The sequence below is a fragment of the Bacillus rossius genome, chromosome 1, assembly GCF_032445375.1.
Source record: "Bacillus rossius redtenbacheri isolate Brsri chromosome 1, Brsri_v3, whole genome shotgun sequence".
NCBI lineage: Eukaryota > Metazoa > Arthropoda > Insecta > Phasmatodea > Bacillidae > Bacillus > Bacillus rossius.
This window is the reverse complement of record NC_086330.1, coordinates 309615616-309876052: the sequence shown is the minus strand read 5'-3', so window position 1 is coordinate 309876052 and position 260437 is coordinate 309615616. Positions and strand designations below refer to the sequence as shown.

Below are 260437 nucleotides of genomic sequence, written 5' to 3'. Positions count from 1 at the left end.
AACATGAGAACCCACCTAGAGGAGGGAGAAGTCACAAGTCAGCGAGGATGGCATCCATCTTAGTCAGAGAGAGCAAGGAAAGCTAGCCAGGTACCTGGAAGTGGAGTTCGTAAAAATGTGTAAGGTGGTGGTAGGAGGGGGGGACCATTCGGGAAATGGAGAAATGGGGGGAAGGAAAGGGAGCGGATAGGGGAAGGGGAGAGATTAAAACTGCCAATGGATGGGGCGGAAGGGGTAGAGGGAGAGAGGTGGAGTGGAGGGATCAGAAAAGAGGAAGTGAATGAAGGAAGGAAATGGGTGAGAGTGGCAGTGATAAACTGTAGGAGTGTCTATAGAAGTTGGATGAGTTCTGGAGTGTCGTGGAAGCATATGGGGCGGACATTGCCATAGCAGTAGAGACGTGGCTGGACGAGGAAATAGGGGAAAAAGAACTGCAGGGGGCAAACTACGAAATATTTAGAAGGGACAGAAACAGGACAGGAGAAGGGATTATGGTATGTGTGCGTGAGGGACTAGTAGGAAAGATTGAATGGATGGGGGAAAGTGTGGAAATAATGAAATTGAAGATAAAGGGAAAGGGAAAGACTTCATGCTGCTGGCAGTGTACAGGCCCCCAGGGCAAGGGGAGGCGGTTATACAAGGGGTAAAGGACAAGCTGTCATTGTTGAGGGAGGATAGGTGGGTGATAGTGGCGGGGGACCTAAATATGCCAGGGGTGGTGTGGGAGCAAGGGCCGGAGGAAATGGGGGTGAGGGAGCAAAGATGGGCAACCCAATTGGTAAATAGTGGACTGAAGCAGATGGTGGGGGAGAACACCAGGATGAGGAATGGTGGAGGACAAGGGGAATCTGGGAACCTACTAGATGTGGTGCTGGTGAGGCCTGTGGAGGTAGTAGTAGGCACTACAGTGATGGAGGGCATCAGCGACTACAAAATCTCGGTGGTGGAGATAGATATGGGATGGAGGGAGGTGAAGGAAAGTAGGGAGGAAGTGGTAAGACAGTGGAGCAGGGCGGATAGAGTGGGGGCGGAGTTCTGTAGGTGGGAAGGGATTACAGAACTATAAGGGAAGTGGGAGGCTTTGAGGGGCATATTGGAGCGAATGGTGGAGTGATTCGTACCCCAAAGGAGGGTAGGAAAGGGAGGCGACTCGCCCTACTATGGACGGGCGGTAAAGGTGTTAAAGAGAAAGTGCAGGAGGCTCCACGCAAGAGCCAAGAAGCGAGGTGGGTAGGGGCTAAACACAGAAATTAAGGAGCTGGCGAAGGAACTGGGAAAGAAAACTAGGGAAGCAAGGGATACGTACATGGAAAGGTTGATGGAGAAAAGGGGGCGGGAAAACTGGGCGGATCTGTACCGATATGTTAGGAGAGTAAAGGGGGAGAAGGGACTACCGGTATTAAAGGGGAGAGAAGAGCAAGAGTGTGTGAGTGACCTGGAAAAGGCTCGTTTGTTGCAGGAGCAATACTTATCAGTTTTTGTAAACGGGGGAGTATAGTGTGGAGCACAAGGGGAGAAGTCAGGGGTAGAGAGAGGGTTGGAAATACAGAGGGATGATGTATTAAGGGAGTTGAGGAGACTGAATGTGAGGAAGGTAGTTGGGCCAGATGGGATAGGAAACAGGCACCTCAAGCTGGGAGGGAAGGTGATCGGGAAGTATCTGCAAGTACTGTATGCGCAGTTACTGGAGGAGGGATAGCTGCCGAGGCAATGGAAAGAGGCTGTGGTGGTGCCCATCTATAAAGGGAGTGGTTATAAGGCACACCCGGCAAACTATAGGCTGGTCAGCTTGACGTCAAACGTAGGCAAGATAATGGAGAGGCTGGTAGTGAGGTACATAGAAGAAAGGGTGGAGGAAAGGGACTGGATGGATGAGAGGCAGCATGGCTTCCGGAGGGGTTACTCCTGTGAAACACAGATGGCGGGGCTGCTGGAGGACTTGGTGGAGGCAGTGGATGAGGGAAAGCAGGTAAACGCTATTTTTATAGATTTTGAGAAGGCGTTTGACAGGGTGCCGCACAGGAGGGTGTTGGAAAAGGTGGAGGGGTTGATAGAGGACAAGAGGGTGGTAAATTGGACAGGGGACTTCTTGAGGGACAGGATCCAGCTAGTGAGAGTGGATAAAGAATGGTCAGAAGAGGAAAATGTTATGTCAGGGTTACCACAGGGAATTGTCATGGGACCCCTGCTCTTCCTGATCATAATGAATGATGTAGGGGAGGGGTTGAAAAGTAGGCTGCAGTTGTTTGCAGACGATTGTGTGCTCTATGAAACTGTGGGGAAAGGGGCGCACCTGGCAGAGGACTTGGAGAAACTGGAGTGCTGGTCGAGAGAAAATGAAATGGGAATAAACGTATGGAAGACAAAGGTGGTGAGGTTCACGAGGGAGAGAAGGGTGGAAGGCAAAGTGTACTACTGTAAGGGACAGGTGATCCAGGAAGCTGAGGATTATAAGTACCTGGGAGTGATCCTGCAGAGCGACTTGGGGTGGGGAAAGCATGTCAAGAAGGTGGTGAAGAAGGGCAAGAGGGGGTTGGGGCTGCTTAGCAGGACACTGAAAGGGACAGGTAGGAAAGTTAAGGAAAAGGCGTACGCGACATTGGTAAGGCCAGTGTTGGAATATGCCGCGGCGGTGTGGGAACCCTATGTGGAGAAAGAAATTGAGGAGTTAAAGAGGGTGCAGCGCAAGGCAGCGAGATGGGGGACAGATATGTGGAGGAGAAGGGAAGGCGAAGGCAGGATGGGGGAAACACACAGACCATCGGTGATGATGAAGGAGCTCGGGTGGGACATGCTGCAAAAAAGGAGGAAAGTAGAAAGTCTAGTGATATGCATAAAGTAATTCTGGGTAAGGAGGGGGGCTGGGGAAAGCTGAGAGCTAGGTTGAACAGAGGACTGTATTGAGGAGGGAGGGATCATGAGTGGAAGATTCAGAGGAAATGTAGACAGACAGAGAGAGGAAGGCAGGTATTCCTTGTGAGGACGGGGCGATAGTGGAACGAGCTTGAGGGGAGAACACTGGATTTGGGAGGAGGGAAGGACTTGCGAAGAAGGCTCCAGAAGGGGGAGGAGTGAGGGTGGTTGGGGAGTGGGAACTCCTTGCCACCAGGTGAATGCCCAATTGCAAGTGAAATATATATTATTATTAAACATTTTTCGTTGTATTCTGTTTGTTTCTGATGTAAGATTCAACTGTCGGTGCTCCTCTGTCGCACAGGCCGTTGTGCCACATTGACACCCGACTCTTTAGCGTGCGCATGCAACGAACACATTGGTGGTGTGAGTTAGTACAGCGAAGAGAACGACCCCGAGGTTGATGGATCGATAGCCGGCTGCGCGGCTATCGAGGAATGGGATTTCTGCTTTAGTGTATGAATTCGTCTACTGGATATAAATCCAAACATTGTTATTTATTTAATCACTAATTGTTAATTAAAGTAACTTCATCTCTTGTCTTTCTTAATTGAAAGTATATTTTTCACTGTGCGACTATGCCACAAATCTAGGCTCAAGCTGTTCTCGCACTCTGTGTACTTCTGGTGGGAAACATGGCCCTCGGTGGCCCGAAGCTGCCGAGACCACGCCAGTTGCCGCTTGCTCGGCACAGGGTTTGTATGCATCTGCGCACCACAGAGTTTACAACATCTTGCCATCACTGACTATAACCTCCATAACATAAGTGTCCTAATCCTCTTTCATCGGCCCAGTGGTCGGCCCCGCTTTTGTCGCAGTTTGAAGGAACCCACCGCATAATGTAATTATTTCGTTCTGAGTAACACTTTTTCGAGTTTCATGTTTCGTACCTTTGTAGTTGATGGGCCACATTCGTGCATCTATTCTCAGGTAGAAGGTACTTTCCGTGAACTTTCCAAAATTACCTGCACTGGGTCGTCTACGGACTAAACTTGACAATCTTCTGCATAACTTTCTAACTAATCCATTAATCATGGGCATCTGTGGTAGGCCGTGTTCGTCTACATGAAAAAAAAATGCTTGCGAGGGCCCACCGCCTATGCTTAAAGCCAGAGACGATTCCTTTCTTGCGAAACATCATCATAGTTCCGACATGTATCATAGTTGAACTCAACTCCTTGCTAGATACGTCAAGCTGCCAACGTCTGTGCCTAACAGCTCCACACATAGACTCTCTGCCTGCTGTGTGTGTAATATTAATGTCTTTGAGTAATGTGTAATGTTCTGGACTCTCATTTTGTGTTTGCAGTGTTCTACATCATGGTAGTGATGTGTCAATAAGACTGTATCGTTAGATCATAATGTGCGGACCTTCACACACCATAACAAATGGACATACCTTATCACTAAGCCGTAAACATTATGCTTGCATATAAAATGTTACATATCTTGTAATAAATCCAAATCATTCTCGAGTACTTTCTTTCACTAGCACCCAATCACTGCTGTCTCCAGCCATGTGTCGAGGAATCTCCCTTAATAGCTTACGAGGCCCAAACTATCAAATACTTCAAGAATGAGACAGCCCATACGACAGCACACTATATTGTGGTCTGTTGATTTCTAGTGTTTTCTGTAGTTTTATGTTGGGTTTTGGTGGTTTCTGTTGTAAGATATTATCTTAATTTATGCTGTAATTGAGTTTTTTTTGTTGTAAGGCACTATTTTTGGGTCTTTTGTTTTCTAGTGCTGTTCATTGTATTCTATTTGGTAATTGTTGGTGTCTATTGTAAAGCATTCTATTTTTACTTGACGCCGCCGTCGGTGCTCCCTCTGAGAGCACAGGCCGCTATGTGTCCTCAACACCTGAGCCAGTGCTACTGCGACGAACACGCCCGCGCGTGTGTCTTAGTGCAGCGCCTCGAACGGCGTGACGTCAGTCACGGCCAGCTAATTGCCCAAAGCGCCCGGCCGGGTGTGGCAATACGCAATAGGTATCTAGTGCACATGTAAATTATTTAACAAACAGAAACTAAAACTTTTAATAAGCATAAAAATTGTCTTTAATTAATTAATGGTTGTGTCAAATATTTACGCTCACAAAACTGGCTGGCATCGCCTTCCCGCTCTCCGTCGTTTTCCCGCGGGTTTTGCTCCCCTCCGTGGCCCGGTTGCCAGGGAGAATCGTCAGTCGCCATCCAGCACTCGCCAGGGCCGGCAGCCCCGCGCACGGGGAGCATCCAATTTTCGCGCCAGTTTCCATGTTTAGCATCAATAGGTAATTATCTCCGAATCTTCTTTCTACAGCTCCCCGGTCGGCCCTAACCGGCCGTACGACATGTCGTGCGGTCCTTAGATAAAGTGTGCGACCCGACTACGGGTCTTTCAGTGTAATACGTAATTCTGTGTTTTAAGGCAGCCCGCCGCGGTGCCTGCGCCTCACGCTATAAAACCTCCCCACTGAGAATTAGAACTTTGCCCACGCAGGGTGGCATTGCGCCAAACGTGTAACTGAACTTACGAACGCCTCAATCCCTGGGACGTGCAACGGACGTGATCTAGGGGCCACGCTGGGTCCGCTCGCGCCCGTTTCCAGTTTTAACGTGGCACACGCCACTGCGAGAACCAGTCTCGCGTCACGTGACTATCAGAGGTCCAGGAGCCGAATCCATCCCGAGTCCGGGATGCGCTCGTAATTACTTAGTGTTAATCGCCGTGTTAAAATTAGTGTATGCCGTCATCATTAAATCTATGCATAATTCAGTGTTACTTGTAAACCCGCATAAACATTAGCGGATTCCCATCTCTAGTATTACGGACTAGCACGTGCTAGGCACCAGACTTGCCGCGCCACGAGCCACCGTCACCGTAACTCAGGTTAGCCTGCACCTCTCGTTGGGGTAGTCCTCGGAACACCGTGAGACGTAATCAGTGCCGCCATTCGAGGGCCGTGTAGGTGGAGTGAAGGTTGACGACGATACGGCCAGTCACGTGCCAGTGCCTTGTGTGACGTTCTGTAACGTGTGCCACCGTAATAAAACAATCAAAGTTACGTGTGTATTTTACTAATACGGCGTCCTGGGAGGCCATAACAGCCCGGGGGGCCCTTTGTCGACGCGTCCCTGCCTGCAGCCACGAGGCCAGGAACCCCGCCCTTCAGACTAAATTTCCTTTCAATCACATTAATTAACATAATTTCAGGACAGGCAGCGGGAACAGCGTCATACTAGTAAGTTTCATTGTATCTTGTTGTTTTTTGATGGGATTCATTGCATTTTATTTGTTTATGTTGTTTTCTAATGACAAAAAATATTTAATCAAATATAAATTTACATTATTTCAAATTTATTTCTAAAGAGATATTTCAGTTTGGTATACTTTAATTTCTGCATAACTCTTGAGTTTATAATGATATCTTTTTCAATATTTATTTATGTTATATTTATGTATAAATTTAAAATTTATTCTTAATAATATATGTTCAATTTTTACAGCACAATTTATACAATAAATAATATAAAAAAATATAAGATTATATTTTACGTATTTGTATAGTTCCAATGCCCTTTAATAAAAATATATGTTCCTCAGCAAATAACGCAAGTGGAATAAACACAAACTTCTTGTATAGGTACTCTGGCTTTTTTTCTGTTTGTTCCTTTGTAATTTAGTGAATTCAGTTGGATTCTGTTGTTTCCTAGTGTTTTTCATTGTATTATGTTGTGTCCAAGTGTTTTTGATTCTATTCTGTAAATCACTAATTTGGTGTCCGTTTTCTCGAGTGTTTTCCAAAGTATTCTACTGTGGTTTCTATTGTCTTCTAGCATTTTTCATTGTTTTCCGTTCATTTTTGATGGTTTCTGTTCTAAGGCATTCTATAAGTTTTTTTTTTTGTTTTTTAATGTTTATATTGTATTTTGTTGGTTTTTGTTGTTTTCTGTTGGAAGTCACTATATTGGGGTCTGTTGTGTTATATTGTTTTTTAATTGTATTCTCTTATTTTGTTGTTTTCTGTTGTAAGGCACTGTTGTTTCCTAGTGTTTCTACGGTTTTCTGTTGGTTTTAGGTGGCTTCTGGTTTAATGCAAAAATGTTGTTTTGGAGGTTTAAATTACATAATTTTTTTTCCTGTGACAAAATTGTTTGTTCTTGACGTGATAACGTCTTATAAATCGATGAACGTCGGCTGCACTCACGAAAAAGTGTCACGTTCCGCCTGAGCAGAGCATGCAAGAACCGGCAAACCAAAATGCGAGAAAATCTTCTATAATATCAAACAGGTTAAGACGGGCTTTTTAACTAATCGTTCGTGATTATATTCAGGGACGAAACTATATGAGGGGGGTGGGGGTGGGGGCAGACGGCGCTTGTGCCCCGGGCGCCACATTTGGAGGGGCGCTGAACTGGCAGAGTAATTTATACTATATATATTTACTTTAATATCGTAGTGTTAGAACAAAAAAAAAGTTGAGGGCAGTTTAACGGAATTATTCATATTGGAAAATTAATAATATATAATATAAAAATGATATTACTCGCGTACCTTCTAGCTTGCGATGGTACGGTGGAAACTGGTAGGTACATACCACTGAATTTTGGTAGGTACAAATACCTTCTAGATTGTACGTCTGGCAACTCTGCCGTGGCCCTGTGGGAACCATGGAGGGAAATCCCCACCCGACCTTGGAAAGTCGAAATTTTTCTCACCCCCACCGCCCTTCCCAGGCCAGGTCAGGCATTGGGTGTCTGAAATAGCTTCAGTTGATCACAACCATAACCCAGTAGGGTCATTCGCCTGGGAGTATCTTTTCATGTGTGTAGCATTTCTGTTCTCTCAGTTACATCACTTTTGCTATTTGTGAATACACAATTTCGTAAACTATTTCAATTGTGTTTGACAACTGTGTTTAATCTCAAAACATGTCAAAAAACCATCTGGTGCAGAATTCAAAAGAAGAGCTAAAGAACGAGAAAAAGAAGCTCGCCAGTCTTCGTCCTTATTATCATCTTGGCTTTATGTCAAAGACGTTAAAGAAGAAGGTACACTATTAACTTAAATGATAAAAATAAGGTGACAATAATTTTTTTAATGTTACTTTCTTATTTTATTTTTTGTAATAGAAAAGTATTGCATTAGAACTTAAATAGGGCCACCATTAGATATAATACATAATTTTGAAATTTTTTTAAAGTCCGTATGCAATCAAAGGACATTAGTACTTTGCTGCGCATGTTTTCTATATGCCTATTTGCCGGTAATATATGTTAAATTCAATGCTGCCGTCACCCGACCTCTGATTAAGGCCCGGGAGGTACCTGATGGGCGCTACGGGCGTCGTGGTGCTGCTGATGTCCAGGGGGCACCAGGCTAGTGCGACACTAGACCGTTGATGGTGGGTCGTTAGAACTCTGCCCCCGCGTGCCCCGCCAGGTACGCGGCTTGAAACCTATCCTGAGTTGCGGCGCTCGGCCGTGTGGAGGAAGGAAGGGTGCAGAATGACGGTAGACGACACAGTTTATATTAAACAGTGTTTAATTCACGTACTTTCTGGTGGTACGCGTGGGTACCTTGCACACCCTACATGTACACTACGCAGTACAAAGTCGCTACACAAACCGCGCTAATGTGCTGTGCGGCATCTACGCCGTATTACATTTACACTTTAAAACAAAACACAACACTACAACAACCCTTGGTATTTACCGCGGCAGTCTTGCGGGAACGTGATTAATGTTTGCTGGAAACGGCCAGCGCCGAGAGTTAACGAGTCTGGGAGGGCTCGACGAGCGTGACCCTAATTTAACTGTAACATTTACGTGATGTTGGAGCCGGCAGGAATATGCGCGGCGAATTAACTAAAAAAAACTGTGGCTGAAGTCGGCCAGTACCGTAAGTGGCGTGATCCACGACGCGGTGCGGAATCACTAAAAAGACGGTCGGGATAGGCCCGGTTCCGCGGAATACACACCGAGTCGACGTGAGCAGTAGCGAATTAGAAGGTTACATGATTACATTACTTACAGGAGGAGCGATCAGTGAGCACAAAGGTGAAGGCTGCTCATGGACGAACACGTCTTGACCCGGCGCAGAGTGGTTCTATACTGCCGAACATGGCCGCCTCGCAAGGGGGGAAAAACTTTCACTTCCCTTGTGAGATGGCGCTAAAAACTGATATTATATTAATTGGTTGAATTATAACAAAAAACACATTCCATGAGCTAAATAAAATCTAGCACCTGGTAATTGGGTGCTTAAGGTTTAACAGCTTTTTGTATTATTTAATGATTTGAAATGTCGCACCAAGTTGGCGACTGTCAATATAGTGACAAATTGTCTCCGTGTAAATTTTTTAGGTTGGATATCTCCTAACCTGACTTGATCAGGTTCACGGGCACTGTAATTAAGGACAGTGGCCGCGGCGACTGGTAATGAGGTTCGTTGCCCACTCCGTGTGTGCGGTGCTCGCACGGATTACCTACGACACACTTGCTTAATGCTTATGAATAATTACTATTGTTCTAGTGTCTCATTCATTGATTGTTTTATGAATCGAGTCCCCGGGGTCTCGTGTCCTGAAGTTTATTCGAGTTTATTGAGGTCACGCCCGGGGCGCTCGTTTGACTCATTCCGGCTGGGCTAGGGGTGCGCTCCGAAAACGGGATCCGGTACTGGCGGTGCGGAGCACGGTCTTAGAGGTTATGGTTGGTACGACATCAACGCTTTGTAAAGCAAAATTATGTATGATTAAACTTGATATTTATTTGTATACAATTATTGTACTATTTTGAAGGTTTTTGGGTAATTTATAATGACATCCTTGGAAAAGCGGTAATTTAAATATTTTCTAATCATATTTTTTTTAAATCAATGATTTAGCAGACTGCATTTTGAGAGAGCAAACTTTACTATAAAAACTCAAAAATACTGGATGGGTTAGCAATAATCTTAAGATACCAGATCGGTAGCCAGGATATAAAAAAATATTTTATGGAAATTGGATCAAATAGACCTTTGTAATAAAAATTTAAATAATATCCCTTTCGGCACAGTCTACAGGTGTATGTAGATTTCGAAGTAATACATATTTACTCTGGAAGTATTTTGAAGACTCTTATAAACTTCCCGAACATTTTAAGTACATAATGTACTTAAATTATTTATGTTCTCCAATATTACGAAATGATCGATTGAATATTTGTTCATTTCTAACTCAGTGTATCCAGCATTAAAGAGCATAAAACGATTTACATATTATGTGTCAGCTAAGGTAGGTAATTATATATTTTTTTTGACCTTGTATTACTTTTTTTTCATTCCTTGCACTAAAAACATGGTCATATAAAATTTTTCTTTTCACCAAAGATTATGTTAATATTAAGACGATTAAAAATAAATTCGAACAAATTTGATACTTACTGAGGATGTTTTGAATTTTTTAAAATTTCAAAACCTGTGTATGCAGTATTAATTCGTTTCATCAAAAATTTTTTCAGCCAAAGTTTTCGATGAAGTTAAGAATTTATGAATAAATTACTACGGATTCGATATATATAGGTATATTTAAAAAATATAATAGGTTTGTTTGACTCGAGGTCTCTTTTTGACCTGTCAACTCTCGGGGCGCCCTTTTCCGGAAGCAGTATGGCGGATGGTCGTTTTACTCGCGGGGGCAAGTTGCTCTCAGGTCACTCAGGTCATGCTCTCGATGCTCCTCCTAGGTTTGTTTGACTCGAGGTCTCTTTTTGACCTGTCAACTCTCGGGGCGCCCTTTTCCGGAAGCAGTATGGCGGAAGGTCGTTTTACTCGCGGGGGCAAGTTGCTCTCAGGTCACTCAGGTCATGCTCTCGAAGCTCCTCCTATGGAGGAAAAGGTTTGTTTGACTCGAGGTCTCTCGTGCTCCTTGGGAGTTGAAAGAGTTGGGAGCAAGTTGACCTGAGGGCAAAAAGAGTTGGTAACTTTTAATACACGAAGAAAACGCGATTTGTTGTAAAACAATGATGGCGGAAAATATAGCAGACATCGTGAGAAATTTGTTTGGAAATGAAGATTCATATGAAGATGAAGTTGTTATTGATTTACCATATATTGGACTACAAATTATGAGAGAGCTTGATGAAGGTAAAAATATATAAATATTGCTTTTTGACTTTAAACTGCTTGTGGTATGCATAAGCTAACCTGTACTAGGAAACGATTGCAAATCTTGTGATTTTTAAATAAAGGACGCCAAATAAGTTATATTGAAATGTTTTTCCGCTTCAATGTCGTCATCTAATTAAAATATTACCGTCATCACTAAATGTAGCTTGATAACATATTGAATCCATCGTCAAAGTCGCGCCAAAACAACCAGCAGACGACTTGCCCTCGCAACTCTTCCTCGAGAGGAGGAGCATCGAGAGCATGACCTGAGTGACCTGAGAGCAACTTGCCCCCGCGAGTAAAACGACCATCCGCCATACTGCTTCCGGAAAAGGGCGCCCCGAGAGTTGACAGGTCAAAAAGAGACCTCGAGTCAAACAAACCTAGAGTTACGAGGGCAAGTCGTCTGCTGGTTGTTTTGGCGTGACTTTGACGATGGAGTCAATATGTTATCAAGCTACATTTGGTGATGACGGTAATATTTTAATAGATGACGACATTGAAGCGGAAAAACATTACAATATAACTTATTTGACGTCCTTTATTTAACAATCAAAAGATTTGCAATAGTTTCCTAGTACAGGTTAGCTTATGCATACCACAGGCGGTTTAAAGTCAAAAAGCAATATTCATATATTTTTTTACCTTCAAGCTCTCTCATAATTTGTAGTCCAATATATGGTAAATCAATAGCTACTTCATCTTCAGATGAATCTTCATTTTCAAACAAATTTCTCATCACGATGTCTGCTATATTTTCCGCCATCATTATTTTACAACAAATCGCGTTTTCTTCGTGTATTAAAAGTTACCGACTCTTTTTGCCCTCAGGTCAACTTGCTCCCAACTCTTTCAACTCCCGAGGAGCACGAGAGACCTCGAGTCAAACAAACCTCTCCTCTCGAGGAAGAGTTGCGAGGGCAAGTCGTCTGCTGGTTGTTTTGGCGCGACTTTGACGATGGAGTCAATATGTATGTTATCAAGCTACATTTGGTGATGACGGTAATATTTTAATTAGATGACGACATTGAAGCGGAAAAACATTTCAATATAACTTATTTGGCGTCCTTTATTTAAAAATCACAAGATTTGCAATCGTTTCCTAGTACAGGTTAGCTTATGCATACCACAAGCGGTTTAATGTTAAAAAAGCAATATTTATATATTTTTACCTTCATCAAGCTCTCTCATAATTTGTAGTCCAATATATGGTAAATCAATAACAACCCATACAGCACACAATGTTTCAGTAACATGTCTGTGATATTGCAGTAACATTACTATGTTTCGAATAGATTACATTTCATCTGTCATGTTTCTGGAATATTTCATAAACATTTCATTGGACACATAGTACTCATGTCTATAAATGAAGTTTCAGATACATTTCAGCAAGATTCGTTTGGCAATATTACATTGTGGTTGATTCTGAAATGTATCTGAGACATTATATTGAAACTTCCCATCATGCTTGTTGGCACTGAAGTTTAGAAATCTTTGTCTTTGTGTATTATTTCTTGTTTTGGCGCAGTATTTTGGTACTTGGATTTTTATATGTGGTGAATAAATTGTAAGTTTTAACATTATTTATTTCATGTTAGTTTACTTTTTTTTTTGTTTTTACTTTCGCACTTAAGCAAGTACCGGTATAGAAACATTCTTTTATGCGTCTTCGAAATGTGTAAAGCTGTAGGTTAAGGAATGTCTTTTTTTGTCGGTATGCTTATTATGCTCAAACATTCCCGTGCCATATTTATATGTGCGCTGTTTTCAGTCTGATTTTTTAATTTATGTGATGCATTAACAGGATATTCGCGATTTAATAAAATTGCGAAAGCATCTAACAAGTTTTCTACTTACTGTAGCTATATATGGTCGTTGACTGTAGAACACGAATGCTAATGTATGGGTTATTTATTATCTTAAGTTAAAAATCACACAAATATAGGCTTATAGGTTCCTAAATATTTTGGTTTTAATAGCATTTGATTCAACCAATTTATTTTATTCAGTTATTACCTTCGGGCTTTTATAATATACTTAAGTAAATATTTTTCATAACCTATAATATGTAGTTAAGGGTAATTAATGTTTATTTACTGTGCACAACACACAAATTAATTATGTTGTGTTTATTTTAATATAAATATTGAAGTGTTTAATTTGAAATAATTTACAATTCTACTGGTTAAGTAATTATTTTTATTATGTTATGTTCTGCACTCTGTAGTACTTACATCGTATGTTGTAGGCCTACGTATTACTCTATTAATGGAAATTTAATAAAGCCTGCTATTATATCTGGCTTGTCATAAATGTAATTTATTGTAAGTGATTGCACTAGGCCTACACATATAATTAGACAGCGGTTTCATTAATTGCCATTTCGCTTAACAAAGTTATTTCTGCAATCTGGCCTTCATTTTATTGGTGGGCTGGAATTGCAGCGCAAAATAATTGAAATAAATTTTGTCCTTTACCGTAGAGAAGGTACAAGTCTTCGAGTTGTGTTGTACTAAGCATAAGCATCATTGGTTTTTCTATTTAAATTAGTTTTTCTTATGCTAAATTATGGTAGTAACCAAGTATGTTTGATTTGGAGAGTTTGACAAAACCTAATTCCATACATTATATGACAATAAAGGAAACACATTAAATGATGATTTATTAGATTACATGTGTATAGTTATGTAGTGGTAGCAATTTAAATAATGAAAATAAACATTAAATGTGCACTACAAAGGATAATATTGAGAATCTGCTCAAAAAATTACTAGAAATTTTAGAGTATTATTGCACAAAAACATGGGCTGAATTGTAATGATGTAACATCACAGGCACTGTTCACACAGACACTTATTAGGAAATCATTAGGATTTAAATTTAAGTTTTCTTTTAAAACTTTGCTTAAAATGTGTTATTATACAATGTCATGGGCCTCTTTGCATTAACCAGACACCATTAAATTGATTATTAGGAATGTAAATAGCATGTTAAGAAATTCCCAGTGAAGAAGTATTCCTGCTTAATAAGTTTGAAAAAAAAAAATGCATAGGTTGCAATACCAATTTGTCCATTTTAAGATGCTTTCAGTTTTGAAATTTATTATTGGCATCAGAAACTTTTTTTTTCTGTTTGCATGGTAATTTAAAAATAAATAATGTAACAACTTAGTGTCTATATGTTTAAAAATCTCACATACATGTCATAATTGACCTGAAACAAGTTAAAAATAATTGTTTTTTTCTTCTTCTTTTTTTTCAGCAAAAATCTCCAAGAACATCTGCATAGAGAGTCAGTTAAAAGTTTCATGTATTGTATATTATATATATATATATATATATATATATAATATATATATAATATATATATATATAGTTTTTTTTATTAAAGTCTACTTCTCAGACTACGTTGTTATTTGTTATTGAAAATACCCCTTTGCATCTTTGCCTCTATTGTTAAGTATTCAAATGGAAAGAACCTGGTTTGACCTGGTGTGGCTTTCTGATTATGGTTATACATGGTTCTTAACTTACTTCAGGTGCATTCTTGGCTGGTTTCATAACATAGATCTGACGCCGCCGTCAGTGCTCCCTCTGAGAGCACAGGCCGTTATGTGTCCTCAACACCTGATAAGTGCCGCGCTCCGAACGCGCCCGCGCGCGCAACGTAATGCAGTGCCCCGAACGGCGTGACGTCAGTCACGGCCTCTTATGTGTGCAAAGCGCCCGGCCGGGTGTGGCACTGCGCAAGGGTATTGTTTCTCAGGCATTTTATAATATAAACAAAAACTAAGAAATCTAAACCATTCAATAATTAATGTTAATTAAATGATCATATGTTAAAAGGGTATAATTCACAAAACTGGCCGAAGTCACCTTCCCGCGCTCCGCAGTTTTCCCGCGGAATTTCCCCCCTCCCTGGCCCCGGCGGCCAGGGAGGCTAGTCAGTCGCCATCCAGCACTCGCCCGGGCCGGCAGCCCACGCACGGGGAGCCTTCAATTTTTGCACCAACGCCATATAACTGCAATAGGTAAATATAGTCCAAACGTTTTATATCAGCTCCCCGGTCGGCCCAAATCGGCCGTTAGCAGTCACGCGCGGTCTTTTAATAACATGTGTATCCCATCAGGGATTTTTATATTTTACGTATGCAATTAGGTGACCCGTCGTGGCACCTGCGCCTCACGCTTTCACGTCCCACCACGGGACATAGTTCTTTGCCCACGCAGGGCGGCACTGCGCCGAACGCGACCAAAACTTTCGGACGAGTATTCACCTGGGACGTGCCACGGCCACGTGTGTGATATCGCTCCAGATTCCACCGTGTCCGTACCCAGCTTAACGTGGCCATCGCCACCCCGCGGACTATCCGCTCATGCATATTCTCCTGTGCGGGACTAATCGCAGTAATTCAGTGTAACGTGTTTTAGTAAGTAACTTATTCTCCTGTGCGGACCAATCGCAGTAATTCAGTGTAACGTGTTTTAATAAGTGGCTTATTCTCCTGTGCGGGACTAATCGCAGTAACTTAGTGTAACGTGTTTTAATAAGCCAATCATTCTCTAGTGTGGACTAACCACAGTAATTTAGTGTCATGTGTTCCCTTAATTAAGTCGTGGGACCGTTCGTCCTCACTCGTCACGCCACATCCGTATACTCTCGCAGTGACCCTAGCAGGTCCAGGTGCGCGGAGCTTAGGTCGACGGTGAAGCGGCCAGTCACGTGAACGTGTGACCTGTAGAGTGTACTCCGCAATAAATCACCAAAGGAACTCGTGTGTTTCATTAATAAGGCGTCCTGGGAGGCCATAACAGCCCGGGGAGTCCTTTGTCGCCGCATCCCTGCCTACCGCCACGAGGCCAGGAACCCCCCCTTGAGATTCAAAATTAACTTACCAGCTTAAATTTACGTAAATTCAGATTAGGCAACGGGGACGGCGTCAAAATGGCGCCCAACTAGTGTGGCTAGAACATCACCAAACTCTTTCGACAACCAAGCCAAGAAAACGAAACGGAGAATTTAGTGGACAAAGGGCTCGAGTAGGGACAGTGCAACAGCGCGCAGCGTGGCAACACCGCGCGACGGAGCGGCGCCGCGCCAGCCGGACAACCCCCGCCCCCGCATTCCTGCCGCGCAATACCCCTCCCCTCCTCCGCCCGAAACCACCCCTCAGCCCGCACGTCACTCCGCTCATCACCCCTCCCTTCCTCCGCCCGATACCACCCCTCAGCCCGCACATCGCTCCGCTCACCACCCCTCCTCACCACGCTCCACCCCTAGGTCAGCTGTGAGGGGTGACGTAGGACAGCCGCGAGCCAAGCACAGTGGAGCAACAAGGTCATAAGTCACCACGAGTCTCTGAAGATGAACGACTTCCAGGAGGCCTACGAGGCATGGGCAAGCGAGGGCTACCCATGCCCAGGGTACAACTGGGAGTACGAGGAACAGGACGAGTGGGAGGATGACGTCACCGCAGAGTACACTGAGGGGCCGGAAGTAGACTGGATGCCGCCACGATTGTACCACATGACACAGCACGCATCGCCGCTTCCACACACGGCCAGCCACCACGCCGCTGTCGCGGCCAAGATGTCGCCCACTTTAAGAACAACCGAAACACCCGTCCGCACCTCGTCGCCGCCCCCGACGCCGTCGCCGCCCCCGACGCCGTCGCCGCCCCCGACGCCGTCGCCGACGCCGACGCCGCCCCCAACGCCGTCGCCGCCCCCGACGCCGACGCCGCCGTCGCCATATAGGGCGGAGACGACATCACCACAGGTAGAGGAAGGCACGCCCATCCAGCCCCTGTGGTACAATTGGCACGCGGGGATCGGGTGGACACGTCAGGACGACGCGGACGCGCCGCCTCCGACGCCGCCCCCTGTTGCCGCCCAGGTGGCAATTGGGCCAACCAAAACGGCCACTTTACGATGCCGTCGGCCGGATCACACGCAGCACCACTGCGGATCCCGAACACCACCTCCGGCACCACCGACGACGCCGCCCCCAGCCACTGAAGCAGCAACTGGCGCGGCCGCAAGCCTCAAAACGGCCACTTCGCGACGCCGTCGGCCGGATCACCAGGTGGCGGATCACACGCAGCACCACTGCGGATCCCGAACACCACCTCCGGCACCACCGACGACGCCGCCCCCAGCCACCGAGAGCGCAGCTGGCGCGGCAGCGCGTCGCGAATCCACCACATCGCGACCTAGTCCAGATCACCAGGTGGCGGATCACACGCAGCGCCACTGCGGATCCCAAACACCACCTCCGGTACCACCGACGACGCCGCCCCCAGCCACCGAGAAAGCACGTGGCGCGGCCGCTCGTCTCAAAAGCGCCACATTTCGACCTAGTCTGGCAGACCACCGGGTTGTCGACGCCGTGCCACAAGGCACCGAGGCGGACTTGACAACTACGACGCCGCCGCCGCCGACGCCGCCCCCAACTGCCGTGAAGGCTCACGGGGGGTGGGCGCGATGCAAACCGGCCGTGCTCCCACTCGCGCCGCAGAAGGCGCCATACCGTCGCCTGCCGCGGAGGGTGCCACCACGCGCGCCACCTTGGGCGCGCCGCCGCCTGCCGCGGAGGGCGCCACCACGAGCGCCACCTTGGGCGCGCCGCCGCCTGCCGCTGAGGGCGCCACCATGCGCGCCACCTTGGGCGCGCTGCCGCCTGCCGCTGAGGGCGCCACCACGAGCGCCACCTTGGGCGCACCGCCGCCTGCCGCTGAGGGCGCCACCACGCGCGCCTACCTTGGGCGCGCCGCCGCCTGCCGCTGAGGGCGCCACCACGCGCGCCAACTTGGGCGCGCCGCCGCCTGCCGCTGAGGGCGCCACCACGCGCGCCACCTTGGGCGCGCCGCCGCCTGCCGCTGAGGGCGCCACTTCGAACGTGCCGCCACCTGCCGCCGAAGGCGCCGCCACGCTGCCGCTGCCCACCTCGGCCGCAGCTGACGCTGACGCACAGGTACCTGACGCCGCCCCATGGACAGCCGCCACGGGTCTACCAGGTCAGTGTGCCGGCGTATCTTTAAGTGTGTGTGTAAGGTGTTGAGGCACAGAACGGCCTCGTCAAGGGGGGGGCATTTGACGCCGCCGTCAGTGCTCCCTCTGAGAGCACAGGCCGTTATGTGTCCTCAACACCTGATAAGTGCCGCGCCCCGAACGCGCCCGCGCGCGCAACGTAGTGCAGTGCCCCGAACGGCGTGACGTCAGTCACGGCCTCTTATGTGTGCAAAGCGCCCGGCCGGGTGTGGCACTGCGCAAGGGTATTGTTTCTCAGGCATTTTATAATATAAACAAAAACTAAGAAATCTAAACCATTCAATAATTAATGTTAATTAAATGATCATATGTTAAAAGGGTATAATTCACAAAACTGGCCGAAGTCACCTTCCCGCGCTCCGCAGTTTTCCCGCGGAATTTCCCCCCTCCCTGGCCCCGGCGGCCAGGGAGGCTAGTCAGTCGCCATCCAGCACTCGCCCGGGCCGGCAGCCCACGCACGGGGAGCCTTCAATTTTTGCACCAACGCCATATAACTGCAATAGGTAAATATAGTCCAAACGTTTTATATCAGCTCCCCGGTCGGCCCAAATCGGCCGTTAGCAGTCACGCGTGGTCTTTTAATAACATGTGTATCCCATCAGGGATTTTTATATTTTACGTATGCAATTAGGTGACCCGTCGTGGCACCTGCGCCTCACGCTTTCACGTCCCACCACGGGACATAGTTCTTTGCCCACGCAGGGCGGCACTGCGCCGAACGCGACCAAAACTTTCGGACGAGTATTCACCTGGGACGTGCCACGGCCACGTGTGTGATATCGCTCCAGATTCCACCGTGTCCGTACCCAGCTTAACGTGGCCATCGCCACCCCGCGGACTATCCGCTCATGCATATTCTCCTGTGCGGGACTAATCGCAGTAATTCAGTGTAACGTGTTTTAGTAAGTAACTTATTCTCCTGTGCGGACCAATCGCAGTAATTCAGTGTAACGTGTTTTAATAAGTGGCTTATTCTCCTGTGCGGGACTAATCGCAGTAACTTAGTGTAACGTGTTTTAATAAGCCAATCATTCTCTAGTGCGGACTAACCACAGTAATTTAGTGTCATGTGTTCCCTTAATTAAGTCGTGGGACCGTTCGTCCTCACTCGTCACGCCACATCCGTATACTCTCGCAGTGACCCTAGCAGGTCCAGGTGCGCGGAGCTTAGGTCGACGGTGAAGCGGCCAGTCACGTGAACGTGTGACCTGTAGAGTGTACTCCGCAATAAATCACCAAAGGAACTCGTGTGTTTCATTAATAAGGCGTCCTGGGAGGCCATAACAGCCCGGGGAGTCCTTTGTCGCCGCATCCCTGCCTACCGCCACGAGGCCAGGAACCCCCCCTTGAGATTCAAAATTAACTTACCAGCTTAAATTTACGTAAATTCAGATTAGGCAACGGGGACGGCGTCAGATCATAGAAGTTACAATCCAAAAGTGCTCATTTATGATACTCAAAAACAAACTTGAAGTGGCCATAACACATTGGGTTGTGAAAATTATATTTTAAAATGCTCAGTAATCATGTATCCTATGCAAGTGGGGTTTGGTTGTTATGGATTAAGTAAATATTAGCATACTTTCTGTGCTGAGCATAAGGAGATCACATCCAGATAGCTTGGGGAGCCTCAATTTAATTTATTCATTACAAGATGACATTGTCATTGTATTTAATAATGGAACCTTTGTGCATTAGCTTGTCCCTTTTTCCCCATGTACTGATGTAGATGCATGCCTACCTGCCACTATATCACATTCAAATTCCCCATTAAAATAAAATGCAATGGACTGGAACCATGGACACCAATGCTGGGCTACCTATTACATTCATTTAAGTTTCATTCACTTTGCAAGCATACTGAAGACTTATTAAAATTTTACTTTTATAACCATAATTTGTTTTTAGAATAATAAAATAGTTTGTAAAATTAATGTTAGGCAAGTCTGGTACGCTGACCTGGGAAAACATCTGATGTCTTTATTAATTAAATTATTTCTTTAACTTGGTTCATATATATATATATAAATTATAAATTAAGCTCAGTAGGGTGGAGAATATGGTTTCTTTAATTTACCTGAATTGTTGGATTTTGTCGGCAGGCCTTTTTAATCTTACATTAGAAATTATAAGTAAATTTTTAATTATTGTACAAGCCAAATTATTAAGTAATATAATCAATTATCATTACATTAAAAACGACAAAAATTTACATTCTATGCCCTACCAGAGTAATTTCAAACAAAATAATATTACAATATCTATTTTTTTATATAATCAAAAAATGACACATTACTATGGACAAGCAAAACTTGACGAAAACAAGAAGATACGAACAAGATCATATCAATCCACCGATTAACACTTTCTAAGGGTGTGGTCAAGGGGCATTATGCAAAAAGTGATCAAGAGGAAGTGTACGAGGGAATGCTGTGATGAATTGGAACACAGTCACTGCACTTCACTTCAACTAGCTGACCAATGCAGCTGTAACATTATGGTATCTGTTAAAGTTCAATACTTTTTTAAATTATAAATATACCCTCAGTCATCCTAATTTACAGAGGTATTTTGGGTCACATGATACATTTTATATGTATTTCAGAACATTTATGGAAATATTTCGGTTAAATGTTTCAGAAATATTGATGGGACATTAGTGGAAACATTTCAGAAACATTACCATTTGATGTTGCAGGGAGGTTTCATTGAAACATTTCAGAAACATTACCATTTGATGTTGCAGGGAGGTTTCATTGAAATATTTCACAGGGCGGACATTTAGACGTTTCTGAAATATATCCGAGATGTTTCAGGTAGGTTGCGAAATGTTTCAAACATGTTACAATGTTTGAAAAGTTATATTTCTGAAACATATCTGTAACATTTTGTGCTGTATGGGAACTTCATCTTCATATGAATCTTCATTTCCAAACAAATTTCTCACGATGTCTGCTATATTTTCCGCCATCATTGTTTAACAACAAATAGCGTTTTCTTCGTGTATTAAAAGTTACCGACTCTTTTTGCCCTCAGGTCAACTTGCTCCCAACTCTTTCAACTCCCAAGGAGCACGAGAGACCTCGAGTCAAACAAACCTAATGCCTTATTTTTTAATTTCAAACCATGTTACTTGCAGTAATACTTGGTCAGATAAAAAATTATTTTAATAATAGTTTAGACAATATTTAGAAATTGACATCGTACGACCTGCACCCGCCAGTACTCGGCTCCGCTAACGGAAAGCGCCCCTAGCCATGGCCCACCCGAGTCAAGTGAGCGGACCGCAGCCCCAAGGTAGAGAATAGCGAACCATTTCTAATTACGCATGCAATGCACTCACCGTGCCTACAAAATTCCCCACGCAATAATAACGTAATCAAAAACAAACAAAAGCCCCTAATTAATAAAGTGCGACGTAGGAGTGCCCGGCTCACTCACGTGTGGTTTTCCGCTAAAACAGCTGTGAGTGCAACCCTTGCGGCCTTCAGCCTAATTTCAGTAGGGAAACGTGTGACGTAATTCAAACCACCCCAAATTAGCATTATCGTTCGCCACTGGAGTAGTTTTCAAGAAACAGACAGTCTCCAGCTTGACTCTAATATTCAAACTTATTTTAGACAAACTTATTAAATGTCATTTCTATAACATATATAGATATTAGATTAATCATTATGTTTTATTATGTGAATTTAGAGCCACTTAAATTTAATTAGTTATATAGATTTTTACGAATAACGGAACTTTAGAAACTCTGGCGCGACAGGGAGCTTACCCCACCCCTCGCGCCAGGGCTGCACGTCAGTACAGCGCGACTCGCGGACCGGGACGGACGCACGTCCCACGGGGAGCCAGCATCTCTTTGTTTCACCGAACGTCCATCTGGTAATTATAGTCACCACCAAAACCTATTTTTAATACTCCCCGTGTGCGCCCGGTCCTTTTTCCGGTGTAGGGCCTAACCCAGCCGCATCAATTTAACACGCCCCACACAAAGCATTACGTGGGGCCGTGCAGTATTCGGTACGGGCCGTCTCCCGCCACCCCAGAACTTTATTTAATCACCTAGTGCACAGGCACAGGCTACCTTCAAGATTAAACATGTTTTAATTTAATAGCGAGCCGCGGTCCGCACAGGCGGGCCCGCGCGTCGCCAATTACAGATTACGAAATTAGCCGATGCTAATTGAACGCTCTCCCTCGACTGCAACTGGCGTGAGGTCTTAAGTAAACGCACGTAGAGGCACGCAGGTGCCCCTCTCAAATAACGTGTGCAGTGTAACCGTGTACTTAAAAGCACCACAGAGTGCCATTTTATCAAGTGTAATTGTAATCATAGTGTAATCAAAACTTCTACGTGTTCCGACGCCCCATTGGCAGTCATGTACCGCCGAGTAAACCTCGCGCCCAATGTAATGAACCAGTGTCAATCGTGAACAATAAAAAGTCCACCCCGCACCCCCCGTGCGCGACGTGCGACCCGTAGAAAAACCAAACAGTGTATGTCAATTAACTTAAACAACCCAATCAGGAAACAAAATTCACCACCGCCGATGGTTCTAGCGGACCACGCTGGGGCAACGAACCCACGACCATCACACGGTTAGACACCGAGCTAGCCTGGCGCCCTCCCGGAGCAGAAAACGCTAAGAAAACCAGCCACCCCGCTAGGACCTGCGCCCGATCTCGAACACGAGACCGCGGCTGACGGCAAAATTAAAAAAAAAAATAGGAATGGATTTGTTGTGTACATGGTAGAAAAATATTATTTATTTTATTACTCGAACCCCAAGTTTTTTCAACTCCTTGCAATAATGCTTTGAATCATCAAAACAATTTTAATACAAATGTTTTAGATAAAAATTATGATTTTCAAACAATTTGTACCGATTTAATAGTGTACCTACTAGAGGTGGGTCGCAAAGTATCAACCTTATACTTTGGAACTGATACACGCCTGTATCAGGAACTGCAAACGAGTACACTTGAAAAGTATCAAGCACTTTAGTATCAGGTCAGAATTCGCCTGGAACAACACCACGGCCAATGTGCGCAGAACAGGATCGCAGATGATGGTAAGTTGGGCGGAGCTTGTGAAAGGGGTGGGAGCAGGAACGAAGAATAAGGGATAAAGAAGGTAAAGAATGTAGGGGAGGAAGCGCAGGGGAAGGCGTTGAAGGAAGGCGCAGAGCGAAATTGTTACAAGTCGTTTTGTTTATTGTCCTACTTAAAGTACGCTCAGTGCGCAGTGCGTGCACCGTCTCGTTCAATAATAAAACTAATGAAATTTTAATATTAAAAAGTACATTAATACAAGATATAATATTTATATTTGTGCACCTAACAGCTATGAAAATGCAAATAAATTCTCAGTTGACACTAATAACAGATGTAATCAACATATGGACTTTCTTTTTTCGAAAACAATTAGTAACTAGTGTTTTTATACATTAAAAATTCACGATTTTATCAAAAATAAAAAATAAAAAAACAGATAGGTACATTAGTGAGCATACTATATCAATGTTTACGTTTCAAATGTTTCTTCAGATTAGTCGATGATGATTTATAACTCAGTTTTTGTTTACACAAATTACAATTAGCAAACTCATTATTTTCCGTAAAAAAATTCCACACAAATGAAGTCTTTTTCGTGCACTTATCCATTCCTTATTTCACTATAAAGATACTAACTACAAAGCATGACAGCCCGCAACATGGTGATACACGGCCAGGACGAACTGCAGTGAATGTTGAACGGATTGATACTGGCTGTATCAGGCGGGCATGAGAGTATCAGAGGTAGAGAATTACCAGGCGTGATAAATAATGTATCAGATTCTCCTTCCGGTCGCACGGTCTGCGTACGCGGAGCTTTGTTGCCTCCTGGGACCGTCTGATACAGAAGTATCAGATACTTGTAACATGATACAATGCTGTATCAGTATCAGGTTGGAACAGATACCGAAAATTGCTGTAACAACCCACCTTTAGTACCTACTAAGGAAGTAATGATTTTTTTTTTGTCTTTCAACCCCTGTTATTTTCCGCCCCTTGCAGTAATGGCTGGGCATACAAAAAATAAATTTAGACGAAGCTTGTAGATAATATTTTTAGGTTTTACAATAAAAAGTAATGAATTAATAGTGTTAATGGTACGAATTTTATACTTTTTAAAAATTTCACCCCTCTTTTTTCAACCCTTTGCAGCAATGGTTAGTCTTATACAAATTGTTTCATACAAAGAGTATAGGATTTACCAGCTCAAATTAGAATTTCAAAATAGTACAGCAATAGCTTACACAGAAATCACAAATCTAGACTTACTCATTGATCAAACAAGTCTAATTACTTTGGTTTTGTTTTGTAGGTGGTAGCAGTAGCAGTAAGGATCCCGAAGAACATTCAATTCAAGAGGTATGCGTAACTGGAACAGAGAGTGAGTGGGCAAGAAGCCATCAAGAAGAACTTCAAATTCCAGTAACACAAGTCATCAATGAAGATGAGTTCCAACCATGCACTGTATCTGAGCAGCATTTTACGACTACTGTTGGAACATCAAATGCATTTTTTTTTTCCGGATTCTACAATTCCGACAAAGGACCTCGTGTAGGGTGAGCCTGCTATTCATTTTGATTTCAGAGACCCCGGGAATTGGCCTGCAGCCTTTTCGGATACAGAAAGATGCTTTATAGTATCAGGATTATTGAACGAGGGGAAGGCAGAGCGTGATCTAAGTAACACCTTGACGCCACTCCCGCTGCCTGTCTAAGTTTTTTAAGTAATTAACTAATTATTAATGTTGAAAGTGATCTCAGGGATTTTAATGGGGGTTTGGCCTCGTGGCTGCAGGCAGGAGCACGTCGCGGTTCGAAACCTACCCGGGCTGTTCAGGCCACCCAGGACGCCTTATAAATAGGTAACTGGTAAGCGAATTGACACGACACTGCACTTTATTCAGAACCGATACACTTATTGGTCCAGGTACTGGCCGCGTCTGTTATCTGACCGCTACAACACACGTGTCTCTATGCGTAAACGATACGCGCGACCAGGATAGGTTGCAAAGTGGTATATACGGACTTATACAGTGGCCGATTATCAACGTGAAAGATGCGGCGGGTAGTCGCGGAGCTACTGTGCTGCAACAACTTATGCAGACATTTACGTTAACATGGAGAACGGCACATACAAACGAATGTTCCAAAGTTATTTGCAATCTAACCTGTGGCGAAATATTAAAGTCCCGAAAAGTACGTAAACCCGGTAAGCTGGAAACATACACGTTACAATCACTTTCTAGTTAAAAATTACTCGGTTAGATTGCACATTACAAGTTACACATTTACAGACGATGAAAGTTAAGAGGGGTAAGTTAACGAGTAAGAACTCGACACACGTTGCTAAGAGTCTTCGACGATAACAATTAATTGGCTTTGAAGCCAAAACTGCGTAACTCAATTACGTTGTCCTTAATCTCCGGACATGAAATTACGTAAAAAAATGCAAAGCTCCCTGTTGGGATATAATTAATTAGTTAACGAGTCGCAAGAAATATCGTGCGACTGAGTGGGGTCGGCGCAGAGCTGGTAAAAGGATTTTAAGAACTTACACTATTGCTGAGACTTGGATGTAGCGCGAAAGTTGATGGCTCTGCGTTCGCGGAGCGTCCGACCCCTGCGAGCTCCCGACGGTAACTGAACTCGAGACCGCCCTGCGGCCTCGCGCCTCGATGCGTGCAGTGCGGGAAAACAGCTCCAACCAGTTTTAGACTTGAATGACATATTTCACAATATATGATTATAAAACAATTGGACATAATTTCCCTTGAGTTAATTCTCTTTTAATTGTTATTAATATGATTGTTTTTGTTTTAACAGAATAATTACATATTTAATTAGGCGCATTGCCACACCCGGCAGGGCGCTGTCGTCGCTTTGGTGTTCGTCGCGGCGCACTTTTACACACTCGGTGGACATCACGCTCGGGCTTGTGCGATGCACTTAAGAGTAAGTGTTGTTGTGACATAACGGCCTGTGCGAACCAGAGGGAGCACCGGTAGTCGGCGTCAACCTCAATAGATGGAAGAAATTTAACCAAAGACTGGTTCACCAAAACATTGGCTGGTGGTCTAAAGGTACGCCGAACATGCTAACATACAGTCAATCAAAAAATGCCTTGTTTTGTGTACCATGCAAACTTATTTCCTACATGTTCTCTGAACAAAAAGGATCTGCTTTGGCCAAGGAGGAAGGTTTCACTCAGTGGAAAAAGTTGAGTGAAAGGATTCCTGAGCATGAAACCACAAAAAGTGTTTTTTCTCGTGGAAAACATTGGAATTATCCTTAAATAAATGCTCTGGTATTGATAAAGAGCTACAGGATCAAATAGCACAGGGGGAAACACACTGGAGAGGTGTTTTGTATGTAATAATTGATGTTATTATACATTTAGCAAAACAAGGTAGTCCATTAAGAGGTCTGATGAATCCCTAGACTTTGGTGACCCTAGATGTGGCAAGTTTTTAAACACAATAGAGCTGGTATCTCATTATCATCCCCAACTGAGAGAGCACATTCTCCGCCATAAAAAGAGCCAGGTCAGCTACTTTTCTCCTTACATTCAAAATAAATATTTAGAAATTATCGCTGGAAAAATAAGAGAACACATTGTTAATGACATCAAAGCTTCTAAATACGTTTCCATTATTTTTGACTGCACGCCCGATCTAAGCCATTTTGAACAAATGTCTGAAGTTCTTCGTTACGTGAAGATCACCGAAAATGGCCCTGAGATAGCGGAAAGTTTTCTTGATTTCATAATAGTTAGTGAAAAAACTGGATTGGCTCTTTCAGAAAAGATTTTGGAAAAACTCATAAATGATAGATTAGATATTAAGAACTGCAGAGGGTAGTCATATGATAATGGTTCAAACATGGGCACATGGCTGGTGTGTACAAAGGAGTTTGACGTCGTCCGACCGAAGGCCACCCTAAAGCCCGACCTGCAACCGCCAGTATTCAACCCCGCTAACGGAACGCGCCCCTAGCCATGGCCCACCCGAGTCAGGCGAGCCACCAGCAGACAAGGTAGAACCCGGCCCCATAATAAACAGACCGACATTACAGTCGATCACTTTGATAAAACACACACAGAATATTAACAACATTGCGTATAAGTTAAATGTTCGCTTAATGAAAGTGCGATGTAGGAGTGCCCGGGCACTCACGTGTGAAAATGTGTCGAAACGTGTGTGAGTGTTCCCCTGGCAGCCTTCTGCCTAGATTAGTTAAGTATTTCATGTGACATAATTATTACCCCCCTGTGTTTTGTTATTACTCCCCACCGGAGAAGTCCGGCAAGAGACGAACAGTCTCTGGTGTGACGTATAGTTTAAAAAACATAATTCGTAAACATACTAACTCTAAATTATAGAAGGGGTGAGTAATGTTAATTTAGCCTTAATAATTAATGTAGGAATTTAGCGCCCTTAAAATCTCTTGTTAACTTGTTAAATTGGAAAATAACATAATGAGGTCAACCCTGGCGCGAGGGACACAGAGCCTCGGCCGGACGCCATGACACAACGGCAGTACAGCGCGACTCACAGAACGGGGCGGACGCACGTCCCACGGAGAGACATCATCCATTGTCTGCATTGAACTCACTTCTGGTAATTATGGTCACTTCCTCGAAACCTCTTTTTATTAATCTCTCCGTGAGTACCAGGTCCAAATTTTCGGTCCAGGACTTAATCCGGCCGTGTAAATTTTAAAAACCCCTGCACCACACTTGGTCCGCGGGGTAGTTTTCAGTATACGGCACGGGCCGCCTCCCGAATCACAGAACTTGAATTAAAGCCAGTCGCCCCGGCGCTGACAACATCCCGTAAGGGAACTTGGACGAATTTAGCTGCGGTCCGCGCTCCACTACAGGGCACACGAACACCGCCTCGAGACATAGATATACGGGATTGGCCGCCTCCAATCGTCCTCACCCCCCTTTTGTGTAACCATGCTCAGAACCGCCTAGTGCCACGCTAATACGTAACATTTTAGTAATTTTGTGCGACGCCTTGAACCTGGAACATTCTTGAGTAAACTTGTGCAACGCGCCACCACGTAACATTTTGTAAACTTGTGCCATGCCTTCATTACGTAACTTTTCAGAATAACTTTGTGTAATTGTGTAACTTATGTATTGTGTGACGTCACCCTCTGTACGACGTGGTGTGTAATCCACGGTATTACACCAAGCCCACAGTCAAATGAATAAACGACGCACGTCATTTGCCGCATTAATTCAGCACCTAATCAATTAACCATACAACTCCCAACCACCACCAAGTAGGGAATCCCTCATATCCCACGCAACACCGCCGACGGTCCTAGTGGGCCACGCAGGGGCAACCGACCCCACGACCCACCTATCGACTAGAAACAGAGCTAGTCTGGCGCCCACCCGGAAACACTACATCGACAACAGCCATTCTCGCTAGGAGCCGCACCGGGACTCGAGCCCGAGACCCCGGACGACGGCAAGTTCAATCTCGAATCAAAGAAGTAAATAGTTTGACAGTATACGAATGACGGAGCTGGGACAGGCGCCAGGCGGTGGTGCTTGGTGCCGACTCCGCCATCTTGGATTGTGACGTCACGGCGGCCATCTTGGATGGTTGTGACCTTGACCTTTGACCTTGACCTTGAATTTGATCCTCAAAATCCGCCAAAATTGGGCAAAATTTGCCCCAAAATTCCTCAAAAATCGCCAAAATTTCCATTTCTGTGGAAAAAAGTTCCGCCAAAAAATTTCAAAAAATTCCACAAATTAAAAATTTCTCATTTCGAGGGAAAAATTTCCCGTTTCGAGGGAAAAATTCCCGTTTTTAGTCCTTAAAAATCCCAGCGGCTGAAAATTCCTAAAACTGGCTTAAGCATCCTTAACTCAATACCTCAGTTAAGCCATTTCTAGGAATAAGGATACCATGACCGCCATCTTGGATTATGTCGCCACCGTTGCAATTTTAGTTACGGTCGCCATCTTTAAAATCTTCATTTACTATCCGATTTTAATGAATTTTTTTTTAAAAATTATAAAAAAATTTAAATAATAAAATTTTAATAAAAAATATTTAAAAAGCATACATTAACGACACGGAGCTCGGAGTCTGCGGTTCGAACCCGGTGGGTGCAAAAAAAATTAAAAATGACGACAGATCCTTCCCCCTAGGTGGCTGCTGGCAGACTGACCCCCACCACTTTTACCAATGCACTTATACCATCAGGTAGTATGACGTCATGTCCACCATCTTGTCTTCGATGCTGGAAGCCAACATCATTGTATCGTCGGCTAGAGTGCGCTGACACCATGCTAGTTTAATTCTTACCCACTAGAGTGCAGTAATCATTTATTACTGTGACACCCGCCATCTTGTCATTTGGCCGCCATCTTGAAAATCCATAATTATTTAGCTAGAAATTCGGGAAAAGTTCCAAAATTCATTAAAAAAATCACTCATTAATTTACATATTGATTCGATCGATTCCCGTCCTCGGTTCGATACCCGATCGTTGCAATAATGTTTAATCTTATGTAAAAAAATAATTTAAATAAACCATGTTCAACATTCGTAAAGAGACTCTAAATCCTCTACGACCACCATCCTATCAGACATCAAGACCACCATATTGGAAATGTGTAATTTTAATGCTAGAGATCCGGGAAAAAGTTCAGAAATCATTAAATAAATTTCCGATCAATATACTGATTAATTAGATCGACTAAGGTCCTTGGTACGATCTAGGATGATGCAAAAAAAATTAAATATAACATCAATTTAACATAAAAGTAACAGGTTCGAGGAATTAAACACCGCAAGTTCTTTTACAAACATAATATTTATTACATAATTTCTATTCTACTACAGGATCACTTACGAAAGCCAGCAATCTTATAATCATTTAGTTCCGCAGCGGTGTGAAATGACTAATTCTTAGCTCCAATCGGTTTATACTAGACAGAGTCCAGCCAGAACCTTTACAGACATAGTCCACCTCTTCTTGACAGAGTTTCTGGATACCGTTTTTAACAGTTTGCTTCACATCGTTAGAACTATAAATTACTGCAGCCGATGTCTTGAATGCACACTTCTTCACTTTGTCATCGAACGGATATGGCTTTCCATATATACAGTCCAACCACAAGTTATATTTCAAAGGTCCGTTTGTTGCTACATCATCAGTAAGCTGATTGATTATCTTCTGTCTGATATCGTCAAGAAAATTACAACTGTCCTTCGACTCACCGAACGTATTTAGATAATAGTAGTCTTTCAACGTTCCACGAAATGCAGACTGTGCCAAGTAGAAGCCATTTCGTTCACTTGTAATGCTCCGAACACAGTCTTAGGTTTAGTTACATGTTCAGACCTCATAACAATCGGTTGCTGGGCATCTGTTTTTTTGGTTGTACACTTTCGTGTCTCCAATCTAAAGCGAGGAGTCGAAATGTCGGCAGGTAGTTCAGCAGTAGGAGCACAGACTCCACCTTTACATTTTTTCGCATGATGTCGCAAACTATCGATTCGAGTAAACCATTCATGACAATCATCACATCGAAACTTTATACGAGAAGGATTCTTTTTGCATTTGCTCCGCTCATGTCTTCGTGCATCATGGGAAAATGCGAACGACGTATCACAGTAGCTGCAAGGATACCGTGCTGATGTAGACGAACCTTTCAGACCCGATCCAGATATGGACGTTGCAACAGTAGTACCATTTCCAGGCATACTCTTATGAACATCGATGCATCGCTGTTGCACCGAAACCTTTACTTTCTGCCGCACAGCAGGACCTTTACATGCCTTCATGTGCGTTTTCATATTATCTTTTCTGGCAAACTGCTTATGACATTTCTCACAAACAAACATTTTACGATATAGGTTCTTGACACATTCGCTCCTCTCGTGTCGCCGAGCATTGCTGTTGTTTGAGAAAATCTTGTCGCAGTAACAGCACCGATGTTCGCTAGTTGTCAAATCAGCATCCATTGAAGTCTCCATCGAGGTCGTATCGTCGATCGTCGTGGTTTCCTGCACATCCAGCTCAGTAGTTATTAAGCTATCTTCTGCTGGTGGTATCACATCTATTGAAATCTCCTCCAATGTTGACGTCGTCGTCGTTGCCAACGAGATCTGCTCCACCATTGTCGTCGCTGACGTCAAGGTTCCCGTAGACGATGGTACAACATCCATCGAGTTCGACGTTAAAGTCGGTAAAGATGCCATCGAGTTCTCAAGAACAGGTAATTACGCGACTTATGCACCAGATGAAATAATCTAGGTGATCCTTACACCGTCGACGACAGTAACAAACTGACCGACCTGCTGTCTAGGACTCGCTTATATACATGCACCGGATGGAATAATACGCTAGTCAAATCAAGAATCATTTACAATAATACTAGAGTCAAAACAACATAAAAAATAGAAGCACCGACAACGAAAAGGCAGCACCGACAACGAAAAGGCAGCACATTTGGAAGCACCGACAACGAAAAGGCAGCACCGACAACGAAAAGGCAGCACCGACAACGAAAAGGCAGCACATTTGGAAGCACCGACAAAGAAAAGGCAGCACCGACAACGAAAAGGCAGCACATTTGGAAGCACCGACAACGAAAAGGCCGCACCGCCAACGAAAAGGAAGCACATTTGGAAGCACCGACAACGAAAAGGTCGCACCACCAACGAAAAGGAAGAACATTTGGAAGCACCGACAACGAAAAGGCAGCACCGACAACGAAAAGGCAGCACATTTGGAAGCACCGACAACGAAAAGGCAGCACATTTGGAAGCACCGACAAAGAAAAGGCAGCACCGACAGCGAAAAGGCAGCACATTTGGAAGCACCGACAACGAAAAGGCCGCACCGCCAACGAAAAGGAAGCACATTTGGAAGCACCGACAACGAAAAGGTCGCACCACCAACGAAAAGGAAGCACATTTGGAAGCACCGACAACGAAAAGGAAGCACCATCAACGAAAAGGCCGCACCGCCAACGAAAAGGAAGCACATTTGGAAGCACCGACAACGAAAAGGCAGCACCGCCAACGAAAAGGAAGCACATTTGGAAGCACCGACAAAGAAAAGGCAGCACCGCCAACGAAAAGGAAGCACATTTGGAAGCACCGACAACGAAAAGGCAGCACCATCGACGAAAAGGAAGCACATTAATTTGTCATTGACTCCAATATTCATTGGCTCCAATATTCATTAGCTCCAATATTCATTGTCTCCAATATTCATTGACTCCAATATCCATGAGCTCCAATATCAATTGGCTCGAATTGCTCCAAAAGGTTCCATCAGCCTTTTGGCTCCAACAGTTTTTTGGCTCCGATAGTCATTGGCTCAAATAGTCTTTGGCTACAATATTCATTGGCTCCAATAATCATTGACTGCAATATTCATTGGTTCCAATATTCATTGGCTCCAATATTCATTGGCTCCAATATTCAATGGCTCCAATATTCATTGACTCCAATATTCATTGGCTCCATCAGTCATTGACAACTACAGTCTTTTGGTCCCAAAAGTCTTTTGGCTCCAAATATATTAGGCTAGAATTCTTCGAGTCTAAGAGACTATGAGACCACATGGTTACAGAACTACGTGACTACGAATCTTCAAGTTTACGAGACTGCGAGGCTACAGAGCTACGAAGCCTCTAGTACACAGGTTTACGTGACTGCGAGGATACAGGACTACCAGTCTGCATGAGTACTTGACTACGAAGCTACTCGTCTACAAGGCTACAATTACAGCATCTGTTTTCGTCAGAATTTTCTCTTTTGCTCCAACTGCACCACCAGCATTATGTTATAAGATTACAAGGCCGCCTGCTTACGTAGCTTCAAGTCTACGAGGATACTTGGATACGTAGCTTCAATTCTACGAGGTCCTAAGACTTCATGACTACGCGACTTCGAGCCATGAGGTTACGAGATTACGTGACTACGAATCTTCATGTTTACGAGACTGCGAGGCTACAGAGCTACGAAGCCTCTAGAAAACGAGTTTACGTGACTGCGTGGATACAGGAATACAAGTCTGCATGAGTTCTTGACTACGAAGCTACTCGTCTGCAAGGCTCCAATTGACACATCTGTCTTCGATGGAATTTTCTCTTTTGCTACATCTACACCATCAGCATTATGTTATAAGATTACAAAGCTACTTGCTTACGTAGCTTCAAGTCTACGAGGCTCCAATACATCATGACTACAAGACTACGAACCACGAGGTTACGAGACTATGCGATTGCAAGTCTTCAAGGTTACGTCATCGCGAGGCTATAGGACTACGAAGCTTCCAGAACGCATGGTTACGAGAATGCATGACTAATTGACCGCATGGCTACGAAACTTTATGTCTCTAACTGACTACAATAGCACTATTCAGTGGTGAGAGTTAATTTATTTCATGCAAAGGTACTTGCTGCAAGCAGTTCCGCTTTTCAACATCAGATGACGTCATGTTTTGCTTGCAGGTAAAATAATATTTATTTATTTTATGCGGGATGCGGGTTGTTCACTATCGGTCGCATAAGAAGAATGGCATCGATAGTCTTCAAGGAGAAGGAAGTTCGTCCTTCCTGCTAGTGCTTCTCAGATTTCTCACGGTCCGCCATCTTGGATTGCGACGTCACGGCTGCCATCTTGGATGGGTGTGACTTTGACCTTTGACCGAAACCGCAGGAATGATCGCAAGCACACGGATTAACCATCATAATATTGATAAGAATAATCAGGAGCACACGGAGAAAACCATCATAATATTGGCAAGAATAATCAGGAGCACACGGAGAAAAACGACACATGTTTTCTTTGATATCATAAAATTACAGGAAAAAAATATTTAAAAATAAAAATAAATTAATAAAAAAATTTAAAATAAAAACAAAAAATACATAAACTGATTCTGCTAGCTTGTAAACTTATCATTGTTGAGCAAAGATAGAGTTCTAGTACAAGCCAGAATTTTATGTATTTTTTGTTTTTATTTTAAATTTTTTTATTAATTTATTTTTATTTTTAAATATTTTTTTCCTGTAATTTTATGATATCAAAGAAAACATGTGTCGTTTTTCTCCGTGTGCTCCTGATTATTCTTATCAATATTATGATGGTTAATCCGTGTGCTTGCGATCATTCCTGCGGTTTCGGTCAAAGGTCAAAGTCACACCCATCCAAGATGGCAGCCGTGACGTCGCAATCCAAGATGGCGGACCATGAGAAATCTGAGAAGCACTAGCAGGAAGGACGAACTTCCTTCTCCTTGAAGACTATCGATGCCATTCTTCTTATGCGACCGATAGTGAACAACCCGCATCCCGCATAAAATAAATAAATATTATTTTACCTGCAAGCAAAACATGACGTCATCTGATGTTGAAAAGCGGAACTGCTTGCAGCAAGTACCTTTGCATGAAATAAATTAACTCTCACCACTGAATAGTGCTATTGTAGTCAGTTAGAGACATAAAGTTTCGTAGCCATGCGGTCAATTAGTCATGCATTCTCGTAACCATGCGTTCTGGAAGCTTCGTAGTCCTATAGCCTCGCGATGACGTAACCTTGAAGACTTGCAATCGCATAGTCTCGTAACCTCGTGGTTCGTAGTCTTGTAGTCATGATGTATTGGAGCCTCGTAGACTTGAAGCTACGTAAGCAAGTAGCTTTGTAATCTTATAACATAATGCTGATGGTGTAGATGTAGCAAAAGAGAAAATTCCATCGAAGACAGATGTGTCAATTGGAGCCTTGCAGACGAGTAGCTTCGTAGTCAAGAACTCATGCAGACTTGTATTCCTGTATCCACGCAGTCACGTAAACTCGTTTTCTAGAGGCTTCGTAGCTCTGTAGCCTCGCAGTCTCGTAAACATGAAGATTCGTAGTCACGTAATCTCGTAACCTCATGGCTCGAAGTCGCGTAGTCATGAAGTCTTAGGACCTCGTAGAATTGAAGCTACGTATCCAAGTATCCTCGTAGACTTGAAGCTACGTAAGCAGGCGGCCTTGTAATCTTATAACATAATGCTGGTGGTGCAGTTGGAGCAAAAGAGAAAATTCTGACGAAAACAGATGCTGTAATTGTAGCCTTGTAGACGAGTAGCTTCGTAGTCAAGTACTCATGCAGACTGGTAGTCCTGTATCCTCGCAGTCACGTAAACCTGTGTACTAGAGGCTTCGTAGCTCTGTAGCCTCGCAGTCTCGTAAACTTGAAGATTCGTAGTCACGTAGTTCTGTAACCATGTGGTCTCATAGTCTCTTAGACTCGAAGAATTCTAGCCTAATATATTTGGAGCCAAAAGACTTTTGGGACCAAAAGACTGTAGTTGTCAATGACTGATGGAGGCAATGAATAGTGGAGTCAATGAATATTGGAGCCATTGAATATTGGAGCCAATGAATATTGGTGCCAATGAATATTGGAACCAAAAATATTGCAGTCAATGATTATTGGAGCCAATGAATATTGTAGCCAAAGACTATTTGAGCCAATGACTATCGGAGCCAAAAAACTGTTGGAGCCAAAAGGCTGATGGAACCTTTTGGAGCAATTCGAGCCAATTGATATTGGAGCTCATGGATATTGGAGTCAATGAATATTGGAGACAATGAATATTGGAGCTAACGAATATTGGAGCCAATGAATATTGGAGTCAATGACAAATTAATGTGCTTCCTTTTCGTCGATGGTGCTGCCTTTTCGTTGTCGGTGCTTCCAAATGTGCTTCCTTTTCGTTGGCGGTGCTGCCTTTTCTTTGTCGGTGCTTCCAAATGTGCTTCCTTTTCGTTGGCGGTGCTGCCTTTTCGTTGTCGGTGCTTCCAAATGTGCTTCCTTTTCGTTGGCGGTGCGGCCTTTTCGTTGATGGTGCTTCCTTTTCGTTGTCGGTGCTTCCAAATGTGCTTCCTTTTCGTTGGTGGTGCGACCTTTTCGTTGTCGGTGCTTCCAAATGTGCTTCCTTTTCGTTGGCGGTGCGGCCTTTTCGTTGTCGGTGCTTCCAAATGTGCTGCCTTTTCGTTGTCGGTGCTGCCTTTTCTTTGTCGGTGCTTCCAAATGTGCTGCCTTTTCGTTGTCGGTGCTGCCTTTTCGTTGTCGGTGCTTCCAAATGTGCTGCCTTTTCGTTGTCGGTGCTGCCTTTTCGTTGTCGGTGCTTCCAAATGTGCTGCCTTTTCGTTGTCGGTGCTGCCTTTTCGTTGTCGGTGCTTCCAAATGTGCTGCCTTTTCGTTGTCGGTGCTTCCAAATGTGCTGCCTTTTCGTTGTCGGTGCTTCCAAATGTTCTTCCTTTTCGTTGGTGGTGCGACCTGTTCGTTTTCGGTGCTTCCAAATGTGCTTCCTTTTCGTTGGCGGTGCGGCCTTTTCGTTGTCGGTGCTTCCAAATGTGCTGCCTTTTCGTTGTCGGTGCTGCCTTTTCGTTGTCGGTGCTTCCAAATGTGCTGCCTTTTCGTTGTCGGTGCTGCCTTTTCGTTGTCGGTGCTTCCAAATGTGCTGCCTTTTCGTTGTCGGTGCTGCCTTTTCGTTGTCGGTGCTTCCAAATGTGCTGCCTTTTCGTTGTCGGTGCTGCCTTTTCGTTGTCGGTGCTTCTATTTTTTATGTTGTTTTGACTCTAGTATTATTGTAAATGATTCTTGATTTGATTAGCGTATTATTCCATCCGGTGCATGTATATAAGCGAGTCCTAGACAGCAGGTCGGTCAGTTTGTTACTGTCGTCGACGGTGTAAGGATCACCTAGATTATTTCATCTGGTGCATAAGTCGCGTAATTACCTGTTCTTGAGAACTCGATGGCATCTTTACCGACTTTAACGTCGAACTCGATGGATGTTGTACCATCGTCTACGGGAACCTTGACGTCAGCGACGACAATGGTGGAGCAGATCTCGTTGGCAACGACGACGACGTCAACATTGGAGGAGATTTCAATAGATGTGATACCACCAGCAGAAGATAGCTTAATAACTACTGAGCTGGATGTGCAGGAAACCACGACGATCGACGATACGACCTCGATGGAGACTTCAATGGATGCTGATTTGTCAACTAGCGAACATCGGTGCTGTTACTGCGACAAGATTTTCTCAAACAACAGCAATGCTCGGCGACACGAGAGGAGCGAATGTGTCAAGAACCTATATCGTAAAATGTTTGTTTGTGAGAAATGTCATAAGCAGTTTGCCAGAAAAGATAATATGAAAACGCACATGAAGGCATGTAAAGGTCCTGCTGTGCGGCAGAAAGTTAAGGTTTCGGTGCAACAGCGATGCATCGATGTTCATAAGAGTATGCCTGGAAATGGTACTACTGTTGCAACGTCCATATCTGGATCGGGTCTGAAAGGTTCGTTTACATCAGCACGGTATCCTTGCAGCTACTGTGATACGTCGTTCGCATTTTCCCATGATGCACATAGACATGAGCGGAGCAAATGCAAAAAGAATCCTTCTCGTATAAAGTTTCGATGTGATGATTGTCATGAATGGTTTACTCGAATCGATAGTTTGCGACATCATGCGAAAAAATGTAAAGGTGGAGTCTGTGCTCCTACTGCTGAACTACCTGCCGACATTTCGACTCCTCGCTTTAGATTGGAGACACGAAAGTGTACAACCAAAAAAACAGATGCCCAGCAACCGATTGTTATGAGGTCTGAACATGTAACTAAACCTAAGACTGTGTTCGGAGCATTACAAGTGAACGAAATGGCTTCTACTTGGCACAGTCTGCATTTCGTGGAACGTTGAAAGACTACTATTATCTAAATACGTTCGGTGAGTCGAAGGACAGTTGTAATTTTCTTGACGATATCAGACAGAAGATAATCAATCAGCTTACTGATGATGTAGCAACAAACGGACCTTTGAAATATAACTTGTGGTTGGACTGTATATATGGAAAGCCATATCCGTTCGATGACAAAGTGAAGAAGTGTGCATTCAAGACATCGGCTGCAGTAATTTATAGTTCTAACGATGTGAAGCAAACTGTTAAAAACGGTATCCAGAAACTCTGTCAAGAAGAGGTGGACTATGTCTGTAAAGGTTCTGGCTGGACTCTGTTTAGTATAAACCGATTGGAGCTAAGAATTAGTCATTTCACACCGCTGCGGAACTAAATGATTATAAGATTGCTGGCTTTCGTAAGTGATCCTGTGGTAGAATAGAAATTATGTAATAAATATTATGTTTGTAAAAGAACTTGCGGTGTTTAATTCCTCGAACCTGTTACTTTTATGTTAAATTGATGTTATATTTAATTTTTTTGCATCATCCATGATCGTACCAAGGACCTTAGTCGAACTAATTAATTAGTATATTGATCGGAAATTTATTTAATGATTTCTGAACTTTTTCCCGGATCTCTAGCATTAAAATTACACATTTCCAATATGGTGGTCTTGATGTCTGATAGGATGGTGGTCGTAGATGATTTAGAGTCTCTTTACGAATGTTGAACATGGTTTATTTAAATTATTTTTTTACATAAGATTAAACATTATTGCAACGATCGGGTATCTAACCGAGGACGGGAATCGATCGAATCAATATGTAAATTAATGAGTGATTTATTTAATTAATTTTGGAACTTTTCCCGAATTTCTAGCTAAATAATTATGGATTTTCAAGATGGCGGCCAAATGACAAGATGGCGGGTGTCACAGTAATAAATGATTACTGCACTCTAGTGGGTAAGAATTAAACTAGCATGGTGTCAGCGCACTCTAGCCGACGATACAATGATGTTGGCTTCCAGCATCGAAGACAAGATGGTGGACATGATGTCATACTACCTGATGGTATATGTGCATTGGTAAAAGTGGTGGGGGTCAGTCTGCCAGCAGCCACCTAGGGGGAAGGATCTGTCGTCATTTTTAATTTTTTTTGCACCCACCGGGTTCGAACCGCAGACTCCGAGCTCCGTGTCGTTAATGTATGCTTTTTAAATATTTTTTATTAAAATTTTATTATTTAAATTTTTTTATAATTTTTAAAAAAAAATTCATTAAAATCGGATAGTAAATGAAGATTTTAAAGATGGCGACCGTAACTAAAATTGCAACGGTGGCGACATAATCCAAGATGGCGGTCATGGTATCCTTATTCCTAGAAATGGCTTAACTGAGGCTTGAGTTAAGGATGCTTAAGCCAGTTTTAGGAATTTTCAGCCGCTGGGATTTTTAAGGACTAAAACCGGGAATTTTTCCCTCGAAACGGGAAATTTTTCCCTCGAAATGAGAAATTTTTAATTTGTGGAATTTTTTGAAATTTTTTGGCGGAACTTTTTTCCACAGAAATGGAAATTTTGGCGATTTTTGAGGAATTTTGGGGCAAATTTTGCCCAATTTTGGCGGATTTTGAGGATCAAATTCAAGGTCAAGGTCAAAGGTCAAGGTCACAACCATCCAAGATGGCCGCCGTGACGTCACAATCCAAGATGGCGGAGTCGGCACCAAGCACCACCGCCTGGCGCCTGTCCCAGCTCCGTCATTCGTATACTACTTTTGACATATTTTGTGCCATGTGCAGCACATTCGCTAAACTTATTTGGGGTGAATGCTGCTAGCTTATCACCAGAGGCAGAGTCCTTCTTTGGCCAACTTAATTGTCTCTACAATTTCTTTGCTTCTCCACCAATAGATGGGAGGTTCTAGTGCAACATGTTCCCTTATCTCTCAAACTGCAAAGCAATACCATATGGTCGACTAAGAGAGAAGCTGTTGCTGTAATATATAAGCATCTAGACAAAATTATAGATGCTTTGAATGATCTCGTGACCAGACCAATAACAACAGCTGAAACAAAAACAGAAGCAACTTCTTTTCTAAGAAATGTCAGAAAGTTTGAATTCATTGTCTTCTCCTGTTTTTGGTATAGGGAACTAAGCCGTATTGATATCGTCAACAAATTATTACAAAGAGATGACATCACTATCGATCTATCAGCAAAACATATTAACCATCTGATATCAGAATTAGGATCAGAAAGGTTAAATAGTTCCACAAACACAATCAGAGAAGCGAAAGAAATAGCAGAAAAGCTTAACCTATATCCTCATTTCAAACAAGTAAGGGGAAGAAATAAAAAGCGAATGTTTGATGAAAAGGGTGAAGATGAAAGCTATGAATTCTCAGAAGAAAAAAAGTTCAGACTGTTGATTATACAAATAATAGATCGGATTCTGAGTGAACTGAGACAAAGGTTTCAACCTATTCAAAACATGAATAGTTTACTTGGTTTCCTAAATGGAGCTCTGTTTGAAACACTAAATTGAGAAGAATTGAAGCAACAGGCACTTGATTTAGCTACCACATATAAAGAAGACTTAAACAGGGACGAGCTGGCGATAAAAGTTGAAAGTTTTAAGTATTATGCCTTGGATTTAAGCCCTAATATGAAAACAGCTTCACCAGCAGATCTTCTGCCATTAATATATAAAAATGTGCTTGAAGATGCATACCCCTACTTAACGACAGCATTGAGAATTTTTTGCACAATACCAGTCTCAACCGCCTCTAATGAAAGGATTTTTAGCAAACTAAAAATGATAAAAAATTACCTTAGAAATTTAACAGGTCAGCAACGACTAACCAACCTGAGCATCATATCAATAGAGCACAAGTTAGGTTAAAAGCTTCTTTTGAGGGTATTGTAAATACATTTGCAGCCAAAAGAGCCCGTAAAGTAAAGTTTTATTTTAAGATTTCTGTGTGTGATTTATTTTTTTTATCACAATTAGTCAGTAGATTAAGATATTGTGCCAAATGTATAATTATGATTCTCAAGATAACAACTTGAGTGAAATCTTTTATTCATAATATTAACTCTATTTATCATAATCAAAGATCGTGTTCTTTTTGTCGATTCAGTCCACACATAATGTTCTGTCATTTGATGATAAACTTTTCATTTCATTTGCAGCATTTATGTAAATATTGTGAAAGTATATATCAAACATGCTACTTTTAGATTACATGTCAATTAAGTAGCTTATAAGTGGGTATTTTATCTTGTAGTAAAAATTAAATTGCTGTATATAAATACATTTGTTTGTTATCTAATTAATAAAACATAATATGTGGAATTGCGGAATTCATATGTAGTGGTCATATGATGACGTGTTGTCGGTAAATTTTTCTTTGTTGGTTTGGTGAAATATTTAATTATAATTATGTTCTTGCGTTGGCTTTTTGTCCGGATGAAGCCGGGGGGAGGGGGGGGGGGGGGTTACAAAGAAGAGATGTTACCCCAGGTGGAAAAATGTCTATTTACGTCCCTGATTATATTTAAACAAATTATTCAAATTAAATTTGCAAAAACTGTAAATAATATTTGAAAATTAAAAAGTATGCAATTTTTCATCAATGTTTTCTTATAACGTCATCACGTAAAATTATCGTCCGTAAACCAACTTTACAGACAACGCCCTTTTCATTGTATTTTGTTTTATTTTGTTGGTTCTGTTTTAAGTAACTCTGTTTAAATATGCTGTTTCTAGTGTTTCCATTCTTTTCTGTTGATTTATGTTCGTTTCCACTATAAAGCATCCAATTGGTTACTATTGTTTCTATAGGTTTCTTTTTTCTGTTGCAAGATGTTGATTTAAGATGTGTAATGATCTAATGTTTTCTATTGTATATGGTCTTTTTGTAAGTCATACTGTTAGTTTATAGTGTTTTAAATTTATTGTTTTGAGTTTGTTTTTGTTTGTGTCTGTTGTAAGGCACTCTGTTGTTTTCTAATGTTTAAAGTTGAATTCTGTAGGTTTATGTCAGTTTTTGTTGTACCTAATGTTCTTTATTGTGACGTCGACCCAAGTGTCCACCCAGCTCTCACAGCCTGTTATTCAATGCCAACACCTTCCAAACTATCGCCCTGGATATAATGGGTACTTACCCCAGAATATCATAAGGGAAACTTTTTTGGTGGTAGTGACAGACTTGTTTACTAGGTGGGTGGAGGTCTACCCCAACTCAAACGTTAGGTCACTGCTGGAAGGGGAAGTGTTCCCTCGTTTTGGGTATCCGGAGGTACTCCTCAGTGACCACGGATGTCAGTTTCTAGGTCACAGGTGGAAGGCGACATGTGGGAAGTGGGGTGTGAAGCACCACACTACCCCCACATACCACCCCAGGGCGAACCCGACCAAAAGACGAAATCAAGAAATCAAAGCACAGCTTCGCCTCCGGTTGGGTGACGATCACAGCAAATGGGACATACACATCCCGAACTTACTCTACTGTCTACGACGACAAACAAGCGCTGTCACTGGCTACTCTCCTGTAGAGCTGGTACAGGGGCAGAATCTGGCCCTCCCGGTAGAGTGCCAGGTGGCATCGGCTGCTACAGAAGGAGAGTGGGGAGGGGAGCTTCGGGAGAAGCTGAAAACTATCAGGGAGCAGGCCAGGGCCAACCAGGAGAGGTATCTACAGCAACACATTCCGCAGTTTAGCAGGCCCCCGAACGTACTATGTCCAGGGGACCTGGTTAATGTCCAACAACACCCACTGTCCTCACAGGCCAAGAAATTTCATGCCGGGCTGGCCCCCAAATGGCAAGGACTGCGACGGTTCATCCGCCAGGCGGGACCCACGTCCTACCTGTGTAACTGACTCTCGTGCAACAATATAAAATATAATTGCCCAAATGGCTGATTAAGAACTGAAAGTGTGTGAGCAAAAAAGACTAAATAAATATACCATCAGAGGGAGCAACGAGATGCCAGAAAACTAATTTATATTTTCCCTTAAAAAAGGAGAGGGAAAGAGGATCGTTATTTATTAAAGAGATACTACAAACGTGTCTATAGGCATCTTGGTTTATTCCTTAGAATTTTCTTTTCCTGTTAAAGATTAAATTTTAAAATAGTACTCAATGGACAGATCACACACTAACACACACACATATAGATATAAAGAGAGAATGCTACAGACTAGCCCGAAACTGTATTACGTGCAAGAAAAATTATTAAATTAAATACATTATATTAATTTTATAAATGTGAAATTAGTAGTTCCAATCATAAGACATTACCAAAACAAAACAATAAAATTATTTGGTCTTGATATTGACGTCGTACCAACCATGGCCGTTAAGCCCGTGCTCCGCACCGCCAGTACCGTATCCCGTTTTCGGACCGCGCCCCTTTGCCCAGCCGGAATGAGTCAGGCGAGCGCCTCGGGCGTGACCCCAATAGACGCAATGAAACTTAAAGGTACGGAACCCCAGGGACTCGAACCCATAATTCAATTAAGCGAAAAGCCATTATTACGAAATTACTAATTACCCGACATGTGATAAGTGCGTCGTAGCCACTCCGGGCGAGTACACCACGCACGGAGCAGACAACAAACCTCATTAACAGTCACTGCGGCCACTGGCCTTAATTAATATGCCCGTGACTATGATCAAGTCAGACTAGTAGAAATCCCTCTAAAACAATTCGCAGTGGGACAATATGTTAGTAAATTTACAGTCGCCAACTTGATGTCACAATTTGAATAATTAAATACATTAAAACCATTGTTAAGCCTTAAGCACCAAATTACCAGGTGCCACATTTTAATCAAGTACATGGAGCATGTTTTTTACTCATCATGTAACCAATTAAATTATTATAAGTTTTTGGTGCCGACTCACAAAGAAGAGAAAGTTTCTCTTCCTTGCGAGGCGGCCATGTTCGGCAGTCTCCAACCACTCCGCGCCGGGAACAGACGTGTGTCCGTGGGCAGCATTCAAGTTTGTTTCATTGATTATTTTTATTCTGCACCACACCTTCAAATTTTAATCCTTTTATTAATTCATCGCTGCCCACGTCGACTCGGCGCGTATTTTGCGGAACCGGGCCTATCCCGACCGTCTTCATCGTGATACCGCGCTGCGTATAGTATCACTCACATAAGTGTTTCGCCGAACTTAGGAGCCCGCTCATCGAGCCCGCCCCCTGCACCCGTTAAGTTTCGGCGCTGGCCGTCTCCAGCGAGCATCGACCCACGTCCCGCGAGACTGCCGCGGTAACCATTTTAGTGTCGTGTAGTGTTGTGTTTTTTTCTTGTTAATTGTGTAACCGCTAGATGTCGCCAAGTGTTGGTGAGAATTTTTGTAGCGGGACTGAACTGCGGAGCGGACTTATAGCGCGTACCGTGTACTTACATGGACCCCCGGTGGAACTCCCAAATTAAATGTATTCTCACCAACTCGTATACAATCATTTTCCGTAATCTCCCGTCCTCCACACGACCGAGCAGCTTTCACAACCAAGGGAGAACCATTCAGGTTAGATTAAAGCCGTGTACCTGGCGGGGCACGCGGGGGCAGAGTACCCACGACCCAACATCAACGGCTTAGCAGCCCGCTAGCCTAGCGCCCCTCCGGACAACAAGAGCATCGCGACGCCCGTAGCGCCCGTCAGGTACCCCCCGGGCCTTTCACTGAGTTGGGTGATGGCAAAATATATATAAATTTGTAATTCCTGTTACTTAGGTTCACATCTTCCTATCGGTCCGTAAGCTGACACTTCTTAGCTTGTTTTCACTCACGAATCGTTGACAATTTGGTGGGGGATGGATAAAAACATGGCAATAGGCCTTAAATGACCAGGGTGGTAGTCCCTAGGCCATCATAGGAAACAGCGCTGGGAAGTCTCCCGAGAATAACTACCGGAGCTCCGCAGCTGGCTCTAGGAGCATATCTCCAAACCGTTTCTTTGGTTCTTGGATTCTTGGACCCTGCCTGTAACAGAAATCCATTCTTGCGAATAAGACCTGTTTGCAGACAGTCCCGAAAAACATTGGCCCAAAAGGCCTAAAAAGGGCCGGTGGCGTTGGGGGGGGGGGGGGGGGGAATTTAGCGAAGTAGAAAAAACACTCGCCAAAGCAGGGTGGAAGATGCTGTCACTCCGGACGGTGCCGCGTCTTGGCAGGCCAAATCCCGACGCGGTAAATAAAGAATAATTTCATAATTTAATTTACATAGAAGAAGAAGTACTAAAACAAATAACTCTAATTTTTACTACTGGCTGGCTATATCATACTATCTAATCTAGGAATCTGATCCCTTGTAGCATGTTGACTATATAATTAGACGATCTCCGTCAGAACCCGTTTCGACGATTACCATATACCATCTAGAAAAAGGTCGCTGGTAGAAGTGCCAGATGCGTGGAAAGAGTCTTAATTAAAAACAGAGTTCAGCCCTGGAACTAAGGTTGGGTGCGGGGGTGTACCGAAGGTATCCGAAGATGCTCGAAGTGGTGGGGCGGGAACAAAACACAACCCGAGTGGTTAACTCTAAGTTCGCGCAATTACTGTGCTATCTAGAGAGCAACTCCGAAAACAACCGCCTATCAACTCTAGCCAGGTCGAGATGGTGAAGCCTGTGTTCTTATGCTGTAGCCAGTGCTGCGCTCTGGCGGCCTAACTGAGAGGGGAAATGGAAGTACCCATATTAAGTGCACAGGGAGCACTGGGGGCCTTTCTCTGTCAGCCTCGAGGAGGTTAGTTCTAAAGGAGCTCGTTAGATGTCATGGGTGTCTCCAAATCGCACCGCAGTTCTGGAGGCTGAACGGCCTTGACTCAAGCCACTCGCCCTGCTGGGTTCATGAACTTTCGATGACACTCGCTAGGGGGCGTGGGAAGAGGGGGGACTAAACAAAACCACTCAGCATGGGTAAACACATCCTAACGTGACTTTCTATGAGTGAATCTAAGACATATGTTGAAGGGAAGAGCTGTTCTAAGCTGGGCTCTGAGAAGTGGTAGCCACTCGTCCAGAGCTGTTGTATGCAAAATTAGTCATGCAGGGAATTAATGTTACTGGCCCCGGGCGTGACTGCAAGCGGGAGAAATGTCATCCCGGCTGCTAACGTCGTCTTTAGACTTGCAAAAGATCATATTGTCACCTATGAAAAAGTGCCTTGGGCCACTGCAGTAAAGTTTAACTAAGTAGAGTACACCAGCCTAACAAAGTGTAAATAAACCTTTTGTAACCTAATTATATGGATAATAAAATTTCCAAAAATAATTTAAATAATAATAAAAATATAAAAACTTGCCAGAGTACGTAATGTCTAGCACACACTCCCCCGCTTGAATGCGGAGGATAGAGAAAAAAATACAACACTTATACTCTTTAGTTAGGCACGTAACCAGGTTCGCCTGTATCCTACTACTTACTTTCTAAACAGGAGCACAGTATGTTGATACCTCCCACTTAAACTTAACCTAATACAAAACAAACCTACCAGCCTAACAAAGTGTTAATCACTATTTTGAAACCTAATTATATGGATAATAAAATTTCCAAAAAAATTTAAAATTATAATAAAAATAAAAAAACGTGCTGAAATACCTAATTTCTGGCACTCCTGGTACAGACTCAAAGTGGCCGACCGGCAAAAATACACCGAGATGACATGCGTATGGTCGCCAAGGAGTCACCACCGCCCCGAGCACCAAACACAGGGGCGGGTCAGGCCACTTCTACCCCTACCACTCCAATCCGGCACCACCCTCCTGCGGACACCTGGTGCAGGGCAACCATGCCGCACTCCATCGCACCGATAGCTGCGCAACCAGACCGGAACCACGTGACACGGAGAAACACGCCCCTAGACCAGAACGGGGGACACGGACGAAGCCCTGACATGGGGGAGCGAGTCCCTACGGACATGGAGGTGAGAGTGTCACCCCGACACCTGGCACAACAGGCCACGAGCAGGACAGATGCGACGAGGGGTCTGGCGGGGCCTGTGGCATGCACCGATTTTGACACAAGAGGTCGGGACGAAACTGACGTGGGCACGACGTGCGAGGGCACAGACACATCAGGGACAGACTCGAAGGTCCCCGGGTTCGTCACCGCACCAGTCTCTAAGGGGGTGGACACAGAGGCGGAGACACAGGCCCCACCTTGGCCATTAGACATGAGCCTAATGGATGCTAAATTATCCGTGACAATTACGGAACCAGACTTGGAGGGGGAGGATACGGAAGAGGAGACATGGGTCCCACACTGGCCATTGGACATGAGTCTGACAGACACAAAATTCTCTATGACAATTACAGAACCGGACTCTGAGAGAGATGAGATGGATAAAGACGCTACCCACATCAAAGGCGACGGAAGGCGAGGCAGATGTGCTGCTTGGACGAGGAGGAACACTGGGAGGAAAAACAGGAGTTAGGGATGCAGAGGCCGTCATCCCCGTGCTGTGGGAGGTCCCCGCCTCCCGGAGCCAGGAGACGGGCGAGATTTTCACCTCCACCCCCCAGGCTACCCCTTCCCCACCAGCCGGAGCAGAGCCGATGACGGGCTCTCACCCGGCACGGACACGTCGGGCCCCCACATACTTGGGGGATTACGAGAGCCACCACCTGTTGGTGTCACGACAAGGGGGCACGGCGCCACGGTTTACCATACAGCACTGGCTACCCTACTTTGTGTGGAACCAAAATACTACACCCCTCCATAATGAGGGGACACATTTGTTTCCCTTGTCCCCCAGTGCAGTGGCGTGTGAATAAATGAGAGACGTTGACGAGCAATACGGTCTCGAGGGAGGGGGGCCATTTGACGTCGAGCCAAGTATCCACCCAGCTCTCACAGCCCGTTATGCTACGCCAACACCTTCTCCTGCCCTGTGACGCGAGTGCGCCGAACAGTGTAGTGCGGTGCGGCTAGGGCAAGTGGGCGAGGGAGATTCGCGCGCCAGGGGATCAACAGCAGAAGATGAACTTTCTTTGGAAAGGATGGACGCTGTATTTACAGCGGGACGAATATTGTAAATATTCTTTATTCATCTCATTTTATTGTACATTATTATGATTATCATTTAAGTGTTTATGTTTTGTACTATTACCATTATTCATTGGGTGACTACGTCACACCCGTCTACGACACGTCAGGGTAAGTGTGGGATGCGGGGAGGGGGAAGGATGAGGAGCCGCGCGCCGCACCGGAGCGCGAGGGAGTTATTCGTCGCCAGGCGGGTAGGAGAAGCAGTCATGTGACGAGAGGCAGTCGTGCCTCGAGACGGTCGATGAGTAGTGAGCCAACGAGTCAGTAAGTGGACGTCGGCGTCGCGACGCGAGCATAACAGCAGCATACATTTATAGCACGAGTCTCATCTTGTTCGTTTACACGTGGCGAGGACTGGGGCATTTGCGTTTGTACATAGTAGCTTGTAGCATAGTGTGTCAGTGTTGCGCCACACTTCCGGATGTCGCCGAACTATATTACATAGCGCTAGAAGGCACCAGTAACGCGAGGCCTGTTCAATGTGTATATGGGCATATCGGATTGGAGTATCCGCAGGAGGCGCTGGGACAGCCGCATGTACAGGATCCTGTAATAATTAACCGGGTTTTCGTCACAGACTGGTGGTGGATAATTATATCTGAGCTTGACCCTCCTTGGCCACATTGGCCGAAACCCACTCTACCCATGACAACTGAGCAGCCGGGCGTCGAACCACGAGGGAGGGCTAGCGGGACGATGACACTTTTATGAATAAAATTGAATCATTTTTATTTTAACAATAAAAGAATAAATACTTGAAATTATACTAGTAATCAGATTTTTAAAATGCAAGAATAATTAACCTTTATTGCCGAAATTGTCGTTGTAATAAGCAATGAAAACCACATTAACTTTTCACTTCACTTTATAAACAGTCGACGAAACAGTTCACGTGTAGATGACTCGTAATTAATTTTAAAAACTGGTGTTTAGCTATAAAGTTTAAATATAATTATGAACAAGTTTTCATATATATAAGCTGTAATCTAATATCTATAAACAATTATATGAATCAGCATAATATTTTAGTCAATTGTAACATAACCTGTTATTACTGCACTCGCCGACAGTGTAACGGAACACAGCATAATGGAACAATGAGCGTAACGGGACTGAACATAACAGAACAATGTGTGTAACGGGACACTTTTTCGTGCGTGCAGCCAGCGTTCATCCATTATTAGACATTGTCACATCAAAAGTAAAAAATAATTGCTTTATTAATTTACTTCTGTTTACTTTAATTAATTAATACACCTGTTAATGTAATTCCCGCATCTGCTTTCTAAATGTGTATCTGAAATGAATTGACACACCAGCGCGATCTGGTAGCGTCAGGTTAAATAGCGCTGACAGCTTCTTGTTTTTCTCACCAGAGCTGTTATGCACTGATGTGGTAGATGGAGTGGCGTACTGTAAAAATTGGCTGAACATGGAATGAAAATGAAGGAAGCGAATAGCTATAAAGGAAAGAGCAAAATATTGTTAGTTGATTCGTCACATTTATTCGTTGCATTGTATTAACTACACACATGATTTTGCTATTTTGTGCGCACAGAAATAAACATTATCATAAAAGAAAACAGCGCTACTTTGAATATATAGTTGCGCTACTTAAAATCTTGCCCTAATTAATTGGCATCGTACTTTAAAACAGCACTAATCAAACCGCGTTACTTCGAGGGACTCGATTTCATAAAACAATCAATGAATGAGACACTAGAACAATAGTAATTATTCATAACCATTAAGCAAGTGTGTCGTAGGTAATCTGTGCGAGCACCGCACACACGGAGTGGGCAACGAACCTCATTACCAGTCGCTGTGGCCACTGTCCTTAATGACAGTGCCCGTGACCCTGATCAAGTCAGGTTGGGAGAAATCCAACCTAAACAATTTACATTGAGACAATTTGTCACTATATTGATAGTCGCCAACTTGGTGCGACATTTCAAATCATTAAATAATACAAAACAGCTGTTAAGCCTTAAGCACCCAATTACAAGGTGCTAGATTTTATTTAAGCTCCTGGAATGTGTTTTTTGTTATAATTTAACCAATTAATAGAATATAAGTTTTTGGCACCATCTCACAAGGGAAGTTAATTCGCCGCGCATATGCCTGCCGGCTCCAACGTCACGTAAATGTTACAGTTAATTTAGGGTCACGCTCGTCGAGCCCTCCCAAACATTAATCACGTTCCCGCGAGACTGCCGCGGTAAAATCCAAGGGTTGTTGTAGTGTTGTATTTAGTTTTAAAGTGTAAATGTAATACGGCGCAGATGCCGCACAGCACATTAGCACGGTTTGTTTAGCTACTTTGTACCGCGTAGTGTACGTGTAGGCCGTACCAAGTACCCACGCGTACCACCGGAAATTACGTGAATTAAACACCTTTTAATATAAACTGTGTCGTCTACCGTTATTCTGAACCCTTCCGTTCTTCACACAGCTGAGCCCCGCAACTCAGGATACGTTTCAAGCCGCGTACCTGGCGGGGTACGCGGGGGCAGAGAACCCACGACCAGACACGTGGCCGGACGCGAATGCAGCTGCCGGTCTAGTCCGTCGTCTGGGGCCAGGACGGTCTCGGGAGAGGGGGGGCATATGACAACAGTCGTCGTACCCTCCCAGATGCAGAGCCCGTACCTGTCCACCGACGTGGTCCTAAGGGAGGTTTGTCCCCCCAGTGCACCGTCTGTGAAGTGCTACGGTCAGGGACGCACCCGCGTGCGCACTAGCATGCCAGTGGGCTTCTTTTTGTGTTGTAAATAATTATGCTTATTATGTACTTTTAATTGGTCATGAGCCTCCACGATTGCATATATTTCGTAACGTAACAAAACTCTCATGTCTGAAACATTGTGTAAATACTTCACTTGTCATTTATTCGTAACTAATTAATTCATGTGTATTTCGTTTTATTAATTAATTACTTGTCATGTCGTTTTAATAATTTTGTGATTCTTTCAAGTGCTTATGCTTGACATCGTACCGACCATGGCCTTTAAGCCCGTGCTCCGCACCGCCAGTACCGTATCCCGTTTTCGGAGCGCGCCCCTTGCCCAGCCGGATTGAGTCAGGCGAGCGCCCTGGCCGTGACCTCAATAGACAACAAACCTCATTAACAGTCACCGCGGCCACTGGCCTTAATTAAAATGCCCGTGACTATGATCGTGTCAGATTAGAAGAAATCCAACTAGAACGGCTCACAGTGAGACAATATGTTGATAAATTTACAGTCGCCAACTTGATGCCACAATTCAAATAATTAAATACTACTATAAAACAGTTGTTAAGCCTTAAGCACACAATTACCAGGTGCTACCTTTTAATTGAGCACCTGAAACGTGTTTTTAGCTTATAATAGAGCAAATTAAGTTAATATAAGTTTTTTGACGCCGACTCACAAAGAAGAGAAAGTTTCACTTCCTTGCGAGGCGGCCATGTCCGGCAGTCTCGAACCACTCCGCGCCGGGAACAGACGTGTGTCCGTGGGCAGCATCCAAGTTTTCTTTCTGTGATCATTTTATTCTGCACTAAATATTTAAATTTAAACCTATTATTAATTCATAAGCTGCCCACGTCGACTCGGCGCGTATTTTACGGAACCGGGCCTATCCCGACTGTCTTCATCGTGATACCGTGCTGCGTATAGTATCACTCACATAAGTGTTTCGCCGAATTTAGGAGCCCGCTCATAGAGCCCCCCCTGCACCCGTTAATGTTCGGCGCTGGCGGTCTCCAGCGAGCATCGACCCGCGTCCCGCGAGACTGCCGCGGTAACCATTAGTGTCGCGTAGTGTTATGTTTTGTCTGTGTTAATTGTGTAACGGCTAAACGTCGCTCAGTGTTGGTGAGAGTGTTTTGTAGCGGGACTAGATTAAAGGTAATTCTCACCAACTCGTGTATACTAATTTTCCGGAGTCTCCCGTCCTCCACACGGCCGAGCGGCCTTCACAATCAAGGGAGAGCCATTCAGGGTAGATTCAAGCCGTGTACCTGGCGGGGCACGCGGGGGCAGAGTACCCACGACCCAACACCAACGGCCTAGCAGCCCGCTAGCCTGGCGCCCCTCCGGACAACAAGAGCATCGCGACGCCCGTAGCGCCCGTCAGGTACCCCCCGGGCCTTTCACATAGGTCGGGTGACGGCATGCTATGTTAGTAATGTAATCGCAGCCTGGTGCACCGTGAGGCGGGCCTCTCTCACGCCGGCCGATTTCCCCTCCCCTCCTCTGCGGCCCGCGGGCCTCGGCCCGCTAGCGGGCGGGGGACGGCAGTGGTGAACGAGTGGCGAGAGCGAGCAGACGTGCGCTCCGCTCCGCGCTGCTCGGGAGACGCGGTTCTCATCTCGAAGTTCGCCGACAGTGAAACGTCACGGGTCGTCTCTGCAGCTTAGCTGCATTCGTTATATCTCTGGACGTACTCAGTTTTACGAGTTTTTCCGGGACTTCTCCTGCCTACGTTATAGGCTGTTTAAGTGCCTCTCTGGACCGCCGAACTTCTCAGTTAGTACGAGCACTCATAGGACCTTATTCCTCTTACGTGACGGGCCGCGTACGCGCTGACGTCCCTCGGCTTCTGGTCCCTATTTCCCTGTTTACTAGAAATTCCTGTTATGCCCGTACTGCTCTCGTCGGAGAGGTGTGGGTCCAGGCCGACGTGGCCGGGACCGGGAAATGCGGGACCTGGAGGGATGGTGAGGTAGAATGACAGGTAGATCGAAAGGACCACTCGATGTTAATCGTCCCACGAGCTCTTTTATTGCATTCAGAGAGCTTGCCGCGGCCTGGCGGATCCGTCGCGGGGTGCGCGCCTTTCCCACGAAGACCCGGACTCCCAAAGACCGTCTCGTACGGCCCACTCGTCCCGACGCGTACTGGCAGTTCTCCCACGTAACAAAGTTCCTGATAATCAACTGCTTCGTAAAGGCACGTGACGTATGCGCGGTTCTTACGTACGGTCTCGTAACGTCGGCGATGGTTCAGCAATGAGTAACTATGTCCCTCACAAAGACACGTGATGCGTGCGTGGTTCTTACGTACTGACTCGTAATGTCGGCGACGGTTCAGCGATGCGTAACTATGCTTACGCGTCCTATAATGACCGACCCGTGACGTAACTCGTAACTCGTAACTCGGACATCCAATCGCGTGGGCGGCACAACGTAGGCAGCGCGGCTGCTGCGAATGCTCGTACTGTGGCGGTGTCGCCGGACCGTGAGCTCGATAGACCCGTCTCGCGATCAGCGCGGAGCGGAGCGCGCGTCCGCCGCTGCTTGAGTCCTGAGTTCAACTGCTCTCCCCCGCCCGCCCGCGGGCCCGCGGGCCGTCGCGCGCGGGCTGCCGGGGAGGGGAGGGGAAATCGGCCGGCGTGGGAGAGCGCCACCCCTCGCGACGCGGATGAGCGCCAGGCCGCGCTTACATACAGACACTGTGACACATTTACGAGAATTAGAAGACCATTTACACACTAATAAATACATTACGGTTACATTATTTACACCCTTAAAAAGTCACGGTCATTTGGAAAGAATATATACAACACAGAAACATTTACACACTAACTCCGGCTCACTGGCGTGCTAGGGCGCACGCGGGTGCGTCCCTGGCCGATGCACAACACTGAGGGTTCACTGGGGAAACAAGGGAGGACGTTGACGAGGCATAATGGCCTGAAGGAGCCGAGGAGACACTTGGGTCGACGTCAGCGCTGTGCATCAATATGGAACAATCGTAACGGGAACCATTAGTTACGGGGTTACCTCCTCTGTTCGTGTCGGGACGTATTCTAAGGACGAGACTTATTTCCGGGAGTCCGGGTCGCGGCGGGGAGGGCGCTCGTTCCGCGACGTGCCGGCCAGGCTGCAGCAGGTTCTCTATACGGAAATAAAAGGGGCAGTTGGAAGCGGACATCACCGAGTTATCCTTGGAACTACCTACCGTTCCTCCTCCCCACGCAAAATTCCCTCCAGGTTCCGTATTTTCCGGTCCCGGCCACGTTGGCCTGAACACACTCCTCACCGACGAGAGCCAAATGGGCAAAACAGGACATTTTCGCAAACAGGAAATTAGGAACCTTAGGCCGAGGGACGTCAAAACATTCACAGAAACACTGCAAATCAAAAATATGGCGGCGTACTAATAAATACCGTTGCCTTGTTTATGGTCTTTCCTTTTATCAACACCGCCATATTTATTTACATTGAACAAAAACAATACCCATGATCAGGCGTTTTGCTCTCTCGTTTGTAAATGGAAGGGTTCCCTAAGATTAGTTTGCAGTAGTGGCATCTAGTGGCGTAGGGAGTAAAATAGCGCTAAACAATGCAATAAATTGTCTCGCGCTTAACCAATGTTATTTGGCCTGAGTTTCCTATGTTGTCCTATATTTGGTTAGAGTTGTTTATTTTGAGTGCGAGTTATTCTGTAGATTTGAAAAAATGACTGAATCCGTCTGTCAAATTAATAATGGTTGTGTACTGACTGAAGAAGTAAAAGAAAAATCTAATTCTTTGACAGTCCCAGAAGCTCAAGAAGAATTCATTGAAATTTTAAGAAAGTTAAATAATTCAGGAAGTCAAAGCGAGCTGCTTAGTTGGATTCAGTGCAACTGGCTTAACGGTGGGTATGGATTTCTAACAATAGAATTTTGTTAATTTCTGTCAACTTTGCTAAATCGGGAATGGATTTTTTTTTGTAATTATCGGACATAGCGGCTTTTAGAACAGAAAGAAAAAAAATCGGAAAAAATGTTTTTCGCAAACGTCCCTAATTTACCCTGAAGGTACATATGGTTTCTTAATTCCTACTGGTTCGTGAAAAATAACAGTTCAAAAGCTGATATTACAAAACCTGTGTTTTCACACATCCGCTGCCATCATTGTTTACCCGCGATCGTGTATCTGTTTGTTTAGCAAAACTAGCCAACTATGGAGAATATAAATTATGCCAATTCTTTCATATATTGAAGTTTATCCCTGTATCCTGAAGGCTTGATCATGATGGCATGATTTTGTTGACTTGATCCTGTGGTACGTGATGTAGTTTTAATTCAGTATGTTGAAAGATTGTGTACATGAAAAAAAAAATTGTATACTTAATGATTTACGATTTTAAGTTGAATAAAGATTTTTTTTTCAACCTGAATTCACAATGTCTTTCATGTGCAGGATTTTCAGACACTGATTTTAAACAGCAAGCATCATGTACTACATGATCAAGTTGACAAGATAATGCCATCAGGATCAAGCCTTCAGGATCCAAGGATAAAATGGGATACATGAAACACCAGCCATATCCAACACAGAATATACAATGGCTGTAATCAAAGAATTCCTTGGAAAGACTGCAAAATTTAATGTGTCATTTACTTCAGTGCACAGCAAGTAATCTTCACAGAAAATGAACAACATTAATAATTCTGTTCAAATTTCTGTGTTACATTAGACTCGTCCATTACATGACTCAAAATACATACTTCAAATGCAATGTAACAAAACAAACATTTCGTAATACAATTACTTATATTCATATGAAACAAGAAACATGCAAAATAAGCATTAAAAATTCCTTATAGTTGCAATACAGTCGTTATTGAAACAAATTGCATTATCACAACATGTACATAGTTCAATATTTTTCTAAACAAAATTTTTTTTAAAACCCACACGGGTAAACAAAGAATGTCTGCAATTGTGTGAATATATAGGTATTGTAATGGAAGCTGTAAATTAATTTTTTCACAAACCAGTAGGAATTAAGAAACCTTCCTTTCAGGAAAGGTTAATTCTAGAACGTCTCAAATATATAGAAAACATATATTCCTATTTAAACAGGTAGACGATGAATGGCACCAGCAGTGTAAAAGCACAGGTATTGTAATGTAAAATATAAAAATTAATTTTTTTATAAACTAGTGAAATTAAGAAACCATCTCTTCGGAGTAAATTTTAGGGTGTTTGTAGTGTGTGAAAAAAATGTTTTTGATTTTTTTTTTGTTTCCGTTTTAAAAAGCAGCGCTGTCTGATAATTACCAGTAATAGTATTACAAAATGTTTGTTTCGTTACATTGCATTTAAAGTACATACTATGAGTCACATAGTAATGGACAAGTCTAATGGGAGGCAGAAATTAGAAAAGAATGCTTAATGTTGTTCATCTTCTTTGAAGAATACTTGCTGTGCACTGAAGTAGATGACACATTGAATTTGGCAGTCTTTCCAAGGAATTCTTTGATTACAGCCATTGTACATTCTGTGTTGAATATGGCTGGTGTTTCATGTATCCTATTTTATCCTTGGATCCTGAAGGTTTGATCCGATGGCATGTCTTGTTGACTTTATCGTGTGGTATATGATGCTTGCTGTTTTAATTCAGTAAATGAAAGATACTGATGGCATGATCCTGTTGGCTTGATCCTGTGGTACATGATGCTTGCTGTTTTAGTTTAGTACGTCGGAAGATCTTGATGCCATGATCCTGTTGGATTGATCCTGTTGGATTGATCCTGTTATATAAATTGCTTGCTGTTTTTGTTTCGGTACGTTGGAAGATCCTGCATTTGAAAGAAATTGCGAAATAAGAAAGAATTATGATTTTAGGTTAAAAAAAAATCATCTTTATTCAACGTAACAATCATAATTCATTAGGCTATATGACAATATTTTTTTTATGTACAGGATCTCCCATTGTATTGAATTAAAACAGCAAGCATAATGTATTACAGGATGAAGCCATTAAGTTCACACTATCAGGATGTTTCGACATACTGAATTAAAACAGCAAGCATTATCTATCATTGGATCAACCCAACAGGATCATGCCATCAGAAATAAACCCCCAGGATCCAGGAATAAACTTCAATATGTGAAAAGGAAGAAATAGCTTATTTTTAATTCTTCATAGTTGTCTACTGTTGTGCTTAACAAAGAGAAACACAATTGCGGGTAATCAGTGAAAAAAAAAACAGAGAATTTAATGGAATATTTGAACTGTTATTTTTCACGAACCGTTAGGAATTTAGAAACCATCGCTTCAAGGTTAATTTAGGGACTTGTGTAGTTTGTGAAATCTATATTTTCTTATTTTTTTCTTTCTGTTCTAAAACGCAGTGAGGTCCGTAATTGCAGATTTTTTTTAGAACTCTCAAAATATATATAATTTTTAAAATAATGGCTTTTACAGTAATAAAAAGGTAATTTTGTAAGAGAGCCACTTTTCAGAGGAAAAATAAGGTAATTGTGAAGTAGAGCCAGTTTTTGAAAAAAAATCCAAAATCCAAATTTTTTTTTCCATATCCTAACATGTTTTTTAATTATTACTTACGAGAGTGTTGTTATATTTAAAATAGATTACTGTTTTAAAGTTGGTTAGGTTAGACTATCTATTTTACAAATACTAGTAATTGTCGGTAATATTCTTACGTCATGGCTTTTCCGGAAATTGATAATGGTAATAAACTTACGTGCAGCATTTTTATGAAATAATAACAAAACTCAGAAAATACTATTTTTCGAAAACTGTAGACGTTCCTGTATTTACCCTGAAAACAGCATTTTTATGATTGTACTGGTTTCTGAGAAATCTCCATTTATAGGTCGCATTAGATAGCCTATGCAGTGAAGCGGCCGTCACCATGTTGTGATTTAATCGCGTTGCCCCAACCCTGTGGTTTTCCAAGTATAAGAAAGAATATAATTTATATTTGGACACAATGGGAGGTAAATAAATAGTTTAAAAAAATACTTTAGTCCCTGCTATGCACCTAAACCCAATCCTCAACCTTTGACATGGATTTTTTTTCAGAAGTATGGAGACACAAAGCTATTGCACGTAACAAGTCGGGGCTTCATGCCTCCATTGCTGAAAAAAATCCCTGTTAAGGGTTTACGCTTGGGTTTGGTTGCACAGTAGGAACTGATGTATTTTTTTTTAATCTTTATTTACCTTCTACTGTGTCACAAAATTCAAGTACAAAATATACACGTATACTTATATATAGAGAGCAACAGAATAAAGTTGCTGCGCTAAAACACATTGGTGGTGGCTAATTGGTTTTCCACCCTAAGTGGTTTTCAATCCTTAATGTGCTTAAAATGATTACCATTTCTTGAACAGAGTCTCCAGTTTTCATTAATTTTTCTGATTTTCCATCAATTCTTCACAATGTACACACAAGTTGTCTTGCGTATTTGTATGGTTTTCAGTATGTGGTGAAATCTCTAGGACAAATATATATTCAATTTACAAGTGATGTTTTCTTTAGTTTGTGACAAATTGTTTTGCGAATACTTAGCAGATGATTTTTCACCAGTAGACAATTTATGAACTTTAACAGAAGAGACACTGAGAATGTTACATGCTTAATTCACAGAATTCATAACACACCAACTTACTCATAAATGTCATCAGATGACTCAGTACAATTTAATACCACGATTTACCGGAAATGAGTTTCATTTTGAGATTATTGATATATAAATCCTAACATATAACTGGTAATGCCTTTGTGATTGGCTTCTTGTTTGCTGAAAATGGGTCGCAGCATGAATTTCCACACAAATCCCACTAATATTTTTAATGTGAAAGTTTGGATGGATAGATGGATGGATGTTTGTTACTCAATCATGCAAGAATGGCTGAACAGATCTGGATGAAATTTGGCCTACAGCGAGCTCATAACCTGGATTAACACATAGACCACATATTAATATGAAATTCCTTCCCTAAGGGAGTGAAAAAGTGATAATTTCATTGTATAACAGAAAAAATCATAGGTCATAGACATACAAATAGTGAGTGAGTGTCATTTCTCTATGTCTGCCACACGATCATACACATAGAAGGTCTGGCAAATTCATATTTTTCTCCTTGGTGAGACAAGCCCGCTTAGTGGAGCTCGCAGCGGCTAGCAAAATAAAGGCGCTAATAACAGTTTTGTTCTTAACTTCGTCAATAGATAGAAGTTGCCTTGAATTTTAAACGCACCATCGTTTGATGCGTTTGTCATGTCTTTAATTTTAGTTTTTTTTGTGCCGTATGCATTCCTATACCATTCATCCGATTGCGATGAAATTTTGGTGAGTTGTTATGTGCATGCCCGTGAAGGTTTCTGAGACGATATAACTATTTTGCAATAGTTGGAGCACGAATCGTTTCAAAAAATGTGTTTATTTAATATTATATAGCGGCACTTCGTCTGTATTCTTAAAAACTCCTACTGAACACTTCATGATTGTATTATTGAATCAATGGAGCTGGAGACTAGGATACACAGAGATGGGTACAAAGGGCGGAGAGATCACGGAAGGAAGCTTCAGAGGGACTGGAGGCGAACGGAAAGGGGTAGGAACGCTTTTCTTGGCGGGACAGGAAGGGAGTGGAATGGGTTGGTTGAAGAGATGGTAGGGGTGAAAGATGCAAAGGATCTGAGGAGAAAGCTAAGGGGGAGGGGAGAAATGAGTGAAAAGGGAAGACTGCCACAGGGTGAAAGCTCAATTGCAAGCATGTTCATCAATTCAAATCCATCTTTTGGAACAAAATATCACAATAGGAATAATGAACTTCTGATAAGCTTGTGAAGACGTCACTACACCACTACCTTTTCTGTCAGGTGTACAGCTGAACAGCTGACTGAACTAGCGAAGAGGAACAAGAGCAAGACCGTACATGTTCATCCTGATGCTAGCTGAACTGATGCAACAATCAATTTTTCTAGAGTTCCAACACACACAGAACATACTGCCTTATTTTTTCAAAATAAATCTGTACAACATTAAAACTCATTTTTAACCCTTATTCATTTTAAGCTGTAAAATATATTATGTATAATTGTATCAAATAATTTATCCTTGGGATTCTGGCTGAACATTTAGAAGCCGGTAGTTCCCAAACCACTCAAAGTAACAAGGTGAAATTTATTTTGTAAGAAAGCTATTAATAACTACTATCTTACAAACATTTTGCTGTGCAACTGAAATCATGTTTTCGTACAATCTAAAATAACCAATTCATAACAATAGTTCGTGTCAACTTTATTCTTTTTGTCCATCTCCTTGCTGCCTCTAAACCCGTGTGACCTACAGATAGTTCTGTCTTGGTAGCCAGTGCTACACCCTCCCTTTCTTCCCTCTGTACATTTGCCAAGTATTTCATGCCTATAACGTTATAGTACAGAAGTACAGATAGTACGTAATTTTTTAAAACTTTTTTTTTACGTGTAACAGTCTTAGCTCTCGGTATACTGCATTTGGTATTTCCTGGAAATGGAACGGAAGTCAATGAATGGAAATGTGACACAAAGATGGCGGACCCATGTTTAGCAACATAAAAAACCTGTCTATAGTCACTTTCATACGTATTGGTATATTGGTCCATACGTATCATACATGCCAAACGTATTAGTGTGCCAAATGAAACTACCTTGGAATATATTTGTAAAAAGTAATCCCAAGTTTTAAAATACCTAAGAAAACTGGCATTACATTGTTAATGATACATAGTCTCCTTCCCAAATCACAATTATCCCAATAGCACAGTGGTAGAACTTGAGGTTGATAAGTTCAAAGGGGTAATTTTTGACATGGTTGAAAACTCTTCACTGGAAAAACTGATTTTTGGTTATATTCTGTGTGTGTGTGTGTGTGTGTGTGTACACACACACACACACACACACATACATACATACATATATATATATATATATATATATATATATATATATATATATATATATTCTGGATTACTGGATTGTACAAATTGTGCTTGAAGCAAATACATATGAATACATAATATTTGTTTATCTTAGAATTTAATATTATTAAATACTTAGTTCAGTCCATTCAGTTGATTATTTCAAACTAGGCAGGCTTATTTTTACTTAAAATTAAATTAAACTAATTACATTCAATAAGAAATGAATGTCCATGAATATGCATAGGTATTAAAATTAAAACTTTATAATAGGATAACTATCCTTTAATACTTTGTTATAATTTATAGTTAACTTAACTGTGCAAAAACATTATAGTATTAACTGTTTAATGAATTTTAACAAGATGGGCAGAGTATTTTAGTAAAATTCCTTGTCAAAAATTATGTCCAAAGCCGAAGTTTAGTTTTTTTTTTTAAGACTTTTGCTTTTATCGGAGCTGTTTAAAATTTCCTTTTGTTTTGTGCTGTACGTGATGGTGGCAGTCAATGTTTACTATTCACGCAGCGATTTCTAGCAGCTGGTGGAGAAAGTACGTACTGAAAAGCGAGTATTTATCACGCTCAGTATTGAACATCGCTACACATTGCCATGTGGTTTTGATAAGGCCAGTTTAATAAATTATGCAAGAAATGCAATAACACAACGCATAATATACATGTATTTGCAGCATGAGAACGCATGAATTTGTTCGTTTCTGAGGTTAGATGTTTACACAACACTGGTGAGTACTGAAAGACTTGCTCACAATTTTTATTTTTATTTTTTGTAATTGTAATCACTATAATATGAAATCTTAAATAAATCTGTTATAAATTTATATTAGTTCCAAACATTTATTTAGTTGTCAAAGCAATTTTTCCCATTTAACTCGGTGCAAAAATGTACTAATGTACCTAATGAATGAAATCAAGCATCCACTGTGTCAGTTTGTGCCGTAGGGCATTTAATCTGTTGAAGTATTTCTGTAGCAAGAGAGTGCTACCAGCAGGGAGAAATTAAATATGTGACAGAGAATCTGTGTTTTATTAACCACATGGTAGCAACCTCCAGGTATAGGCATATGGGATGCCTTAAGAGCCCACAGGATAGGTCACCGGGAATGCTTGTCCGATGCACAAGTGGACCATTTATATTTTTGATTAAGGAGCCCTTGACTCTTGTCTCCATGTGGGCCACATCACACACGGAGAAAGGGAGTCTCTCCGGGTCCACGTATTCTCTTGTCATGCGGTAGCTCCCATTATCAGAGACTGTGCGAAGTACACCACAATATCACGTTCAACTATTCTCAGCTAGTGGGGAGTGATTATGCACTTGTTGATTAAAACAATAAGAAGCAAATTGTTGATTTGTTTAGTTATTACAGAGAGCACTGGGAAATTGAAACAGGGGCAGCCTGTAGATTGATGTGCATGGTAATAAAATAATTTCAGAACCTGTATTATGCGTTCACACATTTATATCAAATTAACAAGATAACCTTAAGTACCAGAGATTACAAAAAAAAACAGATAATGTTCACCGCTAGAAGCAAGGCTTGCCTCTTTGGGCACACTTATTGGAAATTATGTGGATTTTAAAATACTAACTTAACCAAGTCAGTATGCAAGATCTCTTCAGTGGGTAAATGCAGACACACACCACGTGGATTAACAAAAATAGGAGCACAGTAAACCTTTCAATGCTTGCCGTCATACCTTAAAGAGCAAGCAGGTAACTGGCAATTAAAAACAGCATCATCAAAGTTTTAAGCCTTCTCAGGTCACATCCACCACTCAAGATTCAGCTTCAATCAAGTTACGTTATGAAACAGTTCATTACTGTGTCATTGCTTTGCTCACGAGCGCTTGCACATGATACATTTCCTCAAAAAACGACACTGCCCTTTCCAGTAGCTGATCCCGAACTGCAAGCTTATTCCCAATCGTGCTGGCAAACAGTTTCCAGTGACTACTTTGCGCAGCATCTGCCAGGCATCCCTGTGTCTGCAGGGATGAGTATCGCAAGCCTGTTGGCGCGCCGTGACACAAAACCAAATGCAGTTTACAGGCTTTATTGCTTGCAGTGTCCTCAAGTTAAATTACTTTGTTATTAATGTAAAACAATGAGCTTAAAGGTATCAACAGCCCAAAGACAGGGGCAAGAATGTTTATACCATTAACAGTACTGACTATAACCTTAAACTGTGGAACAGATTTCTGTATAAATCCTCCTGATATAACTTGTCCGTCAAGAATACATCCTACTTCTTGTGTATGTGTGAAACTAGCTGCCCGACCCGGCTTCGCACGGCTATACTAATGGAAAAAAATTAAGCCGTATCTGCCATTTACAGTAATGGTAAATAAAAAAAAATTCATTGAAAATTTATTGCAATGCTGTATAATGTACTGGAGAGAAAATGAATAGCACCGATGGTTTCCCGACTTGTGCACGCAACGTACAACTGATGTACCCGTACTTCGCTACGGCAGTCTACAGGCAGATCACTCTTGCGCCGCACATTATACATGCCCCTCCTTGTGGGTACGCCACTGCCGCGCGATGCCCGTTGCCATGGAGACGCAAAAGGCATGAACAATGCAAAATCCTGTTCTCATGCAGACAAAGTACCCAATGTTGCCTGGTTTTAACCACCCATGGGATCTAATTTTCGGAAAATGTCATCCTGCATAACATAAGGAACATTACTGTGAAGTTTCAAGTCTGTAATATATATATATATATATATATATATATATATATATATATATATATATATACACACATATACATACATACTTGAAAAAAAGTGCAATTTTTGATATTCAAAGTACCCGCAAAATTTGAATGGTGATGAGGACTGCACTAACAATGAAATAGTCGTTGCCATAGAGACGAATGACGCATCAACAAAGCAACAGCCGTTGCCATGGTAATTTCCTACCAAAAAACTGGAAATTTTGATATATTACGCCCCGAAACTCCCCTTGGGATCGGATTTCCGCAGAATCCATTCTTAGTGAGCGTCTACATCACAAAATGAGTAACTATGCTAAATTTCAAGTCGATCGGGTGTATAGTTTTAGAGATCTCGTGATGAGTGAGTCAGTGAGTGGTATTTCACTTAATAAACTTCTAGCGCCTGCAACACACACTTCGTACGTGTACTGCATATTGTATCTAACCCCCTCCAACGCATTTGATTCTAAATTGAACTTTTAGTAAGGATCCCTAATGTTATTGACAATACAATATAGCCTATAGCCTTCCTCGATAAATGTACTATCCAACACTGAAAGAATTTTTCAAATCGGACCAGTGGTTCCTGAGATTAGCGCGTTCAAACAAACAAACTCTTCAGCTTTATAATATTAGTATAGATTGTAACTTATAGGAAAGTAGTGGTTTTTGTGTACATCAAATATTTATTTTCAATTCCGAAAGCTAGTGTGTGCAATATAATTAAGGTTCTGCTTACCTGCCTTGTTGGGTTTTGGATTTCATTCCATAATTTTTTAATGCTCTCTTCAGGTGTTACTCTGTGTAATGTTACATTTTGCATTCTTCTAATTTTGAAGCTAGATATATGCCATTTGTTGTTTACTATTTCTAAAAGGTCAAACAAATAATCATGTTTCAATTTTTTACTAACTTACTGCATTGTGGTCTCACTCTAGAAGTTTTTTTTTTCTGGGTTTCCACAGCTGGATTGGCATGCAAAATGGCTTCTATTATAACATTTACAAAAAAATTCTTGATAAAACATGCAATCATTTAAAAATGAAAATTTCTATATGGCGGGTGAAGCCAAATATTAGGCTAGATTGACTAGAAGTTGCTGAAGTAAGTCTGTTCTTAAACTTTTGTATGTTGTGTTTGTTTGCTTGCGTATGGCCAGAATGTGAGACAATCAGCAATTCAGGAGATGATACCCTGCAAGCGATAGCAGCGGATCTGCGGGAGCGTATGCCCCTAGCGCTGGCGGGGGTTCTGCCCTCTGAGAACATCCTGCAGCCAGTAGAGGTTAGTATCTTGCCTGGAGCATGGCTGCCATCATACTTTACACTACAGTTTGTTACTGATGTAAACTCCATTATTGGTCAATCTTTTGCACTGTCACTGACAAATACTTTTATTTATTTATTACGTTAGCATATTTCCACATTCTATCCACAACAATGTGAAAAAAAAGTTACTTAACTTAAGAATGTATAAAACATAAGTACCAACTGCTGAAACTCACACATATTTAGCTTATTTTAAACAAGATATGATAGAAAAAGCAGAAAATAGGAAGTCCCACATTTTTCTAATTCATTTTAATTTATCAACATAATGATTAATAAAGTTGCATAGTGCATAAAGGTCTTGCAGTTCAGTTTTTTATTACACAAGTTGTAAGTTAATGCCATAATACAAGTAAAGCAAATTGGTACTATGGGCAAGTTATTTTTGTTATCTTAATACTTTGATGTTAGTGGCACTAAGATTTTGCTATGTATATCACGAATGGAGTGTTTAACAAGTCAGAATCATGCCTGGCTAAGATGATGCCTGTTTCTTACTCAAACTTCGTCTATTTCTAATCTAATAGGGCTTACAAAATTCAGGGATTCCCCAGTCCTGGATAACATCTGTCTCTCTCTTACACAGAATGCGATAAATTATCATCTATCATTTCGGGGCCACTGTGTCGCCGCATGTCTTTCTTTCTACCCACAGCACTGTCTTAAGTTTTAGACATATCACTACCACACCATGAACCACATAATAATCAAATTTATATTTTAGAAAAGTCTATTTAAAGAAAATAAAATATTAAAATTCACACTTACATAAAGAAAAACCCAGCCAACGAAGTGAAAGCCATTAAAAATATAATTAGCAGACTGTAATGAAACATTGTTACAGATGAACTTTTTGCATTGGTTTTGTGAATCGGATATATATTTAGTTTTCAGTGCCATGTTTTGTTTGCTATATTGAAGTCTGTGCTATGGTATTGGAATGGTCATATTGTGTGTAAGTAACTCTATGCTTCCCGAGGAGTTTAAAAATGAATGGAAGAATTGGGATCCCGATAAGGAAATAATTAAAAAGAAATACGAAGGCAGTGTTTATCTTTTTGAAGTGATAATCGTATGAGGTTATATTTTATGAGTGAAGAAAAATAATTAAATACAATCGAGTCTGTTGACTAATACCGAGTACTCGTCGGAATTTCAGAAGTCCTAAGGTTTGAATTTTGTTCTCTACCATTGACAACAGTTGGCTGGGATTTATAATTAAAACATTATAATTTAAACTATATTGTGGTGTGCACTAATGTTGGAACCCAATTATAACATTGACAATAACTTTTGTTTTTTTTTAAATGATGTGCCCAACCTATCTTCCAGTCGTTTAACAACATTTGAGCTGCCACAAATGGTTTATTTGTTCATAATTTTACATTCTTAATTATAATTTTTCATATACCATCAAGTATTCAAGCTAGCCATATTGTTCGAGCTTTATTGTGTATAATCTGTATTCCAGTATTGAAGATTAGCCTATAAGTAATTTTTTTTATTTTGTTATTATAACACAGACTATTATATTATGCACACCCACACACAGAGAAAATTTTTATCCACAATGAATATCCCAATGTTAGTATAGAGAAAATGGAGCCCAGTACGTGGGGCCCGAATGTACGACGAGTGCTTTGTTTAGTTATTTAGTAATTATTTAGTTTGTTATTGAAAATATTGGGCATCTTATTACCTACTCCATACACCATGTCTAGAGGTAGTGCGTCAGTTTACAGTCTTCGTAATAGAACTGAGGCTACCTACAATGAGTCAAACGAAGTTGAGCTTATTATCTCAGGTAGTGACACGCTAACAGCTTCGTCCGAGGACATGGGTTCACCGGAAAGGGTAGTTAAAGTGGACAGTTCGGTTACATCGCTTACCAGAGAATGTGAATGTCTGGAGCGGCCGTTGGTCTCCGCTCAGATGCCTACAAGGTGTGACACCTCCAGAACCTCAGTGTTACCAGCTGCAGCTGCTGTAATTGAACATATTCAGGAACCTTTTAATGTAGCTTTGGATAGGATATCAGCGGATGCAGTAGCAACAGCACCGATACAAACAGCTGGCTTTGGCCGTGTGTCTATTCCATCACCAGAAGTCTTTGATCTGGATCGTTTATGCCAGATGTTACTCAATTTGCAGGTCATAATAAGTAGTATACAGTCGAACATTAGCAGCGTGCGTACAGACCTACAGTCGGACATTAGCAGCGTGCGTACAGACCTACAGTCGGACATTAGCAGCATGCGTACAGACCTACAGTCGGACATTAGCAGCTTGCGTACAGACCTACAGTCGGACATTAGCAGCGTGCGTACAGACCTACAGTCGGACATTAGCAGCGTGCGTACAGACCTACAGTCGGACATTAGCAGCGTGCGTACAGACCTACAGTCGGACATTAGCAGCGTGCGTACAGACCTACAGTCGGACATTAGCAGCGTGCGTACAGACCTACAGTCGGACATTAGCAGCGTGCGTACAGACCTACAGTCGGACATTAGCAGCGTGCGTACAGACCTACAGTCGGACATTAGCAGCGTGCGTACAGACCTACAGTCGGACATTAGCAGCGTGCGTACAGACCTACAGTCGGGCATTAGCAGCGTGCGTACAGACCTACAGTCAGACATTAGCAGCGTTTGTACAGAATTACAGTCGGGACTGTTTAACATAGAGACCTGTCTAAGAACCGATCTCAATATATTAGAGGGCCGATTGGAGTCAAAGTTCAGGGAGCAACACAAGACCTTGAAACAGCTGTCTGATCGAGTTTCACAAGGACAGTCCCAGGTCGAACAGCTGGAGTCACGCACGAAGGGGCTTCTCGTCACTGCGACACAAGAACGCCAAGAGCTTCAGAGGAAGTGTTCTAGCAACCACTCTGCCATAAGGGAAGAGACCTTACACCTATCCGAAAGATTAGATCACATTGAAGAGGCAACATCCATATTAAGCAATCGAGTCGATGCGATCGGCGGCGATGTTGTGCAAGTTGCGGAGAAGGCTGTTGAGGCTAAAACATTCTCCCTGAGTCAGCGTGTTGAACAACACCACCACCAAGTAGAAGCCCATGTACAATCATTGGAGCGACGATTACATGAACTGGGATCAGCGCTTATTACCAACCATATTCCCAGAACAGAAATTGAAAATAGCAGTCCATTAAAGGAGAGTAGGAGTCAGATACTGCGCCAGACATGCCAGTAGTTGACAGACAGTTCCTGAACACACCTGCCAACCTGACCAGCCTAGACCCGGCTGCACTTATTCATCACCCTGCTCGCCAATGGTCGGAGTCTATGCCAACGTTTTATGGCAAGACATCCGAGAATCCTGTAAGATTCTTAAACAAATTTGAAGAGTATGTAAAAACCTTTGGCTTATCCGATTCAGAAAAACTGAGATGTTTGAGCACGGCTCTAAAGAGTCATGCATTTTACTGGTGGGAAATACAGCTCAACACCACCCACTCGTATGAACATTTCAAGGAGAAGTTTCGACAACAGTATTGGAATCTCAGGATCCAAGGGAACTTACGCGCACAACTTCACACTGAACGGTAAGATCGGAAGCGCGGAGCATCGCTGGAAGCACATATTTCCAGTATGTATGAAAGAACTAGATACCTGGACCTGGCTATGACAGATGAAGAGTTCATTGCTACTGTGTGAACACAGCTTCCTTTAAAGTACCAAATGCAACTGAGTGGCAGAAGCTATAAAGATGTTACCGACTTCTGGGAACAGCTGTTGTTACTGGACAAGTTGGAAAGGCTCCACAAGTCACAATTCAACAAAGAAGAGTCTGAAACGAAAGTGACATACCCAAAGCATCAGCCGGTACACAACTATTGGCAGTCGCGTGAGAGTAAGCAGCGAGAAGACAGACAAGCGGTCGTCAACCTGCTAGGATGGGAGAGTGAAGAGAATCCATGTCGCAATCAGCAAGGCCACAGAAGGCAAGGTGGCTACCACAGCCAACGTTCCAGTTGTCCACCCAGACATTCAAGTCCATACAGGAGCAAGACCTGGTGGTCAAGTAACCAAAAGTACCACAGTGACAATGAAGACAGTCAAATGTACCGAGATGAACCTCGACGAGGTAACAGAAGTCGGCGTTCCCTATCACCGGAGGAGCGGCCACCCTAGAAATCTACGTCAGGACGACGCAAGTCACATTCGGACGAAGAGTACAAGGATGCGAAGAGATATTGCAAGTCTTACGACAGTCGATACACCGACAAGACCGAAGAGAACCGACTGTCATCACACCAAGTTGTACTCGCACCTACCACTGAAACGGGAAATCAACACAAACAAAAGGTCGTTCCAGTACGACCGACGGCAGAAATTCGCTGTGCTACAAAAAAGCAAAGTCCATATATGTACCAATTAACAAACAGTCCAATTTATTAATCATAATGCATACAATGCATATAACAATTCGATTCCCGCGGGAATACAGGTTAAAACAATGGTGCGATAAATGGGGCAAACTGACGACGCATTTAACGTAGCACAATTATATGGGCCGCTAGGCAACAACAAGAAAGAAAGAAAGAAAGAGTTTAAAATTACATACAATTACGATTACCGTTACGACGCGGCTTGACAAGAAGTTTCCAAAGCCATCATGGCATGCCCATATACAGCCGCAGAAAAACACTGCTACATAAGCTACCGGTAGTACTCGGCGTGAGCAAAAGAAACTAAGGCAAAGAATCCAATTAAGCACTGACCTGAAGGGTCCAAGAGAAATTACAAACATTACTAAACATGGCAAAAAAGAATAAGTGAAAGTGCGGCCACGACGCGCAAGCAAGAACAAGAAATCATACTAAGTACTGACAGTTACAGACGTTAAGTTTCACAGCCGAGTACATACCAACGCGACGCCAACCCCAAGTGACAGTCTTCGTGTCAAACGACCGGAAGACTGCGGCAAATAGCCCGGGTGCCGAAATTATATAGGCCGGGAACAATACACGGCAGAGTGCGCTGGTGGCGCAGAGGGAAGGGAAGAAGAGGGGGGGTAGGAAGGGGAATTTGGAGAGCAAGGGAAAGGAGGAGAGGGGAGGGGAACGGAGGGGAAGAAACGCTAAGCAGTGCCCGCACTGCTTCAACTCCCCTCCCTAAAAAAGTGTCTCTGCCCGGAGAGCATGCGGATCCACACGATGAAGAAAGTTCATGACGTTGACATCGGAGACTGGAGACTGGAGACAGCATTAAACGGCAAACTTCAGGATCGCCGCGGCGATCAACGAGATGGCTTCGGACGTAGGCACACGCTACGCAGGTCTTCGGAACAGCGGTAGACAGCAGCCAGCGGCTGATACGGAGTATGGAGTAAGAAGTTCAGATATAAAATTGATGTTCATCCCAGAACAAGGGCTCGGAGCAGGGCGGTCCTGCGAGTCGCAACCACCCAGGCATGGGAGGGGACTCCAGCAGGCAACACCAGGTCACAGTGCCTTAGCAGGCTGCCGAAGGGGTCAGCTACGACAACCAGAGCCCGTCCAGCAAGGGCCAGGGGCAGCCATGGACTCACGGCGGTGCGGGAAGCACTCAGCCGGAATCAACACGGTTGCTCTCCAAGACCCAGAAGCGGCGAGACAGCATCGAGCCCCCACACGACGAGGAAGCCGCCAGGCAAGTTCATAGTAGGACGATGGGCAGAAGCACGATGGGCTCTCACAGGCAGGTACCACCAGTAGGGAGGAGGCGACGAACGGAAGATCCCACGGAGACATCTCTCGGTGAGGTGAAGCTGAAGATCGCAAGCAAGGGTAACAGGGAAAAAGGATGGCGCGCCAAACTAAAAAAAAGAAGAAAGGGAGCCGCAACACCACGCACAAATCCAATAAATACAAAACAAATGCAGATACAAATTTCAAGTTTCAAACAGAGGTTCCTAGGAACACGAACACGTAACAGGCCAATAGGCTAATCTCATAATAATAATTAACTATCATAACAATAATAAATATTTGGTACAACAACAAGAATATATATATATATATATATATATATATATATATATATATATATATATATATATATATATATATATAATACTGTAACTGGATATAATACTGCCAACAACTTACAACAAACCCATAAAAAAAATTATTTAACGAAAGGTTTCACCTGGGTTACGTGAGCCTTTTGAAATTTAAATTTGCGCTTCCAGCACCTTAACAAAAGGGTATTGACACCCAAATACTTTTCAATACAATAAGGTCCCTCATAAGGGGGAAGTAACTTTACATTCAATTGATCAGCCAACTTAGGCAATTTAAATGCTCTACAAAGAACTAAATCCCCAATCTTATAACCATGAGGAGCTCTAGCCTTGTTTTACTTGTCAGAAACGGCCTTATGAATGTTACAGGAAACCGTGTCGAGTACACGTTCCAATGCCTGGGCGTCCAGGCTGGTGTCCAGGGACGGCAAGCCCCACTGGTTCAGTAAGGGGATGGTAAGCTCACGGCCTAGGAATGGAATTGAAGGTGGAAAACCAGTAGCAAATGAAGAGCCGAATTAAGTCCGACATTAATGTACTCCAAATCTGAATCCCAAAGAGTCTGATCATACCAGTAGAAGGAAATCAGGACACTTTTAAGAACCTTATTTTGTCGTTCTACCATGTTGCCCTGCGGAAAATAAGCTGAACTATAAATAGGTTTAACAGCCCATTCAAAAAGAAAATTCTTATAGATAGTAGACTGAAAATACGGGGCATTGTCAGAAACAACCATACATGGAGGACCAAACAACTTGAAGACCTGTTCCTTAAGTACCTTAACAATAGTAGCAGCTTTCATGTTTCGAAGAGGTAATAAAATAACAAATTTTGTGAAAATATCCAGAACAACGAGCAAACATACATTACCCTTCTTAGAACGTGTCAGAGGACCAAAAATATCTATATGTAAGACATGCCAGGGCGAAACAGGAGGATCAGCAGCATACAAACCCACCTTAGAATTATGCGGCGGCTTAGAAATCTGGCAGTCGAGACAGGATCGAACAAAGCTCCGAACATCAGCATGAAGCTCGGGCCAAAACAGGTGCGCTGAAATTCTGCGAAAAGTTTTATCTATTCCTAGATAACCACCTAAGAGAGATGCATGAAAATAGTTTAACACCATAGGCTTCAAGACAGCTGGAACAACAGCCTTTCGGGCTCTGCCAGAATTTCCTGTAAAATACAACATGCCACTCTCCTCAACATAGGGAACAGCCTTCTTATCATGAAGATCTCTAAGTACCTGCTGGCAGAGGGGGTCCTGAGTCTGACATTCCTTAATATTAAAATAGGATTCAGGAAAAAATTTAAAGGCAGTAATAAATTTAGTAACGTCAGAAGAGCGGGGTTCCAAGGGCTCGAATTCATCGGTGCAAAACATGCGAGAGAGAGAGAGAGTCTGCTATAAAATTATCTTTACCTGGAATGTGATGGATGACAAACTGAAACTGTGATAACCTCAAAATCCAGCGACTCAGCTGATGAGGATGATTAAACAGCCAACTAAGGGCTCGGTTGTCTGTATATAAATCAAACTCCCGGGCATCCAGATAACTTTCAAATTTTTCTAGGCCGAACAGGCAAGCCAAGGCCTCCTTCTCATAGACACCTAATCGCTGCTCAGACTCTGATAGTGAGCGACTAGCATAGGCAATGGGCCTAATCTGGCCTTCCTCAAGGTGTCCTAGGACGGCTCCAAGCACATTTTGCGAAGCATCAACCTGAACGGCAAACCGCTTACTAAAATCGGGTAGAATGAACACTGGGGGTGAAGCCATACAAGACTTAAGCGCCTGAAAAGATTTCTCTTGTTCAGGGCCCCACTCAAAAACTGTATCCTTCTTACGCAAAATATTTAAAGGAGCAGATAAAGAAGCAAAATTATAAATAAATCTGGAAAAATAACCTAACATACCTAAGAAACGCTGAACTCCCTTTAATTTGACAGGCCTAGGAAACTGGACGATAGGGGCGATCTTGTCAGGATCCATCAGGAGGGTACCTTGTGAAATAACATAACCTAAAAATTTAATAGATATTTTTCCTAATATAACCTTCTTCGGGTTAACAGTGAGATTGGCCCCTAGTAAACGAGAAAGGACTTCAGTCAGGTGAGTAATGTGATCCTCAAAGGTGTTACTGTAAACAATGATGTCATAGACATAATTAAACACATAATCATACTTAAGATCAGATAGAACATGATCAAGGATCCGGCTCATAGCCTGACTGCCAAAACTAACACCCATAGGCACACAATTAAATTCAAAATGGCCAAAAGGAGTTGAAAATGCTGTATACTTGCGGCAACTAGGATCTAGCAGGCACTGGTGAAAACTTTGATTCAAATCAATAACCGAAAAATATCTAGCCTTACCTAAATGCTGAAGGGCAGACTCAACAGTAGGAAGTGGATAAACATCGTCGTTAGCAATTTTATGGTTCAGAGGTAATGTCATTGTGCACCATGCGCCAGTTCGTGCCGTCTTTTTTACGCACTAAAAAAGTAGGAGTGCAAAAATCAGATGTAGAAGGTGAAATTACACCAGCGGCCAAGAGCTTATCCACGATGTTGCGCATGGCCTGAAGTTTAAGGGGAGAAACTTTAAGATATTGAGCGTGAACAGGAACTTCATCCTTTAAATAGAATTTATAGGGCAAAATGTCACAATGTCCTAATTTAGAGGTGATAACATCGGAAAAGGCGTGAACTAGGTCAGCAATAGCCTGCCCTTCCGCGATGCTGATAGCATCGCGGCACTCAAAGATAACAGACTTACTAGGCTGCGAACGTAAGGGAACTTTCACTGAAGGGGCGAAATCAAAACGGAACTCACGCTGGCCCACATCCAGAACACTGCGAGTCTTGCTCAAAAAATCTAAGCCCAAAATAAAATTAGGTGAAAGACCAGGAACAACAAGAAACTTCCAATTCCAGGAAAAATGTTTAATCTTAAAGTGAATAATCACGAACGTATTTGTGCGAAGGCACTCGCCATTCGCCACGCAAATATTAATCTGGTTTTCGGAAAATACACGAAAAGAAAATTAAGGAAATGTTTTGATTAAGGTCTGGAGAAACGTCTCACTAATAGCCGAGCATGTAGCACCGGTATCAACGATAGCCGAAAAGAAACGCTCGTGAATACACACGGGCAAGAAATTCAGAGAAACAGAGCTAGAGGCTTTCCTATAGAAGCTACAGAAACGACCTCTCTTCCGTCATGTCAATGACCGTTTCCCGGACAATTACTCCAGTAATGACCCAGTTTCCTACAGGAAAAACATTTACGTGCGTTAACATCAACGCGTGCCTGATCACAGTCCTGAGTTACATGTCCAAACACGCAGCAATTTGCGCAGCGAGCGCGACTGAATGTTGAAACACCCTGTATTGGCTGCGTAGAAGTGACAACCCCGCCGTCAGTCAAACGCCGGCCTGGCTGGGAACTGTCAAGAGGCGGGGCAGACGGTCGGCCAGGGGGAGGGATTACACAATCCGCGCCGCCAGCGGGGAAGCGAGCATGCGACCCGCTGTCAAATCTACGTGAAGACGAGCGCAGCGCACGTGAACTGTCATGAAGGCGAGGCGCAAAGGAGGAATGTTGATGACTATTATTTTCATGCGTGCGTAAAACACGAGTGTCAGCATCGTGTGCGTCACTGCCACGAAAATCTGACGTAACCTGTAGGCTGTGAAATCCCTTGTCACGAACACGTGACACGGACGCAGACCTAGCGGGAGGCGAGAACTCAGCCTCATATTTAGACACCGCTAATAAACGCCTCTCTACCTCACTACCCCAGGCACGCAAAGCATCGAAGGTGGTAGGGGGAGCTAACATGCCACAGTGAGTGAGCACATGTGGCGCAAAGTTACCTAAAATAAGCTGTACGAACTCAGGCTCAGCGATGTCAATTTCCAAATATCGGCATAGGAAACAACCTCATCAATGTAATGAGTCACTGACTCATTAGGACGCTGAAACCTGAAAATCAAATCGCGCTTACGCGCGTCCATGACGCGCGGCGGACACACAGCACGAAGTACCGACGTCTTAAAAGTATGAAAATCAACCTTCTGTACGATAGCCTCTGTTACCCTAGACACATAAACCCCAGTACACTTACTAAGCAGAGCTTTCATAAAGGCGCCAGCTGACACTAAATTCAATTTAGTGAGGCGCTCAGCCTGTAGAAAACAATCTAGAGTAGGCCTAGGCTCACTACCACTCAACACAGGAAAGGATTTGAGAACAGAGAAAAATAGTTTTTGAGAAAAGGAATTATCGGGAGCCGGATTTACTTCCAATGTGGGCTGTGCCGTCGGAACACCAGACGAGACGTCACTGACCTCGCGTATGAATTGAACGAGCCGGGCGCGCATGTCAGCCACGGTGTCGCTCGCTGAGGCAGGCAGCTGGTTCTCCTCGAGATACCGTATCAGCTCGTCGCGGTGAAGCTGGTAGATCCATCTGACTCCCGTGCCGCTCATGGTCATGAAAGAAAACAAGCAAAAACACAGCAAAACCACTGCCGAAGCAGAGTAGCGCAGAAGTTGTACTCGCACCTACAACTGAAACGGGAAATCAACACAAACAAAAGGTTGTTCCAGTACGACCAACGGCAGAAATTCGCTGTGCTACAAAAAAGCAAAGTCCATATACCAATTAACAAACAGTCCTATTTATTAATCACAATGCATACAATGCATATAACAATTCGATTCCCGCGGGAATACAGGTTAAAACAATGGTGCGATGAATGGGGCTAACTGACGACGCGTTTAACGTAGCACAATTATATGGGCCGCTAGGCAACAACAAGAAAGAAAGAAAGAGTTTAAAATTACATACAATTACGATTACCGTTACGACGCGGCTTGACAAGAAATGTCCAAAGCCATTATGGCATGCCCATATACAGCCGCAGAAAAACACTGTTACATAAGCTACCGGTAGTACTCGGCGTGAGCAAAAGAAACTAAGGCAAAGAATCCAATTAAGCACTGACCTGAAGGGTCCAAAAGAAATTACAAACATTACTAAACATGGCAAAAAAGAATAAGTGAAAGTGCGGCCACGACGCGCAAGCAAGAACAAGAAATCATACTAAGTACTGACAATTACAGACGTTAAGTTTCACAGCCGAGTACATACCAACGCGACGCCAACCCCAAGTGACAGTCGTGTCAAACGACCGGAAGACTGCGGCAAATAGCCCGGGTGCCGAAATTATATAGGCCGGGAACAATACACGGCAGAGTGCGCTGGTGGCGCGGCGGGGAAGGGAAGAAGAGGGGGGGTAGGAAGGGGAATTTGGAGAGCAAGGGAAAGGAGGAGAGGGGAGGGGAACGGAGGGGAAGGAACGATAAGCAGTGCCCGCACTGCTTCATAGTCAACACTGTTTCAGGGAACAGCAGCATCGTTCAGGGCAGTAAGCAAGCATCATCGTCTTTTCAGAAAGCATTCTTACCACCAGTAACTAAGCAACAGTTAGGGTACTTCGCACGCAACGAGCCATTGAATCCTGTGGCGGAGGCATTTCAGGTGGCCCTAGCCAAATACACGAATGGAGGAGTCTGGATTAATTCCAACACTGTCGAGCCTACAGGACAGGGCCGACAAAATACGAAGAGCGAGTTAAATTAAAAAGGGTTGAGGTTAAGCCGTCCCTGACCGAAACCCTCTGTCTAGATCGGTCTTTGACGATCAACCCTGCATATTTACCCAAATATGACATACCACCAACAGAAGACAATCTACCCAGTGGAGAAGAAGTTCGTAAACTAGTACATGCTAAGCTGGTATCAGAGGCTGCAGTCAGACGTCGGCAAAAACCAGCATCCAAGCATCGGATCTTGGAGATCTAGTATTGCGGAAAACCGCACCTATAAGCAAGAGTTGGGAGTTCGTAACTAAGAAGCTATTCCTACTCTACACAGGTCCCTATGTCGTCACGGAAGTCGTGAACTCGAATTGCTACACATTAAAGGATTTGAAGACTAATCAAGTCATAGGCAGATACAACCTAACACAACTGCGAGAGTACAAAACGCCCATCACTCAAGTATAATGTTGACGTGGAGTCCAGAAGCTTTCTAACGAAAGGCTAAAATAGTCAAGCAGTCAGCTTATAAAATGAAATTTTATTTAATTCTTAGTCTGGGGTTTAGAGATGTATTGTTTACACATTTTTGTGTAGTGAAGTGATAATCCAGTTTGCAGTATACCGAGGTGTCGCACTAATGTGAGCTTGGCATCGTGTATATATACAACTTCAGTCGACATACACGATGCCAAGCTCACATTAGTGCGACACCTCGGTATACTGCAAACTTGTAGGCAACAGGAAGGCAACTTTTCCAGGGAAGCCCCCAGTTTTTACTGTTTTGTGTGTTTTTAGTACAGTGATTTGTCTCGTCAGTTCTTGTTCAAGTACTGTATCGAAAGGACACAGCAGCTCACTGAATTATAGAATGAGTGAATAGAGGTAGACATTTTAACATCTGGGGTAGGGGCCATGTAGCAATAATGTGATATTGTAACCTTCGTTTTTTTTTCTTTTGGACTATTAACTAGAATTTGTAGTCCCCAGATATTTGGTGCAGGCCAGGATGGTCCGTTGGTCGACAGGTACGTAGTTTTTTTGTTTCTTTGTACCTAGATGACAAGATAGCAAGGGACTTTCTTTTGTTAAGGAACAGGACTGTGAGTAGTGATAGGCGAAGTGAGGGTTTTCTTTCGGACATACATTGTAAGTATTTCATCATGAGAAGAATAAAAGCCAAAATTCTTTTCAAACACGTTTATTTAAACACAATCAGTAACAACTTTCTGAAAGGTTAATAATAATAAACAGAACTTTACACCTCACTACCTGCAACTGCTGATGGGATATTTTTCAAGTGTTTAAGTATGTGCAAGGAACAGTTGTCATCTTAGCCGGGCATGTTTGGACTTGTCACAATGTGTTGACATTTTTACAAGTACATTCACTGAGATTTAAACAGATTACTCCAACGCCCAAGATGTAAGCATATTTTTTATAAATTATATTTATTATTTGTTATTAATATTTCATTACATTGAACTTCACGGGTTTCCAACTGGAGACCCCAAAATCTGTAAGGAAAGTAATTTTTTTTATTTTTCAATAATTTGTATGATATTGATTATTTTTTTAATTCTAAAAGACAATCAAGATAATGTTAGTGGTTTGCAGTAGGAAAATTAAGCCACTTTAAGGAAAACTACTAAGCTGCTTTAAGGAAAACTTATGCTGCTTATGAGAATTTAGAATTTTTAAATTTGTTAGTGGGAATTTTTCCTTCAAAATGATAATATTTTCCTTCAAAATGATAATATTTTTCTTAAAAATGTAAACTTTATATTATTTAGAAAAATTTTGAATAAATTTTGAGTTATTTTTGGCTAATATTAAGTTGGTTTCGAATGTCAGAGCGTCCGTGATTTCACAATCCGAGATGGCGGATCAGGGCATTCGGCACCACACTCCGCTAAGTTTCCTGTTCATTTAGTGATACCTAAAATAAAGAAATACAGGTTATGCTTGCAGAGTGGTCTCTTAGAAGCACAAATCATATGAGCTTACTATATGAGGGTTAGTGTTTTCCATATTGCAAGTCAAGCTTGGACAAATAGATGAAATAACTAAAAAAAAAAAGAAGAAACACACACAAACAATCAAAATACATTTTTAAACTATACAAAATTTCATTCAGTAAATTTCCGCTAGTCCAATGCCCGATGGTCCAGTACCAGTGAGAAATAAATGTACTTAAGCCAACTAAGTGAACTTAAGCTCAAATTTAATAATTTTCAGCTACGGTCAAAAATACTTTTTCAGGATGTACATATGAGTAGTAGATGTAAGCGCTCTGCTCGGCCTGAGATTAGTCGGAGCTGTTTGTGTATGTTTGGGATCGCTTGGAAATTCTTCAAAACACTCTGCAGTCGTTGACAGCCAATTTAGTTTTAGGCTGTTATTTCATTATATTCCTGCTAAAAATATTTTAATTCAAACATCATCTTACAGATGTATTTGCTCAACAGCTTAGCGTTTGTTACCACTCACCACCTCCGGCTAGCTCAAAATTAGGTGATGAGTGAACATACAGGTTGGTAGCAGGTCACAAAGAAATTCATATACAATGTTTGATGTATTATCTTTTGTTTTTTATTTACTTAAAATCAAAATATCTTCCGCACAACAGAACACAAAAAAGAATTTAAATGTACATCGAGAAAAGATAAAACACGGAGCAATCGCCCGACCACGGCCTGCTGTCACGGTGTTCGAACAATGACCGCTCGGCACGGTGCTCGAACAATGACTAACCATACAGCCTTCCTTCCCTTTGTGCGGGCAGTGTCCTGGGCTTGCTGACGTAATTCTCAGCCAATCACGGCACATGGCAGCAGAAACTTCCACTAAATTCTTACTTCTGTTCCCACGATGCAAAAATTTTCTCTCTCTCTCTCTCTCTCTCTCACACTCCCGTGACAGTGACTCAAACACCTAGCGTGTGAAACAAAGCCTCAGTCGTGGAAATAACGAAGGAGAATTACGTCAGCATGCCTTCCCAAACAAAGAAGCCAGCAAAAAAAAAAATACTTGAAAAATAAACTTATGCATTTTAAAAATAAAAATATTAAACCCGGTGAATTACGTTCACAATAACTTCTAAAAGGAAAAACTTTACATCATTTGATAATCTAACCTGAAATGTGACAAAAATTTATAACAAATTATTATTACTTGATTGCATGTGGAAGGGTGTAATCTGGGTTGTTACATGTTATAGCGATCGCGAGAGATTAGAACCTGATTATATAAAATTTTCGATAATTCTGCATCTGCAAAGTTCCTAACAGATGGGCTATCGGGAATCTACAGTATCATATTTAAACATAATTAAAAAGTACCAAAAATAGAAAAATTATTAGTTGAAAAAACATAAAATCAGTTACTTAAACATCTATTATACTGAATCTATTATACTGAATTGAAGTTATGAATTTGTCATACTCAGAAAACTGTATAAAAAAATAAGCTTTTTATCGTACTGTGTTGCAGAATGCAGAGTACAACCTGAAACACACAGTACAGGTAGACGAATTCCTGTACGATGATGACCAGGTCCAGCAGATGTGCGAGTCTGGGGTGCTGCCGGCCCATTACTGCCTTGACTGTGGATCCCACTGCACTAAGGAGCTAGGTATATATTCCCGTGTGTTGAACTCCTGATTTAACAGATGTGTGAGGCTGGGGTGCTACTGCCCCATTACTACCTTGACTGTGACCAGAAGCTAGGTAAATAATCTTGTACAAAGATCTGGATGTTCTGGTTTGCACAGGCACCATTCCCATGGTGGGGCTACCTTCAATTCATTTTGACAGATAACACGTCACAATTTCCGGGACGGTGCAGGATGGACTTAGGCGAGACTAGGTGCATTACGGCACACACCACATCGGTGTTTAACTCTCTCACCAACCCCACTGAGAGACATAACCAGGTCGTCAAGGCACAGCTGAGGCTCAGACTGGCAGAAGACCACACCCAGTGGGACACACACATTCTGAAAATAACATTTTTCCTACACAGCTACGGAAATGCAGCTACCGGCGAATTTCCTGCTACCCTTGTACAAGGGCATAACCTCCCCTTACCCGGCCAATACCAGTGCAAGACGGACATGCGTATGACACGGAGAAAATCCCGGAAGAACGTGCGGAACATCGCAAGGACACATAACGAGGCCCGGCGCTGGCAAGCGGACTATCTGGCGCAACAGACGCATGTGACAACATGACACTACCTGGTAAGTGTGTAATAGTCTATGCGTGCCTAAATCCACTCTCAGCCAGAAATCAGAAGTTCTGTACGAGACCTAGATAAATTTGACCTATATCAGTATTGAGTGTACCAGGACCCTCAGCGGTCATAGTCACACTACCGAGTGGTCGCGCTGCAAAGCAACACCGGGATGACTTAAGAATCACACATGGGGATGGAGAGGAATATGCCAATTCGGCGTGAAGCAAACCCACGACACTTACAGATAAAGCAAGTCAACACCACGCAGGTGCGGTGACGTCAACCCCCACAGACGACCATGAGATGGGATCCAGGTGTTCCTGGGGGCGGAAACGGAGCCGCTGGTTCCAGCACCGCGAGGAAAAAAGCCAGAAGGTGACAATTCACGGAAACAGATGGGGAAAACACTCCTTTTCATGGATTCTTGGAAGTAGATACCCTGCTACAGGGAGGGATTACACACCCTTGGTAACACACAAATACCTCTAATATCTCTATACTAAGAAACCTAGCCAAGTGTTGAACCTGATCATAAATATTGTTACGAGGGGGCCGGAGTTGTCTGAAGCTGCGTGCTGTCCACGCATATCCCTGGGAAACCCCACCTCCAACTGGAGCAGGCATAATACAGGTAATGCCTGCCCTTCCCCCTACCACTAAGTTGACCCTCCATTAGCAGGCCACTTTCTGTTGACCATACCCCTTGCCACCCACCTACCTGCAGGGCTCGGGGGGCTGATGATTCTACAAGGTTGATGATTCTATGGGTTACCAGGACACTGTTGCTTGAAGTAGCATAACTAGGATGCCATTGTACGTTGAGTGTTAAGTCGGGGACTTTGATGACACGACACTTGGGAGGACTATGAGACCTTTCCATAGGTGATCCGACAGGTATAGAAGGTGGGACTGATGTGCCTTGAGAGAAAAGTTGGTGGCGACACCAGCGAATACTTGGAGTAATACAAGAGAGAAGTGTGCTCATGAGGTGCGCAAGGCACAAGAGGCATCCAAAAGAGTTGAGAGTGCACATGAGGCACACGAGGTCCAGGGCAAGCTGAGTCCAAGGCAACGAGAGTGCCAGTGAGAGTGTCCAAGCAAGCAAGAAAGAGTTTTTTTTGGTAGCAATACAAGTGAGGAACACCTTGAGACACTCTTTGGTAGTGATATCAGGTGACAAGTGACGGACTTTGTAAGCGAAGATTGGAGGGTCCAGGACAGTGCTGCAGGGTGGGGATAAGTGAGTTAAGTATGGAAGTGTGTTGGGACCGAGGTGCTTGGTAGGAGTAGAGAACAGTAGAGCAAGCCACTGTCAAGCCGAGCTTCAGTGGGGAGAGTAAATAGGTGATGTAATAAAGTATGATTAATTCTTCAAACAGACTATTGTTACTTAACAGAAAAGATAACATATAGTACGCTCCCGATTATCCGCGAAATTAAGTGGCAGGGTCACCGCGGATGGTGAAAATCGCGGATAATCTGCAAAAGAGCCGAAAATGGGAAACAAAAAACTTAAAAATCTAAAACTTTATGTACAGTAAAAGTTACCATTAACAGTAAAAATTTTTAAATCATGCTAAAATTTTAGTATTTTACTGAATAATTAACATACAATACATTTCAGTAATGTAAACATAAAAGTGCTCAACTATACGACTAGAAACAAAGCGCGACAGAGACAAAAATAGCAACGTATGCCAGCCTACTGTGTGAGTTCCGAGAAGGCCTGTGGCGTTTTATTGTATATTGATAAATTCCAATTAATTAGGGTATCCTGTCTGGAACTGTATTCCCATTCATTACAAAATTATAAAAAATATTTTAAAAAATGTTTTCTAAGTCAGGAGGGTAAGAGCTACAGTGCTATGCTGCTACAAACTTCATGCCGGTAACTTCTGGCTTAACTAACTCATACCGCTTCCAGGAGCTCAGTAACAATGTCACCATGGTATATCTTCATGCACACTAATGTCAGGTAACTACTGTCCACATCTCGGAAATAACTTTTAAACAGAAAAATTAAGTTCAGAGTTTCGTTCTTTTCTTTAGTGAACTGGAATGATTTTCTGTACTTTTGTATCAGTTCAATCAGTACAATTTTTTTTAAAAGAATTTTTTTATATATTATTTTACATATGTAACATATCTGAACTCAGGAGTACTATGACTCTACCATGGGAGACATTCAATACTACTCTTTTGGCAACAATGATATGTTTTTGATGTTTTGCATATTTCTTGCTTTTGGCTTTATCAATGGCCTTTTACACTTTAGTCTTTTGAATAAAATAAATTATTATTAAATATTATATAGCCTTAGCTGTATGCTTATCACTATAAATAGTATCCGGAATGTCTTAGTGTACATAATAAAGTTAAATAAGTTAAAATGTTTGTTGTTGGCACCAATTTAAATCAATCAAAATTTGACTTTCTTTTAGTAATTTACAAACAATAATAAAACAAACTCTGAACTAAACATGCAATTACTACATTCTTTTTTCATCCATTATTTGTATTTATATGCTTTTTCTTCTCCACATTGGTTGTTTGTAATAGATCATGAATGAGATACTTAATAATTTGTGTTAAGTATGCCTAGCCTACCAAATGTATTCAATGCAGGTGGAAATGTTATATGTTAGTAACAGTAAACTTATATACGTATCTTTAGATGTATGTGTACCAATATCATAAAAAATTGTTAAGTTCAGTTGTTTTATTTCAATCATTATTTTTGAAGCTTTTATATAAAGAATGTTAAAACATATGCAGTCTGAGTGAAATAATGAATACTTTACAAGGAAAAGCATTGAACCAAATACTATTTAAAATAATTTTTTACAGAAGTGCAAATGGAACTTTTATATGTAGAATTTGTAAGTTCCTTTTTTGAGGAACTTCAATTAATACAAGTTTCTTCAGAAATAAGGGCATTTGAATTGGTACTAATTCCTTTTAGCAATGGGGGAATTTTAACTGGAGCTAGTTACTTTTTCTGGTGAACTTTCCAAGGTTGGCAACAATTTCATCACTATGGCATTCCTGTATATGACGTATTTAGTCATGTAAACCATATTTTAAGTGTGTATTGGAAATAATATATATAATCTGTTTATCGTCACCAATGTTAAACATTTTGCGAGTGTTAAAATTATCTAGTTAAAATAATAAAATGACTGAACTCAAGTAAAAAGAAATGTCTACATATTAGAATGTAACTCCATGGAAGTGTTGGAGTAAACTCAGCAATCTACAAGTTCTGTGACGTCAGCGAGCAACTAGGCTGTTGCCAGCCGTGAGTGGGAGAACATGTGTTGAATGGCCACAGGGCAAGTCGCTCGTCGGTAGATACTGGGGGGGACTGGGTTTGTAAGGTGAAAGGGTATGGCTAGAAGTGCAGCCATCAGGAAAGAATAGTGAAAGAGTGTCTAGTATATGAAAACTAAATCGCCAATATAAGGAAATCCAGTTCTCCAAAGGAACGTTGCTTGTTCTGTGCCGATGAACCGGGCAGTAGTGGGCAGGGCGAGTGAAGGGAAATTGAATAACAACAATGGATATAAAACTTTATAAAATAAATTTTTTATAATCATTATTTTATAAAACTTGTGTACTAATTTTTTTTTATTTTTGGTTAAATGTCACAATTTTTAATAAGTTCTATACAATACTAAGCTAAAATAAATTTGTTCGACAATTTTTAATATATTATATTTTTCTGTATTAGATGCTTGATGACCTGATTGTGTTATTGGTTTCCATTCCTTAATTTCTTCTTTGTTGAAAGTAGCTTTTTTTTGACGTGACAACGTCTAATAAATCGATGAACGCCGGCTGCACGCACGAAAAAGTGTCCCACTACGGATGTCCCACTACGGATGTGTTCTGTTTGCTCATTGTACGCATGCGTGGCATCTCTCTTCCACTCGATCGGAACTACCATCGATTTGACTTTTCAATCATATTTTCGTCGTTTTAATTATTAATATTATGTAATTTAACGATCGTCCACCGATTTTCAGCACAATCGGTATGGTTATTTAAAAGTAATGTTGAAAATTCAAATACGTTTTGAACCAACAATGGTGTTTTACAGTTACACATAATAATTCTAATTACACACGGGATCTTTTGCACAATGTTTTAAAAAATATTGTAACACATTATAAATAAGTTTGGTGTATTTGGGATGCGTATTTGTTATAAAATTGTGTTAATATTATACCCCTACCGTGAACAAAGTTTTTATAAATATATATATATGACATTTGAAACTACATTACCTTAGTATGGCCTCGTGGGCGTATGGTTAGCGTACCTAACTTTCTAACTAAAGGTTGTCGGTTCGAAACCCGGCAGCTGCGAAATTTTTTTTGTTCTTGTAAAAATAAATATGGTGCACGCAACATTTCAAAATTAATAAATATATTTGAATTAATGAATGCAAATAAAAGTAAATTTATTAATTCAATTGCACATTTCATTTCACTCCTTTGTATCCATACAAAATAGTGATAATTCAATAAAAATGATTCAATTTTATTCATAAAAGTATGCAGAGGTAGATTTTATCATGCAAAAGATAAAAAAATAAAAAAAAATTCTTCCTCAAAGAATATAATATTTTTAATGTCTAAATGGTTTGGTTGCAAAAACCTATTACGGCTCAGTCTCAGCCCGAATATGATATTTCCTTTTCTTCTGGATCAATCATTTCATCAATGTTTTGTTATGACGTCACGTTAAACTATCGTCCGTAAACCGACTTTACAGACAAACAATTTTTTTTTTTATTAGAGTATGTGTCTCATTCGGTGTCGAGAGAAAAACTGGCGTACATCTTCCAAGCCTTGTTGCCGCCACTCTCGGACTTGACTGTGCTGGACATCGGGTCTCGGCTTGGGGCAATGCTGTACGGGGTGAGTACTTACAACTCACATACCTCCTTGCAATAACTATAGATAGCTGCAAGAAACTTTTGTTTTGTTATTAAATATTTAAGAATAACACTTTCTCTGTTCAAAGTGTAGTAAAAGACCTACAACGCAGTTCGGTATACTGCGAATTTGGACAAACTGCTAGAGAATGATGTCTCCATCAGAAAAAATGAGAGCAGTGAAAAAGTTTCAACTAGGTACTTGCAGCAGCAATCATGACCACACGCCTACCTCTTCTGGCGCTTCATTTCTCTTCAGGGCCAGTGAAGGGATAGTCTGTGCCTCTTTCCTGAAATACTATACACATAGGATTAGTTGATTGATTAAAGCAATGAAGAACTGTAAAACAGTTCATTAGAAAGGGAGAATTCTAAATTATAGTAGTATAATTTTTAAACTGTGTTTTAAAAATAAATAGTGCGTATTTTATTTTTTCTAAAGTTCTATGTCTGGATAAAATGATCATCCCTGTTGCCAAGTGAAAAGACTTAAAAAAAGGGGGTTGCAACTGTGGCAAAAAGGACCCTCCCGTTTATGTTGTGGACACTTCCTGTCCATGTTAGGTTTCCATCTGCGGGGCTAGTGGAAGGAGGAAAAAAATTTGGAAAGAATTGGAAAGGGTATTGGGAGGGTACACTGCCTGCAATTTTCAAAGATGACAATGCAACCATTGCTATTATGTCTCTTACGGGGTTCAGTTAGTATCTGTTTGTTGCGGCTGAAGTTGAGCTGCATAGACTCGTGCATGTTGCCCAGGCTTCTTAGCCAAATGCAAACCATACTTTACCACTTCCATTATAACTTGATTTTATTTGTATGGCTGAAAGGGGTTCGTTTCTGAATAGTACTTGATAAGCTATATCATGAGGGTAAGTTATGTCCCTGTCAATGGCGATTTACCAGTAATGTAAGTAAAATATATTTTAAAAACACTGCTCAAAAGTATTTTTTTTTGTGGAAATAATTGCTTGATTTGGGGATATACCGTATTTACTCGCATATAGGTCACAGCAAATTTACCAGATTTGATGGGGAAAAAATGAAGTGCGACCTATATATGAAGAAAAATTTTTTAAAATTTTTGAGGAATTTTTTTTGCAATACAGTAGAATCCCGCCTATGCGACCCCCCTCTGATGCGTCCATTCCGTTTATACGACAGTTTTTTGAGAAACCGTGAAAAATTTGTGCAGAGAAAGTCGAAAATTTGAGTAAAATCGGCTGGAAAACAAGTCTGTTACACTTTGTTAGGCGCTGTGTGTTCACGTTTATCTTGGCGAGAGCTGTACTGTAAGCAGGCAGGCATACAAAAGACGGATAAAAATAGATACCACCCCTCTAGACTGTCCACGCGGCAGTGTCTGGACGAGCTCGGCGCGTCCACTATCGCAAGAAAAGCCGTCTCAGCTGTCATGTTATCTTACCCGCCCGCACGAAAAGCCACTGTGGTAGCTTCTGCGAAGCGTAAGAAACTCGTCCGGCCAGTCGTCATACGTGACATGACGCTTACCTCTCCCATCTTCTGCTTATTCTTCAAGAGCCACAAGCCATTTAAAAACACCCCCCCCCCCCCCCCCGCCCTTTTCCAACTAACATTTCAACACATTCCCTCCCTTATTTCAACCTTCTGCGTGAGAAACTGTCAGCATCTTCCTCCCCTCCCGCACCGCGTGCGGCAAAAGCCAGGTTGTATAGTCCATTCTCGGTAAAATAAATATTTTTATGGGCTTATACGACTGTCCTTCGCCGTTAATAATTGTTTTTTCTTTTTTTTTTACGCTGTGAAGGGTTGTGGAAAAGAAATTGCTTGAGCTGTCAAAATAAACATCACTGACGGCAAGGGCGGGAGCGCATCCTGTCGGTCTGCCGCTGTGATTATCTACTCCAAAAACTAACTTGACTTCAATTTTCTATATTCGGTTATTACGAGTACTTGTTGTTACAACAATTTATCACGCCATTATCAGCTCTCGTAGTAGCGGAGTTTTACAGTACCCGTTAACTCTTTCGTGCACGGCGCGCCGGCCATTCGCGTCATTAAATTACTGGTGCAACCTATATGGAGGGAATCTTAAAAACCAAATAAAAGACCTCAAATTATGGGTGCGACCTATATGCGATGGCGACCTATATGCGAGTAAATATGGTACAATCATTTCTACTGTGGGAAGATAATTAAACATAACTTCCTTATTTTTAACAGAGTTTGGCACAAAATAATTTTGCACATAATTTTTTTTTTGTTGTGAAAAATAGGGTTAGGCCTATGTGCTAATTTTTATGCACCTCAATTTAATTTCATCTCATCTCTCATTCGGTTTGATTATCCTAAGCAGTTTCATCATCACAAGACTTTAAATGAAAATTGCTTCTTGGTCACCATTAACATTGCCATGTATTTAGCTTCCGTGCTTGACAGAGCAACTGTTTGTTCTACTTGGATTCTCAAGGTGTAGCTGCACCTGTCAGTAACCAGTGTAAAAATCTTGTCTCCTTTATCATTTGCCTAATCTGCCTCCACAAATATAATTACATCTTCTCCATCTTTTCTCAACACAAGGCAGTTTCACTGTTCCTGACTGCATGTGTTGACCATGCCGAGTGCATTTAAAATCTGTATCTGCCATGTATGGTCTGCACAGTTTAGACTGCCCATTGAAGAATACAGTCTGCTAATGTTACAGACAAATAAACACTTGAAAATTCTTGGAAAGAGCTGAAATTTTATTTACAAAGTTGAAATTGTGGCATCAATTATTTTGACATAATTTGAAAATGTTGTTTGATTAAATTAGAGAGTACAAATTAAATTTGAAAATTGTATTATTCTTTAAATAAAATGCACAATGCTCTTCCTCAAAAAACAACACAGTGAAAGTTTGCTGCTTGAAACATAAATTTTAGGCTTGATGGTACTAAAAACAGTAGGAAAAAAGTTACTACGATATACAAAATAACTTTTCTCTGTCGCTCTTAAGCTCACAATTGAAGCCGAAGGACTCCATCTTGAGAAAGACTACAAAATTAATTTTTGCATAATTGTTGGCTTTCACCGACAATTGTACAGCAGCATCACCAGTAAAGCAGGCCATTTCAAAATGGTGTCTTTTACAGTGTTTTGAAGCATTAGTAGCGGAATAAACAATTTGAGTTTTTCGGGCAGTGTGAAAATGTAAAATTAACAGTACTCTAAGAAAAATGGGCAATTGTAATTACGAGATTATAGTGTGAAGTGTTTACAAAAAAATGGTAAATTTTTTTATACTCATTGCACATGTCAAATATGTATTGAATTATTGGGAAAAGATTGTTGTGTCTCGTCCTATCGAGTACAATGAACTCAACTTTCGAGTTGAGTCAAGCTTTAGCTACTCGCTCGACTCAGCTCGAATTTTCTAGTCTCTCTACTAGGGGTGAGCCGATGTCGATTGACGATTATTAAGATCAGCCGATTTTGGTCATTTTCTCATTTGCATGATCGGCTTCATGCATGCCGATCCTTTTTGCCGATTACCGCTTTCTGAAGACAAAAAAATCTCTTTATGTAACACAAAAGCGCCGACATATTTTTTGCTTCAAAACTGTTGTTTGACGTTTTTAAGTAACATTTACGTTACTTACGTGTTTTAATCTTTTCTGTAGGAAAAAACTAAGTAAAGTTATTCTTAAAAAATAAACATATCCATGAAAAGTACGTTTGTTTAAAAAAAAGTAAACAAAAGCACACCAAACCATTTAATAAGTCATGCAACAAAAACATTTTGTTCAACTTAAAATAGAAAAAAGAAAACGCATTTCATCGTTGTGTTGTCCATACTACTTGTTTATTTTCATCGTTGTGTTTATATGTTTGCTACGTTGTCCAGGTTTGTTTTCTGAACTATCGTCGTAGTACACACTTACCACGAAAAAGTGCGGGTTATTAAATTTAGTTAACTCGACAAGAGAAAGAGCGCGCACGTTGCATGCGTACGGCGAGCTATCAATATCGATATTCGACAACGTGCGCTCGCTTTACATTGGAACCAACATAATTAAACATGAATAATGCCAACCGGCTACATTTTTATATGCGATACGTAGTGGCAACGAAGACGAACAGATAAAGGTTAAAACGTTTGAAAACATCTTTAAAAGAAAATTTACACATCAGACAACTTCGTATTTCTGTAAATTTAATACGTAAACGGTAAAATCCAAATGAATAATAGATTTCAACTATAAAATACATTATTTTATATGGTAAAACTACATACAAAAAGTAGTTAGAATCAAACAGCGGGACCAAAACATATTGCGACGTTTTTTTTCCTCCAAATTTGGACGTCTTAAAATAACGGTACAACGATTATGCGATAAAACACGGGTATGTATATGGACGACTTGATTGAAAACAATCCATTACTAATTGATTGTGTAACAAACTGCGATAGTTGACCTCGACTGTCTGGCATGTTTACAACAGTATTTTCATCACGTTTTCCGTTTAGTCATTTTGTTAATGTTTTGAAAGTCAGAGTTAAAAATTGGAGTTTATATTTTCCAGTTAAATATTGCATTTTGATTGTAAATGTCAAAGAAAAGCAGCTTTATTTGGAAACATTTTACCGTTGTAGGTGATGAGGGGAAAGCAAGATGCAACCTTTGCAAAGCCAAAATTTCACGTGGTGGAAATTTGACACGTGGCTTCAACATCACAAATTTGTCGAGACATTTAATGTCATTTCATGACCATGAAATATATTGTGCATATATATACCATGCATATATTTTTTTACCAACAGTGATCATGTTTATATCTTCATGCAATACTTTTCAAGTAATTTGGAGCATATTTTACAACCAACTTAAAAAAGCACTAATCAGTCAAAAAAATCGGCATGATCGGTACCACATTTCTGTCATCGGCATGATCTGCAAATGTGGTGATCGGCTCACCCCTACTCTCTACCAATCTCTACTACTTACGTATATCATCCTAAATTTGTTTCTTTTTTGTTACTTCATTTGTATCAACTGCTCCAATGACTTCCATTCTTTGACTAATCATACTAGGCTCTTCCTGTTAGCCAAAACCAAATATACCAAAATTATTTTATGCTTTTACCAAAACTCATGAAAACTCGTGGCCTTAAAAAATTCTTATATTACCTATCTGTGTATTGAAACATTATAGCATAAACACCTGCATGACATCAGAAATATTTCTTGACTTTTAATTCATTGGACCAATTGCATTAAAAAAACTTTCTCAACCAATTACCATATATTATCATAACTCAAAATTATGCTCTTTTTGAAATACAAACCAACTTACTCAAATTTTAACTATGTAAAAATGATAAACTTATTGTAAATAGACCCTTTTAACTTCAATAAGTACTATTACATCCATAAAAATGAACTTCCAAAACTCAATACAAAGCACTATCTGAATACAGATAATTCAGAGAAGTAATAAAATGATTTATTTTAAAAAATGCAACTAATTGGTATTTCACAGTTGTAATCAATTGGGCTGTAGATAAGGTAGTGTGTGCATCCAATAATTCATCCCACCTCCCAATTGACCAACACTTCAACTACTTCCCCACCAACTTAATAATTAAATTCTGTTTACAAATGGTTAAATAATTTAAAAATCCATGAACCTAGGTTGCTACAGTGTCATCTTTAAGGTAGTCACAATCCTGAAAATATGTAGTTGTTAACTTAGAAATCTTTATAAAAATAAATTAACCTATCATACAAAAAAATTATTTAAACAATATTAAACATACTACATAGGGCACAATGAACTTGAACACCTAAATCTGCTGATATACTATCAATTCTCTTATTCAACATTAAATTTAAGCAATTTAATACGAGGATCGAATAATATAATTTAGCGCCGGACATCCTAGAAATATTGTATTTATATTTGTGCCATATACAAAAGTGCAGGATTTGGATGCATATTTTCGTTCTGTTGTATGTTGATTCATCACAAATCTCATGATAGTAACATATTTGTATTTATTTTTGCTGCTTGTGGATGTGGTAAATTTCATTTCCACCGGAATGTTATGTGCAAGTTACCAGCCGTGCTTTTTACATTTTTTTTTGTGTACTTTTTTTCAGGCATATCTATTTTCAAAAGCATCCAGAATTGTTGGGGTTGAAATTAACAGTGATTTTTGCAAGCTGCAGAGAGATGTTATACAGAAGTACAATTTTAAGGTAGGTTTCTGCATGAACTACTTATTACTGCTAGAGACAAGTCATACAGAACACCCATAGAACCTGTAAGAAAAAATAACATGCTACAAAATATATATATTTTTTTAATTATTAGCTGATTTGAGACAGTGATAACAGTTTCAACTTCACACATTTAAGTTGCCCACAAAAACAGTAAGTCACATCATAGCCATTGCTGTGATGTGGAGCCCTGGTACAAGACATTCAGTGACCAGCTGGCTGTGTAAAGCAACATTCAACCGCATTCCTGATGATAAACTGTGTTTTGTGCCTAGTGAGAGTGTGTGTTGTTGGTATGGTTCTGAAAAGGCCACTGCAAGAGAGGGCACATGGGCCAGGATAAGACTATTACTTAGTGTGTGATGTCCATGTGTGTACTAGACTCGATTCCCCCGGATCGTGCACACAAAGACCTGGCCCGCTCTGAGCATGTGCGTCATCACAGACACCTCGATCTGGGCACCACACCCTTGTGGTCAGTTGCGTAAACCTCCATTCCAATTCATAAACTATGTTTCACTTGCTACAGCTTGTCTGGCTGCAGTTCACACAATTGCTTACAACAATGTCTATAAACCTTACGGCTCACACTCATCACTCACTCTGTTGTAACATACATGATGTCTTATTGTTGCTTCGTACAAAATAAATTAGATGAATTGTTAATGAAGCACAAACTTATCTAAAAATTGGATGTCTTCCAAACAAACCTTACTTTTTATCAGGACGTACACGACCTTTCGTCGCCTACGAAAGTCTGAACACAGTAATTGTGCCAAACCAAAGCAAGTTACAAAAGTATATGTTACATTTGTCATAAAAATAACTAACATTGCACTGTGTGGTTGAATATGTGCTGCTGAAATAACTAGCCTGTGTTGGTTTTTAATAAATATGTTACAAATAAGAAAAAAAATAATTTAGTCAAAATCTCAAAATGCATGTATAGCATCATGAACTGCACCATTGTATTGCGCCTGCCGGCCGGCTACCCGGCCGCTGCCAGCAAGTGACGTGGCTGTCTGCCGCCATGCTGGAGTTTGGCAAGAGGCCATGCAGCAGTGTTTAGGATCCCCGTCCCTCTCTCATCGTAAATGTCCGTGAACTGACACCGTACACAGTCATGAAGCTTCTATCTCGGCAGTTTTTTTGACACAACTGTGTCAAACATTGTTTTTTTTTGCGAGATTTTCCACGCTTTAAACTGTAACATTCTATGACAAAACTGCTGCAAAGGACATGCTTGTTTTTATTGAAGGAACAGACAAAAAATTGACAAGAAATAGAAATGCCACTATTTCTTACTTGGGGAAGATAACTGGTAAAAAAAATATATACAATAGGCGGGAAGGGAAACGCTGGTATAAAAAAATGGTATTCTTTTCTGTTGTATTTTTTTAGATAGTGCTGGAGGCGTGGGGGGGAAGGTAGGGCCATAAAGGATGGAGAGGGGTGATACGAAGGGCAGATGGTCAACATAAGTGCCATATTTCTTAAACGGAAATAAGCTGGACACAGACCATAAAGTCTTCACTTGATTGTACTGGAGACAGAGATATATGGTGCCACCCTTATTCGAGTGCAACCTTTGCAGGTGAAAATGTTATATTTTTATTTCCAAAATTATTGTTGTGACCTATAGTAGGGACGACCCTTCTGCAGATAAATATGGTAAAGTATAGGTCGTAAGAAAATACATAATAATAATTGATCAAACATTATGTTTGTTTTCAGTTTTATGACTATATGTGTATACAGCACAAAATGCAAATTGATGTAAAAATCATTTACATGTATCGTTCCTGAAGCTGAAGTTAACATTCTTGACTTCATTACAGGGAAAGAAAAAATATGAGTATGTACTTGACCTTGACCTTGAGAAGGTAAACAGCGTGAAGGCTTGATTACACAATAAGACCACTGGCTAGTAAGTGAAGAATAGCAAAATACAAACATGTGAATACATTACAGTTACAAGGGATTTCAAAGGATCACACCAAACTAACGAGAAAACCGACTTTACACAACAATAACGACACTTCAAGTACCGTCCAGGGCAGAAAGGATTGCAACTCTCAAAATCGGTAGCTTAAACCTTTTTGCAGCAAAAAAAAAAAAACACCAGGAAACAGAGTATTCCACATCATTCAGTCCTAAAATTACAATTTAGGGTGAGGATAAAAACATGAAAATGTGTTTTTATAAGCAATACTTAGGTTTTAAAACAGCTAGCAAACATGGTGATCATTGCGGTATTTAGTGAAATAAAGCATGGCAACACCTAGCAGTAAGCAAAATTACCAATCGACAATACACTAAAGCCAGACAAAAATTTGAAGGTGGTAGCCGAAAGAGAAATTCACAAAACTTTAAAAGTTATATAATTGCTCCACACAAATTACAAATCACATAAGTGTTGTCATGGTTACCTCAGCACTGCAGCGACACATGAACAACTAGTAACTTGAAAGTTTTTGAGTCACTCCGCTCTTAATTGTGAAAATCCATTTTTTTTTTGTTCACTGTATAAGTTGAAACTCTGAGCTCAGCTTCTTTGTCTATTCTCATACGTGAAGCCAGTACGTGGCCGGACTGAGGATCAAACCTGTGCACATTGTGTTGAAGGGAAGGAGGGCAGCGGTATGTGTGGGTAGAAGGAAGAAAGGGTGAAGTTCTCAAAACAGTTTATTTAAGACTCTTCATAGTTAGAGACAAGATTTTATGGTTTTATTTTTGGGCTGATTTTGTTTATTATATAGGAGATTTTGGTGTTATTGTTTTTATATTTTTATAAATTCTGTTTAATTCATAACAATATCACATTATTCTACAAATGTGAAATTTAAATGTTTCACAAAAAAGTGTCATTTTGACTTATACACAATTCACTTTATATAATATTTTGTAATAAGCATCTCTCACTACTCTGAACAATAAAAATAAATCGCAAGTATATATAAGTTTGAAAAAATGCATAATGTTGTAATGTAAAAATGAGTTACTAATAAAAGTTACAAGATAAAAAAATACATACATTTTGGTACAAATTTACTGCTAAATAAACTACATTCATTGAATGTAATAAATTAAAAAATTATATTTTTGTAATTTGTTTTTATTTCTGATTAAAAATGCTGATTAATTTTATGAATGGAGCTGCATTTTGGTGCTTTATGGTGTATTATCTTGCATTTCGTGTTACATGTTGTGTGGACATGTTTTGCGGTGTTATGTTGGTTTTAATGCAATTGACCATCTAATCTGGTCTCTGTTCCTTTTAAACAATGTCATGTACTAGTGTCAGTGAGGGGGCACGGTTGTGCAGTGGAACTCCCACTAAGGTGATTCTCGATTCCCGGCGAGGTCAAACTGTATTTTTACAAGCGGCCAGCACGGTGGACATGCTGCAAGCCCGTTGGTCCCCCCTCCCCCCCCTCCACACACACCAATGCATTCACTTATACTCCAATTATCATTTCTTATGATCCCAATGAGAATTTAAATCTTATTTATTCATTGAATAAATCATCATATAATAAAAATTAGGTTCAAGGTAAATAATTTTTACTTTATAGTATTACTAGCAGAACCCGGCAGATGTTGTCCTGCCAGTGTGTATTTATTTACCTCTGTATATCTAAAATGGATGGTTTATATGTAATCTAGATCTCACTCACCAAAATACTAATCACAGTCACAATCACTATTTGTTGTTATTGAGGATTGAGGAAGTAAAAATCACTATATACCGATTTTCATGGCAATCTGTTGATCGGAAAAGAAGTTGATGCACTGCAGTGCTATCTAGTGGTGAGTTATAGCAAAATGAATAGTGTGAAAATATTCTCCATGAAAACACACTTTGATGTACCAACTTTCATGGTGATTGGTCAAATGGTGTCCAAGTTTATCAAAGTCATATATACCAACACACACACACACACACACACTGATTGATATATATATATATATATATATATATATATATATATATATATATATATATATATATATATATATATATATATATATATATCAAAATTACAATCAATATTTGTTATTATTAAACTTACTCACCAATTACTACAGCAAAATGGATTTTGTACCACTAATTGCCATATAAGACGTCCAAAGATAGTTTAGTTGCTTCTGATACCAAAATATTTCATGTTTATTGTCAGATAAGACATCCAAAAATAGTTTATTGTGTGTGATACAAATGTAATTTGCCTACAAATAAAAGAATAATAGTTATTCATAGCTGCAATACACAGCGTTGCCCGGGCTGAAAACTATATGGATGTTATATGACAATGTGGTGGACATAGAGAAACGACACACAATTACTGTTAGTATGTCTATGACCTATGATTTTCTGGTTACCATGGCAATTATTGGTTGAATGGTTTAGAAGTTGATGAGCTGCAGCTTCATCCACCTACGAGTTATAAAAAAAAATGGATAGCATAAAAACCTTATCCATGACAAAACACTTTGATGTGCCAACTTTCACGGCAATCGGTCAAATGTGTCTGAGTTTATCGACGTCATGCATTCATTCATTCATATATAGATACATTCATTAATACATAATACATACGTACAATCAATTTTATACATATAAATTGAGAATTAAAAAAAAAGTGTTGGGACATTCCTAAGAATAGTGCAGAATCGTTGCTATGAGGTAAATTCAGGCTGTGGATACATAATATGCACATCATCTTGAATACCCTTATGAGCATTCACATTTATTGATAAATATATTTATAGCAAAATTTAGCACTAGGCCAGTTCACAATATTACATGTTTTAACAGAGTTAAAAAAAAAAAAAAAAAACTAATTTAACACTGAAAATATTGCAGAATAGCACCACAGGACACTATTACAGAGAGCAGAATTATACAAAACATAATGTAAAGACTATAATAACATGGTTGAAGTGAGAATGTTGAAGAAAATGTCTTGTGATGAAGAGAGATTAAATAGGGGATGAGAGAATATTTAAGTAGAAAACCTAAATGCATAAGTTTGTGTTCCAAACAGATAAAACAATATGCATAAAATTAACATTTTAACTAAATAATAATTGAAGCAATAATTATAAACAAAAACTATTTGAAGAACTTATTTCTATTATTAAATTATTTATATCTTTAGCACATAAATTACTTTAAAAATTAAATAATTATGTTTACGATAATTGACTCTTTTTACATGGCTGTAATTGTCTTGTGAAACAGCAGACTTCAGTACAGTGCAGTTTATGCAGTAAGCTCACAAACAAAACAATTTAAAATAAATTCAAGCTTTCAATAAAGTGGTATGTATCTGTGACAGGTAATGCTTAGCTTAAGATCATCAATTAACTTTATTAAACCAAAATGAAAGAAGTATACTTACTTGTCAGTCTGACTTTGCTGCAAGAAACTTTGATTCTTTACACCATTTTACAATCATCTACTCATCAACTGGAAGTTTTTGCTACTATTTCCCACCCTGCATCACTATAACTACACCATCAAATCTCTAGGGTAAGCATTTCTTCTTCCAGTGTATCACCAACTAAATATGTTTTATGGTGTGTGTTACTGCTCCACAGAAACAAAATTAAAGGTCCTACTGTTAACATTTGTTGTATCAATCACAGTAAATGTGACACTCCTCCAATCCAAGGTCATAAAATAGGTTGGGGGGGGGGGGGGGGAATTCTCCGGGGCCTGGGCAAGAGGGGCCCCGATTACATTTAAGACTTTTTAATGTGTGGATTTACCCTGATAGCAGGATGAAAGTTAAAAGTATATAAACCTCCAGTTATGTAATATGCTCATATCATGTTTACAGTCATGGCCACCGTAACTTTGTACAAGCAAGTTTTCCTGGAAGAAATTTAGGTATGATAACAGACTATGAGAAGAGACAAAAAGTATATGTATGAGATATTTTGTTTCATCTTAGGTGAGGAGGAGGCTTGGTTATCGGTTGGCGGCGGAATGTTAAAAATCTGATAAGACAATGAAAAATCTGCCAGCCACGACAGCTTGATAATGAACAGGACAGCTTCTGTTGCAGCCAGTAACTCAGTTTTATGTACGCTTCTTGATTTTTATATAGTGTTCATTCAGTTTTAGCATGTTACAGTGGGCACAATGCACATATACAGTTGGTGAAGCAGATTCATGCTATATATAAGTGTGTACTTTTTTCGATCCAGTTGCCTTCAGTTTGCTTGGAATATTAATTAAATGACCTGTAAGTTCCAAGATCTGAAATCTCATGAAAGAAACAGTGGTGCACATATAGATAATAACAATAACAATAATAATAATAATAAGGTAGCTTAAAACATATTTGTAATGTGACATATTAAACATACATGGATTCTAATTTTGTTCGGAGTTAGAAATATTTTCCTGTTTTTCCTGTTTCTGTTGTTTGAGCAGAAAGGTGTTTTGAGTGTGCTCAGCAGAATAAAGAATTGCCCGAGGTCAAAAATAGGTCCACAAAGACTTACTTACTGATCTAGGACCATTATGCATTGAATCAAGACTTGCACTGACGTTGAATTTTTATTCTATTTTTGAAAAGTTGACTGATATGAAAACATGAAAAACTAATTTTAAATTACTATTGATTTTTAAGTAGTTTGGTATTAAGTATGCTATATTTTAAGTTGTTGAGTATTATGTAAATTGTTAAGTGTAAAAAAACTCATATTTTTTAAAAAAAACTATAAAGGGATGAAAATAATTGAAAGAAAACTTTAAAAACTTAAAATACTGTTAAAAATCACTTTCTTATTTATACAACATTACAATCTCTTAAAGGTAATAAGCCTTTACATTTTTTTTAATAGTGAGGGGTTTGAAGAGTTGGGTATTAAGTAATAGGGAGGGGGCCCGACAAAATAATTTGGCCCCGGGCCCTAAATTTGTCTCGACAGCCTTGCTCCAATCAAATGACTTTACTGGAAGAAGAGACATATTCCCGTGGTTGCTGCTTCAATTGCTGAAAGCCTTTTTTCACTGACCAAGCATCATGGTACATTTTCTTGGGCATATTAAAATTCCTCCTTTAATGCAGTAATAAATATGCAAATAATTCATATTCAAATTGTGGTATGTCAGACTTCTCCTGTACTAACACTAATTATATTAAAAATATATATGTTGTTGGAAGATAGATATACATTTTGGTCACAATTTAAAATTAGTTTCAACCATTCAAATCACATTCTAACAGACTGTACGAAACAGTAAAGTTGTTCATCATAACAATGTTGTCAGCTCTCCTATGTTCTCTGCTCTGTTCCCGTCAGCTTGCTCCACTCTTGACACACTGCAAGCACACAGCACACTTTTGGGTGGCAAAGCAAAGTTTTTGAATGATGCTACATACATATTGTTTGTACAACACAATTATTTTTTTCAATAACTTAGCATTTTAGTGCAAAAAGATGTCCGCAATACACAAAGATCTTTGATTAATGTCCTATCTTGATGCAGTTTGTGTGATATACATGTGGTATATTCATAGCAAAACATTAAAAAAAGTTTAAACAACAATCTATGTTTCTGATCGTGCTATGTGTCTGCTGATATAATAGATTATCCTGTACTAAACTGTATTCAAAACTTGCTGCATAAACAGAGGAACCTGGAAATGTTACCTAAGCTGCTTTCTTTACTTTGAAATTAAATGGTACTAAGCCAGTCTGGGTCTTAAATTATGACTTAACCTCACTATTACAAGAGATGACAATGTTGGAAGATATCCTCATAACTACGAGTACTTCTAATAACTGAATACAGAAATTTGAAGTCTTAAGTTATATTCCCAAACCTTCCAAAAATGTCTAAATTTCATACCATAGTGAAAAATTGCACAATAAAGTTACAGGAAATTGAACTACAAATAAAATAGGTGTCTGAATTTTTTTTGTATTTGCGAAAGAAATAGCCTTATGCATGAGTGAGTTCTGAGACACAGTAAATATAACCACTTGGGGGGGGGGGGGGGGGACAAAACTCTCAAAATCGATGGGAGGTAGGTGGAGTAGGAAAAAAAATAAAATAAAAAAGAAGGAAGGGAAGGAAGAAGTGAAGGATTTTTGCCATCTCCCTGTGTAAGGTGATGCTGTTTCTGAAAGGAATTACTCGAGTTTGTAGTCACTGCTGCATCACACCAAAATAAGTTAATGATAGGAGTTCAATTCATATGCACACGTACATTTGACACATGTATTTGTAAATTTTGAGCATGGTAAGAATTTCCTTTGGATATAGGTCGTACCATATATCTTCAGTAGTATTCTATAAATACAAGTAAAGTATTTAAGTAACGTGTCTCAGCTTATTGATTCATAAACAATACAGCACTGGTTTCACCTCATGTCCTTCTTTGTCTGCTCTCTGTCCTACTGTTTGACAACTGAAGAAGGGAGGGGTGGCAGTCCCTCCTGTTTTCGTACTACTTCAAAACAAAGGAGGTGTGGAGATTTTGTGAAAGAGGGGAAGCTCAGATGCAATTTTGCTAAGACTGGTAAGTTTCCACAAATTGTAGATGGATTGCTACAATAAATGTGTGAATTGCAGAATAATGTTTGCAATGTAAGGCATGAAAAGTCTCCACTAAAAAGCAAGGGAATACACAGGCAAAAACAATTTTGTTGGGTCACAATACAAAGTGAATAGTACGTATGTTGAATATATGTTTCATGCGTAATTAAAACCTGTCAAGATAGACATGAAGATTGCATATGCTACCAGTTATGGGGTATTTAAATGGAGTATGGCTAATTATTTGCTTACACATTAAACCACAGTGTTATGTTAAAATTTAATTGCTACCTGAGTGGAATATCTTCATTTTGTCACTTTCATCTAAGTTCGCACAAATGAGAACTGTTATATGTTCTTTGCTGCGTTTTCCCCCTTGAGCTAATTCTGATGCTTTTTCTTTAATCTTAGGACAACTAATGGGCAGTCCTGCAGTGTACTGCTGTGAAACCATTTGAAAAGTAGATACTGATTTAAGATCCACATTGTCGGGCCTCGTAAACATTGGTTTCTTCCAGGGAGGTTATCTTTCAACATTGTGTCTTTTATTTTGTTCTTGTTCTTTAATTTAAGTTAGTGAAAAGTGTTGACTAGCTGTGGCCTTATCTTACAATTTCACTTTCCGGCAGATCCCTGCTCACACTCTTGTATTATCGCAAATTTTGTGAATGTGGCTATGACTTTATGCTTTTTAGAAGCCAATTTTTGATATAAAACTTTACCATGCATACACACTGTCTGCAATAATCAGGTACACTAATTAAAAAACCTCCCCTGTTAGTCCAAATATTTGTGGGGAGTATTGCTGGAAACATGTGTGCTCAAACACTCCTTTTTCAAACAAAAAAAATGTTTTCATGCCCAACTTTTACTTTATTTTGCAAGCAGTGTAGTGCTGTTAAAAATCTACCCCTCTTTCCCCCTTCTTTTTTTCCTTTTCACGCACATTTTGGATGTCAACCCTCAATCATGGGCAAAGAGAGGACAAGGCTGGGGAAACACGGTATGGTGCTATATTTAAGGGAAAGGAGGAGAAGAGCATCTAGCCACCGGTGCCTTCAAGCAAGAAAGCTAAACAAGAGATACAGCGTGTGCTGTTGGTCACAGAGTCCTGCACACTTTCTTTCTCTCCTCTCTCCGGAGGCTGTAGTGACACAGCCAGTCCCCCACCTACTCACACATTCTCTTACTTAGCAGTCTTTGTGTTTACTGCATGAACGTTTATGAATTTTTTTTTTTTAAGTAATGGTTTTTTTCCTTGTTTGAAGGTGTAATTTATATCTTTAGATTTTACTTAAGGGCCAATGATGAAGCACTCGTAGTTACCAGATAAATTTAGTTTAATTATTGACACAAACAGACGGTGCATTACAAAACTGTCATAACTTTATAGGTATAGTAGTATCCTGTACTCCTGTTTGCAAGGTTCCACTGTTAATAGACAGGGCTCCCACTCACAGTGAAAATCTGGAAAACTCAGGGAACTGGAAATCTATCTTTAAAGCTTGTAAAATACATGGAAATTAATAAGTTATTAGTTACCAAACTGGATTGGTAATCTCTAAAAGAAGTTTTTTTTTTCTTTTCAAAAATTAATTCATTTGTAGTTGAAAATATTATTGGTTTTCATATTAATTAAACATAAGAGAAACAGCCAATGAACTAACTATGAATTGATTTAATAATTTGAAGCATGATGACATGTATACTCTGCATATTTAGCTTAGGAAATTGCTTTCTCCAGCAACGTCACAACGTATGGTGTATTATGGGACTGGCTGTTTTCACTATGTCTGTTTTGAGCATGTGGCATAAAATGCATACTGTTATTAAAATTGGGTTAGGACTACATGCATATGTTGTGGAAAATATATACAGAAGCGTAATTCACTATGTGTGTTTAAACCATGTGGCATGAAGCCCAAACTGCATTTGGGAGTATGGTTAGGAATATAGAAGCAAGGTATCATTATTTGTCATCAATTATGTGTTGTAGCTACTAGCTCCAGGGGCAGCTTTTAGCATATGTGTTAGCAAATAGAGTTAGGATAACATCAGGAAGGTGGGAACTAATTCCTGGAGCATAATTCACATGGCATGAAGCACACACAGCTTTTGGATGTAGGGTTAGGATAGTACCTTGCAGGCATAGCTTATTGAATGACTAGCTTAGGGAGCAACTGTAATTTGCAAGATCTCTGCATGGCATATTTTAGGGTTTAGCTCCAAGAGCAGATTCCACAATGTGTGTTTGTAGTTGGGGGCTTGAAGCGCACAATGATTTTAAAGTAGGGTTGGGATAACACCAGTAAGATCACCATGAATACAAAGAATTTTATAGAACTAGCTTAAAAAGTAACTTTCATCAGCAAGGTCACATTGCTTGGAATATGTAGGAACTTTCTTTAGAAGTATTTACCATGTATTTTTGGAGCATGTGACATGAAAGGCACTCAGCTTTTGTCAGGACACTATTAAGGTCACAATGAATGGTGTTTTGTGTATACTATCTCTAGGAGTGTCATTCAACAAGTGTGTTTGGATAACATGGCATTAAGCATGTTGTGTAGGTATTTAGAAACTGATTATCTTAAGGTGTGATTCCTATGCATGTATCAGATGCAGTGCATCAGGTCCAGAATGGTTAACACATGGTTGGAATTTCCTATAGTGTGTCATCCTCTGTTCCTGGTACTGGAAGGCTGGGTGAGCACAATTTGTTACTTTACGTGAGGGATGAAGAAATTCTACTGCAAATATGTGAGAGAGATGCTGAAACACCATCAGTTTCCCAAGCAAGGAGTGAGGAAGATTATTTTGAACTCCTCATCACTTGGCTCTTGTTAAAAGATGACAAGATTTTTCGGAATATTTCAGAGTATTTCAGTGTAGTTCAACTATGTCCTCAATTTCTTTAAAGATATCACTACACCATAAGTAAGTGTTAACAATTGTGTAAGTAAAATTAAAAATCAACCAAATGCCAGTACAAGCTCACATAGAGATCTGGGGAGATTATGTACATGGAGGGAGGTGGCAGCAAATCGGACTCAAGTGGGCGTGTAGCCCTGAACGATGTCGACTGAACACAAAAATAAAGTTATTGCAATTCTGTTGGAAACTGACTGTAATCATATTGGGCGATGGTTTGTTGGCCACAGTTAATGGCATTGGTGTTGTTGAGTGTAAGTACTCGGTGACAAAGAACATAGAAGAAAATTACAAGCAAATGTTTTGCTATTTTCCAAATCGATAACCATCATTTTGGCTTCATTGATCAAATTGGGACACAAGTTTTTTTTAACACTACTGGCGATACTTTTAAAAATATATCAACATCATCATCATCATATTTTTCCACATCAATTGTTTTGAATAAGGTTTCTGTCTTAGTTTGCCAAGAATTTATCAACTCCAAGATTTAATTTTTTTTGTGTGTCCCTTTGCTGAGTGGTCTGAATTATGGGATTTCCACGTTCTGTGAAGAAATTACTTTTGTAGTCAAAGTTGGTGGATAAACTTGCGTAATATAAATTACAAATGAGCAACTAATAAATTTATAAAAAAAATGTAAACAGACAACTTTGGGTTATAACTTACTCCTGCTTTTGATCGACTGGGTTTAAAAATGTCATATAACCAAAGGCCATTTATTTCCTTTACTGTGACGTCGACCAGGGCTACGCCCTCCCTAAGCCCGGCGAGCGGGAAGCAGGGGAGTGGGACGCACGAGATGCGTGAGAGACAGTACGCGGTCCGGGTCAGATTACACTGTCATTTGTCACACCAGCCTGAAGGCCTCTCCAATGAAGGCACATCCTAACAGAGAGGGAGAGAGAGAGAGAGAGAGAGAGAGAGTATTTGGAATAACTGGGTGCTATATGTGTTCCAAAAAAAAAAAAACGGAGAGAAACCAGTTTAACAGGTAGTCAATTCCTTTTATTTTTAATAAGTAGCAAAAAAATAATACTTTATGTATACCTCAACTTTATAAATAATATCAGTACTATATATAATTAATATAATTAACAACAAAGTAATGTTTCACGTTATTAAGTTTCAAACGCACCAAGCGTACACAAAATAAATAACAGAGCATTATAACAAACTATCGCCGCAGCGATTCAGTAATTTATGAACACAAGGGGAAATTATTCCCGATAAACAAGAACATGAAACAACAAATGCTAGCAAGTGTTACAATACGATTATAAGAACTAGAAGTATGAGTTATATTGACCCCTCGCGACCAAAGTAGGGAAACGTTACATAAGACACAATGAAAGACTAAGACATCATTCACTTACGCGTTAAATAAAACACGTGAATTAGAATATACGTGTTATACGTAACTATCAAAATTACAAAGTTACTGCATATTTTAAACAATTCTGGGAGACCCAGAACTAACAAACATAGGAGGTTAAACAAGCCCACAAACAACAAAGGGCAAAAGATAATTTAACTCAAAGGAATTTTCAATAGGTGACATCCGAAAGAAAATTTAGAAAACAGGAGCATTTAAAAATTACGTCGCAATCTACATTACGGTAAGGGTCACCGCCCTACTTACATTTCCGTCTTCCCGAAGAAGCTCTCACTACTACATTACAGAAAGTTGACTACATGATACCTATTTGGTTCTATCTCTCAGATGACCTCTACCCAGACTACCTATAAGAATAAGGTCGAAAAATGGCTAACCAAGCCTTATAAATGATCGGCATGATGCAGCGCGCATGCGCCAAACCCCAGGAGGGGAGGCCAAGACCGACAATGTACTAATTAGAGGGGAGGGGAAAGGGAGGAAGGAAGCGCCAACGCCCGCCGCGGCACGTGAAGTTCAAAAGCAGCGAACCCGACTGCTTCAAGCCGCCGCGCTCGGGTGCGCTCACCGCTCTAAGCACTTTTTTACACTCATGCCTGGACCAGACGGCTATGGGCAACAGCGGGCCTAGGGACCAGGATAGACACAACAGATAGACACAACAGCTGTTATCACAGTTAAGTTATAACATGAAAGGAATTTAAAGAAAAATTGCATTTTCCCAACTGTGTCAGGCCCATGGACGAAAATCATTTAAGAATTTTTCCCTCTGCACTATCATGCTCCTTGTACTATAATTACAAACGTTTTTCTCAACCATCAACCTTGCTATAGTCAAAGCAAAATACAAATTCATTTTTAGTGAGTTCGGCTCATGCAGGAATGAAAACAACAGTAAATTTTTCGACAAAAAAAGTAACATCAGAAAATTATTTGCAAGTGGTTACCTGTTTCCTCTCCTTGTCGTAATAGTAGTTGTCATCTTCAGTTTCCAGTTTTCGGCCTGTGGCGGGGTCAGCCAAGTAAAATTCCTCCATCTTCCTCTGTCCTACTATTCCTCATTCTTCACTTTTCCAGTTTTCTCCTCTCTCTTGCACTCCTTTAACTTGTTCATCTTCTCATCTCCTTGGTCTTCCTTGGACTTTTCTTCCTGTGGGCTTCAATGCCATCATTTCTCTAGGCAGCCTCTCTTTTTCCATTCTCTGGACCTGACCATACCATCTCCTTGCTTTTTCAATGATGTTATTCAAGTCCTGAATTCCTGCTCTTGCACTATTTCATTCCTGATGCTGTCTCACCTCGTAACTGACTCCTCAAAAACTTAATTCCTATTACTTCCTATTGCTCTGGTCTTCCTAGCATCTCTCTTATCTACTGTCCAAGTCTGTGATCCATACGTGACTATGGGCACACAGTAGGTATTGTACAACACTAATTTGCGCTTTAATGGCATCTCCCTCTTACTCTCCATACCAAATCTCTCACACGCCTGTAGAATGCTTCCCCTTGTAAACCTGGCTTTACAATTCCCTCCTTGTTTTTTCCCCCCTCCCTCCAATACACTTCCTAGATACTTGAAGGTTTCTACCTGTTTTAACTCAACACCATTTAATTCATTGCATCTTCTAACTTCAGTTTTGTTCCTTGTCATGCCCATCACTTCACTCTTTTTAATGCTGAATCGCATACCACACCATCTCACTTCATGCCTTTAACTTCTCTTGCACTGCATCTTCCCCTTCAAAACTTTCCAATTCTGACATAGTAGTGCCTAATGTTTTTTGTAGGTGACAAGCTATTTTGATTACATGCAAACATGATGAAACTCTTATCTCATAGAGTTGCAAGTACCAACAGTAAAAAAAAAAAGCTAGTTTTAACTACTGCCTTTCTTGAGCTTGTAGAGTTTCTGAAAATTTACTGTTTCTGTTAAGCCAGAAACAACTGATAATTTGGTTATTGTTGCTTGCTGTGTACACACACATCATAATTTATTTATTTATTTATTTATATATGAGGGGGGACCCCCAAAAAAAAGCCGACTGAGAGAGCGCTGCAATTCGTAGACGTATTAGAGAGTTCTCCCGCTAGATGGGGTTGTAGAAACCTTCATTAAACAGCTACCCAGAAGGCGTCAGTTTGTAGGTTAACGTTTAATCGTAGTATATTTTTCTCTTAATGTTCTCGTGTTCCACCTGTGAAGTCGTTATGGCACATTTAAAAGAACAAAGTGTGTGTTTTAAATTTTGTTTCCTGCTGAAAAATCGGCAACAGAAGCTTACCAAATTCTTCAACAGGTTTTCAAGGAGGATGCTATGAGCCACACACAAGTTTTTGAGTGGTTTGGGCACTTGAGGATCATTGTTTCATGATCGACGAAATTTCAGAAGAGACATGAGTGAGTTGGAGCTCGTGCCAGCGGATTTTGTTCCTCACCTTCTTAAACAGGATAAAAAAAAAATTACATTTGATTTGAGTTAGGATTTGAAAAAAGGAATTGAAAGTGATTCAAATGTTTTGACTAAAGTCATTACAGGTAATGAGAGTTGGTTTTACTGGTATGACCCAGAAACCAAGCAAGTGTCAAGCCATTGGAAGTCTCCCAACTCATCCAGGCCAAAAAAAGCAAGACAAGTGTCAAATGTTAAGATGATGATCTGGTCTTTTTTATGTTTGTGGAATTGTGTACCAGGAATTTGTTCCTCCCGGCCAAACTGTTAACCAGCACTTTTATTTAGAAGTTTTAAGATGTTTGCGAGAGAATGTGTGGAGTAAACGCCTGGAACTTTGGCAACAAGGTGACTGGTTCCTTCATCACAATGCCCCTGCACCTACTGCCTTACTATGAGTGAACCACTGTTTGGCCTCTCAGGGGTGGTCTGTCATTTTGCACCCTCCATATTCACCAGACCTAGCCCCGTGCGCCTTTTTCCTGTTCCCGAGAATGAAGAAAAATCTAAAAGGGAAGCGTTTTGATGATGTAGAGGTGTAAAAACACCTTGGCAAAGGTCACTGGATGTTGAAGAGTTCCAGAGGTGCTTCAAACAGTGGTAAAAAAGACTTTATAAGTTTATCGCATCGTAAGGAGAGTGCTTTAAAAGTTCACTGAAGGAATTTTGTCAAAAAAAAACTTTTTTTTTTGGGCCCTCCATCATATGTGGCATGCCCACATATAATTTGAGAACTTTAATGGTGGGCATGACATACACACATACAAGCAATACATTTACTTAGAGAAAACAAATACAAAAATAAACAATAAATATAGACACTACAAGTAGCCAGGCACCGCAGGCAGGTTGGCACTATGCGTAGGTGGGCACTACTTGCAGGTATGGACCATACTCATGAAGTCACAACAATAAACAGTTACCACATGACGACAGATAATGAAGAGAGACGTACATAAACCTAGAGATGAACATAAACAAGGAACAACATACAAGCAATAACTGTAATATACTGTTACGAACTAGAGCAAGGCCGGGACACGTGCAGGTGCAGAGCTGGCTGGCGACTACCGCAACATGATATGCGCCGTGCGCACCTGGAAGATAACAAGGATTGTTGCTTTCCCCCCTCCTTCCCACCACTCCCCGCGCGGCACCCTGCCTTTGACACGTAACTGAAACCTGACAGCTGTGGAGTTTCACGAGCCACCGACACGTGTTTTCGAGAGATTTCTGCCGTCGGGACGGCTCGGAGTGACGCGACTGGCCCCGGCCGCTCTCGTGAGTTCTGGAATTGCGCCGGGGCTTATATATATGCCAGAGGACGCCGATCGGAGAGTTAGTGGAATTCAGAGAGTTCAGAGAGTCCAGGCGGCAGCCTTCCCGCGGCGGAGCTTCCGGGGCGATAGTGCCACGGGTGCGGCAGAGTGGCGAAGTCCTTGGACGAAGGTTCCAGGGCAGGGAGTGAGTGTAGTCAAGAATTTTCCCGCGGCGAAGTTTCTGGGCGATAGTGCCGCGGGTACGGTGGAGTCCCGAGCGAAGTTCCGAGCGAGGCGTCGAGTGGGATCTCAGCGAAGAGGAAGTGCGACGGAGTCTTGCGACGGAGGACCACGAGGGGTGCTGCGGCGAGAGTTGCGCCAGAGGTGCGGCCCAGCGAGGCGTGTGGATTGTGAGAAACGAGTGACTGGAGGAAGCAACATTTTTTTTTAAGTACAATTGATTAATTGGCATTTTTAGATTATTAGCTAGTAATGTAAATAGTGGCAATAAATAAAACTGTGTGTGATAAATCTTTAATTGGGCTATCCTTTACGAACCCGCGGTAAAATCGTAACAGTACAATACAACATTACTAGGACAAGTACAGAACAATTAATTGACTAAGGGTTATAAATAATTAAAATACAAATTACTGAACAGTATTCCTATTCATATTTGACTAAAGTTAGTTAGATTGTAAGAATAGAATCCATATTTGAAGCATAAGACATTATGTAATTAGAGCTAGGTAACTGTGGGAAATATTTGGAGTCGAAGATAACCCCAAGATCTTTTATCCTATACTGAAGTTGGAGTCACAATGCCACAATGGGCATGACACGACAGGCCTGACATGCTCAATAGCCAATGAAATACAAGGTCGCTGTGATACCACCCCAACAAAATACGTGCCCAAACTATCTCATCTGCAAGGAAGAGATTATATTTCTAATTTGGTCGTATCGTGCCGCCTGACAGAAAGCAATTCACAAACATTACAGAACTAAACTTCACAAAAATACTTTGTAAATCTTTATGCTGAAAAAATAAAAATTTTTACATGTAGGTACACTTTATTATTTGTAGCTTGCCTGTATCTGTTTATATAAATGGATATCATGATGTTTATGTTTAATGTTGTTATTGTAGATTGGTGAAGATTTAATTTAAGTATGGAGGAGTTCAGCGAAGAACTTTTAATTAATATAGTTCAGGCTCATGGTATTTTGTAGGACACTGAGTTGAAGCAGTACAGATTTCAGCCAAAATAAGTAGAAAAATGGGCTGAGATTGCATATTCTTTTTCTCTTCTACAATGTTTAGCACATTCTATGCTGCATTTTATGGAAGTATTTGGCTGGAAACGATTTGCCGACAGCCACATCAGAAATTGTCGTGTTAATGTTGTCATTGTATTGTGACCCTACATTATTAAATCTGTTGTGCTGGATGCTGTATGACGGTTTGTCATGTCATGTTCGTCGTGGGATTGTGACTCCAACTTGAGATTTGAGTGTTTTCAAATACATAAACACGCCTAATTGGCTCAATTTTCCTAGTGAATGAAATAATTTCTGATTTAGCTTTGTTAAGAGAAACAAGATTATGTTTACACCATTTTTCAGCAATGCCACTTTGTAGTAGATCACAATCATTTAAGGAATCAATCTATCTGTTGATTTTAAGGTCATCAGCAAAATAGGCCAGTAGTATGATTAAGAACCTGAATTATATATATATATATATATATATATATATATATATATATATATATATATATATATAAAACTGTAGGGGAGATAGTATACCTCCTTGAGAAACACCAGAACTAGCAGAATATAAAGAAGAATTATGGTTGTTTATTGATGTAAAAAAATCTGTTTTTAGGGTAGCTAGTTAAACAATTTATGTAATTATCACTCTAGCTAAAATAGAGTGATTGATAGTGTCAAAGGCTTTCGCCAGATCAAAATAACAGGCTTCAACCTGTCCCCTGTACACTACTTTTTTGTAGATTGGATTGAGGTAAGTGCGTAAATTTGTGGTAGTAGAAATAATAATGTTTTTCATTTCGAAATTAATTTGTTTAAAAGTAATTAATTCAAACAATTTTGCAAAACCATTGAGTAATTTTATAGGTCTATAATTTATAACATTCGATTTTACTTTTGTTTTGTGTATTGGAATAACCTTAGCTATTTTCCATTTAGAAGGAAAAATTTCTGTTTTTAAACATGTATTGGTTTGCATCCTTCACACTGCATTTCAGCTATGTTTTCCACATACTTGCATATGGTAAATCATACCAGCTATATCGAAATCTACATTTCCTAGGCATTTTATCATATGTAAGTTACAAAGAAATAATATTTTAATAACACAAACACATACATCTGGGCACTCTCCAGTTACCTAACCTCAGAATTCACTCACTTGGCACCAGAGAACGAATGAGTGATGTACTATCATAACATAAATAGATTTAAAAAGATTTTTCGTAAACAATAAGCACGTTTGTTTCTTTCTTGTTAAGCCAAGTAAAACCTAATATCAATACTAAATGAGCTTGGATGGACTCAATACAACAAAATAAACCACATAATTTATGCTCCCACAATGACTTCATTTGGAAAGAGAAAAAGAAACTAAACTGACTCGAGTTTAAAGTAAACAGATGCTGTTTATATGAAACGTGGTGGAACAGGAACAAGCTAGCCAATCATTAATATGCCATTTCACTAGTGCATGCGCAATGAATCTACATGGCATGTGTTGAAACAAAACAATTTTATAGGCTAAATAAATAAAAATACATCAGTGTTTTATACAATTTCCCGCATTATTACAGTTGACTGTCTTAAAATAATTATATTTAATGTGCCGCTAAATGCTGAAGTGGCACTTTTTCAGGACTTTCGTGACCTGCTCATATTGTCTGTGAATTTAGTTCCTTATAGCTGCCTTGTGAACGAAATTTTATTCAAACTTCTGAATGTAGCTGTACTATTTCCCACAGTGTTAGCTAGTATATATTAAATATTACGAAACTAAGAACGCTTTGAAGAAATCTTTTAAAATATAAAATTAATTTGTATAAATTTATCCGTATTTTGCAGCCATTTATATCATTGACTTGCATTTCTGAAGTGTTGCCAACTATTGACATGATAAAGTTCACACTTAAACAAGCATTATCCATTATAAAATTAATATTTGTTAGCTAAAAAAAATATTCTGTATGAAAATTTAATAAACTGAAACCAGAAATCATCAACGATAAAGATATTAAACTGCAGTTTGTATTAAGAAAATTGGGATTTTGCACCGTAAACAATCTAAATTAAATGTGCTCTGGCGTCAGCTTCTAAAAGCATTTGTCCGAAAACAAACGTAAACGGTGTTGGATTGCTGAGTACGCTTTTGTCTGCAATTTCTCACCCTCTCATGGTGTTGTTTATCTTAAAAATAAATATTACTATCGCAATCCATAGCTATTATATATATTTTCCATATTGAAGTCTATTGCATGCATGCATAGTCAACATCTTTGTTAATTTTTAGACGATAATTAAAATATGGTTGAAGAATAGTGAATCTTCCAAGGGATAAATAAGTTCCTGGGTAATGCCCACATTTTTCCCAAAGCTTAATATTCCTAGGTAAAACTAGGTTTTCCCGAATTTCCCGACCAATAGTCACTGGTGATAAAATATATTTTTTACAAATTTCAAAGGAATTTCAAAAGTGTCATAGAACTTAACATTTATCATAATAAAGTACAGAAGCAGATGATCTCAATTGAATTTAAATATTGTCTCACCATGTAAAAAAAAGTGTTAGTAAATTGTTTAATTTTAGTTTTTTATCCAGAGCTGCACTGTTGTGTGTTGTGAGTGCAGGACCGAGTGTCAGTGGTGGAGGCGGACATAATAACTCAGCCAAATTTAGTCAACACGGCTGATGTGATAGTTCTCAACAACGTGTTTGAGTTCTTCATGGACCCAGCGAGGCAAGCAGACATGTGGAAGTTCCTCAGGAAAAATGTGAAGCCAGGAGCAGTGCTCGTCACCGTGCCCTCGCTTGCTGCTACTCTGTCTGGCCTCCAGGCAAGTCACTCATTACTTTTAATAATGTACACGTTTTTGTTCTACAGAGAGAGTGAGGAGCTAGGAGCAGTTCTGGCCTTGAGGCAAATCACTCATTTTTTCTAATACACTTTAAACAGGGTGTCTACCAACTATGAAAACCCGGAAAATGTGGAGTATTTTATGTTTCCGGAAAATAACCGGGGGAAAGACATAAATTTATAGATAATTCTCAGAATGATTTGTTGTATTGGTGATATTTTCCTCTTCAAGACGGGCGAGACATGGCTCTTAATTTTGTTTGCCGTTTCATGTCACCAGGCCGATGGTGAACATGTTTTTGAGCGAACGCATGTTGGAATCACATTAGCGAGACGGCACAAGTAGGATGCGATGCAACAGAAAAACATCTTGATGCACTCCCGCCTCGTGGGTTGACAAAAAGAGGTCACATCAAAGTGCAAAAATAATATTTTTGCACCATTTACCCAAGCATGACACACTGCACGCTTGCTGCCAGCCATCCTCTGCATTCCACCTTCACCACCATTTTACTGTTTCACAATACAGCTAAGTCACGGCACTTAACCTTCTTGACCTCTCTGGCATGGCCCACTTCAGATAAGTCAACATTGTAAGGAAAATTTATTTCAATTTCCTTATGAAATTGTGTTAAATGGACTTTGCGCTTGTTAAAAGATACTATTGTACAGTTTTTATATTTTGTTTTCGTGACATTTGGTGGTCAATGTGCTTTTCTTGGATATATATCATTTTCAGAATATGTCTGCTATTAAAATACATTTCTATTTGAATTTGAAAATTTGTCGATTTCGTGCCAGATGACTGAACATGGACCTGGTGAGAAAAAAGTCATATTTTGACGTATAGAGATCAGGGTGGTTCACTTGGTCAAATGTTATTATGACCCTATTCCTGGAAACAATAAGGGGTCATAACAACGGGGTTTTACGTGTTTTCTGTGAGCCCATCAGAATTAAAGTAAATCCAAATTCTGTGACAATTGTTGCACTGCAGTTTTTTTGTTAAGAGTTCACCTAGTTTCGCATTAAACAAAAAATTATTGTATCAGTTAAGTTTTGTGAACTGTTTTCCATTCTAATATAGTCTAAAAATTGTATTTTATATAAAGATAAGTATTTTGTTTCACTGAGTTATTGATGAAATTTATGGTTACAAAATTATGTTTAAATATAACAATAAGAAGAAGCTTGATTGAACATAATTTTCCGTTAAAATCAGTGTAATCAATCAATGTAAAAATAGACTAAAACTGTGAACTTGTAGGTAACATGTGAAAGTAGACAGTATTTGACCATTCATAAGTAATGATGTAACAATTGAGAGAGTAGCATCACAACAGGCTAACTTTGTAAGTGCTCTGTGAATTGTTAACTACATATGATGGTGTTCATCCATGTTTGTACACATAATGGTTTAATGGTGGTTGCTGCTAAGAAGTTGTAGAGGAAGTTAGACCATAACGAGTGAATTTTTGTACACGAGCAGCAGACTTAAATTGTATTTTTGTATGGGTTGGTCTTTCCTAGTGCTATACCCCTGGTGATGCAATACTAGACAGTAGTTTTTTTTAATAATGAGTGAGAGAAGTTCTTTGTGTATAAATAATTTTACTTTCAAACTTTCTTTGAAACGAACATAAACTTTCAACATGTTCTCTGACCTGAACACTAGGTCTTGAAGTACAGTCGTACACATTGACAAATCACTTCCTGTGAAACACAAGATAACACTTAATTATTCAGCTGCAAATATAAGTTTAAATACAAATTCTTAGAAACACCTTGGCTTTAAATATTACAATTACAATACCTTTTTAGAACATAAATAGGGTCTTTGTTTTCAAAATTACTTGTCAACACATTTGCTAAACATTTTATTAAATAAATAAGGTCTTTGCAAAGCATTTGCTGAACATTAAATTAAATTATAGTTCATCTGAACTTTCATTCAGACAGAACTAGATATTTAAAAATTCTTACCAAATACTTTTATCACAAAGAATTTATAACATTATAATTTAGCATTTACGTATTTATTATAGCTACCTAGAATTATTTCCAGTCCCACAGTCTACAAATGCACAATATTACAACATGGTTTCTTCATAATTGTAAACTGTTTATCTCAGTTTTCCCTTGGGTAATACTGTCTTAAAACCCGCTCGCAATAGGGCGTTTTAAACGATAGTCACTTGCCTTCTGTTTCGGCGTCACTGTTGTGGAGCCGCACGGTTAATTTCTCACAGCTGTCTGCCGGTACTCGACGTGCTCATTGGATTGGTCCCACTCGTCATTGCAGCACACCCGGGTGTCTGCCTCCAGGTGCTCACGCTGCGCCTCGGCCGACCACTCGCTCCACGATCTTGGGGACGGCAAGCAGAACTAGCAACTGCACAGTCTCGAATACATTCGTGTGAATTACCTTACTCAATTTGCTCGTGTTCCACAAACCAGCAAACACAACTCCTTGGAAAAACAGTCTGTTTATGTTTAACTCATACTGTGCCACTCACAGCTCGTGCTTGCCGATCTTACATACACAACTGCCTTTAAGTCCACACTTGAAATTCACATAAACCAGATTTTACTAGTTGTTATCAGAGTCCTGTAGCAATCCCATAGTTTGCTTACAAACTCAGTTTTCAGTTTACGTGGTTTCTTAGTTGCCAAGTTTCTTAAAGTCTTGGTCGTACTGCACTATTGTCTCGTAGACTTGTTACTAGTTACCTGTACACTTCAGCATACTTCTGCTGCACTTGTCCTTGGCAGAGATGAGCTAAGTCCTTGTAGTTAGACAAAAATCGGTGTCTTACCAGATGAAGACGGCTAAGTCCGATAAAGTACTCGATGCCTCTCTGTCGAGCAGCATGATGTTGCAGGTACGTGATTGAGTGGTGGTTGGTACAGTGTGAATGGCAGCTTCTTGCGGTCTGGTGCTGTGTGGCTCGTCGAGTTGGGCCTGCCGGCTCACTGCTGTGTGTTGCCAGGGTCCCCTATTCATACCCACTGGCTTCGTAACGGTCATTTCTCTCCAGGATAGTCTCTACTGTAGCCGCCACTTGGACACGTGGTGATGACATCATGAGGCGGCGCAGGCAGCCAACTTCATAAAGTGGCGACGGGCTTGCGCAGCGATGATTGAGTGGGCGGATGGCCCACCACTAGGGGGCAATGGTAGGCGGGTAGCCTGCCTCCAGGCTGCAATACTTGGCACGCCTAAGTAGCTTACAAAATTCTATACAATACGTTACATATGTACGTGCTGTGATTTTATTTGTATTATATTAATTTTTCACGGTGTGAAATGTTTATCCCAATATTCTTTCAGAAAACCAGTACCTGGTATAGATCATAGTAGTATAATTACTTGTTATATAGCCACAATAAATTATAATTTTTAGATTTGGGCCTTTTGTGAAGAAAAAAAAGCTGAGAGTATGGTGGCACAATGGATCACTCCAGGAACATACTGGAATGTTTCCTTACTTTTTAGCTATGGCCGATTTCTGCCCAACTTCCTTGAGCTGGGTTTTTAGGTGTTTTTGTCTTTTAATGACTTTGTGTACATAGCGACTTATCAGTGGTGGATACCAAAATTTTGGTGGGGGGGGTTAGAAAAATAATTAAAATTTGAAAACATATATTAAAGGAAATATACAATACTATTGACACTTAGCACTGTCGTGAACCTACAGTAGTAGCCTTAAGTGATGTGGCTTCTCACAGAGCAAATTTTTTTTCATCACTTTGGGGGAGGAAATACATCTCCTATTCCCCCCTGCAACTGGCACTACAACTTACCTTAATAATGATGTGTTTGCTGGTCTAGAAGTATGAGTTAAGTGTTTTGTTTACCTGTGAGACATGATAGGCTATACGTGGCCCATGACCTCATCTTTACAACTAGAATGTTTAACATGCCAATGTGTTTGTTTCAGACGGACATAGACTTGTCTCAGTGGGTTGAGGAGCTGCCCCTCTACAATCCCAATGCAGATGCATTGTTGAATGTGCATGACAAAGACGTGGAGAACATAAAGCACTACAAAGTGGTGTAATCGACGAAGAAAATGGAGCTGATGAGTGTTTTTTGAAGTTGCAGTAACAGTTACTTACTCCGCTATGCATTATATGCTTTTTAGTTCAAATCATAAAAATGTATTGTTCTCTTTTTATTTTATACAGACAAATTTTGTATTCTGTGATTCTTATTATCAAATACAGTGAAGGAAAATAGATTGCATTATATTAGAATTTGAGACTTGAGTGATAAAAGTGCTTGGTAGAAGTTGAAGCAACAAAAGAACCAAAGTCTCAACTTCGCTAAGCATCAAAGTGGTCGGTACGTATAGGGACCAGCATTGAGTCAAGGGGATGTGTAAATGGGCTGATGCTCGTAAAATAAGCCCTATGAACATGGACCTGGAAATACACAAAACCCACGATACAGACATTTGGTATGGACCATTATGTGCTCAAAGTGACAGTCATGTGTAGCATAAGAAATTTTTCACTGTCAAACGTCAACTGTTGGACCATCTGGGAACTATGTGGAACATTCGCACACTAGTGATGTGCAAATGGCTCCTCATGTCGTAATCTAGCACTGGGTTGCCAGCTATGCCAATTGTTTATACCTAAAATCACCCCTTGAAGTTTGTTCCCATAGTTTATAAATATGTGAGATTGGAGAAATGCATTTTTTTTAAAGATGTTTTGAGTTCAGATCAGAGGATGACAATTCAACTTAAGTAACAAATTCTAAGTATAGCCTAAATCAAAATAAATATATTTATGTAAATTAATGTTGTTTGTTTGTTCCATATGTGTCCCTAAACCATTCATCCAATTGCAATGAAACTTTGGTGAGGTGTTATTTCAGTTTGTGTGTGACATAATAGGTGGCATGCAAGTCATTTCAACAAATGTATCTTCTTATATATAAAAAAGAATGTTTGTGCATTCATCTTATATTTTGTTAATCTTCTGTGTGTTTGTGCATCGTTCATCTGATCTCGATGAAATTGTGTACACTTGACCTTTGAAACATAAGAAAGTTCACTGTCTAGGTGAGATTTTGATAAAACCAACCTTAAAGTAGAATTTAAGATGGTGTGAGAGTAATATTGGATAATTACCAGTAAGTATTTTATGACAGTTTCTCTTTTCTATGGTCCGAGAAAAAGATAGGGGTAGAGATATGGAGGAAGAAATATAGTTAGATGAAGAGAGATAGAAAGATACAGATATATATGCAGGGTTCGACTTTAACGCCTGTCCGCCTGTCCGAGACAGGCAAATTTCCGTCCGGACAGGTATATAACGAAACGTGCCTGTCCGGGGGGACAGGTTACTATTAAATTTCAACGTAACATTCAGTAGCCCACACAAGTCCGTCAGGAGTACCGTATTTACCCGCATAAGGGTCAAGGGTCGCACATTTTATGCCGATTTATTGAGTAATAAAATATGGTGCGATCCTTCCGGGAGTTTTTTTACAGCGCAGTTATTCTACTCCGCGTTCTTTTCCCCTCCCTTTCTCTTCTACGACTTCCACCGGCGCGGCGCTAGCAAGGCTGTTGTAGAAGGGGGAGAAGGGGAAATCTAAAAATAAACCAGCCAGAGAGGCGAAAGAGTGTGTGCGTGCGTGCGGCCATGTGGCAGTGATAACCGGTTTTCCCTCCCTCCCTCCCTTCCAGCAACCTCCCTTCCTGCACCCTCCCACCCTTCCTGCCACCCTCCCTCCCTTCCTGCCTCCCTCCCTCCATCAATCTCTCACTTCCTCCCGTCACAAATTCTTCACATGCCTTCGTTCTCATTCGTTTCACTTGTGAACTGGCACCTTAAACAATAAACGTGTCTATCTTGACAGGTGTTTATGATGTAAAGGCGCTCAATATTTTATTTTATACATTAGAGTTGTTTGTGCAGCAATGTGGCGATTTGTAAATGGCGCTTCAAAGCCGCCGGAAAAAAAAAAACGGAAAACTGACGACGACAAGAAAGACTACGATAATCAATATGTAGAGCCAAGATTATATGGTTTTATGCGAAATCGCGAATTTTCACGCGAAATTCATCCCAAACCGCGAAAAATGCGAAATGTTTTCTAACCACAAATAAACACCTCAATATTGATTTAAATCGTTAACTACCGACTATTGGTTGATTCTTGATTGACAAAAATTCCGTATCTGTTTGTAGAAGAAATGGTCGTCATCCAACTGCAGTGTGGTGGTTATTTAATGCGTTAATTATTCATCTTAAAAAATTACAAGATATCACAAAAATTGACGATTTCACGAACAAAAAACAGATCGTTATCGGAGTTAGGTTAGGGTTTCTAAACGCATCTAGCCACTAGAGATCACGCAATTATAACAACTGACGATCGTAAACAAGTTAACAAACACAACAACGTGAAAAATCTCAGCGCCTTGTTTGCTGTATCCTTTGAAAAATACACGTGAACAAAAACTGCATTCATTAAATAAATACGTATGAAAATAAAAGCGAACATTGATATTTAATGAAATTTCACTGTAACGCAATTTTGTGTGCTTGTTTAATAAGCAGTTTACCGTGAAGCCACGCCGTGAAGCCTTCATTTTCATTTCACACTTCACAGGCGAGAGAGCCGAAATCGTAACATAATCAAAGTTTTCCGATCGCTAATGAAAAAGCACCATATTGCAAGGATTTATTTATTTTACGGTCATTAAATATTTTAAATAACGCTTACCTACCCAACCCTCCCAGAAAATAAATAAAAACATTTATTTCACTGACCTGACATAACCTAACCTTTTACTTCGGGTTGAGTATATGGTTCTCTCGCCTGTAAAAAGTAGGCTTCCCGCGGTTTATTTTTTCGCTACAACTTCAGTAAATACTAGTTTTTGGTACCTCCAGGCTTTGTTTACAAATGACGTGAATAAATGAAAGCTAAATTTCTTAATCATGCCGAAAAATAAAGCTACTGCGGCATCACGTGCTGACGAGTTTAAGAATGAGGGATTATATGTCAGTGACGGAAAAATACTTTTCTGTAAATATTGTAATTGCCGTTTGGAGCATGAACGTAAGGACACGGTAAACAAGCACATAATTAGTGACAAACATGTAAAAGCTAAAAGATCCCCATGCACTTTGAAACGACAGCTTTCTATCCCAGAAGCAGGAGTGGCGCAAATATGCGCAAAAAAACAAAAGGAAGATTTTGTTCTCGAAACTGTTGAAGCCTTTGTAGCTGCAGGTATTCCTCTTGAGAAACTTGACAACAGCAAGCTGACTGCATGGATGCAGAAGCATGTAAGTGGTGCTGGTGATCTTCCAACAGTAGATTGGATGAGGAAAAAGTACATTCCCCTACTTAGAGAGAAAAAAGAAGTGGAAATCAAGCAGCAGCTCTTGGGGCAAGATGTGGTCATACTCGCAGATGAAACCACTGACAAGAGTAATAATTGTGTTTTCAACATCTTGTTTAAAATTCTGAAACCAGGTGCTGAACAAGATGTTATCTTAGGGGCTTCTTGTGTCCTTGATGCAGCAAATGCTGTTTGTTGTTCTCGGGCAGTGATTGATGTATGCTCCAAATATGAAGTCAAGGAAGAAAAAATAATTGTGTATGTTACAGATAGTACCAGGTACATGACAAAATCTGCTGGCACCCTTGAAGGTGTATTTGGTGACATGTACCACATACAATGTTGGGCCCATAAAGTAAACATTGTTGGGCAGATCTGGCAAAACAACTTGGAAGAACTGAACCTCTTCGTTTGTAAGGTAAAGATGGCCTTTCTTAACACCAGAAAGAGGAGGCATGCATACCTTCAATTTCTTCTCCAGAAACATGGAGAAAACAAGGCTCTGGTCAAGTTATTCCCCATGCCAGTTGTTACACGTTGGAACACATGGTTTGAATCTGTATCATACCTCGCACTCCATCTGCACGACATTGTGGAATTCTTTGAGCAGCTTAGCGAAGATAACTCTGGTGTTAAATATATCAAGGGACTCCAGAAGGAAGAGTTACAATGTCTTGAGGCCACTCTTACATTTGTGGCTCAAAACTGTAACACCTTTGTAGAGCTAATTAATTTTCTTGAAGGAACAAAGTATCCTACTGCTCATCAGTTGTGCACAAAATTGAGTAAACTTCAAACTACTCTTGATGTCTTGGCTAAGGGAATATTTCCTGAAAATGTTGGAAGACATTTTGGCTGAAATGAAAACTGTCAACTCTGCAGCCCTTAAAGAGCAGTTCAAGAACACAGCTAAACTCAGTCTTATAAAACTGATTGATCTGGTGAACACTGATCCATCTCGTCAACTATTTCTGGGAATCAGCGCTCTAATGAATCCTCAAAATGTAGGAAACATTTGTGTGGAGGAAAAAGAATTCCAGAAACATATTGGGAACCTACCTTTCCTTTGCAAGGTGCAGAAGACCTCTGTAGCGACAGGCTACATAACACTCCAAAACCTGGTTTCCCAAGAGCAGAAGAAACCGCATGTGAACTACATAGACATGGTGGACATACTATGTAAAATGAAAGCGGATTATCCTGAATTTGCAGCTGCTGCTTTAAAGTTAATATGGATACCTGCAACGAATGTGGACTCAGAGTGATCTTTTTCTAAGTATTCTGTAGTTGTAAGTGACAGAAGAAGATCTCTAAAACCAGAGAATGCTGAACTGCTGACAATGGTGGCTTTTTCCTGAGCTTAATTATATTGCATTTATAGAACAAAAGTTTAACTGTAGTTTCTATTTTAATTAATTTAGACTCTCTCCTGAACTCAGGAACAGTACTTACCTGCATAAGAATACTGAATATTTTAGTTGTTAATTTTTTATGTACTCTCAACATAGTATTGTTTAATGTGCATATTTTAAGTCTCTAACCACGAATTATTTAAGCATTTGATCAAGGCAGCTCTGCTAGGTGTGTACATGTTATTACATGTGTTTTAATTTTTTATAACGATAAAGACGAAATCTACAATTCTTAATGACGAAAAGTCCTTTTTCATAACACCATAAAATCTTGGCTCTATCAATATGATAAAAAAGTGCAGGCACGTGAGTTTATTCAGAACTGGTGTACAGAATTTCAATGGGTTCGGTATGATAATGCTCAGAAAAAAATGTACTGCAAAATCTGTGAAGTGTATCCCAACCTAGCATTCGAGTCGGCATTGGTAAAAGGATGTTCAAGTTTTCGTAAAGAAAACTTGACGTCCCATGCAGCAAGTAGTTGTCACAGGCAGTGTCAAGAATTACAAAATGTGCAAATGTCCACACCAAATACATATCTGGCAGAAAAGGCTTTGCAGAGCATAAATAAAGAGGCACTAGCAAAAATGCAGTTGCTTTTTCGTACATCTCATGCACTGGCGAAACATGGACGACCGTTTACAGACTTTAAGTGGCAATGTGCACTTGATAAACAGAAAGGCCTCGATGTAGGCAATACATACCTTACAGACAAAAAGTGTAAAGAGTTCATGAGTGTAATTGCTGAAACTGAATTGAAATCATTAGAAAATAATTTGAAAAGTGCAAATTATTTTTCTGTGATGTGTGACGAGTCGACCGACAGTGCTGTGCTTGAGCAGGTCATTGTGTATGTGAGGTACACACTTGAAGGGGAGATCCATACTGACTTTGTAGCAGTCAGGCATGTCGACAGGCCTAATGCTACTCAGATATTTAAGTGCATTTTAACCGTTTTACATGAATATTGTGGTTATGACAGTGTGAACATGAAGAAACACTTGGTAGGCTTTGCCAGTGATGGTGCAGCTGTAATGAGAGGTTTATGTAATGGTGTACAAGCGAAATTGAAAGAAAACTTGCAACCAAATTTAGTTGCTGTTCACTGCATGGCTCACTGTTTGGAGCTCGCTGTAAAATCAGCACTCGTCCAACTACCCCTACATTCTAAACATTTTCTTGAGAAAGGTTTATTCATTTTACCATCACAGCCCAGTTCATCGCAGTCTTCTAAAGAATTCCTGCGAAACACTTAAGATCAAGTTTTACGCGCCCACAAGAGTTGGAGGAACTCGTTGGATTCCACACTTGAAATCATGTGTCACAAATGTAATCAAAATAATTCCTGCTCTTCACTTGACTGCAACAAATCTACTGCAAGACTCCAAATGTGATGCATCCACCAATTCAACATGCAAATTAGTTAAAGAATCTTTGCAAAGTTTGGAATTGGAACAGTACCTGCATTTCTTTTGTGACATACTCTGTGCATTGAGTTACTTATCACAGTCTTTCCAGGTCTCAGGTTTGACAATAGCAGAGACAAATTCAACCATACAAGAGACTATTTGCATGTTGCAGAAACTGAGTATCAGTGAAGGTTTTCATTAACGTTCTTGGAGAAAATCGATGCAACCGGACGGAAGACAGCTGAAAGGTATTGCTTTACATTCCTCAAACAAGACTGATGCTATAAATATCATTGTTAGATGTCTGGAATCTCGACTCACAGATAAAGACACTGAAATGTCTGAATTACTTGTTGCAACCAATATTTTCAATTTTAAAACATGGCCTTCTAATAATGAACAACACTTTGGTGACACATCCATCATTAAGTTGTTACATTTTTTTTCAAGATCCCTTGTGAACAATAATGTTCAGTGTGAAATGGTGGAGCCAGAATGGACAGCTCTGAAAATTGTTGTTTACCAGGATTGTACTCCTGTGTACAAAGCCAGTTGGAGGGAAATAAACACAAGACACAAGAACAAATTTGTTAATATTCTTTCACTCGTGGATCTTGTGTTGTCTCTACCTGCTCACACTGCAGATTGTGAAAGAGGATTTTCTTTGATGAAGTCTACCAAAACGGACTGGCGCAACAAACTTAATGATGATACATTATTATCACTGATGCGTATCCAGATGAAATCAAGTAGTGTCTGTGATTTTGATCCTACCCCGGCTATTGAACTTTGGTTTAATCGTGGTGCGAGAAAGCGCAGACCATTTCAGCCCCCATACAGAAAGTGCGTAGCTAGGCTGCAGCAAGATGAGGAAGAGGTATCTGATGACAGTTCATCTGATAGTAGTTCAGACACATTAAACCAGTGATTTAGTGCAAAACACTTAAATCAATATTTAAAACTCTATTATTAATATTAAAATAGTGTAAAACTGACTTGTTTTGAGTACAGTGATGTTCTTAAGCATATACGTATCAAGTTTATAACCAGTAATTTTTTTAACGTAAGCTGGACAGGTGGAATTTGTTACGGACAGGTAAGTGTCCAATTATACCTGTCCGTTGGACAGTCCAGTTAAATCCTTAAAATCTATCCCTGTATATATGTATATGTGTGTATATGTGGATAGCGATAGAGAGCGATATAGATAGATATAAAGAGAGATAGAGAGATGCTTTGTATGTGTGTAACTACTTCAAAGAAATTACAAAAAAATTGAAAGAGGCATTGCAATGCAAGTAACTTGTTCATTAATATATTAGACTCCCGATTATCCAGGGTAATGACTGGCAAGGGGTTCACAGATAACCAAAAAAGATGGTTAAAGCAAAGTAAAAAAATAAACTATTTTTTATCCCGACTAGCTAGACAAACACTGTAACAGATGAAGTAACGCCCTAATTCATTCCAGTAAAACAGTGCTAATCAAAATAGCACTAGTCAAATGTGTTGTTTCAATAAGATAGTATTTTAATTAAAATAATTTTCCAATCAGGTAAGTGTCCTTGCTGACTACCATTTTAATTAAGACATTATTCCCATTAAAATTATTATACAGTACTAATATATATATGCCTAAGTACATTAGATGTACATTTAAATAAATATTAAATAACATTATGAAATTATACCACTTAAGTTAAATATAATAATTCACGTACTGCATTGTTTACATATTAAGGCTTGGAAACATTTCTGAGATACAAAATAAATAAATATGCAATGAAGGAAGCGAATAGCAATTGAGGAAAGAGCCAAATATAGTTTGGTGTTCCATCACATGATTAATTTGTTGCATTACTAATTCATTGCATTGTATTTAATACTACACAAGTGCTGTTGCCATGTGCACACACAGAAATAAAAAGTCATAAATTATTTTTGTGTTCATGGTTTATGGAAATATGGCTCGGATAACCCACAAACCGGATAACCCACACCTGGATAACCGGGAGTCTGCTGCACTGCTTTTCTAAATGCTGGGGCTCAAGACTCATGCTAGTGTATGTGTAAGTACTACTGAAAAGTCAAACTACAATAGAACGTAGTAACTCAAGTGTAGAGTGTGTTATATATTGTAATAAATTATTAAAAACAATAAATAATAATCGTCGTGGGAAAACTACTGGGTTCGTAAATGGATAGCCCAATTAAAGATTTTACTGCACAGTTTTGTTGATTGCCAATATTTACATCACTAACAAATAATCTAAAAATGCCCAATAATCAATTACACTTAAAAATGTTTATTCCCCAGTCACTCGGTTTTTACACACCGCACACCTCGCTGGACCGCACCTCTGGTGGACCTCCGTCGTCGCACTCCGCCGCCGCCGTCGCACTTCCTTTCGCCAAGGATTCGCTCGACGCTTAGCTCGGAACTTCGCTCTGGACTCTCGCCGCACCCGTGGCACTATTGCCCCGGAACTTAACTCTCTCGCCGAGGATCCCGCCGCACCCACGACACTATCACGCAGACTCTCTCGCCCCGGAACTCTTGCTCAGACACTCGCCCTGGAACTCCGCCGCACCCGTGGCACTATCGCCCGGACTATCATCCCGCGCCTACCCGACGCCAGAAATATCGAGACAGGCTTCGGCGGCTCGCGCAACGGCCCGCGGAACTCCCCAGCTACTAGGTGTCAGGTTAACGGCGCCGTGCGGGGAGCGGAGGAAAGGAGGGGGGTAGCGACAACCCTTGTTATCCACCAGGTGTGCGCTGCATGTCTCACGTCGTGGCGGCCACGTGACATCAGTGGCTGTGCGGGTCCACCAGCCAGCTCCGAACCCACGCGTGCCACGTATCTGCTCACTTTCGTAACAATATTTTAGCTTTTTTTTTTTTTTTACAATAGGCATTTGTGATGCTGATCTTTCGACAGCTTAATGAGTACCTACATTTTTAGTTGAGGAAATTATAGTTCACTTAGTCCTCTCTTCAAAATGTGACTTTTATGGAATATTTTGGGAGTACAAAAAATTCCAAAGTACAAAATTGGAGCTAAGCCAAGGCTGAGTGTCCATCGTCCTGTCATGCAAAAAATCTAAATTCTTCCTCAGTAATACATTATCGGTTTTGCTTTTTCTTACTACCTGAGGTATATCAACAATTGCCATTGTTTCTGCACCATTTATAACTGAAATGCATGCGGTTACTCCACACACAGAAAAATACTTGTTCAAACCACTCATCACTGGTGAAAACATCTCAGTTAAACTACATGTTCTGCCTCCAAATTTCATCACTTATGCCATTATTAATACTGTCCTAATCATATTGGCTTTCTTGCCTGACTCTCCTGTGTTTATGATAGAACTGCCGATTATTCTTTGGAATGCAGAAAAAAAATGCTTGATCACTCAATTTTCCTCTTTCTTTTTGCTTTTATTAATTCTTTGTACCTTCCATGAAAACTCTGTTACATTTATCTGCCATTACAAGATAGGTCAAAGCACAATTAAAAATATGGTCATGCATGATTTATTTGATTGAATTCAAGTGCAGAATGGAACAGCATGAAATACATTATTCATGTGGAAACTTATTTATATATACTTCCCATCACCAGCATTTTTTAACAGATGTCCACCAAAAGGACTGAAATTAGTGATAGAAATAACTTGTCCAGGCCTCAGTTTCCCCAACGTCCCAGCACGTCCCCAGGCTCAGTAGAGCACATTTCCCACTGCACCTGCAAATTTCCTCACCCCCCCCCCCCCTCTCCAGCCTTTCCTGGGAACACTGCCCAGAGCTCTGACTGGTCCATAACCCCGGGCAGGGATGACCTGTCTCAAGGTCTGGACACGAGTGTTCAAACGTACCGCCCCTGACCTCAGTGGCGGAGTTATAAACTACTCCGAGTGCCTGCTAAACGCCACTGCCCCCTAGCGACGCACTCTGTCCTCTTCCAAACCACCAGAGCGCTGCTCAAGACTCCTCCATAAGCCCCATGCTTTCGAAGTAGCCTCGTGCAAGATATGTACGAGTCGACTTCTCGGTTCGGCCACTCAGTAAGTCGCGTGCGAGCAGGCACCAGAAGAAACGATGAGATATCAAAGTCAGTATTTCTCGATCTCTGAACTTTTTGGATCGAAGCCGAAGTCCCTCCCTTTCTTTCTAAATCAAGCGCCTGTTTTAATTGTCACCTTGCCCTACCACAGACTTCTTGGCGCAACGTCGGACTGACTACTTCGCATCTCGGCCAGGCCTCAGCAAGATTCCACTTCTGCCATTGTAGGAGAATGTAGTCATCTCGTCAGGGGATGTTTTCCATCAGTTAGATAGTAGTCAGTCAGTCTGTGTGTTCAATGTAGAAATTTTTTTTTTGGCTCAATTTTAATAATTCTAAATTATGAGTGCTTCCGTGTCAACCGCGCTTGTTCGGTACTGTCTTTGCTCACCTGCCAGTGGGCCTTCTTCCTGAACGCTAGGAGCAACACCCTGTTTTGGTGAGTTTTCGACAACCTTTCTCTTCCCCGACCATCACCCATTTTGTGGGCATTTTTGCCCGTTTAATGACTGTCTGTGAAGCAGGTCTAATTCTTTTGGATTTGGCTTCTTCACAGACAGGGTCCAAGAGCCTGAAGCCGACATGGCGTCCACAAGCTCTTCCTCGTCCTTGGTGACCAAGAACTGCTACAGCGCCCTGGTAGCCCATCCATAGTATAAGACGACATCCTCGGCCAGCTAGTTTCAACCATCATACATCCAAATTCTCCGCGACAGCTACAGCGTGCCAATTAGGCTACTACTTCGACGATCTTGATATATCGAAAATTATATAACTACAGGTCTTTAACTATGCTAAGTGCTAAAAATTAAAATTATGGGATTTTTTTTTTTTTTTTTTTCACTATGGCGAAGAAAACATCTTAATAAAATTTTGATTAGGGCCGGTCCATATAGCAAATTTTATAGTATGCATATGTTAGTCCAATTATGTATTTGAAGTAATCAACTTCTTTAACAAACCCAGGTATTGTTATTAAGATAATGTTTTGTTTACTCATGTTCCATCAGACTATAAAAGGAAAATAAAAAGAGGCACAGGTATAGACAAAACTGCACTTGTTGTTATTTATGCTTTTGAAACTTAAATGATCCACAGTCTCCCAAAATGTTCCCAGGGAGTGTATCAGTATCTTAATTGAAATAGTTTTGATTAAATTGTGATATTGAGAAGTCATTGCTCCCACAATGTTTTCCTAATTTCCTCTTAAGATTATTTTCTACCATTTAATCTCTTAAAAGAAAGTTATTTTTCGTGGTGGTGTTCTTTTATTTTTATTAAAACACCAGTTAGTACATTTTAATTGAAAATAAATTTTCTAGTTTATTATAAGCTACGAGTTTTTGATATTGTGAGTTTGGCAAGTTAAATGAATTTGGTAAATTGTATTTGATTGTATTTTAGTATAGTTTTAAATATTTGTGGTTAAGATTTTTAAGTATATTTAAGCTAGGTATACATCAGGATTATTTGGGCACTTGTTTAATGACTTTGTTATAACACAGCAAAGCAGTTGCGCCACTAAGGATGGGAAAGAGAAAGGAACTAACTGACTTCATTGGTGTATAAACTGTGCATGAGTTTACGTCAAGACACTGCGCAGTGGAGTTGTGCCTTTGGCAAGTGTGCGGATCGTGAGAGTGCTGTTCGTGACGAAATATGAATATGTGTGAACTTCGGACGAGTGTTTGGAAGAACACTCCAATACATTAGTAAAGAGTTGTGGCACAAGTTTGGGTGTGGACCTGACGTCACATGCCTTTGGTTCAGTGTGTGCCAGAAATGGCACGACCTTGGTTTGGAGTGTTCTATTATTGGCATGCGAATTTGGCACCTGCCCTTACTTCTGACTATCAAATAAGTTCCCTTCACCTTGACATTAAAGCCCCATCGAATAACTACATCCCATAGTTTATTTGTTTCTTTATTAACTGTTTTTCCTGCTGCACGAATCTAGTTTTCCAGGTTTTATATAAATACTTTTGCTAGCTGTGAAAGAGTTAATAGAGTAGTAACTTTTTGAAATGCAAAGTTGCATTTTCCTCAAAAAAATGTTAAAGACTTTGTAACTTTTTGAAATGCAAAGTTGCATTTTCCTCAAGAAAATGTTAAAGACTTTGTATACTTATCTGTTTTAATATACCCATTGTTGGGGAACAAAGATTTAGGCTGTGAGAAGGTAAATTGAAATTAAGCTTCACACATGCCATATAAAATTGGAATGAACTTCAAGCCTGGGCGATAATGAACTTTATTTGTGTTTGGTACTAACTGTAAATTTACGTAGCCTAATGTTACGAGATCATAATTGTTATCCCTTTTTTTCCTTTTATAATGTTATTTATAACATGTCAGTTTTTAGCTTTTTAGTCAATGTACATGCTAACAAGGTATTAATACTTCATTATTGTACCTTATTTAATGTTTATGGTAAATTTATAAGGAAGTTAACTCACTGTGTGTGGGTTTTCAAAATACAGCAAACCAAGTGGTATTTGATTTAGTCAATAAAATTAATGTCATGAAGTTTAAAATTGCTGATCTCATTACTCACCTTCAACTTTTAAAAGTTTGCTTTCAAAAACATTGTTTTTTTCAATTTTATTAAAATTTTGAATTGTAATAATATAATGGTCATTTCAGAATTACAACATTAAATTATGCATTTTTTAATGCAACCATATTATAAAATGCAAACTTAGATATTAATTATTTAACAAGACAAATCTTTTAACACAACTAGTGTTTCAAATGTGCTTTATTTATTTATTTTTAATTATTTATATTTGCGACATGCCCACCAACAGATGAAAACTATAATGGTGGGCATGAACATACAAATAACACATTCACAATAGATGCAGTCAATGCATGTGGCCTGCACCGCAAGCATGTTGGTGCTACACAAAGGTGGGCATGTCCTACGAGGAAAACAACCCCTGCGCGTAGGCACCACCCGCAAGCAGTCACAACAAGACAAGCAGGCACCGCAAACATGCAGGGATCACATAAAAAAACAAGGATATACAAATACATGAACAAAAACAAGTCATACATACATGAAAAACAACATAAACAAAACACACAAATAAAGAAAAGGACATAACTTGATTACACTAAGATAAATAGCTGGTCAACTTAGAATAGATTACATTATGTATTTTGTACTAGTGAGGAATATTAAGGGATAGTACTAATTTTTATAATTATATTATTATTAATAAGAAAATTAAGCTGTTATTCTTGTTGAAGTTTTTGACGATACTATACATGAATTATCAATGGTATTGTTAAATCTACATAACAATGGTTGGTATCAACTATTGAAAGATAGAATTTTAATTTCAGTGTTATCAAGAACATAATTACATCTAAATTTATTTTCATAAGAGTTTTTTTACAAATACAGTAGTGTGTCTAGTATATCTCTTCTTGATGACAAGGAGCCAAGAAGAGTGTGTTAATCAACATCATTATTAAAATTCTTATTTTTATTTTAATTTTTATTAATTCATTTTGGATTTTATCAAGTTTATCACTGTATTTTTTTCTAATAATATTCCAAATTATAGCACCATATTCTAGTTTGGATCTAAATAAGGATGTATAAAGATAGAGAATAAAATATAATTAAGATGCATTAAGTGTAATATATTTAAAAAAGTGCAAGAGTTATATTCACACTTATTACTAAAGATTGAAAATTATGATGGAAGAATAATTTAGAATCAACATATACAGATTGTTTAATAGAATCATTTAAAAGTTTATAATCAAAATTAATATTCTGATATTTTGTAGTGTAAGTTATGGTAGTATGTTGTAATATTCAACCAGTTTTGAGTTACGTCATCTAACAATTGCAATGATATCTCTCTACAGCAAATAACAGTCCTAAACAGAAATTTTAGTTTTGTAAATTTTAAGGTCATAAGTGTTTTTTAGCTCTCTGGTTATATCATCTATGAAAATATTAAAAAGAAGAGGAGACATAATCCAACCTTGGGGAACACCTGAGCTAGCAATTTGCAAATTGGAGTTGACATTATTTATCAAAACATAGAAATTTCTTTCTTTTAGATAACTAGAAAACCAGTTCAGGTATTTATCAGTTAATCCTATGTTAGAAAGTTAAATGCAAGAACATATATTTTAAGAATTAATATTTCATAAAAATATTGGTTATTTTTGTACTTGTGCAGAATATCAATACAATTTTTCAATCTTCACAATTTTATTAAATTCCATAAAAGTGTAAAATATTTTATTTTGATAGTGTGCATTTTTGCAAAATTCTCTTTTTGTAAATGGTTTTCACAAATATACTTACTATTGCTGAGCAAAATTTTGATTTCTTAATAAGCTTGTGTGAATATCAAGAGTTCAGTTCAAATTGAATACGAATATCAAATTATTTGCGACTATGAATATTAAAATTTGATTAGTAATAATGAGAATCAGAATCCCACTAAAAAAAAATCATGTCACGTAACAACTTTTGGGAAAATAAGACAGCTTATACTAAAGTGAAAGGGTATTGTATTTTAGTTCAGCAATATTATAAACATAATTGTTGCTTATTTCATCTCAAATCTTAAACCATTATTTACGTTATTTATATTTTTTTTAGTCGCAACCTCTGGTTTGTTTTATATATATATATATATAAAACAAACCATACATATACATATACATACATACATACATACATACATATACATATATATATAGAGAGAGAGAGAGACAGAGAGAGAGAGAGAGAGACAGTAGAATTCTCATATACAACGACTTCGCTTGTAACGACTAACCGCTTTTAACGACGATAATGTTTACTCAAGTTAGGTTTCATAGTTAGGTACTGAGAAAATAAACCGTTTAGTGCGACTCCGTTTTAAGTGATCAACTGTTTATAGCAACCATTAATTATGAATATTATGATATTACGTCCGGTTAAAACGACGCACAATGTTTTGTTTACACAACCTACCAATACCTCGGCACCCCAACTTCACCCCGCCCCCTTTATTGGCGCGTGAATCACAGTTAGTCACTTGTTATGACAAGTTCTTAAAGCTCGACAAAATGAGTTCTATGAAGCGAAAGTGTTTTACAATTGAAGAAAAAAGTGCAATATTACACCGATTAGAAGCCGGTGAATCAAATGCAACCCTTGCAAAGGAGTTTGGCATATCTCATTCTACAATATCAACAATAAAAAAGAATAAAGATAAGATCGAGCCGCTGTTTAATGCCAATGTTTTAAAATGCAAATGTGTAAGGACTTCTACTCATGAGCCGGTGGATAAGGCATTGTAACAGTGGTTCCAGCTTCAGCGCGACCGGGGAACAGACTTTCTACGTTAGTTAGTAACAGAGTTTTTCTTTGTATTACAGTACAGTATGTACCTATGTTTATAATTGGAATGTGTAAGAACCATTAAAATAAAGTATATGTGATTATATATCCTACAAAATGTTTTATTTACCTAAACTGTTTTGTACGTCATCCGGTTAGTACGACATAGTTTCGCCGGTCCCTTGAAGGTCTTTATATCCGGATTCTACTCTGTGTGTGTGTGTGTGTGTGTGTGTGTATAGCGAGAGAGCGAGAGAGAGCGAGAGAGCGCGAGAGAGAGCGAGAGAGAGCGAGAGAGAGCGAGAGAGAGCGAGAGAGAGCGCGAGAGAGAGCGCGAGAGAGAGCGCGAGAGAGAGCGCGAGAGAGAGCGCGAGAGAGAGCGCGAGAGAGAGCGCGAGAGAGAGCGCGAGAGAGAGAGCGAGAGAGAGAGCGAGAGAGAGCGAGAGAGAGAGAGAGAGAGAGAGAGAAAGAAAGAAAGCTGCTACTGTATCACATGGTGTTTGTTCAATTGCGACTATAAATTTATATGCTGTTGAAACTATGACGATTACTTCTTTTAATAACCATTTCATTGGAGTGTCCCATGTTTTGTAGTGTTGTAGTCCATGGTTGACTTTTTTTTTTTCTCACTTCTGATGCATGTAACGAAAATAATACAAATAATATTTTGTTTTTAAGTTAAGAATAACAAATATGCCATGTTTTAAATTGTTAATGCCATTTTTCCAGTTACAATTTAGCAAGAAAGTCGCAAAAAAAATATTTTTTTAATAGGTACTTTTTGCAATTTTAAAACGTCGCTTATTGTTCATATTTTTGTTTGTTAAGTCCTATTAAACATAAAAAAAAAGGTATTTATAAACAAAAATGACTAAATAGTAGTGAACATTGGTATACGACAAATTCACGAGGTATGCTATGTCAAGCATTCGTAAGCAAACAAATATTTTTTTTATTTTGAAATGTTAGTATTCGAGGTCGAATTGAATAGCATACCTGCCAACTTTTTAGTTTGGTCATCAAGAAAACTTTTAAATTGGGAAAATGTATCGTAAATCAATTGCGGCAATTTTTTACATGCTTTATGTGCAATTATTTTCTATTTTTCTATTCCATTTGGTTTCTGCTTATTTGCTAATGACATGAAGGGCATATTGATGGCCTAGAATGAAAACCTCATACAGTCAATATTGTAAATGTACTGGGAAACTAAACCTATCCAGAATGTGCCAATTTATGCAGCATGCATATGAAAAGCAAAATGATCAAGTGCAAAACAAAAGCAATAGTATTCACTAAACAAGATTACTTAAAGACATACCTTGCTATATCACATGTTTGTTACATATTTCAGTCATCTCCTGATAATCATCCTTGATGCAATTTTAAGACTGAATGTGCCTTATTTGCTTTACCTAATAAATCTGAGGTAAACCTTTGTTCATAACAAACACAATTCCTTGATTTCAACACAGAAATAGACTGCAAAGTTTCAGATGACATGGAGGACCTAAATTGAGTTCTGTTTTTTTTTTTTACCATACTGAAAATGCGCTCATATTCTGAATTACTGTGGAAAGCACGTTTTTCTTATGCTTAGGACACTTCACTTGTGTCGTTATGTCGGACCTACCTCCATGAGCAATACTAAAATCACACCGGCACATTGTGCAAAACACAAAAGTTTCTCCTTTTTGCGACTTCAGAATACACGGGAATTCGTTGTTATACACAGCACGGTAAGTCTGAATATATTACTTGTTCGCTAGCTAACTCATGGTTCCCACCACGTAAATACACACGGAAAAAAATGGTTGCACAGCAGTACATTGGAACTACGAGCAATAGTCAGCCATTTTGGCTATAATATAAGGAACACGGAACAGACAAAGGAGGTAGGGCTGACGTCACAATTGTGGTCCGTTCCTTCGTTTAAGGAAGCACTTTTTCGTTGCGGTAAGTGGAAAACGACCGTAGACCGTCCAGTCCAAACTATATACAAATAACTATCTCTTGTTTTGTTTTCATTCCGTCTTCCGTCGGTGCGTCGGTAACATGGCCAGTACAGTAAACGTTGGCAGGTATATATGGCCGGTACAGTGAATGGTAATAAACCGCCACGCAAAAATAAATCCGTAAGATATTAAAGACGTCCGTAAACCGTAAAATAGTATTAAAATCCGTAAAACTTACGGACAATCCGTAAAAGTTGGCAGGTATGGAATAGGAATAATAAACTATTCGTATTCAAAAATTGAAATATTCAAACAGGCCTATTCCTTAATGATTTTATGCTTTGTGTTTAAAAGTTAAAAAATGCAAACATGCACACAATCATTGTTTACCTTAACATAGAGTTAGAATGAACAGTATTATAAACAATGTTGAAGACCTAGCTTATAATAACAAATCAATAGATTAATTTTTCTGCTACAACTTGAGACCTTAAGTTGTAATAGTGTAACAATTATATTACATGTTATCAAAAATAAATATTTCCTACATTTGTTAAACTACATATAAAAAATGTTGAGCAGAGAATTGAGATGTAAACTGTATTGCAGGTGTAATGCGGGCGTCTGGCGTCTTCAGTACCTCAGAGGCTCCTCTACCTTGACACCAGTCGGCTTCTCCAACCATCCCCTCATCTCCAAGTCTTGCTTCTTCTTGTATTCTTCCTCCTGAGAACACATCAAAGCCTCAACAACCCAGGACATGCTTACAGTTCTTAAAATATAATTTCCATATTAAGTCCACGCTTATAGTTTGTAGCCTTAAAGATCATAAAGTGCTTTATGAACTTTTAATAATTATTAGTAGTTGTAGTACATCTTTTAACCTGATGTTTATATGCACAATTCCCATTCACTTGTAATTAACATAAATGAAACATGTTTGTTTGCTTCTTAGGGGATGCAGTGACTGATGGTAAATCACTCGCTTCAAGGCGATACTGACTAGATTACCAATGCAGTGGATATTTATTCAGATGGTGGGTTTTCTCAGACTCCCTTTCCCCCAACAAGTATTTCATCACTACTCCATTTCACCACGACACACTCATCTACACCGACCTCTGTGTCGAGATCTAAAACCAAGTTCATTCCTTCTCAGGCATCATTGGAATCGACAAACCAGTTAAAAACAATTCTCAAAACATATAAACTTTAATTAAGAAGAATACATTAAGTCCTCCTACAACTTTGGATTATGTTCCTTAAACTTGCAATTCATAGAAAACAACATTGTATAAATCACATTTTGCCTTAAGAACAATGTTAAATACAGAGGTTATGTATTTGGAAATCAAAAAACACCAGGCATTGTGTCATATTTTGCCAACTGCACATTAGATATAGGAACTTTAGAGCTTTAGTTTTACTAGATTATTAAATAGACAAGGAATGATACATAATTTGCATTGTACATTCAATATAGATTTTATTGTTTGTACAAAAAAATAAAATGGAATTTGTTCAAAACACATTTACAAATCTCTAACAATGTAATACTAAAACAATATTTTAATGGTAAAAAAAAAGTGCACAGCCCTGTAGTTTGAGAAAATTTGTAACTAAATATTCTTCAGATTTGTTTTTTAAATATGTAATTTTTTTTTATTATTGTTTAGTATTGTGTGGCCCTATGGACCCTCTTTTCATCATGACAGATGTTTACCCCCCCCCCCCCTTCCCCCCATCAGAATATTCCATTGAATGTTGTGCAGGATAATGTAGTAGTAGGACTTAATCTTTAGTATCATATTGTTAATGAAAATGTCCTGAGTAGTCTGCCACATTGGGTGCAATTTATAATTAGTTAACCAGAAGCAATATCAGATTCCCTACGCTTCTATTGTAACAAAATAATTCTCTTGCTCACTAAAATATTTGCAATATTTTTCTCAAAGCTTTATTGAACTATTTACTTTAGCTTATATTTTACCTAAAATGCACAGCTTTCTGCACCAACACTGTGTTTCGGTGATTTTTCATCAAATTGGTAAAGATGGGTTTATGACAGAATTAACAGCACAAGAAATGGTCTGTGCTAGTAAGATGATGCTATGTATACAAGTGTAATGATTTATAATTGTTGTGTAGGTGTCATGACAGTGGAGTAGGACCAGCTGTTGAAATAAAAATTGACAGAAGTTGTATATTTTGTATTTTTTCTTAATAATTACGTAAAAGCACAAATAAGAGTAAAGTAGAGTGTGTTGTTGATGCAAAAATCTGTTTGCTTGGCAGAAGCCTGGCTTCGTTTGTTTTATCTCGAGTTGCTTCTACAACAGTGTCAGGAAATATTTTCAGTCAGCTTGTAAATACATTGTGGACAAATTTCCACTCAAAAGTGAAATCTTGATTCTGCAGCAGTTGCAGATGTTAATCAGCGTGATAACATGACACATTACTCTGAGGAATATTTCCGTAAGAAATTCAGTTTCTTGCTAAGTGAGGAGGAAACATTCAATTTGGAACTTAAGTTTGCCAGGTATCAAGCAGAGAACCTCCCTCAAGAAATTCTCAATAGTGACAGAATGGATGTTTCATTGCATTTAATCATGAATATGAAAACTGCAGATGGTGCGCCTAAGTCTGGTCCTCACAGCATAGTCAGGAAGAACAAAACAGAATTCCGTTCTACATTAGGCTCCAAATTGTTAGTCGTTATTCATACAAAAGTTCACATGATGGCTAGCAGGAAAGTATGTTACGAACAGAAATTCAGCAAAGAACTGCTTGTTCGAGCAAAAAAAAAGCAACTAACAAATATGTTGCAAAAGTTGCCATAATTGAGTGGAATTCTTGGGACATCAAATTTTAACTGTATATTTTACACATGTTGTTGAAACATTAAGTGTATTGATTTGACAGACTTAGCCTTATCCTGTGTGCATCCATACGCCATTTGATTAAAAACTGATGTGAAAGTTACTATACATGAAAATTGAAATTGTACATAAACTATTAGGCCTAAGTTGAAAATGACATTCATCTGCTCAAATAGATGAGTTAAATTGAACTTTCTAAGTAGGCCTATTTGGTTTAGCTTAATTTTTTATATTTCTAGTGCTATAAGTTTGTGTGTGGTTTTCTTGTGTACAATTTCGTTGTAAATTGATTTTGTCGTTAATGGTGTAATAGGTAATTTGTTAATTACTAGAAATTACTGATTTTTTACAAATATATTACTGAAAGATTGGCACCTCTGGATTTGTCACCTATCACCAAAAGAACAGCAGGGGCACATCAAATTCATTACAAAAATTTATTATAGGAAATAATGAACTTAGGACTGAACGTAAATCTAAATTGTGATTTTTTTTAAATTTTTGTATGATATTTATTCATTTATTTTGTACTTTTTATTTTATTGCGGTTAGTTTGTTCATTTTGTTCTAGATAATGGAACCATGTTCTAATTTAGATACCACCAAGGAAATATAACGCATTGTTATAGAATCTATATTAGATGTATAAGTAAAAAAATTACTAAGGGCATGTAGCATTAGCTATAATGGACACAATGTGATAATGAAACAATAATTTAGAATCCAGTGTGAGGCCTAAGTCATTTACCAAACTGCTCTTTGACATTTGTTTGGTTTACTAATTTATAATCAAAAACAATAGATTGATATGTTCTAGTGAAGGTTGTTGTTTTAGTTTTTCCATGGTTGAGATTAAATAAATTTAATTTACACCATTTCATAATCACATGGATGTCACTTTGAAAAAATACATGTAAATTATTAATTTTCCTATATATTTTTAAATCATCTCCAGAAAGTAGTCCAACAGAATAGTTTAATACTTTTACAATAGTATCATCAATAAAATTACTGAATAGTCATGTGTAGCATTCCATAACCACTAACTCCAGCAAATTAATCATACAATCATACTGTAAATGGAACAGTATGTTAGGCTATAAGGTGAAATAACACTTTTGACTGAAAATGTTTATGTTGATGTTTTCTGAATGTTTCATAATTATTCTATACTCATGTTTCCTATAGGTATGTATTATGTATAGTAATTTAAGTCATTTTTTGTGCTTTAATATTATTATTATTGATTTGGGTTAGGTTCTATATAAAGCTGAATGTAGTGTTTTTTATTATTAATTGTTTCACTGTATATACTTTATCACTTAAAATTAACATGTATATTAATTATGTTTTGTCAAATTTTAAAGCATATTCTGGGTAGTAAGACTATAATATTCTAGAACATTATAGAAGATTTCAAAAGAAAGGAAGACAGGCGCAGCACTCTGTCGCCAGCAAATTATTTTTCACGCCTCAAGTTAGTGCATTGTTAGAAAAAAACCAGCACGCATGACTGCACAGCAATAGACTGGAACTTTCGCTGGGTGCTGCATCGCCAGCCAATCAGAGCGAGCCTTGAGGTGGTGTGATGTGTCTTCCCAGACTTTTAAAGAAAAACATTTTTCCAGTATTTTTCCCTATATGGTAAAGTACATAATACTGTGTTGTGATTGGTCAGTTCCCCCACAGGGTTGCCTCCCTTTGTTTCTAGCTTTGTAAAGGAAGGTAACTGCATGGTGGAAGTTAGTTTTCGCTACGTGCAGCCACATTGTCAGCAGCTCGCCAGAAAAAATTGAGTAAAGTAATTCATAGCTAACTTCAAGCCTGCTGGCCGGGGTCAGGCCGAAACGAACCTTTTTTGTTATTAATTTTTGGTTTTTAACTTAAAATTAAAACAAAGGAAGTTGAAATTTTTTTTTAAACATATGAGCGACACGCTACAGTGAATATGTGATACATCGTCTGGAACCGTTATGTAAGTTATGTTCTCATGGGTTTCTTGGCGCCTACCCTCGTTGCAATAAATACCAGGACCACTACTGCTGGATGGTCTGCCCAGACTGATAGTCCAGCTAGCACGTCACTGCCCTGGGTTACTGTATGGGGAGCAATTATAAAAAGGAAATTTAGTGGTGTTACGTGAATAGTGGAAATTTGCATATAAATGAAATAATAATAATTGAAAAACATATGATTTTAATGGTTCTTAAATATTGGTGTAAAGTTACGTTTAAAATGAGATTAAATGAGAACAACCAAGGTGTCAAATCTAGGTGTCGGAAATTAGATGCAAATGACGTCACTAGAACACGTTGAATATCCTGCCGGGTCTAGCTATACGTTGTCGGAGGCTTGAGGCTCTCTTCACAGGACCTCCAGGTGGTCTGCTGCTACACTGGAACTCTGGATGCTGTAATTCTGTAATTAGCGAACTACAGAAGGGCTGAGGTCGCCGGGTATCAGATGAAGACTCGACATCCCTCTCGTCCTGGAAAGTCTGGTTTAATTCTGGATTGGTCTCACCAATCTTCGTGGTCGAATCTCAGCTGGCGCTGCCCTCAGATGTCTGGAACCACTACGAGACGAAAACGGGACCGACGCGGAAGTTGGCACTCGAAGTCGCCGATACTCCCTATCTAGGATTTATTTAATCTAGATACAATTCTCTCAACTCGTAGAGAGGAGAATTCTAAGCAGGACACGATCGCGGATGACGCAAAATCTTCTATTTCTCGGGCGGCAACCAAGGCTTTGGTTCGCCCCAGCCCGAGAAACGTCTTCTTTCCGCAAGATGGCGATGGCGTCTCCCTTCTTCCTCCTTATATCTATTTACTGGCAGTCTCTAGCAACCAAGGAGCTATCGATATCAGCAAACAGAATAAGCTGCATAGTGAAATAAAAACGTGGATGTTGGAGTGTAAAAGAATCGAACTAAGACCAAATGAATAAAGTTTCCAAGGAATAATTCTTAGAAGACCCTGAAGTTGAAAGTGTGTCGTCTATGGTGTCATATTTGTTATGCCTTGGTTGTCCTCTTTACAATCAAAACAATTAAATACATAATATTCGCTCATGGAATATACAATTAATATTACAATCATAATAAAAATAATAATATATAACTGTAAACAGTTGTACTGGTTACAGAGCCTTGAACACTTTCATTTTAATGCAAATATCCTAAAGGAATAATTTATCTTTGATGTTGGCAACTATACAATCTTAAAAAACCAAACTTCAAAATCATTGTATATTTAAACATAAACTTTTCAAGTCATTAAAGTGTCTTGTTATTTTTTGGGTTGTATTGCCGGGCCAACCTCAAATGTAACAATGTTATTTTTTTATTTTAATTTATTATTCTTTACTAATTATCAATAATATGAGCATTGGACCTCTAAATTAATTTAGAAACTGAGAGAATATTTTGTAGTAACCCAGACTACTGCCCTTCCCATTTGTTACACAGTTCAGTTACAATTTATTATATATTTTCATAATATTCAGTACTATGGTTAGGTTTTTCAATATCTTTAAATACTAGCTCTTGGTTCCCTTTACACACACACACACACATTGGCAGGAAGTTGAATTGCCATGAGGATAGGAAAGTGTAAAGGGTGGTGGCATATCAGGCTTTGTAGAGGCGAAGCCCTAGACGAAGTCATCATTATTATTTGGTGTGAGCCAATGCCAAACGCAACCTACTAAGTCCACATCAACAGAGAACTGGCATAATGGCGCAACTGCCTCCCGCCATGCAGGGAGGAGGAAACTCATGACCTCACCAACCAATCACAACACATTTCACTAAAAAAATACTTCCAGAAGAACTTGCATGTTTTATAGAATTACTTTTTTTTCCTCTATCTCTCTCTAGTAAAGTGATAAACACTGACAGAAATTCAAGAGTTCAGCTTTCTCATCATAAGAACATAAAGCAGAAAGGGCCAGAACTTATAAACTGTCTTTCTGCTGGTGCCAGAACATTACACATCCATCCTTCCTTTACCAAAACACTACCTTAATTTCCAGGGACATAACGAATGTTTCTAAATGAACACAAATCTATACTAATATTATAAAGCTGAAGAGTTTGTTTGTTTGTTTGTTTGTTTGTTTGTTTGAACGCGCTAATCTCAGGAACTACTGGTCCGATTTGAAAAATTCTTTCAGTGTTGGATAGTACATTTATCGAGGAAGGCTATAGGCTATATTATATTATCAATAACATTAGGGATCCTTACTAAAAGTCCAATTTAGAATCAAATGTGTTGGAGGGGGCAGTACACGTACGAAGTGTGTGTTGACAATGCCGCAGGCGCAAGAAGTTTATTTCCTATTACCTATTAACATTGTTGCCACGCACTAGATGCCTTATCATTCTTAATTTTCCCATACAAGTAAAAAACACCCGTGTGATATTAACAACAAAGCAATCAGTACCCTCATAAGAGTTCAATTAGTATTTAAATACTTTTTATCACTTTAAATCGCAAACCTAAACTATTGTTTTTTTTTCCTCTCTCTGTGTTTAATTTGTTTTTTTTTCTCTTTTACTAGAATTATTTTTATTAATTTTAATTAATTTTCATTTTTCGGACCATCAATAATTTTCCTCTCTCGTCACAATTCTGACAAGGACTTGTGTATGTGTGTGTGTGTATATATATAAAATAATATATATATATATAAAAGTGAAACACCACTCACCGACTCACTCATCACAAGATCTCTAAAACTATACACCCGATTAACTTGAAATTTAGCATAGTTACTCATTTTGTGATGTAGACGCTCACTAAGAATGGATTCTGCGGAAATCCGATCCCAAGGGGAGTTTCGGGGGCGTAATATATCAAAATTTCCAGTTTTTGGCAGGAAATCACCATGGCAACAGCTGTTGCTTTGTTGATGCTTCATTCGTCTCTATGGCAAAGACTATTTCATTGTTAGTGCAGTCCTCATCACCGTTCAAATTTTGCGGGTACTTTAAATATCAAAAATTGCCCTTTTTTTCAAGTATATATATTTTACAGACTTGAAACTTCACAGTAATGTTCTTTATGTTACGCAGGATTACATTTTCCGAAAATTAGATCCCATGGGTGGTTAAAACCAGGCAACAGTAAGTACTTTGTCTGCATGAGAACAGTATTTTGCATTGTTCATGCCTTCTGCGTCTCCATGGCAACAGACATCGTGCGGCAGTGGCGTACCCACAAGGAGGGGCATGTATAATGAGCGGCGCAAGAGTGATCAGCCTGTAGACTGCCGTAGCGAAGTACGGGTACATCAGTTGTACGTTGCGTGCACGAGTCGGGAAACCATCGGTGCTATTCATTTTCTCTCCGGTACATTATACAGCATTGTAATAAATTTTCACTGAATTTATTTTATTTACCATTACTGTAAATGGGAGATGTGGCTTAATTTTTTTCCATTAGTATAGCCGTGCGAAGCCGGGTCGGGCAGTTAGTGTAAAATATAGTCATAACAACATTTAGAGTGGAAAAAGAAAAGGGTTTGCACAAATAGTAACTTAGTAAACAATGTGAAAATATATTTATATGTTTTCTAAATAAAATAATTAAATATCAGAAACTATTACAAATATATTAAAAATGATTATATATCAAAAACAAGCTCACTATGACCTTGAAGCTAAATAACCAGCTGATCAACCAGAATGACTAAAAACATATTTATTCCTTTCAGAAAAAATTCTTGTATATAAAAGTTGGAGAGAGCAGGCTTACCTCAGCTTTGGCTCTGTAATATTCTTCGATTTCATACTGATATTTTGGCGACGTTATACCAAAAAAGTGAGCTAGTGATTCCCCCAAGTAGTCGCACACTTGCAAGGTTTTACAGCCTGCTGTTGATACATAGTACCACATCCATGGTCTCCAAGTCAGTGTTTTCTGCAAATAAACAAAAAATAAATGTCCCACCCCCAACTATAGATAAAAGTTTGTAAAATTTGTTACGTATGTTTTCATTACATTTTTCACTGAATAATGGCTTCAAAAAAACTACAGAAAAATGAAGTCATTTCAAAATAAAATGTTTGTTAATACAGACAGATGGATCCAGCTCCACCCATAAAGGAAATGGTGTCTGCCGCCTATCTCCACAGCATGATGTCAATACAGACAATCAGTACCAAATCCAATCATAAAGGAAATAGTTACTGCCACGTATCTACACGGTATGATGTTAATGCAGACAGTCTGATCCAGCTCTCTTAATCATAAAGGAACTGGTTACTGCCGCCTATCTCCACAGTATGATTTTAATACAGTCAGTTCCAGCTATCCAACCTTTAAGGCTTGAGATTACTGTTCATTATTTCTAACAATACCAACACATCTGACAGTAATAAAATTGAAAGCATACAAAACAAAATAATCAAAATTATTACTTACAAACATTTTCCCCTGCAATTTTACATTCTCTTTCTAAACACAGAGCATATTAAGATCCACTTTTTGTGTATTATAATTTTTATAGCTCTAAAATAATTCTAAAGATAAAAAAAAAAACACCTGTTTCAATGGCTTCACCAACACTTTCTGCTCATGTGCTAGTGCAAGCAACATGAGGTGCAGATAGTACCTACTTACACCCATTCCCTCAGTATACATCCCACATTTGACCACACACCACTGCCCCAATCAGTGTCGTCCATGCAGGGACCCAAGAAGGAATCAACGAACACAGACCAAGTGCATACATAACTTTTGTTCCATCACAGGTAGCCATGACAGAACTTCACTGCATGTGGCAGATAACCCAGGCATGCTTGTGAACAACACAATGCAGCAAGTAGTGACGTACAGGGTCCACTGGGACTTCGTTGGGACGCTCCTCGTCTGTGCTGTGCTCCTCGTCTGAGCTGTGATCCTCGAGCGTGCCGTCACTGAAGTGCAGCAGCCTCCCACGCGGCCGTGGAACACCCCCCTCCATCATCTGCAAGCGCACAGCCATTCAGGGAGTTTATAACATGTCCAAGCATCTCAACTCCACAATTACAAATACTAGTATGTATATACTTATTTAAATCAGAATGTACTTTCAAATAATGACATTTGTAATGTTTCATATGAGCACAAATGAGTCCAGAGGAAATAAAACAAATGCTTTAAAAACAAAAGCTAAACAAATTCCAAACATCAATGTTACTAGTGCAGACAGGGTAAGGTCTCAGTAAATGTACAATTTAGTTTCCAGAACTGATGTTATCATACATTTGGGTAGGTTTGTCAAACTATTACATCTGCTACCATCATGCCCTATTTCCTGATACGTAATCAAATTACCCTGATAATCAAAATTATTCATTAAGGCTCAGGCTGGCATTAATGATCACATTGATTATGGAATTACAAATGCCCTGATGCATAAGCGGTAGTTTTCTTTTAAATAGCTTACCAACATAATGCAGATTTCTTTAACGAATTTAAAGATCAGTGTGAGGCTATCCAGCATGACTTACCTAAAAAAAAAGCTAAAAAATAATATTTCTATGCAAGCCGAAAAATTATTATTTTGTATGTAATATGGGTATATACACAGGTGCTTCACTTATGGGTTCTCGCCGCTTCAAACTGGCAGGCGAATAATCACAAGGGTTAAATAACATATCAGCCACTATAAACTTAAAACCTATGATCGACTATAGCAAAACACTCTTTGGAAACCAGGCACAGCATTGAGTTCGACCAGATACACATCACGATACAAACCTACCTATCCACTCATTGAAATGGTAAACTACTTGAAATATCAAAACTCCTTCTTACAGAATGATTGAAAAATGTGACAGGAAGTAAAACAATAACATTTTGGAATTAAATTTTTAAGAAGTGGCTTTTTGCTTTTAGATTTGCCTTTCATTAAAAATACTCTCCTACAGTTACCACAATTTTCTGCCACTACCAGCTTTTCTTTTTTGTTTTATCAATACACAATTAATTTAATTCAAGTAATTGAATATTCAGCCATCAAAATCAACCTTGCATATGCCAGATGTATTAATTGTGTACGTATAGACCACCGGATGGAGACAGTGATTCATTTCTTAAACCACTTGATAAAATAATAAACAAAGCATGGCAAACAAGAAAAAAAACACAACAATACTTTGTGGTGACCTAAACATTGACTTCTCAAAAATATGTATGCAAAAAGAAAATGACTGAATATTCTTCATTCTTATAACTTACTTATTACCTGTATCAATGAACATACCAGTCACTAAACATTCCAGTTCTGCAAATGACTATTTCACTACTAACCTTGATCTGAAAGACCTTTCAATCAATTTAATTGATTATGGACTTTCAGATCATATGGCTCAAATAATTAATCCTAATAGAAAATTTAAATTTTAAAAATACAGGTGCATTAATGAACGTAGTAAAAATTGTTCACAGATATTTTGGGCAATGATACTTGGCTAGATATTGATTTAATGACAACCATTGACCAAAAATTTTAATTCATGAAAGGAAAATTGATAAGTACATCATAAATGAATCATTTCCAGTAAGACAAGTTAGGACTGGCAAAAAACCTAAACCATGATTAACCAAGGAAATATTTACAAGTAAAAACCTAAAAAAAATTTACATTTACTAAGTAAAACACAGTTTTAGACCACCAAATTTCAGCTGTATTATAAGAACTACAAAAAAATATAGAATGTTATAAGACTGGCTAAGAGGATGCATACACAAACAGGATAGGCCTACCTCAAAGTGACAGCAAAAAAAAATCACATAAAAATAATTAATTCTAACTAAGTATGTACGGCCACTAATCTCAAAAATGAAGTAAATAATCTGGAAATAAACGGTAACGTAATTCAGGACAGTCATAAGATTGCTTTAGAATGTAATATATTTTTTACCAACCTAAACGCAAAAAATAACAAAAGCTATAGAAAATCTGAAACATAACTGCCCCTCTTACAATAAATCAATTTACTTATACCCAACATCAATAAAGTAAATAATAAAAGCTATAAAACAATTTAAAAAAAAATTCATCATATGTCTATGGCATATCTAACAAAATAATAAAAGTTGCTGGACATTACATTGCTAAGCCTACATCAAAATTAACTAATGAAGTTTTTTTAAAAGGTATTGTACCAGATTGCTCGCAAATGCTTAAATACTCCCTGTCAATAAAAGGAGAAATACACTATATGCATGTAGTAAACTATTGGCCCATTAACTTATTACCCATTATTGCCAAAATTTTTGAAAAAAATGCTTTACAATAGACTATCATTTTTCTTCAGACAGTAAAATACTGAACAGTAATCAAAAACATGGCTTTCAAAAACATAAATCAACAATAAATGCTATACATAATTTTACAATTAAAGTTCTTGACATTTTGCACTATGGTAATGCGGCACTAGGCATTTTTTTTAATTTTTTTAAAAACCTTTGATCTCGTTAATCACAAAATATTGCTTGAAAAACTGAATCATTACGGTATCCAAGGTAGGTAAAGCACATTAACTAATGAATTCATATTTTCTTAACTGCAAAAAGAGTGGAAATAAAATCATATAATAAAATAGTGTTCTCGGACTGGAGTGTCATTAAACACAGAGTTCCTCAAGGTAGTAACCTAGGACCTCTCTTGTTCTTAGAATATACTAATGACCTGCATTTAAACATTCCACAAAGCAGCACAGTGCTATTCGCTGATGACACTTCAATATAGTGAAAGGAAACAATGATGCAATGTCATACCTACAGCAAATTTAATCCTTGTCCATCAAAATCACTGGTTGGAAGCAAATAAACTTTTGATAAATACCACTAAAACCAACTGTATAAATTTTAAAATACAGTATAAGAAAGTATTGAATTAAATATAAACAATTGTGTCAGAACAGGAACCTCAAAGGTAAAATTCCTGGGTGTACATCGATGAACAGCTAAAATATACTGACCATATCAACTCCATCGCAAACAGGATTAGTGTATCCTGCTATGTATTAAGATAACCGTCAGAAGTAGTTGATATTGAAACATTAAAATCTGTTTACTATGCTTACTTACACTCAGTAATGACATAAAACATCGAAATTTGGAGAAATTCAGTGGGAGTTGAAACAATTATAAAATTACAAAAAAAAGAGCTATTTGTAAAATGACAAATAACAAAAAATTATTTCACTGTAAACAAAAATACAAAAAACTTAAAATCCAAACAGTCATAAATATGTATAGTCTAAGAATACTCTTATACATACATAAGGAGAAACACCATTCTAAAAAAAACTAGCTATGCATACACATAACACAAAAAACTCTAGGAAATTAAGAGTAGCAGTTAACAATACCAGTCAATTTGAAAACGGCACTAATTACATAGGCATTTAAATGTACAATTCATTACCACAAAATATCACTAACATAATTTTTCTGTATTCAGAAGAACACTTAAAATTGTTGTTAAGGTTTGTCCAGACAATGCGATTTTTCGTGCAACTTGCGCTGTGCGCTATTGCCTCTAGCGCATGCAATATTGCACGATGAAAATGCAAGACGCACATGCGTGAAGACGCAATGCACGCTCCTGTCTACACGCTGCGCTGGACGCAAGGTGTGTAGTTGAAATAATGTCCATCGATAGTGCGGTGGTTGCTGCAGTTTGTGCTGCATATGTAGTAGTGTCTCGTTCAAGAAAAAGAAGAAGATTATGGCAAAAAGAGTTCTTTAAAAGCAGACAAAATAACATGTTGCGAGAGCTTGAATGGGACGGAGAAGTGCTGTTTAGTAACTTTACGCGAATGTCGCGACAGGACTTTGACGTACTGTTAGAAAAAGTGAGACCATTGATCTGCAAGCAAGACACCGTAATGCGAGAAGCGATTCCTGCAGAAACGCGACTTCTTCTGACACTGAGATTTCTCGCCATGGGTGATTCTTACCACAGCCTGAAATATTTGTTTAAAGTGTCAGTGCAGAGCATCAGTGTCATTATACCAGAAACTGTTAAGGTCATCATACATGTTTTGAGGGAGTACATAAAGGTAAGTCATTAAAAAATACAATGAAATACATTAGTTATTGATATATTCATTCGGTGAATGAAACCGAGACAACAATGTAACGATGTTAAATACAATACACTTTATATGAAACGAAAGTAGGGATACAAAATATAAGAATACCGGGATGCATTCAATACATTTATGAACACATTACTCAGGCACAACCACATTGCTACCACTGCTGTTGCCGAAACCATAAACGGCTTCATCATGATTAGGCACACGCAGCTCGATATATTGCTCTGACGATGAAGAACCCGTGGAACTTGTGCTTGGCAGGTAATTTAGTGGTTGGAATGGAGAGACGACTGATTGAACAACATCCTGGGACTCGATCTCAAAGAGAATGTTAGTGATACGGTTGTGAGCAATGTTTTGTAATTGAGTAGATGGTAGGTTCCGTATCTTGTGAGCAACAAAGTCTGCAAAGGAAGCATGCACATCGTTTATTTTCATGTTTGCACACACACTTTTCATGATCTTGAATGCTTCTTCCTCTCTGGTCACCCAACTCTTTCGTTTGTTAATTCTGGAACTCGTAGTGTTGACAACTGCACACGTTCCCTCTATCGGAGATTCGAGATGAGAAGTATGAAGCACATCGTCCTCTGCATGCGTGTCTTGGTTTACTTCAGGAACCTAGCATAAACACAACACATTCATGCGGAAATTTGCTGCTATGTATAATTTTAACTAGTATTACTAACATATAGGCAATATGTATACGTCTATAGCATACATATTATACATTTATTTCAGATGCCATCAAGTGAAGAAGAGTGGAATGAAATTGCGAGTACCTTTGAAGCAAAATGGAACCATCCTAACTGCTGTGGTGCTGTTGACGGAAAGCACGTTGTGATACAGTGTCCAGAAGGTAGTGCAACCAACTACTACAACTACAAAGGATGCTATAGTATAGTACTGTTAGGAGTTGTGGATGCAGACTATAACTTTATATATTGCAATGTAGGATGCCAAGGGAAAATTTCAGACGGTGGCGTGTTCAAGCATTCGGAATTCGCAAAGAAACTATTCGGCAAAAGAATGAGTTTGCCAAATCAGAGACCTTTACATGGCAGAAATTTAGACGTCCCTTTCGTACTTGTCGCAGATGATGCATTCCCTTTACATGAACACATAATGAAACCATTTCCGGTGGAACTGGGTAAGGGATCTCCGAACAGAGTGTTTAATTACCGACTGTCTAGGGCACGTCGTACTGTTGAGAATGCTTTCGGTTTGCTGGCATCAGTTTTCAGAATTTTTAGGAAACCAATAGAAATGAAAAATATTTCAAACGTTGCAGACGTTGTACTTTGTTGTGTGTATCTGCATAATTTTCTACGAAAACAGAAGTCTTCCCGGACGTTGTATGCGCCATTCTGATCCCTGGATAGTGAGGATGCTAGTACCGGCAATGTTATTGATGGTTTGTGGAGGCAAACAGTAGCATCTGATACTGGTATTTTGCCCCTGCAGACTAGGGCACGTAAGCCTTCTGCGAGGGCTCACGACATAAGGATCGAATTTCGCGAATACTTTATGTCAAGAGTGGGTTCTGTTCCTTGGCAACACCAGTATTTGTAATGTGTGATGTGTAATGTTTCAGCAGATCGTCTTGTATTCATGTTTTAATCTATAGTGATATACGTATAAACATTCTTTAAACAAAGAACAGAAATGAGACTATAAGGTAATGATATATCTGAATTGAATATTAAGGGCTCTGATAACCGCTTTCTGTATTTAATTAGTAATCAAAGATACTTACAGTAGATAAATTCTGGATGTACAATTACTGACGATAATTTTTATCATTCCCGGAGCGAATTATGAGTAACATTTCCAATAAAAATTTTGCGATACAATGATACACGATGTTGCTCGTTTAGTTTTGTGAAATACCAATCGGTAAGTTATATTTACAAATGAAGTATGATTATTGAGTATTTAAATATATTTTGTACGGCAATACGTTTACAGACAGGACAGTACAAGTGGGATACTTTTTGTTTGATAGTTATCTTTAAATTAGATACATTGAGAAATAGTTAATTGCAACTTTGAGTCCCCTATTACAGCTCAGTAGACAAAAGAGTCCTTAACATAGAAACATTCTCACATCATGTGGTAGATGCAATGTAACAGTGTATATTCATGCAGATACATATTTTTCAGCAATCAAAAATATAATACCAGGTATCACAACACAAATACATTACATTATACTTACATTCATCTCATTGTTGTCATCATTGTTGGTGCTGTCATCAATGCTGTCCACAGTCTGAAATGGTACGGCCGTGTCTTTCAAAAACAACAGTGATTTGTATGCGAACCATGACGGCACTTCCTTTGCATTCGCTGACATGCCACTTTTTGCACTACAGACTTTATCATGCTCCTTGCTAAAATAACAACGTAAGCTTTTGATCTTATTTTTCACAGCTTTTTCATTTAGTCCATACTTTCGTCCTAGTTCAATGATGGCATCCCTTCGAAGTTGTTTGTTTTTGTATTCTTTTAAGCTAGTGTTCCACAGGAGTTCATGTTTACGGTAGTCTTCTATGAACTGCAATGTGCTTTCCTGGCTATCTGACATTATGTTATACACTATGCACAGTCACAGTATCAATCAACTGAACTCTGACAACTCTCATCAACCACAAACACATGCAAACTTGTGTAGACAAACACGGCGTAGCGCACGGAAATGGCCGATGATACCCACTGACAACGGGAACACGTGCGCTACCAGACGCGCTACTGATTTCCAGGTAAACGCGCATGCGCTCGACGCACAGGCTGCTTGCGCTTGCCATGCGCTATTGCATGCGCGCAGCGCACAGCGCAAGTTGCACGAAAAATCGCATCGTCTGGACGTGGCTTTACAGCATTCTTCCTACTCTCTGATATAATTCTTAACCTAATAGAAGATAAGTAAACTAAACTATAGTAAAATAACTTAAATCAATTGTATTAACGAGGATAAGAGGATACAAAAGAAATTGTTTTTTGTGTAGGTACAAACTTTTGGTCTTTTCTAAATGGTGATACCAGCAAATGCAGAGTGTTTATATGTAAAAAAAAGCAGAGGAAATAATGACATCATTGGAGTAGGCCAAAGAGGTAGGAATCGAGTATGATTTAATGATATTGTAGCAATGAAGTTAACAATGTTGATGTATGGTTGTTTCATTGTTTGGGACGTACTTAGTTAGCTTTTTATTATAAGTTTATTTGGAACATGAGAAAACATTAATTTTCTCGTTACATACTAAGTTAAAATATTAAACATCATTGGCTAGTACAAAAAGTATTGCTCACAAATTTTTTTTTTTCATGTTTGCCATTGTTGGGGAAAATTACACCTCTTTTTCGCTATGTGAGTTAGTGGCAATAATTGAAGTTACAGACCACAAGTGATGTGCAATGTTTGTTGTGTTAACAATGGAAGGGTACCAAAATATAGGAAATGTCTGCAATGAATTGATGTAAATTGTTAATAAACTACGTTTGGATTAGCTGAAGGAAAAAAAAGTAGAAGCAAAATTACTTCCAAAAAGTGGTAAGTCGGATATGTACAATAGTATGCATGGAATAATTAGGCGTGTATTTTGAATGAAGGTGGTGTAACGGATAGGTCAAATGTGAAATTTAATATGATAGGTTAGCGCTCGTTCAGGTAATGAAAATGAAGTGAATGGTTGATTATGTAGGTCAGCTACAGTATAAATACTTTAATACAGTCTGAAGGAAACAGTGTATCATGAGATAGAGGTTGATTACAATGTTACTTTAACTACAGTCTTACGGGATATGCGGGGAAAAAAGTGGGTTTTTGTCAGAGTACTAAAAAAAATTATTTTTCACATATTTCATTTTAGTATATTATAGGTTTTTGATTATCGTAACGAAGAAGGTCTTTGATACTGGTATTTAATTTTTTTTTTAATTGAGAATCTTTGTGATCCAAATTTCAAGGTACCGTGAAGTAGACTTCAATCCCGCCCGATCTAGTCTATTTTGTGATACTGGTATTTTATTATTTAAAGTTGAGACATTTTGTGGCAATTTTTCTCGGTCCGTGAACTAGAATTCAGTCCCACCCTGTCAACCCTATTTAGCAATACCGGTATTTATTTTTGTTAAAGTGAGCCTTTTCAAAGTAATATTTTCTTGGTATTGTGAATTACAACACAGTCCCACCCAGCCAACTCTATTTTGCGATACCAGTATTTTATTTTTTTAAAGTAAATCTTTTCAAGATATTTTCCCTGTATCATGAACATTTGCAATAAATTGGACAAGCTGTTAATTTTAACAATACCGCCATAAGTTGTAACGACTATAGAAATGTCATTGATAATTAAATATCGGGATCTCAAATAACCTACAGCAAGCAGGATCATAGTCTAGTTTATTATTCTAGAAAAATGTATTTAAAAAAGGAAATGCATTAAAAATAATATGTTTTTTAGTTTCCTGCCCAAATTCCCGCACTTTCACCGCAAGAATGTAGGTGTGATAATGACATAAGCAATGCCATCTTGGTGACATCGTGAATATTAATAAATAATAGGGTATCACGATCTAGAGTAGTCCCTAACTTTTTCCTTTGGGACTTAGACTTGTTCTGTATCATGGAACACTCAATTAAGTGTGCGATCCACAATAAAAAACAAAAAAAAATTAATTACAAATAAATTTGGTAATCTTTGTCCTCCTATTTTAATAATTACTCACATTTTACGTGATTGGTAAAAATTTCGTGCAGGTGGTAATGCTGAGTACACAACTAGCTCCCACACAAGGCAAGACTGCACGAAAATAATACCAGTTAATAAATAAATATATTTCTCCAAATTTGTTTATTTATAAACAAAAAAATAGCTACAAAAGGAAATCCCGATGTCAACTTTCATACCTATGCCCGACACAAACATAACACACAATGAATGAAACCATAAATAATGAATAAAACTAACTTCTATTCAAAAACATTTACCCAACAATATTTACAGCAACATTTTAATTTAAAGACGAAACGATATGTAAAAAATATTAAATAAGTATAAAAGCAACATTATTAATAAATATATGCCATACAAAAATTTTATGCAATTAATAAATGATAAAATGTACGTTAAAGATGCTACTGCGCCAAAAAATAATATAAAATTTAAAATTATTAAGAGATTAATTCAAGGATTGTCCGAACATTTCACATACACCTAGATTTAGCAAATACATTCCTTAACAAATTGTAATATCCACATTTTTTAATGAGTCGTAAGATTATCTGTAACAACGGACTGCGACAAAACGACTACAATAGCCCGCGCGAGATCTGCTGAAAATTAAAAAATTATGTTAAACTTACTGAAACTACCAAAGATTACGGAAATATACAGATGGATTATAAGGTCCGATTTGATCAATAGGGGTAAGGCTAAAGTGGAAGGTTATTTCAGCGTGCAACACGTACCAATATGGCGGCCATTTGTAAATTTGAACCTGTTTTGGAGGTTAAATTTGAGAAAAATGGCGACTCACATTATTAAAATTTGTATAATGAAGATTCGTCATTGAAATTTAATATTTAAAAAAAAAAAAATTAACCATTAATAATTTGATCTAATATTCTACCGAACAGCTTAAAATCAAATGTTAATTAAAGCAAGTTTAAACATGTGATACAAATTTAAACAAACATCCGCCATACTGGTACATAAAAAATGTACAAAAAAAGGTCTTGGGAGGGATGGCTTCACATCTCACGGCTAATATTCCACATCTGTATTCATTCCTAATCTATGGAAACTACTTCCGATAAAAATATAATAAACTATAATTAATGTTTTATGCACCTAACAAGGTCTGGCAGCTGCAGTCGTGGTTGCCAGAGCTAATGGTGAGCAGGAGTGCTCGCCAGCCACCCAGGGCGAGGCCCATTGTGCAGGGCGGCCCTGTCAAACTCAAGTGAGCAATGACTAGAGAATAAATTGGTATGACATTTGTTTTAATACAAAAGCTACCCTTTACAAGGTGCTGTTCATGAAACTGGCCCATAAATACTAAGGCACATACCACTACACTAACTATCACCGATTAATTCCGCATCTAGCCCTTATGGTGACATACACATAATGGTTGGGTGTGGCATGATTATGATGCCGCATGATGACACGAAGACAGTACAAGGTGCTTAACTCTGAAGCACTGACACATAAGTTAACTGGTACAAGTTAAGGTACTGACATCCCTCGGCTTAAGGTTCCTGATTCCCCGTTTGCGTAATTGCCCTGTCTTGCCCGTGCAGCTCTCGCCGGTGAGGTGTGGGTCCAGGCCAACATGGCCGGGACCGAGAAGTACGGGACCTGGAGGGAATATTAGGTGAGGAGGAAGAATGGTAGGCAGTTCCAAGGATAACTCGGTGTTGACTGTTCCACGAGCCCCTTTTATTGTCCCTTAGAGAGCCTGCCGCAGCCTGGCGGACCCGTCGCGGAACGAGCGCCCTCCCTGCTACGACCCGAACTCCCGGAAGAAAGTCTCGTCCGTTAACATGTCCCGACACAAACTGGGAAGTTTCTCTCGTAACAATGACCCCGATTAAGGTTGCTCTGTAATGATGCGCAATGCGTGCGCGGTCCATCACGTAAAAGTCTCGTACTGAATGCGAGGTTCGGCGATCCATAACTGCGCGTACGCGGTCTATGACGTTCGTCTGATGACGGCCCGGAAAACTCGTAAAACTCAATATGGTGAACGATACAATGGATGCAGCTCAGCTTCAGCGACAACCCGTGATGTTACACTGTTGTCGGACCACGAGCTGAGAAGACGCGCCTCAGGAGCAGCTCTCGATCGCGACCAGAAGACCACTGCTCTTCCCCCCCCGCTAGCAAGCCGAGGCCCGCAGGCCGCGGAGGAAGGGAGGGGGAATCGGCCGGCGTGAGAGAGGCCCACCCCGCGACGCGTCAGGCTGCGATTACATTACTAGCACGGCAAAACACTTGAGAAAATCACAGAATATTTACACAACTTAGCGAGACATTAATCAAAAGCGAATTTACACATCAGTTAATTAGTTACGATTACAAAATATACACAATTATTGAGGCTCGCGACCATTTAAAAATACATAAAAGCAGAATTATTTGTAACACTAAAAGAAGCCCACTGGCATGCTAGGGCGCACGCCGGTGCGTCCCTGACCGTCGCACTACACAGATGGTGCACTCGTATCGCAAGGGAGGACGTTGACGAAGCATAACGGCCTGAAGGAGCTGAGGAGACACTTGGATTGACGTCAGTACAAAATATGAGGAAAATACATATTCTCTACCGAACATGGAAGTCCGCAAGGTAGCCTGCGGTATCGCAAGTCTTTTAGTTGTGTGGAGTTGGTAGTTCTAAAAGTTACACAAATTGTCCCCAACTAAGTATGTACACAAGGTTGACGTAGACCCAAGTGTCTCCCCTGCTCATAAAGTCCGTTATGCTGCGCCAACCCCTAATCCTCCCCTGCCCCGTGCAGTGAATGTGTGTTGTGTGAAACATATTTTATATTCAAGAAAGTGTCATTTTTATTATTTGTATATATTATAATTTTTTCGTGAACTTTTGTTATTATAATTGTATGTCTTCTAAAGTATAATGTTAATTACTGTAACCGGGCGACGAAGCCGAGGCAATCACCCGGAATCACTCCGAGCGCTGCACATGTCGCGAAGTGAGGGGAATGACGGGCGGAGAGGAGAGACGCGGCAGGAGGGGGCAGTAGTCATCTGGCGGCCGAGGAAGGCGGTCGCAAGGCGAGACGAGTGCGGCAGTGAGACGTGAGCCAGAACTGGTGAGACTGGATCCGGGCGATCGGGACTTTCACGTTCACGGGCGTTATGCTATCGGTCGTCATTGTAACTAATTTAATTGTAAATAAGTATTTTCTTGGTTTTGTTGAGGCGGGACATTGCGCGCATCGGCGGACACGTGCGTGCCGCAACGGGACGGACTTCACGTCGCTGGCGACGGCGTTCCAACTTAATTGGTTTCTCACTATCATAGGGAAGGGGCAGAGACCGTTCATCATTCGCATAAAGAACCAGGGGGTGCAGTCCGCACTTGGCGCCTGCCTAACCCCAAACACGTGCAGCCGAGCTTCACTCCGCGGAGGGACGGGTGTTGTGCCGCGGATTGTCAATGTACCTAGATTACGCGAAGGGCTCAATAAATACTTGTGGTCAAACTGTCGAAATATCATTGTAGCTCGGATAGTGTTAATTTCCCCCGCCACGAGGCCTGAACCCTCCCTGATCATAGTACGCAACCCGCATCACTGGGGTGATATCCGGGGCTACGACATAATTACTGGAAATACATTACGATTAACATTTGCGATGACTAGTGCGGGCGTGACGAGCAAGGAGGGGAAAGTAGCAGACAGTGAAGGAGGGGTAGCAGTGACGGCCGGACGTAACGTGTTTCCTGCGGTGCTGCGGGTGGGGGAAAGGTCGACTCCACTGCCGGAGTTCGCGGGAGAAGTGCACGAAAATCTGCGAGCATTTATTCAGATGTGCCAGGAAGCACTGAGAGACATACCGCGGAACACCTGGGCAAATATAGTAAGCGGACAACTGCGAGGGCGGGCCTTACTGTGGTGGACTGAAACGGGCAATTTCCTAGCAGACTGGGACGAATTCTAACGGACATTCGAGCGCCGTTTCGACGGACATCTCGCGCAGGCACAGTGCCAACAGACACTACACTGCGAAGTGCAAGGCCGGGATGAAAGTGTCGAGGCGATCATACACAAGAAGGCACGGTTGCATCGCCGACTGAACCCAAATGTACCCGTGAAACAAATCATTCCCGTCATCGGCGAATTAGTGTTACCAGAATTGACACAGTTTTTGAGGGGAGTGGTTGACAGGGATCTAATAGACATTGTGGAAATAGCCCGGGTAGTGGAGCAAGATCTGTGTAGACTCAGAATTGTGCACGCTTCGCAGGGACGGGGAAGCGGGGTACACATACAGGAGCAGTCGGAGACTGAAGAGGCACTGGCAGAGGTGCCATATGCATCCACGTCGACAACAATGGACATGCGGCGTCAAAGCAGACCAGCACCGCCCATCTCGGAGAGGCAGGAGTCGAGGCGTAGGACAGAGGGGGAGACGGCGGGATACCACCACATTGCCTGTACTGCCTCAATGTAGAGTATCATTGGCACGCCGAGTGTCCGACCAAGGCCAGACTATGGGAGAAGATGGCGAGAGAAGGACATCCGCCAGGAAATGAACAGTAAGGGACAGTGACGCAGTCGGACACTGCCCTCTAGAGACCGGACCTTCCGATGCACTCAGAACACCATCGCCGAAGAGGGACGTCACAGCAACGCCACCTAGCTTAGCCGCACAAGCAAAGACAAGCGAATCAACACCAGCACGGCAGGAACCATGGCCAATGCGGAGCCATGACGGACGTCGGACGCGGACACCGGCCACGCCCCCCACCTGGGGCACGAGGTATCCCGCGGCAAAATCGACTCCGAGAGGAACACCGGCGACAACCTACATCCACGTTGAGACGGCTGACCCAGACGTCGCCCGTCCAGACGCTGCGGGAGGCGCGACTGCCAATGCGGGGTTGTATGCCACACCGGCCCAGCTGGGACAGCAAGGGGACGGTGCGGCACATCTGCTGCGGGTACCTGTCTGCCTGGATGGGCGACCCGTCCATGAACTGGTGGACATGGCGGCGAGCCACACGTTCGTCGCTGCCCGCCTGGTGCCGGAGGCCCAGTTGCTGCCCGGGGAGGACGTCATCCAGCTGGCCGTGGAGGGAGTAGACGCGCTCACGTCTGGGCACGTGCAGGTAACCATCGCCATACAAGACAAGCTCACTCAGACCACCGCATTGGTAATCCCAGGCTTGCGCGAGGACCTAATCCTGGGGCTGCCCTGGTTGATCCAGGAGGACGCAGCGATCGACATCGGCAATGGTAAGCTGCATGTGGGCCGGCAAGGGCGACGTACTCTGTACGCTGTCGGACCACCACGACAACCCCCGACGCTTCCATCCATAGGTCTGGCAGGTATCCGCAATGAGGTGCCGCCCGAGTATACCTGTGCCTGTTCGAGGAGGTGATGGAGCAGCAGCCGCAGGTGTTTGCAGAGGCGGACCTCATGCGGCGCACGACATACACAGAACACAAGATCCCGACTCGGCCCCATGCCCCTATTTTTGTGAAACCGTTTGAGTTTGGACCAGGTGAGCGGTGGGTCATACAGGAACAAATTAAGGACATGTTACATACGAGAGTCATAGAACCTAGTGAGTCCCCGTACAATAGCACCATTGTCATGGTAAAGAAAAAAGTCGGCTCACTAAGATTTTGTGTAAACTTTAAGCCTATTAATTCTGTGACTATTCCTGCCCCGCCGCTGCTAATTAACATAGCTGATGCCCTGGCTGGCCTGGGGAGGGCTAAGATTTTCACTTCACTTGACCTAAAGTCCGGGTATTGTCAGGTGCCAGTCTGCCCGGAGGACCGCCCCAAGACGGCGTTCACCGCTCCCGACAACGCCGCAGATTCCAGTTCTGCGCCATGCCGTTCGGGCTATTGGACGCTCCTGCGACGTTTCAGGCCGTGATGGTCCGCGTCCTGGACGGATTTGTTGGCGACTTCGTCACAGACCTACCTGGACGATGTGATTGTCTGGTCTGACATGTGGGAAGAGCACGCGCACCATTTGTCTCTGGTCTTAGAGCGGCCGGCCAGACATGGATTAACCTGCAATCCACGTAAGTGCCATGTCGAGGCAGCAAAGCTCCAGTTTCTGGGGCACCTTGTCAGTGCGGAGGGATGCCGGCCGCTGCCCGAACACTTAGACCTGATTGCGACAAAACCAGTACCCAAGACACGGAAACAGCTGCAGAAGCTCATGGGGCTACTGAATTGGCTCAGGTCATTCATCCCAGACTTCGCCCCCGTGACAGCACCAATGACTGACCTACTATCACCTAAGACAAAGAACCAGTGGACGGAGGCGGCAGACCGCACGGTGACCGCGGTCAAGGGTTTGTTCCGCGACTGTCGTACTTTTGCGAGACTGACCCCGGACGAGCCCCTGTACCTGCTGACTGATGCCAGTCAAGTGTATATGGGGGCCGTACTGTACCAAGTCGTACCCGACAACGAGCGCCGCGTGATTGAGTACGCGAGCGCGAAGTTCGGCCCGGCTGTGCAGAGGTATGATGTCAACGAGCAAGAATGCTTGGCCGTGGTGTGGGCGGTTGGCCGCTACCGGCCCCATCTGGAAGGACGTAAATTCACCCTGCGCACTGACAACCAGTGCTTGAATTGGCGCAATACCATGCAAGGACGGAAGTCCAAGTTTGCGCGTTGGGCCATAACACTGCAGAATTACGACTTCCAGGTGGAGCATGTCCTGGGAAAAGCAAACCAGCTGGCCAACGAGCTCTCCCGACACCCGGACACGACAGTAGAATACGGGGACGAGGGCAGTTGGGACGACCTGGTACCACCAGAGGGCAGGAGACATGACACCGCGGACGTCAACGCACCCGCAGTACTGTACACGACAGCACAGCCCATGCCGGAGGTGAATTTAGGGCCTGTGGACACTCTACATGACCTGGTGCAGGCCGTAAAATAGACCCAGGTAGGGGACGCAGACACACTGACGATGAGGGATTCATGTGAGGCGGGGTTCTCGCCGTTTCAGCGGTGCGTGGACGGAGTCGTGCAGACCCGGAGTCCAGGGGCCATGGGGACATGGTGCACGTACGTACCAAAAGGGGCACGAGCCGCTGTGCTCATGTTTTTTCACAATCACAGTTTAGCTAGACAACCTGGGGCTGACCAGACTATAGAGGGGCTATGTAGGACATTCCATTGGCCAGGGGTGATGCGTGAGGTCCGTGATTATGTTTGCCTGTGCTAGACCTGTCAACAACACAAAGCACGGAGGTCAGACGGGGAGGAGCAGCAGCGACCACGCCGCCCACAGCAGCCGTTCCAGACGGTATCACTGGACATCATGGGGCCGTATCCCCAGACAGCCAAGGGGAAACGGTTCCTGGTTGTCGTGACAGACCTGTTCACGCGCTGGGTGGAGGCGTACCCACTGTCCAACGTAAGGTCGGGTACACTGGTGGCGCTGTTGGAGGGGGAGGTGTTCCCCCGGTTTGGCTATCCGCTGTGCTGTTGAGTGACAACGGGGGACAGTTCAGTGGTGCCCGCTGGCGGGAGGCATGCAGGAAGTGGGAGGTCGAGCACGATACGACCCCTACGTACCATCCCCGTGCTAACCCAACCAAGAGACGGAACCAGGAGGTCAAGGCTCAACTCCGTGTCCGGTTGGGAAACGATCACACGAAGTGGGACATACATATCCCTAACTTACTTTATTGTCTGAGACGTCGGACCAACGCCGCTACCGGGTACTTGCCCACGGAGCTGGTTCAGGGCCAGAACTTGGCCCTGCCGGGCGAGTGCCGGGTGGCTGCCGCGGCGACGGAGGGGGAGATGGGGGAGGCCCTCAGGACAGAGTTGTCCGTCATGCGGGACCAGGCACATCAGCGCCAAGAGGCGTACGTCCAAAAGACGACGCCGGTGGCGGGACGTCCTTCCCCGCCGCTGGAACCCGGTGACATGGTGCATGTGCGGCAGCACCACCTGTTGTCCAAGGCTAAGAACTTCAATGCGGGGCTGGCCCCTAAAAGGTCAGACCCAAGGCAGGTCATCCGCAAGTTCGGGCCCACGTCGTACCTGGTATGGACGCCGAGCGGATGACCTGCAAAGATACACAGGGACGACCTTCGGCAGGTGGGAGGATAACAGGAGGAGTCTGAGATGACAGAGGTGCAAGGGGGGTCACCGGGGAACAGGAGGCGGGCGCGGTTTATGGACCGGGAGGAGGAAACGCCCCATAGGAATGCGCGAGGTAATTTTGGCCTTGGGGAGACGCGGGGTGCAGAGGGACGTGGATGTTGAGTCACACGAGAGCCAGGAGCGAGCTTTTGCCGCGCGGACAGAGGACACGAGCTCCAGGAGGGAACTGGACACGAGCCCGCTGGCTAGCGGGGAAGGGGTAGCGTGTGAGGGACGGGGCCAAAGGCAGGCATCCCCGTGTCACAGTAAAGCGGAACAGGTGGTGTGTCTTAAGGGGCAGGAAGGGGAACACGACATAGGGTGGGCACAGGAACTTACTGATGAGGAGGATGAGGAGATTGTGATTACGGAAGTGGAGGAGGGGGACATGGTAGTGTGGCCATCCAGCCACAAGCTAGCAGGGACTGAGCAGGAGGGCACTGTCACGGATCCAGAAGCAGACAGCGAGGACACGGAGTTGTTAGGGGACTGGTACAGCCCTATCTGGCCAGTGGACGTCAGCCTGGCACACTCCAGTTTCACGGTCTCCGTTATGGAGCCGGAGTCGGAAGGGGAGGGTTCGGATGTGAGTGGGTCAGTTCAAGGGAGGAAGAACTCGCCACGCCTATGGCAGGCGCTGGTGGAGACGTGTTGTCCGGCGAGTCCTGATGAGGGGGGTCACGACCATGTTGAGGTACCGGTGGGAATCCTGGTAGACACTTTGTGCGATGTGTCGGACGAAGCTGTCCAGGTGTCCACGATGTCAGGGGAGGAGACGGGCGTGAGTGGGTCAGTCCAGGGGAGCAAGAACCCACCACGCCGACAGCAGGCGCCGGTGCAGAGGTGTTGTCTGGCGGGTCCTGATGATGGGGCTCCCGACCACACGGAGGTACCGGTGGGAATCCTGGTAGACACGTCGTGTGACGTTTAGGATGGAGCTGTCCAGGGGTCCACGACGTCAGGGGAGGGGCGGGGACCCGCAGTCCAGGAGGACGAGACAGCAAGACCCTCCCAAGCACGCAGGGCGCCGACCTACCTTAAGGACTACGATTACCACCCAATACCTACACAGACAGCCACTCGTGACGGGACGCCATGTGTCAGCATGATGAACCTGCTGCCCTTGTTCGCGCACAGGGGTAACATGGACAGGACATCCCTAGGGCTTCCAGCCAGCACACAGCACGTACCCGATTGTGTCTTGTAAATATGTTCATGTAGAGGGGCATTGGCGCACATAGCGGCCTCGTTGAGGAGGGGGAGGCATTTGACGTCGACCCAAGTGTCTCCCCTGCTCATAAAGTCCGTTATGCTGCGCCAAACCCTAATCCTCCCCTGCCCCGTGCAGTGAATGTGTGTTGTGTGAAACATATTTTATATTCAAGAACGTGTCATTTTTATTATTTGTATATATTATAATTTTTTCGTGAACTTTTGTTATTATAATTATATGTCTTCTAAAGTATAATGTTAATTGCTGTAACCGGGCGACGAAGCCGAGGCCAACACCCGGAATCACTCCGAGCGCTGCACGTGTCGCGAAGTGGGGGTGATGACGGGCGGGGAGGAGAGACGCGGCAGGAGGGGACAGTAGTCATCTAGCGGCCGAGGAAGGCGGTCGCACGGCGAGTCGAGTGCGGCAGCGAGACGTGAGCCAGAACTGGTGAGACTGGATCCGGGCGATCGGGACTTTCACGGTCACGGGCGTTACTATATCGGTCGTCATTGTTACTAATTTAATTGTAAATAAGTATTTTCTTGGTTTTGTTGAGGCGGGACATTGTCCGCATCGGCGGACACGTGCGTGCTGCAACAGGACGGACTTCACGTCGCTGGCGACGGCGTTCCAACTTAATTGGTTTCTCACTATCATAGGGAAGGGGCAGAGACCGTTCATCATTCGCATAAAGAACCAGGGGGTGCAGTCCGCACTTGGCGCCTGCCCAACCCCAAACACTTGCAGCCGAGCCTCACTCCGCGGAGGGACGGGTGTTGTGCCGCGGATTGCCCATGTACCTAGATTACGCGAAGGGCTCAATAAATACTTGTGGTCAAACTGTCGAAATATCATTGCAGCTCGGATAGTGTTAATTTCCCCCGCCACGAGGCCTGAACCCTCCCTGAGCATACTACGCAACCCGCATTACGGGGGTTATATCCGGGGCTACGACATAATTACTGGAAATACATTACGATTAACATTTGTTTTTAATGCCAAAATAATACTGACGTGTTAAAGAGAAAATGCATGTCAGACTATGTTTGCAATTACGTTTACAAGTTTTACTTCATTAATGACACAATTAGTTAGACAATTAATAGTGACATTTATAATTGACAAAGAAAATACACAATGAATATTGAGGTGGACGAGCCATCTCTCAAGGCCAAGAAAAATGCAAGCGACACCAGCTTAACAGTGCGTGGTCCCTAATCGGACCATCAAAAGGGACGTTATGTCCACACAAGACAAACACCTAAATACGGAAAAGTTACATCGAATGAGACTTCAAAGAAAAAAAACACGAACAACAACATAATACGCGCCAAGAAGTTACATGCTATTACAAAATTATTTAAATTACTTTACGTACTTTACATACATACGTTTTACGTACGTCGACGCCTCAGGGGAGAACAATTACAACAAGTTAAGTTCATTAAGTAAATTCAGTTAAGCCAAACATAATTTTCTAGGTGGCGGCCGAAAGGGAATTTAAACAAGACAACCTATTATTTTACGTTACATTAGGGCAAGGACCACTGGCTCACTCGCAAACAAGAATAACACTTACATTATTTCCCCCAAGGTCGCTATCGCACGTCGTTACAATATAAAGATTAACATACTACATGCCACAACAGATAATGTAGCCACTCAAGCTACTGGACTAGTCTAGACGGGATGAGTAAATCAGGCTAACAAGAAGGAATCACAACATAACAGCGGCTTTTATTAAATCGGCGCGGCACAGCGGGCATGCGCCAACCCCAGGAGGGGTGGCGAGGAGAAATCAAACACCAACGGGGAAGGGGGGAGGAGGAGGAGGAGGGAGGAGCGCCGACGCCCGCGCAGATGCGCGAAGTTGGTGGTATCGTACCCGACCGCTACCATGTAATGACTAAATGGGTTATAAAATTAATTTATTGCTTAGGTACTTAACAGCATTCAGGTAGGGTGCATTGGTGTTATTTAGGCAATATGTTGTGTCAATAACATTATACCCTTCTTGTTTACATTATTTGTGCTTTAAGAAGGTTTTTTTTTTTTCGTCATTTCATTTATCGGACTATTACAATGCTAAAGATATTAGCTTATTACCTACATGTTACTGTATACGAAATGAACAAACTAATTGACATTTAAATTCTCGTCATAATTATTAGGCCTATGTGTATGGATGGATTAGCTGTCACGAACCCACTAGCCTATATTAACATGTAAATGCTACAACTTTTGCATTATATATATTTTTTTTATTGCAATGGCCTGGCGGTAGTAAACATAACGGTAGTTTCTTCAGAGCTTAATTAGTCCTTTGCACGAATATTTCACTAAAGGAGCCAGTACTGTATAGTAACAGTGATAACAAAGGGCACATCTGCCTACCTGAAGCAATGTTGCCTGATTACATTTGCAACTTTTTTTTTTACCGTAGTGAATCCAAGTATTATATTTTTATACTGTCTATTTTTTTAATTATTAACTTTATTTTGTAAGTTTATCAAATCTTTTTCATTTAGCTTTGCGCCCGACCCCACTCAGCCGTACGTCCTTATATGTGGCTCTTCGCATAATTCATTTTAATCCCAACAGGGATATTTCAACATTCTACGTAATTTTTCACGTCTTAAGCATTAGGACAGCGGACTTGGTTCGTACACAGTTTCCAGGCTTCGATGCCAGTGAATCGTTATTTGTTAAGGGCTTCCAGCAAGCCTCTAGTGTCATGTACTATCTCTTTAATATATGTGTCTTCAATCTAGCTGATTTTAACTGTGTCATATACGTATTTGCAATCTAACCAAATTATAACTTTGTTAACCCGTAAGAAATTGACGCCGAACGCCAATGCTCCTCTATGTCGCTTAGACCACTATGCCTCATCAACGTCTCCTAGATGAGTGTGCACCGAACGCGCTCGTGCGCGCAGCAAAGTGTAGTTCGTGCGACGAGGCGAACGCCAGGCATCGAGTGCTACGTCGGCGGAAGGATCTGGCTGGGTGTGGCATATCCCTCTGCCGAACTACAACAAATTAATTTATGTTTATTTTTCCACAGGTTTTTATTAGACATTATCTTCATCAATTATTATTTCAGTCCTTTCAAAATCATGTTTCACTGTGCGCTTTGTCCCGAACCTGGCCGGTTCAGTTTCCCGCGAAATTCACACATTTCCGCACGAGGGTTGGCGGGGGGAAGGGGGGTCGCGCGCGGCGACACCATCAGTGTCCTTCAGGAGCTCTGAGAGGCCGGCAGCCTGCGCGCAACGCGGAACCATCAACTGTTGCTTTCACCGACATGTAGTTTCAATAGTATAATATCTTCTTAATCTTTTACGTACAGTTCCGTGGTCGGCCTCAATCTACCATGACGTATTTTACTTAATTAAATCATTGCTCCAAGATGAGTGTTCTACGTAATACGTAAGTACTGTGGGGAGTCTACGAGACTTTACGTCGGCGCTTCACGCCCCAACTTAGCTTACCGGCTACTTAGTTTTGGCCCGCACGGGGCAGCCAGAAGGCGACACGTGCCACCGAACGTACTAACGAATCAGTCCCTGGGACACATCTAGGTATCACGTAGAGTCGCCGGAGACACGGGCCTACGTGCCACTAGCCCAGTATAATAAGTGTTATGTAGTAGTGAAGTGTTTGCTTGTCAAAGTATAATTTGTCATGTTAGAGTTTAGTTACCACCGCTGCACGGTATCATGCCACCAAATGTACTAACGAATCAGTCTCTGGGACACATCTAGGTATCATGTAGAGTCGCCGGAGACACGGGCCTACGTGCCGCTAGCCCAGTATATTAAGTGTTAGGTAATAGTGAAGTGTGTTGTTCGTCAAGATATAATTCGTCATGTTAGAGTGTATTTTGCAACCGCCGCATCGTGCGTACAAGTCCGCCCCTCACGCGCATTAAAATCGTGAGCCGCCACTGAGGAAGTGAGCTGCGCGTGTGACTAGTCGCGTCGGGAAAACCGTTACGGCCAGAACGGGCATCACTATGTAGAGGGCTGTGCCGTAATAAATTCATCAACTATTCTCCAGAAACTTTGTGTTCTTCTTCAGGCGTCCCGAGTGGCCATAACAGCTCGGGGGGCCCTACTGTGTTAACCCCTACCTCTAGCCACAAGGCCGAACCCTCCCTGAGATCTCGAACCCAAGCCGACTCCGTAGCATAGTCGGATGCACACCGGCTTACGGTGCGAGGGGTTCTGGGTTTGAGTCCCGGGTAAGGCATGGGTGTTTTTATACAGTAAGAGATTTGATTGCTACGATATGATAAAGAATGTAATGATTTAGTTCTGGTTGTGGGCAAAAGCCGTTAACCATACAAGCAATTAAAAAAACAAATTATAAACTTACTTGTGAAATGTAATTCCAGTCTGCTTTTTCGGTAGCCTATTTGTACAACCATAAGCACAACACGAAATTGTTTGATTTCATTAAAATCACCATTTCATACTTGTATTCGCCGTTAGTTTTGGTCGCATTAGTGGGCGTGTCCCAAAAAGCAAAATGGCTTCAGCATATACGCTAAACAACTACTCCCTAACTTCTTACCTCCATGGAATTATATTCGTGAGTGTTTGTGTTTGCAAACATTAATAGGAAATTTTAAATATAACCTTTGAAACTTTTAGATCAAGATCATGATCAATATCAAGACGAGGCGACTGAAGTCAAGCGATGAACACTTAATGTTACATTATTATTATAAATAACGTTTTTGAACATACTTTTGTTTGTATGGGCGTTTTAGTGTTTTGTAGGTGTTGTGAAATTCACATGGAAATTTTTTTCTAAACGAAACAGCCACTTTTTTTTTTAAATTAGAAATTCTGCTCAAATTTAGGTAAGTGATAATCCATATTTCGGATGCTTTTTCGTTATATTTGATTGAATTTATTTTATTTGTGTGTTTGGTTCCCCTGTCCTGATGTGGCTCTAACTCTAATGATAGAATGTGTTTTCAGACCTTTAACGGGATGAATTGTTTTTAGATACTGGGTAACCTGAGAAAATACATGGCAATTACCACCTCTGTTCCCACTTAAGACCCGGACACAATCAACATTGTTTTAACACATGCAATGATAAGAACTACACAACACAAAACTATGTTGGGTGGACAATAGACAGCATGGGTTCAGGAGAGGGTTCTTGTGTGAAACACAGATGGTGTTGTTGTTGAAAGTTCTTGTGGACCTTTTTGGGGGGGGGGGAAGCAGATAAAATTTTCATAGACTAAGTAAAGGCATTCAATAAGGTATCACACTAGAGGTTAATGGACAAAGTAGAGATGCTGGTAGATTATGAGAGGGTTGTTATGTTGGGTAGGATGTTTTTTGAGGGATAGAAGACTGTGTGATGGTGAGAGAGGAAAGGTCTAAAGAGAGGGAAGTTATGTCAGGAGAAGTTACGTCAGGAGTGCCACAGGGGCCCCTGTTCACGATAATGATGAACATTAAGAGAGAGGGGTTGGGGGCCAGGCTGATAGTATTTGCAGATGATTGCATAGTGTATGAGGTGGTGGGAAAAGCGGTACATCTGCAAGGTGACATGAGCAGACTGGACCAATGGACAAAGGAGAGTGGAATCTAGATGAATGTTGAAAAGACATACGTAGTCCTAGTTAGATTCACGAGGAAAAAGACGGTAATGAGGGACGTGTATAGCTGGAAGGGGCAGAAGATAAAGCAGGCCAACAATTTTAAGTACCTAGCGGTGACCCTGCAAAATAATGTGGTATTGGCAAAACAGGTTCAGCGAGTAGGGAGAAAGGAAAGGAGGGCAATGGGGCTGCTTAGCAGGACCCTACAGGGAGCAGGGAGGAGGGTAACGGAGAAGGCACACTCCACATTGGTGAGGCCAGTGATGGACTATGTGGTTGTTATCTGAAATCCAACCTAGTGACTGAGATAAGGTAGCTGGGCTGGAGAAGGTGCGGCGTAGAGCAGCGAGGTGGATGATGGGTATGTGGAGAAGAAGGGAAGAGCGAAAGAGGGAAATGCATGGTCCCTCGGAAATGATTAAGGAGTTGGGGTGTGAAGCATTACAGGGGAGGAGAAGGGTGGAAAGGTTGGTCAGACTGCATAAGGTGATAAAGGGAGAGGGTGGCGGGGGCAGTTGGGAACTAGGGTGCACAGAGGTGGTTATAGAGGACATATTGATGAAGGGTGGAAGCTCAAGAGGGAATGAAGGCGAATGGAAAGAGGGTGGCATGGTTTCTTTGGGGGGATAGGGAGGGATTGGAATGGGCTGGAGGATGGAATGCTGGTAGTGAGAGGATCAAGGAATCTGAGGATATGACTAAAAGGGTGGCAAGGGGAGTGAGAAAAATTGGAGTAGTTCATGCCACCGGGTGAAAGCCCAATTGTGGGTGTAACATAACATGGTAAACACAGAGGCCTGGCTACAACGTTAATGAACTTGATCCCAATTGTGTTGTTTATTTTGTTTGTTTTATCCTCCAAAAAATTAATGTATCTGTAGTTTGTATCGTGTAATTATAAGGAAAAAAATAGTACTAACAATAATAAAATCTATAATAGCACAGGAATTGCAAAATTAAATGCGCATAAAAATTTTGTTTCTTCAGAATTTGGTCATTATGATTATAGCTGAACTCTATCTTGTGAACATACAATATAAAATAATATACCTCACAATCTAGTCAACACATATGTTTCATAACGTTCAGAAATGACAACGTAGTAGAACGTTCAGAGAGAGAGAGAGATAGAGACACACAGAGAGAGAGAGAGACAGAGAGAGAGACAGAGAGAGAGACAGAGAGAGAGAGAAAAAAGCACGAGGTAGTACTGCTTACTCTCTCATGTCACGCCAAGAGTATAAGGGGGCAAGCAGCAGTAAGCGAGCATGTGCGCTCATCATTGGTTAACTATTTCAATTAATTACTAATTACCTATGGGTCAGATCAAAAATCGGCATAGACTTCCTGTCTCAGAAATTTATTCTCTATCTGATCCAAAAAAAAAAGTGCTGTCTTTCACGGACACCCTATATATATATATATATATATATATATATATATATATATATATATATATATATATATATATATATATATATATATATATATGTCTAAAATTGAATTGGTAAGTATAAAATGGGAATAGACAAAAAATCTGTAATTTTCTTGAAAATTTTTTTTTTAGTACATACCTAGTAATCAACATACAAAATTTCATCTTTGTGCTTTAACTAAAAAAAGTAAAAAAAAAAATTTGAAATTTTGAAAAAGTACAAGTTACTCATTATGTAAAATTAGCACCTAAAAATGGGTTTGAAGTACTAAATGCTATTATTATTTTAACTGTATAAATAGCCCAACTTTGAACAAAATTAAATTATAAAATGTTTATAAAAATATGTTTTCAATTAAGCTGTTGAAACAAAAAAATTTAAATGAAAATTAAAACTAGCCCTACTACATTTAATCATTGTTTAGATTTTTCTCAATTCTTGTTTACTTCTGGACATATTTAATTCTAATACAAGTAGAATATTTTTTATTGTTCTTGTGTTTAGACTGATATCCTCAACAAATTATTTTACTCTATGGTAAATGTTCAAAAGAAACCACTGTATTGTACAAATGAGACATTTTTATTGATAATTCTTCTGTTATGCTGTAGCCTTGACCAGTCATGGTTGTAAGTTCCCATTGTGATAATTTCCTAAAAAACTTTGTCTCTGTTACCCAAACACTCATTTTTTGAAATTGTGAATGATGTTTGAGGGCCAAGTGAATGGTAAAAATGAATCATCAAATCGTTGTATTCCATACTCACATTTTAACTTCACAAATCCACCAGTTTTGCTCATAAATATGGGTAAATATGTATAAGAATTACCTTTGATTTCTTTAGAGTAAAATTTGATACTTTTCTTCTGCTGAAAGTAATCTGGTCTGAATAAAGTCTTTGCATACTAGTCATTGAGACAGCCTTTTAGTAGCAACACTAATCCCATTACAGGCTTTCTTTCCATGAGAAGTGGCCAAAAAATGCCATTCAGCTTCAAGACTGAAGTCTTTAGAGTGGTTACACAATTCAAATATTTTTTTTGTACTGGCTGACAGTTTTATCACTAAACTATTTTTTTAACTGAAGGGGAAACTTTTTGACATCTTTGGAAAAAATATCTTTGAAAACAGTGCACAGCTACAGTATGTGTATATGTTAGACATTACCTATGTTTCAGTTGCATTTTAAACCTTTGAATTTGGAGATTTTAAATTATAGTTTTTAGTTATTAAGATTTAATTTTACTTTTGGTAGGTGAAATAGAGCTGGTGTATGTTTCAATCATATTCTACCAGATGGAATTCTTTTTCAACAATTTTTTTTTTCATCTAGGATATATTGTGAATGCTTGTGTACTGTAGTTTATTATTGGCTTTGTGTATTTATTAAGTATTTTCATTTTCTTTGTGCTTAATTCATTCTTCATTATATATGCCGTGTTCACCGTAATATCAGTGGTTTTGCTAGCATTTCGCTTGTTTATTTTTTGGGGTGCATTTGTTTGGATTCAGGTTATATGAAGAAACATGGTTTGTTTCTCTCAGTGGAGATGGTCTTATTTAGAGCATGGTGTCTTTGTGTTTTTTGCTTTTTTTTATTAAACTTGGTATTGGTAATATTAATTTTATCTAAATATAGTGTCGGAAGCCTATCATGTGGTCAAAATTTCACTGCTTCTCATACATAATATTGTTTTGAATTGACACTCTGTGTCCTGCTGTCTCAGTGAACGAGTCTTGGGTCATGGGACTCGTGTCGACGGTTGCTATTAAAGGGGTTTCTAATTATTTTTTTGTGGTGGCTTTTATATCTGTGATTGCCAAGCGAAGGTTAATTATGTTACCTGCATTCCATTTTCTCGGGTTTGTAATGGGTGTATGTGTGTGTCACCTACATAGGTATTGCATATTATTATTATTATTATTTTGATTATTTAAATTGTTATTATTTTAATTATTCAATTTATTATTAGTGTCACTTTTTTTCTCTCTGAGTTTTTAGGTATGGGTTTATACAGAATAATATTACGCCTTTCTGTCATCCTTTGTTGATTCCTAAGGGATTGTTAGGATTTTTTAAAATATATTTATGTTAATCTATATATAATAAATATATTAATGTGAGTTTCTAGAGTAAAATTGTACTATTATAGTTACAATAACTGTGGTTTGAAAATTAATAATTTTTTTAGTGTAGTTTGTTTGATGTATTTTTTCTTATCATAATTTTGGGTATTTTTTCTTATGTATTTAGTTTTGCATTTAGTTCTCCTCTGTAGTGTTACTATTTTGATGATGTGTTTAAATGTAAATTCCCTTCCCTCTCTTTTTTTTTCTGTTCCCCTATGTGTCTATATTTCTGTTTCTCAATGTCTTTGTCTATCTTTCTCTTTTTCCGAGATTTTGTACGCGCACATGTGCTGGGGTGTCCTCAGAGTGCTTTTGTTTTTCTAGTATGGATTTATTTTTTTTCTGAAAATTTCTGTCTAGTCCTGCTTTTGCATCTCCTGTGCAAGGCTGGGCTACTCTTGGGTGGCTGGCGCCAGTTGAAGGGTTAGTGTTGCATCACCCTATGTCTAGTGGATGCATTAGACTCTCGGCTAATCTATGCAGCATCTGTGGGGGGGGGGGGGGGATGCAGGAAGGGATGGTTAGTGCATCGGCAGGGTGTGACATGCTCACGCCAGGCTGTAGTTTGTTTCTCGGAGTGTGGTCGGGAAAGTTTGTCTTCGTACTGCTTATGGTAAATACTATAGGTATCGCGGTAAATTAGTGCGTGATAATTAGCACCTTGTGTTGCAAACAACTCACTTACAACAGTTTGCATGAACTGACATTTTAATGTTATTTTTATAAGGGAATGTGCAGTCGTGGTCATTTGTGGGGTATTTTATTGTGCTTCGATGTCTTCATGACTGTAGCAAGAAGCTGACACATATTTCTTAAGGTGAGTTTTGACATGTTTTAGTCTTTTTAATTACTCTTTGCATTTTTAGATTGTCTCCACTCCTACCTTCCCTGCTTTTCTCTGTCTTTTGGGATGCTATATGTTCCTACATATTATCTGCAGTCTGCATGCTCTGCCCAATAACATTTTTTCCTGCCTTCAAAATGGCTGACTTTTTTTGGTGGTGGCAATTTACAGCATGCCTCTAGCGCTCCTTGTTGGGTGCTTTCAGAATACATCTTGCCCCTCCTCCCCCTTCCCTTGTCCAGCTGTGACAGCTTTCACTGTAGCCTCTAGTAATTATCCCCTTGTGGCAATAGTTTGTACTATTTACTTTGTGTGCCTGGTGGCTGTTTTTTAAACTACTGTGAGTCTGTTGTTCCTTGCCAACTTGCACTTGCATTATTATATTGTAGGGCATTGTGGGTATTTCCCAGGGTTGTTTGTGAGGACAAAGGGAAAGGCATGGCACGACTTATACCATATACATATGTGCATACCATTTTTTTCAAAATGGAGTTCCCTATACTAGTGTACTATGTATAACTTTTCCTGAATCCCCTCTTGGGCATACAATATTTTAAAGGTATGGTGTATCATGCTTTCATACCTTCTTATAAATTATGGTATTATTAGTTTTTCTCAGAGACCTAACATATTTTTAGTATATTCCTTCTGATATTCTGTATTTTTTTATTTAAACCTTATCTAATCATATACTTCCCAATTTTACTGATGGTCCAGTAGATGGCATGTCTTCCTTCTGACTTCAGGATCACTCCGGTTGTCATGGTTTGATCCCAAACCACTGCACTCTATTTTTTATACAACTTAAAATAAAATATATAACACACATCTACACTAATGCTACTTTACAACAAAACCTAGAACTACATGTGACTTCAGCCAAGATGGCGGACATCTGCAGTCAACACTAGCGCCCATAGGCGTACCCAGGAATTTTTTTCGGGGGGTGTTCTTCCAAATTTTTAAGAAAAACTGCATAAACACCATAAATTAATTATTTCATGAGTAAATAAATAGAATAGTCTCAAATTTAATTTTTTAACCTGGGCTATTGTTGATATGTAATTTGTACGTAATTTTTCTTTCAATTAACTTAAGCAAGTTCACATTACAATATTAAAATAACTACAAACCCCCCCCCCCCCCCCCCCCAAAAAAAAAATATATATATAAAATATAAAAATAATTAGTTGACTTAACAAATTTACGTACGCACTTTACAAACTTATTCCTAATAAGTTGACGGCATGACAATAGAATAATTGCTGTATAATTTGATTGTAAGGGTGTTAGCAACTAAGGCCGGAATTACAATAGCCCATCCATCCGTCATCCGTCTGTCAATTACGTGACCTGCACCCAATAAGATGGACTGAAAAATGTCATCCACTCGTCAGTCTAAAGCTTGGTAACTTTATACTTTTGACAGGTGAATGGATGAACCTATAATCTCCTAATTTCTTCTAGGTGTTTGCATATAAAATATTATATTAAAATGTATTAAAGTTTGTTTAATTGTTTAGCTGATTCCAAAATCATTTCTTAGCTTACGTTTAGACACATTTTGAAAGCTCTTTTTTGAAACAAAAATGGTCTAAGTCACAGAAGTATTATAATTACGTATGGTAACTCTGGAAATGTGAAAATACATACTGAAAAAAAAAGAAACACTCTGAGTTTAATGAGTTTCAAGTACTTACTTTACATAATTGTTTAAGTAATATAATTACATATTATAATTTTTTTCCCCAAAATTGTTAAGTTTTCTCAACAGTTGTCAGCATTGACATGGAGAAATATTATGATGGATGAGCGGAGTGTTGTAAATCGCCAGCCGACCTCCGTAGCGTAGTCCGATGCACACCGGCTTATGGTGGGAGAGGTTCTGGGTTAGAGTCCCGGTAAGGCTTGGGAGTAAAATTGAGACTTATTCAAAATATACACTTGCGATAAAAGATGATGAAAAACAATAATGAAATTGATATTTCTGGCTAAATGGATACCGCTCAAGGCCCAAATCCAAGCAGTGAAGTGAATTGAAGTTGTATATCGCTTGGCGGCTGAGGGACGAACGAATGACGGACGGATGCGATGGGCGGTTGTAATTCAGGCTTTACAATTCAAGTGTAGCAAAACAGAATTAAATCTTTACATATAAAAATCTCGTGTCACAATGTTTGTCCGGGCTAATTTCCAAAACTACTGCATTGATTTTAATGAAATTTCACACAAATATTTGTAACTTTGTCCAACTTTATGTATATAGGCTACATTTTATTTCGATTAATGACAGCATTTTCCGAAAATCAGCTCCCAAGGGTGGTTTAAGCACTGGCAACAGTGGGTACTCCATCTCCATGACAACGGGATTTTGCATTGTTTATGCCTTCTGCGTCTTCATGGCAACGGTCATCGCTTAGATAGATTTTTTTTTTCAATTCGAGGCATATTTCTGTATAGATTTAATTATTATTTTATGTAAAATTATTTAAATTAAAAAATATATTTGTGCGAAATACCACTAACTGACTCATTAATATTGACTTGAAATCTTTCAACCGATTGAAACTTAGCATAGTTACTCATTTTTTAATGTATGTAGATGCTCACTAAGATATGATTATCCGAAAATCAGCTCCAAAAGGGAGTTTTGGGGGGTGTAAAATATCAAAATTCCAGTTTTTGGTAGAAAATCACCATGGCAACGGCTGTTGCTTTGTTGATGCTTCATTCGTCTCTATGGCATAAACTAATTCACTGTTAGTGCAGTCCTCATCACCGTTGAAATTTTACGGGGACTTTAAATATCAAAAATTGTCTTTTTTTTTTTTTCAATTTTATATCCTACAGACTAGAACTTGACAGTAATGTTCTTCATGTTATGCAGGATGACGTTTTCCGAAAATCGACTCCCAAGGGTGGTTAAGCCCGGGCAACAGTGGGACAGCGGGATTTTGCATTGTTTATGCCTTCTGTGTCTCCATGGCAACAAGCATTGCTTTGATTTTTTTTCCATTCGAGGTGCAGCAGTGGCGTACCCACAAGGAGGGGCATGTATAATGAGCGGCGCAAGTGTTCTGCCTGTAGACTGCCGTAGCGAAGTACGGGTACATCAGTTGTATGTTGCGTGCTCGAGAATCGGGAAACCATCAGTGCTACTCGTTTTCTCTCAGGTACATTATAATGCATTGTAATAAATATTTGTCCAGATTAATTGCATTTTATTTCATTTATTATTACTGTAAATGGGATATTTAGTCTCATTTTTTCCCCATTAGTATAGCCGTGCGAAGCTGGGTCGGGCAGCTAGTATATTATATATATATATTAAATTATATTGTTCTATTACATTATTCGCTAAAAACACATACACATTGAGTTGAGGCGATTAAGCTACTGACTCAAACACAACTTCACACCACGTTTCACTCAACGAGGTCCCTTTCATCTGAGGCGAGAAATTTACATTTAAGCTTTTCAATGTTTGTAACAGTCGTTTAAAATTACGCACCTTGCGATAATCAAACTTTTTCTTCGTGTTATACGTACAGATGTACAGTATTTAAATGAAAGTACCTGACTTGACAATACGACCAAAAAACGTCCCATCCCCCTCCCCACCACGTTTTAATACTTTTATAGAGTTTTGTTTGACATAAGGTCGCAATAACTACTGTTACTCAATGCCCAATTCTACTAAGCAAATCTAAAACATAATCAAAGTAGAGTTGAACTGATTATTCCATAGACCAATCACCGCGATTTGAGAATTAGACTGACCTATCATGAACCAACCACTGCAATTAAAATTTGTTTACGTTTACTTACCAATTGGGCTGCATGGTGACGTTATTTCTCTCTTTCCCCTCGTTTAGAAATAAAGCTCAAATGACATGAGTGTTCATAATTTTCTTGCCATATTTCGGTAAGGGGGGGGGGGGGGGGCTTTTGAACCCCCAAAACACCCCCCCTGGGTACGCCTATGCTAGCGCCATCTGGCAGCAAAAAATGAAATCCATATGGCAGTCATACCATACAGTATGTTTGTTGACAGCTGACAATCACTGTAGACAGGGGTCGGCAACCTTTTGAGTCGGAAGAGCCAAAAATTACAATTTACAAAATTTCAAAGTTTTTAAAGAGCCACAAAAATTTTTCTTGCCAAAAATAAATAGTACTTGCATAAATAGTTTTTTGATAAAAAAAACTAATCTATTTATTCATAAGAAAAATTTATTCATATATAAGTAGTGTTTTTTCACAACAAATTAGATAATATATATGGTCTTATTAGATAATCACTTATTATATTAGTAAAATATTAAAACAATTAAACACTTACTTACAGCACTAACTTGTACTTCAATAACAATTAACTGCGCAAACACATTCAATGGGAGCATTGTCTTGGCATGGTTTTAGAAAGTTTGGATAAATTTGGCTCATAACTTGTTGTTTTAAGTTTCAAACACGACTCTAAACTTTAATTTGTTAGTTGGCGTATCACTTTAATTTTAATTATATTCATGCAAGAGAACGCTTGCTCGCACGAATATGTCGATCCGAAGATAGTCAGCACTCCAAATGCCAACTTCTTCACCTCACTGTAGCAATCAGGAAGACTATTCAATGCGTCGTATATAAGTGCCTCAACTCGCGGCATTTCTTTTAAAGCTGTCCACTTTTGTTGCGTTACGTACATACATTTCTGGACCTCCAACTCTTCCAACTTGCTTTTCAACTCTGTAAATTTTCCACTCCACAAAGCTTTACTTTTTAAATCAATCAATTGCATTTCTAGAGATCCAGTATCAACTCCAAATGGCTCAATGTGGATTTCGTTACCATTTGTGTTGAGAGGATTTACTATGAATGCTAGAGTGGTTTTGTTGGTTTTGAATTGTTGAAATCTGTCAGAAAATTCATCTTTAATTTTTTTATAACTGTTCTGAAGTATTTCGTGTCAACAGTTGCACTGGTTTTATCGCGATGTTGCTTAGAAATTGAAAATGAAGTAATTTACCGCTCTGAATATCTTCTGCAAAAATAATTAATCTTTCTTCGAAACTAACCAATTCTTCTACCAAAACATAGGCTGGGTTTCCCTTTCCTTGCAGTTTTAGATTCAGCTCATTTAATTTCGCTGTGATATCCACCATAAAGTAAAATTTTTGCAACCATTTGCCATCCTCTAATTCATGCCTTTTTCATTGAGGAATGAATTTATTTAATTCAAGCACAAAGCAAAACGTTTCAACACCTTACCTTTGGAAAGCCATCGCACTTTATTGTGAAGAAGGTCGGAATACTGAGTCTCCATTTCGTTTAAGAATTCTTTAAACTGACGATGGTAGAGTGATTTTGACAAGATGCTGTTAACAATCATGATGACCAAATTCATGACCTCAACTATTTTGGCCGGAAATGTTTGGGCACAAAGTGCTTCTTGGTGTATTATGCAGTGAAACGTAAGAATTTCGTGGTTTATTTTGCTCTGAAGAATCGTTGTTGTCCCTTTATTTTTCCCGTCATACTTCTGGCTCCATCAGTTGCTATTGAAACGATTTTATTTAAATCGATCTTATTATCTTTGAGGAATTTTTGCACGGCATTCGCTATATCTTCCCCTCTAGTTTGTCCCGAGAGTGGTAGCAATCCTAGAAGTTCTTCTTTTGGACCTTGGGAAAACATATACCTAACAAAAAGGGCAATTTGTGCCGTGTCTTTTATGTCGCAAGACTCATCTATAGCAAGTGATAAGGCAGAAGCCAGTTGAATGTCTTCCACCTGCAAATATGTTACATTTGAAGACATTTTTGCTATTCTGTTTTGTACTGTTTTAGCGGATAGAGGCAAATCTTTGATTTTTTTTTTTTTAAGATTACTGGTTTGTTTTTGAAATCACGAAACAGTTCTTCAGATGCACGTATGAAGCAATCTTTGATATACTCAACATCTGTGAATGGTTTGCCTTTTTTTTGTTGCGATTTCTAGTGATACCGCGAAGCTTGCTAGATTAACATTACTTGTAGATTGCGTCCAGTTACTTAACATGGAACTTGATTGAAAACAGCAATGCATTGGCGTAGCTGTGTTCATAAAGTTGGGGGGGGGGGGGGGGGGACAAATAATGATTTTGATGTCATGTAAACCCATTCCCCTCTTACTAAGACAGGGTGTCCGGGGGTTCTCCACCGGAAAATTTTGATTTTAAAAGTGCAAAATAGCGCTTGTTAAGCAGTTTTTGTATCTAACCATTGGATACATCGATGTTAAAATTATTATTGTTTCCTTAAGATAAAATTTGAGAGTGAAGAAATTACAAATAAAGTTGGGCAGAATAATATTATAAAATAAAAATATCACGGTCTAGAAAGTTGGGGGGGACAGTCCCCTCCACCCAAAAAGTTCAGGGGGACACGTCCCCCCTGTCCCCCCCGGTTCCTACGCCTCTGGCTGTTTTTGTTTTTTGAGCTCGTCGACAGCTTTTTTTCGTTCTTCACCGACGGACCACAGAACAAGGAGGGAGATATAGAAGTGCGACTGATATGTTGGAAACTGAAACCATGTTTGCGCGTCAAGTGGCGCTATCAGATGGGTAAAACGATTGGTAAAACGAAAACCTCGGGCGGATGGATAGCTTTAAATTGATAATTTAACTGGTTGATGACATATTTTTTTAGTAAAATATAACAAGCGTGGAAAAAAACAGGCTTACTACTAGTTTGTAATAAAAAAAGTATTTTCTGTATAAATGACTTGGTGATGCAGTATTTCTTGTACGGAACTAAAGAGCCGCAGCTTCACATCCAAAGAGCCGCATGTGGCTCGCGAGCCGCAGGTTGCCGACCCCTGACTGTAGACAAAACAGTTTGTGGGTAGGGGAAGTGTATCTGGGTAGGAGGGTGTATAATTTCTGTCTGCGACACACAATACACATAATAATTTTTTCTCTAATCTCTGCAGTGTACCATAATTACCCCATCATAGTACCATAGATTCAGTACGGTGACTATAATTATCGGGATTACTGGAAAACTGGGGTCAGAGTTCCACGCTGCTCCCATAGCTAAAAATCGCTACAGGTGAAACTGGGTGAGGGTAGAGGAGGTGTATGTGGGTAGGAGGGCATACTATAATTAATGTATGCAACACATACTATGTGCAATAATTTTCCAGAATCCCGGCCTGTGTACCATAATTACCACCTTAGTGTTCTTGTACACTACAGTTGTACAGCATGCTACAACTCTGGTGCATACTGTAAAATTGAGGCCAGAGTACTATAGGTACTCCCTGTACTGACAATACTCTCACCACTTTCAAATACAGATGCCCAAAAAACAGAAAATTTGGATTTCCTTCAGTACTTCATCAGTATCTACAGTCATCCTGTTTTTTCACTAATGCTGTCAATATCATTGTCAGTGTGATAAGGTATTGTCAATATTATTAGGTGAATGAAACTATGAGAGGGTGATTTATGAATGAGTGACAATGAAATATACTTACAATGGAATTAAATAAAATTAAGTATATTATCATTGAAAGATTTGTGCAATGGTAGTGCATGACTTGATGTAAGCTTTTGGACATACACCATTGCTAAGCACATGCATGTCTGTTGAAGAAAACTACAAAAAACCAAAAGTCAAAAACACAAATTAAGCAAAAATTGCTGTTGTCAACAGGATATATACACCACATAATATTCCATAACAGGAATATGGTCAACAAACAAAGAATAACAAAGAAAAATGGATTAAGAGAACGAAAAAAAAAACCACATATGATGAATTGAACCCGTAAAAAAATTCAGCACAACAGTTGAAACGAGACGAAAGCACAACAAAACGAAAGGACGAAACAAACACAATAGTTTTCCAAAACAGAAACAAGCGACGTTTCGGGAACTGCTATCTGCTCCCGTCCTCAGGCAGAGACGCACATGGTACGAAAAAACAGGTGCGACTGTGTAGGGGCGATTTTTTTTTTTCCTAGCCTAAGTTAATTCTAAGTGTGTAGGGGAGGTCCAGGTTAGGGGAGGACCTAAGTGTGTCTTAGACCGAAGCCTGTACACTCTACCATGCGGGTTTTTAACCATGCAGGACAAGGGCGCGTGCATCGTGTGCTTATTGGGATTTACTGGCCAGCCATGGCTGCGATTGGCGCCATGACTGACGCCCCATTGGTCGCCTAGCTTAAAAGCTAGCTAATGTGACCCAGGTAAAAACTGCATAGACACAGGAAAAACCCTGGGCCGGTTCATGCGGGGATCAAATATCATGCATTAAGCAAGCAGGTAACTACTGGACAAGAGGGAAGAAGGGTCCAGGTAAGAAGAGTTGGAGGGGCTGAAAAATCAACCATGCTGGAGTTGGGTGCTTGGGCCTTGCGGCCCGCATTTAAAGGTTGGGAACTCCGGGGTTATTATTAACTAGGGGCGCATGCGCCCCCAGGGGCGGGCGACTTCACGCGTCAGCCAAGCCACAGCTGCCCAGGCAGCCACAGTTAAAACAGAAGTGGGCAGACGAGCCAGTAAACTGGCTCGAACTGCTGGCTCTCGGAGCGAAAGGCAGCCTGACATTGCGCCATCTTCATCTTCCTTCTTCCAGTCAACAGCCAACGACCTTTCAAGCCAGGGTGGGGGTAAGTCGTTCAGGCGAATGAAGTATCTTGCGAGTAGTACCCTCTTGCCCCCCAAATTCCTGGGTCAGTTGAAGGTCGCTCCGCCCAGGCTACCACTGGCTCCAACAGGGCCCCAACTTGAAGATGCCGACATCTCTTCCTTCAGAATTCCAATGCTGTTCAGTTCCGTTGCGCGTGCGGCAGTCCACAGCTCCGCAAGTTCCAGCCCGCAGTTCGTCTTCACTTCGCATCCAGGGCACATCGAGCTCCCCTGCGGTGCCTTCGCCGACGGAACTGCTTTCTGCCGTGTGCCGAGCTACATTCAGGCTTCTTTTCACCCCGACAGCCGTTATAACGACTCCACAGGCCGGCCATTGGTCCGCGGACTGCTATTGGTTATTCACAGCCACCCCAGCGAGATTGCAACTCTCGAGCTGGGATCCCGTATCCGCCACCCGCGGGACGCGGTCGGTAGCAGTTGGCACTGCTAGGCCGCCTCCCGTATGCACACAAATCACGCACGCACTGCCAGCCTTCGGTTACCCAATAGGGCGCAGGGAACTCCCAGCCAACAGCCCGCGAGAGAGATGCGCACGCCCCGAGAGACGACTACTGACGTGTAGGGGCTGGAAAAATGAGGGTATTTATCAGAGAATGGACTACATCTTGCTCAGCCAATGGCAGACAAGCTGTCTCCCCATTGACTGTGCACCATGGATTTAAAGCGGATTGGTTATGGTAGGTTGAGTATTGGCTATTGTTTTGTGCTGCAGGAATGTTTCTCTCTTAATCAAAGGGATCCACATATTTTTTAATTCAATGCTCTGCTGGCTGAAAATATTTTTATTGCTAATAATGAAGGCTGATTCTTTGCTTTTCCTTTTTATTTTATCTGGTTCCTGTATGAATGGTTTTGAGTATTCCCAGAGAATTTTGTGGCTATTTTCCCATGTATGTTCAGCAAGTCTGGATTTTAGGGTTTAACCCTTCTTGCAGTTGTTTTTGTGTTCTTTGATTCGGGTGGATAGAGCTCTGCCAGTTTCACCTACGTACATGTGGCCACATTCACAGGGGATCTTCTTATACCCACAGTTGTGGGTTTGTAATTTTTTCTGTGGCTGGTTTCACCTTGGTAACAATACTTTTAATAGTAGATTTAGATCAGCATTCCGCAATACATGGTGCGCCAGGCAACAGCCCACTCCAGTAGGATAAGCTGCGGCAGCAGTGCGTGCGCTCGCCTGCTCCCCTTTTCAGTATCCTCCGTCGCCGGGCTCCTTCTCAGCCAGGCGCGCGGCCGAAGCCACTGCAACACACGGCCAAACGTCACCCGGGCTGAGTCGGCTGCATGCCGTGATCACATGATAGCTGAGTGAACCTTGGCGAGCAGTGCACAGCACAACCCTCTCCTGATCGAAACTGCTCTAACACAAAATTTTATCAAAACTTCAATTAGCTGCCAAAACATTCTACTGATCTTAAGAAAAATACCAAAAACGACAGTTGAAACCCGAAATGCGGAAAAACACCATGATAATATTATTGACCATGTAAGGACAGACTTAATACGCCCAGGAAATGCTTTAGGATGTGGCAGTTTCAATTTGTTGCTTTTCAATCCGAAATGAGGCCTTGACATCTGATGTTTGCATACTTAAACAATAGTTCACATCAATTATAGCCATAAAATAGTGCTGACAGTTCCTTTACAGTTATGAAATTTGCTGACTGTGTTGCCTGGTTATTGAATTACCACGTGCTTCTGACTAAAGCTCCTACACAATGGAGAAAATTCCATCGCTTTTCGTACTCTTGACGCATTACTTTCCCTTTTTCTGATGCAGAAGATAACTGCGAAAAATCAATAAATAAAATAAGTTGGGATACACATAATTTAGTAGATAAATGCAAGTTTCATTTATCGTATTTGTATACATATTTGTTTGAAACAATACTTATTTCAATATGTATCAACAGTACTCAAAAAATCGATATTCGATCACTTGCATCATTTGTGCAAATGTAATAATGTAAATGAAATAAATTATTATTGTTACTCTTTTTTTTTAAGGGTATTCCGCAAAGGAAAGTGATATAGTTAGTTACATACTAGTCAAATATAGATAATGGAGATATCATGATACCAAAGTCACATTCCTAGTTTTAACTAAATGTGCATATGATGTACAGCTTAAGTTAACTAATTCCTTACTTATTTTGTTCTAGGATACTCCAAGACCTGTCAGTGGAAGAAGCAACAACTTAATTGGAACATTTTTCTTAGAGTACCTATACATGAAGAATATAACTTTGTACAGCTCATTACGAAGACTGGAAATGTTAAAATAAGCAGTCCTAATAAGAAGGAAGAAGAGACCAAGTAATGAAAAATAACATTGTTCATTGTTGCGGCTAGAGACAAATGGAGCACATTTGATACATGTCACAGAAAACTTACTCCTCGCCATAAATTGTTGGCTAAATGTTACATTTCCAACTGTCTGTCTGAATTTCAGTTAAAAGAAATTGACGAAGGTACGGCTTATACCCAACTGAAAGAAAGTGCTTTTGATGATGCTGATTTGCAGAGTCTACCATGTCTCATGTCCTGCTTCTGCTATGACAGTGATAGTTGTATACAACAGTTCGAGTTGGTGTGTAGTGAACAAAAGTGTATTTAGCTTTACAGGAAAGTGGTGCCAAGAACGGGACTATAAATGCACTCGCAGAGATATCTTGGCTTTTAAATACAAGTAGTGTTTTACGCTCATTAAATGGCATTAATAAATTGTTACATCTTGTTAACAGACATAATATGTTTAATATACCTTGTGTAATGTATTTTGTATTTCATAAAACTGTGTTTCTTTATGATGTGGATTTAATGTTAACAACTTACATTCACGTAATTTAGTAGTCCTCTTTCTATTTCATGCAGAACTTCAGTTAGCATCCTCAAAAAACTTTCTTGGTGACTCTCGATTTGTACGTTAATGACGGAAATTAATTTCCTGCAGCTAACTATTTCAATTATTATAACATCATTTTGGAAGGTATTTATTACCTCTCTGAAATTAGTGTCTTGTTTCATTATGTCTATTTCAATTATTTGCAAAAGATGTTCAAAGTTTGACAATAAAAAAACTAACCATATTTTCTATTGATTTATTTATTATTTATCTGTAACATGCCTGTCAGCATTAACATAACTTTACAAATATTCATACTATAGACAAGTAAAACTAACAAACTAACAAGACTATATATACATGAGAATGGCTTCACATACAGGGTAGGAATTACATACAAGGTAGCACTACATACATAAAGGCAGGCACAACCTGTAAGGCAGGCACCACCCAAAAGACAGGCACATACTTACAATACAATCCATTCGTCCAGTACATTGTAGGTCATGCTACCCGAAGCAAACAACCATTAAGTGTAAATGTTGAAAGTAGAAACTTTGCTGAAGGGAAAAAATGCTAAAGCAATTTCTGAAAATGGTATTTTTATAACTATTAATTGTTGCTTGAATATTCAGAAAAAACTGCAATTTAAATCCCACTGCATTCTCTCTCTCTCTCTCTCTCTCTCTCTCTCTCTCTCTCTCTAAAAAAAAATACACACACACACACACTATTATTTGATGGAAATTTGAAATAAATATAATTGAAAACAGTTAAATATATTATAATATAGTTTCCTAATATCACACTAATTTGAAATACTTTAATACTTATTTAAAATAAATGTTTACTTTTTTTAGTTCATAAAAATTTACAATATTATGATTTCAAAACCTTTATTAAATCACAAATTATTTCAGAATCCAGTGGAAAAAAAATGCACTGCTGCAAAAATTTAGTATTTAAACAATAAATCTTTCACTTAGACCTATGAAAACCAAGACCAGGTTGGATAAAAAGCAGCCACCGTGAAAAATCCAAAACAACAAAAACTTATTTTATTTTGTAAAGTTTACACATCTGACTGCAATTTAAACTAATATTGAATTTGTGTAATATTGCAATAAGTCATATATAACTCCCCTCCCCTTTTTTTTCTTTTCGGAATTAGAGGTTCGCACAAATGTAGAAAGAACAGATCAAGAGAATAATGGAGTCACTGTCACCATAAATAATTCACGTGTTTCTACTTTATGGAGACATTCTTACCATAACCCCACAGACTGCTACAGGTTCAGTTTATAAACCTTCCCATACTAGAATAGTGCTTTGCAAAAAAACTAATAAATGGTCATGATAAAAATTAAGCTGTAAGCTGCCATGGCCTATTTAATTACAAAACCTAATAATTGAATTGCAATTGAACTTAAGTTTTTTGTATGTGTCTTTAAAATATATTTTGTTCAGAAAAAAATCTTGGAATTTATTACTGAGCATTTTGAAGTAACATTTATTTACAATAAATCACTGGTGATTAATAATGCAGTACCTACTCAACAATTAATAAATGTTAGTGTATTGTACCATGTAATTACTCTATACATGTTTTAAATATATATGTTTAGTCATAAGTTTCAACCCAAATCCAGTGGGATCCTAAATTAATACCTAACATGCTTTTTGTAGAAGATCCTATTCTTATCCCAAATTGAATCATTCAGAATATTTGTAAGAAATGTTGGCATTTAACTTTATATCCTAAAATTGTGGCAAATAGATTAAAATAAACCCTGTTTAATGTGTTTAGACTTATTAGAACTCAAGTTTCAAACAAAAAATAATTACTCTAAAAGACCACTAAGCAGCATAAAATATTTTGGAAAAACATGCATTCTATTTTTATTTATCAACACATGTACAGATAGTTTAAAATAAATCTATGATGGTTATGTTCAAAATTATTTGTATACTTGCTGATTTAAAATGGAAAATTTGAATATAGTAAATGTTTATCAGTTGCCCAAGAATCATGTGGATATGTAACACCTTCTAGTGAGTAATATATCCTTGAGACATAATACTGCTAACATTGTATCATTGCTTTACCTCTACAGTCTGTGTGTAATTTAAGAACTATTGCTTTTAAATTTCTGAAATTTCATAAGTACCCGTTGATTGGCTGGTTAGAATGTTTTCATTGATCATGGTGTCATATCTTTATATATATATTTCTTGTGTGCGTGTGTATGTCACTGAACTCCTCCTAGACGGCTGAACCGATTTTGATGAAAATTTGTGTGAGAGTTCACGGGGATTCGAGGATGGTTTAGATTCACAATTGGATATTTTATCTCGATTCTGAGTTAAGAAAAACTAAAAAAAAAAAACACGCTTTAAAAGCAAAAATTGCAACGCATTATTAGAAGCCATTAAGTTTTGCTATTGTAAGGAACTAAGTAGAGAGTAAGAAAAAAATAAAGATCCTGACAGTTTATAGCGTCGCCATATTTGTTTCAATTTTCAATACCCTTTTTGTATATTACAATTTAAATTGCAGAAAAAAAATCATGTTTCATAGCCACACAAATAGTGAGGATGGTTTAGATTCACAATTGGATATTTTATCTCGATTCTGAGTTAATAAAAACTAAAAAAAACACACTTTAAAAGCAAAAATTGCAACGCATTATTAGAAGCCATTAAGTTTAGCTATTGTAAGGAACTAAGTAGAGAGTAAGAAAAAAATAAAGATCCTGACAGTTTATAGTTTCGCCATATTTGTTTCAATTTTCAATACCCTTTTTGTATATTACAATTTAAATTGCAGAAAAAAAATCATGTTTCATAGCCACACAAATAGTGAGTGTGTGTCATTTCTCTATGTCCACGAGGTCTCGCCGCGTCAATTTTCTCCTTGGAGCGAACCCGTCCGCTTAATTAAATAAACAGCTTTTATCGTTGAATGATTTCATGATTTATTTAATAAAAATATGCTCTCATAAAAAAATTAGTTAGATAGACATTCAATAGGTGTCTTTCTCTCACTCTCTCTCTCTCTCTGAAATGTATGTAGCTTGCTCGCGGGTCAGTAATGCAGACAATCTTTACATTCTAGCTCGAGACGGAAAAAACAGTAAATGTGGTTTACAAAGACATTTTATGAAGTGTCTTCCCGTCATTACATTTGAAAGTAGAAACATATTTACTCAAAATTTAGGTAGTAACATATTTTTATTGCAAAGACTGAAATATAGGTGAGAAAAATTATCATTTGTGAACATAAGAAAACTACTACAACTGTATCAACTGTTATGTTATAATGTTTAAATTTCTAAATGGTGCAAGATAATACAAAATTCCATGCGGAAAAAGTCGTGGGTAGCAGATACGTATAGTTATAGGTGTGGGGCTATGCATGCTGATTTTTCATATACTGCATGGATGCGAACATATAAGAATAATCCATCTATCTTACTATAATAAAACAGTACTTTTTCTGTCTGTCTGTTTGTACGCGATTCTGATGAAATTTTGTGTGTGAGTTCATGGGGATTCGAGGATGGTTTAGATTCACAATTGGATATTTTATCTCGATTCTGAGTTAAGAAAAACTAAAAATACACGCTTTAAAAGCAAAAAAACTAAGCATTGTGGATAATTAGCCTCCATGGCAACGGGCTTTTGCATTGTTGTTGCCTTCTGCGTAACCATGGGAAAGGTTTTTGGTAACGGCAGTGGCGTGCCCAAGAGGAGGGGTATGTATAATGAGAAGATACAAAATGTCCAGCGTAGAAATACTTACCGCCATATCCATATCTCACAAAAAGTACATTTGGGCAGGACAATGTCTGTCGGGTCCGCTAGAAAGATATATAGAGAGATAGAGATATAAATAGAAAGATAGAGAGAGTTATAGAGATATACATAGAGAGATAGAGAATTAGAGAGATAAAGAGAGATGCTTAGTATACGTTTAAAAAATTACAAAAAAAAATTGATTGAGGCATTGCAACGCATGCCGGGCATTATCTAGTGTTAGTAATAAAAATTGCCTTAGGTAATGGTGTAAAGTGTTACTAATGATTTATTTATCTATTTGTAAGAGCAGTAAAATAATTTTTTAAATTAATTCCACCTGGTTGGTTAAGTTTTCATGTGTATTCAAGTAATTATTATATTTTATTTCCTATATTTCCAATGTTTACTAATGCCAAGATGCTTCTGGTATGTTGTAGAATTTATTAGAACATTTGAATGGTATTAACAAATATTTTGAGAACTTTGAATTACAGACATTTCCATGGGAGTTTCAATGTGTGGGAAAGAGACGGTAAAAAAATGTTGTATCTCTGTATTTGTCGCCTGTGGTCTCCTTGACTGATTTTTTTTAAGAATTTTAAAACATCATTTGTGATTGGTTGTTGAGTAATTCACATGGGCTTGTCCTTTTTGGTGGAGAATGAGTTGGCCATTTTAAGTCATTGCTTGGAAGTTGACAGAGACAGTCGTGGTTTTTAGTGCAAGTTGCGAAATTTCATGCCGGTGGTCTGTTTCGTGCTGTTTGGATATTTTTTGGGCATTATTTTGAATTAAAAGATTTTAACTATAAGCGGCAGAGGGGGCAGAGGTGGAGTTTTTTTTAAATTGGTGGCCTTGTCACAGGACAATTGTCTCTTAGCCATTTGTACTGTGAGGTTGCAAGCTGCCGTGAGATTGTTATATTGTCACCGGTAGTAAAGCCTCGCGAATTAGGTTGGTTGATCAGTAGCTTCTTGCTACAGGCTAGCACCAGCCACTTTACAGCATAATGTGAACACTCATCAGTAACCGCGAGTGATTGGCCAGCGCTGTTTTAAGTAGCAGCCACTAGCGAACACGAGATGGTCACGTGACCGGCAGATAGCTGCTGTGAGCGCCCCACCAGCCAGTCTGAACCCTCAGCAGCGCACAAGTTGCTGGCAATGTATTCTTTGGTTTAGTTGTGCGTACCCAAAAGGTACATTCTCTAATTATGCAATGAGGGTGATAAAGGGGTCCAGTTATAGTTTTTTTTAAATTTATGTACGAAGTGTGAGTGATCATGGGACTTTTTGTCTAGTGAATACATTACAAGGTACGATAAGGACTCAGCTTTCATTAAGACCTTGAAAAAATTTAATTCTGTGGTATTATATGTTTCTCTGGAACTTTAAAAAAAAATAAGCATCAGAAAAACATATGAACCTCTTATCATAGTCCTAAAGAAAAAATTTTCCACACTACGCTTGGCACTACTGTGTTGTTACCAGCTATTGCTGCTGACTGTAGCATGAACCCCTTACCAGCCTAATGTACTGACTGAGGCTTAAGAGTTATGAACTAGTTATCTGACCAAGTGAAATTCTTTGTCCTACGAATTTTGTTTTCGTTATGTAATGTTTATTTGTCATGAAATGGCGGCCATTTTGAGTGTTTGATAAAATCAAGAACAAAACAAAAAAAATCATTTTCAGAACTAATATTTCAATTGAAAGGCATTTACAAGTCTACTAATATAATATTTAGCATCAGTCAAAACTTATGCTTTACCATCTGCAGTGTACATGTATGTAATAGTCAGACCATTAAGCTTACCAAAGGTCTGAACCTTTACAACATGTACCTGTGTGCTCCTCGTAATTCATGATATTCAAGTATCTATTGTAGCCTCATGTAAATGTGTTCCCCATTGAAGGTAGGTTGTTGATGATCGCTTCACTATCTTTGTTTACTTGAACTCATGAAGATTGGTTCATGGTTGAGGGTCTGGCTGCTTCAGCACACTTCATCCTTCGTGTTTACAGTGTGGTTCCTTGAAGCTGAATTTTTTATTTGAGGGTCTGGCCATTTTAGTGCATTTGCCTTTATGTTTATGTGGATTTTGTGCATTGTCCAGTTCAGTTCTCTGTTTAGTGTCTGACTGCTGTAGTTCTTTGATTATTCATTTTTTAAGTATGTTTTGTGTGATTGCTGTGCCATGTTGATGTGCTTGGGGCTATTCTGTGTGATAGGTGAATGGTTGGCCGGCGACGACTTGTGTGGAACATTGAGAGGGGTCGTTCTGTAAGACTTGTGAACTGGGAGGTTGGAGCTGCTATTTGTGAGATCCTCTCACAGTTATGGAGCAGGAGAAAGGGAAACAGCCTGCTCGTATGATTGGCTACTGGATGTCGGAGAAGAAGCGGCAGAAGTTGAACTGGAAAGAATTTGCAGCTGTCTGCAGGCAAGTGTGCACATTCATGCTTGTTACCTGCCATTGCTGCTGTTACTTTTATTTACTGACCAAACTGTTATCAACAATATTGACTTGGTGTTTCCTCATAATGTTTTGCCAAAATAATTTGTAGTAGAAGTTTAGTAAGTTTTCTTACACTCTTAACTAATATTAAACAGCTTTGCTCACCAAAATTTCCAGATAGAGATAATATTTTAAGATTTAAGAAAAGTATTTGAAAAGATTCCAAATTCTTTAAGGACAGTGTTTGGTCTTAATAAGTTTACATTTTATAACAAAATTATTGGATGGTTGGATTTAGAAAGTGTTTTATATAAGATTTTTCTATTTTATTTGAGATTACTGTACCACTTTCTAATCTGCTGTTTTTACTTTAATAAAAGCACACATTCTTTCATTACATATGGAAAAATTAATTAATTAAAAAAATGATTCATTTGCTTATTGGTTATTTATGTCACAAATGTCAAATTTATTGGATTTGGATTTATGGGTAAACTGCATCAAACCAACCCTTTCCCTTTTTTACCTCACACACACATTTTTTTTATGTATGTTTCCATGCAAAAACTGTTGATCTGATATAGCTGAAATTATTGCATGAATATAATTTTCATATCATCTTAAGATAGTGGCCATTTTATGGCTTACAACATCTGCTGGATTATGTTGCTTGGCAATATTTAGTATTATTACAGCCAAACTGGTGGTTAAATAAAATTCTGAGATCACTTGCATTATTTAAAATTTTTTTCTTCAAACTTATTTTTCTTAGTATTTTTAGGTTTTTTTAATTATGGTTTTTGAGAGAATGCCCTTTTAATTAATTCTTGTGAACAAAACATTTAAGTTTTTTTGTTATTTAGTGTTACTAAGAATGTCCAGCCCCCATCAATGATGGCGACAATGCTAATGAATAGATTTTGAAGATGTTGTGAAAAACTTATATCTTTATTTTCAATGTAGAGTACTATTACATTAATCAAAAATTTCTTGTTTTGTATCAGTGTATTCATAGATATGTTAATGCTTAACGGACCAAACTTCCTGGGGTGGAATTAAAAAAAACATGTTCACGTTTATTTTCAATGCAAAATAAGTATGTTAAAATTCACACCTACTGCTTCAGTTGATTTATTGATATCCGTTCTATCAAGACCAAAATTATCACATTATTATCCCCTCAGGGTTAAAATTTTAAACTTAATAATACAGTTTAAATTATTTGAATAAACTTTAATGCCTAATTTATTATCTCCATAGTTGGTTTCTTATATAGATTTATATTTTATAAAACCAAACTAGCACCCAAACTCGAAAATAGTCAAACATAGTGTTGCGATCAGCGGTAGGAATGAAATTGTTTAGTTTGTTGTTAGGATGGGTATTGACACTCATAATTAGGAGTATGTACGTCTAGGGTATTGGTAGATGGGCGCCACTGTATGAAAGAGCACGTGGGCCCAGCAAAACTCTTATCTCAGGATGTGACGACACACACGTGGGGACAATACGGGAGCTCGCCATGCTGCATCTTTTTCAAAGACCTGGTCTATTCTGATGTGTGAGACACTCTTGGTAGTTAACGAGAATGTGAGCTGTTATGACGTACCACATGACTTTTGACGTACGGTACTCCCTCGTAGTCAACCAGAAAAACTTTGTCTTTGTAGAACCTCTTTATTACACATGTCAATACAAGAAATAATAAGTTAATGGTAAAAACGTTCTGTGGTACGAATCAGTTTATGCGAGATCCAGTTCAGCCATGTAATTAGACATAATGATCTCATAGTTTCTTAGTGCTAGGTAGGATTACAAATGAATTATTTAAGTATTTTCACTTTTGAGGTAGGCCCGAATGTATTTAAGAAAATGTTTAAGAAATTTAGAAGACCTACAGAATGACTTCATAAGCAATGCATAACGATGAAGTCCTCGGGGTGAAGATAGCATTCTACCTTTAGGGATGATGGCTGCAGACTGGTGTGAGACCCGGTACATATGTCTGCTGGCTGACTTCGTCTAGTTACACCGCAACAATGCTCAGTGGCATTAAAAGCAATGTTAATGAGATCCAATTGCATGTACCACCTTGTGTGGTCTCTGTGGTAACATATGGTGAGTCACACCTTCAGATTCTCAACCATGTTCCCCTTTGGAAAGTAAGGAGTGCTGAAGTTGGAATGGAGAGACCACTCAAAACACATATTTTGATAGGCGGTGGATTGAAAGTATTTCACATTGACAAACACAAAAAATGCAGAGCCCCAAGAAAGTTTCACACGGAGTTCAGTTCACCAGAGACTTAACGATAGTGAGGCCTTTCATGTTCCTCAAAGGCAGCAACAATACCAACTCCGAGAAGCTATCCAACAGACATACATTGCCCTCCGTGACCTCACCAAAGGCCAAAAAATATCCAGGTGCACTGTATGCCACAGAGCCTCGTTTAGGTCTGCTGAGTACAGACCTAAATTTTCTGGGTGTGGGGGTTTACACAGCTTAGACTCCACGCAAAGCTGAAAAGGTTTTGAACATCAGTCACAAGGGTGGGCCAGGCAAACAGCACAATCTTTTCAAGGGTCTTGGCTACCCTTTAGTAACATCCATACACAGAAGAATGAAAATACTTCACTATTATGGGATGTAGAGAAGAGGGCACGAGAACTTTTCTAGCTTTATCGTTTTCTCCAGTGTAATAGATCATATCTTTGTGCACGCTTTATGAAACATCTTCCCCCTGTTCTATTGATCTACAGCTTGAGTTTCCTTTACATTCACGAACGATTCCAGGATCACTCTCAATGCTGAAAGTTCAATTTCTGGGACTTCAGGAGGGGACTTGGTACCAAACTCATCAGGGACAAACATAGGTGAAAGCATGTCAGCAACAACATTCTCAGAAACCTGTATTTGATGAATTTTATACAGGAAGCGAGGCAAGCACAACACCCACCAACCTAGCGTGCCTACCTGATGAGGGTGATTCAGAATCCAGGTCAGACATTGGTTATCCGAATATAAATCAAACTCGGAACAATCTTAATTGGTCTGAAATTTTTCCATGCCGTAAATGCATGCAAGGGCTTCTTTCTCATAAGCACCGAACACATATTCCGACTCCATCAGCACACAACTCGTGTATGTCACTGGCTTTAGTTTGCCTTGCTCCAAATGGGCATTACGCCTAGGATAATAGGCGACGCATCTACCTACAGTGCGAAACATCGGTCAAAATCTGGGAGATTGAGTACTGGAGGAAACACAAACTTTCTTTCCAAATCTTGAAAGGCTGCTTCTTGCCCCACTGAAAGGCCTGACCCTTCCGTTTCAGCTTGATCAGCAGCACAGTTAAACCAGAAAAATTCTCTGTAAATCAGGGTTAGTACCCGTACAAGCCTAAAAATTTTTGAACACCTTTGACATTTTTTGGTCTCAGGAATTTCACTACCCGGGCAATTTGCTCCGAGTCTATTAGTAACTCTCCTCTGGAGATCATGTATCCTAAGAACTTAACATGTACTTTTCCATGATAACCTTACTAGGATTCACCATTATGCCTGCGGCTCTTGCCCCCCAAAAACTTGCCTAAGATGGTTCAAGTGTTCTTTCCATGTATTGCTGTAAACAATTTAATGTTGACATAATTGAATACGAAGTGGAATAATTGTATAGCATATTCTCAGGTAGTAACCTATTTTCCAAATTGCTAGCAAGGGTTCGAAGCTCTAACAAAGTCTGCGGGGCGGACGCAAACACACAGTGCTGACGTGTTACCAGGGACAGATTACAGAGGATGATCTCAACGAGATTATTTTCAGACAACCCAACCTGTAAGACTTTTGCATTATCGACAATAAAATTAACGAAGTTAAACATCATAGGTTTATGAGGGGCTTGAAATCGGTGGACCAAGTCAGCCTTGCACTTATATACTCAAGGAGGGCAAGCGTTCTCAACGACAGCCTTAGAGAAGTCTTTAAAGGAGCAGTTAGTCTTAAGAACATCACATAATATTTGCAAAATAGATCTTTGCATTTCGTGAGCAATGAGTAAATAAAATCCTAATTCACCAGCTTAATCTCCGTTAGTTTCCCCACCTCCATGAAGAAACTAAACACTGCTTACGGTTTGAGTGCTGACAGCATAGCTAGGAATGCAGTGACTTCAGAAGTAGCTTGTGATCTTGTGTGGATAGGACTCACTTCTGCCCATGATGATAAGACCTCCGGAGCAGGCGCAGCAAAGACCTCAAAACAGAAGAACTGCCGGCTCTACATCTAAGCTTCTGCATTATTTCTCGCCCCTCATTAGGGAGGCCCATTTCCCTCCAGGAAATGAAGTAGCTTCGTTTGCAGAGCAAATATTTAACAAATATATAACAAAAAATACAGACTGGTATAACACAGGCCATCAGAGTGGCACAAATGAAACCAGTGCAAAGGAGGCACTACAATTTACAGGTTCGAACCACTAAGTTTTAGCATCCTCCACTCATGTTTCAAAATGATAAGAAAGTGAGAGCCAGTCAGATGACTCCAAATTGTGTTTCGCTTACGTATGTGAAGTAGGTAACACTAACTAGCCAAAAATAACATTTATATACATGCTTTTTAATTCAAGCAAAATATAAACAAAAGCATAGGCACTACGAAAGTGAACAGAATACAGTGTAAGCATTAACAAATTTTTCAAAGTATAAGATGATTGCTGAACCAGCCACAAATCATTACTTAATCCAGACAAACAAGAAAAGATATAATTACACTTTATAGTATGTCTCACAATGAAGCATGCACAATACAGTAAATGCAGCTAACAGAAATATATTGCCATGACTTAAATATCTGTCTGTACAGAATACATAACATTACCTGAACGTTAAGCATGTGTCTGACAAATTATGTACCTTTATTTCAAACATGAAAGTCACCATTCAAACATAAACTTAACATAAGTAAACTGGATTTCTAATAGTTACAGGTAAGTTCTGGAGTTGGCATCAACATATGTTCATTCACAAGAATATAAGCTACAACTTTATAAAAAACTAAAGTAATACCTATGACATGACTAGAGAAGAGAGATTACAATGCTAATTATGTAAATACAGCGGCCTCAGCCTTATTCTTCATGCAAGTGTAGTATGCAAACAAAACACGTAATCAAACAAAACATCTCCATTGTTATTTTGACCATGCCTCGATGGACTCTCTGCAAACCTGGATTCCAAGACCTAGGTAATGACTAGACATCCTCAAAGAGACAACAGTTCATGCAAAATTATTAGTCCCACATATACTTAAAGGGTAATGTAAACCTACATGTGATTCTGAGAAACAAGAAAGCAGCAGTAATTAGGCTAAACAAAATTAGTCAACATGGGCCTAAATACCTAATAGTTTAACACAGCCACCCAGGAAGCCTACCATATTCATATTATGTTATGCTTGGGAGGCTTAGCTCTGAACAAAATAGTGCAAGTAAAGTTAATATGACTGTGAGTCAAATTACTGAATTCATCTACGGAGGTAATCAGTCTCGTGCCCTAAAGCAAGTAAAACAGAAAAGTTAATGAAGTACAACATAGTTAAACGAGCAGCAAAACCAAAACGGAAATTTCCATTAGAGCGGGGCCACATGCCGCCTTCATGCTATGACAGTATAACAAGTACAAAGTTGCATGCTGCCAGGTCAAGGTCTACTCGAAGAAGAACTAGCTCATCACATAAAACTTGTAACATCGCCTTATAATTAACCTTAGAGTACAGGTGTGGAGGGGAAATTGTTATGTTGCCAAATTAAAGGGAAGGGATTAGGTGGGAAAGTGTCTCTGTAACTCGAAGCTTGCTAAGCAAAGTGTGCAATTAAAATCTTGAGGTCCGAATGTCCCGCCACTGGCTCATGATTATCAAACTAACTTTTCTCTTTCAAATAACTTATGGTAAATACTTATACAGTTACTTGCATGTTGCAATACATTTTGAGATTTATAATTAAAATATTAGTTGAACTTAAGAGCTTAGTTTAGATCAAGTCATTAGGTAATATTTAAATAAAATATTAAAGTTTTGTCCAAAATGTACGTTTCTTTGAAATTTTTGAACTTTAAAAACTACCTGCTAACTATGCTATAAAAATTTCAGAAAAATTCATACAAAATTGCCACCTAACAACTTTATTTTTTTGTAAGAATAAATTAAATGTTTTCATATTATTTTTATTTACATAAAATAGATTTAGATATATCTCATTTTCCTAGTATTTGAAGTGATTAACAGATATTCTTGTTTGGTTTCAGGAAACAGGGATTCGATTTGGTGAAGGTAAGGTTGTTTTGTTTTGCAGTATTTTGATATAGCCAAAAATCACTGACATATGTGTTAAAAGTGCCACATACTTATATGCTTTTTGAAGTTAAAAATTTGATTGAATCATTTTACAGAGTATGCTTAGTAATGAAAATGTCATATCTTAAGATAAAACCCTGATATATAAAAGTTTCATTACCAGAAATGCAGACAGCGATGGTTGGCAGTGACTGCCGAGGTGTTTTGCTCCATCTTCTTGCCGCGATCAGCAGTGTTTACAAGCACTGGAATGATAAAGGTGTTGTGACATCACAGAATTTATGGTTGGTGGAGAAAGAGGATGCGAGGATGCATACTTTCAACCATGCACCACATATTCAAAAAAACATTGCCACCGGCAAGGGTCTAAGACAAAATCAAAAACATTATAAAATGAAAAAGGCAATACTTTAATCTTAGCCAACTTAGTCCATATGGCCATCCTAGCAATATGAAAAAAATTCTGAGTCAGAAATTAAACTGAAAAGTAGTTGAGTCATAAAGGAAAATAGTAAATAAATTCCAAAAAAAATATGATAAATTCAACCTTTGAAATACATGGAAACTCTAAAAACCCACAGCCACATAATAATGGATATTCGAAATAATACTTTTAGGATCTTTAGGAAATTTAAATTACATAAATATGAACATTATAATACAATAAGAAATATTAGTAAATATATATTTCTGTATCTTCAGTGCTCTAAAAAAAATACATATATATAAGATAAACCTTTTAGCACTTAACCAGTTCTCTAATTGTGTCCAAGCATGCTTTCATTTGTGCCCAAAAAGTTCCAAAAAAAAAAAAGTTATATTTTGCAGTCAAAAGTTACTTGATTTTCTGAAAACAAAAATTTCCGTAGCAGAAATGTATCTAGAAAATGTCTGAATTTAAAGTCAATTGGCCCAGCATAATTTTTCTATTCTTAAACAGTCCCTCAAACATTTTGTAGAGTCACAAAGTTTGTTCGCCGCTACTAATTTTCTGCATACAGCAGTGCTAGAGGACAGGCTTTCTCAGACAAAAAACTATAACCAGTCCTACAGTGCCGTATTAATACTGCCAATAGCCCAGTCAAATTAGTTATTTTTTCCTGCATTAAATCATGTAGTTCCAAAAGTTTCAGCAATGTTAGAGGGAGGTCACGTGAACAACACCTAATAAAGTCACACCGATTTCCGGTGCCACCAGGGGAGGAGGGTTAAAGATCCTTTTTTTCAGTTTTTTGCGAATCTCTCGAAAAACAGTGAGTCACACAGAAAATATTATAGTTATCCAACTTAAAGATTATTAAATTACCTACAAATTGGTATATCATGTTTATCTCTATGTATTACCATCTTGGAGCATGAGCAGGCCAAATGAAAAAATTCTGAAAATTTTATAACGCCTCACGTTTTTCGTCAAAGTTTCCCACACAGTTATTTTCCATTCAATGTTACAGGATATTCATCTAAAAATAAGTTGTAGAACATTAAATTCCCTTCAATGATATGTGGAATTTACTAAATTATCTACAAGCAGTGAAAAGTTTGAGCGTTTTTAAGTTTGAGGGTAGATTTCGAGATTCCGCTACTTAACTGTTCATTTTTTAATTTACGTTTTCAAGGGCTTTAACTCTCTGGAGCACGTTATTTATTGTTCATGTGAACAAAAATTGTTTTTTTATTTCCAAAACAAGTAAAAATATATATGAATGAATGTATAAATTATATAATATGAATATATGATATAGTATTACATATTTTTATGATATATTCATGTATGAATGTAACATATTTTATTTATATAAAATGTAATTTTTCCCACCATATTTGCAAAATGGTAATAAGTTAACCATCAAACACTATACATAGCACATTTTGTCCATATTTGTATGTACATATTGCACACATTTATCATGGCTTCCAACTCAAGTGTCCCTAATTATCGCTATACACTGTAAAAGCATGTCGTAACCTATATACCAAGGCACCATAATTTTAGTATAAAAAAGTAACCACTGGTGAAGATAAAAATATGTAATAACCTGTATTTTCGTGGCTCTTAGTGTAGGCCGTGTCAGGAGATTGTCTTGCGATGGTTCGGCAGTCTTTGCAGCTGCCATCATCAGGTAGACTAAGTCTGACTGGACTGTCTACCTTATGATGGCAGCTGCAATGACTGCCGAAATGTCGCAAGACAATCTCCTGACATGGCCTACACCCAGAAGCCAAGCATATGCAGATAACAGCCGCAAAAGTCTGCAATCTTTATTAATTAATACCCTAAATACTTTAAGTAGTTAAACATGCAATAGTAAAAATATAGGTTTACACTACCTAATTCCCGGTCACCCTTCCATCCTATCAAACATTTCCAGCTGTTGATACTCCTCATCGTCCAACTCTTTTGACTCCTCTTGAATTGGAGGACAGTTAGTGCAAGCACCGTGGCAATTACCACTTACAGATGAGCAGTGTATACCGGCTTTCCGACACCCACATATCATACCGCAACCTGTGACACGACAAAATATAGAGTTGAGCACGCTGTCAGGTGCAATAGGGGCCCTGGTCTTAATAGGAGTAAGATATCCCCTATCTTCTCTTGTCCAACCCAAACATTCAGGGTCGAGGGATTCATTTCCAAACCACTGTTGGACCTGTAGGAACACTCTGCACGAGTAATGTAGAGCAGCATCTTTTGAAGGCGGCAATGAAGACAAGTTTGCTTTCATCTTGGCTGATGATTTGACGAAGCACATGTACCTGTGAATATAACAAAATATGACAACATTTATTCATCAAACAGCATGCTTCAACTAAGTTATTATATGCAACACAAAAATGAAATGTACCTATGATGATTGAGGTCATGCTCATGGGATGGGGCCTGATACAACAGTAGGAACATTTGTTCCCCAGCTTCAGCAATGTCTCCTGGATTGGATGTGGAGTAGTAAAACACATCATCGATGTTTTTTGTTTCGTTGGGATACCGCTGAAAGCATTTGATTATGGCTGCTTTATTTTTCCCATAAATTGCAGAAGTGGTATCACATCCAGTGAAGCCATGGATAAAGAGAATGTAGTGGCTGAATGGCAAGGCCTGAAGTTGGGAGGAGTACAGCCTGTCTTCTGTGTTACCTCGTCCAGGCTTCATGAAAAACACATTCATGTCTCGTGGTATGAGTGCCACGAGTAAGACGAGCAGGTCTACGTCCTCGCCAACTACTACCACAGTTGAATGAGAGTTATTTTATAATCCACACCTGACAATGCTGCAGTCAGCATCTCCTTTGACTATGGTGAACTGTATGCCTTTTGCACCCAAAGCCTGTGCTAACATACTAATCAACTTTGTTTTATTCCTTTTGTTGGAAAGAAAGTTTTCCTGCTGAACAGTAGCCACCATGCTCTCATCAAAGTCTATGTCCACTGATGTTTTACCTGATGCTCTCCTATACTGTTCAGCTCTTTTCGTGGAATTAGTGTCTTTGTAACCATTGAAAACCACAGCAGAGTTGTAGCCGTAATGATTGATGATATAAGACACATATTGATCACAGATGGAAGCGAACTTGGTGTTGTTGTTTCACTTTACTCGCCACCATCGACTACTGTGAAAGTGTTTTTCAGGTTTAATCTTTGATTGCATGAAGGAATAGTATCGTAGAGAGCTGACTTTTTCGTTTTTCTCATGATCCCTTCATCAAAAAGAGTCATGGGGTATGGGGCTAACTCACATTTCAACAGCTCTTCTACATCCCCTTCAGTTTTCTTTGAAACTATGGTTCTTTGGAAAATCATTAAAGGCTCGACCACCACTACTTCGTTGTCCAGTTTGACAGTGTTGCTCATAGCAGCCAAAGGGACTACTACATTCTTCTTACATTGCTTAATTTCTGCAAAGTTCATTCCAAAAAAAGTTTTCATTGTACGGGTTCCGATTTCCAATGCTTGGTAACAGTTGATGTTGATGGTTACTATTACTCCAGTTGAAAGGGACATCAAATAATCACGTTCAGCAAAAGGAAGGTGATCAGCCAACCACTGTGCAAGCTTCCTTCTGTCTTGGTCATCTCTGCTTGATGCTCGAAAGTCAACATGCTGTTCTCCATTCATAGAATGGATGCCGGCAAACTGCTCTAGTGAAGAACATATGGCTGTAGCTGTGCATGCTCCTCCAACCCATTTCGCCAACACAGAATCACTAATGCCTCTCCCTCGTGTTAGTCCCCCATGTCACGCATCAGTGTCACTTCAATTGCCATATCAGACACACTCCAGCCATTGGTGTACCAGTTCTGTTTACAGTGAAATATCCACAATCTATGAAATCCTCTTTAACTTCAGGGTAGCGAGTTGTTAGTCCAATCATGTCCTGAACATAGAGATGTGTACATTTCGCATAATGAAAATGCCCACTGGCAAGGATGAATGGAATCATCTGTTGGGCACATGTCAAGTGGCCTTCCCAATTACCAGTCCGCTGTGCTGCAATGAACTTTTTCAACACCACCACCATTTCAAAGTACTGCACCCATAAAGCTGATGTTGGCCCAGCACCTTTCAAATGTAACATCTCATTGCTCAATTTCTGTTGTTTTGATTTTTTCTGAAGTTATTTTATCCAAGGTTTGCACTTAACAATGTTTTCAACCCTTTTGCGCTCACACGATTTGCACCACATTCAGCTGATTCATTACATAAACACTTTTCACTCATTTTGAATGAGCTGCAGACAATGTTTGCACAGTGCGATCATGACTCTACACACTGCCGGAATGGACTGAGTGTTTATGACAGGAAACTACTACTTGCGAGGAGGGGGTTCATCCCCCCTCTGACGACCTAACTACCTAACTACCTGACTACCTGCCTTCCTGCACAACCGGCCATCTCCAGAGCAGAAAACATTTCTAATTCAGCGTCACAAATAAGCGGTTAGCACTAAATGAACTATGTACACATTTCATATTTTTATAATGTAATATCATTTACTTTTAAGGAAACAATAACATACGTAAAAACGCAAAAGTTCACACTTCAACATATTATATAAACATACATTCGCATATATTTCTATTTTCATATATATATTTTACTTGTTTTGGGAATAAAAGACAATTTTTGTTCACATGAACAATAAATAATGTGCTCCAGAGAGTTAGAGCCCTTGAAAACGGAAATTAAAAAATTAACAATTAAGTAGCGGAATCTCAAAATCTACCCCTAAAATTAAAAACGCTCTAACTTTTCACTGCTTGTAGATAATTTAGTAAATGCTACATACTATTGAAGGGAATTTAATGTTCTACAACTTATTTTCAGACAAATTTCGTGTAACATTGAATGGAAAATAACTGTATGGGAAACTTTGATGAAAACCGTGAGGCGCTACAAAATTTTGAGAATTTTTTAATTTTTTCATTTGGCCTGCTCATGCTCCGAGACTGTAACACATAGAGATAAACATGATGTACCAATTTGTAGGTATTTTAATAAGCTTTAAGTTGGATAGCTATAATATTTTCTGTGTGATTCACCGTTTTCGAGATATCCGCAAAAAACTGAAGAAAAAAACATTTAACCCCCCCTCCCCCCTGGCAGCACCGGAAATCGGTGTGACTTTATTAGGTGTTGATCACGTGACCTCCCTCTACAAATTGCTGAAACTTTTGGAACTACATGATTTAATGCAGCAAAACCAACATTTTTAGTCTAATTTGACTGGGCTACAATCCTTGCCTATCTGCGGGGCAATCACTACCCAGACCATGAGGCTTTGTAAATTGCAGAATATTACTTTAAATAAGTCCAAGCTGAAAACTAAACAGTTGTTTGGTGGCAGATGTAACTTACCCTTTGTGCCTCCCGCAAAGCTCACTGCCAGGTCTGTACAAACAGGCCTCATGCACGCCCGGGTATTGTAGATGCAGGTAAATTAAAACATCCATACCAAAACCTTTTCTTAAACACATTTTCAGGGGATTTCGAAAATAATCTCTACAGAGGGCAAAATCAGTTCTTATCAAAATTATCCTAGCTATCACATCCAATTCGGGCGGGGCTTGTAACTTACAGGTTGATGCGCAGCAGACGGGTTTTCTCAGGCTGGATGGTTCAGGCCTCAATGTTCAGTTTGCCGATGTCTGAGCCGAGCCATCTCCCACAATGTCCACCTCATCTGCGGGATAGCCAAGTCGTCAACCTCTCATCACCGAACAATTTAACGTCTCCCTTTTCGTTCCACACCGCTGTCTTGCGACCACCTCCAGCAACAGTAACCATGCGCACCAACAGTCCACATGCAAAAACCCCATGGAGCTCGTTCCCAAATGTTTTAGCAAATATAAAAGTAACTGACCTTCTTAAAATAAAAGATATACTTATGAACATAAGTTAAGTATTAAAATTTTGAATATAAAAACAATATGCCACTGTAGGTCAAAACAAAAGCTAAACAACAGCAATTAGGCTAATGCAAACAAGTTAATCACAAAAGGAAAATACTGTAAATGACCTTTAAAGATAATTACAGTAAAAATTTACACTGAAGAGAAATAATTAAATTTTTTTGCACAAAGTGCCACAAGAATCAGATGATAATCATTACAACAGTTTGTAATAGTTGTTAGGGCTATAAAATTCACAAGCAGTCATTAGATACCAGCATTTATTTTCCAAAAATCACAAAATGAAAATATTATACACTTCACAATAATAATAGACTCAAACGGGTTTTCAGACATAGTTTCAGAGATGTGAGCTGTGAACACACAAAGTAACTGGCATTAATAATCATGTAAGTTAATTCACACTTTCATAATGTTTACAACTCATTCTAGGCTATAAGAATCAAAAAAGCCTTTGCACTTGTAAACAATTACTGAGCCTTCCTTGTTAATATTATTATTAATACTATCACTCAATTTCAAATTACAGCTCATCACTCATTCTTAAAGACAATAAATCTTACTAAATTTTTAGCCCAAGCAAGAAACACGTAAAAAGAGCTCTATTACTAATATAACAAACAACATTATTAAAGCTTATGTTAATGGCACATGAACTAAGAATATTATTTGTCATGAGAGCTTTCACAGATAAATAAAAATAAAAGACAAATAAAATATACACGCTGGTAATAATACTGGCAAAGGTATCAAACAATTCTGACTTAAATCTTGTAGTTAAGTTAAACCATTGCAGAAGTCACGGTCATGGTATATCAGCATTACTCGCCACCAGCTAGGCACTATATCTGTGATGTAAGTCTTAGATTGGTATTATGCTGCAAGTACTCCAACAATCTCGCTACTGCACTTGCCTCGCTAATGCCATGGTGCACGCCTTTCCCTCTTGGGAACTCGTCACATGAGTTTAAATATTTGTTGTTCGCTGAGCGAGTCACCACTCACTCCGCAACGAACAATTCTTTTTACTCCACACTCCCGTGAATTCTCCTCTTGAGTCTTAAGTCTAAACTTGTGTATTAAAAGGCGCTCCAGTTGGCAAACAGCCGTTGTTGTTGTTATTATTTTGCTTTTGAAATTAGATGAATTGTGAGTTTAGGTTCTTGTTTGCTGCAGCAGTACGTTTCTGTATCATCATCTTTGTTTTTGTCTTAACATTGTATTCAAGAAGTTGGAAACACTTTTGGCCCATCTGATTGTTCTTCGAGCTCCTATAGCCAACTAGATAGGAAGACTGTACAATGGAAACATCTATTCCAGGATTACTGGAAACTGTTGTAATCTTGAATAATACTCTAACGAGGTTCAGTTGAGTTATGTCCCTTCCTCATTAGACAGCAGATCTTCCATGTTAGGGGAACATTACAAAAGGAATGTTCCTTCCCTACTTACAATGTTCAGAATCTGCAGTCTTTCGAGCAATGCCACTTGCTATGCACAGATGGTGCTGCAGAACCAGTAGTAAATTCACCCTCCTTTAACACATTGTTGTCTGTAAGGTGCTAGAAGCAACATATTATATATACATATATAAGGCCTATATTATATCACTTTGAAATATAAACAGTAAAACTATATATTTCAAATGAAACAATATCACTGGTGTATTAAAACATGTTAGCTAATTATTTTCAGTACAATTAACACAAAATGAATGGAAGTTTTTAAATTTGTTGAATGGACATTGACGCGAAACCATTGAAGTCATCAAAACGCTTATAAAAGTACACAATTTTAGGCTTATTAACATCTCCACTCTGATTGTAGACAGCTCATGCAAATCCAAAGTTTTTCCTGCATGTAGCAAGTTGGAGGAGCGCCACCATGCCAAGGATTGCTATGTAATTGACGGATAGTAAAATATTATAAGACTTCAGGAAATGTGAAATTCCTAGTATGTGAACTGGTAAGTTGAATATTTTTCAGATATTTTAATAAGTTGTTAGGCAGCTTTGAATGAGAAAATGCAGCCTCTGCAAATTTAGTTTTGTGCAAGAGAGACGGGTGTGTGAATAAACCATATATTATAATTTGTTGTGGGTATATTAACACAAGTATTTGTTTTAATTAGTTTATTAACTAATATAATGAAGAAGTATTTTTTAAACATACGTAGCTGACATTGTTATTGGTGCAAGAACTTGTTACTTCTGGGGCACTGGGACAGTACGAAATGGCGTCAGGCATTGTTAGTCAAGACGTTTTATTGGTGAGGAACATATGAATATGGACTTTGGATGTAGAGTACAATTGAACAATATACACTGTAATCAGGGAAAAGTTTTGCAAAAAGACTACCTATTGAAAAAAAAAATTACATAATGACATATTTGAAATTATCTCACATAAGTACATAAAGATCAAAAAATGGAATAATAAATTTGGCTTTCATCATTAGTGTCAGTGTAAATGTAAATGTATATGAACAAATGTAATGACTAATCAAAATAAAGTTTTACTTTTAGTCATGTACCTTGTCTCACATATTGTAAATAGTTGCATCATTTTTGTTCATTGTATAATTGTATAAGTTGTATCATACTATTTTAAGAAAAAAATATTTCTCATCTTCTACCTCTACTTTGCCATTTATTCCCAAAATAAACAGGAAATAACACAGTACCTCATTTTCCTAGTATGTTCACCGGTTGTCCGTGTGCTGCGTACCGTACACTGAGGGGGAATATTGATTGGTCTGATCCAATTATTTATTACGTCTCTTTTTACTTGGCGAAGTAAAGGCTCAACTTGTCTTTTCTTACACTTAACCAAATAAAAATACGTAATGCATTTACACTGGCAGAATATAATGGTGAATATAATATAATAAAGAAATTAATCAAAAATAATAGTTCTCCCTTTTATTCGGGCAGAGTAGCAATTTCATAAACATTTGTTTAGTTTGAAAATGCAATCTATTTATTTCAATTCAAATATTTTTCCATGTGACACTTTATATCAGTGTCATGACAGCTTCAAAGAACTATAATATTTGCAAAAGTCACTGGATGAGCGGCAAAATGCTAATAATGTGGGATCAGGGGGAATCACATAAAGAAGGCTCACTCAGACTCGGCAGCATTTACTACATGTCTCAAAACGAGACATCCCAAGTGGTATTTGTCCAGAAACGTGGACTACTGGGAAGAGATTTCCGCGTGCTATTGTGTAACCAAGTTACTGATACATAAATATCTCCAATTACTTTGTTACATTTAAAATGTGTATTCCATCTGAGACAACAGGCAGTTTCATGAATTTTACAGTTAAATTGTGAACCACCCTCTAAAATGCATTATTGCATAAAACACATAATGTAAACTCAACTAATAATTAAATAAAAAATAAGTCATAAAAATTTAAGTATCAGCATCACACAGCAGTGCTAACCGAGGGTGAATGAAATGGGACTTCCAAAATGATAGTGGACTCCGTTCTACTTGACGGACTCAGTTCTAATAAATTTCAGTCTTGCCTGAGATGAGCCTCGAACCAACGCAGGTTCGCCCTCCTTGCCGGAATTTGATTGCGTCTTCTATTTGGTTTTAGAATGTGAGGACATGGTTCAACAAACGCTATATCGATTCATAACTATTTTGTGCTAAAGGTTTCATGATGTGTGTGATGTATATGGTGCAATTCATTTTCTGGTGAGAAAAATCAAGAAAGTGTTAATAAAGTAATTTGTTGCAGAAATAGTCCATTGTTTATCTGAGTGATTTAATTTTGAAGAAATTATTTATTCATATATAATGAAACCTTTTATTCTACCAAATCCCTTTGAACAAATACGCCAGTCTTTTAAAAAATATGCACTGCAACAAGTTTTGTCTTGGTTAATAAAAGGCAATAACTTATGTCAAAACATTGAGAGGTATAAAAATTTGTTTTCGCACTCATTCTGCGATGTTGATGTATATATACTTACTTCAACATTGAATGCAGACATAAAGCTAAAATAAATATAGGACTATATAAGGTATATTTATGCTATTTATGCTTGTATATCATACAACACAAAGGATGTGTGATATACACACTATATTTTTGACGTGAATACGTCTTTAAAATTGCTTCCATAGTGGGAGACAATTCAAAAAATGAATGGTAACAAAATCGGGGGATACAGTTTGATGTTGCAGCTACATATCTATCATCTCCATCCAAAATTTAATTACACCACTGGATAGCTAACAGATCAAAGAATTCGTTATGCTAAGTAAGGACTGTGACGCATCGCGCGCGGTGGAGAGGGAAGTGCCGCCATTTTGAGGTCATTTTGCTCGTTTCGAGATTTAAATTTATATAACTTTCGACTCGGAGAAGCTACGACATTCGTTTGAGTTTCAATCGTCAGCTCTTGTCAAACTCTATCAATTGCATACATAAAACATTAGTGTAAAATAGTGACAGTGAATATATATGGTGTTAAAATAAAAAATAGCATATTTTGTATTTTGTATAGAAAATATACCTGTTACGTACATGTATTCGCATACAACACACGGCCGTGCCCATGACACTGCCATACCCTATTTTTTTTTGTAAACGGAACAGAAATATTCATGTAAAATTACAGATATTTGTACAGTTATACATTTACATGAAAACAACTGTATCACTGCAAACTTGTGTTCGCTGAAGTACTGGGTTCAGATTCTTACCTGGGCATTTATGCTTTGTGTGGTCCCAGTACCTCCAATAGTTAAATTTATTTGTAAATTGTTCCCCAAATAGCTTTCCATTATTAACTGCGCAATTAATAAGCACGATTAAGTCAAATTTTTGAGTACTCACTTATCTATTCAATGTTTTAAAAAATTATGCTTGAATGAAACAATTTAAATATAAACTAATGCACCAATTTTTGTAAGAAATACTCTGGATTCTCATGAAAAACATACTTCATATAAGCAAAAATAACTATAGCCATGTGTAGTACAAAGTTACAACATCTTGTAATATTGCAAACTATTTTTTTACAACTGGTTTTCGAAAGATTCTTTTGTAAAAGTCTGCATGTGTATGAAGCAACAAGAAAGAGAATCGAGGAAGGATATTAATTGGCAGCTACATTATTTGCTGTGAAAGTACGCCATTGTCTGCGTAGCATGAACACTAGTAAAGCTGCACTCCCTGCTGGCACGTGAGCCAAGCGGGCACCATGCGAGGCAAATAAGACTCGTCAAGAAGTGGGTTATGAGCTCCTAGCTTTTTATCTTCTTCCCCCTTCCCAAAGGCCCACGCGACTACCTGCTGCTAGCCTACAAACAGTTAGCTATCCCTCTGTTTGGAGCGACAGGGTCCATTTTCTTACAAGCGTTTTCCTCCCGCTGTTCCTGAGTCGAGCGACACATCATCTTTCAAAGGCATTCTTGCACTTGTAACTGAGCGCCCAGCAGCGTGACCCCAAGCCTTATGCAATGCTCTTAGGGCATTAAGTTATCAGTTTTTATGCTATTGTGAGTTTGAAGTCAATATGAAGTAGGAACATTTTTGGATCTCTGGAACACCCTTAAGGAAGTGGTAAATACAAGTAAAACATCACATAATGATGCAGAAATAAATGTCTGAAATACAAAGTTTAAATAGGTAATTTGTTATTGGGGGGTTGTGTTTTATTTCACAGACATGTAACTGTGCAATGTTTTTTGTAGTGAGACTTCAAGTTAAAAAATATGATGGTCTAGTAAAAAAAAAATATGGTTATAGATAAGCATTTGAAAAGGCCAATTTGTTGCTTGAGGGATATGGAGCCGTGGCAGTTACGCAGCAGCTATTGGACAGATACTTCACATTCGACCCTAAGAGATAGCTTGAGTTTAAATAATGAAATCGGAGAAAATTTTAATATGTTTTGCTTACAACAAGCCAGGATGCATACCTAAATACTTCCTCAGAATCACCAGACAGTTCACTTTACAGGAACAGTTGACAGTCCGAACAGAAGGCTGGGAAGTGGTGTAAAGAGACAACAACAAGGCAGCGTATTTGCTGTGCATTCCAACTTCAAGGCTTTGTCTTCTGGGACTGTAAAATCACCAAATAAATATTATTGGCTACTTGACACTGCAGCATCATATCACAAGACACCTTACAATAATATTATGCAGAACGTCACAGTTATGTGTTGGGTAATATGAATTAGCAAATGGGCAAGTTGTAGAAATTCAAGGAGTAGTGTGTGTGACAATGAAGCCAAAGGATAAGTATGAAGGCTGGACAATCAATGTTCCAGATTTGTTTAACAACAAAAAGTGGAATTCAAAGGGAATTGAAATTATAATCATGCAAGGGTGCATGACAGTGATAAATGGTAATGTGGGAATTTTCAAAGCAATAAGTGGTAATGAACAAGATGTAACATTGTTGAGAGTGAAGAATATGTAGTAATGCAGGAGAAAATACATGTACCACAAGTACAATAGTATACCTGAAATATGGTACAGAATGTTTGGACATGTACAAGAACTGCCACTAGTGAGTTGTCCTCAATGAGTGTTTTTCAGACAAGCATGGTATGTGTAAGTGAAAGGGAAAATGAAACGACAAAAAATTCATATTAGGAGAATCACAGGTACCAGAACTGCTGTGTCTTGTTCACACTGATGTCGTTGGCAAAATCACCCCAGTTCACTAGAGGGGCGCAATATATTTTGTGACATTTATCAATGATTATTCCAGGTATACTCATATTGCAGTAATGAACAACAAAAGTGAAACTTTTAACTAATTTAACAGGTTACAAAGTAGTACTGAGCTATTGCAAGAAAGGAAACTGAAAGCACTAGACAGAGAATGGTGGAGAGTTCATTAGTACAGAACTGAAAATGCATAAATGGTTTACAATAAGAGGGAAGAACAATAGAAGTTCACGTGGATGCAGATTGGGCGAACAGTGTAGAATACCGGAAATATTGCAGTGGTTTTATAGTGCTATTAGCAGGTGGAGCAGTGGTCTGTCAGCAAGGAAACAAAACAGCATGGCACTTGCAGCTGTGGAGACAGAGTACATTGCTGTAGCGCAGCTGTGAAAGAAATACTGTGGATCAAGGGCCTGTTGCAAGAAACATTTCGGAGAGACTTTGTAAGTGAACCATGCGAGGTGAAAGTGACAATCGAGGGGGAATTTCTCTCGCCAAGAACAAAGTTACTTTGAAATGCTACAATTTTGTTTGAGAGTGGAAAGAGACTGGGGTAATAAGCTTGAACTATGTAGAATTTAGTAAGAATGTATTTTGTGTATTTAACAAACCTTTGTCTCGTAAGAAATCTGAAGTGTGTGTTTTGGCATTGTGGGCCACTTTTCCAATTTAGATAAATATTTTGGAGAGGGATGGAAATAACGTTTTACTAAATCATTTTATCAGCTTATTATATAGTTCAAATTCTTGTTTAGTAGTGTTTATTTACTTTATAGGTATTTTATATTGTTTTTAATTTTTTTTTAATAAAATCATATAGGTCCATTTTTACTTGTTTTAAATTGAGTAACTATATTTTGGTTTACATAGACGTGTTTTTTCTCTGATTATTTTTTATGAATAGTGTGTTAATAAGAAAATATTTACGTTTACTATTAGGTAGTTATATTTATAGAACATTACGCAGTTTTTTTCAGTTGAAAGAAAAATTAGGCAGGTGTACTACGCCATGCCATGGCGCCAAAGTGATATACCATATGTATCACATCCTGTATCACTTCTTGAATTAGAGAGGAAATGATTGCCAGAACCGTTAGAAAACTCTCTGACTTGGAATCTTTGTAGCCGATAGGAATGTAGCTTTTTCGAGGAAGTCCCCATTTGTATTTTTTTGTGTGTGTTTTGTACTGTGCTGTGTATGGCTAGTCATCGCTCTAACTTTACCACATGAGGTGGTGCTGGTTGGTGGCTCATGATTTTAACATTTTGAAGTGAGTTTGAAATAAATTTAACAACTTTGGTCTTGGTGCTACTTAGAGATTTAAATTACCCAGGTATATATAATTAAGGGTAAATACCTTGGGTACTTACCCAGGTAAATACCCAAATTTCATAAATACCTGAGTATTTTCATTAAATCAATGATAATTTTAATTTTGTCGAGTTTTAATAATTTCACAAAATAATATGTTACATACACAATGTTAATGAAAGTATGTTCCAAACTTTAGCAGGTGATTCCTTATCAAAAACATGGAATAGTTATAAGCCACCATTTTTTCCAAGCAAAATTCTTACGGGGAAAAAGCAACAGTGTGAAATATTTAGAAAAACCAGACAACTAAATTTTTTTTTGGGGAATAGCGAATAGGGTAACTTGACCTGACCTATTATTATCATGAAGGGGAGAGTTTTATTTTAAGGTTTTTTCCCCCCGAAGGTTGGATAATTCAACACACTAAAGATTTATCAAAATATTGTAATTTTACTCCACATCATTTTCCATACTTTGTCAATATTAACCATTTTAAATTTTTTAACTACAAACGCCATTTTCTAAAAACAAATGAAAACAAAAATTTCCCTTAAGAAAAAAATTTATGTTTTAGATTTAGAATAACTAGCAAATTTTGTGAAAATTATAATCTAAAATATTGGAATACATGCTGCTATATTTCATTAAAAATTTGAGTGTATTTTTTCACTTTATTTATGATTACTAAATCTATACTAATATTATAAAGCTGAAGAGTTTGTTTGTTTGTTTGTTTGAACGCGCTAATCTCTGGAACCACTGGTCCGATTTGAAAAATTCTTTCAGTGTTGGATAGTACATTTATCGAGGAAGGCTATAGGCTATATTATATTATAAATAACATTAGGGATCCTTACTGAAAGTCCAATTTAGAATCAAATGCGTTGGAGGGGGTTAGATACAACATTCAGTACATGTACGAAGTGTGTGTTGACAATGCCGCAGGCGCTAGAAGTTTATTTCCTATTGCCTATTAACATTGTTGCCACGCACTAGATGCCTTATCATTCTTAATTTTCCCATACAAGTAAAAAACACCCGTGTGATATTAACAACGAAGCAATCAGTACCCTCATATAGAATACATAGAGATAGTGTGAGGTATATATGTAGATATAAAGAGATAAATACAGATAGAGAGATACATAGTTATATAGGACTATAGATGTAGATAGAGATAAATATATATTTAGAGACATGGATAGATTATTTGTATATGTGTAACTACTTCAAACATATTACAAAACAAAACTGAATGAGGCATTGCAATGCATGCCGAGCATTAGCTAGATAATGGAATCTTTTCAATATTACTAATCCCTTATTTTTCAGTTTTTTTTTCTATATTGCTTTATAGAGTCTAGATTACATACAGACCAGGTAAATAACTATAAACTGGCAGAACGTCTGTCGGGATCTGAAAGTGATATAAATTATTTTGCACACTTGACATTCAAATTAAGAAGACTACATCTGATCTCTAAACAGTTCCCCTTCACCCTGTGTTCAGCCCAGGCAACGCTGGGTACTGCAGCTAGTGGTTTTATAAGGTTAATTTAGTAACAGATAAGCATAAATTTACAGCAATAAAATAATGAATATGCCATATGATTATACACTTAAAAAGTGATTTTACTTTAAAAACCCTCAATTTGGGTATTTACCAGAGGTAGGGGTAAGTACCTAGGTTAATACCCATTTATAAATACCCTACCCACCGGGTATTTACCCAATGAAAAACTCTTATCTTATAAATATGTGTTATGTGGCTATTAAAATACTTTTCAAAAAATGCCTATAGCTCGAAAACTCCGACACATTTTGAATCTTAGTTGTTTGTGTACTGTAATTTACTGGTCTATTATAATTTACCTAACAACAATTTTTGGTCACTGTATCTAATATTTGTTACAGGGTGGGGATTTAAAAACTAAAAAAAAGCCTCTAACTTGATTGCCATGACACTTTTTGAATTTTGTTATTTTTTTATTCAGAACTGTAATTTACTGGCCTATTTACTGTTCTTGGCTTGACATTGAGTTATGGGACATTCTGTCGATTACGCTCCTGCCAACGAAAGGAAGTCTCAAAGTAATTAAATGTGGTGGCTAACAAATTATTTATAACAGAAAAATGAGCTGAGATTACATCTAAGCACAGCGAAAACACAAATTATTCAGTGTTTGTATTGTATATTGTATGTGATGCACAATGCTAAAGTGTTGCCCGTGTGTTTGCAGTTGGACTTGAGCCGACCCCTGCAAGACCAGGGACCCTTCACCGTCATTCTGCACAAGCTGACCGATATCATAGCACTGGCCGAGAAGGGAGACATACAGGTGTGTAAATTACCTTCCACTTCCTTCTGCAGAACACAAACACACTTGTGCATGTATGCCAGTGAAGAGAGTGCTTGGTCGAGCACTCGCTGGTACTGTGTTCCTGGCTACAGCTCCTCCATCAGTGAGACACCACATACACTTGTACATGTATGCCAGTGAAGTGCATGCTTGGTTGAGCACTCGCTGGTACTGTGTTCGTGTCTAAAGCTCCTGTATCAACAAGACACAGACACACAGACACACTTGTGCATGTATGCCAGTGAAGTGTGTGCTTGGTCGAGCTCTTGCTCTTTCTGTGTTCCTGGCTTCAGGTCCTCCATCACAACACACAACACACTAAAGCCTTTTAGTGCTCTTATCTTCTAAAGTATTCATTTTAGGGAAAAACTGAGAATTGTTTCCCTTTTTTAAAACCTTAATAGGTATACTTATTAATATTTAACAGGATGGTATTACACTTATCCCTCACTTGGCACGACTAATTTGTTCCTAAAAGTGCTCGTGTTATTCAAAATCGCGTATTCTGAAGCATTAGTTTCCATAAATAGCAAGGCTAATATATTTAATGTGTTCCAAAATTGTGTAGAAAAATATACTTTACCTAATATAAATGCATTGAATAACACTCAACTATAAATATGTCACACCATTTATCTTTATATGTCTCCCATCGCACTGTGTATGACAAATATGACACAGCATAACGGGAGATTGTGGTTACCTATGTACTTTATTGTCAGTCGGCTGGCTGACTTGCCCACCCGGGTGTGACCTTCTACTCACGTCACGTACCTTTCCAAACCATCCTTTACTGACAATTGAACCGATATTACTGTCCGGATAATTAAATTTTAATTATTCAAAAATTAAAGTACTTATTCGGGTATCACCACCTGTTTCACACCAATCCTGTCAGGCCAGTGATTATTTTTTTCATTGCATCATTCATTTGAACAACATTTTCCACGTGAATCATCTGTTCATTTCTGTTCCGGTATCTGCCAAATATATTCCCGCTAGTACAACCAACAGCATCAGACTTATACAAACTTTTGGTAAGAGTCCTTATTCCGTACGATTGTGCACACAGTTGACTTGCTTAAAACTAAAGTGCAACCAACATAAGCGTGGCCTTCATGACAATCTGTGCGCCGTAATACTTCTAGTTTTGTCTCAAATACTTGAACACGATACATTATGAGTGATCAAGTACGTATAGTTACCAGCAGCTGAATGGGCAGACGTTACTTTTGTTTGAGTGAATTCCCTGCCACTGGCTAGACTGAGATCACGGCCCGGTTTGTGGCCAGGCAACAACGGTACGGCATGGCGGCATACGCACGGACGTAAAAACATTTGGTTCTTTACACTCCATAGTCGCAATTTAACTTGCCATAGCTGATGTTTGTACAAAAGCCGATAGCGTAGACAGACCTGCGCGCACATCTCTTTCTCCCTTGTTTGGCTAACTGTATCCCATGGCACATATGTTCTTTACAGAAGTTGAAACAGACTTCGTGGCATTGTGCTCGACATTTTTTTTGTATGCCGAGATTTCGTGCTAATTGAAATTTACAGACATGCTATTCAAAACTGGGGCAGTAAAATTCACATCTCGCTAAATGAATCCGCGCAATCTGAAGACGTGCAAAGTGAGGGATAGGTGTATTTGTTGTTTAAAATAAGTACTTATATCACTTTTAAACTGAAGTGATTAATTAACTTTTTAACATTCTGGATTGTATGTATACCCTTTTTGCTTCTGGGTACACTCTAAAAAGGAGTTAGTTTAAAATTTAAAATTGGTTCTAACTTTTTAAGTATTTATGTTAAGGAAAAGGTACAGTAACAGTGTTTTAATTTTTTAAAACCTAACTATAATTCTATTTAACAAGATGTTACTATTGATTTTGTTCCTTGACTTCCGTCACATTCACAAAATTACTCCCACCAAATGCTATATACTGATAGCTAAGATGTCACACATCAAAAAGAAAATAAGGTCAATGCTGACATAGAGATATAGAAAACATAGTTGTGGTTGCTGTAGTGTTGCTTGTCGAAAAAGTGAAGAATTGTGTAGATATAGACAACAGGGTGTCGTGGTTTTAGCGATTCTTTGTCTAGGAAGCAACGTCTTATTGCAGCAGTGTAAGAGAAGATGCTAGAGTTTTGTCAGTAAGTGCAGTAATTTGGTTTGTGATTTTTTCCTGTAGCAATGCTAATCTAGCAAGTGGTAGGTTGTCGCAGTCATCAAATAAACTTCAGTGGATTGTTAGCTGCAATAATTTATTGTTATGAAAAGAAACTAGGGCTGTATCTAATAGCCTTCGAAACTTTTGTTCTTGAGTGGTGTTTTTGAAGTTTCTAGTGTATTGTAAGTAAGTGTAGTAAAGGTGTAGGAACAAGGGTCTCCAGCTTATTATGATTATTGTGTGGGAAATGGAGGATGGTTGCTTTTGTGTAAATACAGTTGGTAAAGTATTGTTTGTAAGTGTTTTGTTGTAGAGAGATAGAAAACAGTATAGTGGTTTCAGTAGTAATGTTTGTCAAGCAAGTCTGGTTTTGTTGTAGTGTTGTGAGAGAAAATACTAGAGTATGGTGTGTAAGTTCAGTAATGTGGTGTGTGTTTCAGAAACAGGGTTGGCAGCCTTTTGTGTACAAATTTATCAATTGTATCTGTAATGGAGGTTAAATTGGATAAAAATGTCCACTCATATCATTACATTTATATTATTGAGGTCCTACCAGTGTTACGTTTTGAACTTTTTGTGGAAATAGTGAGCGCCACCGCGTGAGTGGGCACGTGGACCCGACTGGAGTCTCTTATTCAGGGCGTTACGTGGCCCGTGTGAGACGAGATATTAGCCCTCCTGACCTCGATGTTAACGCCTGTTCCTAAACCGAGCCAGCTCTCAGCGTCGGGCATGCTTCTACCTAACCGCAGTGGGCTCTAAGGGCGTCCCACACTCCGCTGGCTGGAGTAAGGACCGACGTGGCCCCCAAACACAAAAGACACATGACTCGTTTAAGTTGGTTTTATTAATACTTTACACGCCCTTCTACACTCCTCCCTTTACATGGTTAAAACGCCCGAGGCACGAATCGGTATAAGTTGAGGAGGCGGACCACACACGTGGCCACCCCAAGCCTTTACGTAGAAAGAGGATGGTAAAAACTCCCGAGAGTATAAAAATTAATTACGAAACAGCCCCCACCGACTGAGAAAGGCCCCGAGGATGAAAAAGAAAGCGGTTTGAATTAATTAGGTTAACAGAGCTACTTATGGGTGAAACAACGGTGATGTCCTCGGGGTGTCTGCAGAGACGTCCGCTCTCGGCCGGCTGAAGAAGGAGACTGGGGCGAGAGAAGGCTCGCGGCAGGAAACATGGCATCCTTCACGCCGAACACAATTACCGTTATCATTTGTAAGACTGCGTGCCCCGGGTTATTATAAAGAACAGGATACACACTCTTAAAAATTACTTGACACTTACTGAATATTAAAAAGGATAATAAAAATTACAATTATTAATGGATATATTTAAATAGTGTCTGGCTTCGGTTTCCTTCAGTGTGCTTCGCAAATGTCCGGAAGCGTCCTTATAATTAAACACACAACTCTAAATAAAAGTACATAAAAACCCTCCCGGCCGATCTGCCGTCACGTTGCACTCAGGAAACAATAAAAACAATTTACAATTATATATTTAATTACATTTAGGGGTGCGGCCACTGGCTGTACAGCGCCTTCTTGCCGGGCGACCAACTCACGCACACACGCACGCACTCGTTAGCGGGAGGTTTTAATAGAAGGTGGTGGTGTTTGGGCGGTGGCATATCGGACTCAAAGGGGCCGCAGGCCCGGACGATGTCATTATGAAGATTCATTTTGGAATTTTAATGTATGTACATATATTTTCCGGAAATATTTTGATCCAAATTTCTTTCGAACACCTTAACTACAGTCGTTAATAAAAGCAGGCCAGAACAGCTGATACAAATATAAAAAAACTTCTGCCATATTAGTCTGTGAAAGTTAGAAAAAAAAGGGGGGGGAAACTGCTTTGTGTCTGACGGCTAATGCTCCATCTGTATCCTTTCCCAATCTCTGGCTTATAAATATACATGTTTAGCCAGCAGTGTGAGGTGTATTGTGTGCAGGCGCGGTACATGATCGCTAGAGTGGAGGCGTACATTCTGGCGCACCCAGAGGTGGCGGTAATCGACCCTCTGGACAACGTGCGCCGGCTGCTAAACCGCTACCATTCCTACAGTCTCATCCACAACATGGACCTGGAACAAGAGAGTGAGTAACTCCTCTCAGCACTCATCCTTGTTCCTTGTTCTGTTTCTCACTGCAGCATAGTCTCGTTTAGTTTTCTGTGATGCTGTCAGTCTCTTTTACTACTGTTACCACAGTTTATAGTTTTTGACGTGACAACGTCTAATAAATCTATGAACGCCGGCTGCACGCACGAAAAAGTGTCCCATTACGCTCATTGTATGCTTGCGCCGCATCTATCTCTCTTCCACTCGACTGTTTATAAAGTGAAGTGAAAAGTTAATGTGGTTTTCATTGCTTATTACAACTACAATTTCGGCAATAAAGGTTAATTATTCTTGCATTTTAAAAATCTGATGACTAGTAAAATTTCAAATATTTATTCTTTTATTATTAAAATAAAAATGATTCTATTTTATTCATAAAGTATGCAATCATTTCATCAATGTCTTTTTATGACGTCACGTTAAACTATCGTCCGTAAACCGACTTTACAGACAACCAATTTTTTTTTTTAAATTTTGTTTTTATATTGTAGGTATATATTTTTTCAATTATTTTCATTTATTTAATCTACTTATTTCATTAAGCGAAGTAAAATTCTTAACCACAACATAAAAAATTTCATTTCAGACTAAATAAACAATGCCAGATAACAGTTCATTGTTACTATACTAGATAGAGCCTTGAGTACTGTGGACTTCATTTTGTCGCTGTGAGAAGTGACTGCCGTGAGTATTGTGCGTGAAACTTCCCATTTATCAATCAAAATAGCAGTTAAAAACACGTTAGCTGCAGCAGCACCTCACTGTGTTATTTATTATAATTTTTATTTCCAATATTTTTTCTCGTGTTTCTATTGCTACTTTCACATACCCTGGTAGAATTTAACAGGTTGTTATTTAACAGCTCACCTCTAGTAAGGACAGCGAACAGTGTTCCCGGAAGCACTTGGAGATGGGACTCAGTTTTTCCAACTCTTGTTCAGTAGACAGCAAGATAAAATGTGTTTGAGATAGTTTTACTCACTATAGTTAGATTAGATATGCCAAGTATAATACACTAATGAAAAAAAATAACTCGAACACTCATACACATTATTACTAAAAAAATGTAATCATGAAATGGAAACTAAGATAAAATATACACCTTAAACTAAAAAAAAACAACCTATTATTAAATATGGCTTAAAAGAGGGAGAAAAATGAGCATATTATTGTAGCTCCGGAAAGAGAAAAAAAAACATGTTTATCTGACATTTAAAAGTTCTTGTAGTGTGCTGATCTACACGCGCCTGTTGTTGCGGAGGATTGCAATCTTGCCATTTTATGTTCAGTAGCTGCATTGACGAAACTTAGTTTAGCGAGCTTTAAGATGCACTGCAATGTTTCCGAAGCTGCAGCAGTCTTCAAGGCTTGTAGAGTAGTTGCAAATGTGCTTGGAAGGTTATCGTACACGGAGTATTTTATTGGGTTGCACGGTATCTGTTCAATGTTTGGAATTTCTTCATCACATTCGGATGTCCAATGACTATTAAAATAGCAAAAATGGAGTTTAAATTTGTCATGTGGTGTTACGTAATGGACACAACGAAATCCAGAATTCAGCTCTACATAAGCTGCTGACGGGTCGAACGACATTTTTAATAACCAAATAACTTATAAAAATCTGGCAAGATTACAATATTCACATATGTTCAGTTACTTTGCCTAATCTTCAACCTTGCAGCAACCATCTCTTGCGTGATGAGGCCTCAGCATGTTACAATTTCTCTTAACGGTTCAGGCTACGATGCAGTCTGTATGGATCCGTGTGAAGCGATCCTTGAAATACTGGTTTACCGACGCAGCTAATGGCTGCATGATTGATGTGAGGCCTCTGAAATTACTCCTATGCCTATAGTTCCTGTATAACTTCACATACTAGGTGACCCTCGAACAAGCTCTCTTTTCACTCTATCACCAAATCCAGTCCGTCACCAATACTTGGTTTCTTCACCCTTGCCTTGGCCACGGATGACATTATTGGAGGGAATTCTTTTGTTTTTTTTTGCATGGTCTTGAAATATTGTGGTGGGGGCAGGCAAGGTACCTCACACTCCACCTCAACCTCAGCACTATACCAACAGCGCACAAAGACAAATAACCCCTTCTGTTAGGGGCACACAGAGCGTAATGTGTGGTAAACTTATCGTGAACAAGAAAGCAAAAGGCAAAATTAGAAAAAATATAGTATAAAATTTATTCAAATTATTAGAATCCAATAAAATCAGATTCAATAATATAAATATGTAGTACAGTTGCTAACAAGATGATATATATGTATATATATATATATATATATGCGTAAATAAGTTTATTATACAATCCATTAATATTCTGACGAAAGGACACTTTAATAAGAACCTTTATAGCACATAAGAAAAAGACGACGCATATATGATCCAGTAAGTGCCAAGAGGCTTAGTTACGTCACATTTAACCTTCTCCAAAGAGGTGTGTTTAAGGGCACTATGGCACATTGACACCATTAATTTTAAAACAAAATATAAAATACCGGAACAATAAGATTACCGCAGTACATACTATTCTCAGATATGGGATTACCTACACTTGCATGCCCATTCAATAGCAGTTTACAATACCCACATGGGTGAGTACATGAGCCCTCAAACAAATACATAAAACCGTTGATTCTAATAGGGCGTAAGTAACAGTGCTTGAACACAATAATATGTGTATATATAATTCAATAATTACAAAAGAAACGTGCTGTCTGTCCGGGCGTGGAGCTGCGTAACAAGGATCACTGAGCACGGACACTTAAGGATGAGAAATGTAAGACCAAGTTCAAATAAAAAAAGAGGTCTGATTAGCATACGCCAAAAACGTAAGCAAGCTATACAATGGGACCAGCAAGTCACCACTAACGCAGCTATAAAGTAGTAAGTACAACGGCCACGCCCGCCGTCAAAGGGCAATCAGAAACTCAGTTTCAAAACTAACGCTACTTTAGTACGCATGGCCACAAATTACCAAACGTCAAAAAGTAATCTACCGACCAGAAAATGAAGCTTGCCATCGTCAGGATGGCCGACGTCGCAGCACCACCGACGAAACCGCGAACCCGAACAGAACAGCCCGAGCTTATGCTAAAACCAGAGCTATATACCCAAGCTAGAGGGCACTAGTGTAGCAATCAGTAGGCCTGGAGAGGGGAGGAGCCTACGTCACGCGTACGTCAGAAGGGAAGACGGGAGGGGAACTCAAGGGGAGGGTTGGGGAGGAGCCGGCGGGCGCCGACAAGGTAAGGCGCTCGCTTCAGTCTTTTGTTTGAAGACGTTATTAGACTAATAATTGCTGACCTCTGCGGTGGATGCCTGCACTACAGTCAGCGGCAGTTCGTCACTGCCTGTATTTTTCACTAATGTACTGGAGGCACGTTTCACATTGTTCCTTGTGCTTGTGCTGCAACAGTCATTTCCTGCGCATTCAAAATGCTACATTTCATGACTGACACTTCAGCCATCTTTCCGCTGTTCATGCATTTATTGCAGCAATCCATCTTCAATCTGCGGAAAATTTTCTGTCACAATCCTGTGAGGATCTCGCCGTTAAGAATTTGAGTTATAAAGTGCTTATAATCTAACTCGCGCCCTTCTCCAGTTTCTCGCTGACTGTAAACTGTAGTTCTGGAAATTCAATCATTTTTAGTTATAAGTTTGCCATTAAACATATCATTTGAAAATGGATACGTAAGTTTGAATGTAAGAAAATGTGCATTGTAGTTTAAGTTGTCTTGGGGTACCTTTGGGTCAAGTAGAGAAAATAAAATGCAAACTATAAAATTGGGGGTGGGGGGGGTGGGGAGTGTAGAAATTGGTTGGACATAATTGTATACTTAGTGACAGTCATCATTATATTGAGCAGTGGTGTGCGGACCACCTTCATTTATGTGTAGTTGTGCTTGAATAAGTGTGCAAGGGTGGGAGTAAGGTCACAAAGCAGATGGAGGACTGTGTTGGGACAACATGGTATTGCATAAGCGGCAATATTCTGACACGCGGTACACAAACGCTTGCATTTACAGAACTATACTGAAGGCGACATATGGTGAGACTCATATTCAAGGGTAACCTTTACCATGTAGGTTTATATTCAGGGCTCGATTTTAGCGCCTGTCCGCCTGCCCGGGACAGGCAAAATCTCGTCCGGGCAGGCAAAATAAAAAAGGTAACTGTCCAGTGGATAGGTGCAACTTGTGACACCGAGGTTATTCGCACGCACTAATGCAGCTGAGGTGATTAATAACATATGCGACCGCGACCGCAAATAAAACGTCTTTGTGACGGACGACTCTGGCTATTGTATACCGCGTAAAAAAAAAGTAGGTTATGTACAAACCGTGCTGAAATGTTCTGAATCAGAGTTCTTAAAATCTTACGTTCACGTCATTATTCACGTAACATAGTCGTATTCGTATGCTAGAGATGCAAAACGTCTCACACCGATGATGTTTGTTTTTGTTGCCATGTTTTAATATTAATTTCGTTGCAGTTCAGCCAACAATTACGTAATTTACCGTTGTATACTTTCAAAATATAATTTTTTAATTTTATTTTCTTTATAAATCGCGACTTTACTAATTCCTTGCTCTACTTTAACATAGTTTGTTAACAAATAATCGTTTTCGCGTGGTTAACATTTCACGGCGTACTCCAGATGCAGCTGACAGTGGCCACAGTGACTGCGACTGCTTGAAAATTCGCCTGTCAACTGTTGCATCAAAAAATAAACATTACTTGTTTACAGAGGACACACTAGTCTTTTACATTTTATCTTGTCACGGCGATTGTTTAAGTATTTAATTAACTGCATTACACAATGTGGAGATTCATTACTGGTGCTTCAAAACCACCAGAAAAGAAAAACGGACGAGGACAAGTCAGAATATAATGTTAAATATGACAAAATCGCCCGGTCCCGTACATTTTTAACGTCTTGGTGTTCCGAGTTTCTTTGGCTTCGTTACGACACAGAAACAAAACAAATGTTTTGCAAAGTCTGCGAAATGCATTCAAAATCATCTGGATCAGTTTTTGTTACCGGCTGCTCAAGTTTTCGCAAGGAAAACCTAACGTCGCATGCTACAAGCAGTGCCCACAACAAGTCTCAAGATATGCAAGATGCAATACTGACAAAACCTGGACAATCCAAAGCAGAGATGACCTTACAAAGTATTCGAAAGGTTGTTTTCACTAAACTGGAAATACTGTTTCGTACGTCTCTTGCCCTGGCTAAACATGGCGACCTTTCACAGACTTTGTTTGGCAGTGTATACTTGACACAAAGAAAGGTCTGGATGTTGGTAATACTTACCGCACTGACAAGAAGTCCAAAGAATTTCTGGGTTCCATTGCAGAAATAGAACGCCAGGAATTGGAAAATAACTTAAGAAGTGCACCATATATTTCAGTAATGTGTGATGAGTCTACAGACAGTGCTGTACAAGAACAGGTCATTGTTTATGTAAGGTTTGCTGTTAAAGGGGTAATACATTGTAAGTTTGTAGGTGTTAAACATGTAGAATGGCCTAATGCAGCCCTGATTTATGACTGCATATTGTGTGTTTTAAATGAGTATTGTGGGTTCACCATTTCAGATTTAAAGCTGCAGTTGGTAGGCTTTGCAAGTGATGGTGCAGCAGTGATGCGAGGATTGCATAATGGAGTTAGTACCAAATTGAAGCAATCAATTCAGCCCAATTTGGTTGCTATACATTGTCTAGCACACCGTCTTGAACTCGCATTGAAGGCTGCGTACCTACCAAAGTTGGAGGCACTCGTTGGGTTTCTCACACCAAACGAGCCTTGACAAATGTGCTCAAGATTGTCCCTGCACTTATCCTCACTGCAGAAAATTTACGCCAGGAATCAACGTGTAATGCATCAACTTCTGGTTCATGCAAATTTATTGAAGATGCACTGAACAATTTGGAATTTCTTTCAGTATATTCACTTCTTTTGCAATGTAACCTCCATTATGAGTTACTTTTCACAACTTTTGCAACATCCTTATTTGACTGTAGCAGAAACACAAAAGTCACTGTGTGATACTATCACCATGTTGCAGAAGCTCTGTGACAAAGATGGCTTTCAACTCCGTGCATGCAACAAATTAATTGAAGATGAAGCTAAGCAGTTGAAAGGAGCTCCTTTGCAGATACCCAAGAAAACAGCTATTATAAATGCAGTTGTTGAAAATTTAGAATCTCGCCTTGGAGATAAGAAAACTGGACTCTGTGAATTACTGACTGCTACAAATTTGTGTAGTTTTAAAACGTGGCCTACAAGCATTCAGCCAGAGTTTGGTGACACTTGCATTGTTAGGTTGATACACTTTTTTTCTCCCTCCCTTGTGAATAATGGAGTAAAGTGTGAAATGATTGAGTTGGAATGGACAAGTCTAAAGACCACAGTTTACCAGCTGCATAATCCAGTAACCAAAGCAAATCGGAGTGATATCAATCTCAAATACCACACTGAGTATGAAAATGTACTCTCTCTCATTGATCTTGTGCTATCCCTGCCAGCTCACACTGCAGATTGTGAGCGAGGGTTCTCGCTCATGAAGTCTATAAAGACAGACTGGCGAAACTGTCTAAATGATAATACAGCTGTCTGCCCTCATGCGTGTTCAAATACAGTCACCTTCTGAAAGTGAGTTTGATCCAGCACCAGCAATAAATCTCTGGTATCATAATGTTCAGAGAAAACGTCGACCCTTTCAGCCTCCTTATCGAAGATATTCAAGACAGAATCAGCCAAGTAATTTGTGCAGTGACTCAGACAGTGACTCGTCTGAAAATGATGATTAAATAAGGATGTTAAGTGTGTGATAAAAATAGTTGCAAAATATAGCAAAAATCCTTTTTTCTCACTTTTTCAGCAACTTTGAAATTTTTTTTATTTGGGTAAAACAGTGGACAGGCAAATTGGATGGCGGACAGGCAAATTTTCGATTACACCTGTCCGTTGGGCAGGTTAAAATATTCCTTAAAATCTAGCCCTGTTTATATTATATTCATGCCAAAAATTATAAGTGCTAGAAGTATGCAGAATAGGTTCAGTTTTAATTAAAATGTATGTGTCAAAATTTTTTATAAATAATTTGAAATTGAATGAAGGCAATGAATAAATAGAAGAAAAAAACAAACATATTCCGGGAGTGACTGGAAAGCCGTGGAAAATAGCAATCAGGAGGCTGGACCAGGGGTCGAACTCAAGTCTTACTCTAGATCTTACTGTAACTCTGTCATTGCTTTAACTGGTGAGTAGCTCGTCACTTGCTCATGGGTTTTCTTGTTGCAGGAGTATTCACGCCGGCCTTTGTGGAGCTGACATCTGTTGATCGAGAGGCAAACATCAGGAAGCTTACAGCTGCAGGCATTCAGTTTCCTTTTGGTGAGTGTCTCAGTTTCCAGCACATTCTTGCAGCTTTAACAACCATATTCATAAAAATTTCCCTTTTTAAATTAATAATGAATTTGGTTATGAATTTGTTTTCCAGTTTGCAAGCCATTAGTTGCCCATGGTTCCAGTGATGCGCATAAGGTAAGTGTGAGGTTGTATTGTATGAATTACTTTTAAGCAGTACGCGCTTTTCTTCGGTTCGGCTCGGCTTGGCACGTGCTGTCTTGGAACAGAACACACCCATGTCTGCTCAATTGATCGTCCCGTTGACTTCAAAGACCACCATGTGACAAGGACCACCGAGCTTTGAAGGATCACCCGGAGGATAATTACCACCCAGTTGACAAGGACCATTAAGCTGACTTCAAAGACCACCTGACGGACTTCAAATACCATCCGACAACTTCAAGACAACCCTGGTGACAAGGACCAAGGACCAAGGATCACCCGACTAACTCCAAGGTCCACCCAGCAGACAAGTACCACCCAGCTGATAAGGACTACTCGTCTGCCAGTCAGTGCCCATCTGACTGACTTCATTGACCACCCAGCTCTATATATTCCTGAAGAAAACACAATTTTTTCATAATTTAGCGAATTGTAGCCATTTTTCAGCTATTTGAAATGTTAAATAATTATTTATGCATACAGTTATGGTTTTATGTATTCACCAGTTTAACTTGCTTTAAGAAATTACTAACACATTAGTAATAAACGTTATGTCATTTCTTCATAAAATAATCAATCTCTGAACCTTCTGCTTTTAGCACCACACAAGTGGCAAGGCACAGCCTATGTTGTGTTTACTACTAGAGATTAGTTTTAACATGGTAATATTTATGTGATTCATGCAGAGTTTCAATATGAACATTATGGCCTGTTTCATGCAATGAGAACTGGTTTAAGCTTCAATGTGTACTAATAAAGGTAAGCCATATTATAACCTCATATAGTTTTTATATAAGCAAGAAAATATATTTTCATAATCCCAAATATTGTTTGCTTAGTTTTTCTTTTTAGGATATTTAATAACAGTTTTTTTTATTGTGTAATGTTTTATTTCTTCATGACCACAGATGGCTCTGATATTCAGCGAGGAAGGTGTGAAAGACTGCAAACCACCATGTGTGGCCCAGACATTCATCAACCACAATGCTATCCTCTACAAGATATACTTTGTTGGAGACAAATACTCTGTCATCGAAAGACCTTCACTTAAAAACTTCCCTAGTGGAGTTGGTGGTAAGAACTAATACCAAACACATTTTTTTTAAATATTGCTCTCAAATATTTCCATTAAACAGCTTACCTAAGAAGCTGTAAAGCTGTTGCCATACTGTGCGTTTCTGCCATTGCGGCTCAAACAGATGCGGTTTGAATGTGTGCGTGTCAGGGGCTTTAGTAGTCAGTGTGGTGATTTTTGTTTTGTATCATGTTTTCTAAATTTAGGATTGATCATGCGCTTTATGCAGAGGGCTATTGCAAGGTCCAGTCCATCATAGCTATTGGTTCCTTTCTTTTTATTTAAAACTATAATGAAGTGAAATATTTGAAACCTTTGTGTTTGAACTTAAAGAACCCTTCAGTTATAACTTACGTAACTTACCCTAACATTATAGCTTATCACATTTTATCAGAGATTGAACCCATGCAGTCATAATACAAATTATTTAAGCTTTAATGGAAGCAATAAATTGTGGTTTTATCACATATTAGAAGCCTGAGTGACAAGCATGCATCTTTGAAACTTTACTTCAGATGCAAATGAATAAATACACTCTGTGAGTCAAAAAAATTATGGTTGGTAAATATTTGGACATTGCAAGCAAAATTCCTTTCCTTTTCCTATTATCCTTTCCAGTTTCCTTCTCTCCTTGCGCTAGGCTACCCAGATGGAAAGATAACTTAGATAGAAAGTTTCCGGATTTAATCAAGAAAGGTCTTCACTGCCACAAGTTGTGACCTTTGTTTTGTGAGTTTTTCACTAGGTGATAAGGATAATCATTATATATAAAAAAAATAGACTGGTGTAAATGATTATAGAGGTCTGTGCACTTTGAAAAATTATTTTAAAAACAACCTATATAATTAAAAAAAAATTCCTTACCATGGACTGCAGGTATTTGCTACCTCTTTTGCAGCTCGACTTCACTTTTACTCAAACAACTATAGTATAAGGTCTTTGGGACCACAACCATGCCGAATTATTGATTTTTCCGAGTTATTGAATGTCAATAAAGTTTTAACAGGAATTTTAGAGAACAGAAACACTATAACGAAATAAACCCCAACAGTAACAATAAACTCTGAGCAAACTTAAACACCAGCAATGCAGTAAAGCGACCTCGCAGCCAAGGTCAACAGCCAGAATTCACCTTAAAATATCTGAACTCGAGTGGCTCATTGGTCCTAGATTACAGAATGTGCCAAAACATAAATTACCGGATTAAAGACATTTTACTGTACACTCATTAGTAAGCCAGGAGTATGCAGATTTCCAATTCGGGGTGAAGAATACATACTAACCATCTCCACCCCACCTTTACCTCCCCTCCTCCATGTAAAACCTTTGAAATAAATTCCTCTTGTAACAACCTCTGACTGAATTTTTAGGGATAAAAACTCACCTGTGATATATTTATGACTAATATTTAAGTGGGTGCTTTCTTTACTAAGTCAATTTTACTCAGTTATTATGTTGCGGGACATTGATCAACACTGACAACTCAAATGCAAAAAGAGTAGACTGGAATTAACAATGTACAAATATCTGCTATTTCCAACTCATTCAACACACCCCTACTATCCCTCCCTATCTCTCTCTCGTTCAGGTGCTGGTGTTTGAAGAGGTTGGTTGGGATTTGATTGTACCCAGGTAAATTTGAAACTGCAAAATACCGAACTTTGTTATATCTGGCTTCTGCACTGTGGAAAAGGTTTCTTCATTTTTATCAGATGTAAAAAAAAAAGTTAGTTAAATTGCTTGAAGTGCTGATACCATACATTACCAAAGGAAATACATTTTTTAAGATCACAATATTTTGCAAAGGAAAGATTAACAATGGTTAGGAAAGAAATTTATTTAATTTTGATAATAATGAGATTATCACAATAACAAGAACTTTTCATATGTTGGCAGTTAAGAGGAATGGAAAGGTACAATATTTTGGGAATCCTGGAATCGAAGATCAAGGATAAAATCTGAACTACTCATCATATTTCTTTGCGGTTTGTTTTGCCAAATAGATAATTTAATTACAGAGGGTTGTGTGTACAGCAGTGGCCACAATAATGCATAGTTTTTTAGAAAAAAAATTAAATAACTTTATGCAGAAATAAGGGGTATTAGCCACAAAATTAAAAATTGTACCAAAACGTAATTTTTATATTGTGTAATATAATATTATCTAGAACTCTATTATAATTAAAGTGAAAAAACACTTGATCGCTGAATTTTAAAGGAATTTTAACCAATTAAAACCTGCCATGCAACATTTAGGTAAGGTAGGACACGCTTGTTGAGCAATTACGTAAAATTCTGTATTATAGAGCTCTAGATAATATTGTATTACACCATTCAAAAATTATATTTTGGTATAATTTATAATTTTGTGGCTAATACCCCTTATTTCTGCATAAAGTTATTTAATTTTTTTTCTAAAAAACTATGCATTATTGTGGCCACTGCTGTACACACAACCCTCTGTAATTAAATTATCTAGTTGGCAAAACAAACCGCAAAGAAATATGATGAGTAGTTCAGATTTTATCCTTGATATTCGATTCCAGCATTCCCAAGATATTTTACCTTTCCATTCCCCTTAAGAACAATCACAGCTTTTATGTGTCTGTGTAAGTACAATATCATAGTTTTAACTATTGCTACTCATTTTATAAAGTCAGAATTTACCAAGTGAGTATTAAAAATAACCAGAGCGAAGACAGCTATGAAAGAGAGGAGTCATTTGATTGCAGTCAGTTATGTGGAAATGTTAAAGCTGATGTGTTGTGATGTATGGAGAATGCGGGTAGGTAAGGGTATGGTGCTTGGGAAGAGACCTTGGAACTGATTGTATTATTGTTCAGGTGGTAGATAGTAGGTATTTTTTGTTGGTAGTAATGAAACTATTTGAAGTATCATAAATTTTGAAATCCATGTTTTAGTAATGAGGGAAAAAAACATAGTGATGTGTATCTGCATCCTTTTGTGAATTTTAAATGTAATTGGCCTTCTTCCCCATCAGGCTATTTAATTAGCTTCTTTTCCCTATCATTTTATTGCATATTTTACAATTATAATGTTCCTCTTATTAAGTTTATGGCTTTAACTGTTAATTTTCTTTACCTTTTGCATTTATAAATACACTTTTCTTATCTTTTTTTTTCATGGTTGATTTGTATAAATAACTTTATTTCTCTTGGTTGCACATTCTTGTTTTGCCATTTATGCATATGATATTCTTCCTTTTTCATCTTGTTTCGTATTATTTATTTGTTTCATTAGTATCAACGAACTTACTGTAACTCCCTGTTGATACTACGTATTTTATTTACTTGAAGATTTTGTATTTCTTTGTTTTTCCTGCTTTTCGTTACTTGTATCTTTCTTCTTCTTTGTTTCTTCTCTATTCTTTATTTGATCACCATTTTTATGGTACTACTGCTTTTTATACTCCCTTTTTTTCTTTATCCTACATGCGAGGGTGTTTCAAAAAGTAAAGCTACCCTTCAAACAGCAGGAAGGGGAAATTTTGGTGAGCATTTGGGCAATACAGATTGTAAGTTTTGTAACATTGCAGGATCCCTGCCCTCCCCAATTTTTCAAACTATTTTTTTAGATGTAATGTTTTTCATTTATGCAGTAAAGCAGATTATTACATTGTTCAAGGTCATGCTGCCTGAGTTTAGAAATGTTTATTTAATTTATAAATGTTTTGAATTGAATTGTTTAAGAATGCTTGATTATTTTTTTTTTATTTATAGGAAGCCACCTATGTTCTTTTTTACATGTTTTTAATCTAGTGACTAATTTTGAGGTTGCACAGATGTGGTTTTTCTTTGATTAGTTAATTTGAATATTTTGTTGATCCAGTAATTTTTGGAAACATTAGGACATTGGACAGTTTTATAAAGGGAAGAAAGAAAGATAGACAGGTACGCGATGCCGTGATGCAAAAACAACGGATGATAATATCTCCTGCATTGGAGAGAGACACAGACAATAACCCAGATCCATAAGATATACTTCAAGCCAGGGAATCACATATTACATATTAGTAGTAGTAAGAAACATAATTTTATCTAATAGGAAGGCAGCTTTTTGGGTAATTCTCCATTTATGTAATTTTTTTAGGGGTATTGTGTTTTTATAAAGGGCTTTATCTGACTTACCATCGTTCAAAAGTTGACAGAAATGTGTAATAAAATCAAAGATGACAAATAAATTATATTTAGTACTAGCTAATAACCGGCAGCTTCACTTGCACAATTTCTGAGTATTGCTAAAATCTTACCATTAAAAAATAGTTATGTGATTAATTCCAAACATGTTTACTGAATAAAAACACAAATAAATTGTCAGATGCATAAAATATTTATTTCATAACATAACTGTTTAAGAATGAAATTTTTGGAGTAGTTATGAGTAGGCCCTTTTTTAAATTATAGATTAACTATCTGATTTTAAAACTTCTGTTTCAGTGTGCTCGAAGATATATTTTACCTTGATGAAATCACACTTACTTCCTTTTTATTTCATGAGGTAGACAATTGAAAAAAAAAAATCTTAAACTCGTGCCTAAATTATTTTAACAAAGTTTGCCATTGTTTATACTAATACTTTATTTTACTATGGTTAGAGATATTCTTAGAATTATCAAATAATTTCACCTCATTACAAATACCTCCCATTATTTAAGGATATTTCATACAATCACTTGTTTATTAAACATTTATTATTATTAAATTAAGTTTTATTTGATCAAAAAATATTATTTTTTAGTTTAAAACACTATTTTATTTATTTATTTTATTTATTTATTAATAATGAAACTTGCCCACCAACAGCCGAGGGCTTTAGCGGTGGGCACGACACTTATACAAGGACAACATATAAACAATACAAAAAAAATACAAACAAACAAATAAAGTTTAAAATATAACTATTAAAAATAAACATCAAAATATAAAATGCATTAAAAGGAAATACAAAACATAAACGTTATAATGAAATTACTAATAGCAGGCTTTTGTAATTAAAAAAAAAAAAAACATTATATAGCTACACTTTTACAGATTAAGATGATCAATTTAATTGAAATTAGAAATGAGTCAAAAAATTATATCATTCTTTTTATGGTATGTACATAGGGTAGTTGTTAAACGGCTGTTAAATTGGGGAATTCTAATGCCAGTATTATCAAAAATGAACTTACAATTCAATTTTGAACAGTACCGGTTTAAATAAATACATAATCAAGATAGATACGGCATTCAGAAAGAGAATCTATTGTAAACTGAGAGAAGTTTTTAAGTTTAATTATGTTATAAAATTTATTCTGAATGGATTCTAATTTATTGATATCAGAAGCATTAATTGAATTCCAAATAACTGAACAATATTCTAACTTAAATCTAATAAGTGATAAATAAAGACAAAGAAGGGAGTCACTGTTTGTAGCATAGAAAGTAATATATTAGATTAATGCTAATTTTCTATTTGAACTAGTTACTAAGTAATTTACATGCAAGTGAAAATATAATTTTGAGTCAAGTAGTATACCTAAATCTTTTATAGAAGAAGTGATTGGGATTATTTTATTGTTAAGAACATAATCATATTTTACAGGATGATATTTCCTTGTGATGGAGATAATTTTTGTTTTACTTGTGTTAAGAGTTACTAAATTTAACAAGCACCAATTATTAATTTCATGTAAATCAATTTCAAGTAACAAGCAGTCATTGATAAAGTTAATACTTCTGGAAATTTTAAAATCATCGGCAAACAATACACCACTCGAATGTTTAGGTACAAATGTAATATCACATATGAAATTATTGAAAAGTAATGGAGAGAGAGTGCCACCCTGCGGGACCCCAGATGGAACTTTAAAATATGTAGAATAACTGTTGTTGATGGAAACAAAAAAGCATCTATTATGAAGGTAATCGGAAAACCAGGTTACAAAATTGCCACATAAACCAAATTTTGCAAGTTTACTGAGTAAAATATCATGGTTAACAGTGTGGAATGCGTTCGCAAGGTCAAAGTACCAGGCATCTACCTGACCCCTATTCGTTACCTCATAGTAGATAGGATTTAGAAAGGACACAAGGTTGGTTGCTGTGGTCATACCAGTTCTAAAACCATGTTGTGAAGGAGACAGTCAGTTTTTAATTGGGAAATTTAAGAATTTAAAGATAATTTTTTCAAATATTTTAGACAAACCATTAAGGATAGAAATAGGATGGTAGTTAGATACCTTTAATTTATAACCGCTTTTGAGAATGGGAATTACCCTTGCTATTTTCCATTTGGTGGGAAACGTTTGACTTTTCAAACTCACGTTAAATAAATGTTTAAGAAATGGTGTTAATATGTATGAACAGCCTTTAAGAACAAAGTTAGGTATTCCATCAGGACCACATGACATAGAAGATTTTAGGGATTTAATACCCCAAAGCACAAGACTTTCAGAAATAATGGGGACCAAAATGGTATCATGGTTTGACGTTGATACATTAACATTATGATTGTGATTAGGAAATGAATATACATTAGAAAAATATTCAGCATAGGTATTAGATAGCAAAACAGGGTCAGAAGACACACCATCATTAACCTTGAGAGAGTACTCTTCACGGTAACCATTTCTCATTATTTTTACATTGCGCCAGAACTTTTTAGGGTAAGACCTTACTTTGTTATTAATATGTCGAGTCCAATTGATTTTGTCACATTTGATTAGATATTTAACTTGCTTACTGTAGAATGAAAATTGGGAATAGTAGATCATGTTTCTTTTCTGTAACTTATGGAAGTGTTTTTTAGCTTTTAGATTAAATATTAATTCACTAGAGAACCAGCAAGGGTATTTAGTAGATTTTTGAGAAATAACAGGAATAAATTCATTCATACTGTTACATATGCAGTTAGAGAGTTGATCCACTAAAAAATTAACATCTGTAGATTTATAGAATAAAGACCAATCAGAATTTTTTATGGAACTAAAGAGACCAAGATAATCCCCATTTTTATAATTTTTGAAATTAGTCAAAGAATTAGACTTATATTGTCACGTCGCACCTAGCCGGTGCCACCACCATATGTTAAAGGGGGAAAAAAAATAAGAATGAGATTGTCGTAAGTAAGAATAAATCGTAAAAGTAAATCGTCAATAAGACGTAAATAAATCGTAAATAACTCGTAAGCATCAAAAGTTACGGGGGGAGAGAAAATTGTAGCTCTTTACATAGAAACAACTCGCTTGCTGGCTTCAACTAGTCTTAACTTCATAAAATACTTTACTGTACCTAGGATCATAGGTTCGTCATCCCGTACAGGATGTCTGGTGAGAGCAGAACTAAGGAGATTTTGCAAAATAACATAATACTAAATTAAAATGATTTTATTCTTAAAGTCAAATAAAGTAAAATCAGTCTTGACGAACATTTACAAAGCGGGATTAAAATTTACAACAACACTCTTCATTACTTCCTTAACTACTGAACGACCTTACAAGAGAGAAAGAGAGAACTTCACTAAACACTTCCCTAGTCCTTCCTAATACCTCAAATCATAATTTATACTTAAAATTAAAACAAAGATAATTTCATACTCACATTTTCCGAAAAGCCTTTCTTGAGTGATTACTTTAAAAACTAACGAAGGGGCCTCTCCTGCCCTTGAAATCCCGAACGAACATTAAATTTTAAAAACTAGAACTAAACGACTAGTGACGAGGGCCATAGCCTCCGCCCGAGTGCTTGAAGACGATTACATTATGACCTAACTTAAATTACTTTACGACCTAAGTAACTCGTTGCCTCTGGCGACCGCCATAGCTTCCGCCAGAGTGAGCCCCGAGCTACCACTCACTTGCGCTTAAATTCGTGCGCCCTGCCGCGCCTACTATAACAAATGCTCGTTATTGAAGCCAAATTTACTAAACAACTAACTAGAACATCTGGGAAGGCTACCCCCCTCTACCCCGACGTGCAGGCCACACCGCGCGGCTTGTTACGACAGCGCGCCCCAGTAACTGCGGCCCGTGGCTGCGCCAGGCGCGGCCGAACAAACAAACAAAAATCTGCAAGCCCGCAGCGCGCCGCGCCGGCCCCGTGCCCCAATTACATGGTCACGCCACTTGCGCTGACGAGTGAACAGAGCAGCCAGCCCAGAGTCCCGTCAGTAAAGTCCCTAAATTTGATTTCAACAACCCTGCAAAATTTCGAACCGCGACAATATGGTAAAGAGTCTAAAATTAATTTTATAAATAATGCTGGATGATAGAAGTCTTCGTTTACGAGTGGATGAGTTGCTTGAGACACTTCACAGATTGATGAGTTATAAAAAATTAAATCTAAAAGATTAGGGGGAAGCTGAGTGTTGTTGTATTGGATAAGGCAGAGGCTAGAAGCAAAATTGAGAAGACTCTGTGCCTTATGATTAGTGATCACTTGTAAGTTATAATTGGACCAGTCAATACCAGGAACGTTGAAGTCACCAAGGTTCAGTATTTCATCTTGAAGGGACGAAAGTTTGTCTTCAAGATATTCAAAATACGATAAATACGTAGTTAACGATGTGTTAGGCGGTAAGTAGATAGTACCAATAATAACTTGTTTAGGTGAATTACTTTTAATTTTAATCCATACAGCTTCCACACCAGGATAATCAAGTGTATTAATTAGCTCAACTAAAGCAAATTTAAGTTTATTTACCGCTATTAGAACACCACCACCACGTTTTTTAAATGTCAGTAGAGAATTTCTATCCTTTTTAAAAATAAGATATTTGTCCGAGAAATAATGTGAATTTGTACTTGATTCATAGAACCAGGTTTCAGTTAAACAAATTATATTATAATCAGAAGTAAGAAGGTTGTCAGAAAAGACTGTTGATTTGGTTCTTAGTCCTCTGACATATTGATAAAAAATGACACACTCCTTAGAAACTGAATGCAGGAGAAATATTAAGGTAGAGGTGTTCCTTCAGACACCCGGGATGAATTAGAAGCTGATGTAGATAAGGTAGATGTGGATGCAGGCACAAACGCAATTAAGGGTTGTGGGCTGGATTTACTGACTTCAGTCGGATTCGTTGATTCAGAGACGTTAATTATTTGATCTGGGTGCAACTTCCCGTAGAAAGGGCTAATTAAGCACCCACTTGGCCAAAAAACGATGTTATTGATCCTTAAAAAGTCTTCCTCCAAAACAGAAATATGAAAGGAAGCATATGAATTAAATTTTGTTCTTAGTTTGGTTACCTTCACTTGGGATAGATTCAGTTCATTGGAAATGTAATCAGTAATTTCCTGTTCATTCACAGATGGATCAAACCTTGTAACAAATAATGCTTTAGTTCTTCAGAATGTTGGTTTAGATACAGTTTTAAGTGTAGACACATTCCTTATTCCCACTTGTGTTGGCGTTTTCTTCCGGTCGTGATCTTGTTTACCGACGGTGTTCCCATTAGCCTTGTTCCTATGTTGCATCAATGTAAAGCCGTCATTTTACACAGGTGATATGTTTTTGCTAGACCCCGTGACGTCACGAGAATCCCGCTGCGTTGAAAGTAGGTCACTGTTCTGGCTATTGTTCTGGCTGGACTGGCTGCGGCCACCCGAAAGAACCAGGATTTCCACACGGACAGCTTTCTTGGTGTTGGAAGGATTTATGAGTGCTCGACTATATGATTTTTCCATGTCATTTTTAAGAGTCCATTTTTGATTAATCTGAGAAAGCTCAATTTTTATCTCGGCTGTTTCAGCATGCGAATCCATCAGTAGGGTTTTCAGTACTTGGTTTTCACTTCTGAGCTCATCTACTTTAATACAAAGTGATTTAACAATAGTACATAAATCATCCATATTGCTGGTGGTTGTTTGAAGTTCACAATGAAGTCCTTTCGTGAGTAGTTCAAGGCTTCCCGTTGATTTTATTTCGGAATCCTTTTGTCCCGTCTTCTTAGGAGATCTAAACATGTTGATTTCTTGACTTAAAATCAATGCGCAATCTTCATTATAGGGCACTGCAAACCCCTGGAAATCAGGTTGTTCAATTATCGAAGAATTAATTATGAAAAGAAATCACTACCGGCACTGATCACGTCTGAATGAACATAAAGCCGCCGAGCGCGCGCGCACATGTCCGTCTGCTCTGAACACCGGGCCGCTACACCTTTTAAAAAGTAGAACTTCAGCATGATGTCAAAAAAAGTTAATAGATTTTGCATGTCTGTAAATAATACCACATAACTTACATCCCACTTGATTAGCTTCAGAAGTACGACTTTTTCAATTAAAATAATTCAACTACCTTTTCACCCCTTTTACGGTGAATGTAGAAAAATGGTAAAAGTTAAAACTAATATTAATTCATAACTTTGTACGTTATCCTTGCACAGTTTTTTACCTTCATCTTAATTTGGTTTGATACATGATTTCCTACTATATAAACTAACGTGCATTAGGGTTGAATATTGAAAAAAGATAAAAGAATTCTACATAATTAATTATTTACGTTAATAATTCTAAGTTTGTTACATCCAGCTTTATTTGTTATGGACCTATGAAATTTTTGTAAAAAAAAAAACTTAACTTACTCCCTTTCTCCACCCTTAAAAGACAAAATCCGAAAAATTGAACAATTAAAATTCCTAACTCTATATGCTTGTTGTTCATTCTTAATTTCTAACCCTTAGATCAATTAAAATCGAAAATATGCTTTTTTTCATTACTACTAAAGCCAGAGTTGCAATAGCCTGTCGCCTCCGTTCGTCACATTTTCATCCGTCAACACCACGAATCTAGGCAAGCGATTTAAGCTGGACTCCCAATCATCCGTTTCATCCGTCCGTCACCCGTCCGTTGTCAATCACGTGACCTGCAGCCAATCAGATGGCCCGAAAAATTCCATCCGTCCGTCCGTCCGTCCGTCCGTCCGTCAAAACCTTGCCAAGCTTTAGCTTTTGACGGACCAACGGATGGTCCACCGCCTTGTTAAGTTGATCGTCTTCAATACGACTTTCCGAAAACAGTGTTTGATTTTTTTAATTTGCAATATATAGAAGGCTGTGTCGTATTGACCGATTATTATTGTCATAATAACGGTAAAGATTGCTTATGAGAATTAGCTTTTCGGAAGAAATGCTGATAAATTACGTCCGGGAAAGGGAGTATTTGTATAATATATATAGCAAAGACTATCGGGATAAGCAACTGAGGGAAAAAGCCAGGATAGAAATTGCTTCTTTCTGTTTCCTTTGACGCAGTAATAAAAGAAGCATAATTTTATTTATTGCTGGCATGACTAATGTTATTTTTAAGACGGCACCCGTTTAATCCACTTGTCAAAGCCTGTCAACTTATTATCACATTCATAAAAACAAAAGTTAATTATCCCAAGTAAATTATTTTCACCAAAAGTTTACCTACAATTGAGAAAGTATGTGGGACAGATGGCGGATGGTTGAGAGTCTGTAATAATTGCCGAGAGAAATAACGGACCGAAATTGACGGACGGACGGACAGACAGGTGACGGACGGATGAAATGGATGATTGGGAGTCCAGCTTTACAAGGCACCTCATCCGTCCGTCAAAACATTTTTCAAAATCAGTGCAGCCAACAAATGCGAACTTTAATGGTCTAATGTCAGAGGAAATGCCCATATACGCTAAATATTTTTGGTGATCCTGTTTACGTTTGAAAATCGTACAGAAACTCCTGTTCTTGTACATAATGGATCAGCAAATCTTCAGAAAAATTTGAAGTTATTACAATTCAACGAGTTTTTCAAGCCGCAATGCATATAATATTAACCAAACTGTAAACAGTTGAAATAACAAAAACAAACTCCACTGACTTGTATTCGGATAACAATTGACTGGCGCGACCAACCATAGTTATAATTTCATCCGTTCGTGCGTCAAAAGTATACACTACTCCTTTACACCCTTTAGGGGATGAATCTTGCAATTAATTAAAATAATAATTTTTAGTTTATTATTTGTACCATTTAAATTACTTAAAACTTAATTAGTTTTGGAGATAAGATTTTTTTTAAATAAATTAAAACTTACCCCATTAAAAGACAAATTTTTATAAATGCAAAAAGTAAGCAATACATAACTTTAGATGCAGGTTTTTTTAGTATCTCACTTCTAGTTCTAATTAAATTGGAAGTTTTAAATTTTTTCGTTTCTAAAACACACCTACCCCTTGTACAACCTTAGAGTTTGAATAAAGCAGAATCATAGAACAGAGATGGTAGTTTTCGCATGTCTATTATTAGTACCCAATTTTTTAATTGTACTTGATTAAATTCAAATTTTAAATCACTTATCTTAAAACCATATTCACCCCTTTTTCACAACTTATGGCTGGAATTTCGCAAAATGGTAAAATTGTAGTTGGTAGTTTTTGTATGTTTATTATTGGTAGACAAAATGTTTTACTATGCTTAATAATTTAATTCAGAGGTATGATTATTAATCAAAATATACTTACCATTTTTTCATTAATGACAGGTTGAATTTCGCAAAATATAAGAATTGTGGTTAGTAGTTTTTGAATGTTTATTATTGTACCCAAAATCATTTAGAATGCTTAATTAAGTTATGAGAAATAAATATTAATCTTAAAAACATACATCTTTTTCACACCTTAAGGGTTGAATTTTGCAAAATGTAAAATTTGTGTTCTGAAGTTTTTGTGTATTTAGTATTTGTACCCAATATCATTTATTACATTTAATTAATCTCTGAGATAAAATTGTTAGTCTTTAGAATAATCTTACCCCTTTTTCACGCCTTAGGGTTTGAATTTCGAAAATACAAAAATTGTGAGTACAAGTTTTTTTATGGTCATTATTGGTACGCAAAATTATACAATACACTTAATTATATACATACAGAGTTATAATTTTAATCTTTAAAACATACTTACTCCGTATTCATCCCTTAGGGGTTGAATTTTGAAAATACAAAACATTTGGTTGGCAGTTTTTGTAGGGTCATTTTTGGTACCCAAAATTGCTCATTCCACTTAATTATTTTCAGATATATAATTATTAATTTTTAAATCACACTTGCCCTTTTTTTCCCCCTTACAGCTTGAATTTTGCAAAATACAAAAATGGTTGTTGTAAGATTTTGTATGTTTATTTTTGATAATCAAAATTATTCATTATGTTTAATTAAATTTGTAGATAGAATCATAAACTTTTAAAAAATTCTTACTTTTTTTTTCACCCATTGGGGTTGAATTTCACAAAAAATTACATTTTTGTTGTAAGTATTTGTGTTTAATTGTTTATTATTGGTGCCCAAAATCATTTATCATGCTTACTTAAATATGCAGTTATAGCTATTAATCTTTAAAACTTACCTTCTTACCCCTTTTTCACCATGTAGGGGTTAGATTTCACAAAGTATAAAAATTGTTCGTATGTTCATTATTGGTACCCGAAATCATTCATTGCACTTAATTAAATTCGGAGATATGATTATTAATTTTTAAAACATACTCCTTTTTCACCCCTTAAGGGTTGAATTTTGCAAATTATAAAAATGGTTGTTGTTAAGTTTTTGTATGTTTATTATTGGTACCCAAATGCATTCATTATGCTTAAATAAATTTGGAGATATAATTATTAACTTTTAAAACATACTTACCCTTTTTTCACCCCTTAGGGGTTGAAATTCATAAAATATAAAAATTGTCATGGGTAATTTTTGAATGTTAATTATTGGCACCCATTATAATTAATTATCATAAAACCATATTTACCCCTTTTTCATCCCCTTAGGGGTGGAATTCTGTATTTAGACATAGCCTACTTTCTAAGTTAGCCAAAGAGCTTTTCGTTAAAAAAAATTTCATCAATATCCATCCAGTAGTTTTTGATTGATGCTCAAACAAAAGACAAACAGACAAAAATTTGAAAAACTATATTGTTGAGTTCTCAGTAATGTAAATAACTGTTTTAAATAATTTTTTCATCATTTCATTCAATATACAGACTTTTTGCCTCAAACAGTTTTATTATTAGTATAGATTACGAAAACATCAACCCATGTTATTTTGACATAAAAGGCTTTATAAAATCTAACAAAGTCATCTGATTAATTGAATTGATCTGATGGCTATCATAGATCTTCTCACACAAAATTTTCTTGTAGCTTGCTAACAATAGTGTAGATGGAGTAGAGATTCGAGAGTCGCAAGATGTTAAAACGAAAGACGAACGAATTGATGAGAAGATTTTAAAATCACATAATTCTGGATTCACGTAAGATGGGGTAGCGTAAGTCGAGGTATTCCTGTATTACGAAAGTTGTAATAAAAAAACATAAAATGGCATCTTCGATTGAGTGAAAATAAAATAAATATCCACACCTCATCATCATCTATCGGCAACTACTTGTTGACATCCTCTGACCAACCACCTTCTGCTCTATCATCAGACCTTCATCACCATTTGTCTACCAATTACTCATCGAGACTAATCCAATGAGTCCAAACTCAGTGGGTTTACATTTAATAAAGCTGAGATTGTGTGACCACCTTCCTGCTTCATTGTCGGACCCTGGTCACTATCTGTAAGTGAACTACTCATCGAGACTAATTGAATGAGCCCAAACATGATTCATCTGCTTTAAGTTATCGAGGAGTTGTGTAGACAGCAGTTTGTTCTGGTTGCAGCATTAGTCAAGGTTACCATATTATTGCAGCCTCATTGTATTTACATAGTGTGTCAAATTTCAAGTCAATGAGACAAGTGTAAGTAAAATAAATATCCATTGTATTGCTGAGATCCCTGCACCAACTAGGAAAAGAGGTGATGATCTTTAAAGGGCTAAACAGATTTTCATCAAACATAGGTAACTAACATCCTAATTAAACCAGCCTACAAATAAAAAGAATTGAAAACAGTCCATTCAGACACATAGACAAACAGGCAGACGAAGGCTTCAAACTTATTTCATCCTCTTTTTGCATTGGGATTTAAAGACAGCACTTATTCTAAAATGGTTCATGGGTATCAGGAAGCCAGGGGACTTTCCCTGTACTTAATCCTATACAGAGGAGGCAAGTTACGCAAACATAAACAGTTTATGAACTATTTTAATCACATAGTATAGAGCAAAGTTAGACCTACTGATACGCATAGAAAGCTATACCAGTATCTTGTTTTGTGCTGTAACAAAGGGAGATTGTGTTACTCTGTGAAGCAAAGTCTCGTGAGATTACGTAGTTAAAATGTCCGTCAATTCCCACTTTTGAGTACTTCCTGAGTAGTCTTTGGGCTCATTGTTAATGTATTTCGTGTGAAATTATCTAGGTTGAAGAAAGAAAACCAACAGATGGATGTTTGATAATAGACTTCCAAAGCTGAACAGAATATTTTCAATGTTTATTTTCCAGTGGCATTAATTGTTAGTTTTCTTATTGGGTGTTATTTAATTCAAACTTGTGGGTGATTACAGACAGACAGACAATATTCTTCGACAGCCATGCAGTGTCGAAAGCAGATTCCACTTCAAGCCTCAATGTCCTGGATCCAGAAGACCAGATACAGCCGCCACTTCACGCAGACTATTGCCGCTTCCAGAGCATCGTAAGGACACTGCGACGGGAGCTGGGAATGTCACTGCTGGGAGTCGACGTGGTCATAGAGAATGGCACCGGCCGCCACGCCATCATCGACATCAACGTGTATCCAGGTGTGTATACGTTCCTGCACAGTGGCAGTATTGCAAATAGTGAGGATTGCGCTAGTGTTGATACTCTTTTGTGAGGACACTATGATGGGCGCTTGACGTGTCGCTGCTGGGAGTCAACGTGGTCGTAACAAATGGTACCAGCCGCCACACTATCATCAATATCAACATTTTACCCAGGTGTATATACATTCCTGCACAATGGCAGTACTGCCAATAGTGAGGAATATTATAGTGTTGATATTCGCTGGATCTTGCAATGAAAGCTTTGACATCACACTGCTGGGATTCAACATTGTCACAGAGAATAGCATCAGCCCAAATGCCATGACACACACTTTTAAGCTCCTCTTGAGTAGGCATTTATAGATTAACAAAATACTTTGGAATTGTGTGCTGGCCTGACAATATGGAAAAATTAATTAGATTTTTGAATGGCAAGAGGTGTAGCTGAAATGAAGTCAATTAAATTTTGTTAAACAGAACAAGGCTTCGCTTTAATAGTTACCGTGGATTTTTAATCGAGTGGCTTGGTCACATCCTAAACCATAAATAAAAAAAACATTCTTTTACCAGTTAAGTTAAAGTAAGTTACGGATTTGAAATGACATTTTATGGGAGAGGCCTCCAACTGAGATTTAAAAAATAGCCTACACAGGGGTTGCCAAATATGTCAGTGTTTATTATGGATGATGCCTTATAGAGTTAAACAAAAGACAAACATGGATATCTTTGCATACACATTGTTAAACTGTTGAAGATGATTAAGTTAAAAAAAAGTTACAAAAGGTATGGTTAGCAGTGTTACGATTTATTTTTTATTTTGTTTTTGCTTTGAATGGGTGGGGTTTAACAAACTGCATTGAAACACTAGTAAAAAAAAAGATCTTGTGAAATACTGAACATAAGTAAGAAAATATTCATGATCATCATTTTTGACATTTCAGAACCATCTAGTCCACTCATGTTAGAACAATAGGGAGAATTCAATGGCTGTACAATATAAGTTACATATTCATACCAACTTATTGTCCTGCCAGCTTCAGAGGGATGGAAGATCATTGTGAAGTGGTGAACGGTGGAAAACAGGCCCAAAAAGGCAAGGGTCTGGAAAGCACAGGCCAACCGGAATCAGGACTTATAATTTAGGTGTTGGCCCATCCAAAAAGGTGGCCGGAGGGGGGGGGGGGGGAAGTGAATTTGAGCCCACACACTAAAAAATATATACTTGCGTAGTGAGTCGAAAAGGTAGACTCAAAAAGGCAAAGGAGAAATAGAAATGACCGCAAAAATAAAAAAAAATATTTCACTTACTATTTGTGGTAGGTAGCACTGATTTCAAACCATTAATTAAGTGGTGAGAAAAAACAAAACAAAAACCACAATATAACACAAAATATATAAACTATGGCACTACATCTTGGAAAATGCAAGAAAAAAGGGAATGGTACTCCCCTACAACATGACTACATGCCGTTCAGAATTGTTTCACGGTCAAACTATAGACTCAAAGAAGACTCAGAAGCGACAAGAGAGATCCAATTAGGTCTACGGCCAGAAAGAGACAGCCTGGGGGGAAAGTTGCTACACCTAGTTAAAGGAGGGCTTAGGGCTCTTATGGAAAAGAAGAAGAAGAAAAAAGAGTTGGGTAAGCTAAGGGTGGGTGGGGGATGATTATGGTTTGAAAAGTGACACTGCAAGAAGCCTCGAACACAGTGGCTGGTAGATGGCTCCAGGGCTCGGGAGTAGGCATAAGGGCTTGAAGAAAGATCATGAGATGGGGCTTCCTGGTGGCTAATACCAGAACTAATGGGGTCTTTAGTTTTGTTATTAAAATTGTTCAAAGGTCACGTACGGGAGCCCATCACTGGGTTCTTAGAACTGGTGGGGGGGGGGGGGGGGATTGCAGTAACTGCTTGGGAAATGTAAGCCTGGCCACAGAGGCACTGTGTAATCAAGGCGTGTGTGTTCTTAAGCCCGAGAACGTGCGAGACGGTAGCTTGCATCTGCCATCACTATCGGGGTGTACGTGACTTTAGTGCAAGGCACCAGAGGTGCGTTATCTGATGGCAGGCATAAGAGCGGGCATTCAAACTACGCTTCAAGATTGATAGGGCGTATAGTATCTATTCCCGCTACTAACACAAGCACCTTGACAGAAGTTGGCCGCTAGTTTCGGCAGTAAGAAAATAAGACTCCCAGGTTTGTGCCCCGGTTAAATTAAAATGAAATAGGCCTTGTGAAAATATAGAAAGGCCCAAAAAAATAAAATATGCCTTACATTTACCAAGTGCTAAAATATTAACTCATAAAAAAAATTAAGATCTAATTTATGCCATGAGATATAAAAAAAATAAGTGGCACATACGCCCCCTTAATGGCGGAGCCTAGGGTCAGTCACTTGAACTCTAAACATTAGGTTAGGCTGGTAATCTTTTTACTTTGATCTCAAGCTAACACTTAAACATACATGAAAGACTAAGACAAATTCTTGTACAGAAACTCATAAACTAGAGTGGCGCCACTTAAAACTAACCAAAAAAATGTTAGCATTCTTAGGCATGTGCAAATGTTAAATTTTCGTTGCGAATCAAATTGCGAAGCGAATAGTAACTATTTGTGCGAAGTCGAATCGAATGCGAATAGTTGCATTTTTTTATCTCAACTTCCCAAACCCATTAATAGTGTCCCACATAAAAGAAACTGCAGTTTTAATCTGTTTTATTTAAAAACATGAAACCAACTATATTGAAAAAAAATTCTTATATGTAAAATTTAATTATAGTTTTATAAACACAACATAAATTGAAGTACTGTTCTTTTGAGCCTTCAAAAAATGTCCATTGTTTAAGTATAATGAACTTTTTACTAAACCGGGAAAAATTATTGAACTCCCATGTCCATTTGGGGCAAGAACAAAAAACAAAAACTATTTAAAAATATACACACAAAACCCCATTTAAATCTTTTAGTATATAAAACATTTAAACACTAGGTTCTAGTTATAGCATCTCAGCAGTTTAGCTTTTATTTTAAGTTGGCATGTAAATACACCAATTGCTCTACATGCTGAGGAAACAAGTTTTCTCTTCGTGCTGAAACAACATTCCCAGCTGCTGAAAAGAGACGCTCTGAATTTACTTGTGTGGCAGGAACCTCCAGATACTTTAGCAGTACTTAGGATAAATATCGGTACTTTGTGCCTTCATTTTTCCACCATTACAATGGATTCTCATGTCTGCTGATGCGAGGTTCTTTTAAATACCGTCGTGCCTTTTCTTCTCCTTCATCATAATCTTTATTCTCTTGCGTTTGACTACTGTCCAAGATAGCCCATAAAGAAGACGTTGGTTCAGAGTAAGAAATGTTAGATTTAACTTCTTTATCTGCATGAATGGAATCCGTTTTTATACTTTTAATTTCCAACAAAAGAATGGCTTGTGATTCCATTGTTGATAGAAGAACACCTTTAAATCTGGGATCTACCAACATTGCAGCACGCTGTAGGGGCTCTTGAATGTAGTTTGGAAACCTCAACTTACGTTTTTATGCAATGCTCTTGCAAGTGTCACTCCATCTTTTTTGGCAGCGATGTGCAATTCGAGGTTACAAAGAAGACAGTGAAGTACTGGAATGATCATAGACAATGTTGGGTAAGTGTTACCACTCATTTCTTCTGTCGCCTCTACAAGTGGTTGTAAAACTTGAACAAAGTTCTCAGCAAGTTTCCATTCCACTGCGATCAGCATGTCTGTATCACCAAAGTTCACGTGGTCGGGAACAAGAGCAGGTTTCATTTCCAGCAGTCTCTTGAGCATTTGGTACTCTGAGCACCAACGTGTATCAACATGCTGAATTACCTCTAGTTTAGGCATGTTCAACTGCTCCTGGAGTGTGTGTAGTCTTTTCCTAGCACGAGTGCTTCTTCGGTAATGACCAACTAGACTCCTGGCCTTACTAAGAAGTGTGGTTGTACCTGGGCAATCATTCTTGCTGTTTTCAATTTAAATTTGAAGGGTATGAGCAAAACATGATCTTGAACCATCTTTAAATAATTATGCAGAAGCCTGTCTAAAATTATGAGCATCGACAGTGATACAGAATAATGGTATAGGCGACACTGCTGGGTCGATTCCCCAGTCAATGAGAACATTTTGTAGGGTAGCAGCCACATAAACACTTGTATGGGATTCATTTACAACAGTGTTGCTCATTGTAAATGACACAGAAGTAAAGTCGGGTCGGAGATAATTGCAGGTAAGTCTGATGTAACTGTCCGATGAACATGAAGTCCAGCTATCAGATGTAAATCTTGTTCAAGCATTTCCTTGAGGGTTTGTTTTTTTTTTCTCATAAAGTGCTGCGATCTAATGTTCAGAGAAAGTAGTTTTGCATGGTACTGTATATGTAGGTGCAACATGTTTGTGTCCCATTAAATCTTGAAACCCACGCCCTTCTACAAACTCATAAGGCAAAAGTTCTGTTGCCAACATTTTGGCATTTTGTTTTGTAATACTTTGTGCTTTAGGATCGGTTGGTGACATCTTCTGCGTACTTCTGAACATATTCGATAAATTAGACTGTAGAAATTGTGGTTTTTTCTTTGCAGAAGTTTCTGAATTTTTTCTTTATTTTTCAATAGCTCCGTGTACAACACAGTGTGTTTGGCCCCCAAATGGTTCTGGAGTGTCGTTTTAGTCCCTCCAAGAAATATTTCTTTGTATGTCTTACTAATTTTCTTGAGAAAATGATTTATTTTGTACAATCAGTATAACATATAAAATGTACTAGATGTGTTTTTAAAATAGAAAGTGGTATTTTAAATATTTAAACACAGGGCATTCAACTGTTCTCATGCTTTAAATGGAAATCGTCTGTAATAACGAAACAGCCCTCAGATGGTAATTAAAAATAGTGCAATACTCTAAAATAGTTATTCTTCTGAAAAACAACATTATAGAAATTTTATTTTTGAGTTTCTCTCATTTTAGTTGATGACTCTGGTAAATTGCATTGCAGTATTTCAAGTTGTTAATCAATCATTTGCAGTTTTAACAGTTGATTAGGTTAGGTTAGGCTAGGCTAGCTTAGCTACATTTAAGCTATTCTAAATCATTTGAATGGGTGGTAAGGGTGTTAACTACATATAAAATAGGCCCTATTATTTAAATGCTTGAACCATTGGTTAGGTAAGCTTAGCTACAAATTAAAATACTGTCAGTTGGCATCAATTGATTGTTAGATTAAGTTAGCAACATTAAAAATACTTATTTGTGGTTTTTAGGACAAATAGTAGTCTACTCAAAAATACCATTCCTGTATTTTTTTAATTTTTTGGATTAGCTCTAACCGTATTAGAAAAACACCAAAATTAGAATAATTAGTAATTTCACAGATCACTAAAGTCTAATAATATTTTCTATTTTTTCATCCACATCAAAATACTACACATAAAAACGAAAAACTAGCGATAATTGTAATATGTGTTTTGGGGGCAATTCGGTATTGTAGAAAGATAGTAAAATTTCCAAATTCGTATCTAAACAATATCAATCTATTACACAAACATTAACACTCTTTTATAGCAAATTACTCCATCATGGCTTCAAACGTCCCCGCAAAACCGTTATTATGAACTTTACGACGAAAATTTTGTCTAAAAGTAGTCAACATAAAACGTTATTAGTTTGAAGGCATAAGAAAACGAATGAAAAAAATACATTTCAAGAGTGGTCGCAACGTGACATAATTGCGTTTTACTTTGTCTTTTTTACCACTGGATATTGCATTACAATCGGAGAACAGTTATTACCAAGCATATAATATTTTATATCGCTGTGTACGACCTACAAATTTATCAAAACAATACAATTATCATTGTAACATAACCTACCACGCGGGCATTTGAACAATTGTTTGCATTTATCGAATTGTGCGGAACAATCGTCAACATCTGTGAAAAAAATTCCATATTGCACTACGAATTTTTTCCTTTAAACGGTATTTCTCTAGATTGTGATGATCCCTCTGCTCCTTTATACATTTATAATTTCGTTAGACAAAATTAATAGGCTGCAATAGGTTATATAACTCTTTAGATTAATCGATTATGAAGTCACACTTGTGTGAGAGGTCGATCTTCCAAAGTTAACAGAAAATAAATTGTATGTGCGACGTAAAGACTTGAATGATATGAAGCTTCGTTTAATGCGAATAGTTCATATCGTTTCGAAGTGTTATCGAATATTAAAAAAACTTTGAATTAGTTTGTACTATCGAAGCTTCGCACATGCCTAGCCATTCTTATAACTTGGGTTTGTGTGAACTTAAAATTATGACCAAGGATTTTTGGTTGGGTATAAAATCCTTTTAATGTTTCGGCTTGCCAAAGCATAGAAGGACTCCTGTGAGGAAGTAGGGATAATTGTACCTACTTCATGTTATGGGGCATTTTCTTTAAGTAAGAGATGTTAGCTCGTGTCACAATCTCTCTTGAATGTGGGTCTGCTAAAGCCACTGAAACTGGTGTCAAAAATTGATGGGCCTATAAAGAGGCAATTGGCGATGTGAGAGCTTGGCGGACTTCTGGTCTATTGCCTTTTTTGAGGATGTGCATTGCAAATCACAATGTTGCCTACCCTGTAAGGGTTTGGAGAACGGTGCTTGTCGTACTTCTTCTTAATTGCATAATGTGTGAGTTTGAGGTTTTATATGATCTTTTCCAGATATTCCTAATCACCCTTGGATCATCGGGCAAAAGGACTTGCAAAGATCACAGGAGGGATGAAGATAATGGGGGAATAGAGGCATTGGGCTGATAGGTGAACTTGTTTTGGAATGGTTTGTTTTGTGTCCTTCATGGCAGGCATAATTAAATGCCATCTGTAACCATACGGGATTGGTGTCCCATGTATCCTGTGTGTGTGCATGATATGCTATGAATGCAGAATGGTGGTTTCTTTGGAAATGCTCTGCATGCAATGACTTCGTGTAATATGTGGTGACATGTGTATGCCATGAGAAAAACAAATCTTATTAATGATTTAGATGTAAATTGAGAACCATTATTGGAGACAATAATGAATGGTAGACCAGAAATCTTGAAACCAGCTGTAGCTTTCCGTAAGGGAATGAGCCAAACAAATGTTGAGAATTCATCTATGCATACTAGCACTTTCGTATGTCCAGTTTTGGAATGTGTAAATGGTCCAACAAAATCATTAAAAAGTTTCTGCTTGGGAGATAAGCTACATCAGATGACAATAATACAAACTGGCTGTTTTGAATGGGTTTGTTGAGGGAACAGAGTTTCCTTAGCTTTACTTGTTCAGAAATATCATGTTGTATGCCATCCCGAATGAAATGATGACATATACATGCCTTGAATGGTTTTGTAGGTGCCTAAATGAGCACCTAGGGGAGATGTGTGGTAATAATGGAAAATATCTCTTAAATTTTGAGGTAGTACAATTTTAAAAGATTCTGATTGTTACGTCCAACAGTTCAGAAATCCTATGTAATATTTGTTAAATTTTGAAGCAGAACCTGATTTGACTGAGTAATGATCTTGTTAATTTATGGGTTTGATTGTTTGTGAGACTGAAGGTCTTGAAATGCCAAGGAAAATACTGTGAGCAGAGAATTAAACGTATTTGGAGGGTCTGGAAGAGTTTATTGGGAGGGGTTCTCGAATATGGAGAAAGCGTGTCGCTATAATTTTTTGGAATTTGATATATAAGGGAATAAATTCTGGCAATCCAATGTTTAAGATTTCTTAACTTTTTGGTATGTGCCAAAAGCCAAGTGAGAGCTTGGTTATCAGTTTCCAGAAGAAATTTTGTATTTTCCAAAAATTTTCTGAATTCATCAACACCAATAAATGCTGCCAAACATTCTAACTCATATAACAATGAGGCTTTTCTTTCTCGATGTGTGGAAGTTGGTGAGGCGAAAGCTTTGGGTTGCCAGCAACCATTGAGTTCTTGTGACAAAACTGCTCCTACTGGTATGCTAGATGCACTGATTTGGAGAGTAAATGAGTTTGGTGAAATTAGCTCTGTGTAAAACTGAAGGACTGGCAATGGCGTGTTCAGGTTCCCAGTTAAATGGTACATTTTTCTTGTGTAGCACATTTATTGGGGCTGCTTGTTCAAAAATATTTAGTATGTACTTAGAATAAAAATTTGTCATGCCAATTAAACAGACAATGCCTTTAGTAGGGTTTTTTGGAGGCTTGAACTCCATGATGGTCTGTGTGTGTTCAGGGTCAATGGTTACTGCTTTGTTTGAAACGAAATGACCTAAAAAGAATATTTCCTGGACTGCAGATTTTACTTTCTTGTATTTACTGTTAGACCTGCACTGAGGAGTCTGTGGAGTACTTCTCTGAGGTGGGCAGTGTGATCCTCAAAGGTTTCTGAATAAACAACATTGTCCAAATAGTTGTAAAAATACTTACATTTTATGTCTCCCAGTACTTGGTTGAACAATCAAGTCAGCACCTGAGCTCCGGTTGCCAACCCAAATGGTACAACCTTGTACTGGTAGAGGTTCCATGGTACAAAAAAAAAACAACAGTTATGTGATTGATTTTTGGGTGAATGAAAATTCATAATATGCGGAACTAAGATCAATACACTGAAATACTTTGTCGTACTAAAACAATATAAGATCGAATTCAGGTCTAGTATAGATATTGATTTAGTATTGATCTGTTTGTTGAACTTTCTATAGTCAATCACAATGTGTTGATAATTCCTTTTAGGAACCAGAAAGAAGAGGTGGATGGTTTAATAACATACTTGTATAATAAATTTTGTATGCGATTAAACATAATTTCCATGTTGGGACCTAACGGTTGATTTGGATGACATTTTACTGTGGTAGGATCCAGATTTTGATGTCATATTCAGTAAGGTGGGTGCATGCAAATTTTTTGTTTTGAACATCAGAAAATTTACTGCATGAATTTTTGATAGCATATTGTTTCTCTTGGCTGAAATGGTCCAAAATGTAGGTATTTCCATCCTCAGCACTTGTTTGTAATGTGGTAGCGTGACTGAACTTTTGATTCTGGTCTCCATAATTAAATTTAAATTTAAAATTTCCTGCTTGGAGTCCAATAACTGGTCCCTTCTTAGTGATAAAGTATTGCCTAAAATTATATCTGTCGTTAAATCATCACAAACTAAAAATGGGAAGGTCCAAGAAAATAAATATATTTTGACTTTAATCAGTCCTGTAGTGTGTATGTTCAGAGTTTGTTCAGAAGCTGTAAAATTTTAAGTTTGTTGATTCAATTTTCTTCACTAAATTATCTTGGTGTGATTTATGAAATGTGAACACTGAAATAAAACTCCAAACTAAACCAGTATTGATAGAGCTGGTATTTCATAGGTGCTGATTATTGTAGTAGCATACTGTTGGGATGTTTCCAAAAGTGTTACTGCATCTTCGTTTGCTTGGAATTTTGGGTCATATGCATGTTTTGCATTGTCTTGTGGAAGTCACTGAGTTCAGAGCAACATCAGGATTCTTAATTGTTTTGCAGGATTTATTTTTTTCAACCTTTTTGTTTCTTGCGTTTACTATTTTTTATGTTTTTTTCTGGAAACTAACATTTAGGTTGAGTAATGTATTGTTGTTTCTGCTGTGTACCTGTGTGAAAGGACTTTACATCACTAGGGCTAGAAAAATTCCTGAATGGCCATGAGTTAGTGGCACTGAAAAATATTTATCTGGCCACTGGTTTACATGTTTTTTGGTTTGTAATAATTTTGTCTGTTATGTTTAGCATGACATTGTTCAATAACATGTCCTGTTCTTGCAATACCTGCAGAATGGTTTCTGCTCTTGTAAGAGATTAGACCTGGACTGATAATTGCTAGAATTTTTTTTTACTTGAATTAATAGAGTTAGCAAAATTATTTCTAAGTTTTGTGTGGTCGTGCAGCAAGACATCTGGCTCGCAAAAAGGCCCTAGTGGTTTCCTATATATCTTCAAGAGACATGTACCTACCCAGGCCTGGCCACCAGCCGTCTTGACTATAGGACTTCAAGCTGTTGGAGCTCTAAGCAAACAGAAGAAATTAGGCAAATGTACACAACATGAAAAGAAAGACTATCAAGTATCAATAATCTTGTAGTTATATAGTTTCTTTTGATGGGTCAGTGAGCAAGCACAATTAGTAATAAGTGATGATGTTTTAGCTAGGTTTGTAGTGCAGCAGCGAGTGTGTGTGCAGGATACGACGGCTACCCCAACTTCTTTGAGGACCTGATGAGCTGCATCATGGAGGTGGTGGCAGGTCGAGCAGCAATCAGCGTGGGGCGACCAGGGCCGAGGGCGTGCGCGGGAGACTTCGACGACTCAGGCTTCGACACCAGCGACTCCAGCGACGAGAAGAACAAGCCTGCATCCATTAGGAAGTAGGCCATGCTTGCTTCCAGCTCATACCATCACTTACTATACTTATTGCTTACTATGATTTACACTGTGGACAAATTTTTTTTGATGACTGGCTGGCTGCTGTAGTACAGATAAAGCCGGAAGTTATGTGGCTAAGACTTTTCCTGCATGGAACCATGTTGTGACCGCAGCCCTCATCCCGAAAGAAGAGAGGGAGGGGCATTCTGGGAATACCACATGTTGTACATTATTAGTTACAATCTGCTCTTTTTGTCATTAATTCATAAGATAAAAACTTATTCAGCAAGTGACAAATAAATTATAAATCTGTAAAAAATAAGATGCAAAAAAGCAGAGCAGACCATATTATACGGGTGAGTGCCTTATGTTCGTGGTAACTGTCGTATTTCTAAATAAGTGGAATTGTATTTAAAACATTGCAATTTTTGCGCATATTTAGTGTTTTAGGCCTTTTAAAAGTGGGAGTCGATTTCCAAAATTTATATATCGGAAAATATAAATAAAAACCTTTTTAAGAATAATATTTTGAAGAAAAGTACATTTGGACTACTAAAATTTATTTGTTGCAATATTTATTTATGTGGAAATGTTGAGAATGCATTTAAACAAATGATTAAAATGTTTATAATATAAGTGAAGATATTTATGAGTAAATAAAACAACATTTTAATTGTTTGATGAATTTATTATTAATTTTTCTCTTTCTATCTGCGTGACATTTCCTGCTGATTTTCTCTTTTTATTTGCACGACTCTTCCTGCTGGCCTTATTTTCCTCTGTGACGATAGTTACACACATGAAATGGTATCTTGGGGGCTTACGGGAATATTTCCAGTCAAGTCCGTTATGTTATACAATTGCAGCATTTAAAGCTGAATTCGTGTACGACACTTCCTTTTGGCGCTCACTCTTTTTATCATACATTTCTATATTATGAAGTATGTAATTTCTTTGTATTTAAGTTTTGTGATGATACATTCTACTCGCATTATTACTACATGATTGTTTGTTCAGTGTGCTATATTTTTAAAGATCACAATTGTTAAATGGTGTGTATTACTGACTGTCACTTTGTGTTTGTTTTTTTCCTTTTCATTTCAGCTCCAAGTAATTGGTAATTAAAATATTCAGTTTTCTTTATTTTATAGCTTGTGGTACTTCGTTGAATCAAACTTCTTGTAACAGGTGTATGCTCATCAATTTACCAAAAAAAAAAATTTTTTTTTAAAAAACTCAAGCTTACATTTAATTGTGTACTTTTGTTTTTATACGAGGGATGTTCCGAAAGTAAGTTTTGTAATTTTTTTTACATTGAAACTATTAAAAAAAATAAACCATGACAACATGAACTATACACCTTGCACTATTTTTTGACATAGTCGCCACCGACATTGAGACATTTGTCACAGCGTGCAATCAATTTGAAGAAACCATCCTGTAAAACTTGGTGCCCTGTGATGTAAGAAATTGTCGCACAGCCTGCTTCACTTCAGCATTGTTTGTGACGTCCCGAGAGTGCAGCTTTCAAAGCAGGTATAACAGCACGCACTTCCATTGGCAATCATGTTGTCAGTAGATGTCTGTCTGCCATCGTGATTTGTACTCAAATAACCTTGGGTATGCCAGTCTGCTGCTACTCTCTCTTATTCGGCACACTGCGAATCTGTCATTCCTCCTCGGCTTACACTACTTCCGTCGTTGAACCAGTAACGGATGTGGATTCTTAAGGAGATTGTTTGTTTCACCTGGTGTACCATCTCCTCTTTAAAAAAAATAATGAAACTTACTTTCAGAAGGTTTCTCGTACTTAAGATGTTAGACGTGAAATCAATGATAGAAATTTGACATTACATGGCTGCATAAAAACGTAACGTCTTTCCTAAGTTCTTGCAATAAACAACAGGCTTTTTTAATTTGTAAAACATATATAACTATTTATGTTCATAAGAATATATTCACACAAAACTAATTTGAGATCATGTACTAAAATAATTTTTTTATGGATAACAATTTTTGAAGCGCAAACGGAATTTTTAAATAGTTAATGTGCTGTAGGGTTAAATCCTGCTGTTTTTAATTTATAATTTTTTAAATTTTTAATTAATGGTTAAATATTCAGTTTTTTGGTGCAATGGGGCATAAATAATCATTTATAAAGTTTTCTTGATTACTTAAAATAAGTCTAGCCTTGAGTAGTTTTTTGTAAGTGACAACAGCTTGTAATAAAAAAGATTGATAAATTTGTAAGGATGACAGTGTCAGTAATTACCTACCTACTATAAATCTTCAGTCAAACAAGATCTACCTCGAAAAATGCACTCTGTATTGCCCTGTAGAGTGCCGTAAAATCTCGACGTGTAATTCACCTAAAACGTGGGAATCAATTTGTGTCAAATTTTGTACCAAGCTTAAAATGTCTGTAAGTCAACAAAGAAAGAATTACTGTCAGATTAGTAACCAGAACCACCTTTACTTTCAATAGTTACTGCATTAATCAGAACGCACTTACCTCTTAATTTTAAAATATGGTGTAAATTTCTTTTGTGTATGCACATTAAGGTAAGGGATGTTCAATATTTGCTGTGCTATTAAGTGATAATGTTATTGTTTTAATTTAAGTTTGTAGTTATTAATATTAGTAATATAATTAGAAACAATATATTATGTATGATAATTTATTTTTGATAATGCCATAAGTGATAAAATTGTTAACTGGCCCATTATGCCAATATTTGGATTTTTTTTGTAGAGATTATTGTAAATTGGCATCAAAACATTTGCTTAATAGAGTGAAAATTGGGAACCATAGCTATCTAATTTTCAATTTTGATTATTAACTTTGCTATCAGGTATATCTGTGTCAATAAGGATATACTGGAGCCAATATTTCTATTTCATATTTAGTTTCTGCCTATTTGATAAAACAAAATTAAGTGCAGAAAAATTCTTAAAACATTTATCTGCCGTGACAATGTACGTAGTACATTTATTTTGTTTCAAACACGCTAAATAACAAAAGAAACACACATCATAATTTCTGCTAACAACAAGAGCATAAGGTGAAACTAAACTATGGAACATCTTGCTCATGCCTTACCTGCACCTTCTCTTTATATTTGTGAATAAAATCATAGTCAATTTTTTCCTGTGTACACAGCCGTGCTGTTCTCGCAATCTGCCTTACTCATTCAAAATGTGACAATTTAAAAGAAATTATAACTGCTAGGCATATAGAAGAGTGAAAGTAAGTGATGGCCGGAATACTTATACTTTTAAGAGTGTTTCTGTGTGATATTGGTTTTCTGTAGTTTGGAAGGACCTGATGAAATGCTGTTTTTTCTCCAGTCTCAACCGCTGACACGTATTGACTAATTTTTTCCTTAAGTTGGAAGAAGCTTGAGCCTCTTCAGGTTGTGGTACGTTCCTGCCAAGGCTCTGTTAGTTGTTGGGGATGAGAAATGGAGCAGGTTATGTAGTGCTTTGTTGAGGGGCAGGCATAGTGAGAGGCATCATGGCACTGAAACTAGCTTAAATAGCTAGGAGGATTTGGTAGGCCCTTATTAGATGAAAGGTTCTCGTGCGATCAACCAGCGAGCACCGATATGTGAGGGTTTTCGAACCAACTAACTACATATCCGTTTATATCTTATTGGCACTTGGAAATCATGAGCTAGAAACACCCGATATAACTATAAAATCACTTGCATTGGAGGTGTGACCAAAAGCCATTACCGTATAAACCCACGTACCACCCGCACCTTTTTTAAAAAAATCAGGTTTGAAAAAGCAGGGTGCTGGTGTTACATGAGTCTTGGGCCATTTTTGCACGGTGGCGAAATAACGCCGGCGCGACTGGAGGTTTCTGCGATAGGCAAGAGGGGTAGGGGAAAAGGATGAGAAGGAAGCGGCAGACAGTCAAGGTCACATTCCTCACAGCGTTGTCACACAGCAGCTTCGCTGGTTACAAACGCGCGCTCCCACGCACTGTCCTATCCTCATTTGAAAAGTACCCAGTGGTTTTACACGTGTGTTGGCTGCAAGTATTGTAATGAATCGTAAAAAGTTGCGTTCTTTCACAGTTGTGGAAAAATTAAAAATAATCAGTGAAACGGAAGAAATCGGTAACTGTGCTGCTGGGCGAAAATATGATGTCGACAAATCATGTGTGAGGGATTGGAGGAAAAGTAAAGACAAACTGCTTTCGGCCAGTGGCGATAGACGTGTGTTCCGTGGTGCGGTAGCAAAGTTTCCGGAGATAGAGGAAAAACTCTATGACTACATGCAGAACAGACTGCAATTCGGGTACGCTGTAAGCACGGAAATGTGTTCGCTAAAGGCACTGCAAATTTCTCGTGAACTTTGCGTGGGTCGTAATACCTGGAGGATTAACTTCAGTTTTGCAGCCCCTTGACGTCTGTATCAATAGGCCGTTTAAAATGCATCTGAAGCGGCAATACTCTTGAGTGGATGGCGAGCGAAAACCACAAAATGAAACCGACCGGGAGAATAAGGCGACCAAGCTTGTATCTTGTGTGTCAGTGGATTCTCAATGCCTGGTCTGCGATACCAGAAACATTAGTCGTAAAGAGTGTTAAAAAGTGCTGTATTTCAAATACGCTCAACGGCACGGAAGACAATTGCTTGAGCTCCGATGATGAGTGCTCCGACACAGCAGCAGTGTGGACAACAGCTGTGAGGAAGTTTAAGTCCGTTCTTGGCCGACGGCTGTGACATCATATTATTCTTTTGTTAATTTTATTGTCTGTGTGATTTTGTACGTCACTTTTATTTAAGCCTAAATAAATGCTGTATTTGTGTTAACCTAATTTATATTTTTATGTAGAATATGCCACATTTAGACACAGAGTTTTTTATTTTGCATGTAATAAAAATAGTTTTTATTATGCGTGGCTAGGACTCGCGTGCTTTATGGTTAATTTGTTTGAACGAGGTCATTGCCCAGCGCACGATAATGGACACGGAAGATTGTAACTGTAAACAGCTGGGAGCTGGGCAAGGTCATGCGCACACACGGCGTGTTGTTATCGATCGCGCACGCCGATGCCACATTCTACTCGCGCGATGTTGCCACATTCTACTCGCGGGATGTTGCCACATGCAGTTTCCTGCCTTCTGTATACTTTTAACACAAGTGCCGAGGCTGTAATAAGTAGCATAGTACTTTTTTGGTAATTCTTTACGATTTGTTACTGTTTGAAAGGAAAAGAAATACAACTAAATTATTTTTTTCCCATGCAGTTTTGCAATAAAAACATTTTTTCCCACCATGGCATTCTAAAAATAAGGGTGCGGGTCTTACCCGGGGGCGGGTGGTACGTGGGATTATACGGTATATAGTATTTGTAAATGTGCTTGAATATGTGTTTGTACATGTGTTAACATATGAATTTGTGCATGAGCATGTACATGCTTGGTTGCACATTTATGATTGTATGTGAACATGTGTACACAGGAATGTTTTCATTCATGTAGATAAATAATGGTTTGTGTACATTAATGTGTGTGCTTCAGTGTACGTGTGTGTATGCGCATGAAGAAGCTGTGTGCACGTGCAAGCATGTGTTTTGTGATAGATAAAGCCAGTCCACCACAGCTCTCAGAAGCAGCAGATTTGTCTGATTTAAATTAAAAGATATTCATGATATGAAAATTTATACTATTTATAGTTTTATGTTTGAACACACTGTAGTACCTAATTTAAAAACATTATATCATATAACATTTGATCACCATAGGTTTGAATTTTAAACATTTTATTGTTTAAAATCATGTTTTAGATCCTGTAATACAATTTATTAATCTAACATAACAGCACAAGTGTATATATCTTATTTTTTTGTCTCTTTAATTAATGTTTCATGATACATAATGTTTTCCTAAAATGATAGTTTTTTTTGAGAATGTAAATATGTAAAATGTAAAAAGATCAGTTTGTAGTAGTTTTTTTTGAGAATGTAAATATGTAAAATGTAAAAAGATCAGTTTGTAGTATTCAGTGAGTGAGTCATGTTTGACCAGCCCCTGTGGTCTAAATTCTAAGGGACATCGCTCTTTACTCCTACTCCTAGTCGTGGATTTCGAGTCAACTAAACCCCTAGGCTCAAGGCAGGGATTACAAAGAAACCCATAAAATATAAAACAAGAATTATTTTTCACTCACCATTGTGTTGTTGCTATGTTCAGAGCTGTTGGGTACTGCTTTGGCTTCACACAAACATTTTTAATGTGAACTTCTTTAACACTGTCTATTGTTTTTAAGGTAGAAAAGGTTGGGCATGTTAATACGTGTATTCCTTTTCATTGGGTTGCCGACACAACATCAGCTGTGAGGTTGGCTTGAGTGCTCAAGCTACATCCACATATTTTTAAGGTGTGCTTACTGACTGCAAAGCAATGCAGTGAACCTCTGTAAAATAAAATGTTTGTTAAGTACTGTTCATAACTGTATCTAACACAAGGCATTTTCACTTGTGTATACCAACATTATGCGTATACTTCAGATGAAAACTCCTTTATAAAAAAAGACATTGAATTAACATTTTACATTATATTTCTTTCAAATAGTCTTAATGTGAAAATGTTAAAAATCGAAAAATAAGTTTTTAAAATTTTTTAGAGCTCAAGTAATTGAAAATATTTATATCTAAATTAATGAAAAAAATCCCAGCATAAAATATGAAATGCAAAACTACGCTACGAATACTGGAGGTTACTGACAAAGCAATGATAATATAACTATGAAGAATTCACAGTTGCCACACTATCTTAGTGTAATGACCAGCACAGTTGTGTGCCATTATGGAATTGAGTACATCTCTAATATGAATGCAACAGTTGTAATAGTTCCTTTATTCAGGCATATTCCTTGCACTTTTAGTGTCAAACACAAGATGGGGTCCACGAACAAAGTAGAATCCTTGTTTTGATACACATCTTGAAAAAACTTTGTAATAACAAATAAAAAAAATTCATTCTTTGTTTTGTTTGTACAGGTTTCACTGTATATAGGACTAAGCAACTAAGAAACAATATCATTTAGGCTTTCTTAAGTTTTGTTGTTTTCAAATGGTTTACTTTTGTGAGCATTTTTTCAAGCTTCGAGACTGTTTGCAGTTGCTGTAGTATGATAGATAGTTTTGGAAAATACAGTCTGTACAAATGAAAAGTTTGAGTTTTTTTAAGGAGGTTACACACCTGTTTTGTTTTCAAACAATGCATATGATGATACTATGTGAAATTCTTAGGAATGATATTAGTAGTTGGTGATAGCATAAAAACTTTTATATATTGATATAACAACAGTAATAATGTACTAACTTAGCATATTTGCAAATAATGTAAATTTTACTCCCAAAAATCTTAACTTACACTTTAGTACAGCAATATACTTGCTGCAAATTTAAGTTGTAATAATATTAAAAAAAAACTCTAGGTTGTGTCCGTATAATTTTTTTGTATATATGGATTACATGTATTTTTATATTGTAATTTTTGTAGATTAAATTTTGTATATATTTTGACTTGTTACCAAATAAATTCTTCAGAGTACATCTAATTTTTTTCAACCCGCCTTTATGTAAACATTATCACTATTTATTGAATTTATTTAAAATTTTTATGTTGAAAATAATAAATGTAGACTTAGTAAATTAACTACAATTTTTTTTTTCTTTAAGTGTTGTAATTATTTAAATTTGATTGCACCTGACTGGAGGGACTGATTGTTCAAGAGGCATGTTTTCCCCCAACATCATCAAGAAAAGATCGATACGACATAGCTGGGTGTACCAGCGACATAACACTGCAGGTTCTGCTATTGCCTTCCACAGTTTAGCAATGAAGGGACAACACAACATCATTACAGGAAGATGAGTAAGACATAACTGGGTGTTTGGTGACTTAAAAAGACCGTTTGTAGATATGTTTTACATTTCTTGTTTGTGCTTTGAAGCTTGGACAATCAAGGTTTTTTTTTTGTGCACTGCTGAATTTTTGTTGTGGACAAAACTGTCTCCAAGTTTTTTTGTTTTCAACACACGTCAGTCAATCTCAAGATGGCGTCTAGGCACAAATCGGTGTTGGGCACTGCTAGTTTCCACCATTTTTTTGGGAAATATTTAAACCTGTGTCATCATGTAACATTTTAATTCTTCTTGCT

General features: G+C 39.0%; 3 protein-coding genes across 12 annotated transcripts; 2 read left to right on the top strand and 1 right to left on the bottom strand.

Annotated features, from left to right (window-relative positions):
- Positions 1 to 21972: 21972 nt before the first annotated feature.
- On the top strand, positions 21973 to 117326 carry LOC134527895 (uncharacterized). Of its 3 annotated transcripts, XM_063360901.1 has the most exons (9): positions 21973 to 21992; positions 24478 to 24721; positions 64566 to 64690; positions 71137 to 71223; positions 79873 to 80014; positions 85418 to 85539; positions 91680 to 91778; positions 112296 to 112502; positions 116464 to 117326. In XM_063360901.1, the coding sequence occupies exons 3-9, from the start codon at positions 64634 to 64636 to the stop codon at positions 116581 to 116583; spliced, it is 834 nt and encodes a 277-aa protein (XP_063216971.1). In that variant the 5' UTR covers positions 21973 to 21992; positions 24478 to 24721; positions 64566 to 64633; the 3' UTR covers positions 116584 to 117326. The 3 variants fall into 3 exon arrangements, with proteins under 3 accessions (XP_063216971.1, XP_063216970.1, XP_063216969.1); XM_063360899.1 differs by lacking the exons at positions 21973 to 21992; positions 24478 to 24721 and adding an exon at positions 54228 to 54594; XM_063360900.1 differs by lacking the exons at positions 21973 to 21992; positions 24478 to 24721; positions 71137 to 71223 and adding an exon at positions 54179 to 54594.
- Positions 96523 to 153263, bottom strand: LOC134527896 (protein FAM177A1-like). Of its 6 annotated transcripts, XM_063360904.1 has the most exons (7): positions 152806 to 153061; positions 150293 to 150346; positions 148525 to 148695; positions 143814 to 143945; positions 142733 to 142897; positions 134735 to 134820; positions 96523 to 99139 (listed from the first exon to the last, which is right to left on the bottom strand). In XM_063360904.1, the coding sequence occupies exons 2-7, from the start codon at positions 150296 to 150298 to the stop codon at positions 99070 to 99072; spliced, it is 630 nt and encodes a 209-aa protein (XP_063216974.1). In that variant the 5' UTR covers positions 150299 to 150346; positions 152806 to 153061; the 3' UTR covers positions 96523 to 99069. The 6 variants fall into 6 exon arrangements, with proteins under 6 accessions (XP_063216974.1, XP_063216972.1, XP_063216976.1 ...); XM_063360902.1 differs by lacking the exon at positions 152806 to 153061 and having other exon boundaries at positions 150293 to 150905; XM_063360906.1 differs by lacking the exons at positions 148525 to 148695; positions 150293 to 150346; positions 152806 to 153061 and adding an exon at positions 153068 to 153263.
- A 13439-nt stretch (positions 153264 to 166702) lies between these two features.
- Positions 166703 to 259823, top strand: LOC134527894 (inositol-tetrakisphosphate 1-kinase-like). Of its 3 annotated transcripts, XM_063360898.1 has the most exons (12): positions 166744 to 167042; positions 175234 to 175385; positions 183067 to 183375; positions 189779 to 189990; positions 196307 to 196331; positions 213022 to 213120; positions 217288 to 217432; positions 224778 to 224870; positions 224977 to 225020; positions 225956 to 226121; positions 241596 to 241832; positions 252074 to 259823. In XM_063360898.1, the coding sequence occupies exons 4-12, from the start codon at positions 189887 to 189889 to the stop codon at positions 252259 to 252261; spliced, it is 1101 nt and encodes a 366-aa protein (XP_063216968.1). In that variant the 5' UTR covers positions 166744 to 167042; positions 175234 to 175385; positions 183067 to 183375; positions 189779 to 189886; the 3' UTR covers positions 252262 to 259823. The 3 variants fall into 3 exon arrangements, with proteins under 3 accessions (XP_063216967.1, XP_063216968.1, XP_063216966.1); XM_063360896.1 differs by lacking the exon at positions 175234 to 175385; XM_063360897.1 differs by lacking the exons at positions 175234 to 175385; positions 183067 to 183375 and having other exon boundaries at positions 166703 to 167042.
- Positions 259824 to 260437: the final 614 nt, after the last annotated feature.

Coding starts and splice junctions, on each gene's coding strand:
- LOC134527895 (XM_063360899.1), top strand. CDS start 54,414: ATGACTGAATCCGTCTGTCAAATTAATAATGGTTGTGTACTGACTGAA. Junction 80,015..85,417: donor CCACTGCACTAAGGAGCTAG/GTATATATTCCC, acceptor TTTTTTTATTAG/AGTATGTGTCTCATTCGGTG. Junction 112,503..116,463: donor CTACTCTGTCTGGCCTCCAG/GCAAGTCACTCA, acceptor TGTTTGTTTCAG/ACGGACATAGACTTGTCTCA.
- LOC134527896 (XM_063360902.1), bottom strand. CDS start 150,661: ATGTCAGATAGCCAGGAAAGCACATTGCAGTTCATAGAAGACTACCGT. Junction 148,696..150,292: donor ATGACAACAATGAGATGAAT/GTAAGTATAATG, acceptor TGTTTATGCTAG/GTTCCTGAAGTAAACCAAGA. Junction 99,140..134,734: donor AAGGTAGAGGAGCCTCTGAG/GTACTGAAGACG, acceptor GTGTGCTTGCAG/TGTGTCAAGAGTGGAGCAAG.
- LOC134527894 (XM_063360897.1), top strand. CDS start 189,887: ATGGAGCAGGAGAAAGGGAAACAGCCTGCTCGTATGATTGGCTACTGG. Junction 196,332..213,021: donor AGGGATTCGATTTGGTGAAG/GTAAGGTTGTTT, acceptor GTGTGTTTGCAG/TTGGACTTGAGCCGACCCCT. Junction 224,871..224,976: donor AGGCATTCAGTTTCCTTTTG/GTGAGTGTCTCA, acceptor TTTGTTTTCCAG/TTTGCAAGCCATTAGTTGCC.